Genomic DNA, 288358 nt, shown 5'->3' with positions numbered 1-288358 from the left:
TCCAGGGTCCCGAGTTCCAAGTATCAAGTCCAGGGTCCCGAGTTCCAAGAATCAAGTCCAGGGTCCGGAGTTCCAAGTATCAAGTCCAGGGTCCCGAGTTCCAAGTATCAAGTCTAGGGTCCGGAGTTCCAAGTATCAAGCCCAGGGTCCCGAGTTCCAAGGATCAAGTCCAGGGTCCCGACTTCCAAGGATCAAGTCCAGGGTCCCGAGTTCCAAGGATCAAGTCCAGGGTCCCGAGTTCCAAGTATCAAGTCCAGGGTCCCGAGTTCCAAGTACCAAGTCCAGGGTCCCGAGTTCCAAGGATCAAGTCCAGGGTCCGGAGTTCCAAGGATCAAGTCCAGGGTCCCGAGTTCCAAGGATCAAGTCCAGGGTCCGGAGTTCCAAGGATCAAGTCCAGGGTCCGGAGTTCCAAGTATCAAGTCCAGGGTCCGGAGTTCCAAGGATCAAGTCCAGGGTCCGGAGTTCCAAGGATCAAGTCAAGGGTCCGGAGTTCCAAGGATCAAGTCCAGGGTCCGGAGTTCCAAGTACCAAGTCCAGGGTCCGGAGTTCCAAGTACCAAGTCCAGGGTCCCGAGTTCCAAGGATCAAGTCCAGGGTCCGGAGTTCCAAGGATCAAGTCCAGGGTCCGGAGTTCCAAGGATCAAGTCCAGGGTCCCGAGTTCCAAGGATCAAGTCCAGGGTCCCGAGTTCCAAGGATCAAGTCCAGGGTCCGGAGTTCCAAGGATCAAGCCCAGGGTCCCGAGTTCCAAGAATCAAGTCCAGGGTCCCGAGTTCCAAGGATCAAGCCCAGGGTCCCGAGTTCCAAGGATCAAGCCCAGGGTCCCGAGTTCCAAGGATCAAGTCCAGGGTCCCGAGTTTCAAGAATCAAGTCCAGGGTCCCGAGTTCCAAGTACCAAGTCCAGGGTCCCGAGTTCCAAGGATCAAGTCCAGGGTCCCGAGTTCCAAGGATCAAGTCCAGGGTCCCGAGTTCCAAGGATCAAGCCCAGGGTCCCGAGTTCCAAGTACCAAGTCCAGGGTCCCGAGTTCCAAGGATCAAGTCCAGGGTCCCGAGTTCCAAGGATCAAGCCCAGGGTCCCGAGTTCCAAGGATCAAGTCCAGGGTCCCGAGTTCCAAGTACCAAGTCCAGGGTCCCGAGTTCCAAGGATCAAGTCCAGGGTCCCGAGTTCCAAGTACCAAGTCCAGGGTCCCGAGTTCCAAGTATCAAGCCCAGGGTCCCGAGTTTCAAGAATCAAGTCCAGGGTCCCGAGTTCCAAGTACCAAGTCCAGGGTCCCGAGTTCCAAGTACCAAGTCCAGGGTCCCGAGTTCCAAGGATCAAGTCCAGGGTCCCGAGTTCCAAGGATCAAGTCCAGGGTCCCGAGTTCCAAGGATCAAGTCCAGGGTCCCGAGTTCCAAGGATCAAGTCCAGGGTCCCGAGTTCCAAGTACCAAGTCCAGGGTCCCGATTTCCAAGGATCAAGTCCAGGGTCCCGAGTTCCAAGGATCAAGTCCAGGGTCCCGAGTTCCAAGGATCAAGTCCAGGGTCCCGAGTTCCAAGGATCAAGTCCAGGGTCCGGAGTTCCAAGGATCAAGTCCAGGGTCCGGAGTTCCAAGTATCAAGTCCAGGGTCCGGAGTTCCAAGAATCAAGTCCATGTCTGGGTCCCAAGTTCCATGTTCCTGGCTCTGAGGTCCGTGTTCTGAATCCTGGCTCCGAGTTCCTAGTACCTAGTCCAAGTACAGGTTCCCGAGTTCCAAGTCTTAGCCCAGATCCTGAGTCCCAGCCTAAGTCCAGGGCCTGATTCCTAGTCCATTACACTTATTCCCACTTCTGCTTTGCTCTCTCCTTGATTTCTCTCTGTTCTATCTTTGTGCGTGGGCTTTCCTTGTAACTATTAATAAACTCTGTTTAGTTAACCGTACAAGTGCCCTGCATTTGGGTCCACCCTTGCTCTGCACTTGTGACAGAATGCTCTCGCCAAACATGGACCCAGCAGACACAAACATTGTTTTCCAAACTCTCGTTAGCCAGAATCTCCTACTGGAATCCCACCCAGAGTGCAACTTATAAATTCAAGAAATTGACTCAAAGTTTCCAGGTATCAGTTTAGGAGGAATTGTGTAAATACAACGACAGTTATATAGGGTCAATGTTTTATTACTCTGTTTTGCCTGCAAACCAAATCCCCCTCCATCCACCCGGGTCGTCAATAATACGGGCAAACCTGTTGGGTCACCTGGAGGTTCCCATTGGGGTGGGGGGGGGGTTACTGTCATGGTCCGGATTGGTTTCCCTTTAAATTTCCTTTGTTTGTGTTACGATTGTGAATGTTGACTCCTTGTTTCCTTTTAATTCCAAGTTTCCCCGTGTCCCTCGGGCTTAGTGATTAGAAGCAATTTACTCCCAACTGAACCGGCAGTTTATAAATCTCCAGCTTTCAACCGTTCAGCGCGAGAGCGTTATGGAGTGTTAACGAAGTCACTGAAGCTAGTGCGAGTCAAAGTCATCTTGCCAGAGCCAGCCAAGTCTCCTCCCCAAAGCAAGTGCCAGCAAGCAGCCTTCCCTCGCCAGAGCGGGTCCGTCAAAGTCAACCCGCCGGTGTGAGACAAGAGCTTCCCACTGCTTGAAGCAAAGTTGTGTCCAGATAAAAAACTGTCCGTCATTGTGTGGTCTCCGTCTTCATGTCCTGTATCAAAAAGGGGTTCTGGCCCTGTGACAATAAGAGTCCCGATTCCATCCTGTGTCCAAGGAGGAGCCCTGGCTCAGTGTTTCTTGTCCTAGCCTCCACAGGTAGGCCCGGCCGTCTGCCGCTACCCTGAGTTGAGAACTGTCTCTTCATGTCCAAGTCCAGGTTTTATGGTTCAATTCCAAGCTCTGAAGTTCAAGTATCAAGTCCAAGCTCCAAGGTTCAAGTATCAAATCCAGGGTCCCGAGTTCCAGGGATCAAGTCCAGTTTCCCAAGTTTGAAGGATCAAGTCCATGTCTGGGTCCCGCGTTCCATGTTCCTGGCTCTGATGTCCATGTTCTGAGTCCTGGCTCCGACTTCCTAGTACCTAGTCCAAGTCCGGGTCCCCAAGTTCCAAGTCCTAGCCCAGGGGCGGGCAAACTTTTTGACTTGTGGGCCACAGAGGGTTCTAAAATTTGACAGGGGGGCCGGACCAGGAGCAGATGGTAATACACCTCATAAGAGAAAATAAAATATCATGGGATATGTAGAAAACATGTGTTTTAATTTCAATCGAAAATAAACAAATGCATTACAACAAAATATCTGTCTTTGAAGTCCCATGGTATTTAGCTATTTATTGAAATGACTTTTAAAACACTGAAAATTAAATGAATAAAATACAGCTTTTTTTTAATAGTAACAGTTATTATTTTAGAGCACTGAAAATTCTGTTATCCTTCAAGATATTATCATCATCACTCTCCTCCTGACTGTCTTTATTTCAAAAATGGTAGGAGATGCAGGTCTACTTGTCCTGCTCCTTCTTATTCAATTGTCCCCTATGCCAAAACTCAACAACGACCAGCACAAAGACAGAACACTGACAGCGTGCCAGTATGCGGAGTGCGTTATTTGATCTGGAGCGCATTTTTTATTTTGAGAACGTACGTGCACCTGCGCACTACTCATGTCCATCACTTAACAGAAATGACATGTAACATGTAAGGCTTAATGAAAAAAATATTTTCAAATGCATTTTTTACATAACACAACGAAGAAACTTATTTTTAATTTCAGTGGGATCAGTGTTGTTGGTCTCCCTTTTTAGCCAGCGCATCAAAGTCTGGATTTAGTTTTGTTGTGGTGATTCTCAGGATGGATCTGAGGTGTAGGTCAGTTAACTTGGATCTGTGGCTGGCTTTGTTGATGTTCATGACGCTGAACGCCTGTTCACACAAATAGGTCGAGCCGAACAAAGAGTAAAGCGCTAATGTGGAGTAATACGCTGCACCTCAACAAAGGTCAATGTATATAGAGTGCGTCATCTATTGGGAAAACACCAGAATTGCGGGGAAAAAACGTTAACAAGGTTTATTAATATAATTTCATCAAGTTCTGCGGGCCGGATTAAAAAGCTTTCCCCGGGCTGTAGTTTGCCCATGCCTGTCCTAGCCCAAATCCCAAGTCCCAGCCTAAATCCAGGGCCTGATTCCTAGTCCATTACGCTTATTCCCACTTCTGTTTTGCTCTCTCCTTGATTTCTCTCTGTTCTATCTTTGAGTGTGGGCTTTCCTTGTAACTATTAATAAACTCTTTTTAGTTAACCCTACAAAACGTGTTTGTGCCCTGCATTTGGATCCACCCTTGCTCCGCACTTGTGACAATATGACTCAGCTTCTTTACACCCCCACAAACATAGTGGAAAATCAAGTGCACCCAGCAACAGTGTCATTGCAGAGAGTCTATGTGATGAACGCCAGCCAGCTGCACCAGGCCTGACCACACTTTGTGGAAACAGACCCACAGCAGACATGAAGGTAGTGGACACCAAGCGAGCATGATAGCAAGCCGTGAATAGCCTGTTGAAATATAACAGTACCTCTACTCCGTAATGAGGGATGGTTGCTGAAGGCAGACGATTAGTTATGTAGCTCAAGTTATGATTCAGCAACAATGAATATATAATTGAGACAGGTTTTTTATAACAAATAAAACATTTATTATACACTGCTCAAAAAAAACCTAAAAGTAAACAAACGACTAACCTAACCGGAAGTCGGCTGCTATACTGCAGCTCGAACAGCTTTTAAAGCGATAATGCAAAAACCATTCTTAGAAGTAGTAATGCAAACTTCCAAATGATTTACACATTCTCTTAGGAGAGACTTTCCTTGAAATTTGTGGCATTACTGCTGAATGCAGCTGAAGTATGCCTTGCCTGAAGGAATTATGATTGAAGGAAATGAAACGGCTTAAAGGCACTGACCTTTCCTTGACGAAACCCTGCATCCAACTCTTTCTGCTTTCAGAAGGCAGGAGCTATCTCGGATTGCAGGTTACTAGTTCCTTCTGAAAGAGGATCAAATAAGGTCGAACCTGTTTCACCGCCGACAACAACTTTCCTCAATTCTTCAGCTTCCTGAACTTCGTTAAATCTTCACGCTCCAACTGGACTAAACTGGCAGCATTTTCAGAATTGCTGGCACAACAATTCTTACAGTAGAAATTAAAACTCCACTTTTAAAACAAAACTGCATCATAAGATCAAATACGCAGCAGAACGGAGTCACTGACGAATTCAACCACAAACTGCCCCTGCGTCACATGTAGGGGTTCTCCTTTTATATCCTGTTGAAAACAAAATCACATGACCTCTCACTGGTGGGAAAGTTACATCACTCCACCATTACAAGACCATTACATCATGCCCAGCAGAGCCTCAATTACATCATGGTCATGTGACAGGCACAAGATACCCACAGGTACGTAACACTCAGTACAGAAAAAAACTTTGGGGACAAATAGATGGGAAGGGAATCAAGTTGCAGCAGAGATATCAGGTTGCACAACATCAACGGTGGGGCAGACCGAGAGAGGAAAGAAAATACACTCAGTGTTTGAAGGCAGTCACACCAGCCTGAACGGGAAGTGAGCACAAATGAGCTGGGCTCTTTCAGTAGTTAGGCCAGTGATCAAGTGGACAGTTCAAATGGGGCTGGCATTGGGGTTACGTCCTTGTAGTCATTCAAACAGAGACCACCCCAACCTCTGCTATACATCAATGAGAGGGCCTGTGAGTCCGATACATTAACCTTGCTGGTGTCCCTGACCAGAGAGTAACCACTGATTGTCTCTGCAGAGTTCCAGCCATCAGAAAATGAAGAGGTGAGGATAAAGAAAGTGATTAAATGGCAATCAGCTAGCAGGTAAGGAGGGAACAGACAAATGATTGAGGAAGCTTAATTTTAAAGACTGTTGGTCAAATTTCTGGAACAATCTTGCTTAGAATCTTGTAGGGAGCCATTAGGGATGATAGCATAGATGTGGATTAATTTAGGGGAATGGTAGGTAATTGGGGAAGAGGGTTCCTAAGTACGGAGCATTTTTGCTGCCCTATTGATTAGATTATCCTTAAAGTTTGGCCTTTCCTGGAACAAATTTATTTTTGTCCAGAAGGGCTAAGAGGAGTTAGCATAGATAACAAATAATTAAGTTCAACAGCAGCCAATCTTCAACCATGGATGTGGACTGTAGATTAAATTTAAATTGCAGCCGTAAACAATAGTTCTCCTGAGGCTATGGACAGCAGTTGACTGAAACCAGACAATGCTAATTAACATTCACTTTGAGTGCCTGGAGTGTGGGTCTGAAGAAGAAAGTGTGTGAACATTATATGTAATTCAAAGGAAGCATTGTAGATACATCATAACAATAGAATTGTCCTGCTGTTACCTTTGATCTTTAGCATATAGAAATGTCATGTAATATTGGGTCATATAGACCTCTTCCTCCAAAAGTGTCTCATTTTGTTGAATAAAGCATTTCTGTCTCTACCAGCATCAGTGTCTCTCTGGTGACTTTTTTCACATGACAACAATTTTATTTCTCAAACAAATTAAGCTTAAAATTTAAATGTAAATGTCCTCCTCAGAATCAATAATGCATCCAGTACCTGTGACTGTGGAAAACTCAAGTGAACTACCAGACCAGGGTATCCCAACCTTTTTTTTTATGCCGTGGACCAATACCATTAAGCGAGGGGTCTGTGAAGCCCAGGCTGGGAACCCCTGCACTAGACAAACTGTCCTGAGTATCTCTAGGTATATCTAGGCAAAAGTATAGCCTCAGAAGGACAGAAAAGGACAGACAGTGAGGACACAGGAACTCTTGATCACCTCCTTGATGGATTTGTGAATTGTCACCTTGACCATCCTATTAAATAATCTGGTTGGAAGGTCCCTTGACTGATACAACCCACCCTTTGGTCTCATACCAGCTTGTTTGTTCATATTATGTGCTCGAAGAATAGGAGCAAGTGACTGAAGTAGAATCAAAGATGTTGATTCTAACCATTTTCTGAGAAAATCTTGTAAGAGAACAGACCACAAAAGGCCTGACACATGCACTTAGACTACTTTTCCTTAGATACAGCAGATAGAAATACAGCATAACTACTTTAAACTGGGCCCATCATTTAATGTAATTGCAAAGAAAGCACAACAGTATCTCTGCATCCTTAGAAAGCTGTTGAGAATTGGCATGACATCTAAAGCCCTGACAACTTTTAAAGATGTGTAGTGGAAAATGTATTGTCTGGCTGCACTAAGGCCTTTTCTGGGAACATCAGTGCCTTTGAATGGAAAATCCTACAAAAGGTAGTGGATTCAGCCCAGGACATAATGGGTAAAGCCCTCCCAACCATCGAGCACACCTACATGAAACACTGTCATAGGAAAGCAACATCCATCATCAAATATCCTCTTTACCCAAGTCATGCTTTTTTCTCACTGCTGCTATCAGGCAGAAGGTACAGGAGCCTCAGGACTCACATCATCAGGTTCAAGAACAGTAACTACCCCTTAACCATCAGACTCTTGAATAAATGAGGATAATTACACTCATCTATTGATGAGTTCCTACAATCGATTATTTCACTTTAAGGACTCTTTATGTTGCTATTTCATGCTCTCATTGTTTATTGCTATTTACTTATAGTTGCATTTGCATAGTTTGTTGTCCCTTCTATGCTCTTGCTCTTTCATCAGTCCTGTTTACTGTTACTGTTCTGTGGGTTTGCTGAGTATGTCTGCAGGAAAAAGAATCTCAGGGTTGTATGTACTCTGGTAATAAACACTGAAAACCATTTTCTGATTCTGTGACTTTCAAATGCGCTATCTACTGGTGTTTTCTGGTACTGGTGTTACTGCACACAGCCAGTCTGTCCAAAGTCCAAGCATGGGTTAAACAATACCACCCAAGCAGTAACAGTATCCCTGGCTACAAAGAACAAAAGACTATGGCAGATGTAACATGTGAGAGTTGTTACTGCAAATAAAGGATGTTTCTTATGCAAAATAAAACTGTCACGATATTTCTTACTGGATGCAACTGCCACAGGCTATACTTTTCAGAGCAATTTGTCTTTTTCATTGTTTTTTTCAATAGCTTTGGCAAGATCACAGGTGTTAGTGCAAGGGTCTTCTCACTTTATGCAGAAAGGATATTCACTGTGGATGAATAGGTTTCTCTCTCTCTTGGCTTTTCCGGCGATGCTGCTGAGTTTTACATTCATAAAGAAGAGTGGGGATAAAAACTGAATTATTCACCTCAATTCTGAAGTCTGGGAATATATAAAGATATGTTGTAGTGTATTCCCAAAGGAGATGAAAGACTAAGTCCCCAGGAATGAAAAATCAGTTTCCTCTGAAAGCTTGAACGTATGAAGTCGAAGCAGGGGTACAGCACTCAACCCCACAAACTTGATTGAACCTTAATATGATCATGGTTGATCAGAATGTAACCTCACCTCTGCTTATTTCTATTCTACATTCCTTTCCCTTTAAAATATTTAACCATTCTGCTTCCACCATTTGAGCATGAGAGTTACAAAGACTCATAATAGTTTCAGAGGTATACCACATCACACAGTGTATGGTGAGTGACACAGCTAAACGTTGAAACTGACCATCCTCCTGTACTGAATTCGCAACACATTTCACGATCCCTTGCACATTTCACTATCTCATCTGACTCCAAGTTGTAGAGGGTGTTAAACTTAGACACGCTTTGATACAATTTAAGGTGGTTCACAGGGCCCATATGTCTAAGGATAAGTTAGATTGTTTTTATTGCCATATAAATCCTGTCTGTGACAGATGTAATTCTGAGGTAGCTTCCATATGTCAAAAATAACTTTTTGTTCATGTATAGAGGAGCGGAGTTAATGACAAATAATGATTTTAACCGATGAAACATGGCAGCCCAGCTTTTGTTTCCTTTTTATTTTGTTTTTTTTTAGTTTAGGGGGACTTTTTTTTCTCTGTAAGTATTTGTTTCGAATCTTTTTCATGTTTAGTTACTAAGAGATTAGGAGGCTTAGATTACAGACGTTACTCGGAGTCTGTTTCTGTATACGTTAATTGTTATTAATGTAATCCCAATCTCTTTGTACCATTATCATTATGTTTATCTACTCGAAACTTAATAAAATAGATTGAGAAAGAAGGGTCTTGACCTGAAACTGTTTATTTCCCTACGTAGATGCTGCCTGGCCTGCTGAGTTCCTCCAACACAGTGTGTGTTTCTCAAGATTTTTCAGCACCTGACAAATCTCTTATGTCTCTGACTTCCCTAGCTCTACCTTTTTACCCCTTTCAGATGGCTGTCAAATGAAATAACAGAAAATGGAAGATCTACTCAGCACGCAAGAACACTAGAAAGCAGGAGTAGGAGTGGGTCACCGGGACCCTCCAGCTTACCTCATCATTAACTACAATCATGGCTTCGTGGCTGATTTATGCCGGCCTCAACAACTGCTTTACCCCAAACCCCTCAATCTCTCAAGCATTTATCTAGAGATAGATCATGTGGCGTCTGCAGAGGAAGAAACAGAGATTTTACCTGAGCAGGATCGTGGCAGCTGTGTAGCAACTGATCAAAGAGGTTACCTTACCTTTTAATCCAATGCCAAAGGCCTCCTGGTCAGAAAATGACATGTCAGGTGAAAGTCAGCTTGGCGATGAGATTGGTGGACATGAATGTCCTGCAGCCAGCATAGAGGACAAGGTAACTTAGATGTCAGCACAGTAGTTCCACAGCAACTGACTCGTATGAGGGCTGTGATGAGCAGCTAATAGTAGGCTGCATGGGTTGTTTGCATTCCCAGACCTCCCAAAGACCCTGCATGATATGTTATGAAGTATGGGGGAAATCCTGTACTAGCCTTCAGCAGAGCCCAAAGTCCACCCTATCATGGTAATAAAGCCAGCTTCATTTTCCACACATATAAAGCCATTGAAACATTTTGCAGATACTAGAAATCTGGAGTAGCACACACAGAAAATGCTGGAGAAACTCGGCTAGCATGGAGGGGAATAAAGAGTTGATATTTCGGGTCAAGACCCTCCATCAGGACTGGAAAGGAAGGGGACAGATCCTCCAGCATTTTGTATGCATTACTTATAAAGCCAACCATGTTACAGCATTAACAGCTGACATCTTGGCCAAAGGCTGTATGCTGGCATCTCAGTTTACAGCCATCCTTAGTCATGCCTTCGAAACTCAGTGTAGTCAGGAGTATCATTGTCACAGCTCTCCAGCAATCCTTTTCAATACTTCAAAGGCACTTGCCTTGACTCCACTCCTTTAGCCCACGGAATGTTAGTTGCTTTATTAAACACAAGTCTGCTGTGATCTCTCCAGTTGACAATGTTGTCAGAGAGAGATACTGTTACACCAGGGCTCATTTTAAAAAAATATATTTTATCAGTTAGTACATGGACTGTATATTCCCAGTGGACATGCTTTGTCTGGTCACCCATGATGTCTGATTGCTCCTGAATTCCTATGTGCTCCATTATGCATTTTGGGCGGGGGGTGGGGGGGGGGGTTGTTGCCAATCTCTCTTTGCTGGGTCATTGTGGATCCTTGTCTGGTGAAACTCAGACAGAGTTCTTCTCCTGTATTGAGAGATTTCAGTTTGTCGAGATTCTGTATAGTTTAGCTGAGCTCTTGTAAGTTTTTCTGGTTAATTTTCTGTAATAAATCTTGTTTGAATTGCTGACGCTTGTGTGATTCCTGCAGTAGGAGTCGCTGGTGACCTTCACAGATACACCACAGAAACAGGCTATTCAGCCACCGAGTCCACACTGACCGTCGTCCCACATTATGCACATTGATCCTATTTTTTATCTGCTTTGTATTTGCAACAACTTTTCTGTCCATCTGAGGCTACCCTTATGCCTAGATATCTCAAGAGACAGACACTAGCACTCATTTATAGTAGACTTTTAATCTACCAATCCTCAGGTCTATGGGATGTCGAGAAAAACTGAGCACTTGGAGGAAGACCAGGGAGAATGTGAAAACTTTTCACAGATACATTGGAGATCAGGATTGAACCTGGATCTCTGGTGCTGTGAGGAATTAGCTTCACTATCTGTGCTACCGTGTGGCTGTTATGCCCATGCCTGTAGACTGGCTAGCTCAACCTGCTACTACCTATGAGAGGATGACGTAGTCGAAATCAGGAAGCTCCCAAACACAGAGCTGAGTAAGTCATGCACAAACCTCCTCCACCGGATATATTGCAGCTAATAGGAAAGGGTATGCAGGAGCAAAGAAATAAAGTCAAAATAGGACCCAACAATGCAGATTGAGCATCCCGTCTAGTTGCATCACGGGCTGGTAAGGGAACACGAAGACCCAAGAATGGAAGAGCCTATAAAAGCTAATGGATATAGTCCAGTCCATCACAGGAAAAGTGCTCTCCACCATTGAACATGGCTGTATCTGCAAGGTGTACTCCCTTAAGAAAGCAGCTTTTATTATCGAGGATCCCCCACCATCTAGGCCATGCTCACTTCCCATTGTTGTCATCAAGAAGGATGTACAGGAGCATTAGGTCCTCCACCACCAGGTTCAGGAACAGTTGCTACCCTTCAACCATCTGGCTGAACCAGCATGAATGATTTCATTCGCCTCCACTATGGACTCACTTTCAAGGATCCTACAACTCATGTTTTCAGTATTAATTCATTAATCAATCAATTAATTATTTGTTTGTTTATTTTTTTATTTGAACACTTTGTCTTCTTTTGCACATTGGTTGTTTGTCAGTCTTCATCAGTGTATAGATTTTAATTGATTCTATTGTACTTCTTTGTTCTACTGTGGCTGCCTGCAAGAAAAGGACTCTCAGGGCAGTGTATGAAACATATACTGTACATACTTTGATAATAAATTCACTTTGAAATTTGATTATTTGATGTGATAATGTTTTGACTACAGTGGAATATATATCATTGGAATGTTAATTTTGTGTCTTTTCTTAAGACATCAAGACCGAATGGATGTTTTGATCATCTGTAGAACATAAAGTGGTGGAGGAATAGGCATTAGGTTTACGTTTATGTTTAGTGAGGTCATGACCAGAAAGAGGCTTCTGAATTTCCATTTGCCTTTCTCCTTCTTCAGAGCAGAAGCTGTATTATTGTTAGATCGTGTACAACTATGCAGTACGATGATGTGGCAGTGAAAGTATGCTGGAAAATGCTACTGGTCTGTCCAATCAGGTTATGGATACTACCATGGCTCTTGTATCTACATCATCTTCTTGATAATAACCAGGAAGTGACAGCATGGCTCCTACATCCAAATAAAGACACATTCCTTAAAGATGGAGATCAATCCCTTGATATGTTGGGATATGATATGCTGCAATATAAAAGTATTGTGGCTGCTACCCAGTTAATGGATAACAATCAACAAGATCCTCTATGCATGGTCCGCCAACATGAAGAAGTATTATCACAAACCACCCTCGTGAAACCACCATTAAACCTACAAGTCATTATTAATTCATTTATGGGAATGTGGATTGCATTGGCAAGACCATAATTTATTGCCTATGCTTTTAACGATTCCTGAGAACATGGATGGGAATTTCCATCTTGAACTACTGCAATCTTTTTGGTGAAATTATGCTGTTGTGTAGCAAGTTTCAGGATTGCGAGTTTGGAAGGTACTGCTGTTTTGATGTATTTCACACATGCTTCTTACTGTAGCCATGGAGCACCAGAATGGAGGGAGTCATTCAAACAGACAGCTCTGTACTGGATGACTCTGAGTATTATTGGAAGTACAATCATCTGACTTGCTACCATGCAGATGATGGAAGATTGTAGGGGATTTGGGAGATATCCCTAGGAATTTACTATCCCCTAAACTGAGCAATTTAGGCAGTGTGATTTTCTTTTTTCCTATTCCCTGTCCAGTCCTTCACTGTTGAATTATTTATGCAAATTTTCTAGATGGTGTTAGCTACACCAGTGGAGTACACTTTGATCAGTGACCTCAATTCTAGTAGCACACTTGCATCAATTCAGTGTGCCACCAGAATTGACTGCCCTGCATGCTGCTGATGTGTGAGGGCATCACAAGTGCTATGGCCATTACCCGTATCACAATTAGCATGTGTCACACTACAAACTTAGCATTTACAGCAAAGTTCATAGCTCAGATAGCCATTCAGCCCATTGTGCCTATGCTAGCCAAAATACACTCTAGTTTAATCCCAGTTCCCTGTTCTTTGTCTACAGACCTGAAGTCTCTTCGATTGTTCGCCTAGGTATTCCATAAATGTGTTGAAGATTTCTAACTTAATCTACTACTCAGATTTGTTCCACTCATTGAGTGGAGTAATTTCTCTCCAACTTCTCTCTGATCTTATGAATCAATTTAACATACCCTCTAAATACTGACATCTCTGCAAAGAGTCCTTTCTGCTTGCTCAGTGCAGGCATCTCATGATCTATGTAAAGATACCACTGACAAGTCAGAAGTCAACTCCCAAACATTGAACACTAGAGAGCCAAATTGTAGACTCAAAAACTTATTTTTAATCTGCAAAGCTAACCTTATGGTTTTGCGTTCTACTAATTAACACTTGGAGATACTGTATACTTTTGAGCTGGATATTTAAAATTCAATGCCTTTAATAGCTTTCCTGATCAATTATTTTCTCAAAGAACCTCCCTAATGCTAAGCAGAGTAATCAATATCATCCAGGGATGCTAAAAATATCTAAAGAGGAATCTTGGAATATTTATTTATTGATCCATCTCATAATATCCCTATAATTACAACATGGTTTTAGTCAGTCTTGCAAAATACAAACTATAGCATTAGTGGCATGAAAAGCATTCTAGAGCTGGGTAATATGAAAAGAATCTTCATCCTAATCAACCAAAAACAACCTAAATTTAATTGACAGTTTAAGCAGAACAGATGTAAAGATTTATAAACATTACCCAACTACTTTCTAATCTTATCCTCTTGTGCAGGAGCAGTGTAACAACTATTCAGACTCTAAAATCTTCTGCGGCCTAATTTACTCATGATTAATGTTGGGAATTTACAATTAAGTACTCTATGTGCTTAAGAATTAAAAGCTTTCTGAATAATGTCTGAATGCACAGAACTGTTGGAGGAGCTGTGCACTTTCCATTGCAGTAAGAAGAAAGTATTCAGGATCATTGCTGGTGTGGCTGAAAAGAGATTGTCCTCAATTTTCAGAGCAAACAATCTGACCGATCAAATTAGATTACTTCTGTCTTCAGGGCCAAACATTGTTTTGGAAGTTACATGCAACGCAACAGTTTTAATTTTGTTTTATTGTGTGATTGGTGTCTATCGGGCTGGTACAGCTCAATGTTATTAATCATTTCAAGGATTCTGTTGAAATCATGGTAATAAATGTGCAAACACATCATAGGTCAAAGCAAATAGGCCAACAGCAGCAAAATCTAATTTGAAAATGTATTATTACAAGCAAAGAACTGGAGAGTCTCAGATAATGTCACTTTTTTGGGTGAGCACTTCAGTATTAGTGGTGCTAAGTATAATCTTTTAATAGAATCTGTTTCATAATACACATTGTTGGGTGCATGATTATTAATTTACATGTAAATGAGGTGTGATATCTGATCAATTATCTGTGATACGTCTCACTTGATTTTTCATTTATATTCAGGTTATAAGCTTGAGTTGATTATTCCTGAAATGGTTTCTGTAGTGGTAGTTAACAGTGTTATTCCTATGCTACTCAGTTAGCTGCTCCCACATATGAGGGGTTCACATACTGTACAAGCAGGGTTTTCAATAAATTACATTTGAGTATCCTGCATGCTGGCATCCAGGTGTGTTCTGCACTATCCCTCAATAACGAACATAACAATTTCTAAATGCTGATATGATGTCCTGGTTAAGAATATGTTTTATTGTGTTCCTATTGCTCTCTTGTAAGGTATTTTATTTCAGCAGCTTTTCTGCAAAACACAGTGTGATCTGTTCATTAAGCTTCAGAGACTAGTTTTTTTTGTTTCGCTTGAGATATGAAGCCATTTGCATAGCTTTGGACTGTTGTGGCAGCAAATTGGTTTTGGCTTGTTTACATTCTATCCAGTGGATTGCCATGGAATATTCGAGAGGTCTGTGTGGGTTCATATTTCTGGAACTGGGCTGGTTTTTGTCTTTTTTGCCAGGTGTTGGAGGAAGAAGGAGGTGTGGAGAAGAGCACAAAGCAAGATGCTTGCAGAATCCACCCATCTGCAAGAAGTGCTTTGTGCAGACAAACGTTTCCAAGAAGGATGTACCAATAATTCTGAGTTAGCCAATTTGCCAGTCTTCAAAGGAAATTCGAACCATTCGAATGGTTATTGACATAGGTTCAGGCAGCATGAGTTATTAAAGCGAAGCACCCAACTATCCAGAAATGAGCTCCAATGTTTATGTGCTCATTTAGACTAGTTTACCTGTAATGGGCCCATTTCTTTTTCTACTAACTGTTAGTAAAACTTAAAATATCTGTAAATATACTTTCACTTTAATTTCATGCCTGTGTAAAGTCTGTTATTTGTTGGTGAATGATAACTTTTCATGGGGCAGTATTGATACAGCATTCACCATGATTTTTATTCCCTCAACAGAACGTTACAACATTCCTATTTGATTGAAGCCAAATCGTACTGACCCTAGACATGTACTGCTCATTGAATGTGGCCTGTCATTGTTACCCATGCAGCAATGAATTACGTGGCTGTTAGCCTGATTTAGCTAATGAGCCTAGTTTGTTATGAGCCTCGGTGTGAGTGTTACAATTTTTGGGGGCTCATCCGAGATAAAATGTTGTAATAAATGCTGTATAATAATTGATTAAGCGGCTTATTTGTGTGTTGAAGCCAATGTTTAAACTAGTGTTTGTGGAAAGTGAGGTGCATCGTAACTGAGATACCTTATTGTGGATGCTGTGGAGATTAAGATCTGGTGTGAAAGGAAGAGATTATCCACTCAAAATGCTTGTGTTCTGAGTGAGGTTTCTGTCTGAATTTCAGATGAGTTGCTGTATAGAACTTTGAGCTCTGTGAAAGTATTGGGGAAAGTTACAATGATTGATCTGGATTTTGACATATCAGTTGTTAAGGATGTCGTGTTAGTCCAGACTACTAGTGATGTGACTGCAGTCATGCTACCCAATAGGAACACCTGGAGAGGTGGGGCCATGGCCAATCCATATCTTTAGAGATGGCAGGAATATAACTGAGGGTGTTGGATATGCTAAGGACGAAGATTTTAAAGGCAAATTGATCTCTGTTCTGCGAACGAGGGGACAGATTTGTCTGATGTGAAAGGTCTAATAGATCCCTCAGCAGGTGTTTTAAATTCTGAGCTTGTTTTGGCTATTGTATCACTGGCTGATAAATACCAAAGTGTACCTGCGGAGTGCCAAGCTTATCGTAGGCTGAGAATGGTCCCTGGAGTCAAGCCCAGGCCTGATGGGGTAAAAGAATACAGGGCTTGGGCAGGAGAGACATTACAGTTACTGGTTGAATGGCAGTGCTCAGTTAATATGAAAATACAGACTCATAGAGAGCTTGAAAGGTCCGGCCGCTGATGTAGCAAGGTTCATAAAGGCAGAAAATCAGTTGGTCACATCAGTTACTATACACAAGTGCTGGAAAAGGCTTTTGGCATGACACACAGCCCAGCCGATCTTACAATAAAATTTAGGCACACATTCTAGGAGGAAGGGGAGAGTCTTTCTGCCTACCTTTTCAGGCTAAATAAACAGCTGCATTGTTTGTGCTGTAAAGGGTCATTCAGCTGGCTGAGATAAAGTGCTCAAGGGTGGGGCGAGTTGGGATGGGGCACTGTCACATGACATAATTGCTCTATACATTTGAATGACTCACAAGATGCACCTCGCTTTCTCTTTTGCTGAGTGACTTAGAGCAGTAAGAGTGGTGGAAAGTATGATGGAGGAGCAAAATGTTTCCAACAGTTGCGTAATGTCCTCAGTTGTAGCCCCTGCTGTTAAAGCGACCCCTGGTGTCACACAAGTTGGGGTTTTACAAAATGAAGTGAAAAACTTGTAGGCTGAGGTATTTGGTCTGCTAGTGCTGCAGAAAAAGGTGACACATCTGCTAGGAAACCCAACCCATCTGTTGGACGTACTAAGCAGAGGGGTGCTGCTGAGAGGGAATTTTTGATGAGGGGAAGTAACTGGTATTTTCTGTTACAACTGTGGAGAGGCTGGACGTTACAAATGGGATTGTGAAGGACTGGAAAACCTTTGGAAAGTAACCTAACAGTTGCTGAAACAAAAAGGAAGATGGGAAATTCTGGAGGGACCTGGTAGGGGAATAGCCTGGCATCTTGGAGAAAATACATTCCAATCAGTAGATCAAGGGAAATATGAAAGTGCAAAAGTCTCTTCCTGAAGGTTTGGTGGGACCAAGCTCTGTAGTATCCATATGGATTGGAGGTATTTATGCTAGAGCCATACTTGAAACAGTTTTTCAAGTTATTTTTCTTTACAGGTCTTTTTACAACTGGTATTTGACACCTTTACCATTGATGCCACTCACTGCCCTTGAGATGTGGGGCTTAGTGCTGATGATTATCCATACGATGGGCTATTTTTCATTGAAACTGAATTTTTTGGAAGCAGATATTGGAGCAGCCGAGACTATTGATAGACTAGTGTTGGTCTGCCTGGATCCAGTTTAAAGGGTGAAGCTTCCATTCTTGTGGGGGGCAAATACTTCCTTTCTGAGAAGTCTTGTGGGATCGTGCAAGGAGAAAGATGGAGAGAATTTTTTGAAAAAACGTGTCCATTCACATAGTGTTCCGAGCTGCTTTGAGAGGGTGCAAGTTCCACCCTAAGCAGGATGATGAGCATAAACGAGGAACTGTGTGGTATAACCCATTTAAACCTGTTATGTCCTGGAAGAATAGCTAGAATGACTCATCATCGTTCCAAATTTGCTGGAATGCCCAACACCTCGGCCCCCGTGGTGGGTGCTCTAAAGAAAGAAGAGTCACACTTACCTGCAGGAGTGCTGGTGAGACCTGAACTGCAACAATCCTTCGGCTGTCCACGCAAACAGGATGACAGTAATACCTCAGGGAGAGAGGTTACTCTCAGATGTGGGGTGCCGATAGCACATCTTTTCCTTGTGAGAGTAATATCTAGTTTTCCAGCGAGAAATCCAGGAGCGACAGTCTCCTGGAGTGGGGAAGTTGACATCGAAGTCATTCAACTCTGGTGAGTGGAAAAAGAGACCAACTGAGAAGATTGTGGAGTGCAAAAATGTCTTTTCTACTAATGAGTTTGAAGTTGATTGCTCCAAGAGTACTTGCCACAACATTAGGGGCCCTCTTTTCTGGGAGAGGTTGAAGATGCTCAGCAGCACCTGCTGAAACAGACAGACAGACAGACAAACATACTTTATTGATCCCAAGGGAAATTGGGTTTTGTTACAGCCGCACCAACCAAGAATAGTGAAGAAATATAGCAATATAAAACCATAAATAATTAAATAATAATAAGTTAAACATGCCCAGTGGAAATAAGTTCAGGACCAGCCTACTGGCTCAGGGTGTCTGACACTCCTAGGGAGGAGTTGTAAAGTTTGATGGCCACAGGCAGGAATGACTTCCTATGACGCTCAGTGTTGCATCTCGGTGGAATGAGTCTCTGGCTGAATGTACTCCTGTGCCTAACCGGTACATTATGGAGTGGATGGGAGTCATTGTCCAAGATGGCATGCAACTTGGACAGCATCCTCTTTTCAGACACCACCGTCAGAGAGTCCAGTTCCACTCCCACAACATCACTGGCCTTACGAATGAATTTATTGATTTTGTTGGTGTCTGCTGCCCCAGCACACAACAGCAAACATGATAGCACTGGCCAACGCGGCCTCATAGAACATCCTCAGCATTGTCCGGCAGATGTTAAAGGACCTTAGTCTCCTCAGGAAATAGAGGTGACTCTGACCCTTCTTGTAGACAGCCTCAGTGTTCTTTGACCAGTCCAGTTTATTGTCCATTCGTATCCCCAGGTATTTGTAATCCTCCACCATGTCCACACTGACCCCTTGGATGGAAACAGGGGTCACCAGTGCCTTAGCCCTCCTCAAGTCCACCACCAGCTCCTTAGTCTTTTTCACATTAAGCTGCAGATGATTCTGCTTGCACCATGTGACAAAGTTTCCCACCGCAGCCCTGTACTCAGCCTCATCTCACCTGCTGATGCATCCAACTATGGCAGAGTCATCAGAAAACTTCTGAAGATGGTAAGACTCGATGTTGTAGTTGAAGTCTGTGATGTAGACGGTGAAGAGAAAGGGAGACAGGACAGGAAACTGCAGAAAGCTGGAATTATCACTAGTCAAGAAGTCCCTATGTGTCATCTATAGTAGTGATGAAGAAGAAGAATGGGAAGGTATAAATATGTGTTAATTATCGGACACTGAACAGACGGATAGTCCCAGAACCTACACTGTTCCATGGATCAAGGATGATCTAGCCTGCCTAAGTGGAGCCAAATGGTTCAGAGTGTTAGATCTAAGAAGTGGGTATTATCAGAAACGAATGAGTGAAACTGATAAAGAAAAGACACCATTCATATGTCTACATGGATTCTTTCAGTTTGAAAGAATGCCCCAGGGCATACCAGGAGCACTGGCTACTTTCCAACTTGTCGTGGAGCAGACTGTTGGGGACATGAACCTGCTTGAGGTACTCGTGTACTTGGATGATCTCATACTCTTTGCGTCAAAACTGGAGGAGCATGAGACTAGACTACTGAAAGTGTTAGACTGGCTGAAAGCTGAAGGTTTAAAACTGTCACTGGTGAATGCCAGTTCTGTAAGATGGAAGTCAACTATGTCAGACATATAGTCTTTCAAGATGGAGTGGCTAAGGATCTGTCCAAGATAGTCAGTAACAACATGGCCAAGTCCCATGAATGTGAGTGCCCTTGGATTACGTGGGTACTGCCAGAGATGTGTGAAAGACTACTCCAATGTAAGTCACACTTTGAATCAATTTCTGAGTGGTTACCTTCCCTTAGTGAGGAAAGGGAGGAGAACAAAGGAAGAAAGCAAGCCCTTTGGAGCAATTGGGGGAAATATGGGATGTAAAGTGTGATGCACCATCAATAACTCACACTGAGACGTAAGGCGAGATATCGGCTTTTATTGACTGGAAGAAGGAACCAGGAGTGAGTGTCTATCATACAATATCCTGGAGACTGAGGCCGCGCGTCAGGCCTCAGATCTCCTTTATACAGGGGCCTGTGGGAGGAGCCACAGGAGCAGTCAGCAGGGGGCGTGTCCCGACAGGCACATAGTTCACCACAAAATGTGAAACTGACTAAAGCACCTGTACCTACCTTTGCAACCCCCCAGTCGCTGTATGTACTGCACGCAGGCGTCATCCAGGAGGGATGAGGTGATGTTTTATACCAAGACCAAAGTAAAGGGCTGAGACCTGTTGCTTCCATTAGCTGGAGTCTGTCAACATCCAAATGAAACTACCCTGCACACAAATTCAACTTTCTGACACTGGAATGGGCAATGGTGGATACGTTAAGTGACTCTGTACCATTCAAGGTGTCTGGTTCGAGGTGAGAACTCACAACAATCCACTGACTTAAATTCTGACCTCAGCGAACTGGATGCACCAATCATCACTTGCTGGTGGTGGTCTGCTCATGATTTCAGCCTTAAGTACTGGCTGGGAAGTCAGAAAATGTGGATGTGTTGTCACAACATTCTCGTGAGGTGCCAGCGGAGTGGAAGGATGTTCCTACCATTGCTGTTAAAACAACGTGTCAGTTTTCCACACTTGGGAAATCAGAGCAAAGACTACGGCCAGATAGAGCTGTTGATCATTTGGGAGCTTCTAGCTATGCCATTCCATAAGTATATTGCAACATGACCACACTGAATACAAAGCAGTTGCCCACCTAGAGTCTTGCGGACTTGGCAGCTGCCCAGCAAGACAACTCTTGTAAAGGTGCCATTTGGTCATCTATTGTCAAAGGGGATATGGCCAAAGGTGAGAAGACAAAACACCCTACCATACTCCTACTGATGAGAGACTGGGACAAACTGGAGTTGAGGAACATTGTTTTATACAAGGTTACCTCTCCTCCAGACAGACCTCGACAGTCTCAGTTGTTTTGTCTGAGAAGTACCAGAAGACTGCACTAAAGTCACTTCATGATGACTCAGGCCATTTGGGATTTGATTGGTTCTGTTGGCCATGAATGAAGCCTTAAGTTGAAGAAAACTGTTAATCATGCATCTGATGTATTAGGAGAGAAACACTACCTCAAAAAGTTGCTCCATTATCTCATTTACAATGCATTGTACCATTTGATTTTCTTTATAGCCTGATTCCATATTATATATAGCCTGATTCCAATAACGCGGCCAAGTGTCTTGGTCATCATGGATCACTAACCCAGATATGCTCAAGCCTTCCAAAGGATCAGAGAGCATTCACATTGGCCAAAGTGCTATGGGAGAAATATTTTATTCATTATGGTCTCCTGAGCGAGATACACAGTGATCAGGCAAGGGATTTTGAGAGTCCACTCATACATGAGCTATTGAGTATCCTTGGAGCTGAGAAGTCAAGGACCATGCCACATCACCCTCAAGGTGATCGTCAGCTCAAAAGGTTCACAGGCCATTGCTAGACTTGCTTGGAACTCTGGATTCCAACAACAAGAGCAAGTGAAGCCAGTCTAATGGGCATTTGATACTCTGCTACAACTATACACAGAATAAATCCACTGGCTACTCGCCATACTATTTGATGTTAGGATGCAAAGCAAGATTACCTATAGATTTTTGTTTTGGAACCGGCAGTGAGGACTTGCAGCAGAAGACATATCCCAAGTATATGTCTGACCAGAGGAAAGTACTGCAAAATGCTTATGAGCTAGCAACGATTTCTGAGACCGAGCAGAACCAGGGAAACAAGAAGAGATATGATCAAAAGATCGGGTTCTCTCAGCTGTTGCCTGGAGACAGAGTTCTAATAAGAAATTTGGGGCTACAGGCGAAGCCTAATTTGGCCGGTCACTGGGTTTCTATACTTTACGCAGTGGAGAGCCAGATACCAAGTTTGCCTCTTTACAGGATGAAACCAGAGGATGGGAATATCCTAACAAAATTCTCCATTGAAATTATCTTTTACCCCTAGGACAAGAAGTACACATTGAGCCAGAAACTGACATGGAAAAGAGGAGGAGGAGGAGGAGGAGGAGGAGGAGGAAGAAGAAGAAGAAGAAGAAGAAGAAGAAGAAGAAGAAGAAGAAGAAGAAGAAGAAGAAGAAGAAGAAGAAGAAGAAGAAAAGCAACAAGCTAACAATAATGTGATTTCAGTGGAAAGACCTGAAGAGGAGCCAGATGAACCCATTGTATACTGTACCAACTCAGAGGATGTGGAAATGGGAATGTGCTATGCTTTACCAAGAGTTGATGAAGAGACATCTGAATCCCCCAGCCCTGACCTGGATATAGTACGGAGGACCTGATAAGAGACAGTGCAGGAAAACTGGGCTCAAATATAACTAGAGATGAAGCTGAGTTCCCTCAGGGGGCAAGAGGAACTGAGTCACCAGAAGGTAACAGTGATAGACAAAGTGAGGCACCCCCTAGTAAACAGGATCAGTCACAAGGAGTGTTGAAGAAGGTGAAGATTAGATCAGGAGGTCTCAGAGAGTCCAGAAACATCCAGGTAAGCTGGCATATGATGCATCTCAGAAGCAGAGCATTGTGTCAATCCCAATGGTGAGATATATTACAACTATTTACAAATGGGTTGGAGATACTGTAATCACGGAATTCATTTAAATGATGTAATATTAATAATGGATTGCTAAGTTCCTAAGGCTTACAACATCATGAGGACATGACCATTTTTGGTGTAGAGAGAATGTAATGCCCTTGTTAAGAACATGTTTTATTGTATTTCTACTGCCATGCTGTTAGGTACAAAGTATTCTAATTCAGTGGTTTTTATGAAAAAAGGAGTGCTTTCTGTTATTTAAGGTCCACCGACTAGTATTTTGGTTTCTGCTAAGATAAGGAGCCATTTTCTCAGCTTAGGAATGTTGTGTCAGTCATTTGAGTTTGTCTTGGTAGCATTCTGTCCAGTGGGATGCCATGGAACATCCAAGAGAGCTGGGTGGGATCAGATTTCTGATGGACAGTGGGTTGGCTTTGGGTCTTTGTTGGCAGGTGTTGCAAGAAGAAGGAGATGTGGAGAAGAGTGCAAGGGAAGGTGCTTGCAGAATCCCACCCGTTGTAAGAAGTGCTCTGTGCAGACGAATGGCTCCAAGAAGGAAGTGCCAATACTTCCGAGTTAGCCAGTTCGTTCATAACCATCTTCAAGGGAAATTCAACCTGTGGTTGTGGACATGGGTTCAGACACCATGAGTAATTAAAGTGCATGTCCAACCATCCAGAAATGAGCTCCGACGTTTGTGTGCAGATTTAGACTGGTTTAATTGCAATGGGCCCTTTTCTTTTTCTATTAACTGTTTGTTAAAGTTAAAATATCTGTAAATATACTTCTACTTTAATTTTATGCCAGTGTAAGGTCTGTTATTTGCTGGTGAATGTAACTTCTCATGGGGCAGTATTGATAGAGCATTCACCACAACCTTCATTTCCTCAACAGAATTTTCAAACATTCCTGTTTGATTGAATCCAAATCATACCGTCCCTAGACATGTGCTGCTCATTGAATGTGTCCTTCTCATTGATACCCATGCAATAATGAATCATGTGGCTGCTAGCCAGAATTAGCTAACAAGCCTGGTTTGTTACAAGCCTCAGTGAGAGGGTTACATTGAAATAAAAGCAGAAAAAAAACACTTTAGATCTCTGTGTCTCTTTCCACAGATCCTTCCTGAGTTTTTCCAGCATTTTCTGTTTCTATTTCAGATTTCCAGCATCTACTCTTTTTTAGATTTTCCTAAATACTACAGGATTGACACAACCTGAAATTAAAATAAACTAAATTGCTGGGTCAGATTGATCAAGCCTTCCAGATTCAATACCAAGTTCAACAATGTCAAATAGGTTTTCTACACTTTATCCTCTTGCAGACTTCCTCACATGTTCCATGTGGTAAACTATGTATACCTGTCTGGACAAGCCTCTCTGCTGACTGCTCCTGTGGCTCCTCCCACGGACCCCTGTATAAAGGCGATTGGGGCTCTGCTCCTCCCTCAGTCTCCAGGATGTTGTGCTCCCTTTTGCTGTTAATAAAAGCCTATCATTCACTTCCAGTCTCTGAGAGTTATTGATGGTACATCATTCCATTACCACACATTTCTAATGAGCACTATCATCTCTTTTTGTCACCTAACTTCCCTGCACTTTCCATTAACAAAGAGCTTCTCCTCAGTTCCCTCTCCTCTGTTTCCTCTGTCTTTGTATCAGAAAGCTTATTTACTTTCTATTCCCAGAGAAAATAACAAACCTGAAATGTTGACTCTGTTCCTCTGCCTACAGTTGCTGCAGAGGGCAGCCCCACAGTTGCTTTCTGTCATTCAGATTGATTAAGAACGTTTGTATTGAATCATCCATCTGTAAAATGGTACACAGAATATGATATCACCTCAGGGGGCTCTTAGTGATGTATTCATTTGTAGAGGGAATTCTTGTGGATGTTGTTCAGTAGTAGATAGGAACATAACTGTGATTTGTCAATCATCTCTGTAGGAGACAACTTTGTTGGTGGTATCAGTCATTTGTACAGATGTCTTTCCTTGCTGTTTCAAATCATTGGGCTGTGTCACCTGCATTACCCTCTTACTTCCACTGCCAAATGGGCTTGAACATCACAAGGCCTCAAGAAGTTTACCCTGACACCTAGTCCCCGAAATACAGTGTAGCCTTTCTGAGAACTCATTGCTCTGAACGCCCTGTGAACAGGATGAAATCTCTATGATTGTCAAAGACGTTATGTATTTCGAAATAGAAATAAATGGAGAAATTAAAGTGATCTGAAGAAGATTATTTAAAATACTTTAAATTGACTAAAAGCATTAGAAGTAGACCATTTAACTGCATTTGATTTTCACTCTGTTTAAGTGAATGACTGATGCTTTCTATTCCCACCAAGCCCTGTATAAAGTAGGAATGTATGTGAAGTGCATCTGGCCTTTTGGACTGTACCTCAGTCTGTCTCTGCTGTCCAGTGGCAGAGCAGTTCCACCCTGAGCACTTGTCCAGCTTCTGTATTGCAATGTCCAAGCATGGAAATCAGAGAATTTCAATACCAAGCAGAGCACAGTCAACTCTTCTTCTTGGATCTACAAGCGAAAGTAAATAAAATCTCACCCCACCATCTCATGCTGTGTGACATCACTCACCTGGAGAAGCAAAAGCCCTTTCAGTGTGACATCTCTTGCACATAACAGAATAAATCCCCCCTGTGCGATATTACTTACCCCTTTCTGTATGGCCAATTCATTTGCTATTTCAGTGTGCTATTTCTGTAGCAAGAAAATCTGCTGTATATCACAGTACCCATCTGCAGAGGAGAGAATTCGTAGCATGCAACACTGTAGGGGTGAAAATCCTTGTGGCATGACACCAATTAATTGGAAAGGAATGCACTCTTGCTGAGCGACTGCAGTCAATTACACAGTGTCTATAAAATTATCAGTTTACAGGGTATTTTGTGTCTGAATTTATTTGCACGAATTGCCACTTGATTCAGATTTGGTTCTTGCTTGGAATGAAGCACACGGCGGATGCCACACTTTAACCCTTAGCCTCTCACCACCCACACTTTTAGGAAATGAGTCAATCTGTGTTGCCTCTTCTACACCCACACTTGTGCCATCTTCAAGACTTAATGATGTCTGTTATTGCAGTGCTAGACTTTGGCTTAATGCTACAGCTTTTTGGTATAATTGTAGCAAGAAGATAATGGCACAATATATTAAACTGTAAAGTCTGGCATGAAATAATAGCACATTTTACTTTGTATAATAGTAATTGAAATGCACAGGCACAGATTAGCTGTGATTATAATTGCAGAAATTTGGAAGCACATTCTTCTTCCCAGCTTGCCCATCAACTAAGCTTTATGCAACTTCCCAATCGATGTCCTACATTGAATGTGGTTCACTAGCTCTGATTTTATGTTTCCTGCCTTCTGTTCCATCTCCCTGCCTTCTGTTGCAAGCACTCTCGGAAGGAGAATAACCCAAATGTTTCTTTATCAAATTCTGTGGATGTTATATAGCAAGATATGCTTTTGGGACACCCATAATTTGAAAGCTGGTTTGAAACTATTTCTTGTGCAGAGGAATAATTACTTTCAGTTATCCTCCATGCATCTTTAAGTTTTCCGTTCCTCTACTGAATTATATATTCTTATTCTCTGCCTTCTAAGTTATTAGATTCATATATGTAGTCTAATTCAGGAAGCTCAGACATGTGTATATTATTACCTTCCAGTTTAATTTTTTATGTTGTGAACAATGAAGCTTATTTCTTCATACTCTAAGAAATTCTTCTCCAGCTTCTCCTCCCATTTACCATGTGTTAAAGATGTGTGTCCAAAAATTATCACATTTATTTACTTATCTAATTCACCTGTTTAGTAAAGTGGGTTGGCTCTACAGGTATGTTATTACCAAACACTATGAATGAATTGCAAATAGAACATGCTGAAAATACTCAGCAGGTTAGGCAGGCTCTGTGGAGAGTGAAACAGGGCAAATGTTTTAGATCAGTGATATTTTATTAAAATTACAGAGTCAAGAGATTTATAGAATCACACAGCACAGAAATAGCCGCTTCGGCCCATCATGATTATGCAGGTCAGAGGGATTACAGTACCTATACTAATTCCCATTTACCAGTAACACTAGAGATTCTGCAGATGCTGGAAATTCAGAGGAACTAACGCAAAATGCTGGAGGAACTCAGGAGGTCAGGCAAAATGTATGTAGGGAAATAAACAGGTCTATGATGGAGGATATTCAAGGCTGAAATCCAATAGATTATATAAGAATCAAGAGATCTGTGATCTAGGAAAGACAGTGGATCAGCAGTGACAGATATTCTTGGGCATAATACAAAAGATGCAAAAGCAGTTCATTCCAATGAGAAGGAAGGATTCAAAGAGGGGGAAGGGGCCACAGTGGTTGACAAAGGAAGTCAGAGATTGTATAGCATTAAAGAAAAAGAAGTATGACAGGGCTAAGATGAGTGGGAATACAGATGATTGGGAAAGTTTTAAGGAACAGCAGATCTTAACTAAAAAAGCAATACGGAGAGAAAAAATCAGGTATGAGCTCAGTCTAGCCAGGAATATAAAAGGGATAGCAAAAGCGTTTTTAGCTATGTGAAGAGAAAGAAGATAGTTAAGAACAATGTTGGCCCCTTGAAGAATGAATTGGGAGAAATTGTTATGGGAAACAGGGAAATGGCAACAGAATTTAATGCGTACTTTAGATCTGTCTTCACCAGGGAGGACACAAGCAATCTCCCAGATGTATGGATGGGCCAGGGTCATAAGATATCAGAGGAATTGAGACAGATTGACATTAGGAAAGAAACTGTGATGAGTAGACTGGTAGGACTGAAGGCTAATAAATCCCCGGGTCCAGATGGTCTGCATCGAAGGGTTCTAAAAGAGGTGGCTCAGGAAATTGCGGATGCATTGGTAATCATTTTCCAATGTTCCTTAGATTCAGGATCAGTTCCTGAAGATTGGAGAGTGGCTAATGTTGTCCCATTTTTCAAGAAGGGAGGGAAGGAGAAAACGGAGAACTATCGCCCTGTTAGCCTAACGTCAGTCGTGGGGAAGATGCTTGAGTCCATTATTAAGGACGAAATAGTGGCACATCTAGATGGCAGAAATAGGATTAGGCCGAGCCAGCATGGATTTACCAAGGGCAAATCATGCTTGACTAATCTGTTGGAGTTTTTTGAGGGTGTAACAAGGATGTTAGACGAGGGTAAGCCAGTAGATGTTGTGTACCTAGATTTTCAGAAGGCATTCGATAAGGTGCCACATAGGAGATTGGTGAGTAAAATCAGAGCTCATGGCATTGGGGGCAGGGTTTCAACATGGATAGAAAACTGGTTGGCAGATAGAAAGCAAAGGGTAGCAGTGAATGGGTGTTTCTCAGACTGGCTGGAGGTGACTAGTGGGGTACCACAGGGCTCTGTATTGGGACCACAGCTCTTTACGATTTATGTCAATGATTTAGATGAGGGCATTGAAAACTATATCAGCAAGTTTGCTGACGATACTAAACTGGGTGGCAGTGTGACATGCGAAGAGGACGTTAGGAGAATACAGGGAGACTTGGATAGGCTGAGTGAGTGGGCAGATACTTGGCAGATGTCATTCAATGTGAATAAATGTGAAGTTATCCACTTTGGAAGCTGGAACAAGAGGGCAGAGTATTGTCTGAACGGTGTCAAGTTAGGTAAGGGAGAAATGCAAAGAGACCTATTAGTCCTAGTTCACCAGTCAATGAAGGTGAATGAGCAAGTGCAACAGGCAGTGAAGAGGGCAAATGGAATGTTGGCCTTTGTTACAAGGGGAATTGAGTACAAGAGCAAGGATGTTCTTTTGCATTTGTACAGGGCCCTGGTGAGACCACACCTGGAATATTGTGTACAGTTTTGGTCTCCAGGTTTAAGGAAGGACATTCTGGCAATTGAGGAAGTGCAGCGTAGATTCACTAGGTTGATTCCTGGGATGGCAGGGCTGTCTTACGCAGAGAGATTGGAGAGATTGGGCTTGTACACGCTGGAATTGAGGAGATTGAGAGGGGATCTGATTGAAACGTTTAAGATAATTAAAGGATTTGATAGGATTGAGGCAGGAAATATGTTCCAGACGTTGGGAGAGTCCAGTACCAGAGGGCATGGAATGAGAATAAGAGGTCAGTTATTTAAAACAGAGTTGAGGACGAGCTTCTTCTCCCAGAGAGTTGTGGAGGTGTGGAATGCACTGCCTCGGAAGACGGTGGAGGCCAATTCTCTGGATGCTTTCAAGAAGGAGCTGGATAGATATCTGATGGATAGGGGAATCAAGGGATATGGGGACAAGGCAGGGACTGGGTATTGATAGTGAATGATCAGCCATGATCTCAGAATGGCGGTGCAGACTCGAGGGGCCGAATGGTCTACTTCTGCACCTATTGTCTATTGTCTATTGTCTATAAATGTGCCAGTAAATAGTCAACCCTGAATGAAAGTTTGTAAGAGGGCAAATGTTGCGAAGAGAGCAGACCTTTCAACAAGCTGAAAAGAGAGGGAAGATATGTTTGGTTGCGATGGATGGAGGTGCAGGAAAAAGCCCAAGATGATTCATGAATGGAACTCCTGGTAAAGGGATGGTTGAGATTCAGAGAAATCCTAACCTGGTTCTGGGAAGGATGAATAAGAGCAGAAGTGAAGGAAAGAGAAACTGTGCTGTGGTGAGGCTCAGTTAAATACAGAGGAGGGAAGTCTTCATTTCAGGAAAATGGAAGTCAAATCAGGAAGTGATATATAAAACAGGAGATGAAATAGACTTACTGTGAGATGTAAACTGAGATTAAAAGAGCTGTGAATGTCGAAGAAACTGACTGAGAATCACTAGAAATGGAGAGAAGGAAGTTAAAGGTGGACCTTGATGGATTGAAATTGGAAATCAAAATTGATAAAAATTCCCCAGGTTAAAGTGCAAGCAGCAAGCAGATCCTCCCCTTCAACTCAAAACTTTATACTGTCAATAGGTCACTGAGGGAACAAATTTGTTCTTGAAATTCTAAATGAGAGAATTCTTCTTTTAGTACCACCACACTAAAGAAATCTTCTCTAAGGACTTGTACATCTAACAACCTCCTCCTAATATATTTACAGCCAATAGCCTACTCCCAGTATGTACAAATTCCTCAGCCTCCTCCTTCCAGTATAGGTACACCCACCAACTACCTCCCTGGGTACATGCATATATGAGTGCTGCTGGTGGAAATAACACTTATCCCTAATTAGGCCATTAAGAGGACAGGCAAAAGCTAACAAAGTCTCATGTTTGCCAGGCCAGGTCTAGATGGTAATTTGTCACCTCAGGAGAATATTGGACACAGAGCAAGTCAGAAATCATGTAGGCTATACAGGGTTACAGCAGATAATAGGGAATGAGACTGAGAGCCAACATAAACTTAATGGATTGAATGCCCTCCCTCTATGCTGCAAAAAAGAATTCAGAAAGTTATTTGTCAGAATCTTGATGGATTAGTAACTTGGCCAATGTTAACTCCCCCCCCCCCCTTTGATTGCCCTGCAAGGTAGGATTAAAATTTCCTTAACTACTGTAACAGCTGAACAAAAAATAATGGTCTTGGCATATTTTTTCTAATGATTATTTCAAAACTGGAATCACACTGTGAGAGCATTGCCCATGATGTGACTCAAGATTGTTTTCTTTTACAGTTGGAATTTACTGTATTTAACAACTGAATAAATCTACCACAAAAAAAGGAAGTAACAGATATAAATATCTTGTGGATGAAGAGGCAAAAAGCAGTTAAGTTTTCTTTTGGAAAAGGAATATAAAATCCCCAAAAGATCTGTCTTTACTCTTAGCAGTTTAATGGAAAATGACCATGAATCTCTGAGCACACATAGGGATCTGCATTGAATATCACGCCCTGCAGATCCATCTGCAACTGGAAGAACGTTGTCACTTTATAAACTGGCAAGGAAATCTGTGATCCTTTGACTTTAGTTAAATCGATAGGATCCATCCTGATAATGAAATTCAGCAGAAATTGTTTTAAGCTTTTCAGCATTCAGAGTAGTCAAATTTCCTGTAATTTTCTTTTCAAAATTTTTGCAGTTGCTATATTGTGTGGCCTTTCACATTAAGCCTCTCCTTCCTAATTTAAAGATGACTTGCTATAACAAATCTTGAATGTGCTATCAAAAGAGCTCTTCATTTTGGGTAAGATGATTTATCTATTTATTAGAGCTTTTGTTGACACTAAGTGTTGATAAAAATGACAATAGAACAGATCAGAATGGTGAGTTGCTATGGATATTCTGATTCGCTTTATTTTCTATCATTCCCGGGTTTCACGAGTCTTGGGAGACTTGAAACTTGGGAGTTATTGTGCAGAGCACCCTGAAGGTTAACTTGCAGGTTGAGTCAGTGGTGAGGAAGGCAAATGCCATGTTAGCATTCAATTCAAGAGGTCTAGAATACAAGAGCTGAGGCTTTATAAGGCACTGGTGAGGACTCACCTCGAGTATTGTGAGTAGTTTTGAGCCCGTCATCTTAGAAAAGATGTGCTAACATTGGAGAGGGCCCAGAGGAGGTTCACAAGGATGATTCCAGGAATGAAAGGGTTATCATTCAAGGAACGTTTGATGGCTCTGGGTCTGCACTCACTGTAATTTAGAAGGATGAGGGGAGAACTCGTTGAAACCTTTCGAATGTTGAAAGGCCTAGACAGAGTAGATGTGGTAAGGATGTTTCCCATGGTGGGAGAGTCTAGGACAAGAGGGCACAGCCTCAGGATAGAAGGGTGCCCTTTCAAAACAGAGATGTCTAAAAATTTCTTTAGCCAGAGGGTGGTAAATTTGTGGAATTTGTTGCCACATGTAGCTGTGGAGGCTAGGTTGTTGGGTGTACTTAAGGCAGAGATTGATAGGTTCCTGAAATTCATGGCATCAAAGATTACTAGGAGAAGGTCAGGAACTGGGGTTGAGGAGGAAATGGAAAAAGGATCAGCCATGATTGAATGAAGGAGCAGACTTGATGGGCCAGATAGCTTAATTCTGCTCCTATGTCTTATGGTCTTTTGGAGTCACATATCAGTCCATGGCCTTCACTACTGCTGCAATGAAGCCACACTCAGGTTGGAGGAGCAACACTATATTATGTCTGGGTAGCCTCCAACCTGATGGCATAAACATCAATCTTCCAGTAATGGCCCTTCCCCCCCTTCCCCGTTCACCATTCCCATTTCCCTTGATACACCATCAATAACTCTCTGAGACGTGAGGTGAGATATTGGTTTTTATTGACTGGAAGAAAGAACAAGCAGCAATTGACCACCATGCTACATCCTGGAGACTGAGAGGCAGGGCTCAGGCCCCAATCGCCTTTATACTGGGGTCAGTGGGAGGAGCCACAGGAGCAGTCAGCGGGGGGCGTGTCCAGACAGGTATATGTAGTTCACCACACCTCACTCACCTTATCTCCTTACCTGCCCATCACCTCCTTCTGGTGTTCCTCCCCCTTCCCTTTCTTCCATGGCCTTCTGTCCTCTCTTATCAGATTCTCCCTTTTTCTGCTCTTTATCTCTTTCACCAATCGACTTCCCAGCTCTTTACTTCACTGCTCCCCCTCCCGATTTTACCTATCACCTCTTACCTTGTATTTCTTCCTTCCCTCCCCCACCTTCTTACTCTGACTTCATCTTTTTCTCCAGTCCTGGTGAAGGGTCTCAGCCTAAAATGTCAACTGTTTTCTCCAGATGTTGCCTAGCCTGCTGATTTCCTGCAGCATTTTGTGTGTGTTGCTAGGCTTCATGACTTGCATTGGCTCCCTATCTGGATTTTAGAGTGCTTTTCCTCCATCCTGCCATCTTGTATATTCCTGATTGTTGTTCCCTTCCACTTAAAGATGTGCTTTATGTTATCCAGGTCCTACGCTCTTGTAATCTTTCTAAATATCTTACATTTTCTACATTTCTCTCAATTTTAAAACCAATCCCATTAATCAAATCTTCCCTTGCCTGTCCTCATATCCTTTGATGTGAAACACCATAAGGTTTCTATCCCTACACTTTCTCTCTTACCACCATTCAGGGCCCCTAACAGTCCTTCCAGGTGAGGCAACACTTCACTTGTGAGTCTGTTGGGGTAATCTATTGCATCCGGTGCTCCCGGTGCAGCCTCCTCTACATTGGCGAGACCCGACGCAGATTGGGGGACCGCTTCGTCCAGCACCTCCACTCCGTCCACCACAACAGACAGGATCTCCCGGTTGCCACTCACTTCCAACTCTCCTTCACATTCCCATTCGGATATGTCCATACATGGCCTCCGCTACTGCCATGATGAGGCCAAACTCAGGTTGGAGAAGCAACACCTCATATACCGTCTGGGTAGTCTCCAGCCCCTTGGTATGTGTGGTAAACTATGATTATACCTGTCTGGACATGCCCTTCTGCTGACTGCTCCTGTGGCTCCTCCCACAGACCCCTGTATAAAGGCGATTGGAGGCACTGCTCCTCCCTCAGTCTCCAAGATGTTGTGGTCACTTCTGCTGCTAATAAAAGCCTATCGTTCGCCTCCCATCTCTGAGAGTTATTGATGGTGCATCAATTTTATTAGCAGCAATTTTAAAACATGGAGAGTATTTTACGACCCAACAGATTGGATATTGACCCTCAATCTCCGGAAGCCAGCATTGCTTTTGAATTCTGGCTTGCATGCTTCCAATAGTACCTGTAGTACCTGGAAGAGATTCGTGTGACCGAGCCTGCAACGATGCACAAAATTCTCCTCTCCAGGGTCAGTCCATGGGTCTACTCACTGATCAGGGACCTGCCGACCTACCAAGGGGCACTGGACGCCGTCAAAAGCCAATACCTGCAGCCAGTGAACACCGTCTATGCAAGACATCGCTTAGCGACATGGTGGCAGCGGGCCAGAGAGTCAAGCTCTGAGTTTGTCTGGGCCCTACAGACACTCGTGCGGGCCTGCGACTGCAGGGGACTGACAGCAGAACAGCATGAAGAGCTGCTGGTAAGAGACGCCTTGGTTACAGGGATCAGGTCAGTATATGTGCGCCAGTGGCTGCTGGAACACGCCGATCTTACCTTACATTCGGCGATCGAGCTGGCCGACATGCTGGAGGCCACTCTGCACAATTCTGACACTGTCCAGGCGCGCGATCTCCTGCTGGCCCCATGGACGCTGCAGACCCCGCAACCCGCCGGCAAATCGACCTCGGCTGCTGCCAGTCGCGAGTCTGTGAAGTCCCCACAACCCACCGGTGAGTCGACCATGGCTGCTGCCAGTCGCGAGTCTGTGAAGTCCCCACAACCCGCCGGCAAATCGACCATGGCTGCTGCCAGTCGTGAGTCCGTGAAGTCCCCGCAACCCAGCGTATCGACCTCGGCTGCTGCCAGTCGTGAGTCCGTGAAGTCCCCGCAACCCGCCGGCGAATTAACCTCGGCTGCTGCCAGTCGTGAGTCTGTGAAGTCCCCACAACCCACCGGTGAGTCGACCATGGCTGCTGCCAGTCGCGAGTCTGTGAAGTCCCCGCAACCTGCCGGTGAATCGACCACGGCTGCTGCCAGTCGCGAGTCCGTGAAGTCCCCGCAACCCGCCGGCAAATTGACCATGGCTGCTGCCAGTCGCGAGTCCGTGAAGTCCCCGCAACCCGCCGGCAAATCGACCATGGCTGCTGCCAGTCGCGAGTCCGTGAAGTCCCCGCAACCTGCCGGTGAATCGACCACGGCTGCTGCCAGTCACAAGTCCGTGAAGTCCCCGCAACCCAGCGTATCGACCTCGGCTGCTGACAGTCGCAAGTCTGTGCAGTGTTACTTCTGCGGACTCGAAAACCACCCCCGAAAACGCTGCCCGGCCCCAGAAGCTACCTGCTCCAGTTGCGGAAAGAAGGGCCACTTCACCAAGGCCTGTAAGTCCAAACCATGAGCTGGGCCGAGAAGCGCCACGTGCGAGACATGGGGGTCACCATCTTGGTCACCGCCATCTTGCCTGCCCGCCTCGTGCGAGGCATGGGGGCGGCCATCTTTATCGGCACTACCTCGCCCCGCCTCCGACCCACAGGTGCTTACCAGGCACTTAGACGGTGATGCAACTTTGGCCTCCGTGAACCTTGACCAAAGTGCTCCATACCAGCTCACAACGTCAATGAAGGATATCCTGGTGGAGGGGCACAGGACTAGGTGCCTGTTTGACACGGGCAGCACTGAGAGTTTTATTCACCTGGATATGGTGCAACGCTGCAGACTCGTGACACAGCCGGTAAGCCAGAAGGTCACCATGGCTTCTGGATCACATTCCACAGACATCTGGGGGAGTTGTGTAGCAACATTGGTGGTGCAGGGCACAGAATATTGGAACTTTGCGTTACTGGTTATGCCTCAACTGTGCGCACCTGTGCTATAGGGGCTTGACTTCCAGAGCCATCACGAAAGTGTGACAATGGAGTATGACGGGCCCCTCCCACCAATCACTGTCAGAAATCCTCAGTTTGGTGGGACTTCGTCATATACCCCATTACTGACCACACACACACACCCACCCACACATCCCACCCAGCACCATGCTGACAGCTGCACTACCGACACCACTTGCAGCCTCTCCACCCTCAAGGTCCCTCCCCCACCGCTGTTCGCCAACCTGACCCCCAACTGTAAACCTGTGGCAACTAAAAGCAGGAGGTACAGCGCGGGGGACAGGGCCTTCATTCAGTCGGAGGTGCAGCGGCTGCTCAGGGAGATCACTGAGCCAAGCACGTCCTTGGAGGGCCCAGGTGGTCGTTGTTCGGATCGGGCAGAAAAATAGGATGGTCATGGACTATAGCCAGACCATCAATAGGTTCATGCAGCTTGACGCGTACCCCCTACCCCGCATCGTGGATATGGTCAACCAGATAGCTCAGTACAAGGTGTACTCGACCATAGACCTGAAATCCGCTTATCACCAGCTCCCCATCCTCCCAGAGGACCGCCCCTACACCATCTTCGAGGCGGGCGGCAGGCTCTATCACTTCCTGCACGTCCCCTTCAGTGTCACAAATGGTGTTTCTGTCTTCCAGAGGGAAATGGACCAGATGGTGGACCAGTGCCAACTGAAGGCCACGTTCCCATATCTGGATAACATCACCATCTGCAGTCACGACTGGCAGGATCACAATGCCAACCTCCAACAATTTTTCTAAGTGGCCAAAGCTCTTAACCTTATCTATAACAGGGACAAGTGTGTGTTCGGAACCACCCGACTCGCTATCCTTGGGTATGTCGTGGAGAACGGGGTCATTGGCCCTGACCCCGACCGTATGCGCCCCCTGTTGGAACTCCCTCCTCCCATCACCCTCAGAGCCCTCAGACGGTGCCTGGGCTTCTTTTCCTATTACGCCCAATGGGTCCCTAATTACGCAAACAAGGCCCGCCCCCTGGTCAAGTCTACTGCATTTCCCCTCTCAGCCGAGGCCCGCGCGGCCTTCAGCTGCATTAAAGGGGAAATTGCCAAAGAGCAACGATGCATGTGGTGGATGAGACCATTCCCTTCCAAGTAGAGAGTGACGCCTCCGACTTCGCGCTGGCTGCTACCCTCAATCAGGCAGGAAGGCCGGTAGCATTCTTTTCTCGTACCCTTCAAGGCCCTGAAATTCAGCACTCCGCGGTGGAGAAAGAATCCCAGGCCATAGTGGAAGCTATTAGGCACTGGAGGCACTATCTCGCTGGCAAAAGGTTCACCTTGCTGACCGACCAGCGCTCAGTTGCGTTCATGTTCAGCAACCAACAGCGGGGCAAAATCAAAAATGATAAAATTTTGCGGTGGAGAATGGAACTCTCCACCTACAACTATGATATCCTGTACCGGCCTGGAAGGCTCAATGAGCCCCCTGATGCCCTATCCCAGGGAGCGTGTGCCAGTGCACAGCTCGACCGGCTGTACACCCTCCATGCAGATCTTTGCCACCCTGGGGTCACCCGACTTTACCATTTCGTGAAAGCATGGAACCTGCCTTACTCCCTTGAGGAAATCAGGACGATGACCAGGGACTGTCAAGTCTGCGCTGAGTGCAAACCGCAATTCTACCATCCTGAAAAGGCACGACTTATCAAGGCCACCCACCCCTTTGAGTGACTGAGTGTCGACCTTAAGGCCCCTTTCCCTCCACCGACCGCAATGTGTACTTTCTCAACATAGTCGACAAGTACTCGTGGTTTCTCTTTGCCATCCCCTGCCCCGATACCACTGCCACGTCCGTCATAAAAGCCCTGCACCTGCTCTTCACTCTGTTCGGATATCCCTGCTATATCCACAGTGATAGAGGGTCCTCCTTGATGAGTGACGAGCTGCGCCAGTACCTGCTGGCTAGGGGCATTGCTACTAGTCGGACCACGAATTATAATCCCCAGGGGAAATGGACAGGTGGAGAGGGAGAATGCCACAGTGTGGAAGGTCACACTCTTAGCCGTTAGGTCAAAGGGATTGCCCATCTCTCGCTGGCAGGAGGTTCTCCCCGAGGCACTCCACTCCATCTGCTCCCTGTTATGCCTCCTCTCATGAGCAACTCTTTTCTTTTCCCAGGAAGTCTGTCACTGGGACCACCCTACCCAGCTTGGCTGATGTACCCAGGGCCAGTGCTGCTCTGGAAACATGCAAGGAGCAATAAATACTCCCCGATGGTCGAGAGGATTCACCTACTTCATGCAAAGCCCCCAGTATGCCTACGTGGTCTTACCTGATGAGCTGGAGGACACGGTCTCTGTCCGCAACCTGGCACCCTTAGGAGCACCAGACCCCTACCCCGAACACTCTATGGTGACTATGAACCCCATACCCACCAATGTATATACCCACGAGACATCGCGCACACCAGGCCCTACACAGACTCCTCACGACACTCCCATACCGGGCGCCACGCACACGCATGAGGGATTACTGACGCCTAACGGGTTGGCACCTCAAGTCAGGCCGGAGCCAGCACAACCACCGTCACTGGTGCAATCACCACGTAGATTGCAGTGACAGACTCGACCACTCACGCCGATCCCGCTGGATGATATTGAGATGAACTGTTTACACAGACTGTTTGCCCCTGCTGGCTTTGGCATATCTGTTTGGGGGGGCCCTGCTGGCAGTCCCCCACCACTCTCCTCCCCACTCCACAACATCTCTTCCCTTGACCCCCGATGGGGTGGATGCTTCAGGAACTGGTATTTCCCTCCCTACAATTTGACCTCCACCCGAGTCCCCACCCTCAGAGTTATTCCACAGCCACTGAGTAGACCTAACGAATGCTGGTGCAGACTCCACAATGCGCACACTTCTAACTTTTCCGTTGGTCACAGCAACTGTCAGCGAAACTGGTACCCGGGTGCCCCAGTGACCTCTGCCGACGATGCCACTAAGCTGGGAGCTCCCTGGACCCTAAACGGGACCCACTGGATCTGTGGCCACTGTGCCTACCCGTGGCTCCCCACGAGCTGGTTCGGCTGCTGCTTTCCCCCTTATGTGGTGCCCTTCATCCACCCCCTGAATGACCTTGGGGAGCATCCGGCGTACAGCGGCCCCCGGGACAAGAGGGCCATTATGGAGGCAGAGAGGTTCTGGATGATAGCCTGTCCCGGGAGGTGATCCAGATGACCAGTGTACTCGAGACTCTGGCCAACGAGACGGCAGTGGCCCTACAACACACGGAGGATGCCCTCACCCGAACGGCAGCAGAACTGACAGCTGTCAGGATGGTCGCCCTGCAGAACCGAATGGCACTGGACTACCTACTCACTGCTGATGGTGGAACGTGTGCAGTGGCTGGTAAGGAATGCTGTACCTTTATCCCTGATGAGTCCAGCAACATCACTCACTTGGGACTCGGTGGCTAAAATTCAAAAATCAAGGGACCAGCTCCTCTAGCACAACACCTCATGGGGCAATTGGTGGCCGTTTGGGTCCCTGGGGTGTGGTGGGCAACTGTCATTCACTGGTCCATTCTTGTAATCATAGGCATTTTTATACTATGTTGTGCATGCCAGATCATTAAGAGTGTCTCTGCATTTACTTAGCTGCTTAAAAATAGTTATTTCTGGTATGTGATATTGTTTCACCCTCTTAAGTGTGTTGGCTATGTGGTGCGTCTTCCGAGGGGTGGAGTGTATCCAGAGATACCGGCCACGTGACAGCTGCACTGCCCCCTGGCTGGTTGGAGGACACACCACATGCCGATCAACATTTGGTCCCGCCCAACTAATCAATGCACACCTAAATTATTGGTCTCCTTAATTAGATTATCGCGCTCAGCCCTATGCTATAAAAGGTGAGCCATGTGCCTGGCTAGCTCTCTCTTACAGACCACCTCATTGAAGTTAAGTGCATTGACTTATGTTTGGGAAGGTCTATCGTTTGTCCTGGTAAGGAAGCTGTGGCTATCCAAGGTCGAGGGGGATGTTGTAGTGCTTTTCCCTTGTTTGTTGTTTGTGTAACTGTACCCTGTCCCTACACCCCTTTCTGTGTATTATACAGCTGACCCAACTTCCCCTTGTAAATAAATTCCTTATTATTAAAACTGTGTGTGTCCAGTCCTCTACTGTTGAGACTCAAAGAACCAGTTACTTTCCATCACAACATTCACTTTCACTCTGCCTGCTCTTCTGGCTGCCTATCACCTCTCTCATGAGCTCTGCCTTCTTCTACTACCCATAGTGCTTTCCCCGTACATTCCTTCTTCACCTTTCCAGCCTATCCCCTCCCTGCTTCCCCTCCCCCACCCCTTGATCTTTCCTCTGATTGGTTTTTCACTTGCACCTTCCCCCTCCCCCCACTTTTATAGGACCCCTGCCCCCCCCCACCTCCTTCAGTCCTGATGAAGGGTCTCGGCCCAAAACGTTGACTGCTCCTTTCAACGGATGTTGCTCGACCTGCTGAGTTCATCCAGCTTGTTTGTTCGTGTTGATTTGACCACAGCATTTGCAGTGTACTTTGTGTTTACTATGAGGTTTCTTTACTATTAAGGTTTTTCTTATTGTTGAAGTGAACATTAAACAAAATGGCGACTCTCAACATTATTTGCTTAGTTTGACCTTCCTTAGCTTTATTCCAATCTTTCCAGGCATAATGATGGTTAGATGTGAAAGGAAGATGGAGATAGGGCAGGGCATGATTATGTGTGGAAGAAGGGGGGAAGGAGCCCTTATTCCTCACACCCTGGAGAAAGTCCAGAAGTCACAGAACAATATAAAGGGGATAGATACAGCCTTCCTTTTTCCTTACAAATGGAAATTAAGAAATTTCTAAAACTGTTGGTGGAAATATTGGAGTTTTAATTTATTATTGCTTTTAGTCTGTAGGATAATTCCTCCTCTGGCAGACTTTGGTAGAGAAAACAAACATGTTTTCATAGAGAACAACATCACCATCTCTTGATTAAAACTGGTACTACCACAGAAGTAAATTTATTTTGTGCTTTGAGCTCTGACTAAAAGCGTTATTAAATCTAACATAGATTTATTTTCCATACTATGAAAAATAGATGCTTCATTGACTTCATGCTGGTTCCTTGTGCGAACCCCTGCGAGTTAGTTTTCTTTTTGATTGTTACCTCATTATTTTTCAAGTTACCTTTGACTTTGCTTGCACCATTTCAGACAGTGCATTGTACTGGCACCATCAAATAGCCCACTTGAGAAGTGAAAATTCAGAAGCTCTTTGCTCAGGTTTGATAGATTGTAATTGATAAATTAGTTCGTATAATGTGATAGAAATGTTCTTTTTTTTTAATTACACAAGAATCATTCACCATTTTGAGACAATACCAGGCCACACGGGAGAAGGCAAAAAAGAAATAAACGTGAGTAGTATTTCACTCATAAATTTTTGTTTATATTATATGATGCACTGAGGTCCTCCCATCCTTCGGAATGAAGCAACACAGAATAATATGTAATGTCTCCATTCATCATTTTGAAAATCTCAATTTTAACTCCTCTGTGGAAGAAAATATCCTTGACTCATTAAAAGTCATCAACCTCAAAGTCTTTCTATTCACAAATGTTCCTTGCCCTCTTGGGTTTTCTACCTTTCTTCTGCTTTTACTTTCAGTTTCCAAAACCTGTAATGTCCGATCTTATCCTATAGACCACCATGTTCACTTTAAAACTTTCTCTCTCTGTTTGTTTGACATAGGATTACATTTTTGGTGTAGAAACGGGTTAGTCGGCCCAACTAATGCCTATCTCCATTTCCTGATCTGAATCCATTAGCGCTGTTCGTTGCTCTAGCAGACATTTATATCTGCATTCACCCTGTTACCTCAACATCCTTTTATAAATTTGTGACAAGAAATGCACACAGTTTACCTAAGATTCAATATAGGTTTAGAATGACTTCCCTGTTTCTCTAGGATCTTGGAACTTTTGCTCTGTGCAGACAGTATAACAGAAATATGGTGTACCTAAGCCTTGAGAACCTGAGTGTTCTTGTCAATATTTTACATACCAGATCCACGTTTATCTCCTTAGTGATTCTGTTGCAATGTGAACCCTCAAACATTTATCAGTGGTAAATTCTGGATATCTGTCCTGATACGTCACTTTCGTCTTGATAACTTGGCACTGGATGTGTCCTAGGGGTTAATTTGTCATGTCTAAGTTAGTCAGTACCACTCTAATCTTAAATTAAAAGAGTGTGCAAACAAATCTGAGACTTCAGCATAAAAACCAATTCTAATACTCCAGTGCAGTACCAAGGGTGCCTTACACTACCAGAAGTGTCATCTTTTAGATGTGACCAGAGGCAGAATCCTCTAATCTTATGTAAACATAAATGATCATTTGGCACTACTACAAAGTGTTCTCTCGTGCCCAATTACATTATTAGTTCTTGAAATTAAATTCTACTGCATTCTTATTAATGAGACTCTTTGTATTCTTTGCAAGCCTAATCCTGATTTTTCCAGCGCAAGCATAAGGAAATCTGCAGATGCTGTAAATTCAAACAACAGACATAAAATGCTGGTGGAACACAGCAGGTCAGGAGACCTGCTGACGAAGGGTCTCAGCCCGAAACGTCGACAGTGCTTCTCCTTATAGATGCTGCCTGACCTGTTGTGTTCCACCAGCATTTTGTGTGTGTGGTTCCTGGTCTTTCCTGGTCTTTCCATTGCTTTTTCAGAATCAGATTTATTATCACTATCATATGATGTGAAATTTGTTGCTTTGCAGCAACAGTACAATGCAGGATGTAAAGATCTATGAATTACAAAAATAAAAATAATAGTGCAAGTAAAAAGAGCTGACTGAGAGAGTAAGGCTCTGCAACCTTGTGATCCTGTGCATTGCAGGCTTCATAGCAGGCTGTGATGCAACCAGTCAGCATACTCACCACTGGATATCTATATAAAATTGGAGGAGTCTTTGGTGACATACTAAATCTGCTCAAACTCCTAATGAAAGGAGGCCGCCTTCATGATTGCATCAATGAGTTAGTCCGAGGATCAATCCTCAGAGATGTTGGTGCTCAATAACTTAAAGCTACTCACCCTTTCCAAAGCTGACCCCTCAATGAGGTGTCACAAGGTGGCATTGGTAACGGACCCAAATGCAAGACACAGACACTGAAGTACTTGGAACTGGACTATGCTTATTAAGAATGCTAGGGAAGCCAAGGAGCGAGGACAAAATGATAACCTGAACGTAGACGTAGAGTGCCAGACCGGAAAACCTGGACGGACTTGGGACTTGAACTTGACATGGAACTCAGGTCATGCATAACACCGTTAACTCTTGATTTACCTGGTTTAAGTTACTATATTACGTAGTTTCTAATAAAACAGTGTTTTGTTATCAGCAAAACCAGGTGTGTTCTATTGCTGCTGATTCTTTTACAGTGTTGTGAGCATGTGACACTTGGAACTCGGGTCTTGGCAGGGACTCAGTACCTGTCTAGACGAGAACTCGGACCTGGCTTGGACTTGACTCAGGCTTCGCTTGGACTTGATTTAGGCTTTTCTTGGTCATGGGACACAGAGCCGGGACCCTTCCTTGGTCATGGGATACAGAGCCGGGACCCTTCCTTGGTCATGGGACACAGAGCCGGGACCCTTCCTTGGTCATGGGACACAGAGCCGGGACCCTTCCTTGGTCATGGGACACAGAGCCGGGACCCTTCCTTGGACATGGGACACTGAGCCGGGACCCTTCCTTGGTCATGGGACACTGAGCCGGGACCCTTCCTTGGTCATGGGACACTGAGCCGGGACCCTTCCTTGGTCATGGGACACTGAGCCGGGACCCTTCCTTGGTCATGGGACACTGAGCCGGGACCCTTCCTTGGTCATGGGACACTGAGCTGGGACCCTTCCTTGGTCATGGGACACTGAGCCGGGACCCTTCCTTGGACATGGGACACTGAGCCGGGACCCTTCCTTGGTCATGGGACACTGAGCCGGGACCCTTCCTTGGTCATGGGTCACAGAGCCGGGACCCTTCCTTGGTCATGGGTCACAGAGCCGGGACCCTTCCTTGGTCTTGGGACACTGAGCTGGGACCCTTCCTTGGACATGGGACACTGAGCCGGGACCCTTCCTTGGACACAGGACACAGAGCCGAGCTTCTGAGTGTGGATTCTGACAAGGTTGCTGACGAGGACAGTCCAGCAAGGAATCACTGAACCCCACAGCTATTTATGTTACCAGACTGAAACAAGAATCGGGTGCCTGAATTAAGGCGGCCAACGGAACAAGGGGAAAAAGGAATAGCCGGAATACAGAATCCATGGACTGGACCGTGAACCGGAATGCGGACTTCACGGACCGGACTGGGACATGAGGACTGGTGAGTGTTCTCCCCACATTCTTTTCCTGAGTCCACAATCATTTTCCACTCAGGATCAATAAAATATTATTAGTAGTAGTAGTGGTAGTGTTGGCCTGCTGGTGTTGACTGCAAAGTTGTTGTTACAACATCACTCAACCAGCTGATCCATGTCACCCCGTAAGCCTCCCCATTGCCGTCTGCGACTCGACAAACAATAGTGTTGTCCTTGGCGAATTTACAGATGGTGTTTGAGCTGTACTTAGCCACATATCCATGAGTAGAGAGAATAGTACACAGGGCTAAGCATGCATCCTTGAGGTGTTCAGTCAATGAGTAGGAGATGCTATTACTTACCTGCACTGACTGTAGTCTTTCAGTAAAGTTCCATTATATTCACTATAAAAATTCCTCTTGTTCTCTCTGCACTGCATCCTGTAACATTCCTTATGTGAAACTTGTAATCCCTGAATACAGGTGGTATTCTGCCACATTCTACGTACCAATACTGGTGATCTTGAAGCAGCCCTATAATAAAGGCTTATGTGTTTGTAGAGTGTCCTCAGCAGTAAATCCTTGAGTTCACTCTGCTAATCCTGAGGTAGTCTCTATATTAGCATCCCTGAAAGCTATACTCAATAGCCTATATTCAATATTGAGTTATACTCAATATCTTATGTTATTCCTCTCCGTGCCTTCTGACACATCAGGCAGTTGTTTCTTTAGTATTTTCTCTGTTTTTTTATGACGCTGAGTTGCTAACTCAACCCAGCACAAATGGGAAGCATTCGGTTTGAAGTCCAATGCCACTACACCATCCAGCATTTGATATATTAAATAGCAATGTATTCTCAAGTCTATGTATTGTTATGTTCTCTATATTAAATCCTGTTCCATTCTCTATACTAGTTCTTGTATAAGTTTCCTAAATGTTCTTAGAAAAAAAGATTTTGTCACTTTCTCTGTACCTCGCTTTTCTCTTCAAGTTGAAGCAATTAATTTTAACAATATTATAAAATGCTTCAGTTAGCTAGTTGTCGATGTCAGAATTTATTGCAGGTAATTATCTGACCTTGGACATGTAAAAATAAAGAGCAGTGATGTTTCATTGCTGTCCCTTAGATATCACACAAGCAAGTTTCAATCTGTACGATGAACACAGGAATTCTAAATTGTCTTATTGCACTTTATTTCCAGCATGAGCCTATTTATCTCCTGAGAATTCAGCAGTCAGTTCCTCAGAATGGCGGGCTCGATGCACTGAGGATACGGTGAAACTGCTTTTCTTATCTTGTAAAGGGAGGCTGGTCTCCTGGCTGAGTTCTTGGACGCGGTCACATATATCACAAATTTTACGGAAGATATCCTCGGTATCAGATTTTTTTGAACTTGTTTCAGAACAGGTGGGGCAGGGTGGAAGGAGAGAGCAGAAATTCAAGATTAATGGCAGCTTAATATTGTTTGATCACTGAAAATATTTTTTTTTCATATATAGTGATATATTGATGAATATATTGGAAATATGCTGAAACTAAAATGGTCATATATGAGGACAAGATGCTTAGATTCAGTTCTCATCCTCTTGATTAAGCTGTTTCATATGATTCCAAAAAATAATCGAGAAGTTGGAAAGAAATATTTCCTCCCGTGGAGAAATACAGGACTTGCAACCACGCAACAGCTGGTCTATTCAGGAACAATAGATCAAAATATCTAAGGAGAGCAAGCAAATTCTTCCGAATATCCTGGATAAAAATTTGCCATTATTTAACATTATAGGCAACTCATTTGATCATAAATCCTATACTACTGTGCAGTTTTCCCCTCAAAAATATAAAACTAGAAGACTGAGTTTAATGGATTATTGTTTGTCGAATTGGGGCTGCTAAACTGAGTTAAGTAAGTACAGATGAACCACAGTCTAACTGGAGAAGTTTTAAGAACTGAGCAATGTTTCCCTTTCATTGTTTCTGTTTCTTGTCCTTTCTCTACCAAGTCAATATCCAGTTGGCTTGAGATGCACTCTAAATTTCCTCCTCTTAGCTTAATTTTGCCATCACACGTCCCTTCCTTCCTCTCAACAACGCTTCCGTGAAGCAAACTCAACACACAATCCCTATGTTTTAACCGCTTTTGTGGACCAGCTATGGGTGCTGCACTTTGACTGGGTGGCAAACCACAATATTCAAACAACACTCAAGTGCCAACAGAAGCTTTGGGTGCAAAACATGCTTCACCTTGTACACCGCCATTGTTAGGTACGAGACCCACATTTGCATTCCTCCAGAAGCCAAGCTTGATTATTGTAAGCCAGCATTGATTGCCTCTGCACTTGTATTGCAGATGGAGGAGCAGCTGCATAAATGACAATTGAAGAGTTTGAGTTAAGTTCCAACAGATTGAGGGATGGTAGATAAAACCATCTGATTATTTAGAAACTACAACATAACTCTAAACATCACTCTTGACAATGAGTAGAACCCACTGCTCAACTCGCATAATTTGGAATGGTACATCAAATTAAACTGCTAGCTTCACAGTTCCAGAAATTTCAATCATGACCTTTGATACCGTCTGTGTGAACTTTGCACTTTGTCCCTATGACTCCATGGGTTTCCTCTGGGTGCTCCAGTCTCCTCCCATATCTCACAGGCATGTTTGTTGGTGAGTCCTTGTGAGTTGATGGGTTATTTGTGGAAATAAAATAGAATTAAGTAAATAGATATATGACCGTCAACATAACTCAATGGGCCAAATATCCTATCTCTACATTGTATGAATCTAGGACTGATTATTCACAAACCTAACAGTTCTCAATACTTTAGTTTGATCTGGTTCATGTGAGGGTGAAGTTGAGATGCAGGAAGGCAGAGGGTTGGAGTTGCTCTTTTGGTAAAAAATGAAATCAAATCATTAGGAAGAGGTAACATAGGGTTGGAAGGTGCTGAAATCATTTTGGATAGAGCTAAGGAACTGCAAGGGTAGAAAGATCCTGCAGGGAGTTGTAAACAGACCCCAAACAGTAGTAAATATGTAGTCTACAAATTACAAAGGGAGATAGAAAATGCATGCAAAAAGGGCAATGTTACAATTGTTATGGGGAATTTCAACATGCAGATTGATTGGGAAAATCAGCTTGACATTGGATTCCAAGAGAGGGAATTTATGGAATACTTATAAGATGACTTTTTAGAGCACCTTATGGTTAAGAACACAAGGGGATCAGCTATTCTGGATTGGGTGTTGTGCAATGAGAGTTTAAGGTAAAATAACCCAAAGGGGAAAGTGATCATAGTATGATCAAATTCACCCTGAAATTTGAGAAAGTCAGATGTATCAGTATTACAGTGGAGTAAAGGGAATTACAGAAGCATGAGGGAGGAGTTGGCCAGAATTGATTGGAAAAGAACACTGGCAAGAATGACGGCAGAGCAGCAATGGCTGAAATTTCTGGCAGCAATTTGGAAGGCACAGGATATATACATCCCAAAGAGGAAGAAGTATTCTAAAGGCAAGATGACACAACCGTGGCTAACAAGAGAAGTTAAGGCCAACATAAAAGCCAAAGAGAGGGCATATAATAGAGCAAAAATTAGTGGGAAGTTAGAGGATTGTGAAGCTTTTAAAAACAAATAGAAAGCAACCAACAAAGTAATTAAGAAGGTAAAGATGAAATACACAAGCAAGCTAGTCCATAATATTTAAGAGGATACCAAAAGCTTCTTCAGATACATAAAGTGTAAGAGAGAGGTGAGAGTGAATATTGGACTGCCAGAAAATGATGCTGGAGAGGTAGTAAAGGGGGACAAGGACTAGGGTCATTTTAGTAGCAGTATACATTCCACCTCAGGCCAATGTCAGTCAGGCTTTAGATGATCTGAGCAATGGCATCCTAATGCTTTCACCATTGTTTTGGGAGATTTTAGATTAGATTAGATTCAACTTTATTGTCATTGTGCCAAGTACAGATACAAAGCCAAATGAAATGCAGTTAGCATCTAACCAGAAGTGCAAAAGAATAATACTATTTACAAAAAGTTCATGGTTAGGGTGAGATGCAACTTTGATAATGCTTTTCGCCCTGCCCAGGCAGCATTTGTGGTAGATTATCTCAATGGTGGGCAATTGGGTGCCGATAATCTGCTTATCAGTTTTCACTACCCGCTAGAGTACTTTGCGGTCTGAAACGGGACAATTGCCATACCACACTGAGATGCAGTTGGTGAGTATGCTCTCAATGGTACAGCGGTAAAAGTCCATCAGTATCCTGGGACAGAGGTGAGCTTTCTTGATGCTCCACAGGAAATAAAGGTGCTTTTGTGCCTTTTTGATCAGGATGGAGGAGTTCAGGGACCAGGCGAGATAATCAGAAATGTTGTCACCAAGGAATTTGAAGCTTGATACATGCTCCCCTACAGCTCTGTTGATGTAATTGGGGACATGAGAGTGGCTCCTAGCACGCCTAAAATCCACAATGATCTCCTTGGTCTTCTGGGTGTTAAGGGCCATGTTGTTGTCGGCACACCATGCAGCCAGGTACTGGACCTCATCCCTGTAGGCTGTTTCATTATTCCCCCTGATCAGGCCAACCACTGTGGTGTCATCTTCAAACTTGATCATAGAGTTCGGACCGTGTTCAGGAATGCTGTCATAGGTGACACGGGAGTACAGAAGAGGGCTCAGCACACAGCCTTGAGGCATGACGGTGTACAGGGTGAGAGTGGAGGAGGAGAAGTTGTCTAACTTAACAGACTGGGGGTTGTTAGTCAGAAAGTCCTAGGTCCAATTGCAGAGGGATGAGCTGGCGAAGTTTGGCGATCGGCTTGGAGGGGATCACAGTATTGAATACCAAACTAAAATCAATGAACAGCATTCTGACGTAAGAGTTGTGGTTGTCCAGGTGGGTTAGGGCAGAATGAAGTGCCGTGGAGATGGCATCCTTTGTAGACCTGTTGGTGCAATAGGCAAATTGAAGGGGTCCAGGGTAGTGGGCAGACAGGATTTCAGATGTGATAGAACCAGTCTCTCAAAGCACTTTGCAATGATGGGGGTGAGTGCAACTGGGCAGAAGTCATTCAGGCCCGTGGCAGTGGAATGCTTCGGCACTGGCACGATGGTGGCGATCTTGAAGCTTGTGAGCACAACTTCCTGGGCCAGGGGCAGATTGAAAATTAACCAGGCCAGTTTAAAAAAATCACTAAGCAATTACCATTAACAGGTCACTTGTAATACCAGAGGAAACAACACAATGGACCATTGCTACACCACATCAAGAATGCCTATTGTGCTATTCCACGCCCTCACTTCGGGAAGTCTGATCACCTGGCTGTACTTCTATTCCCTGAGAATAGGCAGAGACTGAAGACTGTAGCACCAGCAGTGAGGACCAAGAAGGTATGGACAAGGGAAGCACAGGAGCACCTACAGGACTGCTTCGAATCGGTGGACTGGACTGTATTCAGGGATTCATCTTCAAACTTGGATGAGTATGCTGCAGTTGTTACTGACTTCATTAAAACCTGTGTGGATGAGTGTGTGCCTACAAAGACTTGCTGTACATTCCCAAACCAAAAGCCGTGGATCAACCAGGAGGTAAGTCGTCTGCTGAAGGCTAGATCTGTGACATTCAAGTCTGGCGACCCAGGCCTGTACTAGAAAACCAGGTATGATTTGTGGATGACTATTTCAAGGGTAAAGAGACCATTCTGAATGAGGTTGCATGCACAACAACTCTGGCATTACTTCCTACAAAGCAAAACCCAATAGCACGAATAGCAGCGATACTTCACTATCAGCCTTCTTTGCCCGCTTTGAAAGGGAGAACACAACTAGAGCTGTGAAGATCCCTGCTGCACCTGATGACTCTGATCTCTGTCTCAGAGGCCGATGTTAGGGTGTTTTTAAAGAGAGCGAACCCTTGCAAGGCGGAAGTTCCCGATGGAGTACCTGGTAAGGCTCTGAAATCCTGTGCCAACCAACTGGCGGGAGTATTCAAGGATATTTTCAACCTCTTACTGCCTCAGGCAGAAGTTCCCACTTGCTTCAAAAAGGCAACAATTACACCAGTGCCTAAGAAGAATAATGTGAGCTGCCTTAATGACTATCACCCGTTTGCACTGACACCTACAGTGAAGAAATGTTTTGAGAGGTTGGTCATGACTAAAATGAACTCCTGCCTCAGCAAGGACCTGGACCCATTGCAACTTGCCTATAGGCACAATAGGTCATGGCAGATACAATCTCAATGGCTCTTCACACGGCTTTAGACCACCTAGACAACACAAACACCTATGTCAGGATGCTGTTCATCAATTATAGCTCAGCATTTAATTCCATCATTCCCACAATCCTGTTTGAGAAGTTGAAGAACCTTCCTCTGCAATTGGATCCTTGACTCCGTAACCAGAAGACCACAATCTGAATGGATTGGTGATAACATCTCCTCTTTGCTGATGATCAACATTGGTGCACCTCAGGGGTGTGTGCTTAGCCCACTGCTCTACCCTCTTTATACCCATGACTGTGTGGCTAAGCATAGGTCAACTACCATCTATAAATTTGCTGACGATATAGCCATTGTTGGTAGCATCTCAGGTGGTGACAAGAGAGCATACAGGAATGAGATATGCCAATTGATGGAGTGGTGTTGCAGTAAAACATGGCACTCGCCGTCAGTAAGATGAAAGAGCTGATTGTAGACTTCCAGAAGGGTAAGACAAAAGAACACATACCAATCCTCATAGAGGGATCAGAAGTGGAGAGAGTGAGTAGTTTCAAATTCCTGGGTGTCAAGATCTCTGAGGATCTAACATATCAATGCAGTTATAAAGAAGGCAAGACAGCAACTATACTTCATTAGGAGTTTGAAGAGATCTGGTATGTCAACAAACTTGGTATGTCAAAAACTTCTATAGATGTACCGTGGAGAGCATTCTGGCAGGCTGCATCACTGTCTGGTATGGGAGGAGAGTGGGTGCGCGACTGCACAGGACTGAAAGAAACTGCAGAGGGTTGTCAATCTTGTCAGCTCCATTTTGAATACTACCCTACAAAGTACGCAGGACATCTTCATGAAGCGGTGTCTTAGAAAGGAAGTGTCCATTATTAAGAACCTCCAGCACCCAGGGTATGCCCTTTTCTTGCTGTTGCCAACGGGTAGGAGATACAGAAGCCTGAAGGTGCACATTCAGCAATTCAGGACAGCTTCTTTCCTTCTGCCATCTGATTCCTAAGTGGACATTCAAACCCTTGGACTCTACGTCACTTCTTTAAAATATAGTATTTCTGTTTTTTGCACTTTTTAAAATCTATTCAATATACGTATACTGTAATTGATTTATTATTATTAATATTATTATGTTATTTTGGTGTTTTTCCGATATTATGTATTGCATTGAGCTGCTGCTGCTAAGTTAACAAATTTCATGTCACATGCTGATGATAATAAACCTGATTCTGATTCTGATTCTGATTCTGACGTTGTGGACTTGGATTTTCAGAAGGCCCTTGACGGGGGGCGTCACGTGATGATGTAGGGTCGAGACGTTGGGAATCCAGCTCCCTCGTAAAAAGTAATGAAATAAGGTTTAAATGAAGAAGTGTTAACAAATACCTACTAGAAACTATTTATAAGCAACTCAGGATTATCTTGTGACATGGCTCCTAAATTGAAACAGAAGAAAGCTACTACTTCGAAGACTGCGCAAATCGGCGGGGAAAAAGGCCTAGCCGTCTTGGCAAAGCCTCGGACTCAAGTTGGATCTCCTCCCGGCGAAGGACATGGCACTTCTGATGATGCGAGACAGGAAGTTGCAGCAATGGCAGTGGTCTCTAAGAAGAAACGGCAAGAACAACGCATGCGCGAAAGTATGCATGAACAGATATTAACAAAACTACAAATCCCAACTACGACTGGCAGTGAATCAGAAGTAGAATCAGACTCTTTGGGAAATTCAGAGGAAGAAGAAGAAGAAAAGAGAGAGGAGATTAAAGGAGACATAAAAGATATCCTGATATATATGACGAATGAATTAAAAGCTATAAGAACAGATATAAGAAGGATGCAGCATACACTCGATAATGTGGTGGAAAAACAAAAGAAGATGGATAATAAAGTTAAAGAGATGGAAGTAAAAGTTGAAGAAAACACTGAAAGAATAGTTAAGATAGAAGACAATAATCTTGCCTGGACAACAGAAAGAAAATGTATGTTGGAAAAAAATAGAAGTGCTTGAAAACTCTAGTAGATGAAATAATATCAAAATTGTTGGTCTTATGGAAGGTACAGAGGGAGAAAATCCAATAAAATTCTTTCAAGAATGGATTCCAAAAATTTTGGAAATGAAAGAAGGAAGACAAGTAATTGAAATTGAAGGAGCACACAGAGCTTTAAGAACAAGACCTCAACAAGATCAAAATCCAAGATCAATTTTGATAAAATGCTTAAGGTACCAAGATAAAGAAATGATCTTGAAGGCAGCTATTCAAGGTGCTAAAAAGAGAAATGGGCCATTGATAATAGAAGGGAAAAGAGTTTTTTTTTATCCAGACATAAGTTACGATCTTCTGAAGAGGCAGAAGGAATTTAATCCAGTGAAAAAATCTTTATGGGAAAAGGGCTATAAATTTTTATTGAGCTACCCAGCAAAATTGATAATTTTCCTGGATAATGAAGAAAGAAGATTTTTCGTTGACTACCGGAAAGCGGAGAAATTTGTACAAGAATTATCTGAAGTCCATGAAGAGGAGTAAAGAATTATAGAAATGAAATGGACTAATGATGAAGACTGAAACAAGGTTGGACTTGACGGACACTTATAAGAAAAAAAAATAATCGAGGAGTATTAATTGGGAGTAGAGACATTCATTATTTTCATTTTTTTCTTCACTAATATATTTTCCTTTTTTTTTGCTTTTGCGGGGGAGCTGGAGGAGCTCCTGATCGATGGCTGTGAGTTTCGCGTGTACAATCATGGCGATTGCCATGAGCCGTAAAATGGGGGGGGGGGTAATGTGTTCTTTTTATTCGCAACATTAGTGGGGGGGTATTTTGGGGTTTTTTCCTTATATATTAGTTATCTTTCTTCTATTTTTCTTTTTTGCCTGGATGGTTGGGGAGAGACTCATAGCAACATGGAACATTTTAAAGAGTTCCCAAGATATTATGAATGATTAATTTACTTAATTTTTTAAGTTTTAATGTTAATGGAATTAATGGGCCTGTGAAAAGAAAAAGAGTAGACCCAGTAGGAGAGAGAGAGAGAAACGTGTCAAATTGCAGGTCCCACCAGGGATACAGAATAAAGACAACAACGACTATTGTCTCATGGAGACCACGTGAAAAGCCCTTGGGCAAGGTGGGCTGGTTGAGAGAGAGATTGCATCATCCCAACCTGATTGACACCTGCGACCCCGTGAGGAAGTATAAAGGAGGGTCTCAGGGGGACAGCCCCTCAGACGCACCAAGAAGACACGAGAGTATTCCCGCAGCAGCGGGAAGCCATTCTGAAGGAAGCCACGTGCATTAGATTCCGGGATTGGAATCTGTGGCTGGAATCACAGAAAACCGCTTTTAACTAACATCGGGGAGAGGGAACCAACGCTCCCCCGATTTCACGGAAGATTCATCGAGACTCGGCAAGTTCTTTCTCTTCTCCTCCAATCTCTCTCTCTCAGTTGCCCCACGGAAAACCCAGCGATTTTCAAAGGGCTGAGGCCTGCAGACTTTGAGTGACTTTTATATTTCCAACGGACAATCTATTAACCCCTAGACACCAGCAGAGCTCACTTCTTAATGATGATTATTACTATACCCGCGCTTTAGATTGAGTGTTGACGATGTGCACTATCTGAATGTTTGTATTAACCCTACTTTTGTGTCCCTTTATCAATAAAAACGTTTGAAAATAGTGACATCAGACTTCCACGGACCTCTCTATCTTTGCTGGTAAGTTCTCCAGTTACGGGATACGTAACACTTTTTTACAAGAAACACATTTAACAGAAACAGAACACAAGAAATTAAAGAGAGATTGGGTTGGAAATGTCATTGCAGCTTCATTTAATTCAAAGTCGAGAGGAGTTGCAATTTTGGTTAATAAATCTTTACCAATTAAAATACAAAATGTAATAATTGATTCTGTGGGGAGATATGTGATTATACATTGTCAAATTTTTTCAGAATTATGGACTTAGGAACATTTATGCACCAAATGAAAATGATGCAAAATTCGTACAAGAAGTTTTTTTGAACTTGGCTGATGCACATGATAAAATATTAATAGGTGGAGATTTTAATTTTTGTTTAGATCCAGTTTTGGATAGATCAACTAAAGTTGCTACAAAATTAAAAGTAATAAAACTAACTTTATCATTAATGAAAGATTTAAATCTGATTGATAAATGGAGAAAAATTAATCCAAGAGAAAGAGATTATTCATTTTATTCAAATAGACATAAAACTTACTCAAGGATTGATTTTTTTTATTATCAAAAAATATTCAAGATAGAGTGAAAAGTGTGGAATATAAAGCAAGAATATTGTCAGATCATTCCCCCTTGATAATGACAATGATAATGATGGACAAGGAGGAATCGATCTATAGATGGAGATTTAATTCAATTTTATTAAAATGTCAAGATTTTTGTGATTTTATGAAAAAACAAATTCAATTTTTTTTGGATACAAATTTACATTCAGTTGAGGATAAAATTGTATTATGGGAAGCGATGAAAGCATATTTAAGGGGTCAGATTATAAGTTATACATCTAAAATTAAGAAGGAATACACAGTAGAAATAGTTCAATTGGAAAAAGATATAAAGTTAGAAAAAGAATCTCAAAGATATACGACAGAAGAAAAACGAAGACAACTTGTTAATAAAAAACTACAATATAATACACTCCAGGCATATCATACAGAAAAAGTAATTATGAGAACTAAACAGAAATATTACGAATTAGGTGAAAGATCACATAAAATTCTTGCTTGGAAGTTGAAAACAGAACAGGCTTCTAAAACAATAAATGCAATTAGAACAAGTGTAGATAAGGTTACTTATAAACCTTTAGAAATTAATGAAACTTTTAAAAAATTTTATACTGAACTATATCAATCAGAATCACAAAATAAGATTGCTGAGATAGATAAATTTCTATCACAAATAACCCTTCCAAAATTAAATTTGGAAGAACAGAAAGGATTAGATAGGCCCTTTACATTAAAAGAGGTTGAAGAAGCTTTAGGATCACTTCAGAGTAATAAATCCCCAGGAGAAGATGGTTTTCCTCCTGAATTTTATAAAAAATTTAAAGATTTATTAATTCCTCCTTTTATGGAATATCATTAGAAAAATTGACATGTAAATTTGATTTAGGAGGGTTACAACTTCCAAATTTTAAGAATTATTATAAAGCAAATCAACTTAGATTTATTGCATCTTTTTTTGATGAAGAATAACCGGCATGGATTAGAATAGAATTAGATATGATAGGAGAAAACATACCAGAAGATTTTATATATAAATGGGAATCCAAATGGATACAGGAAAAAAAAGAATCTTCTATATTAAGACACTTGATTGACTTATGGAATAAGGTAAATATGGACGATGAGATAAAGAAATCTTTACGAGCAAAAAGAACTTTAATTCAAAATAGGCTTATTCCTTTTACAATGGTTAATAAACTTTTACATAACTGGTTCCAAAAGGGGATTAAATATATAGGTGATTGTTTTGAAGGAGGTATGTTGATGTCGTTTGATCAATTAAAAAATAAATATAAAATATCAAATAATACTCTTTTTTGTTATTTTCAATTAAAAGCTTATTTACAAGACAAGCTGGGTCAAACAATGTTGATGCCAAAACCTAGTGAAATAGAAATATTAATTCAGAAAGGAAAAATTTAAAAAATTATATCTTGTATGTATAATTTGATTCAAAAACAGACAATTAAATTAAGAATTCATAAATCAAGACAAAAATGGGAATCTGATTTGAATGTTAAAATTGATGGAAAAAATTGGTCAAGATTATGTTCTGATAGTATGAGAAATACAATAAATGTTTGACTTAGATTAACAGAATATAATTTTTTACATCAATTATATATAACACTACAGAAAATAAATAGATTAAATTTAAATATGTCTGACCAATGTTTTCGATGTAATCAAGAAATTGGTACTTTTTTACATTTTACTTGGTCTTGTTTTAAAATTCAACCATTTTGGATAAATCTAAGACTTGTATTGGAACAAATTACTGGAGTACAACTTCCACATAGTCCAGTATTATTTTTATTAGGAGACATTGAAGGGATAATACCGAAACTTAAATTGAGTAAGTATCAGAAAAAATTTATAAAAATTGCATTGGCAGTAGCCAAAAAAGTTATCACAGTTACTTGGAAATCTGATTTATATTTAACTATGGATTGTTGGAATAATGTAATACATAGTTGTATTCCACTTGAAAAAATTACATACAATCTAAGAAATGAATATGATATATTTTTGAAAATTTGGTTCCCATTCTTACAAAAGATAGGATTAAATACATAGGTCCTTTGAAGATAAAATTATAAAGTAATTGGGGAAAGAAAAAAATAAATATTAAAGTTATTTTGAACTCCATGGAGCATGTGGGGATCCTCCGATATCCAGGCAATCTTTCTCTTCTTTTTTTTTCTTTAGATAAGGGTTAAGGGGGGGGAAAGGTTAATATTATTTTCCTTACAATTTTATCATCACTTTTATTCTTGTATTTTTCTAAAATTTAATAAATAAATATTTTTTTTAAAAAAAAGGTCCTTGACAAGGTGCCACAGATAAGACTGCTTAACAAGCTATGAGTCCATAGTATTACAGGGAAGATTCTAGCACTGATAAAACAGTGGCTGATTGGCAGGAGGCAAAGACTGGGAATAAAGAGAGCCTTTTCTGGTTGGCTACCAGTGACGAGTAGTGTTCCACAAGGGTCTGTGTGGGACCAATTCTTTGTGTTACATGTCAATGATTTGGATTGGCTTTGTTGCAAAGTTTGCAGAAAATATGAAGATAGATGGAGGGACAGATAATTTTGAGGAAGTAGAGAGGCTACAGAAGGACTTAGACAGATTAGGAGAATGGGCAAGGAAGCAACAGATGGAATACAGTGTTGGGAAGTGTATGGCCATGCACTTCAGTAGAGAAAATGAAAGGGTTGACTATTTTCTAAATGCAGAGAAAATACAAAAAATTGAGGTGCAAAGGTGCAAAGTCCTTGTGCAGGACTCCCAAAAGGTTAATTTGCAGGTTGAGTCTGTAGTGAGGAAGGCAAATGCAATGTTAGCATTCATTTCAAGAGGACTAGAATATAAAAACAAAGATGTAATATTGAGACTTTATAAATCACTGGTGATGCCTCACTTGGAGATTGTGAGCAGTTTTGGGTCCTTATCTTAGAATGGATGTGCTGAAACTGGAGAAGATTCAAAGAAGGTTCATGAAAATGATTCCAGGATTGAATGGTTTATCATAGGAATAGCATTTGATGTCTCAGACTCTATATATACACTGGAATTCAAAAGAATGAGGGGTGACCTCGTTGAACCCTATTGAATGGTGAAATGTTTTGTTAGAGTGGATGTTGGATGCTTCCTATAGTGGGAGAGTCTAAGACCAGAGGACACAGCCTCAGAATATGGAGGCGCTCTTTTAGAACAGAGATGAGGAGGGAGTTCTTCTGCTAGAGAGTGGTGAATCTGGAATTCTTTGCCATAGGCAGCTGTAGAAGCCAAGTCTTTATGTATACTTAAGGCAGAGGATGGTAGATTCTTGATTAGTCAGGGCATGAAGGGATACAGGCAGAAGGCAGGAGACTGGGACTGAGGGGGAAATGGATCAGCCGTGATAAAATGGTGGAGCAGACTTCATGGGCCAAGTGGCTTAAGTTTGCTTCTATTCTAATGGTCTTATGAATGTGGATGTAGTTGGTGTTACTTGATAATAAATATTCACAAGTAGTTGTTTGCCCTTATTATACTACCATATGGGATTAAGTCAGACCCAAAAATGCTGTAGTTGGTGGGAGACAAAATACTGAAAAGATCCAGGGTGTCTATGTAATCAGGAAACCACAGAGAAGCAGCAAGAAGACTGGGTGGAGCTGGGGGAGGAACTCAGCAGGACGTGGACGCGCCATGTATGATTGAACAAGTGTGCAACCCAGAGTGATCAGGGACATTAGACAGGAAAGCAGAGAGACCAGCCGTGGAAAAGATGGTGGTTGCATTGGATGTGAAAGAGCTGACGGATGTTCCTGGACTGTACTCTTTCTTTGGATTGTTTCAGAACTACTCATGGTGACCACATTGCATCGTTTTCATAAGTTATTACACAAAAAAGAGCCAAGAGTTTATTGCGAAGAAAAACAGAGTATAAAAGAACAAAATTTATCCTGTTTCACTACTTGTGAAAACCATCAAGATTCATGTGATGAATTCAGTAAGGGGTGGATGCAGATGTTACCCATAGAAAGGATCAGTTTACCTGATTACTTATAGAGCCACAGTGACCCAGCAAGATACAGAATGGAAATAGCCCCTATAGTAATCAAGGCTCGAGGTTCATTTTATTATCAAATTATGCATCATATCTGTGCTTAACATGAAGCACCAAACTTTTGATCTGTCCGAGCCTAACACATTTATCTTCCTTACTATCCCAACAATTCCTCTGCCTCCATCCCCCCTCTAGATTCTACCATTAATCTATACACTAGGAGCAATTTCCAGTGACCAATTAACCTACCAATCTGCTAGCTTTTAGATGTAGGAGGCAACCAGAGCATCCAGAAGAAAGCACACACCCATACAGTGACAAGGAGAACATGACACTCTATAGAGATAGCACCTGGGCACAGGATTGATAAACTAGCCATGGTTCACTGTCCATTTTTCCTGCATTCTTGCCACCTGCGAGAGAAACCACGTACAGATTTCTAAACTATTTCCAACTATTATGTTTTGGTTTATTTGCTTGCAGAAGTTTCTGGTGGATGGAAAATTTACTCTGATCATGGATCACAAACTCTCGGTGCAATTTTTGGACCAAAATCCAAAGATGGTAACCAAAAGCCTGCAAAACTGCTATCCTTTTAGAACACCTGGACTACTCTATTAGCAGAATGCTATAGCTGATCCAGTGTAATATTTTCCTCCTGAGGAGCTTAAGGACTAATTTGCGAATGAGCATTTTTCAATTACAGTTCACAAGCTTTTCAGGATAACACATGAAGATGCTCAGTTGAAGCAGGTATATGAAAATAGGCCTTGTCAGGGTAGAAATGTAATAGACAATAGGTGCAGAAGTAGATCATTTGGTCCTTCGAGCCTGCACCGCAATTTTGAGATCATGGCTGATCAACTACTATCAATACCCAGTTCCTGCCTTGTCCCCATATCCCTTGATTCCCCTATCCATAAGATACCTATCTAGCTCCTTCTTGAAAGCATCTAGAGAATTGGCCTCCACTGCCTTCTGAGGCAGTGCATTCCAGACCCCCACAACTCTCTGGGAGAAGAAGTTTTTCCTTAACTCTGTCCTAAATGACCTACCCCTTTTTCTCAAACCATGCCCTCTGGTACTGGACTCTCCCAGCATCTGGAACATATTTCCTGCCTCTATCTTGTCCAATCCCTTAATAATCTTATATGTTGCAATCAGATCCCTTCTCAATCTCCTTAATTCCGGTGTGTACAAGCCTCTCTAATTCTCTCTAACCTCTCTGTGTAAGACAGTCCTGACATCCCAGGAATTAACCTTGTGAATCTATGCTGCATTTCCTCTACAGCCAGGATGTCCTTCCTTAACCCTGGAGACCAAAACTGTACACAATACTCCAGGTGTGGTCTCACCAGAGCCCTGTACAAATGCAAGAGGATTTCCTTGCTCTTGTACTCAATTCCCTTTGTAATAAAGGCCAACATTCCATTAGCCTTCTTCACTGCCTGCTGCACTTGCTCATTCACCTTCAGTGACTGATGAACAAGGACTCCTAGATCTCTTTGTATTTCTTTCTCCCTTACCTAACTTTACACCGTTCAGATAATAATCTGCCATCCTGTTCTTACTCCCAAAGTGGATAACCTCACACTTATTCACATTAAACGTCATCTGCCAAGTATGTGCCCACTCACCCAGCCTATCCAAGTCGCCCTGAATTCTCCTAACATCCTCATCACATGTCACACTGCCACCCAGCTTAGTATCATCAGCAAACTTGCTGATGTTATTTTCAATGCCTTCATCTAAATTGTTGCCGTAAATCGTAAACAGCTGTGGTCCCAATACCGAGCCCTGTGGCACTCCACTAGTCACCACCTGCCATTCCGAGAAACACCCATTCACCACTACTCTTTGCTTTCTATCTGCCAACCAGTTTTCTATCCATGTCAATGTCTTCCCCCCAATGCCATGAGCTTTGATTTTACCCACCAATCTCCTATGTGGGACCATACCAAATACCTTCTGAAAATTGAGGTACACTACATCCATTGGATCTCCCTTGTCTAACTTCCTGTTTACATCCTCGAAAAACTCCAATAGATTAGTCAAGCATGATTTACCCTTGGTAAATCCATGCTGGCTCGACCCAATCCTATCACTGCTATCTAGATATGCCACTATTTCATCTTTAATAATGGACTCTAGCATCTTCCCCACTACTGATGTTAGGCTGACAGGTCGATAGTTCTCTGTTTTCTCCCTCCCTCCTTTCTTAAAAAGTGGGATAACATTAGCCATTCTCCAATTCTCAGGAACTGATCCTGAATCTAAGGAACATTGGAAAATGATTACCAATGCATCCGCAATTTCCAGGGCCACCTCCTTTAGTACCCTAGGATGCAGGCCATCTGGACCTGGGGATTTGTCAGCCTTCAATCCCATCAGTCTACTCATCACTGTTTCCTTCCTAATGTCAATGTTTCATTTCCTCTGTACCCTATGTCCTTGGCCCATCCATACATCTGGGAGATTGCTTGTGTCTTCCTTAGTGAAGACAGATCTAAAGTACTTATTAAATTCTTCTACCATTTCTCTGTTTCCCATAACAATTTCACCCAATTCATTCTTCAAGGGCCCAACATTGTTCTTAACTATCTCCTTTCTCCTCACATACCTAAAAAAGCTTTTGCTATCCTCCTTTATATTCCTGGCTAGTTTGCATTCGTACCTCATTTTTTCTCCCCTTATTGCCTTTTTAAGTTAAGTTCTGTTGTTCCTTAAAAACTTTCCAATCATCTGTCCTCCCACTCACCTTAGCTCTGTCATATTTCCTTTTTCTTAATGCTATGCAATCTCTGACTTCCTTTGTCAACCACTGTGGCCCCTTTCCCCCTTTTGAATCCTTCCTTCTCTGGGGGATGAACTGATTTTGCACCTTGTGCATTATTCCCAAGAATGCCTGCCATTGCTGTTCCACTGTCTTTTCTGCTAGGATATCCGTCCAGTCAACTTTGGCTCCTCCCTCATGGCTCCATTGTCTCCTTTGTTCAACTGCAACACTGACACCTCCGAGCTGCCCTTATCCTTCTCAAATTGCAGATAAAAACTTATCATATTATGATCACTACCTCCTAATGGCTTCTTTACTTCAAGATTGCTTATCAAATCCTGTTCATTACATAACACTAAATCCAGAATAGCCTTGTCCCTGGTCGGCTCCCGTACAAGCTGTTCCAAGAATACATCCCGTAGGCACTCTACAAATTCCCTATCCTGGGGTCCAGCACCAACCTGGTTCTCTCAGTTCACCTGCATGTTGAAATCCCCCATAACTACTGTGACATTACCTTTGCCACATACCAATGTTAACTCCCTATTCAACTTGCACCCAATAACCATGCTACTGTTTGGTGGCCTATAGACAACACCCATTAGGGTCCTTTTGCCCTTACTTTTCCTCAATTCTATCCACACAGACTCCACTTCTCCTGATCCTATGTCCCCCCTTGCAAAGGACTGAATCTCATTCCTCACCAACAGGGCCACCCCAACCCCTCTGCCCACATTTCTGTCCCTACGATAGCACGTATACCCTTGCACATTCATTTCCCAGGTCTGATCTCCCTGCAGCCATGTCTCCGTTTTCCCAACAACATCATAGTTACCTATTCGCACCTGAGCTTCAAGCTCATCCGCCTTATTTCTGACACTTTGTGCATTCAGATATTGAAGTTTTAGCCCATTTCTCCTCTCTCTGTTTGAATCTCTGCCTATTGTGCTTAACCCAGCTCCCTGAACTTCCATCGGGCTATAAGCCCCTAAAATTTTGTTGTCCTTCCTAAATTTACTTATTTTTTCATCACATTTAACTCCATGTTCCGTCAGACCATCCCTCTGTACATGTGTCCTCCTTATCACTTGTTCCGCCTCACCTTTCTCTACTACACACTTAATATTCTGGAACCGTGTAGTCCCCACCTGTCCTTTATTCTTCATCTCGCTATCTTCTCTCACATTCTGGATCCCTGCCCCCTACAAATTTAGTTTAAACCCCCCCCAAGAAGCCCTAAAAACCTGAAGCCCTCCCTCCTGCACCATCCTCTCAACCACATATTAATCTGTATAATCTTTCTGTTCCTTGCCTCACTCGCACATGGCACAGGTAGCAATCCTAAGATTGTTACCCTGGAGGTCCTGCTCTTCAGCTTCACACCTAACTCCCTGAACTCCTTACGTAGGACCCCTTCATTCATCCTACCCACATCATTGGTCCCTACATGGACCACAACATCTGGATTCTTCCCCTCCCTCTCGAGAATAACCTGCACCCGATCTGAGATGTCGAGGAAGGTATTAAGAACCTCTCGTCCATACATCAGGACCACACCGAAGGCCAAAAAATAGAGGTATGAGCAGACTAAGTCACAAACTAACCATCAGTCCACACCCCTCCATCCCCAGGCACCTCCCACCCCTTCTTATAAAGAGTCTGAGATTCCCACATTGGCCTTGTCAATCTTCTCAGAACTCAGAAAAATAAAGTGGGTGCAACTCTTCCTCAATCTAGGAACTACCTAAGGTGAAGAAGGGAATAACCACATTAATTATGTAAATACTTTACCTGCTGCATAATTGCATTTGTGAAAATAATTGATGGTTAGTATTGATTTTCTCTCTGAAGGGGAAATAATAGAGAATAAATCCTTCCTAGGTTGCAACATGATTCTGCTCGTGTGAAGGATTTGTAACCTAGCAGTTCACATGTTGGAAACCTGGCTGTGAACTGAGTTTCCAGACAGCAGAAGATGTCAGCAGCATCCGGCAAATCAGTCCTGCCAGTGCCCCAAATGCACATTTATATTTACAGTCTATCCATTAGTTGAGCTTTCGCAGCCTGGGGAGGGCCTGTATATAACTGTACTGTTACCTGTAAGAACATCATAGCAATCTAGTATATTGTGGTTCCGCCCACTGCTGTTTAGTTCAGTTATTCTAGTAAACAAAGGATGTTCTGTTTACTGTTCTACCTCTGTCAAGTTACTTATGCTTACAGCAATGATAAGAAATTCACGGATCCTATGTTAGGCAATCAATTTCCAAAATGTAAGATGTGTTCTGATTAAAAGCTGCAATATTTTGGTCTCAAGCTGGTAACATGCCCTGTCATGACTAAATAGCCAAGAAGAACTAAATATATATCTGGCCTAATCCTTCTTGAAAGTACATCACAGCAGCAAGATATGAAAGGGCAAATTGTAATTGAACAGAATTCAAACTTCTAATCCCTACTTTTGCTTATTCTCCTTGCAAGATGGCGATACCAAGATTGTGAGAGGCCTAATACTCTAAAATAAATTAATTAAATGTATAGTTGCTTTTCTTTTAGGCCTAATTATTTCTGTGATTTATCCTATATTCCTGAATTCTAGTTTATTCATCCACAAGAGGATGCAATAGTACAGTGATAGGACAATAAGACATAGGAGCAGAATTAGGCCATTTGGCCCATCAAGTCTGCTCTGCGATTCGATCATGGCCGACATATTTTCCCCCTTGACCATATTCTCCTGCCGTCTCCCCATAATCTTTGTCATCCTTGGTAATCAAGAACCTATCAGCCTTGTAAAATAAGAAGTGTTGTAGCTGTATTCAGCAAAGGAGGGTGAGAGGCAACAAAACCAATTTTTCTTAGGGCATTAAACAGCTGCTATGAAACAACAAGTTTCTGTAGACTGCATTAACATTTAGGATAATGATCAATTGGCTGACCACACATCACTATATATACCTTTCAGATGACTGCTCATAGTACAGATGCTTCTGCAACCGCATTATTTCATCTCTGAGAAGGCGAATTTCAGACTCCATAGTGCAGCATCGGAAATGTTCCTGGTGCAGCTGGTGGCGTAGGTCCTAAGGGTGATCATAGAATGGTTATTGCTCACGGTGTCCTTGCCAGCTACCTAACATACCAACTCTCTACAAACTCTCCTCCATAGTCTTGCACTGTTTTTGTTTATTGTACTGTATGTTCATTCATGTACCTCTTGGAGGCCGTTGTGGAACCACCAAACCTGCAGGCAGTGCATTCCAGATTTGTACCGAACTCTACACAGAATGTGTTTCCTCATGTCAGTCTTTCCTTCCCTTTTATTTTTAGACCTGCATTGCTTAACTGCAGAGCAAAGTGAAAATCTTGCCATTATCTACTCAGACCCCTCATCATTTAATATACAGTAGTTTTATAAAACTTCCATTTAGCTTCCTCTGAAGAAAACAATCCGAGTAGGTAATATATCCAGTAATTATACCTCCAGGAGGCCATCTCTCAGATGTTTTCTTGAATCTCTCTAATGCCTTCACGTACTTCCTACATGTGGTGTCCAAAATTGAACACAGAGTTCTGGTTGTGATCAGACCACTGCCATTAAAAGATTTAGAAAGTTTTCCATTTACAATACCTTATGCCTTTATTGATAAAGTCCAAGAAATAAGTATTTTCTACTAATTTCTTTCCCAATTTTTCCTGCCCCTTCAAAGAAGTAGGCATTCATAATTCTGAGTTCTTCTGCTTCGGCACCTGTTTTATATTATCCTTTATTCTGTCTGTAGGGCAAAAGAGATTCTTCCCGAAAACTAAAATATTAAGGGAAACAGGATAAATTATTTCTTCACATCGTGTCTGGTTGTTCGGCTGGGTGGAGCTCTTGCACGTTAAAACACACTCAAGATCAGCGTGAAGGAAGTATGCTCTGTGAAGGATATTGCTCCATTGATTACTACTCTGTTTTTAAATAATGAAACTTACTCATAATACCTTCTGTTTCTTTTTAAATATGAGAAAGAAAACTGGGAAATAAACTATTTTTAACATGGCTTTTTTTTTTGCAAAGCAGAAAGATGGAATGAAATCAGTTAAGATTTGATGCAGAGAGGCAGGATAGGATGTGGAGGGTCAGTTCAGTTTGAAATGGGACAGGATGACCTTGTTTTATAGAAAGCCACACAGTTCCAAAATCTAAAAGTAGCTGGGGTGTAATTTTCAAACAGGGCATCTGGCAGTGTGTAGCTGCACTAACAAATGTACTATTCTACCTTAAAAATCTTCCTGTTGCCAATAACTTGACAAACAAAAAATGCTTTCTATTTTAGGCAATAAATGTCAGTTTTGTATACAGTTTTGTTCCAGATATAATATGGTACTAGACATAAGGCAAAGCTCCTCTTATCTACCTCAGCCATAGACTCAGAATAATGACTTCCATTGCCTCAGTGTGTTATTTTGCTTCCAACAATTGACCACAGGCTTTTTGGAGTAAGTGAAAACTTAACCCTTAAATCCATGCCTGTATCATCCCCATTGCTCCACCCAACCCTACCCAAATGAATCTCCAGCTACTACACCTGGTTTAACATTGGGAAACATGGTGCATCAGTGGTGACAGTAAAAGGGAACACCCTGAAGGGCAACATCCTGTTATCACTAGCTGTTTCAATATATTTGTACAGGCGTGTTCAACAGCAGAAGATATGAAGATAACAGTGCCAGTGCCAAATCCAAAGTTAGTGCTTCCTGGGTGATTTATTTCATTGCACCTGGTTTTAACTTTAGCCATACAACTTATAAGTGCCAGTGATATCTCGTTCACATTAGCCTAATGCATGCTTCCATGTACATTTTTATTGCTGTCTTTTACAAAAATGTAAGCAAAAAAATGAGGGAAATGTTCTTCAGTATTTTGAGTCATGTCCAAACCAATCTGGATGACACATTGATTATAAGCACTATCCTGCAGGTGGAATATACTTGCCTTTGATGTAAAGAGAGTACAGGTTCAACAAACTGAAGCAGAGCAACAGAGAAAGATAATGCATAACATATAACTGGGTGAATTGATCAAAGAGACAAAATGACAGAGGCATTTGATAGAGTTGGAATCAAAGGAGGAATTATGAATAGGGAGAAACCGTGTACAATTCCTTAATTGGACTGTACAGGAGGGACACACACAAAATGCTGGTGGAACGCAGCAGGTCAGGCAGCATCTATAGGGAGAAGTGCTGTCGAAGTTTCGGGCCGAGACGTCGACAGTGATTCTCCCTATAGATGCTGCCTGGCCTGCTGTGTTCCACCAGCATTTTGTGTGTGTGTCACTTGAACTTCCAGCATCTGCAGATTTCCTCGTGTATACAGGAGGGAAATCAGAAAGCACTTCTTCAACCTGAGGTTAGTGGAAATCAACTTCAGTGCTGGGACTTGGAGGCTTCCAGATCAGGACTGATGGAGTTTGTCTGGTGAAAGATGTAAGAGTCATGAAGCAAGGGCAGATGGATAAATGTATACTGCAGGTCATACTGAATGGTGGGGCAGATTCAAGGGGCTGAAGAGCCTCCCATTCTGGTTCCCCTCCTGTTCCCACCTCAACTTTTTGCCTCCAGCTCTTCACTTCCTTGTATGTACTGTCCTCCATACGGTGAATTTCCTCTGCTATTGAAGATGTTGACTTTTTCAGAACCTGTTGCACAGCCTCAGCACTGAAGCAGCATTCAACGACACTAGTAAGGTAAGAGAGAGTGGAGCAAACGTAAATAAGAACTGCTTGGAAGGTATGCTCTCTATCCAATAGCTCAGAAAAAAAAACTTAATAGTGATATAAAAATAATTAATTTCACCATTATCTCACTGATATACACCATGGCATTCATATGCACACAGACCTGATAAAATGTAGGATTCCACCATCACCTCTTGTTCACTATCATCTTGTTCCACAGAGGATGCAGTCACAACAGCCCTCCATATTGCTCTGACTCACTTTGAGGAACCGAACACTTACGTTTGTATATGAGGATGTTATTTGTGGACTTCAGTTCTGCATTTAACACAGTCATCCCCCATAAACTGGTCAGCAAACTGAACACTCTTGGCCTTGGTTCCTCCCTGTGCTCGTGGGTCATGGACTTTCTCACAGACCGACCACAGCAAGTCAGAGTTGGTCAGCACACATCCACCACCCTCATCTTAAAAACAGGCACCCCGCAGGGCTGTGTGCTGAGCCCTATGCTCTCCACACTCTTCACACATGACTGCACCCCCATCTACACCTCCAACTCCATAATTAAATTGCAGACGATACCACAGTGGTTGGCCAGATCTCAGATGAGGATGAAACAGCCTACAGGCTCCATGTGGATCATCTGACAGAGTGGTGTAAGGACAACGACCTGGTCCTTAACACTTCTAAAGCAAAATAGATGATCATTGACCTCTGGAGATGATAGGACAGAGTACTCATCCCTCTCCATATACATGGAGAGGTAGTGGAAAGTGTGGATCACCTGAAGTTCCTTGGAGTTATGTTGTCAAAACAGCTGACATGGACCACCAACACCTCGCTGACATGGACCACCATCACCACACTGACATGGACCACCAACACCTCGCTGACATGGACCACCACCACCTCGCTGACATGGACCACCAACACCTCGCTGACATGGACCACCAACACCTCGCTGACATGGACCACCAACACCTCGCTGACATGGACCACCATCACCTCACTGACATGGACCACCACCACCTCACTGACATGGACCACCACCACCTCGCTGACATGGACCACCAACACCTCACTGACATGGACCACCACCACCTCGCTGACATGGACCACCAACACCTCGCTGACATGGATCACCAACACCTCGCTGACATGGACCACCAACACCTCGCTGACATGGACCACCAACACCTCACTAACATGGATCACCAACACCTCGCTGACATGGATCACCAACACCTCGCTGACCTGGACCACCAACACCTCGCTGACATGGACCACCAACACCTCGCTGACATGGACCACCAACACCTCGCTGACATGGACCACCAACACCTCGATGCTTGTAAAAAACGCACAACAAAGACTCTTCTTCCTCAGAAAGCTGAAACAGGACAAACTCCCACAGAAGCTTTTGCTTAACTTCTACAGAAGCTCAATTGAAACCATCCTGACCAACAGCGCCACAGTGTGGTATGCCAGCTGCACAGTCACTGAGCGACAAGACCTGCATCGTGCGGTGAAGGCAGCCCAGCGAATTGTCAGGATGGAGCTCCCAGGACTGGACACCATCTATTTCAGCAGACTCAGGAGGAAAGCAATCAGCATAACCAGAGACACCACACACCCCGGCCACTCCCTGTTTGACCCGCTGCCGTCCAGCAAAAGGTTCAGGACACTAAAAACCAGAACAAATAGACTGAGGAACAGCTTCTACCCCAGAGCTGTGGCCTCCATCGCACCACTCCCACAGAACAATGACTGAATCTGTGAGCACACACAAGGATTCAAATACTTGCACTAGTGGCACTTTGTGCATTACTGTGACATTCTGGTGCTGCTGTAACTTATTTTCTGCTACTTATCTATTTAATACTGTTTTTCTAGTACTGTCTTGTTTTTATCTACTGCTTTATTTAATTGCCTGAGAGGAAGCTAAATAGAGTTTTATTGTACCTCAAGTCAAATCAAGTCAAGTCACTTTTTACTTTTTACCTATGTATAATGACAATAAATATAATTCAATTCCTCAACCACCTTTCTTATCCCTCCTCATGGATTGCCAGGTTTGAATTTGGTCTTATTGCATACTATTATCAGGATGTGAACAGTGAGATTAAAGAATAGGTGCTAAATAACTTCAGAGGGTAAAAAAAAAGTCACTTAAAAGTATACTTATTATCAAAGTACATATATGTTAACATGTACTACCTCGAGATTAATTTACTTGCATGCATTTACAGGAAAAACAATAGAATTCATGAAAACTGCACATAAACAAAGACTGACAAGCTACTAATGGGTAAAAGAGGACAAACTGCACAAATAAAAATACTACTGTGAACATGAGTTGTAAAGAGTCCTTAAAAGTGAGTTTGTTTGTTGTTGAATCAGTTCAGAGTTGTGGTAAGAGAAGTTATCTGCGCCGGTTCAGAAACCTGATAGTTGTAGAATAATAACTGCTCCTGAAGCTGGTGGTGTGGGGCCTAAGGCTCCCGTACCTCCTGTCAGATGGTCGTGGTGAGAAGAGAACATGGCCTGGGTGTGGAGGTCCTTGATGGATGCTACCCTCTTGGGGAGCCCTTAGGTAAATATAGTCAATGGTGGAGAGGGCCTTGCCTGTGGTAGACTGGGCTGAATCCACCACTTTCTGTAGTCTCATCCATTCCTCAGAATGGCTGTTTCCATACCAGCCATGTTACAACCATTTAGAATGCTTTCCAATGTGCACCTATAGACATTTATCACAGCTTTTGGCAAATCTATGCAACCTTCTAAGAAAGTAGAGGCACCATTGTGTCTTCTTTGTGATGGCACATACATGTTGGTCCCAGGGCAGATCCTGTCATATGTCTATGACAAAGAATTTAAAGCTACTGACTCTCTCCACCTGCAACCTGTAATGAAGAATGGACCTCAAGCTTCCTTGTCCTGTAGTTAATAATTATGTCTTTGGACTTGCTGACATTGAGTGAGAGGTTGCTATTGTGGCACCACTCAACTAGATTTTTAATCTCCCTCCTTTATGATGAGCCAACAACAGTGGTATCATTGACAAACAAGTACAGCATTCGAGCTGTATTTAGCCATATAACCATAGGTATAAAGTGAGTAAAGCAAGGGCTTAAGCACTCATCCTTGGGGTATAACTGTGCTAATGGTGAGCATTGAGGAGATGTTGTTGCCAATCCATACTAACTCTGGTCTGCCAGCAAGTAATTTGAGGATCCGGTTGCACAGGGAAGTATCACCTCCACCTACCTGCAGGAAAGATGTAAATAAGATTGAAAGAGTGCAGAGAAAATTTACAAGGATGTTGCTGGGACTTGAGGACCTGTGTTCCAGGGTAAGATTGAATAGGTTAGGACTTTACTCCCTAGTACACACAGTAGAAGATTGAGAGGCAATTTGATAGAGATATACAAAATTATGAGAAGGTATAGATAGGGTAAATGCAAATAGGCTTTTTCCACTGACGTTCAGTAAAACTACAATGAGAGGTCATGGGTTAAGGTGAAAAGAAAAATGTTTAAGGGGAAAATGGAGGAGACCTTTTTCAATCAGAAGGTAGTGAGCGTGGAATAAGCTTCCAAAGTAATGTGGACAGAAGGTAAATTTCAACATTTAAGAGAAATTTGGACAGGTACATGGATGAGAGGGAAATGGAGGCTATGGTCCAGGTGCAGCTCCATGGGACTAGACAGAATCACAGTTTAGCACAGACTAGATGGGCCAAATGACCTGTTTCTGTGTTGTAATGTTCTATGGCTCTAATTTGCAGCCCTTTCTATGACACTAGAGATTTGAGGTGCATGTGACTGGGCATTCAGACCATAGCGGACTGATAGGCTTGAATATCTTTTACACTCGGATTGATGGCACAGAATGATGTGCCAACATGGAAGAACCCCCACCCCCCCACCACCCCTTCCCCTGAGGAACAGGCTCTCTGTCTGGTCACAGCTGATGTGAGGAAGACTCTAAGCAGGGTCAATACACGTAAAACTGCTGGGTCTGATTAAGTACCTGGTTTGGGTTCTGAGGGATTGTGCAGCTCAGTTAACAGATTCTAACAGACACTTACAACATCTCTTTGGATTAGTCCATTGTGACTACCATCATCCTGGTGCCCAAGAGGACGACAGAAAACTGGCTCAACAGCTACTGTCCGATGGCACTGACTTCAACAATAATGAAGTGCTTTGAGTGGTTGCTTATCTTCCTGCTACATTGGACCCTTTCCAGTTTGCTTATCACTGATGATGCTATAGCCTCTGCACTCCACTCTATCCTGTCCCACTTGGAAAATGGTGCCTCATATGCCAGGATGCTTTTTACTGACTTCAGCTCAGTGTTTGACATAATCATCTCTCTAAAGCTGGTGAGTAAACTGCGCTAGTTGGGTCTCAACACCTCTCTTTATCTGGATCCTGGACTTCTTGATAGAAAGACCACAGTCAGTCTGTGTTGGCAGAAACATCTCTAGCTCCATCACACTGACCAGCAATGACCTGTTGCTGTTCACGCTGCTGATGCATGACTGCACTGCTACTGTACACCCAGTGCAAGCTGAATCATCAAGCTCACTGATGGCACAACAGTAGCTGGCTTCATCAATGATGACAACAAGATGGCGTACAGAGAGGAGGTGAGAGGGGCTAGTAGAATGGTGTGGGCACAATAACTTGAGTTTCAACATGGACAAGACCAAAGGGATAAATGCGGATTTTAAGAGGGTGCAGGCTAACCATTCCTCACTGCACATACACATTTCTTCGTGGATAGTGCTAGGAGCACCAACCGTTTCTGGGAGTGCACATAATGGATGATCTTACCTGATCCCTCAATATCACCTCTTTAGTCAAGAAAGCACAGCAGCATCTCCACCTCTGGAGGAGATTGAGGCAAGAGAGGCTCCCCAGCCCACCCCCATTCTAACTAATTTTTACGGGAGCACCATTGATAGTGTCCTGATCTGCTGCATCACTGTCTGGTACTGGAATTGCAAGGCATCTGACCACAAGTCCTTACAAAGGATCATGAGGACTGCTGTGAGGATCACCAGGGTCTTTCTTCCACCCAGAGATATTTATCAGGAGCGCTGTGTACACAGGGCCTTTAACATTGTCAATGATCCCTCCCATCCATCCATCCAACAATCTCTTTGACTCCCTACCATCAGGCAGGAGGTTCCATGGCATTAGGATAAGAACTGTTAGGATAGGAAACAGCTTCTTCCCCAAGCTGTTTGACTAACAAACTCCCTGCCACTACCCACGTCTCACGTTGCATGAAGCACTGGTAGCATTATACTGTTTACTTATTAACTTGTGTCATAAGTACACCTTATTATTTGTTAATTTACTAGTGTTAATATTATTTTGTTTTATGTGTGAGTTATACAGTATATACTGTGTTGTGCCCCTTGGTCTGTAGGAGTTTTGTTTCGGTTGGCGGTATACAGTACATAGATATAGTCGAATGACATAAACTGAACTTAAACTTGATCTTGAACTTGATATGGTCACTGCTCTTCAGTATCTTATATATTTCAATCCAGTTCTCTCTCACTTTTCTAAACTTGAAAGATCCCAATTTAGCCTGTCCAACCCTTCCTCAGAATACAATGCATTCATTCCAGAAACTAATCTAATGAACTTTATTTGAAACTTTTCTAATGCATTAAAAAGGAATTAAAATGCACGAAATAGAATTAGGCAACTGGCCTAAAGAGTTTAATCCATCATTCAATAAGGTCATGGCTGATCCAATCTTAACCTCAATGCCACTTCCCCCTTTCTCTATTCAGTGATACTCTTGTTGTTCAAATGCCTGACAATCTCTGCCTCTACAACTTTAAGAAGCCACTCTTAATCCTGAGGACATCTTTGCCAAATTGATTTGACCAATTTACAACTAAAATGGCCTTTGATTACTTAAGTACCTTTCTCACAAATCCCAATTGTTTCTTGATTTACTTATTGACACATTTAAACAAGACCAAAATAGTACTTGGATTACCCTACAATAATGAAATATATTGTAATCTTTCAACTTTTATATTCAATTACCCCTAGCAACAACTTTGTCAGCTCTCCTGCATACTAGTTCTCTAATAATTATGTACCAGGACACCAAGGTTCCTTTTCATTTCAGAACTCTGAACTTCTCAAAATTTGATAAATGTGATTCTTTTTATTTTTCCTGCCAAAATGAACTATTTTATATTTTTCCACATTATAATCTTTGCTCATTCACTTAACTATACACATTCCTTTGTGACCTCCTGTGCCCTCTTCATGTATTTTTGAGTCTCAAATTATCCCAAAGGCTCACCAATTATTACATTTTGGAAACCATAAGAAGACCCAAGTCTATGTATTTTCTGCTTCCTATTTGTCTTCTCTGTCTTCCGTTTAACAACCTAACTTCCATTCCTGCTAAAATGCCTCTCTGGGTTTCTGTGTGCTCCCCAGCATAGATTCAATGTTCTCAATTCTATCTGAAAAATTCCTTTCACACTTGTACAGTTATGGGTCAGAGGTTCCCAGGAGTTAAAGAGGATATCAAATTTCTTTAAGGAGACAAGACTCTGGGAAAACTTGGATCATTTCCCATATCTCAGAGCTACCTCTCAGTAAAGGCAGACAGATATTGATGATGGAATTCACCACTGCTTCAGTGTACAAAACTGCTTTTGGTCAATTGAAGGAAACGATGCTGGAAAATCTAGATTTCAGACATGGCAAAAAACTCAGATCCAAGGGATAGCTATCATCACTATCCTCATATGTGCTTCTGTGACCTCGGAACTGTTGGGAACCAATTTTTAAATACCCTTTATAAGATATTAGATGAATTAATGTAAGACTAAAGTTGTAGTTAAATCTTAATTTCTACTTTTGACAACTCAATGTATTTCCCACAGTATGTGGTGGTTCATTCCCATTTACTATCAGGAAGTGGTTAACCATACCTTTTCATTTACCATTGGCTAAGTGTTAGTACATTATCCATGTGATGTAATTGTGCAACCATTGATAGGTTTTTTAAGGAATTTTCTGTTATCTGGATTTTTCAGTGGAGCCACCTTTTCTTCTTCTTTTTATCTTTACCTTCTTTGCTTTTCATTGAATCCATGCTTTGTTTATCAACCCGTCACTTAACTTGCTTTTATTTGTATTCTTGTTTAAACTTTGAAATAAACGATCATTGAGAATTAAAACTCCTCACCATTCTTTACCCCCTGAAGAACCCTAGGATCAGAAAGTAACAGAGATCCAACAGGACACTGGAGCATTACCTACTACACTGTCCCAGTAATCTGCTCTGAATTCACTGGAAAGATAACGGAACCAATGTCAATGTTCTCCGATATTGAGAACCCAGTTATATTCAGAAAGCTAGGTTGCAGAGGCTTAGCATTTGCATGATGGCATTAGACTTCAGAGCAGAGAAAATGATCCAAAGCTTTAAGAAATTCTTCGTTGATGGTAATAACAGCAGAACAATTATTTTGACTTTGAATCCTGTAAGAACCTCTCCATCCCCACAAAACTCAAACAAGAATAAAAGCATCATGAAAATATTGTTTTACATACTGCATTTTCATTGCAAATAAATCTACAAATATTGAATACTGATGTAGCATATATGATATTCATAGTATTGTACACTTCCTTTCAAAGTGTTGAAGAATGTACAAATAACAACCCCACACATGATTATCATTCTGTGTTAATTGAAATACAGAATATGCACATACATAATACATCACAGTTGTAGATTTAGTCTATTGTATATCAATATTAATCAGTATTTCTCCAGATACAATATGAATAACATTAATATGTTGTAGGACATCTATATATTAAATATAAAACATATTTTAAGTGCTCTGTTTCGGTCTTTTACACCGATACTTACTTGCCACTCTGGGGCTTGGCCAGTAAGTAGCTGCTTTTTTGACTCAGGTCATTTGCTTTGTGTAGTTCAACCAGGATAGCTTCTAAAAGTGATTGAATTCCTGTGAGATCACTGGTATCTGCTGCAATTTTTGATAATGCATCGGAAGATTCATTCACACTGAAAGAAAATTTGGTTTAAAACAGCTGGTTAGCTTCAGGTCCTAGTGCATATAGGAAACATATCTGATTGTGTGAAAGGTAATTTTGGTCAATTACTGATGTCGTGCTGACTACCATGTTACCAAAGAGCCCGTAGTGGTTTGGACAAATTCTAAATTAAGGTGGCAGGGAGTGAATAAAGCTTAATTTCAACTAGAGGTAACTGATAGAAGGCCCACAGAGGAGCTCGGAGAGAGGGAAATTATCATACAGTTAGAGGTAGGTCATTCAAAGAAGATGCCAGAAATAATCCTTCATATAAGCAAAGTTCTGGAACCCTCCAGACCTGAAGCTGACTAAAGCTGAAAACAGAGATCAAAAGTTTTTAGTCTAATTAGGCAAGTGTGTTGAGAATTGTGAGACAGATAGCTGGAATCAGATGCAGATCAGCCAGAAGCTCCTAGAACCGCGTGTCAATTCTCTAAACATGGTCCATATAAAAGCAATGGCCCATCCCCAGAATTGCAAAAAATGGCCAGGCTCCACGTTTGAAAGTAGGCCATGTCAAAGGGTGTGTGCCAATCGATGAAGCAGAAGTGCAGGAATCTTTCTAATCCTAATGGATGCTCATTCCAGATGACTGCAAGTGCTACACAACAGATCTTGCATCTCCACCTAATGAACCATTCATGAATTGCAGTCATTTTGCATTTTCTGTGGTACTAGAAGAAATTGTATTTGAAAAATTGCTACAATCTTGCTCAGACTTTATGTACATAAATTATATAAAACTATTGTATATGTCCCCATATATTCCTACTTCTAACATGCAGCAGAGGAGTTAGTTTGTAGTTTGAATGAGGTAATATAAAGTAGATGTAGAAGAAGCCAAGTGTCCATGAAGCACAGATTGACTATATTCTTGTTAACAGACAGAATGATACAACTTTTGGCCATTGGCTGCAGTGAAGTTGAAATGTACATGGTTCTCACGCTCACGACAAGAATGAGATTGGTGTAATCAAGCTCAGCAGGTAGAGGGGAAAAGGAGAAATTGAATTAAATAAAGCATTTTAGAACAAACCAAGAAGATTTAAAAAAAGATTTTGGTAAGATGATATATTTCAAGGATTCAGGTTTCCCAGGAAGATGCAGACTTTAGATGGGATCAAGGAGAAATTGTAGAGGAGTATGGAGTCATAACCTGTTTAGTAAACGTGGACTGAAAGTTTAGAAAGCTCCATATAGATCAAATAATACTGCAAACAACTCACAATGGGAACAGATTAGTAGTGAAGTGCTATAGGACGGAAGATATACTGGAAGACAACATAATAAGTGAATACACAAAAGCTACTCAGGAAATAGTGATCAACAGTCCAAATTAGATCACACCAGTGAATCATGCAGCAGATGACTATTAGTAAGCATCAAAAGAAGTAATAAGAACTCCATGAGTCATGCCAAAATCGCTGAGAGGTTTCCCAAGTGTTGAGAGCTTGGTGAAGTGATTGGACTTGTATATCTTGTACAGCTAGTTGATTGTAATTGTTAACTTTTTTTTGTTTCTAACTGCAAGCTGAATGCACAAATGGATGTTATGTCCCTCAATGTCACTGTAAGAGCTTTTGAACCAGTTTAATTCCTCACCAAGAGCCTTCTCAAAACTGGGCATTTTTGCTGAACAGTTGTTTCATGTCAAGCTTGAATACCTTCAACCAATCTCTGTAGCAAGATAGGCTTGAAATCAACAGTAATATTAATAGCTTAACTTTTAAAGATCTCCCCAGTGTTTTCTATTCTTTTATCTGCATAACCACATAGCACCACATTGGTGCTCACTAATCTGATCTTGCTGTATTTTGGCAGTATGTTTCTCTTCTCATGGAAAGGCAATCTGTTATTTACTTTACTTTACATTATTGTCACCAAACAATTGATACTAGAGCGTACAATCATCACAGTGATATTTGTTTCTGTGCTTCGTGCTCCCTGAAGTACAAATCAAAATAAATATAATAAAAAATTTAAATTATAAATCATAATTAGAAAATAGGAAAGGGAAAGTAAGGTAGTGCAAGTCAGGTCCAGATATTTGGAAGGTACGGCCCAGATCCGGGTCAGGATCTGTTCAGCAGTCTTATCACAGTTGGAAAGAAGCTGTTCCCAAGCGGTCCATCCGATGGATCGAAAATCCCTCTGGTCGGATGGCACAGTCGGGGGTGGCAGGGGAGAGCCAGGACTCTGAAACAGAATACACAGCAGCTCTGCATCTCCCTGCAGTAGGTGAGTCTCCCTTTAAGATCATCCGCCTTGTTCTCTATGGCTTGCACATTAGCTAGTAGGATGGTGGGCAGAGGGATCCTATAGCCCCTCTGCTTCAATCTGACCAGCAGCCCAGCTCTTTTCCCATGCTTACTCAGTAATTTGTGCATCTGTCCAGGTTTCCATTGATGCAGTGTGGTGTTGGCAGCTCTTTCAGGTTGGTGGACGCGTCCCGCGGGGATTGATCGGTGGGTCGCGTCTTCGGGCGCTCCAGGTTGGGCCGAGTGACAGGGGAGGCTCCGTTGCCACTCCAACTGTCAGGGGCCCAGGCTGTTAATTACAGCTCACTTAAGTTTTTGGCTGTCAGTACTGTTTTGAAATCATCATTGTTCTTCTTTTTGTTGTCCTACCATTTTTGCTCTTTTAAGTACATACTTCGTGGCCCTCATTCACTTCAGGAAGTGTCAATTATCCCTCTGTGATTGCTTATTAGATGCATTTCTCTGCTGCTGGGACATTTGTGCATTGTTGTTATCTGAAATATTTATGCTGTTTTTCTAGTTTCATAGGCTGATACTGTGAATCCATCTTCTTGCAACTAAGATGAGTTGTGTTAAGCAAACACACTGAGCTGAATAGCTGAGATTTTCTGTCAAAGTCACCTTTAGTGTTCATTGATTCAGGCCAGATAACGTAAATGTCGTTTCAGAAGAAGATACTATGTATATCTTGCAAATACTGTGTTTGCATGCAATTTCCATGGCAGCTGTCAAAGTGAGTTTCTGTATACTGTACTGAAGAGTTTTGGTTGAAAATGCTCATGTCCATGCCCACATATATACCGGTCCTGATCTAAGATCAATCCCAACATTATAATGTCACTCTTAATGTACAGTATGTATACAATGTACTTATCGATCATTTCCTTAGAGTGCAATGTTCATTGCTGTTAAATATTTCCGAAGATGCTGCCTCAAAATGACTCTGCAGCAATTCAACAATCTCACTGAAATGACTCACTCAGCTCTCCACTTTTCAAGGGATCAGGTTCCCCTTTGTCTTCCTTGGCAACAACAAAACAGAACACTGGCACTTATTGTGGAACCAATTCAATTTCATCCTATCGAATTCACAGTACATTCACTGTACTCAGAGCTGCACCATTTAATACATCATCTGAGATGCTCCAGCTAGTAATTTCAAGCTGCCCAGGCAAATCTCAGCTTTTTGGATACGTAGCCTATATGACTACCATAAAAGGCATTACTTGGTTCAGTTTTAAAATCATTATTCACTTTTGTTAACTTGCATATAAACCAAATATGGAGATTTGTTCAATTGGACTGTGTTCAGAATAATGATCGTTAAATCTGTTTAAACTGACTCCAGATTTAGGCCATAGGGAATAAAGCAAAATAGAAGATTGCTGAGTGCAGGTGAAAATCAGGATCATAACTTGGATGATGCCATTTTTTTATGATAACTATCAACTCATTCCTTAGATATCTAATTACACCTTGGTGCACCATTCACAAGCTCTATCACACTGTGCTGCTTGAATGTTACACCTATAAAATAAGGGAATTGCTAATCAGATAAATTGTGCATTACTGGCCAATGTGAGGGCTGTTTAGCCCTTTGCATGCTGGAGTTCTGGTGTGCTGCTCACTTTCAGCCAGTCTCACTGGCTTGCAGCATTGCAAGAAGGAATGCTAAATGTATTTTCCTATCAATACATAGTATCTCCATTAGCATGTCCACTGCTGTGCTTCCAGGTCGTAATGCATGGGAATTGGGACAGTTGCAGCCCTGAACTCAAGCCACAGGAAGAATTGGAGGGGGGTGTTGGGTCCCAGATATACAGTACATTACATAGTGTACCTGCAAGTTCACCTACCAGAGCACTTCAACCAACTTCTCATCCATCTCCATTGTGGGTGAACAGTACCACTGCCCAGAATTGGCTACACAGTCATGAGTACACATGGAGTAGAGTAGGAGCTAAGGATACAACCTTCTAAAGTACAAGTGTTAAGAATAATTGTGGCAGAGGTGTTGCTGCCTATCCTACTGATTGTGGTCTGTTAATCAGAAAGTCAAGGATCGAGTTGCACTGGGAGGCATTAACCCCCAGGCAAGGAGTTTCATGATGAGTTTGCTTGGAATATTAGTGTTGAAGCCGGAACTCTAGTCAACAAACAAGAGCCTGGCATAGTTGGTTTTAATGTCCAGATGCTTCAGAGATGAGTGCAGGGACAAGGAATTTGCATTCACTGTTTCGACAGTAGACAAATTGCAGTCGGTCAGAATTGTTTAGAAAGCTGAAGGTGATGCATCTTGAAGCACTTCATGTTGTAGAGCAGTGGTTCCCAACCTTTTCTATTCCCCACACCCCTAGGAAATGTTTGATTAATGTTTGCACCCCCTACAAAAGTAATATCACATTTGAAGATGAAGAAATCTAACTTCTAATTTTTGAACCACAAATTAAACCACATACAATACTAAGGGTGAACAAGTTGAACTTAAAAAAATAAGCTTTTAACTCAGTGCATAAAATGCAAATATAAATTGAGCAACTAAATTCTAATTTATTCAGAAAAAATTGTAAACAGTAAAATCAATCCCAATTGTGAACATAAAATTCAATGACTTCTTTGCTCCTGCTTCTCATTCATGACTTTGTCAAAACGTGGAACTTTCTTGCTGACTGCGATCTGCAGGTCTGCCTGTGGATTCAGGCGATTCCTAGATTTTGTCTTGATTGACAAAAGAGAACTGAATCCAGATTCACACAAGTATGTTGTCGCAAAGGGAATGAGGACATGGAGTGCTTTTCCACCAAGTCTTGGGAACGTATCCAGTGCTGCACACCAAAACTCCTCCAAAGTCTTGCTTTCAAATTGCGTTTCAAGAGCTCGAATTGTCCGCAAATCAATAAGATCTTCCTTCAGCTCTACATCATCTGACATTTTCTCCAAATTGTAGGAATATGGATTCATGATCCATTCTTCTGAAAGGTCTCCAGCAGCAAAATATCCATCAAACGAATATTCTGACAGCATTTCTAAATAAGCCACAATTTCTTCACGCACAGGAGTTATGGATCCAGGTCATTAACCATCTCTTTTAGTGAAGGAAAATTTGAGAGACTGCCTCTTTCCATCCTTCGACGCCAAAGGCGTAACTTTTCTTTGAAGGCATTCAACTTTTCACAAGCCTTCAATATGTTTATCCCTTTTCCTTGAAGAGAAACACTCAGGTCATTCATACAAGTGAAAATGTCAGCTAAGTAAGCCAGCATTTGGGCAAATTCCTGTGATTCCATTGCCCCAACCAAATCACATTCACGCTCCTCCAGAAAAACTTTGATTTCTTCCTGCAGTTCAAAGAAGTGGGTTAAAGCATGTCCTCGTGACAACTAACGGACTTCTGTGTGGGAAAGCAAAACTGAATGATCACTTCCCAGATCCTCACAAAATAATTTGAAGATGCAATGGTTCAAAGCACGCCTCCTGATCCAGTTGATGATCTTCACTCAAGTATCAAGGACTTTCTTCAAATTTGGAGGCAATGTTTTTGATGACAAAGCATGCCGATGAAGAAAACAATAGGCAACTTGCAAGTCTGGAATCTCCTTTTTCATCAATGCAGAAAAGCCAGATTTATTTCCAAGCATTGCAGGTGCCCCGTCAGTGCACACAGAACTAATGACTTTGATATCTAAATCACGTTTGGCAAAGAAGTCTTTCACCAGCTGCATCACATCCTTTGCAGTTGTGTTTGTTTCAGATCTTTACAAAACAGGAAATCTTCCTTCACAGCACCATCATTGACATACCTCACTAATGTGATGAGTTGACTACAACTGGAGACATCAGTTGACTCATCCAACTGAATAGAGATTTTAAGAGGACTAGCTCTGACATCTGAGATGACTTGGTCCAAAATATCTTCACTCAAATCACTGATTCGGTTGTGAATGACATTATTTGATAGGGGCACCTGTTCAAATTTTTTTCTTGCTTCTTTGCCCAGGATAATTGTTGCCATTTCCAGGGCACATGGCTTGATGAGATCTTCTGCAATTGTATGGGGCTTCTTGGATTTGGCCACGTTATATGCCACTTGGTATGAAGCAAGAAGTAATGGTTTTTCAACAGACACTAAACCTAATTTTGGAAGAGTTTGTTGTGAATCAAAACGAGCTCTTTTGATTTTCAATGACCCAACATCATGTCCTTCAACATCAGCTCCGCCATGCTTCTTCTTGAAGTGTTCTTGAAGCTTGGATGGCTTCAGATTTGAGTTGGAAAACACAATGTTACAAAGAATGCACTGGGGTTTTTGCAAGCCATTATTTCCTGTTGTGCAAGTGAAACCAAAGCACGCATGGTCATCATTCCATTTCCTTCTTTTTGACATGATGAAGGTTAAGGGTAAAGAGAAAAATGAGCTAATATGAGAAAAGCTATCTGACTAAATCAGGGATGACCACTTTACTCAACCAGACATGCCTATAGCAAAGTATCGTGAGAAATACACTTTTGAATATTATATTACGATATTATCTGCAGTTACGCCAAGATAAATCGTCAGGTGGAAATGCTACGGCAACACGACGCGACTTATTAGGCTACTCTCTACTGAATTTACACACCTATTTCCGATGATTACCAGAGGTATGAAGTCCCATCACACAATTCAAAGTCCTTGGTGCTAACCATGATACCTCCTCAACGAACACAATTCAAAATTATCAACGATTCAAGAAAAAAACCTTTTAAGAGAAAAAAACCTTTGAAATTCAAAAACTTCTTTAATGCATTGAGGCAAATACGAATGAATGACTTCAGCTGTTTTTTAAAATTTTATAATTGAATAATTTACCTACTGTCTGTAGGTTTGGTTTTAACGCGAAGTCATTACTCGATGGTTGATTCAGGATGTATAAAGATTTTGGCATTATGAGATGATTTTTAAATCTGAGATGTAACCTTCTAGCTATCATTGATGAGACCCCTCAACTCTGAGGTGTAACTTCCCAGGTAACACTGATGAGAATCCTCAACGCTGACTCGGGCAGCGGGAGACTGGAGTGTGCTTGGGACAAATGTTACTACCACTTCTCAAGGCACACTGGCAACTGGCTGAGTGATGACTCGTGACTCGTCACTCAAGAACACAAGCCACTCTTTGTCACACCCCCTGAAATTCCATATTGCACCCCAGGTTGGGAACCCCTGTTGTAGAGCCTCTGGGTGGTAGTCATTAAGGCACGTTATCTTGTTTTTCTTGGGTACCGAGATGATAATGGTCTTCTTAAAGCTTGAAGCAGGGAAGGTTTAAAAAGGTTTGCAAATACCCTGCCAGCAGATCTGCAAAGGATCTAAGGACAACGTCATTCAGGCCCAATGCTTTCCCTTCAGAAAACTGATCTGGCATCTGTGATGCACTGGAGACTGTCAGGGTGAGTGGTGACATACTGTTCCCTTCCATTCAATTGGTGCATAGAATGTATTAAGCTCACTGAGAAGAATGTTCTGATGTTATCAATTCTGCCTGACTTCATTTTGCAATCCTTTATAGTATGTAAACCCTGACACAGCTGATGGCTGGACTGAGATTTGATTTTGGACTGGTACTGTCTCTTAGTATCTCTAGTAGTTTTATGAAGGTCCTATCTTGCTTTCTTGTAAAGATCATTTGATTTGAATGCAAAAGACCTAAACTTTTGGATCTCCTGGTTTATCCATAGTTTCTGGTTTGGAAACACCAATGTTTTTCTCTTTGGTGCACAGTCCTCTACACGCTTTGTGATAAAATCTGTGATGGTAGTGACTTACTCCTCTAGGCTGGCAGCTGAACCAGTCCACTGACTCAAAGCAGTCACGTAGAATCCAATCTCCTTCCTCAGACCAGAACTCTTCGATTTTCTGTTCTGGATTCTCCCATTTTAGCATCTGTTTGTATGCAGGGAGCATACATACTGATGATTTTATCTCTAAAGCATGGACTAGGGATGGCTCAGTCGGCATCTGTGGCAGTTGTATAGCATCCAGGACATCTGGGCCTCTGATCAGACAGTTACATTCATCAGATGAATGGTGGCTGTGTCCCATTGATGTCGTGTAAGGTGAACTGACCCCTGGGGTCAACCTCCCAGATGTCCACCTGTCCGTAACAAATACAGATGTAAGCAGGATATGAAGACTGTGGACATTGATTCAGGGATTGGGAAATAGTCACTGAGCGTTCGAACCTCCAGAGGCTACCATTTTTTATGAGGGCATTTGAAAAGCCAAGGAGAATGGAACAGGTTCAGAAGAGGTTGAAGAGAAAACAGAAGTTAGAAAACTTAGTACTTTCTCAGCACATTACCTTCATCTGCAAAGAGTGCAGCAGAGACTGCCACTCCAGGGTGAAGGCTTTGAGTCACAGTGTTATCATAATTCCAAATTGCATAGGAGAAGCTAATATGTGCTCATTATGTCTATATTGGTTTCTAGAACAAAACATCAAATTCAATCCATCTATTATTTTCCTGTAACTATTATCTTATATTTGCCCAATGACACACCCACTGATTCTCCAATCAGCCTCCAGTACTAGTTGCTAAGTGCTTTGGCCAGATACCTTAACAAGATAATGATAAACACAGAGCTAACCACAAAGGCACAAATTATTACCCTACAGGAGGAAGACTGCCAAAAGGAGATTCACGGGGTGTATTGCATTACCCTGCAGGGTAGGTGTGAGTTACGCAGCACCGAGCTACTCTAGTCATGGGTGAGAGAGTATAATTGCAAGGCATAAAAATATACAGTGTGAAGTGCAGTGTATACAAACCCCTAACCCAAAGTAGCAATGAAACTGTGAAGAATATAGATGGACACCCATACAGAAACACTCTTGAATTTTCATGTTGCTGACACTCAGTTGTAAAAATAGACTCACTTGATAAGCTGGAGACATATGATTCTTCATTGGGTTTTTGGTTAAAACAATGCTCCTATCTAAGCAACACAACCTCTTGTGGTACTTCACTTTTAATTAGGCCTGTGTACACTGGGGCTTCCTGTGCTTGAAATCAGACAGATAACAGCAGGAAGACATCAGGAACAACTGCGTGAACTCCCTCCCCCACCCAACCAGATCAGTTGGCCACTGAAGCTGTTAAGTTGTTAAGTCGCCTTTCCCATTGATTTACCTGACAGAAATGTCATTCGCTTCATTTTTGAAGTCTCCAAGCATTTTATGCAAACTGGACTCTTCTTCTTGGCTGACCTCCCACTGGTTCAGTAAACTGGTCATCTTCTCTTTGATTTTGTCAGTCTGCTTAGACACTTCTTCTGTGAGGACATTATCCTCATGGTATCCCGAATTGAAATCCACTAGTGTCTTCCTGAAATAATCACAGAGGTTTGGTAATTGGCATAGGGAGTAGTTGAAATGGAGAGAAGTTCCCTCCCCCCCTAACATCCCTATATAAAAAAGAAAGAAAGAAAGAAAGGAAAAAAAAAGAAAGAGTGACTGGATATCGGAAGATCCCCACATGCTCCATGGAGTTCGTAATAACTTTAGTATATATATTTATTTATTTCCCCAAATTACCAATTATTTCATCGTCGGAGCACCTATATATTTAATCCTGTCTTTTGTAAATAAGGGCGCCAAATTTTCAAAAATGTTTCATATTTATCTCTTAAATTGCAAGTAATTTTTTCTAGTGGAATACAGCCATAAATTTCCTTCTTCAAACAATCTATACTTAAGTATGTATCCGATTTCCAAGTAACTGCAATGGCCTTTTTGGCTGCTACCAATGCAATTTTTATAAATTCTTTCTGATATTTATTCAATTTGGGTTTTGGTTTTATCCCTTCAATATCGCCAAGTAAAAATAATGTTGGATTATGTGGAAGTTGTGTTCCAATAATTTGTTTCAATAAAACTCTTAAATTTGTCCAAAAAGGTTGAATTTTAGAACAAGACCAAGTAGAATGTAAAAAAGTACCGATTTCTTGGTTACATTGGAAACACTGATCAGATAAATTTGGGTTTAATTTATTTATTTTTTGTGGTGTAATATAATTGATGTAAAAAATTATATTGCACTAATCTTAACCGGACATTTATTGTATTTGTCATACTATCAAGACATAGTCTTGACCAATTTGTTTCTTCAATTTTAATATTCAAATCACTTTCCCATTTTTGTCTTGACTTATGGACTCCTTGTTTAATTGCCTGTTTTTGAATCAAGTTATACATACAAGAGATAAATTTTTTAATCTTTCCTTTTTGAATTAAAGTTTCTATTTCATTAGATTTTGGCTATAACAGGAATGGTCTTGAAGTATGAATTTCAAATGCCCCTCAATTCAAGGGTGATTTGGAACAGAGTATAAATGCAGGCATTACTAGGGTAATCCATATTTCCTGAGTGAAAAATATATGAAGAAACCAACTAATCACCAGACTAGCTGGCAAGTTCCAGACTAATTTTTTTTTTAAAACTCCCGTTTCCTGCTTGGTCTAATACTGTTATCCCTGTGGTGTTTAAGTTCAAAGGTCACACTGGCCATTTGTCTTCTCCAGAAAAGTCATGCCTGTAATCATCCCAATTTTGTCAATATCAAGCTAAATTCCTAAATTCCCTGAGCACTCATGGACTCTTTAGAACTGGCAGAGTTTTTTGACTGATATAAATAGGAATTCTCAGCATAAACAATCAATCTCAAAGAAATGTTGAATTTATAGCTAAATTTATTTTTTTAGTCTTAAAATTAAACTTCATCATCATTGACCAGCATTGACCATACTATGTTTAAAATTTTTTACTTTGGGAGGACATTTAATTTTTAGTATGAACTATACTTAATGCAAAGAAAATAAATTAAAAGTAAAAGAGAGCACAGACTAACTTAGAAATGATGTTTATAAATGCTTAAAAGATTGCAATTATAAACCAGACAAATTACTGTTTCCCACTGTGCCTTAAAACCTTTGAATATTTATTTATTTAGTGATACAATGTGGAACAGACCCTTAAGAGAACTGATCAAAAACAACTAAATGCAAGTTGAAAGCAGGGCCAGTTTTGTGGATAGAGATTCATATGGGCTTATGTAATAGAGTTTTGATCATATTAGTTATGCTTGTAATTTAATCATGGCCAAAATGCTAATTTTTTAGGTTGTACCAGATTGCAAACCTGGTACCAGATTCTGACCGGCCCAGAATTGTACTGTTCATTTTAGCATCTACATTTGCTTTCATCTTTCAAACACTGCTGCCCTGTCTATGTTTTCAGAGCAGGGGCAATAACTACTAAGCAGCCACGTGGCACACAGAAGTCCTAACAGTATTCTCACCAAGGAGTATAATTCATCTGACTGACAAAGCTATATCTGTGGCAACAGGAGGGCAAATTTAGCATAACCCAGCCATGAAATGAAGCATAACTATTCATTTGACCTTTAGCACCAATCCATTAGAAAATATTACAGCATAGATTTGCTTCAGGTCTGTAGTCAGCACATAACATACAATAATAGAGCTTCCTCAAACCACAGCATATGTTAATCCTAACTCAGATCATTTCTCCATTGAAACCAATGGGATGCTTTTCCGTCTTCCACCAGTCCACTTTTAAATTGCTCTGTAACAAAGTTCATTGCATACACAGGTCACTTAAGTTCCTTACACCAGCCATTGTTGGAAAAGCTGAGTTTCAGATAATTGCATGCATGGAGATGTCACTGATTTGCTGGTGAAGGGATGAATAAATATGAACCTGAGCTTGATTTAAGAATAATTACAGCCAAAGAGAAGATATTTATCATTATTATTATTAAGATACAGTGCGGAGAAGACCCTTTTGGTCCTTCGAACTGCACCACACTGTTCAGCAACCCCCAATTTGATGGTTGACCGATTTATCATTGGAATGTGGGAAGAAATTGGAACTCCCAGAGGAAACACATGCGGTCACAGGTACAAAGTACAAACTCCTTGCAGACAGTGGCAGGAATTGGACCCAGGTCGCTGGCACTGTAAAGCGTTGTGCTAACCACTATGCTACTACGCCGTGGTATTGTGAGATTCCATCTATCATTGTTTGACATCTTTCATCAGAAGTTACCCAAAAATTTAACTGCAGTGTGAGCCTGTCACTAGGAAAGTAGTTCACCTGCTATAAGGTAATTCTGAGAAGTATGTATACAAAAATCGAACCTGTGGATTTACTTCATTTCTGGGAAAAAGGCTGTCTTTTTTCCTTTCACACACACAACATTCCAATGTTCCCTTCCTTATTTTGTAAGTTGTGTACCAAAGAAGCACATGTGCATACTTTAAAAATACTCCTTGAATACAAGCTGTTGTTGCTGGATTATTTTTACTCTTCCATTTGCACGTTTACGCTGGAGTGCTGTGCAGGCTTATTCTTCAGTTACCAAACATCAAGTTCTTCCAGTAAATATTGTATTTCTTTGGAAGGGAAATATTCACAAAATGTTAAAGACCATTTTTAACTTGCAAATGTTAAATGACAGTGTCTATATCTCTCATGTCATTCAAAAAAATGAGTATTTAATGTACTATACTGCACTTAGTGGCCACTTTATTAGGTACACCTGTACCCCAGTTTGTGAATGCAAATATCTAATCAGACAATCATGTGGCAGCAAGTCAATGTATTAAAGTAGCAGACATGGTCAAGAAACTAATTTGGTGTTTAGACAGAACATCAGAAAGGGGCAGAAATTTGACCTAAATGGCTGACCATGTAATAATTGTTGATGCCAGACAAGATGGTTTGAGTATCTCAGAATCTGCTGATCACCTGGGATGTTTATCCACAGCAATCTTTAGAGTTTACAGAGAATAGAGCCTTTAGAGTGTGAGAAACAAAAAAAAACATCTAGTAAGCAGCAGTTCTGTGGGGGAAAATGCCTTGTTAATGAGAGTGGTCAGAGGAGGATGGCCAGACTGGTTCAGACAGGAAGGCAGCAATTACTCAAATAACCGCACATTACAACAGTGTGTTTAGAAGAGTATCTTTGAAGCACAACACATTAAAACTTGAAGTGGATCAGTTACAGCAGCAGAAGACCACAAACATATTCAGTGGCCACTTTATTAGCTACAGGGGGTACCTAACAAAGTGGCCACAGTGTATATTTTGACCTTAATAATGATAAATGGTTAATTCACAATTTAAGCAGCTCTTATTAATAAATAGCTAAGAGGTAGGGATTTCCACATAAAAGTACAATTTCTGTATTCCTTGGCAATTCTGTGATTAAGGATTTCAATTTCACCATCATGTTCTCTTAAATGAAGAAGCAAAATAATAAATAAGGAATGTTAAAGTTGTATAGGACTTTCACCAGTTCATATCACACTTGGGAAGCATTAGCCAAGTATTGATCCTTTTGTTATTGAAAGGATATTATGGACCAATAAAAGGTACAACAACATTTATACAGTTGAGGTTATACTCTGGAGGAAAGGCTGAGACTTTTTCTCCAGAAGGTGATCTTGTAGAGACTTTTAAAATTATGAAAGGGTATAATCCATTAGATGCGGAGAAAATATGACTACTAATGGGAGAAACTAAGGGACATGAATACTAAAGAGCTAGTAATAAATCTAATAAGGAATTCAGAAGAAACTGCTTTATATTTAGGATCTGGGTTAGAAGGTGGCATTTATTTGTAATTAAGGCAGCTGAGCTGAGTCGCATAAATAAAAAGAATAGTTTGACAAATGTTAGGGAGAAAAAATTAAAGCAAATTTTGAGATAACAGGTGATAGAAGAAGCTTGTGTAGACCTTCCCTTGACTGTTTTGCATAAACATACTAGTCCTGTCTCTTTGGTTCATGACTCACATTCAGGTACACCAAGCTAAAAGATGTTATTGTTTATTGCCAAGGGAACTGAATACACCACCATCTCGAGTTATATAGGGCTCAATGCACACTATTAGCTTCCTTTTTTAAGGAAGGATGTTAAATCTTTGAAAGCAGTTGACACGTTTACCTTGCTAATATCCATAAAGGGCTAATTGGACAGGCTAGATTTGAATCTGCTGGGGGGAAAGGGACATGACTGAAATGCACAGGGTCCTGAGGGGCCTTGATAGAGTGGAAAAGATACATCATGTTAGAGATTATAGAATGAAGTGTCACCACTTAAAAATCAGAGACAGCTTATTTACAAAGTTATTTTTTCTTAGATGGTCTTGAGTCTTTGTAACTCTATCATAGGACAGTGGAAGCAGTGTTTGAATATTTTTCAGGCAGAGAAAAACAGATGCTATAATCAGGGAAGTGAAAGATTATAATGAAGATTTGAATTTAGAATCAGATTACTCAAGAGATTATGTTTATATACTTCATGGGTTACCTGACTTCCTCTAATACTGATGATAAAGATTTGGGCTTGTGTGGCATATTTCGAGTTTCAGATTCTTTCCTGGATGTCATGGGGTCTGTCTCTGGCATTCTATCAGAACTGGAGTCCTCTTCAATAGTGTTTATAATGTCGCTCATCATCACCTCCAGGTCTGACATTGTGGCAACAACATATTCAAGTGTCTGGCATAAACTTTCATTAGCGTTGTGATATCCTGATGAGCCAATCTCATCAGTAAGGCTTCTCTTTCTGAGTTTCTTGCTTAAATCAACTTTAATCTTTTTGTGTTTCTTCATGGTGTCCTCCTTGATACGTCTGCAGAGCTGTCGCAATTTTATCTGTCATGGAGAAGAATTAGATTATCATGGGTCTTTCTCTTAGATATTCCAAACACTGGTAGCAATGACGAACTTACAAGGATCTTGTCTACAGACCTACATACTTAACAATTCACTTACACAGGAACTCTCTGGGTTACTGAAGCCCTGACTTTTGGAAATCTAACTTCAGGTAAATTCTCCCAGAAATTTTTATAGAGCTTTTTAAGACAGGATAGTTCAAAATGCAGAACAGCATTTGGAATTATGAAATGGTGATAGCAGCTAGTTAATTTAAAAGACAATCAGTCTTCAAAAAAATGTTTACATGTAATTTCCCTGCAGCAATCAGACATCATTGTCTTTAAGAAAGAAGATGACAGTTTACAGTGATCAGCCACTTAAGAGATTTGGTTTGGAAACTGACAAAGCAATCTCTTCTATTGATTATAAATAAATGTTCACAGTAATTGACTTTCATTGAAGTTGTTCATTCCTGACATATGGTTTTTAGATGGAATGGAACTCATAGATGACACGGGGACCCCTGTATTTAAAGTGAATGGTGATTTATTACACTCTGGGCAGGAAATCTCTAAGAAGGTCATTTTAGATCTATTAACCAAAATAACAAATATGCATTGTGAACCTATTAGTTGGAAATTCAATTGAAACTACATGTGGGTGTGAGCAAGATCGCCCAAATCTGAGTTGCTTTCTTTTCTTTGGTTGTTTGCAAAAAGAATATATCTAAATTCTAAAAATATTTAAAAGCACAAATGATGAAGTCCTCTAAATTTTCAGTCAGAAGATTGTGAGTTCATGTCCCACTGCAGACACTTGAGGACCTAATCTAGGCTGATATTCCAGCGTAGTACATGGGGGGGGGGGGGGGGTAGTCTATTGTTTTCCACAGATGTTAAAACTTCTGCCTTCAAAAAGGATATTAAAAAATGCAATTCTCTATTTCAGAATAGAGTAAGAAAACTCTTCCTAGCTTTCTGGTCAATGTTCATCTCACTATTACTAAAGGCAGGCAATTTTATTATTGTCGTACTGCTGCTTAATCATACAGCGCAGGAACAGGCATATCAGGCCCAATTGATCCATGCAATCAAGATTTCTATCTAAGTTAGTTGCACTTGGCCAAATGCAATCTTACCAACATCTGCAACTGCATCATAACATCCCACCTTCTATACTCAATCCCTGGCTGATGAAAGCCTACTTGTGATACTTGGTGAGCAGAACATTATTAAACATACTACAAGAGCATTTTATTAAAAGCAAATTGCTTACCTCTAGGAGAGAGGAGTTTTCCCTTACAGCAGCTGCTTTTCGCTGTATACTATCTACTGATGCTTCAACATCTTCACACTCATACTGAGAAGAAACGACAAGAGATATCAGTGTAATTGCAGGCAAAATCAATTGATATTGTAATATGTATAGAAAATCTGTAGCCCACCACAACCTTCTAGGTTGTGTGGATGTTAAATCACCTTCTGATATTGAAACCAACGAGCGCAATTTATGTTCTAAAGATGTCAATGTATGCATGTTAGGCATAATCTAAAAGGAGGCTAATTGTTAACACTATTGACATATGGTGAATTAACAATCTTCAAAATAAAAGGGAGCTTGGACCACAAGAACAGTTTTTAGAATTAGAGTGGAACATCACAGAAACAAGTGCTTCAGCCTACCATGTCCATGCCATCTGTTATAACTAACTACATGAATCCCATTTGTCTGAATTAAGGTCTGTAGCCTTCTAATGTCTTCACAATTCAAGAATTCTTCTAAATGTTGTCAGAGTATCTGCCTCAATCATGTATTCATTCCAGACTTCAACTACTCCTTTGGAATCCCTTTAAACTTCCTACCTGTCTTATGACACCCCCGCCATGAGAAAAACTAGCTACCACATCTATCCCCGTCATATGTTTATACCTGATACCTCTACCATGACATCACAGCCTATCCTCTCCAAGGAAAACAAACCTGATCTGTGCTGCCTATCCTTTCAGCTGAAATGCTCCAATTTTGGGCAATATCCTCATTCCCTCCAGCACAATCTCTTTCGTCCTGACGAAGGGTCTCTGCCCGAAATGTCGACAGTGCTTCTCCTTATAGATGCTGCCTAGCCTGCTGCATTCCACCAGCATTTTGTGTGTGTTGCTCATTCTTCCTTATAGGGTGGTGACCAGAACTACACACAAAACTCCAGGGATGGCCTAACCAATACTTTATGAGGTTGTAACATGACATCCCAACTCTTATAATCTGACCATAAGAGGCATTTTATTCCAATTTTATATGAGCTTCACATAGAAAATTACAATGGAGAAAAATAAAGTTGCAAAAGGAGTGAGAAGGCTTAAAAAAAGGAGAGTGACCACTGCTGAATGAAACCTCAGAGAAGTCAAACTGACTAGCTATTTCATTATTATATAAATCCAAGTACCAAGATTGTAAAACCCCATTCAGATTCATGTACCTCCTGATTTTTCTGTTTGGCTTTATTGATTATACTTTTGACTGAAATATCTGAGCATCCGTAAGTCCGTTTCAACCCAACCCACATGATGTCCAAAGGATCAGAAGTGGAACCAACTGTATAATTATTCAGCCTATAAAACAAGAGGAGAACAATGTCAGAGAGAATTTTCTAATTGCTTTTGATATTATAAATCATTTTAGAAATAAAGATAGAAAGTGATACAGCTCCACCGTCATAAAGATCTTTTGACCCCCATGAGCTAAATCTTACATAATAATTTCAGCAAGAACTGCCTGTATTTATTGGCAAAGATTTATTGGTAATTAGAAGCCCATTTCTTATCTTGTGCTTTCATTAAGAGCAGCTAAATCCTTATTTTAAAAATTGGGGTTCATCAAATGATAACCATGGTTCATGATTTGCATAACACACTTATTTAGTTATTTCCCTGAAGGGTTCCATTACCAGTTCAAAGCAGACTGTGCTTCATCTGACTCCACAGGTGACAGTTGTTCACTTTCAGGATCAATACTTGCTTCTTCAACTTCACCCTTCTCAAATTCTGCGGACTGCCAAATAGTTTTGAAGATAATTTCCATTTTGACAGATGAAAAAAATTGTAGTTATGTATTCATTTTAATTTAAATAGCTCTATTCATGTAATTAATCCAAACAAAACTTAGCAGGGTATTGGCAACAAACAAATTAGGTTTTACTTTGGTATAGTTTCACTCATCTCTCATCCAGCTTTACAGTTCAGAGGACTATGGAACACAGTAGGGCAACATTCAAATGGGTTTGAAAGACATAATCATATTTTGTGATGTCATAGAACCTGCAGAATTCCAGTGATGAAATCTTTTCTAATAACTAGACATTAAATAACCTTACCAAAATCAGCTGCTTTGAGGACATTGAAATGTTAGCCAGGCAGGAAGATTCTTTTTAACTTTGCGGGTTGTTATCTGGCTTACACTTCTGAAAGTGAGGTGGAAGCATATTCAATAGCTGGAAATATAAGTATTTGAAAAGGATTTTAAAAAAGCTTGAGAAGTATAGGAGTAAAAGCAGGAGAGTGGCATCTATTGAAGCTCTTATAGAGTTGGCACAAGATAATGTCCTGTGCTATATCACACCATGGTTCTCGTTTGCTAGAGTACTGTGTAATGCTTAGTCACTTCATTTGAAAGTAAAATTGAAAAAAAAACGTATTATTTTCTTCACCTACTTCTGCAATTGTATAAGTTGGGTCTAATCTACCTGGTACAAATGAGTGACAAGAAACAAAAAAAATACAGATAGGTAAAAGCGAAGACAGGAGAGAGACAGCAGTGGCAAAAGATATGTGCAGCAAGTCACTAACATTGTGTAAGTTCAAAACAGATTAAGTGTTTTTGCAAAAGCACCTTCTTTATCCCCAAACCTGCCTCTGATGGAACCTGGCAGCCTCCATATTTAGGTCAATGTATATTCCTACTCTTGGATGTTATAAAAGATTATCTTTATTTGTCACATGTGTATCAAAACATTTAGTGAAAGGTGTAATTTGCCACAACAACTGGCACAGTTCAAATATGCACTGGTGGCAGCTCACCAGTGCTCCCATGTTTCTGGTGCAAACACAGCATGCCCACAACTTACTGACCCTAACCTGAATGGCTTTTGAATGTGGGAGAAAACCCACACGGTGATGGGGAGATTGTACAGACTCCGCACAGTCAGCAGCAGGAATTGAACCCAGGTCGTTGGCTCTATAAAGAGCCAACCACATTGCCCCTACCTTCCTTTAACTCAGTTACGCAAACTTAAGAACATTGGAACGTTGTTTAATTTATAGCATAACGAGCTTAGTCAGTAACAACTCTCAGATGGAAACAGAGAAGGGGCGAGACGAGAAGAAAATGTCGGAGGAGAGCCAAGTGGAAGTGAGCAGGATAAGATTAGCAGCAAAAGGAATAGAATTTGCACATTCTTTAGGAATGCAGAAAGCAGCATCAATGTTTAGAAAAAAGAGCTAAGGAAGTAGACCCAAGGAAAACCGAAACAACGTGCCCTGCAAAGAGGCAGCCATAGCTAGGTCCCATAAGAGTTTCCGATCTTAGCATTATACAGCATGGAAACAAGCCCTTCAACTAAGCCAGTCAAGGTGTCTTCCTGAGCTAGTCCCATTGCATGTATTTGGCCTATATCTCTCTGAAACTTTCCTATCCATAGCTAGGTCATTGATCTGGAATAGGTGAGTGAACTGGAAGGGGACATTCATCCAAGCTTTGTAGCATTGGTTATAGCGAAGAATAATGTGGAACTGTGGACCAGGACAGCTTTGAGATAGAGTGAGCCTGGATTGTTTCAGAGAGAGAATAAGAGCATACACTGTTCACCCAGGTCTGGGGAGTCTTCAACAAAGAAGCAGCGAACCCTGAGACCATGCGTGTATGGAATGGAGATGCAGTGGCGAAGATGAATTGGTTACGACCATGAAACTGTTTATGTGACAAGTTTATTAGCCGTCTCAATGATGTACAATGTAAAGGCAGGAAGAAGTAAGTTCAGGTGGACAATAGCAGGCTGAAACAAAGGGTCTGCTGGTCACTCTGGCTTATGGATCTCAGAGCAAAGGTGGAAAGGGTCTGTTCCAAGTTTGGGAATCATGAGGGTGCAATCAAAGATTAGCTGTAATTGGCACTTGTACAGTGAAATATACAGTGAAATGCATTGTTTGCATCAAATCAAATCATTAATGATTATTCTGGGGACAGCCCACAAGTATCAATATGCTTGAGGAGCCAACATAGCATGCCCACAACTTCTTAACCCCAACCCTAACCACACAACTTTGTAATGTGGGAGGAAATTGGAGCACCATGAGGAAACCCAGGAGGTAAATGGGAGTTGTGTGTTTAATATTTCTGCAGTAATTCATTAATATTGTAAACATATTGCTTGATTAAGCATTCCTGTTCATTCAAATAATTCATTATGGATTATATGTAAAAGTAAGTGAATTGCATATGTCATGATCTACCATGTAATACATGACCGCCTTGCTTAGAGTAAACATGAACTAAGACCCACCTCTCTCGGCTCTCTTATTTTCCTTTGAATTACAATAGTTTGATGTTTTGGAGTTACAATCATAAGATATAGGAAGAGAAGTAGGCCATTCAGCCCATCAAGTCTGCTCCACCATTCAATCATGGGCTGATCCAATTCTTCCAGTCATCCCCACTCCCCTGCCTTCTCCCCATACCCTTTGATGCCCTGGCTAATCAAGAACCTATCTATCTCTACCTTAAATGCATCCAATGACTTGGCCTCCACAGCCGCTCAAGGCGATGAATTCCACAGATTTACCACCCACTGACTAAAATAATTTCTCTATATCTCTGTTCTAAATGAACATGCTTCAATCTTGAAGTTCTGTTCTCTTGTCCTAGTCTCCACTACCATGGGAAATAACCTTGCTATATCTAATCTGTTCAGGCCTTTTAACATTCGGAATGTTTCTATGAGATTCCCCCCTCATTCTCTTGAACTCCAGGGAATACAGCCCAAGAGCTGCCAGATGTTCCCCATACAGTAATCCTTTCATTCCGAGAATCCTTCTCCAATCCCTCTCCAATGTCAGTATGTCTGTTCTAAAATAAGGAGCCCAAAACTCCACACAATACTCCAAGTATGGTCTCACAAGTACCTTATAAAGCCTCAACATCACATCCCTGCTCTTATTTTCTATACCTCTAGAAATGAATGCCAACATTACATTCACCTTTTTTCACCACTGATTCAGCCTGGAGGTTAAGCTTTAGGGTATCCAGCACAAGGACTTCCAAATCCCTTTGCACCTCTGCATTTTGAATTCTCTCCCCATCTAGATAATAGTCTGCCTGATTATTTCTTCCACCAAAGTGCATGACCATACACTTTCTGGCATTGTATTTCATTTGCCACTTCTTTGCCCATTCCCCTAAACTATATAAGTCTCTCTGTTTCCTCAACACTACCCACTCCTCCACCTATCTTTATATCACTGGCAAATTTAGCCACAAATCCATTAATCCCATAGTCCAAATCATTGACATAGATCGTAAAAAGCAGTGGTCCCAACACCGAGCCCTGTGGAACTCCTCTGGTAACTGGCAGCCAGCCAGAATAGGATCCCTTTATTCCCACTCTCTGTTTTCTGCTGATCAGTTAATACTCCACTCATGCCAGTAACTACCCTGTAAGTCCATGGGCTCTTATCTTGCTAAGCAGCCTCATGTGTGACGCCTTGTCAAAGTCCTTCTGAAAATCCAAGTACACCACATCTACTGCATCTTCTTTGTCTACGCTGCTTGTAATTTCCTAAAAAAAAATTGCAGTAAGTTTGTTAGGCAGGATTTTCCTTTTAGGAAACCATGCTGGCTTTGGCCTATCTTGTCATCTGCCTCCAGGTACACCGTAATTTCATCCCTAACAATTGATTCCAATAACTTTCCAACCACTGATGAGAGGCTAGCAGGTCTATAGTTTCCTTTCTGCCACCTCCCACCCTTCTTAAATAGTGGAGTAACATTTGCAATTTTCCAGTCATCTAGTACAATGCCAGAATCTATTGATTCTTGAAAGATCATCGTTAATGCCTCCGCAATCTCTCCAGCTGCTTCCTTCAGAATCCGAGGGTGCATTCCATCAGGTCAGGAGATTTATCCACCCTCAGACCATTAAGCTTCCTGAGCACCTTCCCAGTCATAATTTTCGCTGCACATACTTCACTTCCCAGACACTCTTGAATGTCTGGTATACTGCAGATGTCTTCCACTGTGAAGACTGATGTAAAATGCACATTCAGTTCCTCTGCCATCTCTGTGGCTCTTATTACAACATCTCCAGTGTCATTTTCTACTGATCCTATATCTACCCTCAACTCTCTTTTACCTTTTATATACTTAAAAAAGATTTTAGTATCTTATTTGAAATTAGTCTCCAGCTTCCTTTCATAATTCATCTTTTCCTTCCTAATGACCTTTTCAGTTTCCTTCTGCAAGTTTTTAAAAGCTTCCCAATCCTCGATGTTCCCAGTAGCTCTGGCTTCCTTGTATGACCTCTCTTTAGCTTTTACTTTGGCTCTGACTTCACTTGTCAGCCATGGTAGTGTCCTTCTTCCATTCAAAAATTTCTTCTTATTTGGAATATATCTGTCTTGCACTTCCCTCATTTTCACAGAAACTCCAGCCACCGCTGTTCTGCTCTCCTTCCTCTAGTGTTACTTTCCAGTCAACCTTGGCCAGCTCCCCCTCATGACATTGTAATTTGCTTTATTCCACGGAAATACTGACACATTGGAATTTAGTTTCTCCTTCTCAAATTTCAAAGTGAACTTGATCATATTGTGATCATTGATCCTAATGGTTTCTTAACCTTAAACTCTCTTATCACCTTTGGATCATTGCACAACACCCAATCCAGCACAGCCGATCCCATAGTGGGCTCAACAACAAGCTGTTCTAAAGAGCCATGCCTTAGACATTCTACAGATTCTTTCTCTTGAAGTCCAGTACTGACCTAGTTTTCCCAATTCACTTTCATGTTAAAATTCCCAACAATTATCATGACATTGCCCTTCTGACATGCTTTTTCTATCTCCTGCTGTAATTTGTAATCTATATCCTGGCTGCTGTTTGGAGGCCTGTGTACAACTGCCATTAGGGTCCTTTTATGCTTGCCATTTCTTAACTCAACCTATGGAGACTCTACACCTTCCAATCATATGTCATCCCTTTCTAATGATTTAATATTATTTCTTATACACGGGACCACACCACCCCCCCCCCCCCGCCTCCTAACCTATCTTTCCGATATACCATATATCCTTGGACATTCAGCTCCCAATGGCAGCCATCGTTTTGCCAAGTTTCAGAGATGGCCACAATGTCATACTTGCTAATCTGTAGCTGAATTTCAAGATCGTCCATTTTATTTCTTATGCTGCATGCATTCAAATATAACACTTCCAGTCCAGTATTTGTTGATTTCTGTTTTAATTGCACCACTCCACTATTGCCCTATAACTCATCCCACTGACTGTGTTTATGCCTCATCTCCTGCCTGTCTTTTCTATCATCTCTGTTGCACACTATCTTTGATTTATTTCTGCTTTCCCCTTCCTCAGCCCTATCACTCCCATCCCTTCTGCCAAATTAGTTTAAACTCTCCCTAACAACTCTATTAAACCTGCCTGCTAGGATATTGGACCCCTTTGGGTTCAGGTGTAACCCACATTTTTGTACAGGTTGTACCTCCCCTAGAAGAGGCCCCAATGATCCAGGAACCTGAAGCTCTGCCCCCTACACCAGTCTCCCAACCACACATTAATATGCCTGATCACGCCATTCTTGCGCTCGTTGCAATCATAACAGCGGTGATGAGATATTTTTAAAATGATCCTGAGATGACTACCTACCTGTGCAAGTGCAGCGAGATGTCTGAGTTAAAGAAAAAGCAGCACAGTATGTGTTCTTCAGAAGGGAAGGTATGATTGAGTTTTTAAAAATGTCATAAAATGGAAAAATTCATGGGTACCTAAACAGTGAGTACCAGATGATAATAATTATAAAAAATGCAGAAACGGTTGGCTGCAATCAAGATGACTGATGTCTTAGATTCCATGACAGATAATTGGATTTTATATAAATGGGAGAAGGCTCAGGATAGATACATCCGAAAGAAAAAGTATTCTGAAGACAGGATGATGCACTTGTGGCTGACAAGAGAAGTCAAAGCCAACAGAAAAACCAAACAGAGGTCATATAATAGAGCAAAAATTAGTGGAATGTTAGAGGATTGGGAAGCTTTTAAAAACTAATAGCAGGCAACAAAATTAATCATAAAGAAGAAAAAGACAGAATACCAAAGTAAGCAAGCCAATAAAAGTAAAGAGGACACCAAAAGCTTATCAGATATGTAAAATGTAAAAGAGAGGTGAGATAGCTATCGGACCACTGGAAAATGACTTTGGAGAGGTAGTAATGGGGGAACTAGAAAATGGTGGATGAATTGAGTAAGTATTTACATCAATCTTCACAATGAAAGACACTAGCAGTATGGTGGAAATGGAAGAGTGTCGGGAGCAGAAGTGAGTGAATTTACCATCACTGGGTAGAAGGTGCTTGGGAAACTGAAATGCCTGAAGATAGAAAAGCTACCTGGACCAGATTATCTGCACTCAGGGTTCTGGAAGGAGTGGCTGAAGATATTGTGGAGGCATTAGTACTGATCTTTCATTTTATCAATGGATTATGGCATGGTTCCAGAGGAACTGAAAATTGAAAATGTCACTCCACTCTTTAAGAAGGAAGAGAGGCAGAAGAAAGGAAATTATAGACATTTATTCTGAACTCAGTGGTTGGGAAGATGTTGGAGGCGATTGTTATGGATGTAGTTTCGGAGTACTTAGAGGCTTGTAATAATAAAGTATGCTAAATACAGCATGGTTTACTTAAGGGAATATCTTGCCAACAAATCTTTTGGAATTCTTTGAAGAAATAACAAACAGGATAGACAAAGGGGAATTGGTGGATGTTGTATACTTGGATTTTCAGAAAGCCTTGACAAGGAGCCACACATAATGCTGCTCGACAAGTGAAGAACCCATGGTATTACAGGAAAGCTACTAGCATGGACAGAGCATTGGATGATTGGCAGAAGTCAAAGAATGGGAATCAAGGAGGCCTTTTCTGCTAGGCTTGTGGAAACTAGTGGCATTTCACAGGAGTCAGTGTTGGGACCACTTCTTTTTCCATTATATTACACTCAGCAATTCAGGAATGGCTTCTTCCCATGTCATCCGAGACCGAAATGGACATTGAAGCTTTGGATACTACCTCACTTTTAAAAAAAAATATATAGCAGTTCTGTTTTTGCACATTTTAAAAAATCTATTCAATATACATAATTAATTTACATGTTTATTTATTATTATGTTTTATTTTTTTTTCTCTGCTTGATTATGTATTGCATTGAACTGCTACTGCCAAGTTAATAAATTTCACATCAAATGCCAGTGATATTAAGCCTGATTCTGATTCTGATTTGAATGACGGAATCGATGCCTTTGTGGCCAAGTTTTTGGACAATACTAAGATAGGAGGAGAGGATGATAGTTTTGAGGAAGCAGAGAAGGTATATAAGGCAAACAATGAAACACTTTACTTGTATATAAGCTCCAAGTTACCCAAACTGTAGAAGCTACAACACTAAGTATTCAATAAACTTGTTAAAACTGTCCAAGTTACACAAGATTAAATGAGTGATAAACAGCTACTTTAACTAGTTGTGCACTCAAAACTTGAGCCCTTCCCCATTATCTGTAACACACCTTCGAAATGTTTTTTCCAGTGCTGCCCGCAGTTCACAGCCTGGAGCAGTTAGGGGTCAAGGGAGCAACTAGCACATGTGCATTCACCTTTATACGCTTGAAGATTGGAAACCTGTCCCAGGTATTGCAGCATGTGACCAGAAACTGGAGCCACAGGGCATGGGAGCTAGCCAATGAGAAGGTGGCTAACTCCCTCGACTGGGGCCATAATTAACCAGCATGGTGGAAGCGACTTTCGGAACAATATTTGAACAGCAAATAAGTTAATCTTCCACATAAATGCCCATGGGCAATGCCAGTGCTCCCAGTAGTCAAGAAGAATGGGTCTGTCAGGATCTGTAGAGATTTTAAGGTCACCATCAACCCAGTATTGCAAGTAGATCAATATCCTCTGCCCAGATTAGAGGATATGTTTGAAAACTTTCTGAAGGGAAACATTTCAGCAAAGTGGACAGCTGAAGCCCATCTACAGATGGAGATGGAAGAACAGTCCAAAGTATTTCTCACCGTAAACAAAGCCTGAAACTATAACAGGCTTATTTTTGGAGTGCATCTGCACAGCACTCAGGCAGAAAGCTCTGAATCAGGTGCTGCAAGGCTGCCCAGACACTTAGTGTTACTTGGATGACATCATTTAACGGTGAGGAGGATAAGGAACATTTCCAAAATTTCAAGACAATGTCAAAAAGATTAAAAGATTATGGGCTCAAAGCACAATGCAACAAGTGTGAATTATTTAAACCAAGCTTCGCTTACTGTGGTCACATTATTGATGTACAAGGATTACATAAATGTGCTGAGAAAATTCAAGCAGTGGTGGATGACCCAAGGCCAAAGGACATGTTATAGTTGTGATCCTTTTTAGGATTTCTCAGCTACTGTAACAGGTTTCTACAGAACTTGGCTACTGTGTTCTATCCCTTGAACTAATTACTGCAGATTGGGAGAAATGGCGATGGAGAAAGCCATGTGAGGTGGCTTTCAAAAAGGTAAAGGAAATGGCGACCAGACGCTGTTCTCACACATTATGATACACATCGTCCAGTGAAGCTTGCCTGTATGCCTCACCTCATGGTATAGGTGCAGTCATGTCCCATGTTATGAATGATGGAAGTGCACACCTCATAGCTTTTGCATTCCCATAGACACTGCAGTGAAAAAATATTGTTACAAACCCCATAACTGGGTCACTTACCAGCAAAGATAGAGAGGTCCGTTGAAGTCTGATGATACAATTTTTAACAGTATTTATTAGTAAAAATACACAAAAGTAATGTCAATGCAAATATACAGATAATATACGTCGTCGATACTAAATCTAAAAGTGCCAGTATAATAATAATCAATAAGAAATAAGCTCTTTCGTTGTCTAGGGGATAATGTATTGTCCGATGGAAATATAAAAGTCACTCAGTTCATGCAGGCTGCAGCTTTTGGGGACCGCTGGGTTTGCAATGGTTGGAGAGAGAGATTTGGAGAAAAACTTGCCGATTCCTTTTATGATTTTGATCCGACGGAGTCTCGTTGATGTGGCCATTCACTTGTGGCCTCTCCTTTAGCTAAGCCATTCTTCAGTGGCGAGCCCGTCAATCCCAGGCAAAGGAAGGACGCACACAAGCCCCCCACCGGCTGTCGCTATTAAACACTGTCACGGGATTTCTAGCGTTTCTCCTGGTGCGTCTGAAGGGGTTGTTCCCCAGACCCTCGTTTATCCTTACTCACGGGGTCTCAGATGTCAATCAGGTTGGGATGATGCAATCCCTCAACCAGCCCACTCTGGTCGTCCCCTGAGGGGCTTCAATGAATAGTACAGTACTCAATACACAATTCTGTCTCCAAGCCATTATCAATGGCTTTGTTTCGCTGAGGCCAGGACACATTCCAAACCTTGTGGATTCTCTCTCATTTCCTGGGTCCCAGACCCGAATTAATAGCGATCTTGCAATTCTCAAAAAGGAGGGGGTGACTTTGTACCCTTCGGCCACTCAGAGTTGTGGCACATTCGTAACAATATGTACAGATAGACGGAGAGGCCTTGAGTCTGGTTTGTGGTGTAAAACATTTTAACCAGTACTTGTATGTGGAGAGAGTTTACTTGAAAAATTGACAAAAAAGGACACTCCTCTTGACATATTCTCCACAACACAAATCAAAAGTCTCTCAATTATGGCAGAGGTAATCCAAAGGGAAACTAATTAAGACGCACACTGTGTCAGGTCTACATGGACATCCAAAATAGCTGAAATGTGCAGCAGAAATTCCAGTTTCCCCATTTTTACCAGCACCAGGATGAACTTGCCCTTGATGGAGGTTGCCTTATGTGGGGATTGAGAGTTGCTGTGTTATCCAAGCTGAGAACTAGTGTTGGAGGAGCTACATGCCAGTTATCAAGGTGTGATTAACATGAAAGTGTTGACTCACTTTGTCTGTGGCTTGGGATAGATCAGCAGATTGAGCCATTTGGCATGCACTGTGTGGGACACCAACATGTGCAGATGATGCCAAGAGCAGTGCCTCTCCATCCCTGGGAATGGCTGGCATTGCCCTGGCAGAGAATTCACATTGATTTTGTCGGACCAATCATGGTCGTAAACTTCTTGGTAGTAGTAAGCTACAAAATGGCCAGAAGTGTTCCCAATAGACTCCACTACAGTCTTCTATACAGTTGATGTGTTCAGAAGCCTCTTCTCAAGGACTGCTTGTTCTGTGACAATGGACCACAGTTTGTTGCGGAACAGTTTCGTGTCATTCCTAAAAATGAATGGAATAAGACATATTACATCTGCCCTGTACCACCCAGCTACAAATAGTTTGGTGGAAAGGTTTGACCAGAGTCTAAAGAACACACTGTGAGCAACGTCAGCAGAACACGCTACGCTAACAATGAACCAGAACATCACCAATTTCTTCTACGCAAGTCGCAATGCAGCATACTCCACAACCAATAACACAGCAGCTATGCTGTTCCTTGGTCTTGTCTTGGATCTCCTCAAACCCGATCTCAGAAGGAATATGCAAAGCAAGCAGCTGAGATAAATTGAAAGCACCTCAAACAAGGAGATTTGATGATTCACTCCTGGACAAGCACTCTTGGCGAGGGACGACAGAAGTGTTAGAAAGTGGCTACTCGGAAAAATTAAGGGCAGAACTGGACCACTCTCCTTTGCAGTGGAGATTGGGTCTGATGTCAAATGGAGAAGCTGCATCGATCAGTTTAGGAGAGCAGAGTCAATTGTTAGGGAAAAAAGGTGGTTACTGCTGTCAGAACCACTTCCTCCAGTCTTGAGTCAACTCCTACAACCACCACGTAGGATGCCCGAGAAGCTGAGATTGTTCCACAGTCACTCTGCCAAGCAGAGTGATCCCCTTGAGAGGAAAGCTATTCTCCAGCAAGAGTAAGAAAGCCTGCACATCAATTAAATCTTTAGATCTGAATGGGACAATTTAAAATTTATTCTGCTGTGGATGTTTGTATTGTAATTGTATTATTTAGTATATTGTGTATATAAAATGACTAGACAGCGTGTTACATTACGTACTTGAGTTGAGATGCATTCTATATTAAGTTGGAGATTATAGCTAAGCAGAGAGGAATGTGTATTTAATATTTCAGTAGTATTTGAGTAATCGTGTAAATATATTGTTTGACTAAGCATTCTTGTTTGTTTAAAAAATTCATTATGGGTTATATGTAAAAATTAGTGAATTGCATATGTCATGATGTTACCATGTGATATGTGCGTACCTCACCTAAAGTAAACATGAACTAAGACTCGCATCTCTCAGCTCTTTTGTTTTCCTTTGAATTAGTTTCATGTTTCGGAGTTACAAAACTTAACAACTGGGAGAATGTAGAAAGGATTACAGACAGCAGTGGGAAACAAAACCCGAATTGATGACTGCTGGCACTGCAAAATGCTAATGTTTGTCTGGGAGACAATGGCCTGACATCAGTGGAGGAGTTAATGGGGGTGGGGGGAGGAAGTTGTCAGAGAACTGAAGTTTGGCTTCTGTAAGAGATTAGTTTGCTCAACCATTTTAATGACGATGCTGGGATTTACAGCAAGGGTGGAGGTGGGAGTGAGTCAGGTGTCTGGATAAATGGAATTGGTCAATGTTACATTGGTAGATAGCTATGAATAGACTGCAAGAATGAAGGTAGTCAAAAGGAAGAGTCCAGCTAGATCAGGAATTCTGGAGATGGAAGAAAAGGTCCACTATCTGAGGTGAAGACTGCAAGAAGTTTGTACATTTTCCCCATGACCACGTGGGTTTCCTCCCAAAGACATATCGGTTAATAGGTTAATTAGTCATTGTAAATTGTCCTGTGATTAGGCTAGAGTTAAACAGTTTGGTTGCTGGGCAATGTGGCCCAATGCGCCACAGCCCAAAAGGGCCTGTTCCATACCGTGTCACTAAATAAATAAAATAATTAAGACTCTCATCCAAAGGGATAGACATTATTAAAAAGCAGAAGAATAAGAGACCAAATATTATACTGGGCTTGAAATTCATAGATGCTGCCTGACCTGCTGAATTCTTCCGGTATTTTCTGTGTCTTACTCTGGATTTCCAGCATCCGCAGAATCTCTTTTGCTTATGATTTTTGTCCATCTGGGTATATTGCAGCCTTTCTGACTTAAAATAGAATCCAATAATTTCAGATAGCTTGCTTTTTCTATTGGTATCCCAATAAGTTCAGATTGGCAACAACATCTCCTCCACGATCTCCATCAGCATGGGTGCACCACAGCACTGTGTTCTTAGCTTCCTGCTCCACTTGCTTTACACCTATAAATCTGGCTTAGCACAGCTCTTATATCACATTCAAGTTTGCCAATGACACCACTATTGAGAGCCAAATCAAAGGTGGTGATGAATTAACATACTGAAGGGAGATAGAAAATTTGGCAGAGTGGTATCATAACAACAACCTCTCACTCAATGCCAGCAAGACTAAGGAACTGTTCGTAAACTTCAGGAAAGGGAACCAGAGGTCCACGAACCAGTAAGAGGATCAGAGTTGGAGAATGTTAGCAACTTTAAATTCCTGAGTGTATTTCAGAGGATCTGTCCTGGACCCAGTGTGTAAATGCAACTGTGAAGGAAGTACGGCAACATCTCTACTTCCTTAGGAGTCTATGGAGATTCAGTATGACATCAAAAACTTTGACAAACTTCTATAGATGTGTAGTGGAGAATGTTTTCTCTGGCTGCATGATGGCCTGATATGGAAACACCAATGCCTTTGAACATAAAATCCTACAAAAGTTAGTGGATTCGGCTCAGCATGTCATGGTTAAAGTCCTCCAAACCATTGAGCACATCTATATGAAATGCTGTCATAGGAAAGCAGCATCCATCATCAATGGTCCTCACCACAAAGGCCATGCTCTTTTTTCACTGCTGCCATTAAGTAGAAGGTGCAAAATCCTCAGAACTTGTACCATGGTGTTCAAGAACAGCTACTGCCCCACAACCATCAGGCTCTTGAACAAAAGGGGATAACTACACTCATTTGCCCATCCATTGAGATGTTCCCACAAACAATGATTTCACTTTAATGACTCTTTAACTTATTTTATGTTCTCATTGTTTATTGCTACTTATTTATATTTGCATTTGTACAGTTTGTTGTCTTCAGTTGATCTTTCATTGATCTTGTTTTAGTTATTATTCTAGGAGCTTGCTGAGTATGCCCACAGGAAAATGAATCTCAGGTTTGTATGTGGAGATACATATATACTTCAACAGAACTTCAGGAACTGGACAATTCTGTTGAAATTCTGTGTCTATACTCTTAACTCAGGCTTTCTTGCTCTACAGATGTTACCTGATCTTCAGGCCTTGTCAAATGTTTTCCTTTTGGTTTCAAACACTCTGACCTGAGTTTCTGTTCCAACAATTCTTTTATTTATTTTTCTCTCTCACACAATTCACTCATTAATTTATCAGTTAGACAGAGCCATACATAACCAGCTTACTTACTGCCCCTTATGCCACTGGCATTGAGGGCAGCAGTGAACATCCTCTAACTTTGGTGGTGTTCAGGGCTTCCTTCATTGTGTCAGTAGCTTCATCTTGGTTTTCACTACCATCAGTCATGCAAGTCCCAGCTGGAGACTCAGAAATACCGTTGCACTCAGATATAGTCGGATCTTTCATTGCTGTTTCCATAGCAGTTTTATTTTACCAGTCAGGGTTGTTTGCCCTGAACTGAACCCCCGAACCTGGAGGACCAGTGGATCACTCTTAGTCTGACTACTTTGACCAAGAGCCAAAGCATAAAGCTCTGACACCAGCCAACTCTCCAGGTCATTGAGGCATACAAGCCTCCAAACCACGTCAAGATTGTGGTCCTCTTGGAGCGTACACAACTAAATACAACCAAGAACAGTTACTTTTCCTAAACAGGCTGACCAACACTTCCCACCCTCCATATACCTCACTGATACTGCTTTATCACTTTCTGTCAGAGACTCTTTATGTATAGACATTCCTGTACCTGGAGTCACTTTATGTAAATAAGCTTTTAGCGTATTTATATTTATTTTTTTTATTATTGATTTTTTTTACCTTGTTATTTTGTGCTGGGTCGGATCCAGAGTATTTTGCACTGGAAATCACATTAAACAATTTTGAAACCTGTCTTGAATTACCTCTGAATGGCCTCACTTGTCTGTCCTATTCACACTTTTCCCACCTTCTCTGCAACTTAAAACTAACTTGTAATATTACAAGTTTTCTCTTTTCACAGATGCTGCCTGACCTGCAGTGTGCTTTGTATATCTTTCTTCCACAATCCACCATGTACGCATGCAGTCTTGCCAACTACCTTTTTGCTTAAATTGCAACAGTCCCTATTCTGTGACTGACTTGTTCATTCTATCCTTATTCTAATAGAAGAAGGGGCACCAGTAGGCCACAAGCCACTACAGACATCCCACCTCTGCCAGAAGTCTCCCAGGAGTCTTCCGCACATTGATAGCAGCTCCCTGACACCCACACCCACAGATGAGGTACAATATCCCGGAAATCGATTTTTTTGAGAGTGTGCAGGGGGGGGGAGAGAGAGAGAGGGAGGGGAAGGGGGGAGGGAAGGAGAGAGGGAGGGAGAGGGGGAGAGAGAGAGAGAGAGAGAGAGAGAGAGAGAGAGAGAGAGAGAGAGAGAGAGAGAGAGAATGAGAGAGAATGAGAATGAATGAATCCTGATTCGTCTCTCTTTGTGCTAAGTAGACCTATCTGTTTTCCCTGTGCAAACACAAGGAAATATGCAGATGCTGGAAATACAAGCAACACAAAATGCTGGTGGAACACAGCAGGCCAGGCAGCATCTATAGGGAGAAGCACAGTCGACGTTTCGTGCTGAGACCCTTCGTCAGGACCAATGGAAAGGAAATATATTAACAGATTTGTCCTGACGAAGGGTCTCGGCCAGAAACATTGGCTGCGCTTCTTCCTATAGATGCTGCCTGGCCTGCTGTGTTCCACCAGCATTTTGTGTGTGTTGCTTTGTTTTCTCTGTGGGCGTTCTTTACAGTCGACCTCTCTCTCTCTCTCATTGTCCATCATTTCAGTTTAGTGTCCTGCAGCGCCACGGCAGAGTGTTCCAAGAAAAAGAAAATATGAGCCAAAGGTACTGAGAGAACAGAACATTCAGGAGATCGATGTGAGCAACCCTGAAATTCCCGCCCAGAGGAAGAGCTTTTCAGACAAAGCAGTTCTTCAAAGATGCCAGAGTATTCTATGTCAGGTGCTTTCAGAAAATCTTGGAGAAGTTCCCAATGAAAAATCTTGAAAAATCTGTCAGTGGTCAATACAGCGAGACAAGATGAGGTGAATCCAGAGCAGAGTCTGACTTTGGCAGAGAGATTTCCAAATGTGATCAAGGCAGGTGCAAGAGAACAGCTCCACTTGGAAGTCCTGGATTATGTCTCAACTAACCTTGAAGGACTGGTGCCAAACTACAAAAGTTTGCCAGTTGATGAGTTCTGGGGGAAGCCGTCCGAAGTAAAATCTGTGAGCACAGGGCAGTTGAGATTCAAAGAGCTCTGCCAGTTGATGAAGATGCTTTTGGTGCTGCCAGATTCTAATTGTGATGTAGAAAGGGCATTCAGCATGGTGCGTCACATTAAGACAGAATTCAGAAGTCAGCTGTCTCACAAAACACTTGCCACTCTGATGTCTTGCAAAATTAACAAATTCATTGACATAGACTGCCATGAGGTTGAGACTTCCGGCAAAATGCTCAAATCTGCCAAGCAAGTCACATCACAGTACAAGGAAAGTTTACAAAAGAAAAAAGCTATTTGCATTAGCATTTAGCTATTAGTATTAAGACTGCCAACAAAATACTCAATAAGGTGTATATATATATATGTATGTGTGTGTGTTTGTGTGTAGTTTCAATATGTGATCAAATAAATTGTGTTCTTTCATAATCAAATGTCCTATATACATACACACTTGGAGGTCGACGGGTGGGGGTGTGTGTGTGGTGCTACCTCCCTGAAATGAGTTTTTGCAGGGTGGGATGTCTGCCACTAACTCTCATGTGGTGCCCACACTTCCGCTGTTACCTGAGCAACAGCAGCCATGGAAATTTGTTTCGATTCCGGATCTGCCCCTAACGCCTCGTTGTAATAACCGAACGGGAGACATGCCCCTCTAGCCTCGTCGTGGTGCCAGTCCCGCCCCGGCTCCTTCATGAGGGCGGGGTGGGGGTGCGCCTGCGCACTGATGCTGTAGGAGCTGGTCAGTGCCGCCCTTTGCCCGTGGAGTGAAGGCTGGACGGGAGACCGGTCGAGTGAGAGCTGCGGTCCGGCAGCCTGCTGCAGCACCGCGATGTTTCGCGGGACCAGTGCCGATCGTGGCACGGTGAGGAGACCGGCCGGCGGCGGCGGCGGCGAGCCGAACGGATTGTGGAGCGAGCCGGAGCTGGAGACGGGAAGTCGGCAGCATCGCGGGGAGGGGGCGAGCGGCGGGCGCCGGGACAAGGTAGACGAGGCCCGGCGCAGTACAGAGTCCGAAGTGTTTGACGATGGTACCGTCACTTTCTTCTGGTGAGAACTGAGGGGAGAGGGGCTGCTGACTGGCGATGGGGGGAGAGGGGCTGCTGACTGGCGATGGGGGGAGAGGGGCTGCTGACTGGCGATGGGGGAGAGGGGCTGCTGACTGGCGATGGGGGAGAGGGGCGGCTGACTGGCGATGTGGGGAGAGGGGCTGCTGACTGGCGATGGGGGGACAGGGGCTGCTGACTGGCGATGGGGGGAGAGGGGCTGCTGACTGGCGATGGGGGGAGAGGGGCTGCTGACTGGCGATGGGGGGAGAGGGGCTGCTGACTGGCGATGGGGGGAGAGGGGCTGCTGACTGGCGATGGGGGGAGAGGGGCTGCTGACTGGCGATGGGGGGAGAGGGGCTGCTGACTGGCGATGGGGGGGAGAGGGGCTGCTGACTGGCGATGGGGGAGAGGGGCGGCTGACTGGCGATGTGGGGAGAGGGGCTGCTGACTGGCGATGGGGGGAGAGGGGCTGCTGACTGGCGATGGGAGAGGGGCTGCTGACTGGCGATGGGGGGAGAGGGGCTTCTGACTGGCGATGGGGGGAGAGAGGGGCTGCTGACTGGCGATGGGGGGGAGAGGGGCTGCTGACTGGCGATGGGGGGAGAGGGGCTGCTGACTGGCGATAGGGGGGAGAGAGGGGCTGCTGACTGGCGATGGGGGGAGAGGGGCTGCTGACTGGCGATGGGGGGGAGAGGGGCTGCTGACTGGCGATAGGGGGGAGAGAGGGGCTGCTGACTGGCGATGGGGGGGAGAGGGGCTGCTGACTGGCGATGGGGGGGAGAAGGGCTTCTGACTGGTGATTGGGGGGAGAGGGGCTGCTGACTGGCGATGGGGGGGGAGAGGGGCTGCTGACTGGCGATGGGGGGAGAGGGGCTGCTGACTGGCGATGGGGGGGAGAGGGGCTGCTGACTGGCGATGGGGGGGAGAGGGGCTGCTGACTGGCGATGGGGGAGAGGGGCGGCTGACTGGCGATGTGGGGAGAGGGGCTGCTGACTGGCGATGGGGGGAGAGGGGCTGCTGACTGGCGATGGGGGGAGAGGGGCTGCTGACTGGCGATGGGGGGAGAGGGGCTGCTGACTGGCGATGGGGGGGAGAAGGGCTTCTGACTGGCGATTGGGGGGAGAGGGGCTGCTGACTGGCGATGGGGGGGAGAAGGGCTTCTGACTGGTGATTGGGGGGAGAGGGGCTGCTGACTGGCGATGGGGGGGAGAGGGGCTGCTGACTGGCGATGGGGGGAGAGGGGCTGCTGACTGGCGATGGGGGGGAGAGGGGCTGCTGACTGGCGATGGGGGAGAGGGGCTGCTGACTGGCGATGGGGGGAGAGGGGCTGCTGACTGGCGATGGGGGGAGAGGGGCTGCTGACTGGCGATGGGGGAGAGGGGCTGCTGACTGGCGATGGGGGGAGAGGGGCTGCTGACTGGCGATGGGGGGAGAGAGGGGCTGCTGACTGGCGATGGGGGAGAGGGGCTGCTGACTGGCGATGGGGGAGAGGGGCTGCTGACTGGCGATGGGGGAGAGGGGCTGCTGACTGGCGATGGGGGGAGAGGGGCTGCTGACTGGCGATGGGGGGAGAGAGGGGCTGCTGACTGGCGATGGGGGGAGAGAGGGGCTGCTGACTGGCGATGGGGGGAGAGGGGCTGCTGACTGGCGATGGGGGGAGAGGGGCTGCTGACTGGCGATGGGGGGAGAGAGGGGTTGCTGACTGGCGATGGGGGGAGAGGGGCTGCTGACTGGCGTTGGGGGGAGAGGGGCTGCTGACTGACGATGGGGGAGAGGGGCTGCTGACTGGCGATGGGGGGAGAGGGGCTGCTGACTGGCGATGGGGGGAGAGGGGCTGCTGACTGGCGATGGGGGGAGAGGGGCTGCTGACTGGCGATGGGGGGACAGGGGCTGCTGACTGGCGATGGGGGGAGAGGGGCTGCTGACTGGCGATGGGGGGAGAGGGGCTGCTGACTGGCGATGGGGGGAGAGAGGGGCTGCTGACTGGCGATGGGGGGAGAGGGGCTGCTGACTGGCGTTGGGGGGAGAGGGGCTGCTGACTGGCGATGGGGGGACAGGGGCTGCTGACTGGCGATGGGGGGAGAGGGGCTGCTGACTGGCGATGGGGGGAGAGGGGCTGCTGACTGGCGATGGGGGGGAGAGAGGGGCTGCTGACTGGCGATGGGGGGAGAGGGGCTGCTGACTGGCGATGGGGGGGACGGGCTGCTGACTGGCGATGGGGGGAGAGGGGCTGCTGACTGACGATGGGGGGTGAGGGGCTGCTGACTGGCGATGGGGGGAGAGGGGCTGCTGACTGGCGATGGGGGGAGAGGGGCTGCTGACTGGCGATGGGGGGAGAGGGGCTGCTGACTGGCGATGGGGGAGAGGGGCTGCTGACTGGCGATGGGGGGAGAGGGGCTGCTGACTGGCGATGGGGGGAGAGAGGGGCTGCTGACTGGCGATGGGGGGAGAGGGGCTGCTGACTGGCGATGGGGGAGAGGGGCTGCTGACTGGCGATGGGGGGAGAGGGGCTGCTGACTGGCGATGGGGGGAGAGGGGCTGCTGACTGGCGATGGGGGGAGAGAGGGGCTGCTGACTGGCGATGGGGGGAGAGGGGCTGCTGACTGGCGATGGGGGGAGAGAGGGGCTGCTGACTGGCGATGGGGGGAGAGGGGCTGCTGACTGGCGATGGGGGGAGAGGGGCTGCTGACTGGCGATGGGGGGAGAGAGGGGTTGCTGACTGGCGATGGGGGGAGAGGGGCTGCTGACTGGCGATGGGGGGGAGAGGGGCTGCTGACTGGCGATGGGGGGGAGAGGGGCTGCTGACTGGCGATGGGGGAAAGGGGCTGGTGATTGGGGGAGAGGGGCTGCTGACTGGTGATTGGGGGGGAGAAGGGCTTCTGACTGGTGATTGGGGGGAGTGGGGCTGCTGACAGGCGATTGGGGGAGAGAGAGGGACTGCTGACTGGTGATTGGGGGGAGAAGGGCTTCTGACTGGCGATTGGGGGGAGTGGGGCTGCTGACAGGCGATTGGGGGAGAGAGAGGGGCTGCTGACTGGTGATTGGGGGTAGAGAGGGGCTGCTGACTGGTGATTGGGGGGGAGAAGGGCTTCTGACTGGCGATTGGGGAGAGTGGGGCTGCTGACAGGCGATTGGGGGAGAGAGAGGGGCTGCTGACTGGTGATTGGGGGTAGAGAGGGGCTGCTGACTGGTGATTGGGGGTAGAGAGGGACTGCTGACTAGTGATGGGGGGAGAATAGGGGCTGCTAACCAGTGATGGGGGGGTGGGACGGAGGGGCTGATGACTGGCAATGGGGTGGGGAGAAGGATTACTGACTAGTAACGGGGGGGGGGGGGGAGACAGAGGCTTGTGATGGGGGAGGGGAAGAGGGGCTGCTGTCTGATGACTGAGAGGAATCACTGCTGATGGGGAAAAGGGAAGAGCCAGTAATGGAAGTGTGTAGAGCCAGAGCTGGCAGACGTGTTGGGGGAATGGGACTGGTTGGGAATTATGGTGCATTTTGGTGACTGGTGAATGGTAATGATTTTGTGGTTATTAATACATTAATTGGGTAGTGACTTGGACAGGTACTTGAAGTACTTTGAGGGCAGAGCTGGGGAGGAGCTATATTGTAATGGGGCTGTTTTGGCGCTAAATGGTGGCGCAAGATTTATTTTCCTGCTGGTTGCTCTGAGAAATAGATTACTGCGAGATACAAGTTTCTTTCCAATTGGTCTCGAGTAAGATTATGTAAAGACTGAGAATGCTGGAAATACTTAGCAGGTCAAGCCACATCTGTGATGTTGATGTTTCAAATTAAAGACCCTTTGTCAGAACTGATATATTAACTTTTATTTTTCTTCCACTGATGCAAGACCATCATTTCCATCATTTTCTGTTTTTTATTTTCAGATTTCCAGCATCTGCACTTTGTTAATTTTCAAGAAACTAAGTATTGTATTTTGTAAAATGAAGCCTCAGAAAGTTATGATATTGAAAATCTCGAAAGATTAAATTTTCAGAATGAAAGGTTAAGAGTTTGCAGGATACTGTACTTCCGTCACTGCAGTGTTTTGATTCTTATAGCCCGGATAGAATCCTTCCAGTTTGGAAATAGCAAATAAATCAGTCTCCTGTTGGTTGAAATATAGATAGCATCAGATTCCCTTAGCAGGTGCATTTCTGCCCCAATGCATGCTATATAATGTGACATATAAACTCTGGATCCAGTTTATTCCGTTTTAGTGCACTTTTTCATTAAGTTTTCTGTAGAATTTACGTTATTAACACACAAAAGATATGAAACCTTCAGTGTAATTAGGATTTGGCATACGGTTAAAGTAATACTTTATGTAAGAGTCACCTTCACATATTTAAAGCTGATTTCAGTTGCTGACTTATTACAGGCTGCTGCAGAAATCGCATTATATAATATCAAATTTCTAATTCATGTTCTTGATTTCTTTTACAATAGATTAGCTATTGTGTTTTGTCCATGTCCATACAATCAAATCAGTTCAATTACTGTGCTACTTTTGAGGTCGTTAATTAAAAAGGCTGTTCAATAATTTTGGCAAGTGCAGGTACTGCAGTGATGTTTTATCGTGGATAGTTAGCCCTGACACAATGCACTGCTCTTCATTCTGCATAATGAAAATCCAATACAGATTTAATCTTTTTTCATAGTTTACCACATTCATGTTTTTCCCTGGATTTAGGGATATTGTAACAAAGATGCTGAGTTACAGATACAATGTACCATTTAAGGAATTTACAAAGATAACAGTGTAATTTGAACTTTAGTAGCCTGCCAGAGCTAAAACAAGTAAATCATGGCCATTTGTTCTAAGTTGTCTTCTACTTAGTCTGATAGGAGCAATCCTATTAGTCCCATTCTCTTTCTTACTCTCCCATGGCCCATAACTTATTGTCTCTCACATATGTCCATCAACTCCCTTGTGATATTTTTTCCATTACACCCAGGGGTAATTTATAGTCTCCATTTAACAAACCAGTATTTCTTAGGAACAGGAGAAGACTTTCTCACAAAAAGAAAGATAAAAAGAAATGAGAATAATAAATACGGAGAACATGAAGAATACTTGAAAGTGAGTCCATAGGTTGTGGGAAGTGTTCAGTGACATGGCAAGTGAAGTTAACCCCTCTGGTTCAAGAGGGGTAATAACTGTTCCTGAACCTGGTGATGTGAGTCCTGAAGCTTTTGTACCTTCTACCTGATGGCTGCAGTGAGAAAAGAGCATGACCTGGGTGGTGGGGTTCCCCGATGATGATAATGCTGCTTTCCTGTGGCGCAACTCCATGTGCTCAGGGGTGGGGAGGGTTTTACCTGTGGTGAACTGGGCGGCATCCACTACTTTCTGTAGGATTTTCTGTCCAGGGGCATTGGCGTTTCCATACCAAACAGCGTTGCAGCCTGTTAATATATACTCCACTATAGAATCTATAGTCAATCTATAGAAATTTGTCAAAGTTTTAGATGTCTTGCCTGAATCTTCGCGAATTTCTAAGGAAGTAGAAACACTGCTATGCTTTCTTTAGAATTGCACTTATGTGCTGGACACAGGACAGGTTCTCTGAAATAATACCACTGAGGAATTTAAAGTTACTGACCCCCGATGAGGACTGGCTCAAGGGCCTCTGGTTTCCTCCTGAAGCCAATAATCATCGCCTTAGTTGCTGACATGAAGAATCAAAGTCCTTTTGGCTCGTGCAACATTTTCAGCACTCCGAGAGTAATATAATGCTAAGAAAGTTAATACTATGTAAAATCAGATAAGATTTTTGGTATTAATGGAATGTTTCTTTAGAATCAGGCATTTCCCTTTAATGTGACTGCCATATGAGGGCTTTGAATCCGAATTTGGAATAATTTCTTCATGTAGTTCCTACAAAGGAAACTTAGTGTCTATATTTAAACATTGCTGTGGTCTGTATTTAACATTTAATCCAAGGTGTTATTTTGCATTTTAACCATAGTGTAGCTAGCCTATTAGAGTAAGCACTAATAGCTAGCTTAGACTTGGTAACTGTAGTACTTATTTCCTCTTATTCCTTCTATTATTCATATTCCACTATTTTTATATCTTTATTAATCTTGGAATGATTAGCAGTCTGTAATATATTCAATAGATTTAGCAAATGTTTGAGTGTTGAACTACGCTCTTGAAACTTGACATCTAACATCGATTGGAATCCCAGCCAGATATTTTTATTGCCTCATCTGTTTCAGTAAAGTATTGCATGTACTGACATCATTAAAAAAACTCCACCTTGTATTTTTCATTCGAAGAATTCAGAGGATCAGGTAAATAGACAGTCAATGTTCAGGGTTAAAGACCCTTCATCAGGACTGAAAGATGGTGAATATAAAAAGATAGAGGGAATGGGTGGAGCGAGAGGTTGGGTGGATCCAGGTAGAGAGGAATTGGTTAGACATTTAAGCGCATAAGACATAGGAGCAGAATTAGGCCATTCAGCCCATCAAGTACACTCTGCTATTTCATCAAGCCTTTTATTATCCCTCTCAATCACATTCTCTTGCCCTCTGCCTATAACCGTTGACACTCTGATTAATCAAGAACCTATCAACCTCTGCTTTAAATATACAGAATAACTTGGCCTGCACATCCGTCTGTGCAATGAACTCCACAGATTCACCACTATTTGGCCCAAAAAAAATTTTTATCATCTCTTCTGAATGGACATTCCTCAATTCTGAGGCTGTGCCCTCTGGTCCTGGACTCCCCCACTATAAGAAACATCCTCACCATATCCACTTTATACAGACCTTTCAATATTCAGTAGGTTTCAATGAGATCCTCCCTTCATTCTTCAAAACTCCAGCAAGTACAGGCCCAGAGCCATCGACCAGCCCTCATATGTTAACCCTTTCATAGAAGCATCGAAAATAGGTGCAGGAGTAGGCCATTCGGCCCTTTGAGCCTGCACCGCCATTCAGTATGATCATGGCTGATCATCCAACTTAGAACCCTGTACCTGCCTTCTCTCCGTACCCCCGATCCCTTTAGCCACAAGGGCCATATCTAACTTCCTCTTAAATATAGCCAGTGAACTGGCCTCGACTGTTTCCTGTGGCAGAGAGTTCCACAGATTCACCACTCTCTGTGTGAAGAAGTTTCTCCTCATCTCGGTCCTAAAAGGCTTCCCCTTTATCCTTAAACTGTGACCCCTCGTTCTGGACTTCCCCAACATCGGGAACAATCTTCCTGTATCTAGCCTGTCCAATCCCTTTAGAATTTTATACGTTTCAATAAGATCCCCCTCAATCTTCTAAATTCCAGCGAGTATAAGCCCAGTCGATCCAGTCTTTCTTCATATGAAAGTCCTGGCATCCCAGGAATCAGTCTGGTGAACCTTCTTTGTATTCCCTCTATGGCAAGAATGTCTTTCCTCAGATTAGGGCACCAAAACTGCACACAAAACTCCAGGTGTGGTCTCACCAAGGCCTTGTACAACTGCAGTAGAACCTCCCTGCTCTTGTACAAGAATCCTCTTGCTATGAATGCCAACATACCATTCGCCTTTTTCACCGCCTGCTGTACCTGCATGCCCACTTTCAATGACTGGTGTACAATGACACCCAGGTCTCATTGCACCTCCCCTTTTCCTATTTGGCAACCATTCAGATAATCTGTTTTCCTGTTCTTGCCACTAAAGTGGATAACCTCACATTTATCCACATTAAATTGCATCTACCATGAATTTGCCCACTTACCTAACCTATCCACGTCACCCTTTCATCTCAGTATCATTCTCATGACTCTCCTCTGGACCTTCTCCAATGCCAGCACATCTTTGCTTAGATAAGGGGCCCAAAACTAACCAACGCCTTAGCATTACATCCTTGATTTTGTATTCTAGTCCTCTCAAAACGAATGCTGATAACGCATTTACCTTCCTTACCACTGACTCAACCTGCAAGTTAACCTTTACGGAATCATGCACAATGACTCCCAAGTTCTCTTGCACCTCTGATTTTTGTATTTTCTCCCCATTTAGAAAGTAGTCCACACCTTTATTCCTTCTGCCAAAGTGCATAGCTGTGTACTTCCCTACAGTGTATTCCATCTACCACTTCTTTGCCCATTTGCCCAATCTAAGTCCTTCTGCAGACATCCTGCTTCCTCAACACTGCCTGCCCCCACTTATCTTCGTATCGTCTGCAAGCTTGGCTACGAAGCTAGTAATTCCTCTGTCCAAATCACTGAACAACAGCTAAATAGAAAAGTCCCCTTTTATTCCCACTCTTTGCCTCCTGCCAGTCAACCAATCTTCTATCCACACTAGTGTCTTTCCTGTAATACCATGGGCTCTTAACTTGTTAGTGGCCTCATGTGCGGCACCTTCTCAAAGTCCTACTGAATAAACAAATAAACAACATCCACTGACTCTCCTTTGTCTATCCTGCCTATTATTTCTGCAAAGAATTCTAACAGTTATGTCAGGAAAGGTCTCCTCTTTAGAAAACCATGCTGACTTCGGCCTATTTTATCATGTGCCTCCAAGTACTCCAAAACCTCATCCTTAATAATAGACTCCAACATCTTTCCAAACACTGAAGTAAGGCTACCTGGCCTATAATTTCTTTTCTTCTGTCCCCTTCCTTCTTAAAAAAGAGGAGTGACATTTAGAATTTTCCAGTCCTCAGTAACCATTCCAGAATCTAGTAATTGTTGAAAGATCATTACTAATGCCTCCACAATCACTGCAGCTACTTCCTTCAAAACCCTCAGGTGTAATTAATCTGATACAGGAGGCTTTTCAGTTCCCCAAGCACCTTCTCCTTAGTAATAGCTATGACACTCACTTCTGCCCCGTGACACTCTTGAATTTTTGACATTCTGTTGGTGTCTTCCAGAGTAGAGTGATTTAAAAAAAAACTTATTCAGTTTGTCTGCCATTTCTGTGTCCTGCAGTTCTATCTTTTCAATGTCATTTTCCTGTGGTCCGATATCCACTCTCATTTCTATTTTACCCTTTATATATCTGAAAAACTCTGTCTCCTTTATTGGTTAGCTTGCCTTCATATTTCATCTTTTCTCCCTTATGGCTTTTTTTTGTTGCTTTTTAAAAGCTTCCTAATGCTTTACTTTCCCACTAATTTTTGCTATATTCCCTGTTTTATGTTGTCTTTAACTTCCCTTGCCTGCCACAGTACCTCATGTATCTTTCCTGTACCTTCTGAATTTCTCCCAGAAACATTAGCTGTTGCTGTTTTGTCATCATCCCTGCTAGTGTCCCCTTCCAATCAACTTTGGCCAGATCGTGTCTCTGTAATTCCCTTTACTGTATTACTGGTATGTTTGACTTTAGCTTCTCCATCTCAAACTGCAGGGTGAATTTTGGATGCTATCATCAGTGCATCCCAAGGATTCATTTACCTTAAGCTCTCTAATGTAATCTGTGTCATTACATAAATACTAATTCAGAATTGCTGTTCCCTTGGTGGGCTCAGCACAACCAGCTCTAAGAAGCCATCTCGTAGGAACTCTACAATTCCCTCTCTTGTGATCTAGCACCAACTGGATTTTCCCAATCCACCTGCATATTGAAATCCCCCATGATTATTCCAACATTGCCCTGTTTACATGCCTTTCCTATCTCTTGAATTTTGTAGACCCCATTCTGGCTACTGTTTGGAAGCTTATATATGACTCCTAACAACAACACACACAAAATGCTGGTAGAACACAGCAGGCTAGGCAGCGTCTATAGGGAGAAGTGCTGTCGACGTTTTGGGCCGAGACCCTTGGTCCTGACGAAGAGTCTCGGCCCGAAGCGTCGACAGCGCTTCTCCCTATAGATGCTGCCTAGCCTGCTGTGTTCTACCAGCATTTTATGTGTGTTGTTTGAATTTCCAGCATCTGCAGATTTCCTCGTGTTTGCTCTTTAAATATGATTCCTAATTTTTTTTTTACTCTTGCCATTCCTTAATTTGATCCATTAGGCTTCTATTTCTTCCGATCCTATATCACTGTTTTCTAAGGATTTGATTTCACTTTTTTTCCCAAAAGAGGCACCCTGCCTGATCTGCCTACCTGCCTCTCCTTTCAATACAATGTGTATCCTTGGATGTTAAGCTCACAATTATGATCTTTTTACTGCCGCAACTCAGAGATGCCTACAACATCCTACCTGCTAATCTCTAACTGTGCCACAAGATCATTTACCTTGTTTCATTTGCTGCCTGCATTCAAATATAACACCTTCAATCTTATCTTCATCATTCTTTAATTTTGGCCCCCTCTTGTACTTTAACTCATCCCACTGTCTGCAATTTTGCCCCATCATCCTCCTGTCCTTCCCCACAGTCTCACTACACACTGCATCTACTTGTATACCAACTGCCCTATCATTCAGTTTCCCACCTACCTGCCAAATTATTTTAAACTCTCCTCAACAGATCTAGCAAACCAGCCTGCAAAGATATTGGTCTCCTTCAAATTCAGGTGTCACCTATCCCTTTTGTACAGTTTATACTATGTCCAGAAGAGATGGCAATGATGAAGAAATCTGAAATCCTGCCCCCTGCAGCTGTTCCTCAATTACACGTTCTGCCAAATCATTATATTTTTGCCCTCAATAACACATGGTGCAGGCAGCAATCTGGAGATTACTCCTCTGAATTGCCTTATTTTTCAACTTTCTGTCTCGCTTCCTAAATTCTCTCTTCAGGACCTCCTCCCTTTTCCTACCTATATCATTGGTGCGAATATGTACCAAAACTACCGTCTGCTCACCCTGCCTATTTAGAATGCCATGGACCAGATCTGTGACGTCCCTAATTGGGGAGGCAACATACTATCTGGGTGTCTCTATCGTGTCCATAGCATGTAATATACAATGGCCATCATTTTACCTGTGAATTTTTATAAAGCAGTAGGTAAAAAGAAAGCCATGAAGACTGATATAGAGTTATAGACTTGTGGGGGATGGAAGGTTGTTGGAACTAAGAGTGTGGTGTAGGTCAGGATTAGATCAACTTTGATTTCAAAGCTAAATATGGCAGATTCTGTACAAGTGGAAGGAAGGGTAGTATTAGAAATATCAGTTAGGGAGGAACAGATTTGAATCAGTCGTCATTTGTTCAATTTATAAATATTATTTAGTGTTGAAATATTTTATTTTAAGTTCAGAAAACAGGCTTGTGTAAAAATAGCAACTATGATGGGATTGAGACTAAGACAGACATACTTTATTGATCCTGAGGGAAATTGGGTTTCATTACAGTCGCACCAACCAAGAATAGTGTAGAAATATAGCAATATAAAACCATAGATAATTAAATAATAGTAAGTTAATTATGCCAAGTGGAAATAAGACCAGGACCAGCCTGTTGGCTCAGGGTGTCTGACACTCTGAGTGAGGAGTTGTAAAGTTTGATGGCCGCAGGCAAGAATGACTTCCTATGACGCTCAGTGTTGCATCTCAGTGGAATGAATCTCTGGCTGAATGTACTCCTGTGCCTAACCAGTACATTATGGAGTGGATGGGAGACATTGTCCAAGATGGCATGCAACTTGGACAGCATCCACTTTTCAGGCACCAACGTCAGAGAGTCCAGTTCCACCCCCACAACATCACCGGCCTTAGGAATGAGTTTGTTGATTCTTTTGGTGTCTGCTACCCTCAGCCTGCTGCCCCAGCACACGACAGCAAACATGATAACACTGGCCACCACAGACTCGTAGAACATCCTCAGCATCGTCCTGCAGATGTTAAATGTCCATGGGATGTTAAAGAGAGACTGATCACCTGAGAGAAGATTATGAAGGCGTTTTAATTACAGCAGGCCTATCTGGAGGAGTACATTGGTTGTTTGTTCATCTTTGTGTGCAATTCCTTATTGATTCTGTTGTATTTCTTCATATTTACAGTGAATGCCCTCAAGCAAATGAATCTCGGGATAGTATGCAGTGACATATATGTACTTTGATCATTTAACTTTGAAGTTGATGTATACGCTTAGGATATGTTCTTCTCTACTTTGGAGAAACTAAATGCAGATGGGGCTGACTGATTACAGAACAGAAAATCCTGAGTATCTGTGGAGGGGGTTTCGGATTAACATTTTGGGTTAGTAGCCTATTGAGTGTTTCTAGAATTTTTTTCTTTATGATTTGGATTTCTAGCATCTGCGGACTTTGGTTTTTTGTTTTGCAGAATTTGTAGCTGTGGACTTGAGCTTCCATTTGTTTGTCACATTAATTTTCAGTTCCATTCCTCAGCCAACCTTTTTTGTTCTGTTCTCCTCTTCTAATGAAATGTGGCAAGCTAGAGTAGCAGAGATACATTTTTTTGTAAAGAAATACTACTGGCTCAATGTTAAATTCTACAATTTCAGATAATGAGCTTTACCAATTTGTCAGAAGTTGCTAGTAACAATGATGTTTCTCTCTCCTCAGATGTAGTGTTCATCCAGAATTCTCCCATTTCAAATTTGCAGCAACTGCAATGTTTTATACCTAGCTATTCATATTTTTATTTCTCTCCTTTATCCTTCTATATCTTTCTTTTGTATCTCCAGACAGTTCAGAATGTGGGGAATAGGTCTGCCTTAATTGATGCACAAATTTAACAGGCTGATTTGTTGCTTTCTGTCCTCCATCCTTATTGGTTTATTCTGGGGCTTTCAAACTTTATTATTTTCCCTTATGTCTTCCTGTTTCTAAGTCTGCTAATTCATCAACTATGCCTTCATTTTCTTCACCCTGCAACATATTTTTAGTTTTGTTAACATTGGTACTCAGTTGCTGTTGTTGAGTTGGTGTTTACAAGTATGAAGCACATAAGGCATAGAAGTACGTAGGAGGTACCTAATAAAGTGGCCACTGAGTGCCTGCCCCTGGTTGTCTGCTGCTGTAGCTCGCTTCAAGGTTCAACTTGTGCGATCTGATATCTCTCATTATTAAGGCATTTTCACCCACAGATCTGCTGTTAGCTTTTTTTTTGTTTTTCTCACCATTGTCTAAACTCTAGAGACTGTTGTGTGTGAAAATCCCAGGAGATCAGTTTGAGTTACTCAAATCATCTCAACTGGCACCAACAATCATTCCATAGTCAAGGCCATTTCTTCCCCATTCTGATGCTTGATCTGAACAACTGATTAACTATATCTGCATGCTTTTATGCATTGAGTTGTTGCCACGTGATTGGCTGATTAGATATTTGCATTGATGAGCAGGTGTACCTAACAAAATGGCCACTGAGTTTATGTCCATATTTTCTTTTGGAATGCAAGCTGCAACTGAAGTAAACATGGGCTTGACAAACTTAAGGTGATATCTTCTTGAAAAATATATACAGTAGCTTCAATAAAATACTGTTTATACAAGTGAATTGATTCGTATCCAATCCTGCTTGTAAACAAAGTTAATGCAAAATCATATTGGAATCTTTGAGCTATCAAGTCAAGTCACTTTTTATTGTCATTTCAACCATAACTGTTGGTACAGTACACAGTAAAAATGAGACAACGTTTTTCAGGACCATGGTGCTACATGAAACAGTACAAAAACGACACTATGTAATACAACACAGAAAAAAAACTACACTTGACTACAGGTCTACCCAGGACTGCATAAAGTGCACAAAACAGTGCAGGCATTACAATAAATAATAAACAAAACAATAGTCACAGTACAGGGCAGTAAGTTGGTGTCAGTCCAGGCTCTGGGTATTGAGGAGTCTTATGGCTTGGGGGAAGAAACTGTTACATAGTCTGGTCGTAAGAGCCTGAATGCTTCGGTGCCTTTTCCCAGATGGTAGGAGAGAGAAGAGTTTGTATGAGGGGTGTGTAGGGTCCTTCATAATGCTGTTTGCTTTGCGGATGCAGCGTGTATAAATGTCTGTAATGGCGGGAAGAGAGACCCGAATGATCTTCTCAGCTGACCTCACTATCCGCTGCAGGGTCGTGCGATCTGAGATGGTGCAATTTCCGAAGTGATGCAGCTGTTCAGGATGCTCTGAATACAACCCCTGTAGAATGTGATGAGGATGGGGGGTGGGAGATGGACTTTCCTCAGCCTTCGCAGAAAGTTTTATTTATAATATCTACTTCAGCAGAACCTGCATTTTTATCTGGTATTTCAAAGTATCATAATAACTTGTTTACTACTCCCAGGGGAGTTAGACAGACACAGACACTCACTGTGTGTGTGTGTGTGTGTGTCTCTTAAAATTATTTTTTATCAGACTCTTAACTAACAAATAGTTTGGTATTGCTGGTTTGTTCTGAGTTTGAGGTTGACTTAAAGGGTTAAGGCATGAGTATTTAGAATATTTTTGCTTGACTTAGTGTTGTGGAATGCAGTTTACTAAGATTCTTCATAATTGACGTGACTCAGCTATTTGCCATTGATCTGTATTGTTATGATTTGCCTACCAGTTACCTAAATATGTAACATGGTAAATATAACATGACAGTTCTCAAAAGGTAGTGAGAATGTGCAGGGCCAGTTTGGCACCTTGAACCTATATTACTATCTTACTTTGTAACCTTGAGTACTCTCAAGATTTAAATTTCTGTATTTTAATAGTTTTTGTAATTTTTTATGTATTTAGATTGTAAGTACTCTTATTGTGCTGCTGTTTTTACATCAGATGTAAAAGCAAAATGTAAGATTTCCTTGTTCTTCAACACATTTTAAAATAATGCTGGTATTTCTCTGTTAAATTTCTTTCATCTTGTTTGGATTTCTCTATTTAGGGATGCAGTTGATGAATGGGTGGCAGTGCTAGTTGGAGCTTTGTTGCCATAGCGAAATTTATTTTTGCAATAGTTCTATTGTGTCTCTCCAGTTAGTGCTGAGACTGTCACTGAATATAACCACTTATCTACAATGCATGACCTTTGGTGACAAAAAGCTTGTTTGTCTTTTTAAAATACTTGTTTGGAGAGCTATTAGCTGACCTGTCACAATAAGTACATGTTTACAGTTCCAAGGCTGTATTGGATTTGTAGTGAAGGATTTTAGTTTCTGTTAATATACAGATAAAATTGAATACATTTGGGAACACAGGACAATGTGCATAATGCTGGACTGCCATTGTTTGAGGGATTTTTTGAAAGTGGGTAATGGAGGGACTAGAGTGAGAATTTTATCAGGATTTTTAAATTTTTGCCTGATTATTTTTAGTCACAAAAATGTTTCATGTTTATGAGAACACTGGGCTTTCTGTTTAACTTTTTTTAAATGTGAAAATGTTAAAATTAATGTTTTTGTGAATCTTTTGGGATCTAGTGAGAATGTATTTTAGAGTGTCTAAAAGGATCCCCTTGTACTGCTGTAGGTTAACTTTACACTGAAACTTTAGATGAGTTCAGCGCTTTGGCATCTGTCAAGGGATCAGGTTCAGGTTCCTGCATCTCACTCCCTATCAGCTCAGATTAAATTCCTCCTCAAGATTTAAATGCTTAAAAATGGTGCAGGTATAAAACAAAATCAGATTTGAAAGAATTGAAGCACTGGCAGTGGCCAGGAAGAGGATAAGAGGGAGTTGACCTGATTTCAGCAGATTGTTTGAGAGTCTATGTTTAATAGTCTAGTAATAACTGAATGTTATACTAAAAGTATTGAGCTTCACTGGGACTGAGAAGACAATTATCAAACAAAAGTTAAAATTTTAATAAACACGTGACAGTATGAAAATCTGGCTGAGAAGTTCCACAACAACAATCTTTCACTCAATGTCAGCAAGATGACAGAGCTGATCTGGAGGAAGAAGCCAGAAGTCCACGAGCCAGTCCTGATTGGGGGAATCAGAGGTGAAGAGGTCAGCAATTTTAAATTCCTCAGTTGTTATCATTTAGGAGGATCTGTCCTGGGTCCAGCACCTAAGTGCCATTGCTAAGACAGCATGGCATGCCTCTACTTTCTCAGAAGTTTGGAAAGATTCAACATGTCGTCTACAACTTTGACAGACTTCTATTGATGTATGGTGAAGAGTATATTGGTTGCAATGCAGACTGGTATGTAAACTTGAATGCCTTTGAACAGAAGAGCTGACAAAAAGTAGTGGATACAGCTCAGTCCGTCATGGATAAAGCTCTCCCCAGCACTGAGTACATCTACATGGAACACTGCCACAGGAAAGCAGCATCCATCAACAAGGACCCCCTGCTCTCTTCTCGCTGCTGCCATCAGGAAGAGTGTACAGGAGCCTCAGGCTTCACACCACCAGGTTCAGGAATGGTTATTACCCTCAACCATTAGGCTTTTGAATGACTTCACTCACCCCAGCACAGAACTCTTCCCACAAATGATGGACTCACTTTCAAGAACTCTTCATCTTAGGTTCTTGACATTTATTACTTATTTATATTTTCTTTTGTCTTTTGCACATTAGTTGGGGATGGTCTTTCCTTGATTCTGTTGTTTCTTGTGTTTACTGTGAATGTCCGCAAGAAAATGAAACTCAGTGTTGTATGTGGTGATATATGAACTTTGATAAATTTAGTTTGAACTTTAGATATTTTACAATTCATTGGGAAGTAAGTAGTTGGAAATGTCAGTGATTTTTACAGTGAATTTGTTTTCTAAGTTAGTTATTGTTTTGAGCTGAATGTTTTTATCAATTTAAAAAACATTTCCTGGTCGCTGTCTAACCTTATAGATATCATTTGGGTTTGTTCAGCCATGGAATAGTTATTGAAATAGCAATTCTATTTCTATTTACAGGAGAGCTCACACCTTGACTGTGTTATTTATCCTGACTTGTGCACTAGTTTATGTTACCTTATTGGAAGAAACTCCTCAGGACACAGCCTATAATATTAAAAGGTAAGTGATAGTCTCTTGTAACTTGTCTAATTCTTTTCTTTCTGAAATCCAAAGAAAGTGTTCTCTTTTATGCCTTGCTTTTTTTTAAAAAAATCCCTCCAGGATACTGAGAGGTGCTGTGCTAAAACCTGGTTGAGCAAGTGTGTTTACTGTCGTTATATGTGACAAAATCCATTAGTTTTCAACTGTTGAAAATAGTACATTAGATCCATAGCATTGAGTTCAGTAAAGACTCCTCGAAAAATTGTATTTTATACCTTTGTGCAATGTGAAGAATCAGAACATTAAATTTTCCGATGTAATCTGATATGTCATGACAGTTTGTGTCCCAACTTAAATCAATTATCTGTGACAGTCCTCATATTGGAGGAGGAAAATTGCTATTCGATTCTATAATCTGGGTGGCCAAAATATTAAAGAATAAACATGGAAAAACTATTGCCATTGTCCCACTGCTCATAGATCCACTTACTCATCACTCTTGTCCTTGCTAAATGTATTGATTTTTAACCATATTTTACAATAACTTAGAACTGCTCCTTTGAAAACCAACTCATCCACTCAAACAGATACAGGCCTAGCTTGAGGGTGTACTAAATGAAATTGTCTAAGCACTTCTTAGACTTGTAAGTCTGAGCTGGGAGCCTTTGAAAAATATATTTATCCATTGTGATGTGTCTTCTTTTGGGACTGCCCTTCCTCCTTCCTGATCTTATTTTCCATGCCAAGTTCAGGTGAGCTGGCCCGGATTTGCTTGATTTCCATCATGCAATCCCCATTGATCTAACTTGTAAGTGAAATGCAAGGTCTGGCCCTTGTGTGTAATTAATTTTCCCATGCTGCAGCCTCAAATGAAACCTCCATTGCTCAGATGCACTTGATCCCAATGACATTATTTAACATTCCATTCAATTTCTAGCCAAAAAAAAACCTTGCAATCATGCACTGTGTCCATTTGAATATTTATTTTATGAGGTAGCTCCAGGGAAACTAAACTAACTAGAAATCACCTGATAAGCATGGTAATGAAATTCTCATCTTTTCAATAAATTATTGAGGAAGCTTTCCACTTAATATAAGAAATAGGTATGGAGCATGTTATTGTTGAAGTCTGTTCTGCCATTCAACAAGGCCAGCAGTTATTTCAATGCTATTTATCTGCGCTATCCACACAACCTTTGCTCCCTTTTAATCTCCATAAATTTCTGGACCTCCTGTTTAAGTAAACTTGCTGACTGAGGCACCATAGCTCCCTCGGGTAAAGCAAACATAAAATTCATTTCCCATTTTCCCAAGACTGAGATCCTTGGTTTTAGACTTAGTCAGGAAAGCATTATTCCTGCATCCAGCCTATTGAGCCTTGTAAGAATAGTCTCATTCTTTTAAAATTAATGTAATATTGGCCTAGGCCATAGGCTATTTGCTTTTGCTGCATTCTGCCTATGATGTATATCCTTCTCCAGGTAAAAAGATTGTTGTGTAACGTCCTTATTCTTTTACTGAATCCTTTGGTAATTTTTTTAATTGCTCGTTTCACTTGCATGTTGACTTTCCTTGACTTGTCTCTTCAAACATCATTACTTACCATTCCCATTGCTTCTGCACCTCATTTTTTTAACATTATTTTACCTTTTCCATATTTTAAAGGTATTAAAGAGATGAGCTTTGTAGAGGGACATTGAAACATGCAGTGAAATGTGTCATTTGCATCAATAATCAACAAAGTTCAAAGAAGTGCTGGAGGAAGCTCCCATGTATTGCCATGCATCTGCCAGCAACATAGCATGCTCTAACCAATCCGTCTTTTTGGAATGTGGGAGGAAACTGGAGGAAACTCATGAGGTCACATGAAGAACATTCAACCTCCTCACAGACAGCAGTGAGAATTGAACCCCTAATCTTCTGATCACTGGCGGTGCAAAGCATTACATTAACCACTACCCCACTGTGTTGCCTACCTTGTACAATCCTTTAGCTTGCTTATACTTTTGAAGCTTGTTTATAGACAAATTGTTGATGTAGATTGAGTGGCAAGCTCTCAAATACTGACCTCTACAGTACCCCATTTAACATAGCTTTCCAGCCTGAGAAGGACTTCTATTCCTACATCTGACTTTCTCTCTAATATCCAATTCTTAGTTCATAACAGTATGTTACCACTGCTACTCCTTGTACTTAGCCTTATTGTGTAGGTGTTATTGAAAGGCTTCTGAAAATCCAAGACACTTCATTCATTGTTTCCACGTATCTCTCCTATTTGTCAGCTTAATTAGTAGGTTAATCAAACATTATTTGGCTTTAATAAATCAATGCTGTTAGACTGCTGTTTTGTTTGTATATTATAGATTTTGGCATATCCTTATTATTAATGTTCGTCTGACTGCTCATTAACTCCCTGCTCTCACTCTTCAATACTTTACTTCAATACTAGTAAGTCAAGTCACTTTTATTGTCATTTTGACCATAACTGCTGGTATAGTACATACTAAAAATGAGACAATGTGTTTCAGGACCATGGTGTTACATAACACAGTACAAAAACTAGACTGAACTATGGAAAAAAAAACACAGAGAAAACTATTCTAGACTACAGACCTACACAGGACTGCATAAAGTGCACAAAAACAGTGCAGGCATTACAAAAAATAATAAACAGGACAGTAGGACAAGGTGTCAGTCCAGGCTTCGGGTATTGAGGAGTCTGATAGCTTGGGGAAAGAAACTGTTACATAGCCTGGTCGTGAGAACCCAAATGCTTCGGAGCCTTTTCCCAGACGACAGAAGAGATTGTATGAGGGGTGCATGGGGTCCTTCATAATGCTGTTTCCTTTATTGATGCAGTGTGTAATGTAAATGTCCGTGATGGTGGGAAGAGAGTCCCCGATGATCTTCTCAACTGACCTCACTATCCGCTGCAGGGTCTTGCGATCCGAGATGGTGCAATTTCCGAACCAGGCAGTGATGCAGCTGCTCAGGATGCTCTCAATACAACTTATTTTCTTTAATTCCTCATTCTTACTGGATCTTCTGTCAGGACATTTGTACTATCATGATGACAGGGATTATTTAATTCCTTTACTATTTGCTTACTCTTCATAAATTCTTCTGATTCTGAATCTTCAATTTCTGAATTCTGCATTACTTTTGATACTTAGACTTTCTGATGTGTTCAACAACTTTGTAAGCCTCTCTCATGGATTTTGTTATATCATTAATTCTTTTTCTGGGCACAGCTAGATATTCTTCCTTTTGGGTTTTTGTGCTTTACGAGAATGTACTTTATGGTGATTTTTGCATTATTTTTTTTTAAATGCTAGCCATTGCCAACCTTTCCATCTACTTTCCCAGTTAACAATCGGTTTCGTTGTATTAGATTTACAAAATCAGTTCATTTCGCCTCCTGTATTCTGTATGCTGTAAGTGGGTTTCCAGAAGAGACATTTACAAGGCAAGATGTTCAAGATTTTTAATTTTCAAGAACTGATTAATCCACTGATAATGACAGGAATGAAACTGTTCTTGGACCACTTTCATGTACCTTTTTAGTTTTAATAATAGGGACAAGTATTTTTTGCTTTCCTGCAATGGGCAAAAGAAGCAATAGGTTAAATTCCTGATTGTTATTATGTGCTAATATATGTACTGAAAGAGGAAAGCTTAATTTGTATCCTAATTTACTCCCACTCTACCCTCATTGACATTTTCATTTATTTGGATTCAAGTTTAAGACTCATTTATTTTATCTTCTGTGCTCTATCTTTATTTGCTTTTCTGGTTTAGGAAGGTTTTTAGTAAGTTGGATAAATAAGCTCAGGTTTCTAATTATATATCAAGGGTGTATTTCAATAGGTCGAAACTAAGTGAATTTTGTACTTGTGTACAGTGGATTAAAATTATGTATAAACAATTCTGTTTAGAATCATTGCAAACAAAAAACTTTTAGTTCTTCAGTTCCCTAATCTGCACATTCCCCAAATGCCTTGTTGTGTATGCAAGTTGCTGCATTGTGCTTATTCCTCCACTAGTGTCCCTCCAGCCACATGTGCTTTTCCCAAGTGGATTTGTCCAATTGATTATTGTGCTTCGTTGACTACATTTAATTAGTGAACCCAACAAGTCTGTACACCATCTTCAATTAAATTTTCCTATTTCTGGCAATAATTAAATCTTGATTGAACTGCATCTTAAATATAGGATGTAATTAGTTCACAACAATCTATTCCTGTGGGCAAATAGAACTAGATTAAACTTCATTCATTGTAGAATAGTCAGAGCATTGTTCAGTTTTTCAGATAATGTCAGATATGTATATTTGAATGTAATGGGTGGGTGATGCATTATTCTAGGAATTATTTCTTGGTTTAACCTTTCACTTGCAATCACATTTTGTTTCCTTAGTTCCTATTTGTGCACATGTTCATAGGATGTGTTTACACAGTAATCTGTGTCTAATTTTGCTAAAAACTGATAAATACTAATAAAAACATGCATCTGTGTATTGAAGCTTTTTCTCCTGTGGCTCTTTGAGATCAGGCTAGCACCTAGCCTCTGTGGAAAAACAGGGTCCAGAAAGCATTGGCAGGGTGAGAATGAAGTGGGATCCCAGAGACAAAGGCAGAGTAAAGGAGAGGAAATGGACGCTTGGAAATGGTGGAAGTGAGACAAATAGACTGATTGATTCAAGTATATAGCAACAAAGCAGTTTTTCTCATGTACTAATAATTGGATTACATGTTCCATTCAATGGCGATTTTGTTGTTTGACTTGCTGAAGTGTTCATTTCAACTTTTGCTATACATCCATTTCTAGATTTTTCACTCTCTTTAACTTGGGTTTATCATTTTGGCCTTTGTTGTTGTGTGTATGTTATCATTCTATATAACCTTAATTTCCATGTTGTATTTTCTTTGATGTAGATCTGAGATTGACGGAAATATTCCTAACCTCTGTGGCTAATCCAAAACACTTATTTAAAATTTATTTGTGGGATGTGGACCCTGATTGGGCTGGCAATTATTGGTAATGCCAGATGTCCTCGAACTGAGTGGCTCAATAAGCAATCTCAGAGGGCAGCTAAAATCTACATTGTCAGCCAGAGGACAAGAGAGCAGATTTTCTTCCCTGTAAGACATAAGTCTTTAATGTCATGGTCACCATTGCAGATGCTAACTTTTTATTCGGGATTGCTTAATTCATTGAATTTAAATTCTCTCGATGCCGTTATAAGATGTGCATACCACTGGATGATAGTCTGGTAACTTGACCATTGTCCAACAAGATACCAGTTAGGAAGTTGGGCTAATGCTACAAATTTGAATACAATCTTTAAATGTGGTAGCTTGAGATTATTTTAATAAATGACGATACTTAAGTGTGTTAACAATGGAACTGATAAGCTCATAAGAAATCTGTTGAAATGTAGAAGCATTAGTTATTTTTACTTAGTTTATTATAGTAGCTCTATATTGTAGAAAGAAGATTCCTAACTAAAGTACATGGACTAGCAGTGCAAAGTTCCAGAGTTAACTACTGTAGTTAGGTGTCCCTTTGTCACCGTAAATAAAGCTTTGATCCATTAGTGTTAGGGACATGCACTGGAGAGTCCTGCCTTTGCTTCAATGTTGGGTGGTAAAATTGGGAAGTGATTTCCTTATACTGGAGTCATGCTTTGCTTCACTATTATGTGGTAAAATTAGGCAGAATTCTCTGATTTGCCATGTGTCTGGCAAGAACTTCTCTGCATGAGAGTTCTTGCTTCCAATTACCTTAAAACATTTGGGAGCACAAGTCAGGTCACCATGAATTTGGCTTTGCTTTGGAATACAATGCAGTAAAGTTGGTACTCCACATGGCTGACACCGAATGAACCACCACAACAGTAGTTTCAGTGACGTGCCTGCTGCTGTATATTTTAGTAGTGGTTAAAGATCAATCATTAGGTATTGCCATATTATAGTAAAATATTTAAAATACAAGGTTAATGGAAAATGAGTAGGTAAAAATGCTTATGGGGTGAGACAGAAGGGAGGGCAAATATATAATGAATCAAAAATGGGGTTTCTTGTGGCCTCCATTGGGGCAACAAGTTTTAGGACATCAGGAAATTGAGGTATAGTGGTGTGGGTCACAGTGTTTAAGATCTTATGAAAGAATGCATTTGGTGAAATTAGTGGAAGAGATGTTAGATTCAAAAAATGAATCAATGGTGATGTAGAGAATTGCTAATCTGGCATAAAACCAACGATGTTGGCTTCTGATACAATATTCTCACCAACACTCAAAAGGAACATTGCACCAGGAATGCTATCACTGAATGCATGTTTGATAAAACTTGCTTCATGAGTGCCCAGTCAAATTCCTGATTTGAAGCAAATTGCTACATTAATAATTGTTCTTACGTTCTTGCTGTAAAACAATTTCAGTTAAGTGATGCTAAAATGAACAGAACTACCCCAGTAAATTCCTGTGTCCTTTTTGATATACACAATGACAACTTGATGAGACTCGACAGGTGGTCTTTGCATGCTGTTGTGAAGCCATTAATGCAGGATTATTTACCAAGTATACTGCTAGAAAGTGCCAAAGCAATAACAGGCAAGAATGGCCAGTTCTGAGTCTGGAAGACTGCATATGGAGGTCTTCACACATGACTGCACCCCCGCCTACACCTCCAATTCCATAATTAAATTTGCGGATGATACCACAGTGGTTGGCCTGATCTCAGACGAGGATGAAACAGCCTACAGGCTTGAGGTAGATCATCTGGCGGAGTGGTGTAAGGACAATGACCTGGTCCTTAACACTTGTAAAACAAAAGAGATGATCATTGACTTCAGGAGATCAAAGGACAGAGTACACACCCCCATCCATATACATGGAGAGGTAGTGGAAAGTGTGGATCACCTGAAGTTCCTTGGAGTTATGTTGTCAAAACAGCTGACATGGACCACCAACACCTCGCTGACATGGACCACCAACATCTCACTGACATGGATCACCAATACCTCGCTGACATGGACCACCAACACCTCGCTGACATGGACCACCAACACCTCGCTGACATGGACCACCAACACCTCGCTGACATGGACCACCAACACCTCGCTGACATGGACCACCAACACCTCGCTGACATGGACCACTAACACCTCGCTGACATGGACCACCAACACCTCGATGCTTGTAAAAAAGGCACAACAAAGACTCTTCTTCCTCAGAAAGCTGAAACAGGCCAAACTCCCACAGAAGCTTTTGCTTAACCTCTACAGAAGCACAATTGAAACCATCCTGACCAACAGCACCACAGTGTGGTATGCTAGCTGCACAGTCACTGAGCGACAAGACCCGCATCGTGCGGTGAAGGCAGCCCAGCAAATTGTCAGGATGGAGCTCCCAGGACTGGACACCATCTATTTCAGCAGACTCAGGAGGAAAGCAATCAGTATAACCAGAGACACCACACACCCCGGCCACTCCCTGTTTGACCCGCTGCCGTCCAGCAAAAGGTTTAGGACACTAAAAACCAGAACAAATAGACTGAGGAACAGCTTCTACCCCAGAGCTGTGGCCTCCATCACACCACTCCCACAGAACAATGACTGAAACTGTGAGCACACACGAGGATTCAAATACTTGCACTAGTGGCACTTTGTGCATTACTGTGACATTCTGGTGCTGCTGTAACTTATTTTCTGCTACTTATCTACTTAATACTATTTTTCAATAACTGTCTTGTTTTTATCTACAGCTATGTTTGATTGCCTGAGTGGAAGCCAAACAGAGTTTCATCGTACCTATGTATAATGACAATAAAGATCATTCAATTCAATTCAATATGGAATAATCTAATCTTGTCAAACAATCAGACTGCCATTTTGTGACAAGAATGTCAGACTTGAATGGAAAGTATTGCTTGAGATTGTTTTTACTAGAACTTGAAATAAGAGGCCTTTACATTACTTGAAGTTCAAGGTCCATATTTTAATTACAAAGTTATTTATGTGTAATAATATCTCAACCCTAGCAATGATAGATGAAATCCTGTCTTCCCAGAGTTGTACTTTGGTTATACACAATTTCATCAATTCTGCTTACACCATGTGCCATAGTGCTTTGCTCTCTTTGTGGTTTACTTTAGGCCAGAGATCCAGAGGAGGGTCAGTCTTTCAAACTGGTTTGAGAAACAACTGTTAATCTTGGCAAATTGCATCACATATGATAATCAAAATTTCCCAGCCTGCTGTCTAGAGCTTTTAAAATGGCTCTCATTTACAATGTTGATTTCCAAGCATCACTGGTGTTAACAAAATCATTTCAAGATATATTGGAACACTTTCATTTCAAAACATCATCAGACTTGTTTTACTAGGAGAACATTAATACATTTTTATATGTTTAAAATTTTATGTGTAGGTTCTAAAAGGGGAATTGAGTTTGAATGTCTTTTTTCCTTCAAGGTGTACTTGAGTTTAAAAAAAACACTTGAATGCTCATAAGGGTATTTAAAAACCTGATTTGAATTGTAATCAACTGCTTCCTTGAGCATCTTTCTCATTTTACTGTTTAACTTGCAGAGGAATTATTGCCAGTATTCTGGTGTTCTTGTGTTTTGGAGTCACCCAAGCAAAAGATGGACCATTTTCCAGACCTCACCCAGGTATGGTTCTTGGCAGTTTTGTTGCAAGCATCCTTATTCTGAAATGGTTTTTCAGTTATAAATGAATATTCAAAGTGATTAATTTACTCATGTAATTCACTATTTCTGATGTCTGGTATCAACCAGGTATATTGACCACCCCTCTACCCCCAAAGATGCTTCCTGACCCACTGATTTCTTCCAACATTTTATTTTTATTTTGATTACAGTTCTACCTGAAATTTGTGACCTGTAATCTCAATACCAATCGAAGTCATGGCTACCCTCAGCTTAATAGGCTGGGGTGATTCCAGGCTGCTGCTGTTGATCTGTTGATTTCAGTTTGTATTTCACTACATCATCAAAGGACATCCAATCCTTCACCTGTAAAGATAAGGCGGGCTGTGCAGATTGTGCTACATTCCAGGCTTTCTCAAATGACAAGCAGTCATAGATTATCTGGACATGGTTTATTCCTTGCAGAAATTTCCTGAGCACCCTCCTGCCAAGAAGCATCTGACTGTAGCCCTGGAGGATCTCATGGTCCTTCTCTTGTACTTAAATAGTCCATTGGTTGAACAAGTCTTTCTCACTGAACTGTATGCAAATAGAAAGTCTAAAATAAATTGAGAAAAGAATGGATATGTTCAGTAGCTTTGGAGAATCATGGAAAATTGATTATTTCTGAATAGACCTATCATCAGAATCATCAGTCACTGGTAGGTATCTTGAGGACCTACGTGACAGCTACCACGTACTTCTTGAGGAAGTTCATAGTACATTAAAAGTAGTCTGTTGCAGAGATTGTATCTCACTTATGTACTTTGAAAATGCACATTGGGGGAAATCCTGCATTTTGTTTAGCTAAATCGGTCATTTCCTGTAGTCTGCGTCATTTTAAATCCACTTTGGCATGTGTTCTTCCATCCTTGAATTTGCCAACTGTGGTAGGCCCAGTCCATCTCCATTCTCTGCTTTTGTTTCAGTCAAACAAAATCCTAAAATGTATTTATTTTTTCACTTTGGTGCTTGGCTGGCAGAGCCAGCATATAGAACGGTATTGCACAGTGCAGGCCTTTTGGACCACAATATTGTGCTGACTTTTTAACTTACTCTAAGCTGAATCTAACCCATCCCTCTTACATAGCCTTCAATTTTTCTATCATCCCTGTGCCTATCTAGAAGTCTCTTAAATGTCCCTAACATATCTGCCTCTACCACACCCCTGGTGCTATTGCCTGCTGATCTTTACTCTTGAAAGTTAGTGTTGGGTCATCATTTTGAGTCCTTCCACAATATTGAATACTTCCACAGTGCTGTTAGGTAGGGACTTTTGGAGCATACAACTGGCCACGATGAAGGAACAATGGATTAGAAGAGGCCGTGCATATGCTGTTGTTTTCATGCGCCTGTTACCATTGTCCTCTTCTGTAGTAGAGGTTGTATGTATTCCTGAGTTGTCTAGGCAAGTATCCTTAATGTATTTGCCAATGATGGACATGAATGATGAAGGGAATGAGTGTTTTCTACTACTGGCAGTGCATTATCTGATTCTATGGCCTTTACAATATCCGGTACTAGAAGCTGTTTCTGGATATCCTGTGGAGTGATATGAGCTGGCTGAAGGCCAGCTTCTGTGAGGAAGTTTGGATGTTGGGAAGAAGTTTAGATAGTTCTAATGGTGTTCTGCAGGATATCCATGCTGGGACCTCTGCTATTTGTGATATATAACTGTCTTTAATGAAAACGTAGATGGGTGCATTAATAAGTTTGTAAGATTATACAAAGATTGGTAGTGGTGTGCATTGCGTAGAAAACTGCCAAAGGATACAGCAGGATATAGATAAGTTGCAGATATGGACAGAGAAATGGCTGATGGTGTTTCTAACTGAATGAGTGTACGAACTTTAGTAGTGTCATTAGCAATTAGCTGGATCCCAGTATCCCTTTGCTAAACAAAGATTACTAGACTACAAAAAAAAACACAAAATGCTGGCAGAACTCAGAAGGCCAGACAGCATCTGGGTCAGGTCCCACACAAAGGAAAAAATTTGCCTTGGTCCAGGTCAGGTCCAGCAAGAAGCAGAGGAAACTTTGGTAAACATGTGGTTTAAAAGTAAGGTATTCCAAAATGCATGTGTCTGTATGCGTGTGTGCCTCCTGATTGTGAGTGTATGAATGGTAGTGTGAAGGTTCCTTGTCCCAGTCCTTTGAAGGACTCCAGTAGCATGCATGTTTGTATATTATGGATCAGAAAGCATTAAGTATGTTGAGAATCATATTCTGTGGATGGAATGGACTAAATGAATGCAGATGTTAGAGAAAGGAAACTGTGAGAAGACTTGGGTTGTCTGTGATTGTTCAATGTAAATGTGAAAAGCAAAAACAGATAAATCCTGTTTTTAAAAAAAGAGAAAGTGAACAAAAGTTAAAGAATGAAAAGAAATGGAAAGAGCAGGCAAAGTATCATAGTGTCTACTTCGTTGTTTGAAATGGACCAATTAGCACCAGTCTGGGGATGAACTAGGTGCTGTATCCCTGCCTTCCGTAGGCATGGTTTCAACAAGCCCACACCAAGTGGCATCTCTTGAGTACTCGGTGAGGCCATATAAAAGAATTAAGTAAAATTGTGAGTATTTTTACAATATTGCCAAAGAAGTTATGACACCAAAGGATTAAAGCTGCTTAGGGGAATTGGGACAATACTTATCTGCAACTTCCCAGCTGCCCCACAATAAACTCTGCATTGTACATTGATTTAAAAGTATTGTGAAAGCTGTCCTACACAATTTGAATGTTATTTTAAGTTATAGCTTTGTTTTATATTTAACTAAATTGACAGTTACCAAATTTTGGCTAATCATTACCAGATTAACTTAAAGTTTCACTGTGAACTTCAGTTTTAACATTACATGCTTTATAAGCATTTGGTTCATGTGACCCACTTGTGTGACTAGTAATTTTTGTTTTGAACAGTGCAGATATATTTAGATAATGCTATTTTAAATGTATGAATTTTAGTTCTTTGATTCTAGTCAACATACATAGAAATGGGATGACGGGTAATACATGGGGATGTGCACCAGGGGTATGTTTTTTGTTTGCAGACAGCCTGACCACTGAGCTCAAAGATGCCTTCAGGCCAAGGCATCTTTGATAACTGTTTCCGCCTCCACCACTACCAGCTCCATACACTGCATAGTTAACTTTAAATTATCCCTTCCTGAACAGTACTTGTGTCTGTTGTAAAATCCAACCTGATGTCTATACTTCTGGTGACCCACCGAATCTCATAAGCACTCTGTGTGTGGCCATCAGGCGTGTGTGTGGGTGCCGTTAACTCCTGGTGGAGTCGTCGGGATGCTGTCATGACAAGCTTTTTTGCACTAATCTTGGTGATTGCTCATTGTACGGCATGCCCTGGGCAACCTGGCGGAGCTCATCCCTCTCTAGGTTTTTTTAAACGAGGTCGAGTTGCTAGCTTGACACTCAACTCAGGCATGGATGGAGAGTGTGCAAGGGAGTTGGCTGGATTTGAACTTGGGACCTCTTGCCTCGAAGTCCAGTGCTGATGCCATTGTGCTGCCAGGGCCCTCCCCCCCCACCCCATGTGAGAAGGACTGCAGTTCTGTGCTGTCAACCCAGACAAGGGAGACTTTTGAAGTGAGACCGCCAGAGCCATCGTGGTCACTACAGATGAGATAGGCGAGGGTGACTGCAGCAGTGTGTAATCAAGCTGTACAAGTGTTGCCTCTGAACTGAGACCTTTTCTAGAAAGATCCTTTTATGCAGTAAGGGGTGCCTGAGACAAATGAGATAAGAATATAATGGAAGAATGTAAAGCACACCCAACAATTAAAGGACAATTGTTTCACTAATTCAACTGTCATTATTTCTCAGCTTGTAGTTTCTGTTGGCTTTTAACACTTCTATTGTGAATAACAATTGATCTTGCAAGGAAGGAATTCAAGCATACACAACTTACCAAATGGGCAATCGATAAGCCAATTCTGTATAAAAATATTAATTTTCTGTTCAGTATTCAGAACATTGTGGTGACAGGGGCCATGCTGCTCTCCTTGTGCACAACTAGAAGCGTGTTTTAGTCATGAGTTTGTGTGTCGTCCAGTTATTTATTTATTATTGTCCATGACATATGCAGCTTTGTATAAAGAAATTGAATAAATAGATGAGCTATTTTTCATAGTTGCACCCATTTTAGTCTTTGTGTGCTGGTTTAAACAGAATTGCAGATTTTCAAAAAAAGGTGCATATTTCACTGATACTTGTTAATAAACAGTGTGTCGACTGGATCTATCTGTTTTTTCCATCAAGGCATAGGGTAGCAATAATTTTTCTGCGAATATTTGAAGCTATTTTTTCCTGAAGTAGCATACATCACTTTTGCTCCATTAATGAGCCCCATTGAAATATAAATTCATGCTGTATGGTGGCTAGTAAAACCGAAGAAAAAATTCCGTGATGCACAAGATATCAACCTTCTGTGTTTTGGGAAAGAAATACGGAGAAAGTATTGATTTAAAAGATTTTGACTTCAGATTAATGATTTAAGTATTTTTAAAAACTATTCCATTTTTAATCTATCAATCTGACCGAATGTTACACATGGCTACAGGATCTTTTAATTCTTTTCAAGTTATTTTCTTTAATCCCTATTGGACAGGGCCTTATTGCTGTGCGATAGAGCGAGGTTTAATATGTAAATCTGTATCTTATCAATCTTTTGCAACTCCCAATTATTAGTCTTATAACTAAAAATGTTTTATCTTTTTGGAGGATAGTAAGGTGTTCTACAGCACGGAAGCCTAAGTCTATTCTACACTCAGTGGCTACTTTATTAGGTATACCTGCTCATTAATGTAAAACTCTCATTGCCCAATCATTTGGAAGAAATTCAATGCATTAAAGTATTGAGGGAGGCAAGGGTAGAAATTGCTGCAGCACAGGCAAAGATACTTAAATCATTTTTAGTGACAAGTGACGTGCAAGAGGGTTGGATGATGGCCTGTGTTGTTCCGCTGTTCAAAAAAAACAGGGAACTATAGGTTGAGCCTGACATCTATGATGGAAAGTTTTTGGAAGGTATTCTATGGGATCAGATGTGTGTGTGTGTGTGTGTGTGTGTGTGTGTGTGTGTGTGTGTGTGTGTGTGTGTGTGTGTGTGTGTGTGTGTGTGTGTGTGTGTGTGTGTGTGTTGTTTTTCAAACATTCACTTCATGACACCTCGCTGTTTCGAAAGACCTACATTAGAACCTGTCTTTGCTGACCAAAAGAGGATTTTCACTGTTATGAAAAAAGACACCAGCTTTAAATGTGTGTTTATCCCAAGAAAGACTACCATGGCCGGTGAAGCCCTGCGCGAGCAGGTGTGCGCATATGCGAGTACATGCATATGCATGCGCGTGTCGATTTTTTTTTCCCCCTACAAATCTGATTTGGCTTGCTGTCTTCCCAATTCTGGTAAGTGAAACTACACTGTACATACAATATTTCTACTTTATATAGGCTGTGTATTTATCATATTATTCCTGCTTTTACTATATGTTCATGTTATTTTAGCTTTTATGTGTTATTTGGTAGGTTTTTTTTGGGTCTGGGAATGCTCAGATTATCCCCATATAAATTAATGGTAATTCCTTCTTTGTGACATTTCAGCTTACAAATAGTTTCATAGTAATGCGCTACCTTCACATAGTGGGGGAAACTGTATATATACACAGTGACATGCAAAAGTTTGGGCATCCCTGGTCAAAATTTCTGTTACTGTGAATAATTACATGAGTAGAAGATGAACTGATCTCCAAAAGTCATAAAGTTAAAGATGAAACATTCTTTTCACCATTTTAAGCAAAATTAGTGTATTATTTTTGTTTTGTACAATGTTAGAGTGGGGAAAAAAGGAAAGGAGCACCATGCAAAAGTTTGGCACCCCAAGAGATTTGAGCTCTCAGATAACTTGTACCAAGGTCTCAGACCCTAATTAGCTTGTTAGGGCTATGGCTTTTTGACAGTCATCATTAGGAAGGGCCAGGTGATGCAAATTTCAAAGCTTTATAAATACCCTGACTCCTCAAACCTTGTCCCAACAATCAGCAGCCATGGGCTCCTCTAAGCAGCTGCCTAGCACTCTGAAAATTAAAATGAATGATGTCCACAAAGCAGGAGAAGGCTATAAGAAGATAACAAAGTGTTTCTTAATTACATTACAGTTCATAATGTAATTAAGAAATGGCAGTTAACAGGAACGGTGGAGGTCAAGTTGAGGTCTGGAAGACCTTCCCGAGAGAACAGCTCGTAGGATTGCTAGAAAGGCAAATCAAAACCTCCGTCTGACTGCAAAAGACCTTCAGGAAGATTTAGCAGACTCCGGAGTAGTGGTACACTGTTTTACTGTGCAGCAACATCTGCACAAATATGATCTTCATGGAAGAGTTGTCAGAAGAAAACCTTTCCTGCGTCCTCGCCACAAAATTCAGTGTCAGAAATTTGCAAAGGAACATCTAAACAAGCCTGATGCATTTTGGAAACAAGTCCTGTGGACTGATGAAGTTAAAATAGAACTTTTTGGCCTCAGTGAGCAAAGGTTTGTTTGGAGAAAAAAGGGTGCAGAATTTCATAAAAAGAACACCTCTCCAACTGTTAAGCACGGGGTGGATCAATCATGCTTTGGGCTTACATTGCAGCCAGTGGCACGGGGAATTTTTCACTGGTAGAGGGAAGAATGAACTCAGTTAAATACTAGCAAATTCTGGAAGCAAACATCACACTGACTATTTAAAAAAAAAGCTGAAGATGAAAAGAGGATGGCTTCTACAACAGGATAATGATCCTAAACGCACTTCAAAATCCACAACCTACCTTAAGAGGCACAAGCTGAAGGTTTTGCCATGGCCCTCACAGTCACCCGACCTAAACATCATCAAAAATTTGTGGATCGACCTCAAAAGAGCAGTGCATGCAAGACAGCCCAAGAATCTCACAGAAGCAGAAACCTTTTGCAAGGAAGAATGGGCAAAAATCCCCCAAACAAGAATTGAAAGACTCTAGCTGTCAAAGGCGGATCGACCCGATGCAATAACTCAAGATATCACGAATTCAATAAAACCATGAAACAAGCGAAACTTCACTTTTTATTCTTGGCATGCTATGGGGAAATTACAGACTGATTAATGATAGTCTGAGCATTCAGCGCTGACTTACATTTCTGCCCAATTTATATCATTAATCGCAGGAAATCTTACAATTACATGAGTTAAGACAATTTTAGAATAGTTTTGATCACATGTTAACATACAATTAGATGTAAAATCATTTTTGGTTAGTTATAATTATTTCTGCCAAGGCTAGCATGGATACAACCTCAGTTCCTCATGTTGACACCTCCTGCTACCCTCCCCCCCCCCCCACACCATCCTTCCCCTATTTAGTTATGTTGTACCTCAAAATGCTTTGTGCGACCAGACAATTCTTTATTTAGACCCATGTCTAACACTATTAGGGAATAATGTCTGGTACGCCACCTGTTGCTGGGTAAGGTTCCCTTTTTGGCTGTCCAGCATGAGCATAAGATACCTATAAGGTTAATTGATCATTAGCTAATCATTGTTTTTTAATCTCTTTTAATCTATACCCCTATGTACCTATCCCTTTACTCCATCATAGCTGGCTACAGAAAGCATTTACAAGCTGTGATACTTGCCAAAGTGGGTGTTACTAAGTACTGAGCCTACAGGGTGTCCAAACCTTTGCTTCGGGCCCTTTCCTTTTTGGTTATTTTGAAACTGTAAAAGATGGAAATAAAAAAAGTAATTTTGCTTAAAATATTAAAGAAATGTGTCATCTTTAACTTTATACCTTTTGAAAATCAGGTTATCTTTTACTCACTTAGCTATTCACAATAACAGGAATTTTGACCAGGGTGCCCAAACTTTTGTGTGTGTGTATATATATATACATATTTGGATAGACATAGACTGATTAAGGATAGTCAGCATGGCTTCGTGTGTGGTTGGTCATATCATTATAGAGTTGTTTGAAAAAGTTGTCAGGAAAGTGGATGAAGGCAAGGCAGTAAATGTCACTTACATGGACTTTAGGAAGGCATTTGACATGGTCCTGCATGGGAGGTTGGACAAGAAGTTTCTGTCGCTCAGTGTTCAAGATGAGGTAGTAAATTGGATTAGACATTGATTTTGTGGGAAAAGTTAGAGAGTGGTTGTAGATGGTTGCCTCTTCAACTGGAAGCCTGTGACTGGTGGAGTGCTGTGGGATGAGTGTACGGTCCATTCTTGTTTGTCATCTATATCAACAATCCAGATGATAATGTGGTTAGCTAGATCAGCAAATATGCAGATGACACTAAGATTGGGGTGTAGTGGACAGCGAGGACGGCTATCATGGCTTGTGGAGGGATCTGGACCACCTTAAAAAAAAATAGGCTGAAAAATGGCAGATGGAATTTAATGCAAGCAAGCGTGAGGAGCTGCACTTTGGTAGGACCATCCAGAATTGGTCTTACACGGTGACTGGTAGGACGCTGAGGAGTGAGGTAGAACATAGGGATCTAGGAATACAGGTCCTTAATTAATTGAAAGTGGTATTACAAGCAGATAGGGTTGTAAAGAATGCTCTTAGCACGTTGGCCTTCACAAATCAAACAATTGAGTACGCAATAATTTGGAGTATTATGTACAGTTTTAGTCATTATTTATAGGAAAGATGTAAATAAGTTTGAAAGAGTACAGGGACTATTTACAAGGATGTTGCTGGATCTGGAGAACCTGAGTGAAAGTTTAAATAGGTTAGAACTTCATTCCTTGGAACCTAGAAGATTGAGAGTAGATTTGATAGAAGTATACAAAATTGAGGAGTCTAAATAGGGCAAATGCAAGCAGGCTTTTTCCACAGAGGTTGGATGGGTCTTTAACCAGAGGTTATGGGTTAAGGGTGAAAGTTGAAAAGTTTAAGGGGAACATGGGGGGAGCTTTTTCACTGAGAATGTGGAATGCGCCGCCAGCACAAGTGGTGCACACAAATTTGATTTCAATGTTTAAGAGAAGTTTGGATAGGTACGTGTATGGTAGTGGTATGGGGGGGCTATGATCCTGGTGCAGGTTGATGGGAGTAAGCAGTTTATATGGTTTGGCATAGACTAGATGGGCTGAATGACCTGTTTCTGAGCTGTATTTTCCAAATGAGGTTCATTTTTTGTTCAGACCAGGCATCAGAATGGGAAAGATATGTGATCTAAGTAACTTTGACTGTGGAATCATTGATAGTGCCAAATGGGATGGTTTGAGTAGGTCAGAAATTACTGATCTTCTGAGATTTTCACACACAACCATCTCCAGGGTTTACAGAGAAGTGATGTTTTTTTTAAAGTAACATCTGTTCTCTGGGCAAAAATGTCTTGTTAATGAGAGATTATAGGAGAAAGGCCAGACTGGTCCGAGCTGACAGGAAGCCGACAGGAACTCAAATAAGCACTGTTACAGCAGTGGTATGCAGAAGAGCATCTCTGAATGCACAACATATTGAACTTTGAAGTGGATGGACTACAGCAGCAGAAGACCATGAACATCCACCTAATGGCAATGCAGTATTGGGTTCCTCCTGTACCTAATAAAGTGGTCACTAAGTGAATGTAGCTGGCGGTCTTAACAATATTCAGTTGTTCGCCAATCTGTTCAATTGTATGATGATGTGCCTCTTTTAAAATTATTTTAACTAATGTCTTCTCTCTTCGGGCATTCTCTCTTACAGCATACTGGAGATTCTGGTTATGTGTCAGTGTTGTATATGAGCTGTTTCTCATCTTCATACTTTTTCAGGTAAGAGATAAGTCCTTATTTTTTCACTGAAGTATCTTTAACACTGTTTCCTCTAAGCTGCCCAGGTGTGCGGCTGCAAGTACTCCTGTCACACAACCTTTGTTGCTGCGCAACTGGTATTTCTTTTATATCATGTTTTATGAAAGTGCCGCACAGTCTTCAGACTGTGTTTGAAGAATATATATAAGTAAATAAATCTGCTCAGAGCAATGATTGGTCCATGCAGCTGCAAAAAAAGAATTAGTGGGAACGTTGATCTTTAAGCATGCAAAGTAGATCCTTTTGAGGTAACATATGTTTGTACAGCAAAATATTTCACTATGATAGTAAATATAGTACTGATAATGTCACTAGGTGAGAACTGATCTCTACAGGGAGTGATTCTTATTGTTGATGTTTCGTGTGTAAAAATGTTTGAAATGGAGATTTTGAATTGCGCTCAGGTTTATGAACACGGCAACCTTGTTTTTTGCAAATGTACATACAGTGTATCATTGAAGTGTTTTCAGCTGCTTAATCGTTAAGCTTTTAAGAAGCTTGGCTCTAATCAAGAGTGTGACAGAATTGTCATTGCATCATGTGCTTTGTATCTGTGCAGTCTTACTTTCAACACTTTGTTGGAATCCATTTTTCCCTTTCTGTCGTCTTTGTGTCTCTTTTGCTGGGGGATGAGCCAACTCAGGATTCCACTCTCACTGATTTTGAATTACCTCTGTCAAACTAAGATGTCTATATCTGAAATAAAAGTGGCTGTTTTACTATGCTTTCCTTACTTGATCAACATTGAATTTCATTGAATTTTTATTCAGTTTAGCTTCAGATCTTCAATAAGGATATTGATAATATTGACACGAGAAAATGTGTAGATGCTGGCGAAACTCAGTAGGCCAAGCAGCATATCTGGAAAAGTGTAAACGATTGACATTTCGGTCTGATACCCTTCTTCCGGACTGCAGAATAAAAGATGAGAAGTCAGAATGATAAGGTGGGGGGAGGGGATGATGTACAAGTGGTAGTTGATAGGTGAAACAAAGAATGGGGAGGTAGAGGGATGAAGTAAAGAGCTGAGGAGTTGATTGGTGAAAGAAATAAAGGGCTGGAGAAGGGGGAAATCTGATAAGAGAGGGTGGAAGACCAGAGGCAGGTAAGGAGATAAGGTGAGCGAAGGAATTGGAGAATGGTGAAGGTGGAGGCAATTACTGGAAGTTTGAGAAATTGATGTCCATACCATCAGGTTAGAGGCTACCTAGACAGAATATAAGGTGTAACTCCTCCAACCTGTGTGGCCTCATCATGGCAGTAGAGGAGGCCATGGTCTGACATGTCAGAATGGGAAGTAGAATTGAAATGGGTGGCTACCAGGAGATTCTGCTTTTGCTGGTGGCCAGAGTGTAGGTGTTGGAGAAGTGGTCTCCCAATCTACGTTGGGGCTCACCAATGTACAGGAGGCTGCACCAGATGGAGCGGATGACCCCCTCAGACTTACAGGTGAAGTGTTACCTCACCTGGATGAACTGTTTGGGGCCCTGAATGGTAGTGAGAGAAGAGGTGTAGGAGCAGGTGTGGCACTTGTTCTACTTGCAAGGAAAAGTACCAGGAAGGAGAACAGTATTGATCCTTGTTTAATTTGACGCGCATAGATGTTTAGGTATATTTTTAATGAATGTTTAATTTCTTTCTGCAAATTGGGATTGTTCTCCTTTATTTGTGTAAGCAAAATAGTGTACATTAAACTATCTTTATGTACTTTGGCATCAGAGATTACCCTTAAAAATCTGAGCAGCTGGGTAAACAATCACCACTAAATGCATCTGTGGATGGATACACAGCATTCAAGTTATGGGTTCTGTGCTACCATAAGCAACTATTCCTATCAAGATTAATTTAGAAAATAATATACAGATTGTAAATCTGTAGTCCAGCTATTCACTTGTCTGATGAAGGGTCTAGGACTTAAACATTGACTTTGCTCTTTTCCATAGATGCTGCCTGGCCTGATGAGTTCTTCCAACATTTTGTGTCTGTTGCTAAGATCTGTACTAATCTATAGTTAATTAGCCTACCAGTACAACTTCGGCCAACTTTAGCCCATAGTCCTTCTGTCTTGCAGAAACTTTGGATTGTTGGCAGTTCTTGGAATCCTTCTGTGATGGGGGAATGTTCATACTTCAACAAAAACAATAGATCTCTTGCTCAGATGGTGATGACTGGGGGCAATTTCTGTGGTTTAGCACCAAGAAGGGTGTCAGTCTAGAGAGTTTCAACCTCTAGTCCAAAATACTTTAATATGTTTTGCAATTTTGTTTTATATATTTAGCCAGTTTACGAGTAGTGAATTCTCATGTTGAGCTATCCTGAACTATTGAAGTTATTTTAAATGAAAATAGAATTTTAAATAATTTAAATTGTTTAAATTATGTAAATTTGAGTATTTATTTCTGGTTAAAAAGTGATTTTTAGGCAAAGCTGCTCATCTAAAGCTAAGCTATACTATCTCTTATAGGCAGATATAAAGACTGATGATAATTATGTGCATTAGTTTTTTCACTGAAGCAAAAATGGCATTTAAATATATTGCAATCCCCTGTCATTTGTGCTGGATTTGACCTGAGAATAGCTGACATTGGAAAAGAGTTAACTGTTGGTTTCTCATTGCTGTTGTAGCGGTGTGCTACAGGCAGCACTGAAATAATGACACTTAGTCGGTGAGTTGCAGTTGCAAAAGAGGTTTATTCAAACTTCGTGACTTCGCTTTAAAGCCTTCCTGTTCCTGCCCTCCCCGGGCGGGAATGCTGTAGGGGTTGCGTCTTCACAGTCCCATCCCGCGCGCGGGCTTTTCCCCTTGCTGGTGAAGCTAGCTTTGGGACCGGCCTGAATGCCGGTGCGCGCCACTTTGTGAGTCGGTTCGAGTGCGCTGGGAAGTGGATCGCCACATAACCCCCCCCCCGAACCGGCAATGCACCCCGCAATGTCCTCAGGCTGCTAAACGAGATAAGAGCTCATTACTTCAGGAAAGATTCTAGCGTAGACAGAAGATTGGCAGGGTTGTTTTGGGGACCACTTCTTTTCACATTATATGTCAGTGATTTGGATGATGGAATTGATGAGTTTGTGGCCAAGTTTCCAGATGATACAAAGGTAGGTAGAGAAGCAGATAGTGTCGAAGGAGGATTTGGACAGATTGGGAGAATGGGAAAAGAAGTGGCAGATGTAACACAGTGTAGGGAAATGTATGATCAAGCAGTTTGGTAGAAGGAATAAAGGAGTAGGAATAAAGAATGCAATGTTAGCATTCATTTTAAGAGGATGAGAATATAAAAGCAAGGATTTAATAATGAGACTTTTTTAAGGTATTGTTCAGATCACATTTGGACAACTATGAGCAGTTTTGGGTCTTATTTCTCAGAAAAGATTTGCTGGAATTTGAAAGAGTTCAGAGGAGATTTATGAAAATAACCCAGGAATAAAATGGTTAATGTATTAGCATTTGATGGTACTGGGTTTATACTCACTGGAGTTTCGAAGAATGGGGGGGGAATCTTATTGAAACTTACCAAATATGGAAAGGCCTTGATAGAGTGGATGCGGAGATGAGGTTTCCAGTCATTGGGGAGTTCAAGGCCAGAAAGCGCAGCATCAGAGTAGAAAGTGTTCCTTTAGAACAGAAGAAGAATTTCTTTAGCCAGAGCGTGGTGAACTATGGAATTCATTGCCACAGATGGCTGTAGAGGACAAGTCATTTGATCTATTTAAAGCAGAGGTTGATAGGTTCTTTATTAGCCAGGGCATCAAAGATTATGGGGAGAGGGCAGGAAGATGAGCTTGAAATGGATAATCAGCCATGATGGAACAGAGGAGTAGAATCAATGGGCTGAATAGTCTGATTCTGCTCCACTGTCCTATGGTCCTGGAAAGCCATGGTTTTTCAAAAATATGCTCTCCCACAAATGGAAGTAGTGGTTGAATTGACCTTTATCTAAAGCAGGTTTCTCAACCAGGATTCCGCGGAACCATAGAATTATGTGTGAGGTCGCTAGGGGTTCTGCGAGAGATCGTGATTAAAATAAACAAGCATAGTTTTTGAACTTTACTGCAACGCGCTATGCTGGGGATCATAGTGGTCGGTAGTGACCGAGCAGCCCCGTTAGCAATCTCGTTCAGGGTCTGTCAGCGCAGTATGTCAGTGCATAGTAGGACCGTGTTTATTAGGTTGAATCCATTCTTAGTTTGTGACATGAGATAGGGCAGGCCGTTGATAATTGACAAGCACTATATTGCACAGAGGGGAGATGGTAGTTTAATGAGGAGTGTGAAGTACGTTTTCCAAACGTTGAGTGGACTTGCCCAACTTCAGCTGTGATGTCAGTCTCTTCCTCCTGAATTATCCAGGTTGCTGAGTCAATAGATTTCAGCAATAAGTGTCATGTTATAGCATTTGAAAGATTTGGAAATGATAGTGAAATTCAAGAAAACTTTTTTTGTTGTAAAAAGCTGCCTGAAACAAGCAAGGGCCAAATATATTTATCTGGAAACAACAGAACAGGTCTGTTTTGGAGGAACTGTTGGCATCTGTACTGATAAATCCCCATCAGTGTTTGGCTCCATGAACGGTTTCATTTTTCTTGTTTTTACATGTTACTTTTGGTAATATAAAGCACTATACAGTTTTTAGGCTAATTGAATAAATATCCTGATTTAAGTTTCTCTAGATACCTTAAGTGCTCTTTTGGTGATCAGTTATGGAATCAAAAGCCACTCTACTGTGGTACCACATTTTGCTCTTTCTTGCTGAAATTTCTCTTTTCAGTGTATATCCAGGCAAGTACTGCAAAAACGGGGCCTTAACATTCAAAGAATGCGTGCTTTTTAACCTGTTCCAGAGACTGGATTCTTTTCAAAAGGGTACAGGAGTATATAAAACCATTTTGACTTGCTGTTTTTGTTCTTTTTCTTGTTAAGTTTAAATTGTGTGCTGTTTGGCAGCTGAGGGCGTTGGAATGTGGAGAATTGACAGTTTGACTGTCAAATGAACTTTAGCACTGACACTGTGTTTTGATTCTGCCTGCGCTTCATTACTTCTAGTAAAAGGGCAAGTTTTATCTCATAGGAAACATGTGCATGCTTGTATAAACAATATTTTCAATTGACGTGAGAAAGAGGACCTAAGGAAGTAACATTTTGTCTACCAAATGCACAAACTATGGGTATTTATAATATTAAAAGGAGATTAGATCGGAAAAAATTATGCCATTTTTTACTTGGTTGATTTTAGTTCTTCTAGAACCCAACATTTAGACTGAAAAATCACAAGAGCCATGCTCTGTAAATTCTAATTTAATTATCCACAGGAAATGGATCATGGATCCTGTAGGCAGTGCGGCACATGGCAGCAGCAGCCTTTCGGATCTGGTGCTACTTTAATTTAGTTTTTTTAATTTAATTTTAATGAAATTTAATTTTAAGGCACAATTAGGGTTTAGGGCAATGGATAACAGAGCGACTATCTACCATCGCCAGTTACTGCTACAATACAGAGATCGCCCAAAAACGAACCTTCATGAAAATCTGCTGGTTAGATTGCGCGACCTTGGCTTGCTGATGGAATCAGGCCTGCAGTCCTGGGAGTCGCCTGCTGCCGGTGGCTGGAGGTGGAGACAGCGTAAGCAGTGTTCGAGGAAGCAGAAGCGAGGTGAGTGGGCAGGAGTCCGTGCCAGGAAAAAAGGAAGCCCTAGCCGGCCGGCTCTCCTGTCCATTCTGCTTTTCAATGTCTGCTTGCTGATGGAATTGGGCCTGCAGTCCTTAGAGTCGCCTGATACCAGTGGCCGGAGGTGGGGACAGCGTAAGCGGTGTGCGAGGAAACAGAAGTGAGGCGAGTGGGCAGGAGTCCGTGCCAGGAAAAAAAGCAAGTCCTAGCCGGCCGGCTCTCCCGTCCATTCTGCTCTCCAGTGGACATTAAATTGGACTAGATCTGTGGCAACAAAATACTCGGCATGAGTACAGAAATGGACAGAATCCTGGGCGCCGCCATTCAGCTAATTATTCATGTAACATCAGACTACCAACCTACTGCCCTCTGCTGTATCTATTGTCTTGTTTATTATTTATTGTAATGCCTGCACTGTTCTATGTACTTTATGCAGTCCTGGGTAGGTCTGTAGTCTAGTGCAGTTTTGTGTTGGTTTACGTAGTTCACTGTAGTTTTTGTATTGTTCATGTAGCACCATGGTCTTGAAAAATGTCTTGTTTTTACTGTGTACTGTACCAGCAGTTATGGTCGAAATGACAATAAAAGCAACTTGACTTGAAATGCAAGATTCAAAGATTCTAAGTTCATTTATTATCAAAGTATGTCTGCACTATACAACCCTGATATTCATCTTCCCCACTGACAGCTACAAAACAAAGAAAAACCATAAAATCCCATTCAAAGAAAATTATTAACCCCCACTTGCAAAGAAAACACGTTGCGCAAATGGCAACAAAAAACAGCAAAAATCACAAAATCAAAAGACTGCAGGCTATTCAGTTCAGCTCAGTGTTCTTTATCTGCAGGCTATCCTGATTCCAAGTTGTCCAAAATTGCAAACAAGAAAAGAAGCGACTAGAGACACATCACATCATAACGTGAAATCCAATCCACAAAAAATGTGGATTAGATCTTGCCCAGATCTCCAGCACTATCCTCTGACAGCAAGGGGGGGGAGGGGAAGGGGGACTGTCACACACAGTGAGCGAGAGGCTTGTGGATGTGCTGTACACCCACTTGCCTTGATAATTTCAATCTGCTACAGTGCCTTAATCAGCGAGAAATGGAGTTGATCATGGGCTAGCTTCCCATCTCCCGGCTTCTTGGCCTTGAGGCCGGGCGTTTTGTTCGTAGCCTCATGGAACACCCTCAGAGGTAGCAAAGCACCAGATCGTTCAATCAGCTCTAAAACACACACCTAAAATGCAGATCACAGGCTTCAAAGGTGAACTACAGTTGAAAGAAAAAAAGATGTAAAAGAAGTGAAAGAGGTCGTTTCTAGAGGATGTCACCCTTGGTTGCTTTGTTCACTGATGCCAGCTTCTTGTAAAAGAAATCCACAGTTACCCTCTAATATTTTGTCCAGATTTGTTCAAAGAAACTTGGGCTTTAGCATCCGTTGGTATGGGGCAATTCTCATATCCTAGTTGATTAGAGCTTCGAGTGGACATTCAGGTAATTCATATGTAGTGCCCTGGTTCACATCTTTACTGTTATGCTGTAGATATTTCATTCAGCAGCTCTGAGAGTTGTTTGTGGTGCTTTCAGTCTGTTTGGGTTATTGTTGAAGATAAGGGATGATGTGGAATGTGAGCCGTCCAGTTAGTGGGAGGTTTTTCTCGGTGAGGGACAATAAGATTAGTCTTGAGCTTTTGTTTGAGAGAACATTGAGAGAAGACACTGGGGAGAACCGGTTGCAGCAAACGATCTGATGGGATACCCATTTGTTCGAGATGGATTGCAGGTGACTTTCGGAAGGTGGTGTGTGCTTTCACATTGACCCAAGGGCCCATTGCGTGAGTGACAGAGAAGTTCAAGATGAGCTCCAACTTGTGCATATTTGACTGTTTAATTAGAATGGACCCTTTTACTTTTTGTTATTCTCTACTAAACCTTTAGGTAAGATTAATAAATAAAATTCCTTAATCGTACGCAGTGTACTGTCTGTTATTTTCTGGTATTAAATTGTAACAAGGTGGCGAATTAGACAGCATCCACACAAATGGGAGGTCGGGGGGGGGGGGTGTCTTGCGTCTCAATCTCACACATTTGGCGGGCTGGAGGTTGTTGTCCCAAGACTTATGCAGCTGAGGAAGCCAAAGTGTTTCACATAAGTAATCTCATAGCATGATTTTCTAAGCCTTTTGTCTTTTGTCTTGAACCGATTATTAAGCTTTGCATATAATGCATGTTTGTGTTGTACCCATTGTCTTGCAGATGTACAATAAACGTGCATCATTCTCTAAACATTTATTCTGGAATGGGTTTGTACGTGTTCCTAAAACTGCCCTATTTCATTAAGGTACTCCTTGAAAATCATCACTTTGGTTAATTGTTCTGTGATCCATGAATTCTTATGAACCTGTGTAAACATTCTACCATTGTCCTCTTGGAAAAATTCTAATTCTAGGTCTGTAATGGGACTTGAACTTGTAATTTTTGGCTTTGGTGGTTAAAAAGCTCATTACTGATCCATAGTTGACTTATATCATTTTGGCTGGGTATATTTGGGATTCTACCCTTGCCACATAACATCCACAACAAGCAAGATTTCCAAATGGCCAACCATTTTAATTACAATCCCCAATCAGACATGTCAGTCCCTGGCCTCCTCTACTGACACGAGGAGGTCACTCCAACCTGACGCATGAACATCTGTTTATAACTTACAGTAATTTATCCACTCTCCCTTCTCTTTTTCCATTCCTCATTCTGTGTCCCTCTCATCCCTTTTTTCACCCGCCCATCACCTCCCTCTGGTTCCCCTCTTCCTTCCTTTGCTCCCAGGGTCCACACTTCTCTCTTATTAGTTATCTCCTTCAGCCTTTTACCTTTCCACCCAGCTTCTAACTTATCTCCACTCCCCCATTAGTCTACTTTCTCCCTCATCTGGCTTCACACATTGCCTTCCAGCTTGTACTCTTTCTCCTCCCCCCACCTTTTTATTTTAGCTTCTTCTCCTTTCTTTCCAGTCCTGATGAAGGTATTGGCCTGAAGTATTGGTTCTTTATTCCTTTCCATAGATGCTACCTGACCTGCTGAGTATCTGCAAAATCACTCGTTTATGCAAATTTGCACATGTCCCCTCAAGCATACTTTGCCAGTTAATGCGGTTGTGAGCTGATGGTAACCTAGACCTCTGTGTTATCAAGTCTCTCTCTTCCCCTTGTCATTCCAACATTGCCAGATGAAAAGAGATTTCCAAATAGTCTCGAGAGAGGAATTTTCTCCTGGTCTATCTTAAACATTCAGTGACTTCTTTTAAATCAGTCGCCCTTTGTTCATGTTTCTCCTACCTGAGGCAATATCCTTTCCATATCTACACTCTGCTTTGTACCTTTCAATCAAAGTAAGTCTTCTGAAGCATTCAAGATCCTTGACTTTACAGCCGTAGAAAATGAAGGTTTCCATAAATATAGCACATTTCATGATGTCTCATGGTGTTGTTTCCTTTTTAATTTATTTGTACAAATAAGAAATATGAAAAAGTTTATGCATTTTTGTGCTACCCTGTATTTTTAATTTGAGCAGATCAAGCTGATTTTTCTTAGGAACAAATTAAAATCTTTCACAATCCTTATTATTTGAGAAAGAAATCCCTCATGCTTTTCATTATTAAGCTTCTTAAAATAAATTTTCAAGTGTTCTAAGATCCTGTGATTGCCCCATTTAAATTTGGCCTTGAGGATAGATGGCCATGACATGGAATTGTAGTGAATGTTAGTAAACTGTTCAAAAAATGTATAAAATGTTAAGAATTAAGAGCTTGGTGCAGTATTCAGACATGCTAACTTTACCCAAACCCTCAGTTATATTTTTACCTTTAGATAATCAGACTTTTTGTGCTGCAGGGTTCTACTATGATTCTATAATTTGGGTTGAGTACTTTTTGTAGGAATCATAATTTCTTGCTGGTCTGAATTTTAAAAAGGAATGTAATTAATAAATTCACCTCCTTGTGCCATACTTTTCCAAACAAAAACAATGTAAAATGTATTAAACCCATTTTCCAATTATTTGTCATGTGGACTTTGATGTAATATTAGGATTTCAGCAAGGTTTAAGTTAGCAGCACCGGTGTAATTGCAAAAAAGGGAGCAGTGATATGCCAGTTTGCTAGATATTCTGAAATATATACATTCCTTTATGAACTATTCATTACTTTCAGTATTATTTACAGTTAATATTAACTATTTCTGTAATAGTTTATAATAGTTGGAAGTTATCGTATTACCTGTTAAGGATTGAGTAGGCAGCTGTTAACGGACCTTTAATAGTCCTGCGTAGTAGTGAATTTAGAATGGATGCTGTCTCCTTTCCTATTGTCTTTGCTTGCACCTACACCAAATTACATCATAGCTTTTTCTGAAAAGGATATAGCTTATCCTAATTGATTAGTTTCTACAAATTTATAATGGAACTAATTTATGTATATTATTGATAGAGTTAATGTGCTTTTTAATAGGGATAGAATTTTTGGCTCTCCGGAATTTTATTACATTTGTTACGTATTATTGAGTGGAGAAATACTGTAAGTTGCTTGGTCCTATTTGTTTGAAACATTATTTGCCTCAAACTCAAATCAGCAGTTTGTCTTTTTCTGATGCTTTGAAATGAAATGAATCCACGGCATAACATTTTGAGTAAGTTGGTGGTACTGCTCAGAATATATGACACAGTTAATTTGAAAAGGAAAATTTGCTGTGAGTGATGTCTCGGCATTGGATAATTTTCTTTCTTCCTTCCTTTCCCTCTCTCCTACCACTTTGTTCCTCTCTGACCCAAGTTAGTTTGGTGAGATTGAGAAATATTGAGGTAGTACAGTTAATAGAACTGCTGCCTTACTACAGAGTAATCTAGATTCAATCCTAGCGTTTGCAGCAGTGTGTGTGAACCTTGTATGTTCTCCTTGTAACTGCACAGGTTTCCTCCAGGTCCTTCTGTTTCCTACCCATCCCCCACATCCCAAAAATATATAGGTTGTAGGTGGTAAAATCTGTGGATACTTAATAGGAATATAGAGAGAATAAGTATAATTGGATGTTTGATAGTTGGTGAGGACTTGATTAGCCAGAGTGCTATTTCTTTGCTTTAGCATTCTAAATCTAAGAACTAGTCCTCTTTAGGATCACTTTTATTTTGTTGGAATTGAAGACGTATAGAACAACTTAATTCTAATGCAAATATCTTGATTATTCCACTGATATGCAGAGATAGTGAATATTTGCATTGTTGACTTTATTAGTTTCTAACTAGATTCTGCAATGTTTGCATTTAAGAGTTGCTGATAGACTGTACACATAGAAGGTGTGCTGGAGATTCCAAACAATATGTTGCTACTTTTGAGGCGGAAGCACTTGAGCTGGGGAATTGAAATCTCATTTTTTAAGAATATAACTGCCCTTGAGAACATGTTACAGATTAACTTGAAGAGCATGTGTTGCCAGGGAATTGGGTGGAAAGTGCAGTTTCAAGGGGGCATCACAATAACAGGTGTAATTAAGAGATCAGGAGGAAGTGATGGTTGCATAAGGACTCATGCAGTTAAAAGATATTCAGTTTAAATGCCTCTTGGAAACATGGTTTTATAGGTATCTTTTTACAGGGTGATTGGTAAGTTCATGGCCTAAGGTAGAAGGAGATGAGTTATACAACTCATGAGTTACATGCACATGCAGGAGAGCTCTTTGAGTGATTATGCAGAAAGTTTGAAGTTAATTACTCATCCCCTTCTACCTTAGGCCACAAACCTATCAATCACCACTGATGAGTTATTAACTTCAAACTTCCTGCATAATCACTCAAAGAGTTGATCTGCATGTGCGTGTATTGAGAGCTGTATAACTCATCTCCTTCTACCATAGGCCACGAACTTACCAATCACCCCTCGTCTTTTCGCTTGTACTCAGTGCTACATTTAGAATCTTTAACTTGGAACAAGTTTGTGCAGCATCACTGAGTGCTATGTTTATATTTTCACAGACTGTTCAGGATGGACGTCAATTTATGAAATTCATCGATTCAAAACTAGGGGTACCCTTGCCTGAGAGGGACTATGGTGGCAACTGTCTTATTTTTGACCCTGGAAATGAGACTGATCCCTATCACAACATTTGGGTGAGATTGATTTGCATTTTTAAATTGCTATATACTTTCTCTATTTGTGGATGGAATCCAATGTTTAAAAGTGTTCTCGTGAACAGCCTCAACTTTCCATTTCTGTTCCTCCAGTGGAACAGAGCTAAATAAATATTTTTACCCCTCAAATAGAGGAACTGTATGGAAAACAGAGGTAGTTAATTATGTTAGATTACGATGGAGAAGAATGAGGAGAACATTTTGTAATTGTCACGTCAAATGAATTTATTGTGTCTGTTCTAGTGATTTGCCATTATTGGAGAATGGTCAAAATATACATTGCCTTGTAAAAGTATTTAACCCCCCCCCCCAACTCTTTGTTCACATAAATGAATATTACAACTAGGGTTTTGATCAATTTAACTGAGAATTTTTATTTGTGAATCATGTGCTGCTTTTTTCCCCCACTGTAAAAACTTCCAGAAAACAGGTAAATTGTAAAGCATGAAAAACTAAAGTTTCAAAAACTGAAATGTTCACAGTTCAAAAGTATTTATCCCACTTTGCTCAATAGTTAGTTGAAATACCCCTCACAGAGATTATAGCCAGTAGTCTTTTTTCATAAGTCTCTATTAGCTTTGTACAATATGATGGAACAGGATTTACCTATTTCTCTGTGCAAAATTGCTCAGGCCATGCCAGGTTATATGGGAAATTTGAGGTCTTGCCAGATATTTATGATCGGGTTAAGGTCAGGACCCTAACTGGGCCACTTGAAAACATTTTCTTCATTTGAAATAACTCCGTGGTTGCTCTGGCAGTGTCATGGTCTGCTGAAAGTCGAACTTCCTTCCCAGTTTAAGCTTTCTGGCAGAGGCTAGAAGTTTTTATCCAGAATCTATCTGTATTTAGCAGTATTATCTTCCCATCAATCCTGACCAAACTTCCAGTACTTGGCGCTGAAAAGTATCCCTATAGCTACCTCCGTCATGCTTCACAGTAGGGATGGTGTTACCTGGCTGTTCTGCAATTTTAGATTTACGCCACACATATTGCTTAGTATTGAGGACAAAAATTTCTACTTTTGTCTCCTCTGACAGGACTTTTTCCCACATCTTTACAGTACATTCTAAGTGACACTCTGCAAAGTCTTTATGGACAAGGATTTTTTTTTACGCCAGGGCTTTTTCCTTGCCACTCTTCCATAAGCACCCTATTTGTGCAAGGCCTCAGAGATTGTTGAACCATGAACTTCATCTTCAGTTGCAGCCATTGACTTCTGCAGCTCACTCAGTGACTGTTGGTATCACAGTTGCTTTTCTAACAAGTGCCATTTTTCTACGGTGACTAAGTTTAAAGGGGCGGCTTGACCTAGGCAGTGTGGCTATGGTTTCATATTTTTCCACTTTTTCACAATGGACTGCGCTGAACTGTTGTGGTATTCAGTGCCTTTGAGGTGTCTTGTATCCTTCCCCAGATTTCTGCTTCTCAGTGATCATTTCCATGACTTGTCTTGAATGCTTTTTTTTGCCTTAATTTTGGTTTTGTCTGTTGAAAATCTAACATACTGTTGGACCTTACAGATGGTGGGTGCATTTATTCTTATGAATTTATTGAAAACAGGTGATCCTCCGATTTTCTCCTCAATTAATTGGGTGAGTTGTTAAGGTACTGTAGTGATGTACTACATACAGAGCTAGAAACAACACGCAGTCGGTAAGTCGTTTCGAGACTAGTTTATTCAAACTTTGCGGCGCTGGCTTTTAATCCCAAGTTCGCGCCCTCTCCGGGCGGAAACTACGTCAGAGGTGCATTACCAAAGTCTCTCCCCGCGCCCGGGCTATTTGTGAGCTGGTTCGCCTGTGCAGAAAGTGGATCGCCACATAACCCCCCACCCCCCCCCAGAACCGGTGATACACCTCCCAATGCCCACAGTCTGGATCTGTCTCTGTTTGGCCGTCTGCCTCTGCGCTGCGGTGCCTGAACCTCGACCGGCTGCGCCAAGTCCACCTGGGCTGGTTGTAGTCGGTCCACCGTGAAAACCTCCTCTTTCCCCCCAATGTCCAGAACGTACGTGGACCTGTTGTTGTTGATCACCTTGAACGGCCCCTTGTACGACCGCTGCAGTGGTGCCCAGTGTCTGCCCCTTCGTACAAACACAAACTTACAGTTCTGCAGGTCTTTGGGTATGTAGGTCGGGGTCTGTCCATGCTGTGAAGTTGGTATGGGGGCCAGATTGCCGAACCTTTCACGTAGTCTGTCCAGGACTGCTGCGGGTTCTTCCTCTTGCCCCCTTGGGGCTGGTATGAACTCTCCTGGGATGACCAGGGGTGTGCCGTACACCAAGTCGGCTGACGAGGCATGCAGATCCTCTTTGGGCGCTGTGCGAAGTCCAAGCAGGACCCAGGGAAGCTCGTCCACCCAGTTAGGTCCTCTCAGGCAGGCCATGAGAGCCGACTTCAAGTGACGGTGGAAGCGTTCCACTAGTCCATTCGACTGTGGGTGGTAGGCTGTTGTGTGGTGTAGCTGCATTCCCAACAAGCTGGCCACAGCCAACCACAGGCTGGAGGTGAACTGGGCGCCTCTGTCAGAGGTAATGTGGGCCGGTACCCCAAAGCATGCTACCCAGGTTGCAGTCAGCGCTCGGGCGCAGGAATTGGCAGATGTGTCGGTGAGCGGGACAGCCTCTGGCCATCTCGTGAACCGGTCTACCATAGTTAGGAGATACCGCGCTCCTTGCGACACTGGTAGGGAACCCACGATATCCACATGAACGTGGTCGAGCCTCCGGCAGGTGGGTTCGAACTGCTGCGGCAGGGCTTTGGTGTGTCGCTACACCTTGGCTGTTCGGCACTGCGTGCACATTCTGGCCCATTCACTGACCTGCTTGCGAAGTCCGTGCCACGTGAACTTGCTGGAGACCAGCGGAACGGTTGTCCTGATAGATGGGTGCGCCAAACTGTATATGGAGTTGAAAACTTGCCGCCGCCAGGCTGCCGGGATGATGGGGAAAGGTTGGCCGGTAGCCACATCGCCAAGGAGGGTCCTCTCACCAGGACCCACGAGGAAGTTTTGCAGCTGCAAACCGTGACTGCGGTCCTGCAGCTGGGCATCTCGTTGTCTGCCTGCTGCATAGTCCACCCCCAGGGACAGGGCCTGGACAGCTGGTCTGGAGAGTGCATCCACCAATACGTTATCCTTTCCCGAGACATGCTGGATGTCCATTGTGTACTCGGAGATGTAGGACAGATGTCACTGCTGGCGAGCCAACCAGGGATCGGACACCTTAGTGAATGTGAAGGTCAACGGTTTGTGGTCTGTGAATGTGGTGAACGGCCTGCCTTCTAAGAAGTACCTGAAATGCAGGATTGCCAGATACAGTGCCAACAGCTCCCAGTCGAAGGCATTGTACTTGAGTTCGGGTGGTTGTAGGTGCCTGCTGAAGAACGCCAGGGGTTGCCAGCGCCCCTCGATGAGCTGCTCCAGCACCCCACCGACTGATGTGTCGGATGCGTCCATTGTGAGGGCGGTCGCCGTTCTGGGGTGCACCAGCATCACGGCATCTGCCAAGGCTTCCTTGGCTTTAACGAAAGCGGCCGCGGCCTCATCGTCCCAAGTAATGTCCTTGCCTTTACCTGACATCAGGGTGTACAAAGGGCGCATGATACGGGCTGCTGAGGGGAGGAAACGGTGGTAGAAGTTCACCATACCAACGAACTCTTGCAGGCCTTTGACTGTGGTGGGTCGGGCAAAGCGGCGGATCGCGTCTACCTTGGCGGCCAGAGGTGTTGCCCCGTCTTTGGTAATCCTGTGGCCCAGGAAGTCGATGGTGTCGAGACTGAACTGGCATTTGGTTGGGTTGATCATGAGGCCGAAATCACTCAGGCGGGAATAGAGCTGGCGGAGGTGGGACAGATGCTCCTGACGACTACTGCTGGCTATGAGGATGTCATCCAAATTGATGAACGCAAAGTCCAGGTCACATCCCACTGCATCCATTAGCCGCTGGAACGTCTGCGGCATTCTTCAGGCCGAACGGCATTTGGAGGAATTCGAACAGGCCGAACGGGGTGATGTTTTGGGGATGTCTTCAGGGTGTACCGGGATTTGATGGTATCCCTGGATGAGGTCTACTTTAGAAAAGATTCTTGCCCCGTGTAGGTTTGCTGCAAAGTCCTGTATGTGCGGCACAGGATAGCTGTCTAGAGTTGTAGCCTCGTTCAGTCTGTGGTAGTCGCCGCATGGTCTCCAGCCCCCGGCTGCTTTGGGCACCATGATCAGGGGGGAGACCCATGGACTGTCAAACCTCCGTATGATCCCCAATTCCTCCATCCTTTTGAACTCCTCCTTCGCCAGGTGGAGCTTTTCCCAGGGGAGCCTTCATGTGCGGTTGTGGAGGGGTGGTCCCTGAGTCGGGATGTGGTGCTGTACTCTGTGTCTGGGCATGGCTGCCGTGAACTGTGGTGCCAGAATCAATGGAAAGTCCGCCAGGGTTCTGGTGAATTCGTTGTCCGACAGCATGATGGAGTTCAGGTGTGGGGCCGGCAACTTGGTTTCACCCAGGGAGAACGTCTGGAAAATCTCGGCATGTACCAGTCTTTTCCCTTGCAAGTCAACCAGCAGGCTGTGAGCTCACAAGAAGTCCGCCCCCAGGAGTGGTTGGGGCACGGCGGCCAGCGTGAAGTCCCATGTGAACCGGCTGGCACCGAACTGCAGCTGCACTGTGCGAGTGGCATAGGTCCGTATCGTGCTTCCGTTTGCGGCCCTCAGGGTGGGTCCTGGCTTCCTGTTGCAGGTGTCGCACCCCGTTGGGAGCAAGACGCTGATTTCCGCTCTGGTGTCGACCAAGAAGCGGCGTCCCGACAGTTTGTCCCAGACGTACAAGAGGCTGTCCCTGGTGGCCAGCCGCCATAGCCATTAGCGGCAACTGGCCCTGGCCCTTGCAGGGCGGGGCGACAACGGCGGGCTTCTGTGCCCCACCACTGGTCGTAGAAACACCACTGTTCACTGACCTTCTCACTCCTGCCTCTGTGTTGTGGGCGCCCCCTTGCTGGGCCTGGTCTGGTCTGCTGTTGGGCGCGTGGCTTGGTAATCTGACCGATAGACGCCACACTCTCCCTCTTGGCTTTCCACAGCACGTCTGCCCGACCGCCACCTTCCGGGAGTCACGGAAATCTGCGTCGGCCAGCAGCAGATGTATGTCCTCGGGCAGTTGCTCCAGGAACGCTTGCTCAAACATGAGGCAGGGCTTGTGTCCGTCAGCCAGGGCCAGCATCTCGTTCATTAATGCTGACGGCGGCCTGTCTCTCAAACCGTCTAGGTGCAGCAGGTGACACCTCGCTCACACCATGAGAGGCCAAAGGTCCTAATGAGCAGCGCTTTGAACACTTCATATTTGCCTTCTTCCGGGGGCGACTGTATGAAATCAGCAACCTGGGCGGCTGTCTCCTGGTCAAGGGAGCTCACCACATAATAGTAACGCATGGAATCAGAAGATACCTGCCAAATCTGGAACTGAACTTCTGCTTGGCTAAACCACACGCTTGGTTGCAGCGTCCAGAAAGTCGGTAGTTATAGCGAAACTGCGTGAACAGATGAAGAGTCGGTCATCTTTGGTCCAAATCCCGTTTGGACCGTTGGGGTCACCAATGTAGCGATGTACTACATACAGAGCTAGAAACAACGACACGCAGTTGGTAAGTCACTTCGAGACTAATCTATTCAAAGTTCGCAGCGCTGGCTTTTAATCCCTAGTTCCCGCCCTCCCTGGGCGAAAATGACATCAGAGGTGCATTACCAAAGTCTCTACCCGCACGCGGACTATTTGTGAGCTGGTTCGCCTGCGCAGTAAGTGGGTCGCCACAGTACCTGATGAAAGTTAGTGTGGTAATTGCAAAGTGAACAAATACTTTCTCAGCCTCTCAATTATGTTTTTTTTTATTTTTAGTAAATTGTTGACCAGTTTTGGAATTTATCTTTTGATTAGCACAAATCCTACTTCAATCTATTTTAAATTTAGAAAATGAGACAGTAAAGTGTGAAAATAGTTGTGAAGGCTGATTACTTTTTCAAGGTATTGTATTTAAAGGAAAGAAGGCATGGATTTAGAGGTAGCAACAGTTCTATGGAGTGTGGATAAGAGGACAGTGAACAAGTGTAGAGCTAAATATTACAGATGCAGTAAATCTGAAATAAGCAATAGTAAAAATCTATGGAAAAGAAAACAGTATATTAATGATTTTTAAAATTTCAGAGACTAATGACAGCAGGTTGAAAGACATGGGAGGCAATATTTGAGAAAAAAGACATTAATTATATCAGCTAACATTAAGGCAGAAAGAGATTGATGACTGTTTAGGTTGAATTAAGATTAAGTGAATTGCAGGTACATCTTGTTGGTAAAATAAATTTGGAGAAAGCCAAATAAGATCAGAGGATCAAGAAAAAAAGATAGATTTCAGGAATGAAGGGAGCACACTGAGGTTTGTCCAAATAACCAAAATGTAGGAAAGGTTAATTAATTTTATCTTTGACAGAACATGTTCATATACTGTATACCTTATACTTGTTTGAGGTGAGAGTGGTGAAGGTTGGTGGTGACATTTTAAGATGGTTTCTCATTAAGATGTCATTGTATTCCTTCATATGGTTAAGTGTTGGATGCTTCAACTTAAACTTCACCCATTCTCGTAGAGTTTTGGGAGCACAATGTAGATGAGAATTTGCTTTTCATTTCACTGTCTTCCCATGTCAATCTAGTTACAACCCAGTAAACAAAGGGAAATGTTCAGTCAGAAAACATCATTACATCCACTCTGCAATTATCAAAGAATTATAAAGATTTTCTGTAAAATAGTAGCTTCTAGGAAAATAAATCTAATCATCTAGAAACTTTTATTATTTAGGTAGATTGTGTTTGTCTATTATTGTGACTTAGAAGTTAAAACCCATTTTATGAGTGCCATCAAGATGCTGTATTTCAAAGAGGTTATTTATTCATAGTCATTCTTCCTAATTTACTTATTGCAAGTATTTCTAGCATATCATTTCACCATATAATTCTAATTTGTACTCCATACAGCAGAACATTGGTTCTGTTGGAAAATTATTACATATTTCTACATTGACATAAGTTTTGACTGGACTGCAGGCCTCTTTTGAAATGACCTTTTCTACATCCAAATTTGATTATCATACTATTTGGATTTTACATGCAGTTTTTCAGTCAATGAAGGTTACCTGAAAAGGTTGGCTCATTTGATTCTCACTGCAGCATAGCATCAAAACTCCAAACAATCCAACTGAGATCGGCTCTCAATGACTTTTAAGTGTTGAGGCATAAAAATGGCTTAATTTAACTTTCAACATATAAAAGCATTTGAAACAATTTCATTTTACAATTTATGCTATCAGATTTTTAACATTATGTCTAAGAGCAAGCTGAGGTAAGAAAATTCTACGCTTTAATTTTGGCTTCTTTGTATTTTTATCTCTTCTTTACTACTGAAAGCAATTTGAATGTTAACAGGCACTAAATTCTGTGAACTTCCTGATAGTGTACTTGAGTATGTCACTCAGTCAGCATGCTGGAGATCAGGAAGTGGCTCTACTCGGATTTGAAACCTCAAATAATCTTCCATTCAGTCTGCATTTTACTTGTAGCGTTAGACTGGTTTAAAGGCTATTAGTGTTGCCTTTTTCCATATCTGTGGTCTTATGTAATGTGGGCAGTAATTAGTTGGTCACCTGGAGACCTTTATAATATTGTATCAGTTTTCTCTGAGATCAATCAGTGAGTTCAAGCATCTTTTAAACAGCAAGTTGAGCAAGGTGTAAGAAGTAGATTTATGGTAATTGGTAGGAAGAAAAATACTTTTACAATTTAAAAAATGTAATTAGAAGTTCAATTTGAAAATCTGAAAATTCCTGTATCTTGTATTTCAGGACAAATTGGATGGATTTGTCCCAGCTCATTTCCTTGGCTGGTACCTTAAGGTAGGATAACAATGCGATTAGCTTTCATCCATGACTATTTTGCTAATTAAAGCTCCACCACGATTTGTTATCCGTTGTGTAAAGATGTAATTTTACATCCCTCCCTACTTGGAGGATTTGCAATCAGAGGAGCAACTGTGTGGAAAGAAGACAAATTGGCATATTCTGTCTTGTTCATAATCTTTTTGGAGTCCAGTTCCTATTGGGATGCAACAAGTAGTGTGGACAAATGAAAAGTGCTGATAAATGCAAACTAATCTATCCAAATATGGTGCAGAACAACTGCATTATTAATTCATGAGTATGTTATATTTAGCCTTTAGTATTTTGTATGCACTGTGGTATTTCAATATTTCATGCATGACAGCCATCAATTCAGAGTTGCCATGGATAATTCTGCCCTTTGTCCTCAGCATAGAAGCGAATTCATTTGGTCATTGTGTTTTTGCTGAATTCATGGAGTGGCTTCTCAATTTATTCTACCTTGCTCCAAAACCTTGCAAGTTTCTCCCCTTTAATTATTTATCAGTTTCCTTTTTAAAAATATCATTCAAGTTGTCTTTGCCTTCATTTCAACGATACTTTCCAGATTGCAACTCAGATCCTATTTGGCCCATTGTCCCGCTTGAAAGACGTTTTACCATCCAATGATATTTACGACTCAACTATTTTATCAATCAATGTCCTTTATCTGTCATATCTTTGCCTCTATATATAGACACAAATGGACAGAGATACAGAGAGAGAGGGGTTTAAAATAAATATATTCAGTATCAACTTGTAGAATAGTTCCAGATTTTTACCGTGGTCTTCATGAAAATTGCTTTCTGTCTTCTGGTCTTGAATAGGTTGGCTTTAATTATCTGGTTCTTTCCCTGTGTCTTGATCTGTCCATCCAGTCAACTGCACTTTCAGATCAATAGGAAAGAATTTCACTTCTTGTGCCTACCATCTCTTTCAAAATGCACCATCTAAGTTTGCTTAATCTTCCTGGATAAGCTAATCCTTGGAGCTCTCATAATTCCATCCAGTATTCCTCCTAAAGTATCCTTTCAGTGGAAATCTGAGATGTGATTGCCAAATCGTGTGAAGTAATTGGAGACATCTCCTGAAATTTTGGTATCGTAAATCCGTAACTAAATCATTCATTAAGCAGTCTTCCAATGTCTTATCAGAATCTCATTCTTCAGGCTGTAAGTGGGGAAAAAATAACTTAATTCTATGAAAGTAATGGAGAAATGTCTCTTATAAATGTAACTCACTGTTAATTTCCTTTTTTTTATTCATTTATTAGTCTTTTCAGTAGTTTTTTTTTCCTTCTCCCTAGACACTAATGATTCGAGACTGGTGGATGTGTATGATAATCAGTGTGATGTTTGAGTTTCTGGAGTACAGCCTAGAGCATCAGTTACCTAACTTCAGTGAATGCTGGTGGGATCATGTATGTATCTGGGGGAAATACAGGCATGTTTCATGCTCACATACAACCTGAAGTAAACTATGTAATGTTATTAACTATTGATACAGAAGCATCTTTAATTTCATGGGATTACTCCAAGACTTGAGTAGATTAACTGTGAAGATAATTGCCAGCAAATTTTCTCTTGAAGGTACTCTCTTAGTATGGTTTGTGGTGAACATGACTAAGAACTTTTATTTCTACAACAATGCTTGCAGGCAGAATAAGTCTCAGCACTTCTGTTAAGAAAGAAATGAAAAGTAGATGCTGAGTAAGGAGATGAAAGGGGGAAATACTACTGGAATAGGGTAATGATGTGTACAGATGGTAAAGTACTTGGTCAGGAGGGTAGATTATTGAAGAAAATGCAGAAATTAAGAATAAGCACTCAAGTAATTGTGTGGCAGTGAGGAAGTTGAAGCTGCCATCTTAGCAACTAAAAATACTTATCTTTTTCTTGAGACCAAATTTTGAGAAATTTCAAGGCTGGGGTACATTTTTGGATGTTTGAAAGAAACTTTTATGGTTATTGAGTGTAGGTTGGAGAATGGATGATGTGGATTGTTAGCTGAGCCGTGGTTTTATTGAGGGTTGTATAGTATACTGTTCTGTTAACTTCCTCTTTTTCCTATAATGTTTGTGGATCAGAAAAAAAGTTTAGATACTGGTAGTTTTTGCTGAACAGGACAAACCATGAATAGTAAGTGGTTTTAGCAAATGAGAAGCATCTGTTGTTAATGAGGTAAACATCAAGCCTTCTTGAGCTTAATAAAAAGACACATTGAGCTAGTGTTTCATTGTGTTATGAAACCCCGTAACTGGGTCACTTACCAGCAAAGATAGAGAGGTCCGTTGAAGTCTGATGGTAATATTTTTAAAAGTATTTATTGATAAAAATAAGATTAATGCAAACATACAGATAATATACATCGTCAATACTAAATCTAAAGCGCGGGTATAATAATAACCAATAAGAAATAGCTCTATCGTTGTCTAAGGGATAATGTATTGTCCGATGGAAAGATAACAGTCACTGTTAGTTCGTTCAAGCTGCAGCATTTTTGGGTTTAAGAACGAGGCGGTTTAAACTTGCCCAGGTCTTTTATGATGCCAATCCGTTGAGTCAGAGGAGTGGGTTTCCCCGTTGTTAGCTAAAAGCCGTTTTCCGTGGTTCCAGCCACCAGTTCCAGCAATGGAACTGAACGCACGTGGCCTCCTTCAGATGACTTCCTGCTGTTACATGGTTGCTTAACGTTTCCTCTGGTGCGTCTGAGGGGCTGTTCCTACAGACCCTCTTGTATCCTGACTCGCAGGGTCGTAGATGTCAATCAGGTTGGGGCTGTGCAATCTCTCCCTCAACCAGCCCAGTTTGCCTGAGGGCGTTCACGTAGCCTAGTCTTCAATCCACAACTTCGCCTTCTGGAGACAATGGCCATGTCCCGTAGCTTTACATCGCCGGGGAAATGAGACATTCTGCACGTCTCTTCTCTCATTTCCTGGGCCCCTTGACCCAACCCAACAGTGATCTTGCGATTCTCACAAAGGAGGGGGCTACGGACGTAACAATTGCAATAAGTGTATTTACTCTTGTAATGCAGGAAATGGGCAAGGGAAACAGTGAGCATGGCAGTGCAGTCCTGTTGATAATGGAGACCATAAATATCTGGGCATCGTTTGAGTAAGTGACATTGAGTGTATTGCCATGTGTATAAACGATAAAGTAAAATTGTAGGGTTGTGCTGAGGAAAGTGTCTAGTATGAGGAAGTCGGATTTCTATTCTTGACAAGCCGCAAGACCTTTATATAATCAAAGTGTATTTTTTAAGCTCTGGATCATGTAAAGCCACATTTGAGTTCTATTTACTCTGGAGATATGTGTATATATATATATATATATATTTGCAACCTCCATTCTAGCAACCTGAAATAAGATATGACAGCTTTATCTTGTGAAAAGGTTTGTAAAATTGTCGTTGTGTTTACAGTGGATTATGGATGTGTTTCTATGCAATGGATTTGGAATCTATTGTGCAATGAAGACATTGGAGTGGCTTTCAATGAAGCCTTACCACTGGCAAGGACTCTGGAATATTCATAGCTACAAGTAAGTCAGTCTGGTTGTGAAGTCACGGTGGATGGGATCATTCTGCTCAACAGTGACTTTCTGTTTTCCAGTAAACATATGTTAATCATAAGCACAGTGTGGAAATTCAGAATTTTAGCTGCATACCTGCAGTGTAAAATTACCTATATTGATGGATAGTCATCTGTAATATTTCAGTGTGTATACCCGTATTCAGCAGAACTGGAAGCATCATTGGTAATGTTTCTTTGGCTGAGATCCAAATTGTATGAGGAATTGACAGACTTGTGGACTCAGAGTTGGGAATTTTCCACCTGCTAAATGCTGTTGCTTTCGACAAGTTAATGCTGGGACCTGACTGTATGCCAACGATTAACCTTCTGAGTTTGCCATCAGCAGTTCAGGCCAGTGCTTGTCAGCAATTTATAAAAGGATTAGCTTTTGTTCAGTTTGATTTTATGTTGGAAGGTGGTTGTGGAGTCACTGGTACTTCCTCCCATTGCTTGTTGCACACAAGCTACAATGTTTTAGTTGCTTTCTATAAATCCAACTTGCAATGTTTCTCATCAAAATTAGAAGTGTAATATTTATTTCTGACCTTAATTTTGAGCACTAGGGTGTATCTATAAAAATCGTTGTTGGGTTCTAAGCTACACATGAGAGAGCAGAAAGTTACAATCTAAATTGTATTATGCATGCGCTGTACGTGTGTAATGGACCATGGAACATTTGAAGTATTCAGAAGCAGTAGATGAAGCAATAATTAATTGTCCAACATTACAGGTTAAAAATAAGTAGGAACTATTCCTTGCATTAATCTTTATAGAAGTAGGTTCCGGCCTGGAATATTGCATATTGTTGTTTGCTAAAGTATATTGCTCAAATATCTGCTGCGGTAGCATTACAGTTGAAAATGCAATCCCAGGAAGCATTTTCTAACCTGAGATTTTTATTTGTTTATCTATGGGATTATCAAGCTGGTTGCTTGTCCTGGATGTCATGAAGATTCTTGTGTTGTTGCATTACACTCTTCCAGACATTTCAGCCTCATGATCTTATTGAACAGACAACAACTTTGTCAGACCCAAATAATTATAATTGATTCATGTTATCTCTGGAAGTGTTGCATGTTGCATATCCACCATTAATTGTTATCATCAAAGTAAAAGGAGGGTGACATAAAATTGTGCCCACAAACTTTTCTGATATTCCGTCTTCGTAGAACCATTCACCTAAGTACCTCAGTAAAAAGTAATATTGATGTAGAAATGCATAAGTGTACAGGGTCTCTGGTGTAAAGGAGCTATTTACTGTTGACTGTCTCTAATTTTTATCTGATGTTCTTTTTATTCAGAGGGAAAATCAAGCGCATTGCTTTCCAATTTACACCATACAGCTGGGTGAAGTTCGAATGGAAACCAGCCTCAAATCTTCGCAGGTGGCTGGCAGTTTGTGGAATTATTTTCATGGTAAGGAATTCTGTTACATTTGGATGTGAACATACATTTAAAATTTTGCTCCTCACTGTTTCATAATTGGACTACTCATTGCTTGAGCAGTTGGAAACAGGCCTAGATTTATTTATTTACCTCAAATTCCAGGAATTGTTAAACAGTATTTGTAAGTATGATAGTGTATTAGTTTAGTAACTGAAGTGGGCAAGGTCTGGATTGATGATAGGGAAACTAGTTCTAAAACACATCAAGTAAAATTACTATGACAGATAGTAAATTCTGGACTACCAGTTTGACACCATCCCATAAATGTTAATTTTAAAAATTTGATTTTAATATCTTATTTTCTTATAATTGGGTTTATCAATGCTTCTTCAAATGGGACAGTTAGCAACTATGAGAAGCTGGGTCCAAAACTGGCTGGTATCTTTCTGTCTCTTGTGAATGATGGATGAAAAGAAAGAAGTGATTCTTGCACAAATAATGCAGCCAAATCTGTTTATCAGCTTGTCTTTCCCAATCTTCCTGCAAATGGGACGTGGAGCACTTTAGGCAAATATTGGAAATTTGTGGTCAATTTATTTCCTTCAATTAATTCTTTGATCAATTTACATTTTTCACAGCACTAATTAGCTTCATAATATTGTAAACATTTTACATTTGAGTTTTGTAGTCCAAGTACTGAGCTGTTTGTCTTGAGGATAACTGTAACAAATGTGCTAAATGGGGTATTTTTTTTTCTATTTTACTTGTTTAGAGATGACAGCGCCTACTAGCTCAACGAGCTTGCGCTGCCCAACTCTGCTTATGTGACCAATTAACCTACTAACCTGTACTCCTTGGATTGTGGGAGGAAACTGGAGCACCTGGAGGAAACCCACACTGTCATGGGGAGAACATACGAACTCCTTACGGAGGGCAGTGGGAATTGAACACTGGTGGCTGGTGCTGTAATAGCATGCTGCCCCTGTATTTCGGGAAAGCAAGAAGGAAAATGAATTTCACATTACTTTGTTAGAAAAAGTTCTTTTAACTATTTACATTTGAAAATCTTCATTTCGATTATATACCTAAGAAATAAGCAAACTTGTGTCTATATTTTGCAGTTCCTGCTTGCAGAGTTAAATACATTTTACTTGAAATTTGTCCTCTGGATGCCTCCTGAACATTATCTCGTCTTGCTACGTCTAGTTTTCTTTGTTCACGTAGGAGGTGTAGCAATGCGTGAGATTTATGACTTCATGGATGACCTGTAAGTATTTGTTGGAATAGAAAGATGAGCTTAACAGTTATACTGTGTACATTGAGACAATTGGCAGCCTGAGACTGTAGACTCAATCTGATCCGTGGAAAATTATTGCCACTATTCAGTCATTGTGATGAGATTGATTTTAAATGGATTCTTATTTCTAAAGCATTCGAAGTGCATCCATCTGTTTCTACAGCAGACATTTTTCTGTAGTCACTATCGATGTACCAATTCGTACATAAAATGTAGGTTTCTGATTAGTTGTACCTGGCATTGCCATGCCTTTTTCCATAGATAAAGACCACATCATGCTCAAATTAGGCACAAATGGGAGATTTCCACCTATTGCACTGGTGTCCATTGTAAACTCTAGTGAAGAAGCCAAAATTTACTTCACTGATTCCTCTGAAATATTGGTGAACCAAAACTAAAATTCATGTTCCTACTATAACGTATTATCTGTATTTCAGAATAGTTTGTCAGTTTAGACACTTCCATTTTGGGGAACTCTCCAAGGTGTAGAGCTAAATTTCTACTTGTATATTCATCTTTAGTGTAATTATTTTCCCCCTGTTACTCTGTAGTTTCACTGATTATAGTTCTCTGTTGTCACATTATGCTTTTTAAGTAATGAAACTTCCTTAATGGTAAGACAGGCATATGCATGTGCTTATTTGTCCACTGTTTCCAAAGGGTGGTGAAAGTTTAAATTCAACTCTTCTGTAAGTGTTCCAGGATTGTGAACAGTTGGTGTTCACTACACTGTGATATCCTGTTCGAGCACTTTTGATTGTTGCTCTTAAAACCTTGCCAGAAACAGAGTAGTTGAAATCTTGCTGTGGATTGAATTTAAACATATAAGAGCTAAAAGGTTCTCTGAACATAATGGCCCATATCCTAGGGTATTAAATGTGCTAGAGCATCAGGGTAATTTTGCTAGAAATCCATAAATCTTGGAATGGTCTTCATGGATTATAAAGTAAAATCTAACATGTAATCAAGAACAGGACATGTATACTGGAGACAAGTTGGCCTTGGCATCATTGTTTAAAAACTGATGGAATCCATTATTGGTCAAGGATACATCAAAGTTATATGATTGCGCAAACTTGACACAAATTTAATTTAAAAAAATTTTAAATCAAAATCCCACAGAGACTAGAAATCAAGCAAAAAACAGAAAATATTGCCCGAAGCATGTCGTCTTCCTTTCTCCATGGATTCTGCCTGCTCTGTGTATCAGTGTTTTCTGTTGGATTTTAGGACTGATACATTAGGGACATTTAAGAGACTCTTAAATGGGCACATGGATGAAAGGAAAATGGAGGGTTATGAGTTGTGTAGGGGGGAAGGGTTGGATTAATTATGGAGTAGGTTAAAAGGTCATCACAACATTATGACTGAAGGTTGTATATTGTTTGTTATAGAAACTGCTATATATCATGAGAAATAGGAAGTTTTTCTCCCTGAAAGTTAAATTGAGGGAACAGATTTTTTTAATGTTTAATGACCAGGAGATGCTGAGACACCAGCTAGCAAACACATCTCTACAAAGTAACTTCTGTAATTAATACTGTTGTATCCTTGCAACATCTATATTTGGGGTGGGAGGGGGGGGGAAGAAAGATTTCTTCAAGTATCAGAGGAGCCCAAAATTGTCTCAGGTGAATACTTCCAATGCTGGACCATAAAGATTATGCAGAAAGTATTGATCAAATGTGCATTCTTCAAATAATTTTGAACAGAATAAATACTGCAACAGTGAAGGTAAAGGTTAAATATTATTTTCAGTTTCCTAAACAGATCAAAATGTAAATTTGTCTAATTTTCACCACAGTAAATTTTAAGTAATAGTGTTTAAACCATTTTTCTGCAGGCATTTCCATAAAAAACTTGGTCAGCAAGCTTGGTTGGTAGCTGCAATCACAGTGACAGAATTCTTAATTGTGCTGAAGTACGACCCATATACGCTCACACTTCCGATTCCTTTTTATGTTACCCAATGCTGGATCCTTGGCTTTATACTGGTCCTGTCTTGGACAATATGGCGTTTCTTTATACGGTAGGTTTTATCCAAAATATAATGTGAATCTATGAATAATTTATTGTGTAAGATATGAGGCGTTTCATTAGAGATTTAATTATACTGTATGCTTAAACAAATGCTTAAGTGTGTACTTATAGTTTTACCAAAGTTCTTGCATGAATTTGGATGTTTTGCTGATGGCCTCAAATTCCAAACATTGTTTTCAGTCAGGCCAAACATTGCTTTATTTTACTCTGCATTCTTTACTAATGTGGTTTAGTAAAGGTTTATGAAAGGATTCTTCTGTTGATATTTCATTTATTAGGGATGACCAAATAATTTCATTGTGCTTGAAGGGAATATTCAAGTTGTGTTTAGTCCTAACTTCCATTACTCAAGAAAATCCAAAGCATTACAAATGCTTGAAATCTGAAATAAAAAGAGACAGTACTCCATTATGAGCAAAAGACTGGAAAATAAATTTGAAATATTAGCATGCACAGATTACTACATGGACTTGCAAGAGCTTGTACTTGGTCATTAAATCTCATTTAAATTGTGAAATTGAGAAAGTCTGTTTTCCAAATAGAATATTCATATACCAGGTTTCCACCGCTATCCGAAGGTAGAGCATTCCTATGAAACCGTCTGTAAACCAAAATGTTGTAAAGCGAAGAAGCAATTACCATTAACTTATATGGGAAAAATATTTGAGCGTTCCCAGATCCAAAAAATAACCTACCAAATTATACCAAATAACACATAAAACCTAAAGTAACTCAAACCATGTAGTAAAAGCAGCCTATATAAAGTAGAAATATTGTATGTACAGTGTAGTTTTGTTTATCAGAATCGGGAAGGCAGCAAGCCAGAATCGATTTGAAGAAAAAAATCGGCACGTACACCATGCACACACAACTGCCCACACAAGACTTCACAGTCATGGTAGTCTTTCTCAGGTAAGCACACATAAAGTGGGCGTCCTTTTGTCGTAAAAGTGAAAATCCTTTTTGATTATCGAAAACTGGTACTAATGTAGGGCTTTCGTAACAGCGAGCTGTCATAAAGCGAACATTCGAAAAATGGGGGCCACCTTTACTTTAGTACTTTTATAAAATTTTGGTTAGGGTTATTGTGACTGTTACTGCAACGCTGGTTACTGCCAATACAGAAAGGATACAGATACTTTGAAAAAGGTGCAGAAGAGGCTTACCAGGATGATGCTTGGATTAGAGGGTATGAACCAAAAGGAGAGGTTGGACAAGCTTGCGTTGATTTTTCTATAACGGGTGTGGCTAAGGGGAGATTTGATAGAAGTTTATAAGATTATGGGAGGCATAGATAGAATAGACAATAAGAATCTCTTTCCCAGGATAGAAATGTCAAGTACATTTAAGTCCATATAAGTTGAGACGGAGAAAATTTAAAAGAGATGTGTGGAGCAAGTTTTTCTACATAGTGTGGGTGCTTGATCTGTTGATTGGAGTGATGGAAATGGATATGATAGTGGTGTTTAAGAGGATGTTCAATAGGTATGTGAATATACAGGGAATGGGAATGGAGGGATATGGACCATGTACAGGCAGAAAAGAATTAATTTATTTTGGCATCATGTTAGGTGCAGAAAGGCTTGTTCCTCTGCTGTGCTATTCTATGTAGTTCTTGCCATCTTCTGACCGCAGCCTCACTTGAGATTAATTTTCAGGTGATAAACATCATTCATGAGTTTAGTCACTGTTGACTGAGTCGGTAGCTAATTAAATGGAAGTATTTGAATACCTTTTGATGTCATGAGCGAATGTGAATAATATAACTACTTCAGCTACCCTAATAGTTGTTGGTGTGTAATTAAGGCTACATCCACACTAGACCGGATAAGTTTGAAAACGCCGGTTTCACGTAAGAACGATAGGCGTCCACACTATGCGTTTTTGGAAATATCTCTATATCCACACTGAAACGGAGATTTCGGCGAATCTCCTCCTGTTGCGCATGCGCAGGACACACCTACCAAAAATAAGAGAAATGTTTGGTGTCGAATCTCGCTGTAAAAGTGCGCGTTTGTGTAGTTACAGACTAGAAAAACTTAAAACGACGGACAGTTGTTGACTCTCGTGCAGGAGAACTTAAAACTAAAAAAAACAAATACTGGAGCATATGGTGGCAACTGACAGGGAGTTCATGGACAGATTGACCCGGCTGATGACGAACATTGAAAAACTGACCAACTCTGTTGCATTAATAAAGCACCATGTTAAATGTATAAAACATGCCTGCATCAGTGTTACCTTATATTTCCATTCAATGTTACATTAGGCTGTTACACATTTACTGTCAGAGAAGTACTTGCATAAATAGATAAATCACCTTCATACGAGCAAGGACAGAAAACAGGGCGAAGTGAGTACAGTATACTTATTTATTCAGTAAGTTATGGGTCAAAGTATTTGGTGAGTACATTTCTAACTCTTCTGGCGTCGGTTTCATTGCTGTCTGTTCTGAAATTGTTAAGGTGCGTTCAAGAAAACAATGATCGCGCTGCGGTCTGATAGCATTTTCAGAAGTCTCTGGTTTCCCCAGCCACACTGATCTGCCCGAGCAGCATTTTCAAAAATACCCACCCTAGAAAGCGTTTTTGAAAAGCTCTAGTTTCAGGAGACGAAAACGCCGTTTTAGTGTGGACGGAGGGTAAAAACGAAGAGAAAAAGCTTCGGCTACGGATTTATCCGGTGTAGTGTGGATGTAGCCTAAGCAAGAACTCTTTAGGGAGGAACCGCCCCTAAAGAATGTGCATAAACATGAGAAATTCAGCAGATGTGGAAATCCAAAGTAACACACACAAAATGCTGGAGAAACTCATCAGGTCAGGCAACATCTATGGAAATGAATAAATAGTTGACATTTCATACAAAGACCTTTTTTTTAGAATTAAAAGGTAGGATAGCTAGAAGACGATAGGTTAAGCCAGGTGGGTGGAAAAGATAAAAGGCTGGAGAGGAAGGAATTTGATAGGAGAGGAGAGTGGACCATATGGGAAAGGGAAGGATCAGGGGTCCCGGGGGAGGTGATAGGTGAGAAGAGGTAAGAGGCTAGAGTGGGGAATAGAAGAAGAGGGAAGGGGGAGGGAATTTTTTTTAACTGGAATGAGTAATCAATATTCATGCCATCAGGTTGGAGGCTACCCAGACAGAATATAAGGTGTGGCCTTATCTTGGCCACAAGAGGAGGCCATCGAGCAACATGTCAGAATGGGAATCTGGATTTACAGTAAATGTTTGGCCACTAGGAAGTTCCGCTTTTGGTGGATGAAGTGGAGACGCTCAATGAACCAGTCCTCCAATTTATGACAAGTTTCACTGTTGTAGAGGAGGCCGCATCGGGAACACCGGACACATTAGATGATCCCAGCAGATTTGCAGGTGAAGTGTTGCCTCACTTGGAAGGACTGTTTGGGGGTCTGAATGGAAGTGAATGGCAGATGTAGCACTTGGGCTGCTTGCAGGAATGAGTGCCAGGTGGGAGATTAGTGGGGAGGGGCATATGGACAAAGGAATCATGGAGGGAGTGAACCTTGTGGAAAGTGGGGGGTGGGGTGTAAAGTTTATGTTTGGTAGGATTCCTTTGGAGATGATGGAAGTTGTGGTAAGGACAAGAGAAGTTCTATCATTGTTAAGGCGATGGAAAGATGGGGTGAGTGTGGATGTATGTAGTGTTAACATCTTTTAAAATTCATTCTGTCTAGATGTCACTCTTGAATGAAAAGCACTTAAAAAGGCCTTGGAACAGTCTGCATTCAAACTGAAATTTTAAAGCTGTGTGGCAAAGGTCTTCAAATGCATATCCATAATCCTGTCATCCACAGTAGGGACTTAAAAGATGCTGTAATCATTGCTGTCTTCCAGAAAAGAGCTGGCAAGCTATAGTAGATATAGGAAGGATACTGTAGAAAAAGACAGCACCAGTGACTTCTGAGTGGCTGAGGAGCTGCTCTCTGAATCGCATTGTGGGTTCCATTCACCTCAGGTCACAGTGGATGAGCTGCACCATGCAGTAGTTCCGAGAGGAATGTAGAGAGCATAATCTACTGTTGTAGGTGATCTTTTGGATCTCAGTAAACCAGTGACCATTAAACAGGGGGAATGGAGCATTCATCATTAGCTTAATGTTTACTTCATGATGCACGCAAGCCATGGTCCTAACCAATGGTTCTATAACAGAACCACACTCAGTAATAACTTGTGCTAGATAAGCTGCATCTTTGCCCTGACAGATTTTTTACTTTTTCTCACCGCATTGCTGTATATTTCCTGAATTGTCTGTAGTCAACATCCACAAATGTGGCATAGCGGTTAGCATAATGGTATTACAGCACTGGAAATCTGGGTTCAGTTCTATCACTGTAAGGAGTTATCCATTCTCCCCATGATTCCCAGATTCTAAAGGCATATGGGTTAGTAGGTTAATTATTCACATGAGTGTAATTGGGTGGTATGGATTCATTGGGCTGGAAAGGTATGTTATCATGTTGAATCTCCACTTCATTTTTATAAGGGTAGTGGAAGGAAGAATCAAGTTATGCTGAATCCTAAGGAAGTGCCTTAAAGAGTTAGAACCATAGAACATTACAGCACAGAAACAGGCCTTTTGGCCCTTGGCTGTGCCGAACCATTTTTTTGCCTAGTCCCACTGACCTGCACCTGGCCCATATCCCTCCATAAACCTCTCATCCATGTACCTGTCCAAGTTTTTCTTAAATGTTAAAAGTGAGCCTGCATTTACTACTTCATCTGGCAGCTCATTCCACACTCCCACCACTCTCTGAGTGAAGAAGCCCCCGTAACGTTCCCTTTAAACTTTCCTCCCTTTACCCTTAACCCATGTCCTCTTTTTTTTTCTCCTCTAGCCTCAGTGGAAAAAGCCTGCTTGTATTCACTCTATCTATACCCATCATAATTTTATATACCTCTATTAAATCTACTCTCATTCTTCTACACTCCAGGGAATAAAGTCCTAAGCTATTCAACCTTTCTCTGTAACTCAGTTTCTCAAGTCCTGCAACATCCTTGTAAACCTTCTCTGCACTCTTTCAACCTTATTAATATCCTTCCTGTAATTTGGTGACCAAAACTGCACACAATACTCCAAATTCAGCCTCACCAATGCCTTATACAACCTCACCATAACATTACAACTCTTACATTCAGTACTTTGATTTATAAAGGCCAATGTACCAAAAGCTCTCTTTACGACCCTATCTAACTCCTGAGTGCCCTACTGTTTACCTTGTATATTCTACGTTGGTTTGTCCTTCCAAAGTGCAATACCTCACACTTGTCTGTATTAAACTCCATCTGCCATTTTTCAGCTGGTCCAAATCCCTCTGCAAAGTTTGAAAACCTTCCTCACTGTCCACTACACCTCCAATCTTTGTATCATCAGCAAATTTGTTGATCCAATTTACCACATTATCATCCAGATCATTGATATAGTTGACAAATAACAATAGACCCAGCACTGATCCCTGTGGCACCCCACTAGTCATAGGCCTCCACTCAGAGAAGCAATCCTCCACTACCACTTTCTGGCTTCTTCCATTGAGCCAATATCTAATCCAATTTACTACCTCACCATGTATAACTAGCGACTGAATCTTCCTAACTAACCTCCCATGCGGGACCTTGTCAAAGGCCTTACTGAAGTCCATGTAGACAGCATCCACTGCCTTCCCTTCATCCACTTTCCTGATAACCTTCTCGAAAAACTCTTAATAGATTTGCTAAACATGACCTATCACGCACAGAGCCATGTTGACTCTCCCTAATAAGTCCCTGTCTATCCAAATACTTGTAGATCCTTTCTCTTAGTACTCCTTCCAATAATGTACCTACTACCGACATCAAACTTACCAGCCTGTAATTTCCCGGATTACTTTTAGAGCCTTTTTTAAGCAATGGAATAACATGAGCTATATTCCAATCCTCTGGCACCTCACCTGTAGATACATACATTTTAAGTATATCTGCCAGGCCCCTGCAATTTCAGCACTAGTGTCCTTCAAGTTCCAGGGGAATACCCGATTGCCTCAAGATAGTAAGCACCTCCTCCTCTTCAATCTGTATAGGTTCCATGACCTCAGTACTTGTTTGCCTTATTTCCATTGATCCCATACCAGTTTCCTTAGTAAATACAGATGCAAAAAATCCATTTAAGATCTCCGTTCCTTTTGGTTCCATACATAGCTGACCACTCTGATCTTCAAGAGGACCAATTTTATCCTTTACTATCCTTTTGCTCTTAATATACCTGTAGAAGCTCTTTGGATTATCCTTCACCTTGACTGCCAAAGCAACCTCATGTCTTCTTTTAGCCCTCCTGATTTCTTTAAGTTTTTTTTGCACTTTTTATACTCCTCAAACACCTTATTTGCTCCCTGTTTCCTATACATGTCATTCATCTCTCTCTCCTTTATCAGAGTTCCAATATCCCTTGAGAACCAAGGTTCCTTATTCTTATTCACTTTTCCTTTAATCCTGGCAGGAACATACAAACTCTGCACTCTCAAAATTTCTCCTTTGAAGGCCTCCTGTGATTTATCAATCACATCCTTGCCAGAGAACAACCTGTCCCAATCCACGCTTTTTCGATCCTTTTTCATTTCTTCAAATTTGGCCTTTTTCCAGCTTAGAACCTCAACCCGAGGACCAGATTGATATTTATCCGTGATCAAGTTGAAACTAAAGGTGTTATGATTACTGGAACTGAAGTGTTCCTCTACACACACTTCCGTCACCTGTCCTAACTCGTTTCCTAATAGGAGATTTAATATTGAATCCGCTCTAGTCAGTACCACTATATATTGATTTAGAAAACTTTCCTGAACGCATTTCACAAACTCTTATTCGTCTAGACCTTTAACAGTATGGGAGTCCCAATCAATATGTGGAAAATTAAAATTAAAAGTTATTATTCTTTGTACTGAAACATTTATCTCTCACGCTGTGCCCCCCCCCCCCCACTTTGCTGCATCTGACTTTATCTTCTCCTTCTTAAATTTCAGGGTGAATTCAATCATTATGATCACTTGCCCCTAAGGGTTTTTTTTACCCTTAAGTTCTCAATTAGTTCTAGTTCATTGCACAACACCCAGTCCAGAATAGCTGGTCCCCCGGTCGGCTCAACCATGAGCTGCTCAAAAAAGCCATTTTGTACCCATTCTAGAAATCTGCCCTCTTGGGATCCAGCACTGACCTGATTTTCCCGATATGCCTGCATATTGAAATGCCCCATGATTATTGTAACCTTGCCTTTTTGGCATATGCAGTTTGGCGTGCTTGACCCATTGTAAGTTTTAGACCACATCCTTACCATTGTTTCAGGGTCTGTATATAAATCTCATCCGTGTGTAGTGGTGCACAACGCGCTACTAAAGAAACATATGGAAGCAGAGAGAACTGAACTCAGAATGCCTTTGCTGATTCAAAATCGCACGCTTAAACCTCCCCTCCCATGGGTCCCTGCGACCTATGGGACGGACATGACGTCAGACTGCCCCCAGAAGGTCCGCCCCGAGAGGGTAGTTCCAAATGCGCTGCTGCATGTCTGCCCGCTGCTCCCGATGGCGGTTCGAGTCCTGCGTGTGTGGGCTGCCACACCCCCTCCCCCCCCCCCCAGAAACATCCATCGGGGGAGTGGAGCCCCCAGTCTGTGTAGGTTGCCTGGGTGGCCAGCCTCACTGGCACAGTGCAGGTACCCTTACTGGTTGCTCAATGTCCAAATGCGGTGATTTGAGGCGGTCCACTGTAAAAGTCTCTTCCCGGCCACCCACCTCTACGACACATGTGGTTCCATTGTGCTGGAACACGAAGGGTCCCTCGTATGGCCGTTGTAGAGTTGAGCTGGGCATGCCCCTGCAAATAAAAACATACTCACAGTCTCAGAGATCTTTAGGGGTAAAGGATGGTATGGCACCATGCCTGGAGGTCGGGACCAGTGCCAGGGTCCCTACCTTGTCCCACAGCCTCGTTAGTACCGCCACTGGAGTTTCTTCCAAACCTGGGGCCTCTGGTACGAACTCACCTGGGACCATCAGGAGGGCGCCGTAGACCAATTCCGCCGAGGTGTCCAGGTCTTCCTTGGGGGCTGTGCGGATGCCCAGTAGGACCCAGGGAAGCTCATCTGTCCAGTTGGGGCCCCTGAGGCATGCCATCAGGGCCGACTTGAGATGCCGGTGGAATCACTCTACCAAACCGTTGGACTGGGGATGGGTGACCAGGAGCTGTGCCAGAGCTGTCCACAAACCAGACGTGAACTGTGCCCCTCTGTCAGAGGTGATGTCAGTTGGGAGGCCGAACCTGGCGATCCAGTTTGCAATGAGCATCCTGGCGCAGGACTCAGTGGATGTGTCTGCGAGTGGTACGGCTTACGGCCATCTGGTGAACCTGTCTACCATGATAAAGATATACCTAGCTCCCCGGGAGACTGGCAGGGGGCCGACGATGTCCTCGTGGATGTGTTGGAACCTCCTGTGTGTCGGCTGGAACTGCTGGAGGGGAGCCTTCACCTATCTCTGGACTTTGGCAGCCTGGCAGTGTACGCAGCTCCTGGCCCAGTGCCTGACCTGTTTGCGCAAACCGTGCCAGAGGAATCTGTCCGCTACCAGCTTGATGGATGCCCAGATGGACTGGTGGGCCAGGTCGTGCAGTGTGTCGAATACCCGACGCCTCCATGCTGCTGGTACCACTGGTCAGGGTTTGCCGGTAGACACGTTGCACAGGAGTCGATCTGCTGCTGGGCCAATGGAGACGTCCTTCAACTGGAGTCCTGAAAATGGCGGTGCGATAAGCCGGGATCTCGGTGTCCGACTGTTGTGCTTCGCAAGTGCTGCGTAGTCTATTCCTGAGTACAGTATGCCTACTGAGTGGAGGCCGGGGCGAGACAGTGTGTTGACAATGACGTTGTTCTTCCCTGCGATGTGGCGGACGTCCGTGGTGAATTCTAAAATAAAGGACAGGTGCCTCTGTTGCCGAGCCAACCATGGGTCCGGTACCTTGGCCAGTGCGAAGGTGAGGGGCTTGTGGTCCGTATACACAGTGAACTCCTTTCCCTCGAGGAAGTACCAGAAATGCCGGACAGCCAGGTAGAGTGCTAGCAATTCTCTGTCGAAAGCACTGTACTTCACCTCTAGTGGCCGTAGAAAGCGAGTGGTCACCACTGATCCTCGATGAGCTGCTCCAGGACTCCGCCATCTGCCGTATTGGAAGTGTCGACTGTGAGTGCCGTGGGTACATCGACTCTTGAGTGTACTAGGAGGGCCACCTTTGCCAGCGCCTCCCTGGCCTGCTCGAACGCCTCCGTGTCCCATGCCACTTCTTTAGCCTTGCCGGCCATCAGGCTGAACAAGGGTCTCATGGTGCGGGCCGCCGCCGGCACGAACCGATGATAAAAGTTGACCATCCCTACGAACTCCTGCAGGCTCTTGACCGTGCTAGGCTTGGGGAACTGGCGGATGGCCTGGATTTGGTCCGGTAGGGGAACTGCACCATGTCGGTTGACTCTGTGGCCCAAGAAGTCGATCTCCGTCAGCCCGAACTGGCACTTCGCCGGAATGATTGCTAGTCTGTGGTCGCTCAGGCATTGGCAGAGCTAGCGCAAATGTGCCACGTGCTCTTGGTGCGAAATGCTGGCCACCAGGATATTGTCCAAGTAAATGAAAACAAAATCCAGGTCGCGTCCCACCGAGTCCATGAGACTTTGGAAAATTTGGGCTGTGTTCTTGAGACCAAAAGGCATCCTCAGGAATTCGAACAAGCCGAATGGGGTGATGAGGGCTGTCTTGGGCACGTCGTCGGGATGCACTGGGATCTGATGGTATCCCCTGACCAGGTCGATTTTCAAGAAGATGGTCGCTCCGTGCAGGTTCGCCGTGAAGACCTGGATGTGGGGTACCGGGTATCTGTCGGCGGTTGTGGCATCGTTGAGCCTTCTGTATTCTCCGCAGGGCCTCCATCCTCCTGCGGACTTGGGCACCATGTGCAGCGGGGATGCCCCCAGGCTGTCTCAGCGGCGTACAATTCCCATCTCTTCCATCTTACAGAACTCCTCCTGTCAGGAGCCTGTCGGGTGGGAGCCTGCGAGCTCGGGCATGCAGCAGTGGTCCTTGCGTGGGGATGTGGTGCTGTACGCTGTGCTTGGGATTGGTCGTGGAGAACTGCGGGGTTACTATACAGGGGAATTCCACCAACACCCTGACGAATTCGTTACCTAAGAGGGTCACAGAATCCAGGTGGAGGGCCGGTAGCTTGGCTTCTCTGAGTTGGAAAGTCTGGAACGTCTCGGTGTGGACCAAACGCCGGCCTTTTAGGTCGACCAGGAGGCAGTTGGCTTGTATGAAATCTGCCCCTAGTAGTTCTTGTAACACCGCTGCCAATGTGAAAGTCCAAGTGAAATGGCTGGACCGGAAATGCAGTGAGATAGTTCATGGGCCATACGTCTGAATACTGGTGCCATTTGCAGTGGTGAGTCTGGGGCTGGGACCGCGTTACGAGTGTCCATGTTCGAGGGGGGAGTACGCTGACTTCGGCCCCAGTATCTACCAGGAAGTGCCGTCCAGAGTGTCGGTCTCAGAGGTACGGAAGGCTGTCTCAGTGGCCAGCCATTAGCGATGGCTGGACCCGGCATTTCCCGGAAAAGCACATGGTGGACGGCAGCGGCACGTCCTGAGCCCCATCTTTGGTGATAGAAACACCATTGTTCAGAACTTTCGTCCTTTACCCCCGTGGGTCTGGACGGCTTCAGTTGCGGGGCCTGGGCTTTGGGGCATGCGATCGTGACTAGGCCAATGGAGGCTGCTCCACGTTGCTTGCTCTGCCAAAGGACTTCTGCTTTAGCTGCGACCCTGCATGGGTTGCTGAAATCCTCACTCACGAGGAGGAGGCGAGTGTCCTCTGGCATTTGCTCGAGGAGCAACTGTTCAAATAAAAGGCACAGCTTATGAGTGCCAGCACATCGTTCATGAGCTCGGATGGCGTGTGGTCGCCCAGGAAGAGTCCGAAGGTACAGATCAGGAGCACCTTAAGCTTAGTGTACCTGTCCTCCATTGGTGGCTGGCTTAGGAAGTCAATGATCCAGCCTGCCGTCTCCTGGTCGAGCGTGCTGATTACGTAGTAGTACCGCGTGGTGTGGGCTGTAAGTAGGCCTCAGCCTGCTTGAACCAAACGTGGGGCTGAGTGGCCCAGAAAGTTGGGAGCTTCAGAGAGACAGTGCTGTGTGAGTTGCTCGAATTCATGGCTGGGCGCTGAGTCGCCGGCTGCAGATGCCGTCTGGAATGTCAGGGTCACCAATGTTGTCGCACGCAATGCGCTACTAAAGAAACACACGGAGGCAGAGAGAGCTGAACTCAGAATGCCTTTACTGATTCAAAATCACAAGCTTAAATCTCCCCTCCCATGGGCCCCTGTGACCCGAGGGGTGGACGTGACATCAGACTGTCCCCGGAAAGTCTGCCCTGCGTGGGTAGTTCCAAGCACGCTACAGCGTGTCTGCCCGCGGCTCCCGATGGCAGTTCAAGTCCCACGAGTGCGGGCCGCCACAAGTGTCTTTTTACTTCTGCAGTTTCTTTGCACTTCCCTCAAAGATACAACACCTCTGACCCAATGTCACCTCTTTCTAATTACTTGATTTCATTTTTTCTCAACAGAGCCACCCCATCTCGCTCTGTTTACTTACCTGTCCTTTTAATACAATGTGTAACATTGGATGTCAAACTCTAAGTTATAATCCTCTTTCAGCCATGAGCTCCCAACTGTAATCTTCTTTCAGCCATTTTGCTTCTCAAGCTTTCATTGATTAAAATATGATATAGTTTGGCTGCATGTGACTTGTTGACATATTTCCTCTAAAAATCATACACAAAAGATTTACTTGAGCAATGTCTTTTTTTATTCATTTGCATTCATTTTTCTGTTTGACTGCTTTGAAATTGATCATTGAATAGTTTGTGAAAAGAAGTCTGCAAAAACTTAATACAAAGTTTCTTATAAAATTGGGTGTTCAAACTAATAGATGAAAGTAAACTCAGTATTAGGGACCCTCGTGTCCCATGCTACATGCCTTTTAGTTGATTTAAGATTCTGAGTGAATTGCTTCCTGTCTGATTTTAGCTGACAGTATGTGTAGGCTATTCAAGCATTTCTTCACTTTATTTACCAGAGGCAATAAAAATCATGCTCTTCAGTCAAAAGACATAAAAACTTACAAACGTTGTTTAATATGTTCATTTGATAAATCTGCTTCAACTGATTATTAGAGGAGAAAATTCAGTAATGCATAAAGTGCAGTAGTTATTTTGGGAGAGCCACTTGGGTTTTCTTTAGTCCAGCTCCTTTTAAGCCAGTTCACACTATATTATTTCTTTAATGACTTAGAGCAGATGTCTGCACAAAGGAGAAAGGAACTTCTCTCTGGTGTCAACACACAGAAAATGCTGGTGGAACACAGAAGGCCAGGCAGCATTTAAAAGGAGAAGCACTGTCAACATTTTGGGCCGAGACCCTTCGTCAGGACTAACTGAAAGGAAAGATAGTAAGAGATTTGAAAGTAGTGGTGGGGGGGGAAATGCAAAATGATAGGAGAAGACCGGAGGGGGTGGGATGAAGCTAATAGCTGGAAAGGTGATTGGCGAAGGTGATACAGAGCTGGAAAAGGGAAAGGGTCATGGGACGGGAGGCCTCGGGAGAAAGAAAGGGGGAGGGGATCTCCCAGTGGCCACATATTTTAATTCCACGTCCCATTCCCATTCTGATATGTCTATCCATGGCCGCCTCTACATTCAAAATGAATCCAAACTCAGGGTGGAGGAACAACACCTTATATACCAGCTGGGTAGCCTCCAACCTGATGGCATGAACATTGACTTCTCTAACTTCTGTTAATGCCCCTCCTCCCCTTCTTACCCAATCCCTGACATATTTAGTTGTTTGCCTGTTCTCCATCTCCCTCTGGTACTTCCTCCCCTCCCCCTTTCTTTCTCCCAAAGCCTCCCGTCCCATGATCCTTTCCCTTCTTCAGCTCTGTATCACTTTCGCCAATCACCTTTCCAGCTCTTAGCTTCATCCCACCCCCTCTGGTCTTCTCCTATCATTTTGCATTTCCCCCTGCCCCCACTACGTTCAAATCTTACTATCTTTCCTTTCAGTTAGTCCTGACGAAGGGTCTCGGCCCGAAACGTCGACAGTGCTTCTCCTTGTAGATGCTGCCTGGCCTGCTGTGTTCCACCAGCATTTTGTGTGTGTTGTTTGAATTTCCATCATCTGCAGATTTCCTCGTGTTTCCTCTCTCGTGTCTCTGTAATTCTCTTTGCTTCACTGTAATACAGATACATCTGACTTGTAGTTCTTGGTATGAAGTACGTGGAAGGAGTCGCATTAGGTACATTAGTATCATTCCAAATCTGCTGAGATAAATATAGGAGTGGCACAGTAGTTCATCGGTTAGTGTAACATTATTACACCAACAACCCGGCTTCAATTCTGTAAAGAGTTTATACGTTCTCCTCGTGACCAAGTGTACGGATGCTGCCCGACCTGCTGAGTTCATCAAGCTTGTTTGTACGTGTTTTCTCCAAGTGCTCTGGTTTCCTTCAACAAACCAGACGTGTGGTTTAGTAAGTTAAATGGTCACATGGGTGTAATGGTGCAGCATAGGTACATTGTGCCAGAAGGGCCTGTTACTGTGCTGTATTGTTAAGTAAAATTATTAAAATGAGATGTTTTATAATGGTATTTTTTTGTAGTTTTGTTAGTATCCTCAGGGAAGAGTAGTGAGTGTTTCTCATAAGGAGCTGGCAGTGTATGTAATACAAACAGGTAAGGCGGTCAATCAGTTTTAACAAAATTTGAGGGAACCATTCAACCAGGATGACACCTCCCCCACTTTCCCCATCTGAATTTTTGCTGTTGCTTGCAGAGAGTATTTGGGTTTGGAATCAACTGTTGTGACCAAAACTGAGTAATGCAAAGCTGTAACTGGAAAATATAATGGTTTTTACTCACACAGCAAACCTCCAGGGGAGAGTGAGTGTCCAGAATCCACTGGAATTTCACTCTTCCTGACAAGATTTTTATCTGACACGATGTTTTATATTTCCTTAACACAAAGATAATAATAAACGATTAATTTTCACTTGCTGTAATCACCTACTTTAACATTTGAAAAATAGGTAGTCGGGCAAATTTACAAAATTACATATTTACTATGGCAGCACATACCAACTGGCAGCACCTCTTTGAATATTCAGTAGTTGTGTCTATTCCAAACGCAGACACCTAAAATATACCCCTTTATATACAGTGTTGAGAGATGTCTCCTTGAATATAACTATCCAGAAGTTAAGTGACAAAATAGATCTGTCTTGAAGTAGCATGCACTTTTATCAATGTGCTAATAGCAGGAACATTCATCTATTGTCTTCCCTTTTATAGTTTCAATTGGACAGAATTGGAATGATTGGTATCATTAGCCATAAAGTATCAGTTGGAAGTTAAATTCTGTACAGGTTTTATTTCCTGAAAACTTTTTACTTTAACATTTTACTTTAACCACAATTTCATAACCACAGAATGATCCCTAACAACAACCCTGAAATGCTGCATATATAGAGTGCTCTGAAACATGGTGCTTTGCATATCAATCTGAATTTATACCTAAATATGCTGCCATTTCTGACATCCAGTGTGTTCTGCAATTTTAAAAAAGGGGGTGGGGGAGGTTGAGCTTGAATTGCCTTCAGCATTTTCCCATTCGAGCAGATTGCTAAGCCTAGCACTTGCTTTCTGGGAGTTTCAAGACAAAGGTGCCAATCAGACTATGTTAAATTGTCATGAGGATATTTTGTGCAAATATGAAGGACTGTTCAGTGTCACCTGTGCAGGCTGGGATTAATTCTACCGTGTTCATGATCTGACATTTCACAGGCTTCAGTGACACTGGAATTGTCATGGCAGAAGTTCACCTCCTGTCTTTATTTTAACCACAGGAATATCACTCTACGATGGAAGGAAACCAGACTGCAAAAACGGGACAAGGCAAGTGAAAAGGACAAGATTGGCAATGGCAATGCAAATCCTTTTATGAAAAGCAAGCATAATGGCGGTGATACAAGGCAAAGGAAATAAGGAAATGCTGAATGTCATGAAGCAGGAACACTGACAACTATGCACCATAACAGGATTGCAAGAGCTGCTTTCTCCAATGGTTAACAGCAATGACACTTCAGTTGTTGACTGATATGTATATTTTGTTACATTCACTGGGTGTTTAGTGCTGCAGAGTCAATATATTAAGCTAACTATATTATCATAATTTCATGAAACTAAATCTTGCCAATGTACAATATTTTGGATCAATGTTTCTTACACTACTTGCCAACTTACAGTTGTACAAACTGGTTCTAAACACCCATAGGTTAATTTAATCTCAAAATGCATGTGAATGTGGATTATAAACTAATTACTAACTTGGTCATGTCTTGCCAAGAATTTAATTTATTCCATTAATGGAATTTTGAAGTGGCCAGCACTGTTGGATCTAGGAACAATTCAGGCTTCCAAGCCTAATACTTACCAAAAAGTGCAGAAAGAATTCAACCTAGAATACCCTAGCAACTTAATTTTATACTGGATGTTGCTGGTTATATCAATGCACTGAAAAGCAAAATGTTTTTATCTTTATTTCAGGCTGTTAAATTTGTCAACCTTAGATCCATAAGTATCCAATTATGCAGTTGGATACCTGGCTGCATCTAACACTGCTGGCCAGTGTTTTGTAAGAAAACTTCTTCCTTGTAATGCATTGAATATTTTGGCACCTTTGTAAACAAAAAAAAACAGTTTTGCTTTCATGAAATTACGGTATTCAAACCCTTCAGCAATAGTAATATTGGTTTTGAATTCTTAAAGCCATAGTTGTATATGTCATATATACTGTCATTTCATCCAGAAATTGAAATCACTGATGTTTTTATATTTGGAGTTAACTTATAAAATAGTACTTGATTTTTTTTTCTAGTATGCTTCATTATGCCATTTTTAAGAAGCTGGTGAATTTTTTTTCTCTGAACACTGGGTACATGATGGAGTGAGAATTTAGTCTGTTAAACAAAGCAAAAAATCTACTGTGCTAACTTTATCTGAAACAGTTTTTGTTTGAAGCATTAAGGATGTGTCCAATCTCTAGATTGTGAAAATTATATTTGGTTTTATAAGCTAAGAGGCCTTGAGAAGAATATAATGTAATGAAGTCTTGGACATGCTCACTTTAGAGTAGTGCTCTGTCTATAATACAGGGTGCATACTAATGGTGTTAGATTTTAAAACATGGTGGGTCCAGTCAGTTATTAGTTAAGTGAAGTGTAGGTGCCTAGATTTTGTAACTAACAAAATAATCAGAATCTGAGCAATAAGAATATATTTTCTTTTTAAAAGAATACAATCCTGTGTATATAGACAGCAGTTTCCTGGACAAGTCACTACATAATGTGAGGGTATTGGTTTGCTAGCTTTAACACCTCTTATTCAGAGGAATCATTATTGGTATAACTTCTGTTTTCCTCTACCACCTATAATACCTATAATGAAGTAGAAAAATAAAACCAAAATGATGTGTATCTCTTAAGACTGTGCTCTCATTCTTCACTCATTTATAAAATAACCCCATGGCCAAGGAGGTGTTAAAGTATCTTGTTATGACCCATGGCTGAAAAGTATCATTATTCCTGAGAAAATCTGTATCACCGAGCACATCCCTTAGCTGGTATCCCTGCCTCCATAAAAGGCAAACCACTTTTCAGGAGATCATTGTTATGTTCCCTTCCTCCCCACAGCAAGTTTGACGCCATTTCATAACAATACACTGTAACGTTACTCTTTCCTGTGATAACAATCTTATTTTGATGTGACTATTTCTTTGAAGTTAACCTCACTCATCTTTAAAGTTAGTCAATTAATGAACAGATTACTTTGCTCTAATTTAAGCTTGTCCATGAGGCTATTATGCTTTTATGGTTTCAGAAGGTTTTTCTAGTAGAACCTGAATGTAATTAACGTCAATTCCAATTCTCAGGAAATCCACTTTTTTTCTAAGCTTTTGTAACTCTCTTTTCATATCTGTTGAATTGTCAGTGTTTGCACTTACTACTTCAGTGGACTTGATTTGTGTTTACATTTTTTGAGCACTGAATATTTCTTTCTGGAAAATATATAGTATTAAAATTATTAACAATGTCCAATGTTCTACTGATGAGAAGTGTTCAAATCCTCCTTTACAGTATGGTAAACTTTGTATCTGATTTCTAGTACCTAGTGTCCTTTTCAATTTGCAGAGCTAGTGGGTTTCTTGAGTGTGGGAATTTATGAAAATCATTTTTAATGGCAGAAGCTGGCATAAATATTTGGGACCATCTTTCAGAAAAAGCATAGCAACTTGGAGATTGTTGAGAGCAAAGGTGCGCAAAATAAACAAATTAGTCTTTAAAGAATATATGTCCGCTGTTTTCAAATCTTCTTCCAATAAAATAATTTACAGATAAATTCAGAAAATTTGGATTTTCAATTGGATTTGTCAACTGGGAATACAGTAGGAAAGTGTAATTGTGAAACAACAAGCCCATTGTCTTTTTCTCCCCCTTGCACACGCACTGAAACAATTGCATCCACTAGTACTAGATATACAAATGCTGCTTTTGTCCTCAAAAAGTTAATCCACCCTACTTAAGTGATACTAATGAATGAAACAGTACTGAACATAAGGTGCCTTACTGGGGATTGAGTTGTGCTGGAGGGTGGACAAAGTGCCTAAATGTGGCCACTATCCCTCTTCTCTTGGCCCTTAAAACACACTTTCAGTACTTTTATCACATGGGCACAGAATACAGCTTCACCATTTATTAAGCTGCACTTGGGCTGCTTTGATTTATATTGATAGTTTGAGAGGAACAAAATTAATATTCTTTATATTCTTTTCCCGTTATTAATGAATCAGATTCTTATTGCTAATGTATAATCTATTGAAAACATGGATAGTTTTTTCAATATTTTTACATAGTGATGCTCAATTGGTCTGAAGAATTGATTTGTGACAATATATTCTAAATAAATTAGAAGATATTAGTTTTGTTTTTGTCACAGTTACTGAAATTTCTATTTGAAAAGCTTATATATTAACAGCTTTTCTGTTTTATTGTTTGGTTCTTGCAAGAGTGTTATTCCATTGATCACCAAACAATGTGTATTAATACCTCAGGTGCTACTTGCTCTGTGTGCATTTTCACATTAACTGCATTGGAAAGCCCCTGAGCTGGTGTTATAGACCTAACATGAGTGTGCTATGCTGTGGTTGTGTCACCAGTATGCATCTGCATTGCTTTTGGTATCCAAAATGCCACAGACTCACTTATTAAGAAGACAGAAGTAATTTTAACTTTTTTAAACCAGCACTGTGAATCATTAACGTTGCCTCCTTAAACAATTTGTACTTATTTCTGAGACTTTCTTACTGGTGTGCTGGTGGCCTCATCATGGCAGAAGAGGAGACCAAGAACTGACATGTCAGAACGGGAATGGGGATAGGTATTAAAGTGATTGGCCAATGGGAAATCTTGCTTTGCATGGATGGAGCAGAGGTACTTGACAAAGCAATCCTCCAATCTACATTGGGTGGTTCTTCAAAGTGGCGGCAAGCATCATTACGGACCCCCATCTGCCAGGACATGCCCACTTTTCATTGCTTTGAGGAGGTACAGGAGCCTGAAGACATGCACTCAACACTTCAGGAGCTGATGCTTCCCCTCCGCCATCTGATTTCTGAATGGCTAGTGAGCTCATGAACACGACCTCACTATTTTTTTTTCTTTTTGCTACACACACACACACACACAATTTATAGTTTTCAAAATTATGTATTGCAATATGCTGCTGCTGCAAAGTCAACAAATTTCACATGGTGATAATAAATCTGATCCTGAAATTTGTTGTTTTGCAGCAGTATTACAATACAATACATGATAATGGGGGAAAACATGAAATAAGTTATATTAAATAATTAAAACTTATACATATCATTTTTTAATATATTTTTTATTTTTTCTACAAACAACAACAAAAAACAGCACATCCACAAAAACCACAACCATAACAAAATCAAATTAAATATTGAGCATCAAAAGGGAGAATAATATAAAGGCAAAAATAAAATATACACAGCAGAGGGGCACCGCACCAAAAAAATACCTCAGTCCTCACCCTGTAAGAAAGTCCAATACAAAGCCCCATATCCTTTCAAAGATGTCCCCTCTGTCCCCATTACATAGTCTCAGTCTCTCCAAATGTAAAGTATTTGCCAGTTCTCTCAGCCACAAACATCAAAACATTTTGACTCTAATAATTTTGGTAGTTTCTCAGGTCTCTCTATTAATTGTGATAAGAGTGAACTAATGCCAGACACTACAGTGGTTAATACAGAGCATTTACAGTATATTCCCTTTAAAATAACTTAAGATAATTTTTCCTATTTGGTGTGACTTGGTGGGGAAGATGCTAGAGTCCATTATTAAGGATGAAATAGTGGCATGTCTAGATAGCAATGATAGGATTGGACCGAGCCAGCATGGATTTACCAAGGGTAAATCATGCTTGACTAATCTGTTGGAGTTTTTCAAGGACATAACCAGGAAGTTAGACGGAGGAGATCCAGAGGATGTAGTGTACCTTGATTTTCAGAAGGCATTTGATAAGGTCCCACATAGGAGATTGGTGGGTAAAATCAAAGCTCAGGGCATCGGGGGTGGCGGGGGGGGGAGAGATTGACATGGATAGCAAACTGGTTGGCAGATAGAAAGCAAAGGGTAGTGGTGAATGGGTGTTTCTCGGAATGGCAGGTGGTGACCAGTGGGGTGCCACAGGGCTCGGTATTGCTGATGATACTAAGCTGGGTGGAAGTGTGACGTGATGAGGATGTTAGGAGAATTCAGGGTGACTTGGATAGGCTGAGTGAGTGGGCAGATACTTTGCAGATGACATTTAATGTGAGGTTATCCACTTTGGGAGTAAGAACGGAAAGGCAGATTATTATCCGAAAGGTGTAGAGTTAGGTAAGGGAGAAATACAAAGAGATCTAGGAGTCCTTGTTCATCAGTCACTGAAGGTGAATGAGCAAGTGCAGCAGGCAGTGAAGAAGGCTAATGGAATGTTGGCCTTTAGTACAAAGGGAATTGAGTACAAGAGCAAGGAAATCCTCTTGCATTTGTACAGAGCCCTGGTGAGACCACACCTGGAGTATTGTGTACAGTTTTGGTCTCCAGGGTTAAGGAAGGACATCCTGGCTGTAGAGGAAGTGCAGCGTAGATTCACGAGGTTAATTCCTGGGATGACTGGACTGTCTTACGCAGAGAGGTTAGAGAGATTAGAGAGACTGGGCTTGTACTCGTTAGAATTAAGGAGATTGAGAGGGGATCATTGAAACATATAAGATTATTAAGGGATTGGACAAGATAGAGGCAGGAAATATGTTCCAGATGCTGGGAGAGTCCAGTACCAGAGGGCATGGTTTGAGAAAAAGGGGTAGGTCATTTAGGACAGAGTTAAGGAAAAACTTCTTCTCCCAGAGAGTTGTGGGGGTCTGGAATGCACTGCCTAGGAAAGGTAGTGGAGGCCAATTCTCTGGATGCTTTCAAGAAGGAGCTAGATAGGTATCTCATGGATAGGGGAATCAAGGGATATGGGGACAAGGCAGGAACCGGGTATTAATAGTAGTTGATCAGCCATGATCTCAAAATGGTGGTGCAGGCTTGAAGGGCCGAATGGTCCACTTCTGCACCTATTGTCTATTGTCTATTACAAAAAACCCAGATGACCTTTTGCAAGTGAATTGGCGAAAAAAAGTTGAACAGGTTAAACGCAATATTGACTTGGAAAACCCTTTCAATTTCTTTGGTGGGGAGGGTTAACACAATCAAGATGATTGTACTGCCACGATTTCTTCATCTTTTCCAGTCAATTCCATGTTTTATTCCTCTGTCATATTTTAAGCAATTGGATTCAATTACTTGGGATAATTTGGAATTATAAAGCCATTAGAATTACTAAAAATCTCTTGTCAAAGCCCAAGGAAGCAGGAGGTTTTGCCCTACCAGATGTTAAAATGTATTACTGGGCTGCCCACCCATCCATTCTTGCATGGTGGAAAAAATGCCCACCCTCTACCTCAGACTCATGCCCAGCATGGTTACTCATAGAGCAAGTGCTTTGTAAGAAGACTTCCTTACCAACTGTCCTTAATAGCCCCACTGCAGTTAATAAGTCACATTTTAGTAACAGCTTTGTGGTTGGCAGCACTATCAGAATTTGGAAGCAGATTCAACTACACATTAAGGCCCCAAAAACTTATATTGACACTCCGATTTGTGACAATCATTCCTTTTTGCCTGGCCTGAATGATATACGTTTGTAATTAAATAAGAAGCGCAAAAATGAAAGTAAAAAAAGTAGTCGGGTGGTGTTCACACATCTGTACCTGCTTCCTGATGATAGCAATGGAAACAAGGCATGACCTGGGTGATAGGTTTCCTTAATGATCGATGCTGCCTTTTCAAGGCATCACTTCTTGAAGATGCCCTGAATGCTATGGAGGCTAGAGCCCATGATGGAGTTGACTAAGTTTACAATTCTGCAGCTTACTTCGATCCTGTGCAGTAGACCACAGCCCTTCACCTGTACCAGATGGTGATGCAGCCAGTTAGAATGCTCTCCATGGTACATCTGTTGAAATTTGCAAGTGTTTTAGGTGATATACCAACTCTCCTCAAACTAATGAAATATAGTCACTGTCACGCCTTCTTTGTAGCTGCTTCGATATGTCAGGTCCAGGTAGATCCTCAGAGATATTGACACCCAGGAGCTTGAAGTTGTTCACTCTTCCCATTTTTGATCCCTTTTTGAGGACTGGTATGTGTTCCCTTGCGTACCTTTTTTGAAGTCCACAATCAATACTTTAGTACAAGTTGTTGCTGTTACTCCTCTCAACTAGCTGATATATTTCGCTCCTGTACGCCCTCTCGTCATCATCTAAGATTCTGCCAACAATGGTAGTGTCATCAGCAATTTTATAGATGGCATTTGAGCCATCACAGGTATAGAGAGAGTAGATTCGTGGGCTAAGCACATATCTCTGAGGTGCACGGTGTCGACTATCAGCAAGGTGGAGTGTTATTTCCAATCTGCACAGATCGTGGTCTTCCGATTAGGCTTCTAACAGCATTTGCCAATGATACTGAACCTGATTCTGATATTTTTTTGGTCTGGCAAAGTATATTTTTGACATTATCTCATGTTAAAAGTAGTTCCCACCAGATCTGATTCTTATTTATATCATTTTGCAATCCTAAGAATTTATATATTTATAATGTGAATTATGCAAGCCTCTGAACAGTAGCCAGTATGTGGGCTAGAAATTACAAAGGGAGATAGAAAAGGCATGTAAAAGGGAAATGTTGCGATTTCGATATGCAGGTAGATTGGAAAAATCTTGTAGTTGCTGGACCCAAGAGAGGGGAATTTGTAGAATGCCTACAAGATGGCTTTTTAGAGGAGCTTGTGATTGAGTTCACTAGGGAATGCCAATTCTAGATTGGGGTTATGTAATAACCCAGATTTGATTAGGGACCTTAAGATGAAAGAACCCTTAGGAGACGGTAAGCACAGTATGATAGAATTCATACTGCAGTTTGAGAAGAAGAAGCTAAAATCAGATGTATCAATATTAAAAGTTCAAAGTAAATTTATTATCAAAGTACAGATATGTCACTATATACAACCCTGAGATTCATTTTCTTGTGGACATCAACAATAAATCCATAATAGAATAATAACCATAATTGAATCAGTGAAAGAATGCACCAACTTGGGCATTCAAACAGTGTTCAACAAACTGCAAAAAAACAAAAAAAAAGAAATAATAATAATAATATTAAATAAATAAGCAATAGATATTGAGAACATGAGATGAAAAGTCCTTGAAAGTGAGTCCATAGGTTGTGGGAATTTTTCAATGAAGGGACAGGTGAAGTTGAGTGAATTCCAGTGCAATAAAGGGAGTTATAGAGGTACTAGCAGGGATGATGGTAGAAATGACTGGCATTTCTGGAGCTATTCAGAAGGTGCAGGAAAGGTGCATTTCAAAGATGAAGAAGTGTTCTAAAGGGAGGATGACAGATGAACTTAATAAGTATTTTGTAACAGTCTTCTGTTGGAATTCTTTGAGGAAATAACAGGCACAATATACAAAGGAGATTGTTTATTTGGATTTTCAAAAGGCATGTGACAAGGTGACGCACGTGAGGGTGTTTAACAAGATGAGAGCCCATGGCATTAAAGGATAGGTACTAGCATGCATGGATAGGAGATTGGTTGACTGGCAGGAGGCAAAGTGGCAGCTTTCTCTGGTTCGCTGACACTGATTAGTGGTGTGCCACAGAGTCGGTGTTGGGACAGCTTCTTTTCATGTTATATGTCGGACATTTTGATGAAGGAATTGATGGCTTTGTGGGCTAGTTTGTGGACAATACGAAGATAGGAGGAGGTGTAGGTAGTGTTGAGGAAGCAGGGTGTCTGCAGAAGAACATAGATTGTATAAACGAGCAAAGAAGTGGCAGATGGAATATGGTGTCGAGAAGTGTATGGTCATGCACTTTGGTAGGAGGAATAAAGGTGAGGACTATTTTCTAAATTGGGAGAAAATTCAAAAATCCAAGGTGCCAAGGGACTTGGGAGTCCTTGTGCAGGATTCCCTAAAGGTTACCTTACAGGTTGAGTTGGTGTAAGGAAGTCAAAAGTAATGTTAGCATTCATTTTGAGGGTACTAGAACACAAAAGCAAGGATATAATAGAGGTTTTTTAAGATATTGATCAGTCCACACGGAGTATTGTGAGCAACTTTGGGCCCCTTCTCTAAGAAAAGATGAGCTGGCATTGGAGAGAGACCAGAGAAGGTTCACGAGAATGATTACAGGAATGAAAGGTTTAACATAGGAGGTGCATTTGATTGTTATGGGCCTGTTTTCACTGGTGTTTAGAAGAATGAAGGAGGATATCATTGAAACCTATCTAATATTGAAACACCTAGATAGAGTAGATGTGGAGTGGTTACTTCCTTTCGTAGAGGAGTCTATGACTAGAGGGCACAGCCTTGTATTTGAGGGGTGTCCATTTAGAACAGAGAAGAGGAAAAATTTCTTTAGCCAGACGCAGTGAATCTGTGGATTTCATTTGCTCAGACCAAGTAATTGGGTATAGTTAAAGTGGAGGTTGATAGTTTCTTGATTAATCAGGGCATCAAAAGTTATAGGGAGAAGGTTATAGGAGAGGGTTGAGAGAGTTAATCAATCAGACATGACGAATGGTGGAGCAGATTCGGTGGGCCAAATAGCTTAATTCTGCTCCTATGTCTTATGGATTCTCTTGCACCTCTAGGAAACTGAGCAATGTTGTACTTGGTCCTAGGTGTAGGTGTTAAAATTTAGCTGTAGGATACTCAGTTACTAGCAGAGAGCATAGAAATTTGGTACTGGGTTCACAAGGCATTTATGGCAACAAAGTTGATGTGGCATTTTAAAAAATTACTTCAAAAACTCTAATGAGGCTAGAGTAAGTAGAACACAAAAATGTTAGGAATCTGTTAGTTGTGATGCCATGAAAATATTTTTTAAAAGTGGAAATCATAGGTCTTTATTAGAATAACATAAATGGTGCAATTATAGATGACTTGGGCAGGTTAGATAGAAACATTTAGAGACATTTCAATATCAGGGTATAAATACGAGGTTGGATAAAACCCAAATAAAATGGTATAATTTTTAAAGATTTCTGTCATGCTCGATCTGTTTCCTAGAAGGCACCTACAATGTAGTTTAGACGTAGTACTATATTATAAGAAGTAATCCAGTTATATTCTTGGTTAATCAGGGCATCAAAGGTTATAGAGAGAAGGCAAGAGGAGGGGGTTGTGTATGGTTATATGGCTATATTATATTATGATTATATTATATGGTTATTCTGTTCTCACCTTATTTTGTCATCTATATCTTATCCAGAGATCTTTTCCATGTTTTTTTTTTCCTTCAGGTATTCATTTAATTGTCTTATCTGAGTATAATTTACTAAATTTAGAAATAATGGTGGTTTTTTGTTTCTAAATCTTTAGCTTGCAAAAGGAGTGTGTGCAGTCTTGATTATTTCTGTTTTTGTATGGAGCAAGTGGGAACAGTTATAATAGCCTGGTAGTTGAGGATATAAGTCTAAATTTGTCCCATGGTGCTGTAATAATTACCTTGCTAGCTTTTTAGTTTGTCTGGCTTTTTATTTACTGCAGATTCTTTACAAATCTTGTACCCTTTTTTGGATTGTATTGGCATTAGGATTTGTGAGTGAGTATGGGTTGAGTACCCCTTATTTAAAATTCTACAATCTGAAAACCTCTGAAATCCAGATTTTTTTTAAATGTGGGCATGACATCACAAATGTAAAATTCCACAAGACGCTGGGAAGGCTCCCAGGTGATGTGCAGGTGTCTGTGCACCACAGATAGTTCTGAAAAGTGACTTCACTTGTACTATCAATAGAAGATCATGAAAAACACTGCAAAAGCGAAAAATGAAGATCTCGATCATGTATCCTCGGCACTGGAGTGAGCACATGCCACTTAACGGTATGATGATCATGACACAAAGATCTATCATGACGAACGGAAACTTGAAGGTAATTGCGAACATTCAGCAGGCTGCTTGCAGAAATTTAAGAAAAGGCACGACATTAAATTTTTAAAGCGTCTGCTGATCACTAAAATCCAGCACCAGATCAAGTCCGTCATGCTGATTGTTTTTGTATCTTACGTAACAGCACTAAATTTTTAAAGCATTGTTGATGAAAATCCTAACACTAGAACATGTCCTCAAAGCTGATTGGTTTTTATACCTTATGTAAAATCTAAAAAAAAGTAAAATACAAATACCGTGTACCTTTTAATCAAAACACAGCATCGTAGGTGAAGACTGAAAGCCTGCCATTGTTTGTTGTTGTTTAACAGCTGATTCATTATTGAACTGTTTCCCTACACACATTATATTATAGTATGTAATAAGTTTTTACTGTAAGTCCATATGTGTGATGGACAGTACAAGACAAAGACTGCTTACCCATAAGTATGATTCCATTGAATTTCTTTGATGGCTGTTTATTTTTGGACATAATTTTGAGAATTATATCAATTATTTATTTTAATTCAAAATATATGAAATTGGGATCCACTGGCTGTTGGGAGGTTTGTTCCAACCCAGTACTTTAATTTTCCTTCAAAATTCGACTTCAAGCCATCACCACCAATACCTTTCATTTTTGAATGGAGGCAATATTAACAAAAAAATAGAGATTAAAATTAGTGTTATGGTAGTTCATTGAAAATTAGAAAATGTTATTTTGATTAGCTGTGGTAGTTGAGTTGCAAGTCTATGCTAAGTAAGAATGCACTTCGCAGCTTGCACTATTTAAAGGTTTTGCACATTTACTCAATCTTTCTACAGACCTCTGTTGGAAGGTCATATTCTTTATGATAACTTTCAAAAGCTCAAATGATGCTTCATATTAATCATGTGCAACAGAGATCAGTTGGCTTAACAACAAGCAACCTGCTGGAGGAACTCAGGTTGAGTGGCATCTCAGTGGTGGAAGGAACTCTCAATATTTTGGGTTGAAATGCTGCATCCGGACTCCCTAGCCTATCTACCTTTCCTCATAAAATAACCCACCATTCCAGGTTTAGTCTAATAAATCTATGAAATGCTTCAAATGTACTAGCATTCTTAAATAAGGTGACCAATACAATTGACAATACTACATATGCTGTATATTTTCATCAGGGCAAAAAATAATTTAAATGTCTTCCCAAATGGACTGAAAACTTCACTAGGAGTTTGAAGATATTTGCTATGTCAATAAAAACACTCAAAAACATCTATAGACGTACTATGGAGAGCATTCTAACAGGCTGCATCACTGTCTTGTATGGGGGGGGACGGGGCTACTAAACAGGACCAAAGGAAGCTGCAGAGGGTTGTAGATTTAGTTGGCTCCATCTTGGGTACTAGCCTACAAGTACCCAGGGCATCTTTAAGGAGCGGTGTCTCAGAAAGACAGTGTCCATTATTAAGGACTCTCAGCACTTAGGGCATGCCCTTTTCTCACTGTTACCATCAGGTAGGAGCCTGAAAGCACACACTCAGCGATTCAGGGACAGCTTCTTCCTTTCTGCCATCTGATTCCTAAATGGACATTGAACTCATGAACACTACCTCACTCTTATTATTTTTAATTTATTGAATATACATATACTGTAATTTGTTTGTTTATTTTAAAATGTTTTTCTTCTATATTATGTATTGCAATGAACCACTGCTGCTATGTTAACAAATTTCACGACACATGCCGATGATAGTAAACCTGATTTTGATTCTGAAAAGAAAGTGTGTCAGACTAGAAACGGGGGGGGGGTTGGTCACATTCTGCTGCTCTGCAACTACCAGTCCACTCTCCGCGGCTCTGAGGCTATGCTCCAGGCTTCGTGATGATTTGCCCCACTCTGTGACGAACCGAGGTTGAGGCTGTGGGCCTGCTCTGGCCGCTCCAGGCTTCGTGACGATTTGCCCCACTCTGTGACGAACCGAGGTTGAGGCTGTGGGCCTGCTCTGGCCGCTCCAGGCTTCGTGACGATTTGCCCCACTCTGTGACGAACCGAGGTTGAGGCTGTGGGCCTGCTCTGGCCGCTCCAGGCTTCGTGACGATTTGCCCCACTCTGTGACGAACCGAGGTTGAGGCTGTGGGCCTGCTCTGGCTGCTCCAGGCTTCGTGACGATTTGCCCCACTCTGTGACGAACCGAGGTTGAGGCTGTGGGCCTGCTCTGGCCGCTCCAGGCTTCGTGACGATTTGCCCCACTCTGTGACGAACCGAGGTTGAGGCTGTGGGCCTGCTCTGGCTGCTCCAGGCTTCGTGACGATTTGCCCCACTCTGTGACAAACCGAGGTTGAGGCTGTGGGCCTGCTCTGGCCTCTCCAGGCTTTGTGTCTATGGACTCACTTTCAATCTGAATGCAGTTGCTTGTTTTTATTGTTTGCGCGGTTTGTGCTTATTTTACTTCCTTGTCCCACTGGGTGTTGGTCGTTTTTAAATCGGGTTCTTTTGGTTTCTTGCTTTGTGGCTACATGTAAGTAAACATGTCTCAAGGTTGTATAATTTATACATTGATAATAAATGTATTTTGAACTTTTTTTAGTTGAAGCACGAAGTCCCTACTTTCGTTTTTTTGTTTCTTTAGCAGTGATTAACATTCTGTTAGCTTTCCCAATTACTTGTATTGCATTCTAGTCTTTTACAAATCATACACCAGGTCAGCCGGATCTTTCTGCATCCCAGAACTCTGCAACATTTCAACTTTCAGTTAGTCTCTAACTTGGCAGAAACAAAAGTCAAGTACAATCACAGTTTTCTTCATTACACACATTGGCCAAGTCTTTGCTCACTTTCACCATCTATCTACTATCCTTTGCCACCTCCTGATATTCTCTTCACAGTTACTTTCTGACTGGCTGCATCACCATCTGGCATGGGGGTAGGGGTGGGGGGAGGCTACTGCATGAGATCGAAATAAACTGCAGATTGTTGTAAACTTAGTCAGCTCCACCATGGGCACTAGCCTCCATAGTATCCGGGACATCTTCAAGAAGTGATGCCTCATAAAGGCAGCATCCATTATTAAGGACGCCTGACACTCGGGACATGCCCTGTTCTCATTGCTACCATCAGGGAGGATTTATAGAAGCCTGAAGGCACACACTTAATGATTTTGGGTCAGTTTCTTCCCCTCTGACATCTGATTTCTGAATGGACATTGAATCCATGAACACTACCTCACTACTTTTTTATTTCTATTTTTGCACTACTTAGTTAACTATTTAATATATATATACCTACTGTAATTCAGGATTTTTCCCTATTATTATGCACTTCATTGTACTGTTGTGGCAAAGACAACACATTTCATGCCATATGCTGGTGATGTTAAACCTGATTCTGCCCATCTTTGAACCATTAACAAATTTAGCATAGTTATTGTTGCCATCATGTCAGTACATTAATTGTGAAAGGTTAGGCCTCAACTGTGATCCTAATAACCACTCATTTAACAAACCAGAAAGACCCACTTATACTTGTTTTGACTCGTATTGGTCATTGAAGTACTGTGTAATACAAAGAACAAAAATACCACTTGTGTAAACCAATTTATTTTAAGACAAAGTGCATCTTCAGATCATGAAAGAACAAAGGCAAGCATATATTCCCATTCAGGTTTACTGAGGACTATTGATGGTGCTTACTGGAATCAATTGGAGTCCAGATCACCTTCAGCTTTCCTTTCATTCCCCAGTGGTTGGCAGTTTAGTCCAGATGTCTGACAATGCCTCACGTTTGAGCAATTTGCTTTTTGGAGGCTTTGCTTACAGCGGTGCTGGTACCAAACCTACCTTTTAAGAAATGGAAATTGTGAAAGGGAATTGTTGACAAAGTGATCTTTGCAGCTTGTATTCTAATTTTTGTGTATTATTATATTACATCAAAGCTGTAGGTTCATTTGGAATATTGTAATGAAGAAACAAAAACAAAACTTAAGTTCACTGTTTTTATGAAATCAGGAGTTCAGATTACAAGCACTGCACCAAAGCTTGTAAAACAATGCAGTAAGAACCTCAATTAATTTATCATGTAATCTTACATTAATAGCATTGTAAAATGTATAAGATTCAAAGTTTGTCTTCTTTGATACATATTTCAATGGCACCTATTTCAGAGCTCAGACTTTGAATCAAAATCAATTGCAATCACTTCAAGCTCTCGCCTACTGTTGTTCTGGGTGACGACACTGGCAACCAGCTTGTAGCTGTTTTCACCATCATTGAAACCTTAACACATACAATGCATAATCCTCTTAAACTGCATCTAAAAACAAATAATATTGTCCAAAGGATGTGAACAAAATAACAATAAAAATCCCCAAGTTACATAAGGGTTCTGTTCCTCTAAATTGCATGCAAACACTCTGAGTCAAAATTCATTTTCTGTAGTGACCTATACCATATCACTCTATATAATTGTGCAATAATTTTTCATTTCATTGACTAATTACCCTATCGTTACTTCTAATTAAGTTATTGGAATATACAATGGTCATCAATGAATAGCATAAAACATTATTTTTACTGTACTAGCTTAAAAAAATGCCTTAAAAATGTGTGGCAGACTTTCCATAAATCAGGTTATTAGTAACCAGGGGAATCCCAGTTATTGACAGTCTTGCTCCGTTCAGAGAATATTCGTTTACTCCCAAGAATTTTTTTTAAAGAATATGCAGTGCTTAAAACATACAATAGGTTATTTCATTAACTATGTTTTATCTTTCAATGTATTCAAATCTATGATACAAAGCTGAACCTTATTGTATATTAGAATATGTACAGACAGAACTGACTAGTGTAGCTATGCAGGTGAAAATTTGTATTTCAAATGGAATGGCTTAGTTTTACATCATCATTGCTGGAAAAATCTCTGATGACTGGCACAACCTTTTTTCAAAAAATGGCAAGCAGTTAATATCACACGGCAATACTTGTATTAACAAGGGCTGTGTATACTGTGTGTCTATTCAAAGCCAATATTGATAGATCTTTGAAAGTTAAGAGAATCAATAGCCAGCATTGTGAATAAAGCACAGGAAGGAACTGATACGATTTCACCCAATGATAGAACTGGTTTGAAGACTTACAGGAGCCACTACTAATTATGTTCTTAAATTAAACCAATATAATTATATACAGGAAGCTCCTGGAAATAGGCGTGATCTTAATGAGCAGTTTAGTTGGTTGAAGTTGTGCAAGGAAAACTGTGGTTTTGTTTAATGAAGTGTGTTTACGTTATAATTTTGGAAAATTATATTGCCAACCTACCTAAACAGTCAGTCTTGGTGCTTAAGTCTAATCATGGGGTGGTGCATTAGAGTGTTCAAAGATGAATTAATTTAATAGATTACCAAACAAGTTTGAAGTGTCAAGGTGCTATATATACCTATTGATTGTGCGGTTAGTTTTGTAAGTCTTTGCAGATTGTCAGTTTAACCCAATGAAACAGTGTTCAAAAAATTGTTTAAGTTGAAGGTTTATTTTCAATGACTTTGTTTAGAAATTCATTTTGTATTTTACACTAACAAGAACAGGACTTTACTCAGGTATATTAATCAAAGCTATAAGTGGTCTGAGAATGTTTACATTTCACTGCTGCTAATTATACTCGTTTGCCTTTTGCTCAACATTTCTTTTCCAAAATTGTATAAATTAATTACCGCAGATTTTAAATTCAGATTTACAATGTGTACATCTTTTTTGCTGCAGTTGTTACTACAAAGAACAAAAATTAATGCCAGTGAAATATCATCCTCTGTACCAGAATACTTTCCCTGCTGTAATTAGTTATCAATGTACGGCATGTCCACTGCCTCACTATCCACCGGACTGTCAGTAATGTCTGCTGGTAATACAGTCACTGGTCTCTTGTAGACTGGAATCGGAGAATCTGCAAGGAATGGAAATAGAGAGGAGAAAAAAAGAAAATTTTTCTAACTATAGTTACTATTGTGCTATATGGCAAACTTTGTATGCACTGGAAAAAATTAATTAACACTCAAAAATGAGAGTATGGGACTGGTTGCCTTTGAATTATGTTATTGAGGTAGAATGCAAAGTAGGCCCTTCCTGCCATTTGAGCCACAATTTAATCATAACTTAATCATGGGACAATTTACAATGACCAATTAAGCTACCAACCAGTACGCTTTTGGACCATGGGAGGAAACTGGAGCACCTGGAGGAAACCCATGCAGTCATGGGAAGAACGTACAAGCTTCTTACAGACAGCGACAGAAAATGAATCTGGGTGGCTGGTCCTGTAAAGTGTTCTGCTAACCACTACACTATGTAAATACAAATAAATAAATAAAAATGCATTTATAATTGAACCAGAACATCAGATGTTGTACTTATACAACATTCTGCAGCTAAAATCCTTGTTGAAGAACTAAATGCCAGCAAGGGCCTTCAGCACTGTTTAGTGAAAATAGCAAGGGTTATGTTGTCATTAGAAATGAGCCTATCTACCCATCATGTCCATACCAACACTTTCTGCCCATCTGAAGTAATTCCATAAAGTACATAACCTTCTAAGTCTTGCTTATTCAAATGCCTTCTCTTCTTTTCATACATCAGCAATTGCAAACTTCATCAGTTCTTGAATTCCACTTCTCCACATAATCATTTTCTCATTCACTTTTCCCCAGATTTGCCTTTCCTTCTCCGCTGTTCAAACCCTGAACAACCTATCCTGGTTTCAAAGAATTGGCAACCCTTCATTTGATATTGATCTTCTATGTCTTCTCCCCAGACAGCGGGCATTCCTGGCAGCATACCCTCTCATTGTTAACACTGCATTTGCCATCCTCACCACTGACACAACCTGCAATTTAATTGTTAGGAAGTTCTTTACGAGGGCTCCCAAATCCCATTTAGAAGATAGCCTAAGCTTTTATTCTTGTCTTGTCCATATTGCACCAACTGCCGCCACTGGGCTATCAACATGCAGGAGCATTGTGTGGTTAAGGGACTTGCTCAAGGACACACATGCTGCGTCGGCTGAGGATCAAACTAATGACCTTCAGATTGCCAGCCCAAAGCCTTAACCACTTGGCCACACACTAAGTGCATGACTATATACTTCCCAACACTATTCCATCTGCCATTTCTTTACCCACTCTCCTAATCAGTCTAGGTCCTTCTGCAGCCTTTCTACTTCCTACCTGCCCCTCCACCTACCTTAGTATTGTCCACAAAATTGGACACAAAGCCATCATTTCCATCAAACAAGTTACAAACATACAATGTGAAAAGCATTCCCAACACTGATCCCTTCAGAACACCACTGCTAATCAGAAAAGACTCCTTTTATTCCCAGTCTTTGCCTGCTACTAATCAGCCAATACTCTATCCATGCTACTATCTTTCTTGTAATACCATGGGCTCTTATCTTGCTTAGCAGCCTCTTATGTAGCAGGTGTACACAACATCCACCAATTCTCCTTCATCAATTTGCTTCTTGTTTCCACAAAAAAATTCCAACAGATTTGTCAGGCAAGATTTTCCCTTAAGGATACCATTACTGACTTTGGCCTATTTTATTATGTGCCCCCGAAACACTATCCTTAAGAATCAGCTCTAACGTCTTCTCAGCCACTGAATTCAGGCTAACTGGCCTATTATTTTCTTTTTTTCTGCCTCCCTCCCTCCTTGAAGAGTGGAGTGACATTTGAAATATACTAGTCATCTGGAACAATTCTAGAATCTATTAATTCTTGAAAGATCATTACTAATGCCTCCGCAATCTCTTCAGCTATCTCCTTCAGAACTCTGGAGTGTAGTCCATCTGGTCTGGTGACTTAACTACATTCCAACCTTTCTGTTTCCCAAGCACCTTCTCCCTAGTAATATCAACTGCACTCATTTCTACCTTCTGATACTTGAACTTCCAGCACACTGTATGTTCCACAGTGAAGACTGGTGCAAAATAATTATTCAGTTAATCCACCATTTCTTTGTCTCCCATTACTACCTCTCCAGTATCATTTTTCAGCAGTTCAATATCTACTCTTGTCTCTCTTTTACTCTTCATATATTTGAAAAAACTTTTGGTATCCACTTTGGTTTTTTGGCTTGCTTAACTGCACTTTTAATCTTTTAACCTCTTGTGGCTTTTTTAGTTGCCTTCTGTTGGATTTTAAAGGTTTCCCAATCCTCTAACCTTCCACTAATATTTGCTCTGTTAAATGGCCTTTCTTTTGCTTTTATGTCGGCTTTGACTTCTCTTGCAAGCCATGGCTGCCTCATCCTACCTTTAGAATACTACTTCTTCTTCCGGGTTATCTATCCTCGGGCTTCCAAATGGCTCCCAGAAACTCCAGCCATTGCTGCTCTGCCATCACCCTGCTCCTCCAATCAGCTCTAGTCTATCTCTTCTGATGACAGAACTTTCCAGGGTTACATCTCTCTCTCTCTCCCCCAATCACCTCTTTTAAATTCTCTGCATTCCCCACTGCTGTCCCCCCAGCCTCTGTCCTTGCTTTCCACCCCATCAGCTTCAATCTGAAGCTACCACCAGACACGTCTTCCCTTTCTTCCCCTTTGAGAAGTCTGAAGGGACTGTTTCTTCTGCAACTTCCTGGTTCACTGTCATTTACTGCACAACCACAACAACCCTTTTGGCTCTTCCCTGCCCACCATCCAGGAAGACAAGCACACTTTTCAGGTGAAGGAGCGATTTCTTTGTGCTACTTTCAGTTTAAAATCTTAAATCCGCAACCAAGAGGTTTCTTCTGCACGTTAGGCTTCTGTCACCCCTAATTTTACATTTGACACCTATTTTGGGCTCTGCGTCTGACCTATTGCATTGTTCAAAATGCAGTTTCAGAACAGAATCTTCCAATCAGTGAGAGATGTTTTAGCCCTCTGGACTCATTATATTCAATAAATTCAGTCTGCAGATGTTACCTGCCTTGCTGAATATTTCCACAATTTTACTGTTCAGATTTCTATCAACTGCAATTGGATCTCTCCTTTTTATCTCTCTCCACTTTCGTCTTCTATTTAAACCATCAAGTGAGCTGCTATTAAAAAGCCTCCCTCTGTCATTATTTGACTTAATCTCTCCTGGTTTCTACTCTGCAAACTTTCTTCCTCTCTCCCCCTTCCCCCATTCTGAAGAAGGGTCAAGGATGTTAAACATTAACCCTGTTTCTCTGTCCACAGGTGCAGCCTGACCTGAGCATCTTCATCATTTTCTAATTTTATTTCCCATTCCCAGCATTTGTTAAAGTCTTCAAATGGTATGAAGTTTCCCAATGTAAACTGGTCTTCTGTATGTTCACAGAAAATTGACTGATAGGCACATGATTTGGAGGAAACACTTGTCTTTGAAGCGTTCCTCACAACCTCCCATTTGGGGCCTCCTTCTGTCCTCTCTGGGTGTGTTTTGAACAAATTGAAGATCATTTTGCTTTGTTTATCCAACAGCTAATGGTATGTGGTTTAGATAGACACAGGTTTGTTCTTGCTTATGTCTTTTACACTTTCCACATTAGTTTATGAAATTGAACAATCTTACTGAATGCGAACTAAAAGCCAAAGATAATAACCTCAACACCTCAACTCCCTGATCTTTTATACATTTATCTTCTATCTCTTTAAATACACCCAATAATATAACCCCAGAACCCTCTGCAAGCCCTACAGGAAAATAACTTCATACAAATCATGGCCAATTTTATATCTCTCATCATGTGAACTCAAGATTGATAAAATTAGAAATAAATAAACACACTAATGAAGCCTCTGAACAGTGATTGAGTAAGATGACAGTACCTGGGCAGGTTGGAGGAGGCTTGTTGCAATGTAGGTTATTTTGAACAAAGGATTTAGTCATCCAGGATAGAACATCGCTGCAGTATGTCATCTGCAAAAAAAAACCAAGAAATAAACTCAAATGCAGCTATTACTGACGCTGCATTAAAAAATGGCAATGCAGCTTTCAAAATGAATCATTTCATCTGAGATTTTGATGAAGAAACTTCAACTGCAAACGTGTTTTCAGATTAGCAGAACCTGAGCCATAGGTTATATGAAATATAAACAGAAACTGCTGAGGAGGCCATGGGGAAGTAAAGAATTAACTGGAAATATTAACTCCCCTTTGCTCCATAGAGATGTTGGCTGACCTGCTGTGCATTTCTGACATTTTCTATTTCAATTTTAATTTTGAATATCCGACAACTATAGTATTTTACTTCTAGTTTGGCTTAGTCAACTTAATTGATGTGATACAAGTCATGCGTAGTGAAGTTGACTGTGAAAATTGGAATAGTTCTAGGCCTAACCTGTAGAATGACTTGTAGCAAAATGAACTGATGTCATCTGCTATGGCAAACACTTGGAACAGCCTTAGTTCCAGCATCAGACAGTGCCATGTTTTATAGTAACGTACTACTTCATGAATTTAGGAATTCACTAATTTATTTTCACACAAAACCCCATTTACCATATAACCATATAACAATCACAGCACAGAAACAGGCCATCTCAGCCCTCCTAGTCCGTGCCGAACTCTTAATCTCACCTAGTCCCACCTACCCGCACTCAGCCCATAACCCTCCACTCCTTTCCTGTCCATATACCTATCCAATTTTACCTTAAATGACACAACTGAACTGGCCTCTACTACTTCTACAGGAAGCTCATTCCACACAGCTATCACTCTCTGAGTAAAGAAATACCCCCTCGTGTTTCCCTTAAGCTTCTGCCCCCTAACTCTCAAATCATGTCCTCTCGTTTGAATCTCCCCTACTCTCAATGGAAACAGCCTATTCATGTCAACTCTATCTATCCCTCTCAAAATTTTAAATACCTCGATCAAATCCCCCCTCAACCTTCTACGCTCCAATGAATAGAGACCTAACTTGTTCAACCTTTCTCTGTAACTTAAGTGCTGAAACCCAGGTAACATCTTAGTAAATCGTCTCTGCACTCTCTCTAATTTATTGATATCTTTCCTATAATTCGGTGACCAGGACTGCACACAATATTCTACATTTGGCCTTACCAATGTCTTGTGCAATTTTAACATTACATCCCAACTTCTGTACTCAATGCTTTGATTTATAAAGGCCAGCGTTCCAAACGCCTTCTTCACCACCCTATCTACATGAGACTCCACCTTCAGGGAACTATGCACTGTTATTCCTAGATCACTCTGTTCCTCTGCATTCCTCAATGCCCTACCATTTATCCTGTATGTTCTATTTGGATTATTCCTGCCAAAATGTAGAACCTCACACTTCTCAGCAATAGACTCCATCTGCCAACGTTCAGCCCATTCTTCTAATTAATTGACTTACCCAGCTCCATAAAATGATGCCAAGTGTAAACAATATATATCTGAAGATCAAAAGTAACATTTTCTCCATGTCCCTCATGGTATGTGTATACATATACATACACATATACAAACATTTGTATATGCCTATAAGATGGCATTTTAGAGCAGCTTATAGTTGAGCCCATTAGGGGTCAGATATTCTGGATTGGGTGTTGTGTATTGAACCAGATTTGACTAGAGAGCTTAAGGTAAAGGAACCCATAGGAGATAGTGACCATAATATGATGGAATTCACCCTGTAATTTGAGAGGGAGAAGCTAAAGTATCAGTATTACAGTGGAGTAAAAGGAAGTTCAGAGGCATGAGAGAGAAGCTGGCCAAAGCTGATTGGAAGGGCACAGTAGTAGGGATGATGGCAGAGCAGCAATTGCTGGAGTTTCTGGGAGCAATTTAGAAGGCACAGGATAGAACATAGAACACAGAAAACCTACAGCACAATACAGGCTCTTCAGCTTACAAAGCTGTGCCAAGCACCTTATGACTACCTAAGCTTACCCATAGCCTTTTATTTTTCTAAGCTCCATCTACTGATCCAGGAGCCTCTTAAAAGACCTTATTATTACCACCTATACCACCACCGCCGGCAGCCCATTCCATGCACTCACCACTCTCTGCGTAAAAAACTTACCTCGAACGTCTCCTCTGTACCTTCCTCCAAGCACCTTAAAACTGTGCTCTCTCGTGCTAGCCATTTCAATCCTTGGAAAAAGCCTCTGACTACCCAAATGATCAATGCCACTCATTATCTTGTATACCTCTATCAGGTCACTTCTCATCCTCCGTTGCTCCAAGAAGAAAAGGCTGAGTTCTTTCAGCCTATTCTCATAAGGCATGTTCCCCAATCCAGGCAACATCCTTATAAATCTCCTCTTCACCCTTTCAATGGTTTCCAGGTCCTTCCTGTAGTGAGGTGACCAGAACTGAGCACAGCACTCCAAGTGGGGTCTGACCAGGGTCCTATATAGCTGCAATATTACCTCTTGGCTCCTAAACTCAATCCCACGATTGATGAAGGCCAATGCTCCGTATGCCTTCTTAACCACAGAGTCAATCTGTGCAGCAGCTTTGAGTGTCCTATGGACTTGGACCCCAAATCACTCTGATTCTTCACACTGCCAAGAGTCATATCATAAATGCTATATTCTGCCATCATATTTGACCTACTAAAATGAACCACTTCAAACTTATTTGGGTTGAACTCCATCTGCCACTTCTCAGCCCAGTTTTGCAACCTATCAATGTTCCGCTCTAACCTCTGACAGCCCTCCACACTATCCACAACACCCCCAACCTTTGTGTCTTCAGCAAACTTACTAAGCCATCACTCCACTTCCTCATCCAGGTCATTTATAAAAATTATGAAGAGTAGGGGTCCCAGAACAGATCCCTGAGGCACACCACTGGTCACTGACCTCCATGCAGAATATGACCCATCTACAACCACGCTTTGCCTTCTGTGGGCAAGCCAGTTCTGTATCTACAAAGTAATGTCCGCTTGGATCCCATGCCTCCTTACCTTCTCAATAAGCCTTGCATGGGTTACCTTATCAAATGCCTTGCTGAAACCCATGTACACTACATCTACTGCTCTACCATCATCAATGTGTTTAGTCACATTCTTTAAAAATTCAATCAGTCTCGTACAGCACCACCTGCCCTTGACAAAGCCATGCTGACTAGTGCTAATCGTATTATGCCTCTCCAAATGTTCATAAATCCTGCCTTTCAGGATCTTCTCCATTAACTTACCAACCACTGAAAGAAGACTCACTAGTCTATAATTTCCTGGGCTATCTCTACTCCCTTTTTTGAATAAGGGAACAACATCCGCAACCTTCCAATACTCTCCCATCCTCATTGATCATGCAAACGTTGTTACCAGAGGCTCAGCAATCTCCTCCTTCGCTTTCCACAGTAGCCTGGGGTATATCCCATCTGGTCCCAGTGACTTATCCAACTTGATGCTTTCCAAAAGCTCCAGCACATCCTCTTCCTTAATATCTACGTGCTCAAGCTTTTCAGTCTGCTGCAAGTCATCCTTACAATCTCCAAGATCCTTTTTCATAGTGAATACAGAGCAAAGTACTCATTAAGTACCTCTGCTATCTCCTCCAGTTCATACACACTTGATTGGTCCTATTCTCTCACGACTTATCCTCTTGCTCTTCACATACTTGTAGAATTCCTTAATCCTGTCTGCCAAGGCCTTTTCATAGCCCCTTCTGGCTCTAGTAATTTCATTCTTAAGCTCCTTCCTGCTAGCCTTATCACCTCCTAGATCTTTATCATTACCTAGTTTTTTGAACCTTTAGTAAGCTCTTCTTTTCTTCTTGTCTAGATTTACAATAGCCTTTTTACACCACGGTTCCTGTACCCTATCATCCTTTCCCTGTCTCATTGGAATGTACCTATGCAGAACTCCATGCAAATATCTCCTGAACATTTGCCACATTTCTTCCATATGTTTCCCTGAGAACATCTGTTTCCAATTTATGCTTCGAAGTTCCTGCCTGATAGCCTCTTATTTCCCATTACTCCAATTAAAAGTTTCCCTAACTTGTCTGTTCCTACTCCTCTCTAATGCTATGGTTAAGTAGATAGAATTGTGATCACTATCTTCAGAATGCTCTCCCACTGAGACACCTTACACCTGACCGGGTTCATTTCCCAAGACCAGATCAAGAACAGCCTCTCCTCTTGTAGGCTTATCTACATATTGTATCAAGAAACCTTCCTGAACACACCTAACAAACTCCACACCATCCAAACCCCTCACTCTAGGGAGATGCTGATCAATATTTGGGAAATTAGAAACCTCCCACCACAACAACCCTGTTATTATTACATTTTTGCAGAACCTGTCTCCCAATCTGCTCCTCGATGTCCCTGTTACTATTGGGTTGTGTTGACTAATGGCCAAGTGGTTAAGGCATTCATCTAGTGATCTGAAGGTCTCTAGTTCGACCCTTGGCTGAGGCTGCATGTGTGTCCTTAAGCAAGGCACTTAACAACACATTGCTCTGCGACGACACCAGTGCCAAGCTGTATGGGTCCTAATGCCCTTCCCTTGGACAACATTGGTGGCGTGGAGAGGGGAGACTTGCAGCTTGGGCAACTGCCAGTCTTCCATTAAAAAAAACCTTGCCCAGGCTCGCGCCCTGGAAACTTTCCAAGGCGCAAATCCATGGTCTATCGAGACTAACAGAGGCCTACACACACTATTGGGTGGACTATAAAAAACACCCAGTAGAGTTATTGACGCCTTCCTATTCTTGACTTCCACCCACAGAGACTCCGTAGACAACCTCCAAAACTTACTCCTTTTCTGCAGCCCTGACGCTATCGCTGATCAACAGTACCATGCCCCCACCTCTTTTTCCTCCCTCCCTGTCTTTTCTGAAACATCTAAAGCCTGATGCTTGAAGTAGCCATTCCCTCCTCTGCACCATCCAATCTCTGTAATGGCCACAATATCATAGCTCCAAGCGCTGATCCACGCACTAAGCTCATCCGTTTTCTTCATAATACTCCTCGCATTAAAATAGATTCACCTCAAACCATTGGTCTGAGTGCATCCCTTCTCTATCACCTGCCTATCCTCCCTCTCGCACTGTCTCCAAGCTTTCTCTATTTCTGAGAAATTTCTCCCTTTCCTCCGTCACATCAGTTTGGATCCCTCCCCCCAGCAATTCTAGTTTAAACTCTCCCCAATAGCCTTAATAAAACCTCCCCACCAGGATATTGGTCCCCCTGGGATTCAAATGCAACCCGTCCTTTTTGTACAGGTCACACCTACCCCAAAAGAGGTCCCAATGATCCAGAAATCCGAATCCCCGCTGTCACGTGGTACAGGCAATATTCCTGAGGTGATTACCTTAGTGATCCTGCTTCTCAACTTTCTTCCTAACTCAGGACCTCCTCCCTTTTCCTGCCTATTTCATTGGTACCAATATGTACCACAACCTCTAGAATACTGATTCACCCCAAAAGTGAATCAGTATTCTAAAGGCAGGATGACGCAATTGAGGCTGACAAGACAGTCAAAGGCAACGTAAAAGCAAGACAGAGGACATATAATAGAGCAAAAATTCGTGAGAAGTTAGAGATTTGGGAAACTTTTAAAAAACAACTAAATGCAACTGAAAAAGCCAAAAGGGAAAAGATGAAATATGCAGGTAAACTAGCCAATGATATCAAAGAAGATACTAAAAACTTCTTCATATATACAAAGGGTTGAAGAATGACAAGAGTAGGTATTGGAGCACAGGATAATGACACTGGAGGGGTAACTATAGGGGACAAGGAAATGGCAGGCATTTTGCATTAGTCTTCACTGATATATACACATGATGTTTTACTCCACAAATTAGTATTTGGTTTGAGGCCTGTTAAGTTGTGCTCAACTGCTTGTTACTTATGTAGAAATCAATCCCTTGTCAAAGCAATCACTGGTATTTTAGCTGGATTATTCAAAATTTGCCAGTCTGCTTATTCAAGGGAAAGTTAAAATTACTAAAAAAGGAACTCAGCATTATTTTTAACCTACCTTTGCCTCAAGGTTTACCAGGCGTTTCTCCCCCTCTTGAATCCTATTTATGAATTTAAGTAATGAATCTACCCTAAAAAGAAACAAATAATCTTATTATGTTAAAGGATGTGATCTCTGCTGTAAATGAGAACTTGTTATCAGAGATAAAGCAAGATGCAGTTATTCCATAAATCGATTCCAGGCCAGTTCAAAGAAGAAAATATATACATCTCTAACAAGGCAGAGTAAATGTTGAGTAACATGTAATTATAATGGCTACCACCCAGCTTGGTGATAAGTTTGTTTCCATCTCTGAACAAACTCAGTTCATATTGGTCAGTCTGTTACTGGAATAAACAAAGTACTTCCCGTATGTTTCAGTACTATCTGAATATAATGGATAAATGTTTATATCAGTATTCATTAGAAATAAAAAGCTCTTCTGTTCACTTCAAATAAAACTAGAGGAAAAGAATTTTAACAAAGATGAAGGTCTCACTCAAAGTAAGAGCTGAAATTTGATTATAAACAAGGTGGGAGAGCAGAAACCTGATTGGATGAGGACAAACTAATCAGGAGGAATGGACTAAGGGGGTATAAATACCACTGGACTAGACATACCCACGCATCTTCCTTGAAGAAGATGGCAGAGTTTGTCATTGACGTGTTAGGCATAATCGATACCCGTACCAAGCTGGAAGTCCGAGAAGACTTTATTCATCATGTACACCGGGAAAGCACTAGATCCTTTTTTTTTCAGATCTTCACTTGTTACGTTCAAGTTTAATTGTCATTCAAGCATACACATGTATAGAGCTAAATGAAACATCATCCCTCCAGTGCCAAGGTGCAAAACACAATACATACAATCACACACAGCACTTATAGTTACAATAGCGTACAGTCACAAAATCATATTTGCACAAGTCCCTGAGTGGCATGGCCTGAGGATTAATGGTATATATAGTAATTATCCTGGAGCCATGTTTTGCAAATACAGGCACACAGCAGTTTGTCACCTTGTTCAGGGTCAGCCTCAGACAAAGGCAATACTGCTTGCCTTCCAGGGAGTGAACACTGGAGAGCAGCACTGATGGGAGAGCCGGCCTGCAGGGTCCAGCCCTGAGCCAGCACAGAATCTAGTGTACCCACCTCACCTCTATATGCTCTCATACCACCTCAAATGCCTCCTGCCCTGGGTGACTGTAATAGGCAATGCTGTGGCATGACAGCCTAGTCCACACAGCAATGCAAGGCCACGCAGACCCCCTGGCATATGTCCCACCAATGAACTGTATTGTAGTATTTTGTATTACTAGTGTCCAGTTGAGTCTTGTGAGCACATGAAAAATGTTTAAGACAAACATTTGCATCATTTGTTGGACCCGGAAAGGCCACTGTGACCAAAAAGGCAGACATGTAGAAGAAGAAGAAGAAGAAGGTATTTATGCTTTACGTTTATGATCATGTGGATTTTCATACACTGGTTTTGCATTCAGATATAATACTGTAGCGGTGTGCTACACGCAGCGCTAAAATTACGACACGGAGTCGGTAACTGCAGTCGAAGGAAAAACTTTATTCGAAATCCTCAGCCTCACTTTTAAGCCTCTCTCAACCTGCCCCCTGTGGCGCAGAGGCTCCAAAGCTCTGTGCTCGCAAACCCCCGTAGGCTATCTAATTGTGAGCCGGTTCGGATGTGCCAGGAAATGGGTCGCCACAATACCAACCCTAACTCTTTTCAGCCTTCCCTTTTGTACTGGTTTAGAGCTTGTTTCTTCTTTTAACTTCCCTAGCGTACGACACAAAACTCCTCTGCGGCATCACTACGATAAAATTATACATAATTATCTTTGGGGAAACTGGAAAAGTAAAGTGGCTGAAGAGGAGAAAATACAGGAAATACTCAGCAGGTCTGGCGCCATCCATGAAGAAAGAAAGAGGTTATTGTTCTTGAAAGGTTATAATGAAAGGTCATCGACCTGAAATGTTCTCTGCAGCTCTCTCAACAGATGAAACCTAATTTGTTAAGTGTCTCTACCATTTTCTACTATTCACATTTTCAATAAATGCCATTTGCTTTTTGATGTAACGTATATGAATTGCTGAAAAGATTTAAATAATATACCACTTTGTAAACTCATTACAATTAACAAAATGTATGACATCAGAAAAATCATCAATCATCAGGCTTTTGATCCAGAGGGGATAAGTTCACTTAATTTTGCTTGTCCCATCACTAAACTGTTCCCACAACACATGGACTCACTTTCAAGTACGTTTCATTTGTGTTCTCGATACTTATTGCGACTTTTTTTCATTTGTATTTGCACATTTGGTTGTCTTTTGCACATTGGGTGTTTGGCTATCTGGTTGGGTGTTTTTCATTAATTCTGTTGTTTTTCTTGGATTTACTGTGTATGCCCACAAGAAAACAAATCTCAGGGTTGTATGGCATGACACACATAGGCTTTGATAATAAATTTACTTTGAACTTTGACAATATGTACGGACTGATTGAAAACTGAAAACAAAGTAAACTTTAAAGATAGTTGTTAGTGTTAGTAAAAAGCTGAATGTGGATTTGTTGAGATTACAATTTGCAAATAGTTTGTACCTGAATTGAAAAAAATTATGGAAGGAAACTTATAAAATATAGGAAAGGAGAATCATTGGGAACGCCACCTTCGCAAGATGATGTACATGGCAATACATGTTGATATGGAGAACAACAAGGCGATACATAAGGTCAGAGAAGCAAAGCACGTACAGTACTTTGCAAAAGCCTGAAGCACCCTAGATTTTTTTATAGGTTTACAGATGGTATGATCTCAACTGAGTTCTGATCTCAACATCATTGAGGTTGTATGAGATGACCTGGATAGACAAAATGAAGCAAGACAGCCAAAGTCTACAGAAGAACTGTGGCAAATTCTTCAAGATGCTTGGAACAACCTACCAGCCAATTTTCTTATAAAACTACATGACACTGTATTGAGGAATTGAGGAATATAGAGTAGCAAGAAAGGAGCTTAAGAAGGGGCTGAGGATAGCAAGAAGGGGCATGAGAAGGCCTTGACGAGTAGAGTAAAGGAAAACCCCAAGGCATTCTTCAATTATGTGAAGAACAAAAGGTTGACAGGAGTGAAGATAGGACCAATTGGAGATAAAGGTGGGAAGATGTGCCTGGAAGCTGTGGAAGAGAACAAGGTTTTCAATGAATACTTTTCTTCGGTATTCACCAATGATAGTGAGGACAATTTGAGTGTGGGTGATGTTCTGGAACATGTTGATATTAAGGCAGAAGAGGTGTTGGAGTTGTTAAAATATATTAAGATGGATAAGTCCCTGAGCTCTGATGGAATATTCCCCAGGCTGTTCCAAGAAGCGAGGGAAGTGACTGCTGAGACTCTGGCTAGGATCTTTATGTCCTTGTTGTCCACGTGAATGGTACTGGAGGATTGGAGGGAGGCGAATGTTGTCCCCTTGTTCAAGAAAGGTAGTAGGGATAGTCCAGGTAATTATAGACCAGTGAGCTATGCGTCTGTGGTGGGAAAGCTGTTGGAAAAGTTTCTTAGAGATACAATCTATGGGCATTTAGAGAATCATGGTCTGATCAGGGACAGTCAGCATGGCTTTTTGAAGGGCAGATTGTGCCTAACAAGCCTGATAGAGTTCTTTGAGGAGGTGACCAGGCATATAGATGAGTGTACTGCAGTGGATGTGATCTACATGGATTTTAGTAAGGCATTTGACAAGGTTCCACACGGTAGGTTTATTCAGAAAGTCAGAAGGCATGGGATCCAGGGATGTTTGGCCAGGTGGATTCAGAATTGGCTTGCCTGCAGAAGGCAGAGGGTCATGGTGGAGGGAGTACATTCAGATTGGAGGATTGTGACTAGTGGTGTCCCACAAGGATCTGTTCTGGGAACTCTACTTTTTGTGATTTTTATTAACGACCTGGATGTGGGGTAGAAGGATGGGTTGGCAAGTTTGCAGACGACACAAAGGTTGGTGGTATTGTAGATAGTGTAGAGGATTGTTGAAGATTGCAGAAAGACATTGATAGGTTGCAGAAGTGGGCTGAGAAGTGGCAGATGGAGTTCAACCCAGAGAAGTGTGAGGTGGTACACTTTGGAAGGACGAACTCCAAGGCAGAGTACAAAGTAAATGGCAGGAAACTTGGAAGTGTGGAGGAGCAGAGGGACCTGGGGGTACATGTCCACAGATCCCTGAAAGTTGCCTCACAGGTAGATAGGGTAATTAAGGAGTGTTAGCTTTCATAAGTCGAGGGATAGAGTTTAAGAGACGTGAAATAATGATGCAGCTCTATAAAACTCTGGTTAGGCCACACTTGGAGTACTGTGTCCAGTTCTGGTCGCCTCACTATAGGAAGGATGTGGAAGCATTGGAAAGGGTACAGAGGAGATTTACCAGGATGCTGCCTGGTTTAGAGAGTATGGATTATGATCAGAGATTAAGGAAGCTAGGGCTTTACTCTCTGGAGAGAAGGAGGATGAGAGGAGACATGTTAGAAGTATACAAGATATTAAGAGGAATAGACAGAGTGGACAGCCAGCGCCTCTTCCCCAGGGCACCACTGCTCAGTACAAGAGGACATGGCTTTAAGGTAAGGGGAGGGAAGTTCAAGGGCGATATTAGAGGAAGGTTTTTCACTCAGAGAGTGGTAGGTGCATGGAATGCACTGCCTGAGTCTGTGGTGGAGGCAGATACACTAGTGAAATTTAAGAGACTACTAGACAGGTATATGGAGGAATTTAAGGTGGGGGGATATATGGGAGGCAGGGTTTGAGGGTCGGCACAACACTGTGGGCTGAAGGGCCTGTAGTGTGCTGTATTGTTCTATGTTCTATGATGTAGTTCTAAAGGCAAAGGGTGGTCACACCAAATCTTGATTTGATTTAGTTTTTTCTGTTTACTGCTGTTTTATAGTATTATTTTGATATTTAGAAACTTTCCATTTCATTATTTTTGAAAGCATCTTCACTTTACAGATTTTTTTTGCACGTACCTAAGACTTTTGCACAGAACTGCATCTGTTAATTCCTGGAGGAAAAATAGTAAAAAGCAGAAATATTAACAATACAAAGCCTAGCTGAGGCTAGGTGGAGCAAAATGAACAAATCTAATTTCCCTTCATGAAATAGTTGTTGATGCTCTGAATAAAGTGCACATACTAGAGTGATACCAGAATAACCTGTTAGAAATCCATAGCCAATGGAAATATAGATGTTTCTTTGTGGATGAGAATGATATTAGAGACCATGTGTAAAAAAAACCTGTCAACACTTCAACAAGCCAATTTGGGAAATCTTTAATCTGCATCTGTTCCGCACAGACTAGAAAGGCCGAGATGGCCTGTTTTCATGCTGTAATTGTTATATGGTTATATCTGTACAGTAAGATGATGTTTTAGGCAAATAGACAAGCACACGAGGGAACAAGTACGGAAGGAAACTGTGGTAAGGTTAGGGAAACGTAAGGGCAGGTGGAAAAAGCATTAAAACTAACATGAACCTAGTGGATTAAGTGGTTGTTCCTGTATTGCAAATACTTTATCATTTGTTCAGCAGGTGAAACAGGACTTAACAGGCGTAGGCCCATCTGCTAACTCAGTTGTCTTACATTAAGCCATAGGATAAATTGTCCTGAACTTCTCAAAGTAAAGTACATAAATATATGTCACCATTGACTACCTTGAAATTCATCTTCTTGCATGCATTCACAATAAAACAAAGAAATACAATAAGAAACTAAACACAAAGACTGACGAACAACCAATGTGCAAAAGAAGACAAATGGCAAATTAAAAATAATAAGTGAATAAATGCAAACATGAGTTGTAGAGTCCTTGAAAGTGAGTCCATAGGCTGTGGAATCAGTTCAAAGTTGAGTGAGTGAAGATATCCATGCTGGTTCAGTAGCCTGATAGGTAAAACGTAACACCTGTCCCTGAACCAGGTGGTGTAGGACCCAAGGCTCCTAAAGCTCTTCAATCAGCCCACTTCACATGTCAGATGGCTTTCTGGAGGTCATATCTGGACCTCTTCTACTTTTTTGGGTTGCTGGTCCTGAATGCTCACTGATCTTGCCCTCAGCAGATTGTGAGTCTCTTGGTTAATCCAGGGCTTCTGGTTGAGGTTTGAATGATTTTGTGGGGACACAGTTGTCCATAAGTATCTTAATAAAGTCTGTGACAACCATGGCATATTCATTCTAGTCCTCTGATAAGTCCTTGAACATGGCCCTGTCCACCAACGTGAAGCAATCCCATAGCCACTCCTCTGCATCATGTAACCACCTCTTTGTTGTCTGTTCTTCTGAAGCCTTGCTCTCTGATCCCTACTGGTATGCAGATCAGAGAAGGACAACCAAATGATCAAATTTCCCAAGACGTGAGTGGAATGGGCTGCCGGTGGCAGTGGTGGAGGTGGAAATGATAGGGTCTCTTTAAGAGACTCCTAGATAGGTGCATGGAGCTTAGAAAAATAGAGGGCTATGGGTAAGCCTAGATAGTTCTAAGGTAAGGAAATGTTTGGCACAGCTTTGTGGGCCGAAGGGCCTGAATTGTGCTGTAGGTCTTCTATGTTTCTGTGCAGGCTGGGGATCAAATGGTGGAAGCAGGGTACGAATCTGAAACTTATGACTTCATAAGCTTCTTTAGGCCCCATTTGATCCTCTTAAAAATACACTTCTGCAGTGGAGAAACAAGTAGTTGGAAATATGACATTTTTTGGTTTTCACAATAAAATTGGAGTTGCATTACATTTGCATACTCTGGCTAAGTGAATATTGCCGACACCCACTGTACATTAGGCAATCGTCACTCTGATTTGCAATGGAATGTTAGCTTGTTCTGTTGAATATAATTTCACTGGATATAGTAACGTATTCCAGTTATCATTCATTGCTATGGAAGCTTACTAATTTTGAAGCAGAATGGAAGTTCTACTGCACTGAAGCAAGAAACTCAATGAAAAGCTATCACTTCTCTATTTCATCTCTGGGGCTCATGATTTGCCATTAATAATTAAATTTAGCTATTTAGACTACACCAATTTAATTAACAATACTTCTATCATGGATTTCTGCCTCCGAGTTTTGTCTAACTGTGGGAGGCTAAATAGTTATGAACAAAGAAAAGAAGTGATTTGAATCGTGTTTCATAATAAACTGTAAGAAAAGAACAGGGAGCCACAGGTTCAAACCAATATATTGTGCTCAAGGAACTTCCTGATTCAAATAATTATTAGGATTAGGTAAAACTCTAACGACCATGAGAAAGAATACATCTTTGAATAAATTAAGGGCCAGTTCAATACTGTAATGCGTGAATTTTATAGGGATCGCAGAACAGTGTAGTACAAGATCAGATCCTTTGGCCAACCATGCCTATGGCAATTTAAAACAATCCAGTGTGTTACACAAGGAGCTATTACTTCTCCATATTCCTCTATTCCCTGCATGTTTGCATTCCTGGCTAAATGCCTCTTAACATTGCTATCATAATTGCATCAGCCACCTTCTATGTACACAAAGCTTGCCTCAAATCTTAAAACTTGTTTTGTATTATCTATTAGGATAATCTATTTTGGACAGATCAAAAGGATCAAATTAGTTCATAGAGCTGGAAATGCTCCAAAAGCAGAATTGGGAGACCCCTGTCTCCACGATACTACTGAGACTTGTCTTACCTTTTAGCTAATGTGACAGAATTGACTTCTGATCATTTTATTCTCATCGTTGGGAAGCACATTCTGTTAGAAAGCTATTTTAGAAACAGAGAAAACATACAGCACAATACAGGCCCTTCAGCCCACAAAGCTGTGCCGAACATGTCCTTACCTGAGAAATTACCTAGGGTTACCCATAGCGCTCTATTTTTCTGAGCTCCTTATACTTGTCCAGGAGTCTCTTAAAAGACCCTATCATATCCGCCTCCATCACCGTTGCTGGCAGCCCTTTCCACGCACTCACCACTCTCTATGTGAAAAACTTACCCCGATATCACCTCTGTACCTACTTCCAAGCACCTTAAAACTGTGCCCTCTTGTGCTAACCATTTCAGCCCTGGGAAAAAGCCTCTGACTACCCACACGATCAATGCCTCTCATCACCTTATCAGGTCACCTCTCATCCTCCGTCACTCCAAGGAGAAAAGGCCGAGTTCACCCAACCTATTCTCATAAGGCATGCTCCCCAGTCCAGACAACATCCTTGTAAATCTTCTCTGCACCCTTCCTATAGTTTCCACATCCTTCCTATAGTGAGGTGACCAGTACTGAGCACAGTACTCCAAGTGGGGTCTGACCAGGGTTCAATATAGCTGCAACATTACCTCTCGGCTCCTAAACTCAATCCCACGACTGATGAAGTCCAATGCACTGTAAGCCTTCTTAACCACAGAGCCAACCTGCGCAGCAGCTTTGAGTGTCCTATGGACTCGGACTCCAATATCCCTCTGATCCTCCACACTGTCAAGTGTCTTGCCATTAATACTATACTCTGCCATCATATTTAACCTACCAAGATGAACCAGCTCACACTTATCTGGGTTGAACTCCATCTGTCACTTCTCAGCCCAGTTTTGCATCCTATCAATCTCCTGCTGTAACCTCTGACAGACCTTCACACTATCCACAACACCTCCAACCTTTGTGTCATCAGCAAATTTACTAACCCATCCCTCCACTTCCTCATCCAGGTCATTTATAAAAATCACAGAGTAGGGGTCCCAGAACAGATCCCTGAGGCACACCACTGGTCACCGACCTCCATGCAGGATATGACCTGTCTACAACCACTCATTGCCTTCTGTGGGAAAGCAAGTTCTGGATCCACAAAGCAATGTCCTCTTGGATCCCATGCCTTCTTACTTTCTCAATAAGCCTTGAATGGGGTACCTTATCAAATGCCTTGCTGAAATTCATATACACTACATCTACTGCTTTACCATCATCAATGTGTTTAGTCACATTCTTTAAAAATTCAATCAGGCTCATACAGCACGACCTGCCCTTGACAAAGCCATGCTGACTATTGCTAATCATATTATGCCTCTTCAAATGTTCATAAATCCTGCCGCTCAGGACCTTCTCCATTAACTTACTAACCACTAGAGGAACATGGGGTATTTTAAAAACTTGTGTGAAGCAGTTGGCTGTGTTAATGTTCTAACTGTACAACCCTTTACTGCTTGCACAGATGGTAGTCCCACACACTCACCGAGTGCAAAGCAGCATGCAGCTGTGCCGGGAATGGATTGCATTTTCGCTGTTGCAGCACAGCTTATTTTTCTCCCCATAATATATACAGCAAATACAAATAGGATATTCTTTTTTAAATTATAGCAGCAATTCCACATCTTCCCTTACAATGCACCAATGCCACTCATGTTTCCTCAAACAATGAGGTGAAGTGTTCCAGAGATTATTATACAAGATCCAGTGGTGGCATTGAATTAGGGAGGTAAAGCACGGAAAGAAGCTCCCAAGTATATGTTTGCACCAATCCTATTTTTTATTCTCCTATGTTTGCATCAACACTCCCAGATTCTACCACTCATTTACACACTGGGGGAAATTTACAACAGCCAATTAACCTACAAACTGACATGTTCTTGGGATGTGGGATGAAACTGGAGCACACACATGGAATGTGCTAACTCCATAGGGTAACGGGTCTCAGGAATGAACTTGGATGAGTTGAGCTGTGCTGGAGCAGCTCTGCCCGCTGGTTTGAGGTCCAGCGGAGATTCACTGCGTTACTCAGCAAGCTCTCCTGCCTCCTGGAATACATCAGTTGGCGCCACTCAGTTGCAGACATCTCCTTAATTTGGACAGGGAGATGTTTCAGACCGGCCACAGTGCATTTTTGGCTAAGTTGATGTTCCAGTTACACTCTGTGTTGAACTGTGTTTACTTTCAATTACGCTTACTTGGTGAAAGTCTTCTTCAATCTTTCAGTGCTGCTTTCTCTCTTCCCTTTTTCTAAATTGGCAAGATAATTCTCTTTTTGCACAGATTCCCAGATCCTTATTTTCTGGTCCAAGCTCTCTGGTAACTTCTTTTCTAGAATAGATGCATATAACAAAACATTTGAAGACAAGTGCTACTGTACAATAACTTACTTGTTCAAACTAAAAGCATTTAACATTGTATTAGCATTTTCTCTCCCTTCACTTGAAGGGCTGATTACAGAAGGTGGTCTAAGTTATACATACAGAAACAGTCCAACTCATCCATGCTAACCAAGATATCTGCCTGAGCTGGTTCCATTTGAGTCTGTTTGGCCATGTCCCTCTTGGCCTTTTCTACTGCCTCTTGGCCATGTCCCTCTAGGTCTTTTCTATTGCCTCTTGGCCATACTCCTCTAAACCTTTTCTGTTGCCTTTTGGCCCAGTCCCTCTTGGCCTTTTCTATTGCCTCTGTTTGGCCATGTCCCTCCAGGCCTTTCCTACTGCCTCTTGGCCATGTTCAACTAAGCCTTTTCTATTCTCTTTTTGCCATGTCCCTTTAGGCCTTTTCCACTTCCTCTTGGCCGTGTTCCTCTAGCCTGATCTATTGCCTCTGTTTGGCTATGTCCCTCTAGGCCTTTTGTATTCCCTTTTGGGCATGTCCCTCTAGGACTTTTCTATTGCCTCTTGACCATTTTCATCTAAGCCTTTCTTACTGCCTCTTGGCCATGTCCTTCTAGGCCTTTTGTGTTCCTTTATGTCAATGTCCCTCTAGGCCTTTTCTATCCACGTAACTGAAACTTGCGAGTTGCTCAGTTGTGGGGATGCCATAATTGCACCTAGTGTTCGACTTGAGGGCTAACATTCAAATGAATTTGAGCCTTGAACATTAAAACATATAATAGGCTTGGCCAGAGATGTCGAGGCTAGTTTAGGTGCACATACCAAAAGGGCAACTAGGGCAGCTCACCAAAATGCTCTTGCTTGTGTTGTGGTTCCTTAATAATTGAACTAATCAAAAGGTTCAGGTGACTGATGATGATGAAGGGTGGGGCGAGAGCAGGCCGGCTGTGATACTCAACTATCAGATTGTAGCGCTGGAATTTCCAAAATATGTCCGTGTTTACCTGTACAATCTGAAAGGTATAACTGGAAAAGAAAGCACATCACTGAAATGTAATAGTACAGATTAGCCCTTCTACAGACAGAACATTGTTTATACTTGCACATTGTCTACATTGTTTACATTGCACCATTAGTGTGCAGAGCTGGACGTAGCAGTTGCTTAATTTATGAGGTCTAGCAGTTCTCAGTAACTATATAAACTGGAAGGCTTCAGTTGGAGTTTGCTGTGTGCAGGACACAATCTCATTTGCATGGGGCAACCAAGCAAATGCATCTTTTCAGATGCACACTTACCACACATTAGCAGATATGTGCCTGTTCATTTGCTTGAGTGGGTGTAGATGGGGTAACTTCCTGGCCCACGGGTTCCCAATTATTGATGAAGAAACCTCTGTAGGAATTCTTCACCATCAAGCTGGAGATTTCACAAGTTTTACCCAAAAGGATCAACTGGGCCTAAATGTCTATCTTCTGTCTCTACTGAATCTTCCATTTAGTTACGTATGTGCAAACACTATCAAAAACCCAAGATAATTTTAACTGTTTTTTTAAAAAGATTCCAAAAATCAAATGTGTGCTGTGATAAAAACAGGAACTACTGAAATCACTCAGCAGATTAAGCACTTCCGATGAAGGGCCACCAACCTTTAACTGTTTCCACTCTCGATAGATGTCGCCTGACTCACACTTCATTTCCAGTATTTGTTGCTTGTATCTTAGAAGCTTTGAATTTCAGTTCAAGTGTGCCTCATTTGAGTACTTGACATCGGTTTGCAAATTCACTGGTAATGTTAATTCTAAGTCTTAGATCATCAGTTTGCTGAAACCAGTTTTCCAGTAACAAAACCATTAAGGATGTTTAAGCCTTAAAATGTTCTTGAGTGTATCAGAGTTAACAGTGGAATTGCCTTCCTTAACTTCCTCCCAGTTTACATATGTACTAGTTAGTCTCAGTGTTTCAGAACCCAAACTCTCATTCTTTCTCATGGGACCAGGGAAGATCATCCTAGTAATTGGCATGCTAGGTGAAGGTGATAGAAGAAGAGACTGTTTTCTTCTATTAATTCAGTAGCCAATTTGTAATAGCTCCAACTAACCATTTGGTAAAAACCCATCTAATTCACTAATGTGCATCAGCATAGGATATCTTATTCAGTCTGGCCTATATGTGACTGCAGACCTACTCCATCTAGTTGACTCCTAAAATGACCTCTGAAATGACCTAGTTAGCCACTTAATTGTTGGCAACATCTTCTCAAAGACAGCTAGGGATTGGTAGTAACACTCAGATCCTGAAAAAATGGATAAACTTCTATGTTCCAAACAAGAGAAAATCTGCTGTTATTGGAAATCCGAGCAACACACACAAAATGCTGGAGGAATTCAGCAGGCCAGGCAGCATCTATGGAAAAAAGTACAGTCTAGGTTGAACCTCTTTCACCTTAATCATTTTGTACCACTGAAAGTGTACTTGTATGAATAGAACATTCATAAAGAGAAATCTTGACTTTACATATTTTTGGACGAATTACCCTGATTTGCATCAGCTGCATAATTCTCTTTACACAGGAAGGAAATCTTTTTTCTTTGCAGCTTGAAAATCTGAATGAATAGAGAATTCCAAAAATCATTTTTCAAAGCTACAAGTTTCTGTGTTTTGTTAGTAGATTGTCATTTGCTGAAGCATAGAACCTGGAATCTGATTCCAGATGAATAAAGTATTAATATCAAACAGACCTGTTTCAAATCAATTATAATGCACTGTGTTTAAAGAGCAAACACAAGGAAAGCTGCAGATGCTGGAAATTCAAACAACAACACACAGAAAATGCTGGTGGAACACAGCAGGCCAGGCAGCATCTATAGGGAGACAGTGCTTCTCCCTATAGATGCTGCCTGGCCTGCTGTGTTTCATCAGCATTTTGTGTGTGTTGTTGTTATAATACACTGTGTTTTGTGCTGTTCAACAGGAACTCAGATGTCCCCATTGGCTTTTCAGCATCAGTAATAGAAGATTAAACAGTATAAAGTGTAACCACTAACATTTCAATGACACAAAATGTTTAGGCTACACATGCAAAATGCTGGAGGATCTCAGCAGGTCAAGCAGCATCTGTGGAAATGAATAAATAGTTGATGTTTTAGGCCCCTTCATCATCTCCGCCCAAAACATTGACTGTTTATTTCACTTTATAAATGTTGCCTGATCTGCTGAGTTTCTCTGGCATTTTGTACGTGTTGATAAAGATTTCTAGTGTCTACAGAATTTCTTGTGTCTAATGGTTTTGCTCTGAAGCTTTATATGCCAGGAACTGTGCACCTATCATATTACACTACTGGAAGGAGTTGGATCACCAGCAGGATTGAGCTTGAAGGCAAGGCGCACACAAGATACTAAATTGAGAAGGTAAGATTTGGTTGAATAAAAAATAGGTGGTTTTAAATGAACGACGTTAATCTGTTGGGTAACCTTTCACTATTTTTGGGAAAGATTAAAATGCCATTGGAACCTGCTAGTATTTACTTCGTGACTTCAAAAGCCAGCGTGCATTTACAGTAGCGCATTATCATTTCACTGTGATAGGTGTTAATCTACAGAGATGTGCACCAAATCATCCAAAGCTACAGAACCAGAACAGGAGGAGATCTCAAAATCCCTGAAGCAGATGTTATGCTACCTGAACATTGCGATCAGCAGGTTCAACAGCAATACATTTGTGACCAGCAGGAAGATGACCAGAAGCATGATGACTAGCCAATTTGCATAGCGATTAATGCAATGGGGCAAGTTAGCTCCCACAGTTATGTTGCCTTCGTTGTCAAAGCATGATCGATTAACCATCCGAATTTCTAAAATTACAAAGAACACATTCTTAGTGCTGACGCCCAAAACAGAAAATGAAGTTGATTAAAAGAGAGGCCCCCTAAATTTGATGCTGACATAGATAATTGAAAATCTTTTCAAAGTTCAATGTAAATTTATTATTAAAGTACATGTATGTCACCACATAAAACTGAGATTAATTTTCTTGTGAGGTTATTCAATAAAGAAAGGGTGTACTTTAACTACATAGGTTAGAAAATGAAAGCTGGTGGCTTGAAAATTTGTTGATTTGTGAAACCATTTGTGTGTGCCGAAGAAACCTAAACTGCAGTTGTCAACTTTCTACCTTTGTTCTAAGTTGTCTGTTTCTGTAATGTGTTGACCAGCTGAGCCAGATGGAAGTCAAGAATTAGTATAAAATTAGAATGAGCAGGACCCACGAGCAGCACGGTCCTTCTATCCAGCAGACAACCTCCACAAAACATTGAGAATTCCTTTCCTCTCACCCTCAACACTTTCCTTACCCCCCACACACACATGCCCATCGAGCTGCTGAGTACCTCCAGCAGATTGTTTGTTGCTCCAGATTCATGCATCTGCAGTCTTTTGTGTCTCCTTAGAACTAATTCTGTTGCTGATAAAGGAGACTAACCCAATCTGAGACTATGCTGAGCTGTGCATGATAGCTCCTGCAGTTTGATCATTACTTATTTATTGAGTCTAACACTGATGGAGCTGCATTGCCATACTTCAGCTTCTGGCCAGTTTAATCACTTCCCCAGACTCCCAGATTTTCCACTCCTTCCCTCATTCCATATCATCGCGCTCCCTCCCAGCCAAAGGGGCACTGTCCGCAACCTAGATTTCTCTGAAGAACTTCCACCAATCTGTGACCCACAACCTTTTGTCCCACCTCCAGTAGCAGGCCAGTTAGCCATTTTTTCCAACTTTCATTAACGTCAAGGCTGATCTTTTACGCACTTGTCACTTCCCTGCACTAATTTCACATCCCACAATCTCCTTAAAATCCACAAATCTATCTGTAATGATCCTTTAAACCCTCCTGGAGAGAGAATGCCAAAGTTCAAAATCGATTTTCCTGAATTTTAAAACAATGATCCCCTGTTCTAGACATGCCAGTCAGGAAACATTATCCATTTCTGTATCCTAGAAAACCCTGAAGAATCTTATACTTTTCAATTTATATTTCCAAACTCAATAGAATAAAGGTCCAGCCTGCTTAATCTCAGAACAATTCCTCTCATCCATGAGTCAATCTATCTAATCTTTGATACTCTCCCTACATGGCAAGTATAACCTTAACGTGCATTGCGTGTGCAGGACTCAGCTATGGGATACAATACCTTGTGTGCCATATATGCAAAAGAGAATGCTACAGTGGGACCTATGGCTGGCTGGCTTAATACACTTTCAGGTCAGGATCAATTTCTAGACCAGCACTTTCAGTTGTAAGAATCATTTCTGCTACTCAGCATACACTTTATGTCTTAATCCCAATTGAGAAAAGATTCTTTATGACCAGTCTTGCCTTCAACATCTGGGGTTATTTCTGAGAAGGAGTAATCCAGCCAGTCTTCCTCCCTTGCCACTCCACCAATAGTATTTTGTGCCCAATTCTGTTCTGAAAGATACTACTAAGTTCACTTAGGCTTTGTTAGCTGAAGCAAGTAGAATTCAAACCATGTACCATCTATTTCGTCCAGTGGGATCTGGCCAAATATCTGAAGGTAAGGTCTGTAGAGAACGTTCCTAAAGATCCAGTCCACCCGGGTCTCGTTGGGGTGTAGCAGTGCTTGAGTGGCCACCCCATAGGCAACAAGCCAAACGCTCAGGAAAAAGAGGAAGAAGAAGACATCTTTCATCTGATGGTAGAGATGGAGAAAGGGAGTCAGACATCAATTGCCCCTACTCAAACCACAACACCATAAACCCAGCAAGTAAACAATGTAAACTTTGTAAAGTAGGAAGACACTATGGACCTTGTCATTTACCTACAGGCTTATATAGCCCTGTCTAAATCTCTCAGATATGGAAGACAGTATTCATTCACAGTCATTGCTGAACTCACTAAGCTCAGCAAAGATTACAAGCACACTGCCCCTGACTGATGAGTGGGGGGAAATAAACAAATCGTGTTCCAGCTGCAGGCCACAAGGCAGTGATTAATATGGAAGGTGCATCTCAAACTTCAAAGTAAATTTATTATCAAAGTACACGTATCTCACCATATACCACCGTGAGATTCACTTTCCTGTGGGGGTAGGACAACAGTAGTCTGTACAACAGTATCTATAACAGAATCAATGAAAGATCAACTAGAGTGCAGATGACAACAAACTGAACAAATGCAAATATAAACAAATAATGAAAACATGAGATAATGAGATAAGGAGTTCTTTGAAGTGAAATGATTGGTTGCGGGAACATTTCAATAATGGCAAAAGTGAGTGTAGTTATCCCCTTTTATTCAAGAGCCTGATAGTTGAGGGGTAGAAATCTGAAGATGATTATGCACCGCTGTGATGAGTAAAAGTTGAATTGGCTGTCAGTAAGGACAGTCACACACACTGGGGCGAAGAACTGGTGAAAGCACTGATAAGAAGAACAGTCCTTAGTGATGTTACAAAGAGCATCTAGTTCTTAAAAAAGGGACAAATCCATTCTGGCCAATTACCATCCATCAGTCTATTCTCAATAATCTGAAGTGATGGAGGTGCTGTCATTGTTGCTGCCAATGCTGAGTCTTATTTCTATTAGGACCGGATAGCCTGAGCCTTCACCCCAGCCCCGGTCTAACATAGACAAGAGACGAGTTCCATAGGTGAGGAGTCAGCCACAGGTCTTAATGACAAGGCAATGAAAATTTTTAGCCTTTTTTTTCTTGAATTGTTAAGAGGAGTTGTGGTTCCTTTTATATATTAGCTTATTATTATACTATATATGATTTTGACAGTGTACACTCCTTTTTGTTTGTACTTTTATTGGAATATGTATTTGATATAACTTCTCCTCTGATTTGTATTTGTCTTTATATATTATTTTTTTAAATCAATAAAAAAAGATTAAAAATGAATGACAAGGCAGCAATGCTGTGTGAGACATTCATAAGTCCCTCATAAAACTAATGTCAATGGCACTCACAGAAGCCATCCAGCAGAATCTTTACTTTGCACAAAGGAGAATGTTTGTAGTTGTTTCCCTGTAATCATTTCAGCAGCAGGTTGCAACAATAAGGGTTTCTCAGGGAACCGTCCTTGGCCCAACCAGCTTCAGCTGTTCTACTGATGACCTTCCCTCTATCATTAAAGGCAGGAGCAAGATTGGTCATCGAATAAAGCAGTGTGTTAAGTTCCATTTGGAACTTTTCCAAAAACAAAGTAGTCTTTATTCTCATGCACGATACTATTAAGGCATGGACTAAAGAGTAACAGGAACAAAGAGCAGGGCAGGGGATGAATTCATCGAGTTATCTTCCGATTCCATGAAGTCATCCACTATCAGTACCCTCAGTAAACTCACAAATATTCCCCACTTGTCCAGAATAATACTATGTGCTACATGTGCCTTCTGCTGTGTTTTGCACCTTGGCCTCAGAAGAATGTTGTTTCACTGGGCTCTATTCATGGGTTTGGACGATAAAACCTCAGCTTGAAGATGGTACTCAATACATCACCGCGATAATTCAAGACAAAGCATCCCACCCATGGGCATTCCTTCCATCACTTTAAACGTTCACTGTCAGTATTCCACGGACATAGTGTGTACAATCTGCAGTTCACCAGAGTTTCTGTGCAAACATCTTGACACTCAGAGCCTCTCTCAAGTGCAGCGGGCAACACAGCTGATGCATGGGACTGCCACCCCACCCCGATCATATAATCCTTGACTCCCTGTGAATGACTGTAGTGATTCAAGAAGGCAGCTCAACACCATCTTATCAATGGCAGTTAGGAATAAGCCTTGCCCATTATGTACTCATCTTGTGAATGAGATTTCAAAAATGACGTTGTTATAAAGTTACAGGCAAGTATCATCACCTCCAGGAGAGGACTGGTCCAATACAACAGCTAATGATTGCCTCCATTTGCATTTACATCCATCTATTAGAGCTGTGAGAGGAAAACTCCATTTGCTTTCTCTAATTTCACCTCCTTGGACAGGGCAAATTAGACCATGACTGGACTGCAGCTTCTAGGTACACTGATCAGCAGTACAACAAAGAGTCCAAGATAGTTGATGCATATCCACCGCTGATGCAATAGTTAGCAACACCTGGCAGGTCTTGCTATCCTTAGGTATCACATAAAGGAAACTTAAACCATGAAAGTTTGGCAAAACTTTACATTCTCACCATTTGTTTTACACTTTCTATTCCCCTTAAGGAACTGAGTTCAACGGTTGGGTATGTTTCTACACAAATGTGGCTGAGAAAGGAGTGCTGGGGTTCCATTGAACTTGAAGGCGATTGGGTGAGGCTAGCAACCAAGTCCTTTCCTCAGCAATTTACACACGTATTATCTCACAACATCATCTGATCATTGGATGAGGAACAAGCCGAGAACTCTCTTGGGCATTTTGCAGAAGTTATTCAATGCACTATTGTAGGAATTTAGTCTAATTATAGCATTATCTGACATATGCTGACATATGAACTCAGATTGTAAATTATGTCATTGCTCACAAAGACACCTACCATTCGTTCCACAATAATGATCTTTGGCCCCAGCTGCTTATTAATGGCAAAGATGTGAATCAATCTGAGAGCAAACACCATAAAGTCCAGGCAAAGGGTTGTGCGGCCAGCATCATATGTGAAAGAGAGCATTCTGTAATGGAACGGAACACATTCCTCGTTAGAAAAGCACAGATACACAAAGATTCAGAGATCTGCAGGACCAGGCAATGATGACTCTGCATGGCCCATCACATAAGTGCATTTTAAGTTTGCTTGACCTCCGAGCTTTCCTGTACAGTTTTGCTGAAGTTCTGTATTGTTTGTTGAAAGTTGAGACTATAGGACAGTACACAACACAGTAATTTGTGACTTCATGTCATCATAAGAAGAATTTAAACAAACATTCTATCTCAAATTATCTTCCATCCACTAGGAACCTGTTAATTAGAACAAATCATAGTTGTAAAAATAGTCAGCTCCATCATGGATACTAGCCTCCACAGTATCCAAGATATTTTCAAGGAGCAGTACCTAAGAAAGGTAGCATTCATTATTAACATCCTCCATCACCCAGGACATGCCCTCTTCTCATTGTCAGGAAGGAAGTATAGAAGTCTGAAGGCATATACTCAGTGATTCAGGAACACCTTCCACCCCTCTGCCAACCGATTTCTTAATGGGCTTTACCTTACTTTTTAAAAATTATTTCTGTTTGTGTACTATTTTTAGTTAACTATTTAACGTACACAATTATATACTTCCTGTAATTTATTTATTTTTCTATGCTTGTCATGTATTGTCGCTGTTAACAAATATCACAACATATGCTGGTGATATTAAACCTGATTCTGATTCATGGCATCATGGAAACTTGCAGAGAATCATTGACGTTACAGCACAAGCAGGCTAGTCAGATCAACATGTCCATCCTAGCTGTTAAATAACACCCATCTTTCATTTTACAGTCTTGTGGATTCCAGTCTCTATAGCCTCTGTGTCTGAAAGTATCTTACTGCTTTCAATGTGCAACAGTGATGTGTCTTGCTGTTCTGGCTTTAGTCACAGAGCTGACCATTATCCAAAGTATACTTTGAGGCTCAACAGACATAAAGAGGTCCATGGAGCTGCTGCAAGAACCTGAACAGAAAGAGTTTGGAAAGAAGAACACAGCATGCGTTTTTCCTGCTGCATTCTGAATGGGAATAGGTGCCAAGGGATGCATAAGTAACTAAACTGGAGAACAAGGGAAGCCAAAGTGGAGGATACGAACATCCTGAAGTTGGGCTGGACACTAGAGTAGAAAACTAGGACTGAGAGCAAGAAACATGCTTATACAGAGTCTGGCCGATTCCGACTGATTTTGACCATTCATCAAACAGTTCCTATGGTAGGTTAATGCAGTTAAATGCAAGTTAATTATCTATAAGAAATCTTGAACCTCTTGCTGTAAGGGGGAGTCCTGAGGGAACCTAAACAGAGAGATTTTCAGTACAACAGAGGTCATCTAGTCCTTAACAATTGGTCCATTTTCCCATTTCTATTAAAACTGTTGCAGATCCTGATTTCCCTCTGGATTTCAGCAAGTGGTTTGGGATAATTATTGAAAAGAGTAAAGGGTATGAGGACACTTCAGGAACACCAGTACTGACCTGCACGTTACAGCCACTATGAACAATATCAGGGCCAGCATGTCACACTTATTCCAGGAATCCTCCACGTAGAGTTTAAATTTCTTCACTATGTTAGTGTTTCCTTCAGTGAAAAAACTCTGGGGAGGGGACAGAGAACAGTTAATTATAAGTAGTGGGATGCTGTTACCACATTGATTATATTTAAATTTTGTGCATTGTTAACTTAAAGTCCATTTACAGGACAGGTGGTGAGCACAAGATTTTACCTAGTACGTCAATGAACTGCTTTGAAAACAGTAACAAGTCATGGGAAAATTAATGAGTATGTATTGATTAAGGATTGCACAAAGAACATGTATAGTTGAGTGGTGCTGGAATGTCCCAATCTCCCCACTCTTGCCAAATAGCTCTATGGTGCTTTGAACTTTCATCCACCATTACAAACAAGCAGCTGCCTCCATCACATGGCCAGTCTAGGTATGGCAGCTGTTTTTTCTTGGGTTGGATGTGGTGTCTGACTGAATTCATTAGCATCATTTCTCCACATAAATAAAACAAACAACAATAGCACAGTGTGCAAATCATCATGGATTTCATTTCCATTAATTCTTACGACACTGAATGAGGCTGTTCAGCCCATCAAGTCTATGACAGCTTACCAAACAATGCCATTTCTCCCCTAATTACAGTTGGAAACTATTCTTGCAATTCTGTACACTCTACCCTGATGACCCCACTTACCTGAACACAAGCGAACTGCACAGTGGCTAGTAACATACCAATCTGTATGTCCTGGTGATTTTGGGGGGAATTGGAGTGCCCATAAGAAACCCGTGCTGTCACAGGAAGAACGTGAAAACTCCACACTGACAGCGCTGGAGGTTAGGATTGAACCTGCGTCACTGGAGATGTCAGGCAGCAGTTCTATTAACTGTGCCACCCCTGTGACCATTTACAGTGGAATTTATTCACTTTATATTAGTTATTTGGGAGTTTTAATATTGTCCATTATCACATATTAAAATTATATTGATTTCTATGATTCTCAGCTACTGCCTGATCTTTGGTCACATCTTGTTGACACCAGGAATGCGAATGAGGTGGTAGGGTAGTTTCAAAGTATCTCCCAATTATGACTGGTTCCATTCCAGAGAACTGTTTGTAACCCACACAAAATGCTGGAGGAATTCAGCAAGTCAGGGGGCATCCACGGAGGGGAAAGAACAGTCAACATTTTGGGCTGAGACCCTTCACCAGGACTCTGCCCAAAACGTTGACTGTTTCTTCCCATCCATAGATGCTGCCTGACGTGTTCAGTACCTCCAGCAGTTTGCCTGTTGCTCGAGATTTCCAGCGTGGGCAGAATCTCATGTTTATGTCCATAACCCGAACAGTTTGTAAGTTGAAATCCAGCAACGGTGTGTGAGAGAGGATCAAAGAAACGGTCGTGATGGGAGCTTGGGAAAGCACAGGAAGAGCCTGGGCCTCTGATTCAGTGAGTGAGTCGTCTGCTCAGTGGGTGGCTCGTCTCAGCTCGTGACTGTGGAGGCTCAGCGCAACTGTGAACAGAAATGCCCTGTTCCTGCCTGGCAGAAGATGCCTCCAGCAGCCAGCAAATTCATGTCTCGCTAACGTTCAGTCATATGTACAGGATGTACATTAGTCAGGTGTTCGCGACTCAGGGAGAACCTTTATGACCCATTGATGATGTGCTAGGATGCTGGATGAGACAGTGTCTAAACAGATTTGGTGACATTATAGAAATGAAGGAATTGGCACAGTCCACTCTGAAAGCTAAAGCTTCAGTTTACTAGGGATCAGTTTCCTTTGCTCTGAACACTTGGACACTAATTGCCAACATGCATCTGATGAAAATTACAGCTTTTATTCTAAACAGAGATAACTTAGGGGCATTTCCACTTCAGGGCTTTTTTCTGTTAAAGGACATTAAACCTATGAACACTACTTCAGTACTCTTTTATTTGTATTTTTACACTAATTTAACTATTATACACACACACACTTTTTCTCTGCTATTATGTATTGCACTGTACTGCTGCTGTAAAGTTAACAAATTTCATAACATATGCAGGTGATATTAAACCTGATTTTGATTCTAAAGAATTGCCACACTTTTACTTACAGACATTTCTAAGATGAGAGATGTCTCTCACATCATCAGGCGGGCACATATGGGATCAGAGGTGAATTCCTACCCCACCTAGGCACCATCATGAGCCCTCAACTCTACAACTTAACAGCATCTCCTGCTCAAAATATGTTTTATTTTCAGAGAAAGCAGGAGTTTTGTTCTTGTTACAGGGTATCACTTCCAAAATTTCCCCTTTCTTATCAATATCAACAGCCCTACATACTATAAGAAGTGATCTTCAGCCACGTCTCTTTTCCGTGTTCTGCTTCCACCCGTACCCATCTACAACCCCATCCCACAGACAGATGACAAAGCAATTAAAAGATATCTGCTTTCCTCACCTGCCTAAGCTCTTCCAGAGCCAAGGTGAAAACCCAAAAATAGAGTGTTATCTCTGCCATTGAGGGACCAACAGGTGGTGGGGGCTGGAAGTCTACCAGCAAAACATAAGCGAAAAGTGACAGGAATGCAAAATACAGCAGCACATTCCCCAAAAATACAGTTACAGGAGCACCCCAGAACTTCTTCCATCTTCGTATGATAAACTCCCACTGTTGGTTTCCTTGGCAAAGTCTTTTTCCATTCTTTTCACTGCTGTCAAGTGACACAAGAACAAATTGTTACATTTTTAAAATGAGTGAAATGAACCAGGGCTAGTTTCAGCACTTAATTAGGGTTCCCAAGATATGTTTGACTACAAGTGATCTTTTCATACCATCTGCAACAATGAATATCATAAAGCAAAACCATGATCTAAAAGACCCATTAACCTCCCTGACCTAGTCTTGTCATGTCACAGATACCCTCTTTGTCCTAATCATTCCTCCTGTCACCTTCTTTTCAACTTTTCTTCTCCCTTTCCCACTTTTGATGAACAGTCCCCAACCCGAACTGTTAACACCACTTCCCCAGCTATTGACTAGCCACCTGACTTTTCCTGGTTTCTGGTTCTCTTTCAGGTTTCCAGTATCTGTAGTTTTCAGTTTTTTTAATTTATGCAACTTGGGAACAGCTTAAAGCTGAGAATTAAAGAGAGGGATCTCCAGTGCATTTGTGGTAAAATTATCGTGTAATTGGAATTGGAATGGCTGTAAGGAAATCTTAATAAATGTGTACTATAGTTCACTGGATTGCATTCCTGTGTGACAGATCTTATAATGATGTTAAGGATTGATCAAGAGAATTAAAAATATTGTCATCATACACTGAAATATGAACAAATAAAGATGGCTGCTTTGCCAGGTCAAATTTATAGTCACTTCCTGAGGAAGTCAACAGCACATGCACATTGTAGATATTATTGATTGTATGATTAGCTTACGGGTATAGAATGATATTGAGTTACACACATGAACATAGGAACAGAATTAAGACTTCTAGCCTATGGTTCCACCATCCCACCATGGCTGATTTATTATCCCTCTCAACCCCATTCTCCTGCCTTCTCCCTATAACCTTTGATGCATTTAGTAATCAAGAACTTATCAATCTCCCTTTAAATATGACTAGGCCTCCACATATGTCTGCGACATTGAATTCCACAGACGAGGCTGTGCCCTCTGGTCCTAGATTCAACCACTATAGGAAGCATCCTTTAAAGTTGTATGTCCACTCAACCTAGGCCTTTCAATATTCGATAGAAATCCCGCATTCATTCTTTGACACTTCAGTGAGTACAGGTCCGAAGCCATTTAACGGTCCTCCATTACCGCTTTAATTTCTGGAATCATAGATCTGTGAGTTCTGTGCTTCTTCCTCTCTTTTCAGGAGGAGCCATCTATCTGCATTCTTAACCTGCAGCCACAGAACCTTGCGTGGACCCTCTCCAATGCCAGCACATTATTTAACATTTACTTTGAGCTAAGGGCCTCAAAACTGCTGACAGTACTCCAAGTTCAGTCAAACAATGTGTTATAAAGCCTCAACATTATGTCTTTGCTTTCATACTCTAGTCCTCTCAAAATGAATGCTAACATCACATTTGCCTTCCTCACCACCATTAAGGAGCCCTGCACGAGAATTCCCAAATCCTTTTGCAACTCTGATTTCTGAATTTGCTCCCCGTTTAGAAAATAGTCTTTATTATTATTCCTTCTACCAAAATGCATGACCATACAGTTTCATATGCTGTATTCCATCTGCCATTTATTTGCCCATCTTCCTAATTTGTCCAAGTCCTTATGCAGTCTCTTGCTTCCTCAAAACTGCCTCCCCCCCCCCCCATGTATCTTTGTATCAACCACAGACTTGGCCACAAAACCAACAATTCTGTCAGACACCAGATCATTGATAGATAACATTTAAGGAAGCAGTCCAAACGCTGACTCCTGCAGTAATCACATAGCCATCCAGAAAATGTCCCGTCTCCCCCACTCTTTGCCTCCTGCCAGTCAGCCAATCTTCTAACCACACTAGTATTTTTTCTGTAATACCACGGACTTCTGTCTTGTTTTGTGCACAGAATTTTTGCCAAAAGCATTCTGAAAATCTAAGTGAACAACACCCACTGACTTAACTTTGTCTAGTCAGTATGTTACTTCCTCAAAGAATTCCAGTATTAATTATATAGAAATAGTTAAATAAGTAGTGAAAAAAATTAAAAAATACTGAGGTGGTGTTCATGGGTTCATTGTCCATCAGCAATCTGATGATGAAGTAGAAAAGGCCTTCAAATGTGTCCTCGATGCTGGGGAGGCTAGAGCTTATGCTGGAGCTGACTGAGATTCTGCAGTCTTTTTTTTCCATTCCTAAGCAGTGGCCCCTCCATGACAGATAGTGATTCAACCAGTTAGAAGGCTCTTTATAGTACATCTAGAAATCAGCGAGTGTCTTTAGTGACATACCAAGGCTCCTCAAACTCCAAATGAAATATAGCCACTGTCATGCCTTCTTTGTAATTACATCACCATGATTGGGCCACGATGGATCGGTAGAAATTTTGACACCCAGGAACTTGAAGGTTCTGCTCATCCTTTCCACTGCTCGTTTTTTGATGAGGACTGGTGAGTGTGTCCCCGAATTTTCCCTTCCTGAAGTCCATTATCAAATCCTTCCTAACACTGAGTGCAAGGTTGCTGTTGTGACAACATTCAACCAGCTCATCTACCTTACTCCTGTGTGCCTCCTCATCACCATCTGAAATTCTTCTAACAATAGCTGTGTTATAGGCAAATTTATAAATTGCATTTGAGCTGTGCATAGCCATATAGTCATGTGTGTAGAGAGAGCAGTGGGCTAAGCTTGCATCCATGAGGTGCACCAGTGCTGATGGTCAGTGAGGAATTGTTAATTCTAATCTGCACAGAAAGTTGCCTCCCAATGAGGAAGCCAAGGATCCAGTTGCAGAGAGAGGTACTGAGGCCCAGATTTTGGATCTCATTGATTAGAACTGTGTTGAACACTGAGCTGTAATCAATAAACTGACGCAGTTACTCCTACTGTCCAGGTAATGCAAGGCTGAGCGGAGAGCCAGTGAGACTCCATCTGCTGTAGAGCTATTGTTCCGAGTGGCAAACTGCAGTGCGTCCATGTCTCTGTTTAGACAGGAGTTGATTCTAGTCATGACCAACCTTTCAAAGCACTGTATCACAGTAGATGTGAGGGCAAATGGGTGATTGTTGTTGAGGCAGCTCACCCTGCTCTTCTTAGGCTCTGGTATGATTGTCGCCCTTTGAAGCAGGTGGGAACCTCTGACTCCAGTGAGAGGTGGAAGAGTTTTTGAACACTCCTGCCAGCTGGTTGGCACAGTAAGCATCTGTGATGGTTGTATAACAGTGGGCAAGTGCATTAGCTCCTCTAGTTCCCCAGGTGATAGTTGTTCAGAGACTTCTTCACACTGGCCTGGTTGAAAATTCCCGCAATGAAAGGGATACCTTCGTATTTTGTCTTTTCTGTCTAAACTAATTTTTAGTTGCCCTCTGTTAGATTTTAAAGTTTCCCAATCCTCTAGCTTCACACTAATTTTTGCTGTATTGTGCTCACTCTCTTTTGCTTTTATGCTGTCTAAAGGGAGGCCCTTGTTAGCCACGTTTGCCTCATCTTCCCTTCAGAATACTTCTTCTTTGCGATGAACCTAGCCTGCACCTTCCAAATTACTTCCAGAAACTCCAGGCATTGCTGGAGTCATCCCTGCTAGAGTCCCCTTCCAATTAACTTCAGCCACTTCCTTTCTCATGTATCCATAGTTCCTTTCATAGTTCCTCTGTAATACCAACACATCTGATTTTACCTTCTTGCTCTCAAACTGCAGGTGAATTATATCATATTATGATCACTGCATCCTGAGGGTTCTTTTACCTTAAGCTCCCTAATCAAATCTGGTTCACCACGAAACATCCAACCTTTTTCCCTAGTGGTCTCACCCACAAGCTGTCCTAAAAAGGCAACTCTTTCTCTTGGGATCCAGCACCAACTTGATTTTCCCAATCTATCTGCATATTGAAGACCCCGTGATTATTGCAACAGTGCCCTTTTTACATGCCTTTGGTATCCCCCATTGTAGTATGTATCCCAAGTCCTGACCACTAATTCCCTTTGTGGTTTTTTACCCTTGTATTTTCTTAACTGTACCCACAAGGATTCTACATCTGATGTAGATTGGAGGCCACTTTGTCAAGCATCTTTGTTCCATCCACTAAAAACAGGATTTCTTGCTGGCTGACAATTTTAATTCCAATCCCTATTTCCATTCCGACATGTTAGTCCATGGCTTCCCCTTCTGTCACAATGAGGCCACTCTCAGGTTAGAGGAGCAACACTTCATATTCTATCTGTACAGCCTCCAGCTTGATGGCATGAACATCGATTTCTCCAGCCTCTGGTAATTGTTACCTCTTACCTCTGCCTTCTTTAATTCCTCACTTTGGCCCACCTCTTACCTCTTCTTCTTACCTGTATAACACCTCCTGATGACCCTCCTCCTTCTCTTTCTCCCATGGTCCACTATCCTCTCCAATCAGATTCCTTCTTCTCCAGCACTTTACCTTTTCCTCCTATCACCTCCTATCTTCTTACTTCATCTTGCTCTCCCTGTCTTTACCTCTCTCCTTCTAGCTTGTGCTCCTTCCCCTCCCTTCACCTTCTTACTCTGGCTTCTTCCCCCTTCCTTTCCGGTGAAGATTATCGGCCCAAAGCTCTAACTATTTGTACATTTGAACAGATGCTGTCGACCTGCTGAGTTCCTCCAGCATTTTACTTCTTACGACACTTTCATTTTTTACCAATAGAGCCACCCCACCCCTTTTAGCCTGTCTTTTCAATACGACGTGCATCCCAACTGTAACCTTCTTTCAGCCACAATGCCCACAATGTCGCATTTGCTAAGTTCTAACTGTGTTCCAAGATCATTTACTTTATTCCATCTAATGTCTGCATTCAAATATAACACCTTCAGTACTGTATTCAGCACATTTTCATATCATCTCCAGATTACTGGAAATTAAATTCTTATATTTTTCTTAACATTTTGTTTTTTTATTTATTCTGGAGACTCTTGGAACCTTTCCTGAACTCTCCTTCCCTTTATTTTATCCTCACTTTTTTACATTGTTGAACCCACCTCCTTACTGTTTACTTAGAAGCACTATCCACAGCCCTAGTGATGTGATTCACTTCAGCAGAAATTCCCTCAGCAGATCCGTTTTCCTTGTTGTTCCTGTGTTGTTGATACCAACATGGACCATGACAACAGGATCTTTTCCCTCCCACTTCAAAGTTCTTCATAGGTCAGATGAGACGTCTCGATCCCAGGAATCAGACAGACCACACAGCCTTCAGGACAATCGATCCTTGTGACAGCTTCAGCGCTACATCTGGGATCCCCTACTTGCCTTACTCACAGTCACCCCCACTTGTCCCGGGCCACAAACTGAATTTGAATTAGTTAAACTAATGGATTTGGCTGCTTCCTGGAATACAGTGTCCGGGTAACTCTCCCCCTCTCAGATGCATCACTGCGTTTGAAGCTCAGATTTTAAGTGGTCAGCTTTGAGTCTGACTTACTCGAGCAGCCAACTTTTGCAGCAGATGTAGCCACTAGGAACCGCAATGGGGTCCAACAGCTCCTACACCATTCAGCTATATCACATCCCTATTTTATTTACTTTGTTGTAATTTGGTCTCTTTTTAGTTGTATAAAACTATCATTATATATACTGAAGATTTCTTACCTGTTTTGACTTGCTACCTATCTATGCATCCTTGCTGAAGCCTCAGATCTGAGACAACTCCACTTGGCACACAGTCACAATGACCAATCCAGAATGGCCTTCACCTCTTCTGGCTGAAGCTTCCTGGGCCAAAGCCTCGATTCCCCATTCCAACAATGGCTCTCACTCATGCCCAGATCTTGCTCTTGCTACTCCAAAGTAAGACTTGCTTTGAAAATGAGACTTGGGTCTTCTCTTTAACAGACACCAATCCTGACTGCCGCACTTAAATAAGATTGAGATCTATTCTTTCTTAGCCTATATGGATGACATGACACAATCACCCATTTCAACTCTCCATAAATTACAGATCAGTCAGAGCTCTCCAGATCTGCTCCAATCCTAACTCTGAATAAGGGCTGCTGTCCCAGTTGCTATTCACTGACTGATCTTCACAACCTCAGTTTTAATCTTCTTGCCATAATATCTGTCTCTTCACTAATGCTGCATTTGATAGCTCCCAGCCACTCATTCATTTTCAGCCCATCCAATGTTGTAGTCATTTGCCCATCCCTTCTAATAATCATTCCACCGATGGCATCTATACTACCAGCTGTCTAGGTCTTGAACTTTGGAATCTCAAATGAATCACTACCTCTCTATTTCCCTCTTCTCCTTTAAGATGGTCCTTAAATCCTACAGCTTGACCTAACTTAGTGTTACCTGATATTATGACTTCCTGTCCTCCATTATGACCAAATCATGTTCGATACCATTCCCATTTTCTTGATACACATTTAGTACCTTTAAAATGGATTATAAATCAATGTTGTTGTGAAGGGATGCAACATAATTAATCTGATAAGGTATTTATCCTAGTAGGTTTAGCTTGTGCCTGCAACCAAAAAATAATAACCATCTTGGGTCCATTATTGAAATCTTTTCTATTGTTTAGTCTTGTCCCATTATTAAAACCTTTCGCTCTACAAACATTTCAGATGGGCAAACCTGTTTGCCTCGTCTTGGAGCAATGAAGCCCTTTCCATGTCAGGACAGTTCTGTTCTCTCTGATTGTCAGGTTCCTCTGTGGAGGCGTGGTCATAGGCACTGCGGGGAAACAAAAAGGGTTATTTGTGCATTTGGCTCAATGTTACATGTCAGATCTTGCTGACTGGACATTTGCTGTTCCACTTCTATAGTGCCTATATTTGATAAAAATATTTTATTTGATGTTACAAGCTCTGTGGCATCCAGAGGTCATGAAAAGCACACTGTTAACGTCTACTATGAAGAGATCTGGTTTTGGCCTCGTATTATAGTCAATTCAATAAGGTTTTTGTGAAATTATGAACAGGATAATAGGAGGGTATACAATGTAAGTTCTTTAACAGCAATTCTCTTGCACTGCTCCATTAACTTGCTTGCAGTGGTTAATAATAATAGGCATCTGCTAGTCTCATGAGACCATGGATTTGCGGCTTGGAAGGTTTTCAGGGCACAGGCCTGGGCAGGGTTGTTTGGGAGACCGGCAGTTGCCCAAGCTGCAGGCCTTCCCCTCTCCATGCCACTGATGTTGTCCAAGGGAAGCGCACTAGGACCCAAGCAGCTTGGCACCGGTGTTGTCACAGAGCAATGTGTTGTTAAGTGCCTTGCTCAAGGACACACACACTGCCTCAGCTGAGGCTCGAAACAGTGACCTTCAGATCACTAGACCAATGCCTTATCCACTAGGCCACGCGCCAACACAATCCCGCTTTTCCATTTTGGTTGCCACATAGTGTAAGAAGAGAGAAATGCATTGGCCAATTTATGCACTGTGAGCATCAGAAACAGTAATGTGATACAAATCTGATGACATATTCTAAGTAATAAATATTGGCTCGCTCTGTTGTTCTCTTTTTCAATAGTACTATACAAACCTTTACTACAACTGTAGGAATGTTTATGTTTAATATCACATTAGAGACAGCACTCATAAGAACATAAGGAACAGGAGCAGGAGTAGGCCATCTGGTCCATCAAGCCTGCTCTGCCATTCAATAAGATCGTGGACTCATCTCCACCTGCCTACCTTTTCCCCATAACCCTTAATTCCCCTACTATGCAAAAATCTATCCAACCTTGTCTTAAATATATTTACTGAGGTAGCCTCCACTGCTTTATCTGGGAGAGAATTCCACAGATTCCCCACTCTCTGGGAAAAGCAGTTCCTCCTCATCTCCAACCTAAATCCACTCCTCCAAATTTTGAGGCCACTCACAACACAGCAACTCCATCCTTCGTGCGGACCTTCAGCCTGGATATTCATTCTCAAAGACTTGGAGTGGGACATCAGAGGCACGAATACTACCACAGCTAAAGGAGCAAGAGATACTAACATACAAGACCTTCATAACCAAATTTCCTCATCTAAGGCACTGTCAATATTGTGCTTTAGTTTCAGTGGTGGCCCCTTGGTTTACATGTTGTGAGCATTCCCCTTTGAGGCAAAAGATCAGAGTGGGGTGTGAAGATCAAGACTAGTCCTGGGCTACAGAGGGAATGTACTTTAGCTAGGATGATGCCCAGTTTACCTGTTCTAGTAGTTTGGGGCACCTTAAAAGATCCCATAAGAGTATGAAGAGAAACTCATTAAGATCTTCAGGACAAAGTTGCCAACCTCAACCAGAATTGCCTAAAGGTATATGAATTATCCGACAGTATGATCAAAACTACTGTTGTACATTCTTTGTCTATGCACAAGTAATTTATAATATAAGACATCCTGGCTGAGTGGGAAGAATCACAAATTAAAAGACCAGAGTTTTTGAATAATTGCTCATGAGTTTCTTACCCGAAGGTGATGAGGTTTGTAAATATTAAAGGAGGGCAACAAAATCCTGACAGCAGCTTCCAGAACGGAGTATCAGTTGACATATCACCCCACCAGATTTTTGTCAATAAAGCCTAAAGTAAGGAAATAAAAGTTGGTCAGTTTTCACAAAGAGCAGTTTTATGCCCGCTTTGGGAGGGAAGTAGCTATGGTTGTGGTTTCGTTAAGCCTTGATGTTGGACCTGCAGCCTGAGGTTGTTGAGGAGCTGAACAAAGTATAGGAAAGGTGAGCTGAGTCGGCACATTCCTGTCAGTTCTATGTTGGCAGATGCAGAGAAAATTTACAAGGATGTTGCTAGGACTTGAGGTCTGGAGTTACAGGAAAAAGTTGAATAGTTTTGGACTTTGTTCACTGGAGCATAGGAGAATGAGAGGAGATCTTATACAGGCATCAAAAATTATGAGGGGTATTAATAGGGTGAGTACATGCAGGCTTTTTCCCCTCAGTTTACTTGAGACTAGGAACTACAGGTCATAGGTTTAGAGTGAAAGGTGAAATTTTTAAGGGGAACCCAAGGGGAAAGTTTTCATTCAGAGGCTGGTACAAGTGTGGAACGTGCTGCCAGCTGGAGTGGCAGATGTGGGTTCAACTGTAATACTTAAGTGAAACTTGGATAGGCACATGGATGAAAGAGGTATGGAGGACTATCGTCTAGGTCGGGGGTCGGCAACCCGCGGCTCCGGAGCCACATGTGGCTCTTTTAAGTCTGTGCTGCGGCTCCCTGTTGCTTTGGGAAATAATTGGTTGTGGCGACCCTTTGCCTGGCACATCTGAACCGACTCACAATTAGATAGTCTACGGGGGTTTGCGAGCACAGAGTTTTGGAGCCTCTGCGCCATGGGGGGCAGGTTGAGGGAGGCTTAAAAGTGAGGCTGAAGTTTTCGAATAAAGTTTTTTCCTTCGACTGCAGTTACCGACTCCGTGTCGTAATTTTAGCGCTGCGTGTAGCACACCGCTACATGGTCAGTATTTAATTAAAATGTATTTTATGTTAGTTTGTTAGTTTTTGAAATGTAAATCTAAATTTGAAGATTATGGTGATCTTGTACAATCTAAATAAGACGCTGTGGCGACCCATTTCCTGACACATCCGAACCGGCTCACAATTAGCCAGCGTTCAGGCTAAGGGAGATAGCCTACGGGGGTTTGTGAGTACGTGTCTTTTGCAGCATCCGCGCCCATGGGGGGTGGGTTGAGGGAGGCTTAAAAGCAAGGCTGTTTAGTTCGAATAAAGCTATCTTTGACTGCAGTTTACTGACTGCGTGTAGCACACCGCTACAACGTGTTTTTATCGCTGGCTGTCCAGAGGGAAGGTGCTGAAACGCTTTGTCGCGTGTCTGGAAGAAGTGAAAACTTTCCTGGGCAGCAAAGGGCTCAACTTTCCTGAGCTGGAACAGCCAGAGTGGCTGGAAAAGCTACACTTCATGGTAGACATGACAGCGCACCTGAACACGCTGAACACAGCTCTTCAGGGGAAAGGACGTACAGCCCTGCACATGTTGGAGGATGTTTTGGCATTCGAGCGCAAGTTGACGTTGCTTGCCAGAGATTTACAGAAAGGCACATTGTCTCACTTCCCCAATTTGAGAGAGTTCAAACAAGGTCACGACATGATAAATTCGGAGTATTTACATTCTGCAATCATCGCAATGCAAACATCGTTTGGGAAACGCTTTTGTGAGTTCAGAGAGGAAAAAAACACATTATCCTTCTCGGTCACTCCCCTAAGCATCGATTCATCTCTACTGAATACGACTGCATTGTCAGGTGTGAGTCAACCTGAACAAGTATGATAAATATTTTAATTGCCTATTATTTTACGTATATTAATATGTTTTCATTGTTCAGTGAAATAGTCCTTTTATTTTTCAGGTTGACAGCTGGCTGACGTTATTTTTGGTTTGCTGCTGGCGGCAAATTTAAGTTTGGCGTTTTTCATAAATACAAGAAGAACTCAAATAGACATTGAGTATTTTACTTAAAAGTAACCTTCAACCCAACGTCTTTTTTTCGGAGTTCAAAATGTTTTTGTTGCATGCAGAAATGTAATTTCGTTTTCTCTGCAGGAGTTCATCAATTTCATAAATGCAACACATTATAGTTTGTTTATACATAGCATAAAGGCAAAACAAAACGTTGTATGCAGTGTTATTTCATTTTAAATGTCAAACGGGTTTTGCGGCTCCCAGTGTTTTCTTTTCTGTGGGAAACGGGTCCAAGTGGCTCTTTCAGTGGTAAAGGTTGCTGACCCCTGGTCTAGGTACAAGTAGACGGGACTTGGCAGAAGACCAGGTTGGTATGGACTATATGGGCCAAAGTTCAAGATGAGATGATGGTTGTTTAATGAAATTTCCTGAACATAAATGTGAAGGAGAACAAAACAATTTTTACTCTGGATCCAAGGCAGCACAAAAACCCCGCACAAACAATAAATGATACCATAATAATGAAAAACCACAATAAATACAAATATATAAGATAGCTTACAGTATATAGATACTGTAGATTGATTGTATGTTGATAAAGTGATGCTTGGCTATACATAAGGTGACTGACAGGAAATAAACTAATGGTAGACTTAGTGGGTGAAGATGTTGACCAGCCTTACTGCTTGTTGAAAGAAACTATTTCAAGTCTGGTGGTCCTGCTGTAGCCCTTGATGAAAATGGGACAAGCATCCATGAGCAAGGTGGATGGGATCTTTTATGATGCTACTGGCCCTTTTCTGGCACCTTTCTGTATACAGTATATGTCCTTGATGGCAGGTAGGCTGGTGTCTGTGCTATAGTACTCTGACTCTTTGATACCACCAATGAGAAGCATCTCAATGGGGTCTGAAGTTAGTATCTAGTGAGAATTTGGAGGACAACACAGGGGGCAGGAGTTGGAAAAAAATAATCAATGTGGAAAATGAGCTTGCTGTGGTGAACTAGAAGCTGTGATGCAGAGGGCTAGATAAGGGAGGAGATGTGGTGAATGAGGATGTTGTGGCCTGACACAACAAATACCAGTGTTACAAGATCTTCAGGCAAACAAATCCAGGTGCACAGTAAACTCGACACTCGAAGGTAGAATGAATCAATGAGGATTTATTTGAGGAACGTAACAGAGAAATAATAAATGACACAGAACATACTTACTTGAGGGGGCTAGAATACACGGAACGTTAGTTAACTTGGAACCTAAATTCAGAACCCATCAATGAATGGTAGTTGTGACAAATTTAAATAGTGCATATAGCATGGGACCCTATGTGTATCAAGATCAAAACTCAATAAATTGAAAGCAGGATGCACGAGGAACCGACATTCAAAAATCAAGCAGCACAAAAAACACAAGGCAAACCGAACGATTAAACCAGTAACCTACGGGTTTGAGTTAAAGCAAATCAATGAAGTGCTAGTGTGTTGGAGCAGCAAGGCCTGATGCTCTCTGGCACCCCACGCTGGTCTGAAGAGTTCATGACAACTAGATGGAGGAGGAGGAGTACGAAGGATGATTTACCCTGGTTTGGGGAAATTGTTGCAAATGCACTGTGGGGGAGGGATTGGTGGTATAAAATGATCACTGCAAATAAAGTGCAACCCAACCCAATAACTGCTACTTGTTTTTCTGGAGATGGCAAATTTTATTTGGTTAATATTATTGGTTTTAAAAAAAATTGAGAAACATCTCGATTTCATACCTGTACCCCATCGTGCGCAAAGAAAGACTTAGCATCTGCTTCTGTAGCTAACTGTAGGCAGGTGGTCTTACTCCAGTACTTGGTCTGGCGAATCAGTAAATGAAAGGCTCTTTCTTCACTGTTGGCATAACACTCACCAAACAGGTCTGAAATCACAAACCACACTACATCAGAATGCTGAATTTATAAACAGACAGCCACCTCACTGACATGAGAAAATCTGCAGATGCTGGCAAAGTATCTGAGCAACACACACACAAATGCTGGAGGAACTCAGCAGGCCAGGCAGCATCTGTGGAACAGAGTAAACAGTCGACATTTTGGGCTGAAAGGTCCTGATGAAGGGTCTCGGCCCGAAACATCGACTCTTTACTCTTATCCACAGATGCTGCTTGGCCTGCTGAGTTCCTCCAGCACTTTGTCTGTGTTGCTTAGCCATCTCACTGGCCCGTTTTAAGAAAAACATAGAAATTAATCTTTTACTGTATGCTTTAAATTGCATGTTATAGGCATTGTACTGTACTTCCAAAGTTAGGTTCCATTGCATTCAAACTTTCAAAGAAAACTCAATGTATGAACTTTGCTCGATCATGTTTTAAAATGGATACAAGTAGATGAATTTCTACTCAGTCTGAGAGGTACTATTGTGCTATTTATTTAGAAGCGTGCAAGAGTGAACAGTGAATAAAATGAAAAAGACATAACCAGTAAATTACTTTGAATTAAATTGTAGTGTTAAACATGGGCTCAAACTAATAAAACAAAACTTTAGGGCAGCATTAGGAAATGGTTCTTCAGTGAAAAATAGAATGGTCTCTGAAGGAGAGATAGGAGGTGAAAACCACTTAACAACCAATCAAATGATGTGCCCAGTTTGACATTCAGTCCTTTAGGTATCTTGTGATCAGCCCACTGGTGCTGGAAAAACTGTCGCTCAGACCCTCCCCTGTAGTTGGGCTCACTGTACCTATTGCCAGCTGATCGTATTTTGCCCCCTTCATGCTTCGAGCGGTCTCTGTGTCGGACTCCAGATGAGCCATTTCTTTCAAAATCTTGCACGCTGCCAGCGCTGCGGGCACGGCTTCTGGGCCCTGAAATGTGAAGTTTGGGGGAGGGGATGGAAATCAGTTTCATGCTTGAATATTGAGGGAAACACTAGATCACAGGCTAATCCCAAGTACTATTGCATTAAACAGAATAAAAATTAAACCAGAAATCCATCACTGCCACCACCAGGTTCAAGAACAGTTACTACCCCACAACCATCTGGCTCTTGAACAAAGAACTACACTCATTTGCCCATCCATTGAAATGCTCCTACAACCAATGATCTCACTTTAGTTCACGTTCTCTTAACTTATTGGCGTTCAAATTGCATTTGCACAGTTTATTGTCCTCTGCACTCTAACTGATCTTGAACCGATCCTGGTATAATTACGGTTCTACAGATTCGCTAAGTATGCTCAATATGGTTTGATGGGCTGCATGGCCTATACCTGCTTTAATTTCCCTTTCTCTTGGTACAGCCAAAAATATTTACCAACACATGGGGACTAATAAGCTGATTTAAATTTTACATTCTCTTGTGCCAAACAGACTGCAGAAATCAGAGGCATATTCATGCAGTAACACAGCTCAGATAAAGGTCCTTTAGCCTAAGTTGTTCAGACTCACCAAAGTGGCCTTCTTTGCCCATTACATAACACACATTTTATTACAGACAGCAAATTAAGTTGGATAGCTACTGAAAGCAGATGAGATTACAATGTATGGTTAACTAGTGCTTCTGCAGAGAATTTTACAGCCCCTGCTCACTTTAATGATTTCTCCATGTGCACTTTGCTCCTGGTGCTTTTATTTTGGCTGTATATACCTTCAGAAGGCTGGGAACTACCACTACCTTGAATTGTTTTGAAGGTGTATGGGGGCTCATCAAAAAATGGCTGAAATGGGGATCTAAAATTAGTCTGGGCTAAGCCTAATATCAGAATCAGGTTTATCACTGACTTACGAAGCTCTCCTCTGACTAGTGCTGTTTCACACATTTCATTCAAAGCATAGCTATACCAGTGAAATGACAAGCTCCAAGAAATTTACCCCATTGATCTTGTTGTCCTGTGTACAGTATAATGCTGTTGCTAAACAGAAAAAAACCTGTGGTGATTTGTGAAGAAGAGTTACTTGGAGCATTTGAAGTTTCTAGTTAGTATAAAGTGGAAAACTTTACTAAGACTCAGTATTGGGAACACAACCATGTCAAATGGGTAAAAGTACGTAATCTTTCTCTAACATGTTATATAAGAAGCTCTTAAAATATATTCAAATGTATAACATGAAATACTGAAAACAGGAGAAGTGATCTCTATACAAGATGTCAGTGTATGCGCAACAAATTTCAGTAATCTGTAAATTACTAATGCAAAATTCTACCCTGAGCCATTTTTCAATGGAATGGTGTGGAAATCTGGGCTCCTCTAAAAATGTACTTACCATTTCCCAGAAATAGTTGGCCATTTCTTGTCGGTTCTGCAGGATTGCCCACAAAAAGAGGTCCCGCCAAGGGTTTTCAAAAGTGTGGTTTAAATTGGGCATTGTGAACAATCTTTGACCACGTAACTTGTTGTTTAGTTCCTGAAAGACGTATTTGCATTAGAAAACCTAAACAAGTCAAATGTCGATCTAACAGAAACTGAACTACCTTTGTAGAACAACAACTCCCCTATTTTGATTAACTACATTTATCAAAGCTATACTGTTGCTTTCGTTCCCTCCCAATATTAAGAGTCTCTTCTGGTGAATGACATTTCATTTTCCTATTATTCCCCAGCTCATATCCTCCACAAGTAGATGAGGGAGAGATTTAAGAGGTGCATCTATCTCTACACTGCCAAACTCCATTTTGCAGAGAGTAAGTGGAAGAGGGACCTCTCAAAGTCTAACCCTACATCCCCCATTGTGACAGGCGGAAACAGATAAGGCTGGCTAACAAGGATCTGTTGAAGCTGTACTGGCCAATCTGCTGTACAATGGATTACGGAAACATTGACAAACTCAAGCCATACTAACGACTTTGTGAGAAGAGGCTCATCATCAAGTGAGACACTCCTGGTTCACCCTCGAGAAATTGGCTCAGAAGAGAGGACAATGGGGATGGGAAGTCATTGATGACCCATGCTCCTCTGGGAGCTGGGGCCAAGAGGCAATACTTCAGTGATGGTTTAAGGGTGCATTAGCTTAGTATGTGGGTCAAGTGTTTGACAAAAGGTCTGCAGGATCAGTGGGCACATATGAGAAAGTGGCAGAAAAGTAACAAGGTTGGAAAGTTAATAGACACCCACCAGCTCCATTCATATATCACCTGTAACTTAGCAGAGATGTTGTCATGCTGATGATAGGACAGGAGATAATTGTGGAAGATGATAAACGATAGGCTTCACAAAGTGTGTTAAAGTATAAAGGAGAGTCAAGAGGTTCAGGAGGGTGTTTCTGAAACTTAAGGATCTTGACTTTTGAAGACACAGATGCAAATAATGGGGAGATGAACTTCTGGTAAATCTAAAGGTCATTGAAAGTGGTATGCCAATATTTTATTGAGTTTCAGGATTGGAGAAGATCACAGATTGCAGGGAAAGACAAAACCAATGAAGCATTTGAAAATAAGAAGAAGAATTTTAAAACTTGAGTGCTGCATAACCTGCTAATGAAGTCAGCAGGTGTATGATAACATGGCTGATCGGGGTTTGGTGTACCTTTAGGACACTGAGACAATGGCTTCAAGTTTACAAAGAGCAGAAAAAAAGGAAGATAGACATGAACGTTCAGAGGTAAAATAGGTATTGAGATTGGGAGAGTTTGAGATGACAGATTACATTATTTGGCAATGATTTCAGAAATGTTGAGAGTTATAAAGTAAAGGGTCATAAAAAAAGGAAGGTTAAGAAATAATTTGAACATGAGGTAGGCACAGAGGGATATAGATGGGTTATGTGGTTGGGTAAAGATATGGCAAATGGAAATTGTCCACTGGCAAGTTTCCTTTCGACAGAGAAATTAAAATGCTTATTACCTAAATGGCAGGAGATTACAAAGGTTAGTATGCATGTGCAGAAAAGAATAAGGGAAGTCAACATTGTTGCAATTACTTGAAAACAAATCAAAACCAATCAGAAACTAAGCACGGGGTTGTATGACAAGCTTCAAAATAACTAAGTTCAAAAGAGTACATTCAATCATTTAATAAGAAACCAGCAAAGATGAACAACCTTGTAGTGATATAAAACTAATGCAACTAAAACTAGCAATGTAACAAAATAAGTGGTCTAATAACAATAAATTGGTCTAAGCATTAGTGTTAGCTGTTAACAAGAAAAATCATCCCAGTTGCTTCTAACTCTCAGCTATACTAAACTGAACTCAGACAGTGCATGAATATGTAATTATACTTATTTGATTCTACCATGCCCCAATCCACATGACAAATTACCCATAATAAACATGCAACACAAAATATAATACAGACAGAAAATAGATACTTGACTCGTACATCCCAACCCCTAAATTATTATACTATAATAATTAGAGCTACATACTACTAAAAATAGAGAGACCTGAAATGTTCAAGGATAAACATCTTAACATTCATACTAATGTCCTCTTTCTTCTTCCTTCCTCCAGATAGTTCATGCACAATCATCTAGGTCAGAGTTTCCAACACATAGCCCAGTACAGAGTGAAATTTATTACCACTATTTGTCTAGTCAGTAAGTCAAGTCAAAATTATGAACCTTCTAAAGTGTAGCTCCTCAAACCTTTGCGTCTTATAAGAGACCAATCTTAGTTAAGGGCCTGTCCACACAGCAGGTCTTGGTCTTGATGTGCTCCTGCTGTACAAATCCCCTGCTATCTGGAAAGACCTGAATGGCTCTTCCCATGATCCATGAATTTCAAGGTGCAGAGTTGGCACATAAGCACAATGTCTTCTGAGAGGAAAATGCGTTTTATACTTGACCATTTCTGACATTCCTGTAGCTGTGGTAAATACTCCTTGATCCACCATTTCCAAAACAGGTTTGACATGTATAGGACCTGCTTCCATCTATTGTTAGCATTAATGCCTTCCTTTTGGAAAACTCCTAGTGGTGAGGATGGTGAGGTCTTCAGAAGCACAGATGGTTGGGTGTTAATGCTTCCAAATCATTGGGATCCAATGATGCTTTAATAATTGGATGACCATTGACAATAGCCTCTACTTCACAAAGGACTGTGTGGAAACCCTCTTCATCAAAATCCTCTACATTTGAGGTGGAATTGAGGACTTTTCACACAGACTTCATCTACCTCTCCCATGTTCTTCCATGATATGAACCAGCCCGGGAGACGGGGTAGGGGAATTTCAAAACCCATTAAATTCCTTTCTGAAGAAGGATATCACTGATCCATGAATGGTTCCACTTCTGAATGCCATCACGCAACTCCCGCTCAGCTCCAGCAAAATTTGTCACATTATCAGAGTGTCGTTTACGAGCCTGCCCTTGTCTTGCTATAAAGCGCCAAAGCATATCAACAAAGGAATCGGTGTCTAAAGAAGTTGTCACTTGAATGTGATCTACTGATATACAGTAACTAGACAGTTAAATATGAGCTCATAACCCCTCACCTTACTCCTTCTGCTCTTCGCCTCAGAAGGTCCAAAGTAGTCCACTCCTACACATGTAAATGGAGGTTCATTTAGAGAGACCCTGAACAGAGGTAGGTCTGTCATGTGATGGCATCCTGGAGCTGTGTGCAACTGTCAACAATTAACATACTTAGACTGAATTCTTCTAATAGCTGTATTAACACTGGGAATCCTGTATTTTTGATGCATCCTTGATAACATGCAATTACACCCACCATGTCCCACCTCCTGATGTACATGCCTCAGGATAACGTCTGAGAGGTGAAGATCCTTTGCCAAGATAACAAGATGTTTAGACTCTTCAGGCATGGCTGCACTACAAAGCAACTCTCCACCAACTCTCAAGACATCATCTTCAAGTACTGGATTGAGTTTGAAAATATTTCTGTTTCTTTTCACACTTTCTCCCCTTTGCAAACTTGAAAATTCATCAGGAAATCTCTTTCTTTAGCAAAAAACAATATCTCCATTTCAGCCTTTCTGAGCTCCTCCGTTGAGAGACAATCTTGGCGGATCTGATCTTTGGCCTTCTCAATCTCTCTTCCCAAAGAATACCCTTGTTGTTCTTCATACAAGTCAGACTGGGCAAGAATGATGTTCAATTGCTTCCTCTTCTGACTAAGAAACAAGGGCAGCTGCTTAAATCTAAGAATGCAGGCCACTTTCTTCCTCAAGTGGGTCCAAGATGAGAAGTGATGGTGTGCTGTCTCTACGACAGTTATTTAGTTTATAATATTTCTGCTTAGTAATTCATTCGATAGTATTTTCTAGTTAGAATTAGAAGTGTTTAAAGTATATTCATTGCATGTAAAATATATCGGCATGCGATGACGTCACATCCGGTTTCGCCGCGTCTTGTGGGAAAGTACCGGTTTGAAATTAGCGCGAGGGTGGGGGCTCACCACGAGGCACACCCGAGCAGAAGTTGTTTTGCAGGCATGAGAAATCACAGTGAGAGCAACGCTGTGAGTTATGGAATAATCGATATATTGAACTAAGATGTTAATGCCGATCCTGTTAGAAGTAACGACGGTCGATAATGTTTATGCTTTCGTTAGTTAAAGAGTTGCGGATAGTTTGCATGGAAGTGTATTTAAAGTAGTCAATGGAGCAGGTAAACTCTCCCTGTATACTGCACCTTAGTGTAATGTAGTTATAGTCACCTTTACAAGTATTTACAATTGAAATGTGATATTAAGGAAGGAACAAATACTGTATCAATCTTGTATTGTTTTATCAACAGTTTTCACCATATGTTAATGTGAAGAGTGAACAGTAAATGGTTAATCTTACTGCGATCTGGTTCTTATTGACTGTGGTTTATCTCGACATTTAATTCGGCGTTTCGTTACACGCGAAGGAGAACGTTACAGTGAAAAAGCGGCATTATCAGGTGTTTCAAGTGCTGCAATGTCAGCTCGATCCAGCATCAAGTCGACGCCGCCCAGCGACAAGGGCGGTAAACCGACATCAACTAAGCCCACCCAGGCGTTATCAGGTGTTCCAAGTGCTGCAATGTCAGCTCGATCCGGGATCAAGTCGATGGCGCCCAGCGACAAGGGCGGTAAACCGACATCAAGTAAGTCCACCCAGGCAAGAGCCAAGGCAGAAGCCGCCAAGGTGCGACTGCGATACGCCAGACAAGAAGCAGCTTTGAAAATGAAACAGGCCACCAGAGAAGCCGAAATTCAGAAAGAAAAGGCCGCCAGAGAAGCCGAAATCCAGAAAGAAAGGGCCACCCGAGAAGCCGAAACCCAGTTGCAAATGGCAAAAATATCGACAGAGTTGCAAGTGCTGCAGCTAGAAAGAGAAGAAGCTGCTGCCATGGCGGAAGCAGAGTACATAGAAGAACCTGAAGGGTCACGTGATCTGACCGAAGTAAGATCTACTTTAGAAAGGACCAGACTGGAACGCACAAGCGACTATGTACAATATCAAATAGACAGGCAGGCTCGTCTCCCCTCTCCATGCGTATTCGATAACTTCCCCAGCTACGAGGAACCTCAGAGAGTCACGATTGCATCACATCCATACGAGGAAGAAAATTTACCCTCGCGGCTCCGTGATGAAGTCAAGAATGAAAGAACCGACAACGCTCCTTCACCCCCACAACAGGACGGCGGGGAGGGAGAGGTTCACTCCAGGACAACAATTGTCAGCTCGAACTGTACAGAAGTTTGCGGTCAAACTCAGTCAAGCCGTTCTTGTTCCAAGATCTGCCTCACTAAGGTGTACCCTAAAGAAGCACAACAAGACATTACCAAGCGTAAAGTAACCGACGAGACGCTAGGTCAGTCAGTTTTTGTTCGAACCGAGCACGGAAACAAACTTGCACAATCAGCTCAAGATACCATTTCTTTAAAAACCAAAGACACCAAGGTCTTCAGAGATGAAGCAAATAATGGGGTTGCCCCATTGCCTTTTAGAGAACCACGCCAGCGCTCACCAGATAACAAAGAGCAGGCAGTCAAACGGTTCACGTCTTTACGGAAAACCCGGAAAAGGAAACCTGAGATGCAGCAACGCACCCGATTGGCCCACGAGGTACTGTGCACCCTAATGGCAGAGGTCACAGCCATTATAAATGCACAATCATTCCTACCTGTGTCTTCTGACCCAGAAAACCCCTTCATCCTTTCGCCATCAATGCTCCTTACACAGAAGGCAGGAGCACCTCCTCCACCAGGAGACTTCTCAGACAAGGATTTGTACACAAAGCAATGGAGACAAGTCCAGGCTCTGGCAAATCAGTTCTGGCCTCGCTGGAGACAAAAATATCTACCTTTGTTGCAACAGAGATGAAAGTGGACAGAACCCCACAGGAATCTTCAAGTTGGAGACTTAGTCCTGCTCAGGGACAAGCAAATCGCCCGCAACAGCTGGCCAACGGCCAGAATCACTGCTACATTCCCTAGTGGGAATGGACATGTCAGGAAGATCGAATTGAAGACTACCGACCAAGGCGATGTGAAAATTTACCAAAGGCCAGTTACAGAAGTTATTCTACTTCTACCCAATGACTGATTAAGAGACTAAGTTTTGTACTCTGCTCATTGTGACCTTACGAAGGTCAAGCGGGGAGTGTGCTGTCTTTACGACAGTTATTTAGTTTATAATATTTCTGCTTAGTAATTCATTCGATAGTATTTTCTAGTTAGAATTAGAAGTGTTTAAAGTATATTCATTGCATGTAAAATATATATCGGCATGCGATGACGTCACATCCGGTTTCGCCGCGTCTTGTGGGAAAGTACCGGTTTGAAATTAGCGCGAGGGTGGGGGCTCACCACGAGGCACACCTGAGCAGAAGCTGTTTTGCAGGCATGAGAAATCACAGTGAGAGCAACGCTGTAAGTTAATAGATAATCGATATATTGAACTAAGATGTTAATGCCGATCCTGTTAGAAGTAACGACGGTCGATAATGTTTATGCTTTCGTTAGTTAAAGAGTTGCGGATAGTTTGCATGGAAGTGTATTTAAAGTAGTCAATGGAGCAGGTAAACTCTCCCTGTATACTGCACCTTAGTGTAATGTAGTTATAGTCACCTTTACAAGTATTTACAATTGAAATGTGATATTAAGGAAGGAACAAATACTGCATCAATCTTGTATTGTTTTATCAACAGTTTTCACCATATGTTAATGTGAAGAGTGAACAGTAAATGGTTAATCTTACTGCGATCTGGTTCTTATTGACTGTGGTTTATCTCGACGTTTAATTTGGCGTTTCGTTACACGCGAAGGAGAACGTTACAGATGGATTATATGTGTTACTGTGGTCATCTTCTCTTCAATCTGCATGACATTCATTGTTACACTTCTCTTAACTTCCAGATCATCTAGCAGAAGTACTCCAGAACAGTCAGGATTCACAGACTATTCACTTCCAGGCTGAAGAAGAATCAGAGGCCTCTGACATCCATGCCTCATTCTTCAGGAATGTCTTTACCTTCAACCCTCTAGAGGTCACTTCTGCTGGGTTACTTGAAGTCTTTACATACCTCCATTAAGATGCTTGTGAGACCTTAAGAATTTCTAAAACTCTGTTAGCAATGAAGGTTCAGAACCTGGAAGTTTCATTCTTGATATACTTCAGCACAGAAGTACTATCAGTCCAAAAAACTGAGTCGTGAAGCTACATGTGCAACTCCTTCCTTTATATTATGTCCATACAGCTTATCATTGCAGTAATGATGAACTCCATAAAAGGGATGAAAACTGACATCAGTTGAGCTACCCTAGATTTTCCCATGATAAAAGTACTCTGCACCTGAGAATACGTGTTGTGCCACTATAGATAGGTCACAGCTCCATAGCCATCTTTGTTTGCGTCTGTAAAGTGTTGTAACTGCAGCAGTACTTTCTCCAAAATCCAAGGGTTTCAAACATCCAACTACCATGAAGTCTTCCAACTGAAGGGTCCTTCAGGCCAGCTTGACCATGTATGAGCAACTGATGTTGGTATAGTGTCAACCCAGACAAGCCTTTTCTTATATAGAACTTGTAGGGTCTTCTTAGCAGATAGCACCACCTGACTCAAGATTCCTAAAGGATCTTAGATGGAACTAACTGTGGAGAGCATCCCACTTCTGCTCAGAGTTCTGCCTTCCATTATGATCTTAAACTTGAAAGCATCAGACGGCACACCCAGTACCCTCTCCAGTGAAGTTATATCTTGATCAAATCCAAATCCATCATGTCTTTCACTCTTTGCCCTTCTGGTATCACAGCAAGCTCACTATGTCTGTTGCTTATCCACTTTGAGAGTCAAAAGCCACCTCTAACACAAATGGATACAGGTCAAGATAGAGAGACACTGCTTCTTCCCCAGAGGACATTGACACAAGGCTGTCATCAATCTAGAAGTAATGCAAAACCTCAATACATCACCTCATGGCTAAACTGTTCTTTGTTGTCTTCTGCGCATTTCCTAAGAGGGAAATTGGCAGAGCTCAGTGATGAAGTTGCTCCAAAGAGATGTACCACCATTGAAAAGGCCACTGTATCGTGGCTGAGGTCATGAGAGAAACCTCAGCAGATCCACATCTTCTGCTGGTACATTAACTTGATAAAACATTAATTCCATGTCTGCATGAGCATCACTGGTTCTTTTGTGAATCTGGTTATAACTTCAGTCAGTGAGCTGATCAGATTTGGCCCCTGTAAAGGCTAAGCATTAAGTAATATTCCCTGAAAAGTCACTGCACAGTGAAACACAGCATGAAGTTTCTCTTTTTTGGAGTGGAAAACACCATGATATGGAATATACCAGATTTTCCCATCACTGCTTTCTAGATCCTCTGCTCTCACTCTTCCAGCATAACCTTTGGAGATGACATCCTTCAGGAAAGCTGTGCAGTCAGTGTGAAATAACAGATACTTTTCAAACCTCTTCCTTAGATTTAGAGTATGCTGTTCAGTTATCTTCCTATTATTAGGCATGTTAACCTCCGTCTTTCCCGAAGTAAGCTAATCTGGCAGTGGCCATTCAGCAGTTTTGCAAAATTCATAACCAGATCCATGAACTTGTGGTCTTTTCTAGACAAACCAGGTTGCTCATCTCGACTGCATTCAGGGAAATCTGCCTTAAACTGCTGCTGCCAAAGCTCATCCAAATTCAAAACTGAGATCCTGTCAGCTCATGCTGAGCAGTTTCTCCCAACATCATGATCTCCTTTCAATGGTCCATTCAGAACCCGACTCAGCATTATTCTGGCTGCCTAGGTCCATTATTAACACTGTGAATCACTTGCAACATCTCCAATCCTTTACACACATTTGTTCCTATCAGCAGCTCAATTTCTGAATCAATCTCTGGCAAATATATATGTTTCAGATTAGACCATCCCTGGAACCTCCTCTCTCATGGAATGTTCCTTTTATGGACAGGCATACAGTCCTGTGTGTAGATGTTAGGTAGTTCACAATAGTTTTCACCACTTAAGCCAGTCACTTCCAAACCAAAAACAATTAGTTACTTCATCTTGGCTTATGGTGCACAATAGAATTTTCCTGTGATTTTTTTGAGCTTGTTTATGCAGGCCACTGTGCAGAACACCAATGTACTTCCTTGATCTCAGAAAGCAAAATTAATCACTGTTTTGTTACCTCTCTTACACTTCACTTGTACTAGAAAGTTTACAGTCATGATCACCAGCCCCTGTAAGGCCATTAGGTATCTGGACACCCCTCAATGCTGCGTTTGATTCTTTCAAGGCCTGTTTCAATTCTGCCTTTTCATCAGAGTGGATATGAAATATGTAGGGATGCCTGCCACTACATACCTTGCATGAAAGACACTTTCTGCAACCCTCGCTGATATGCCATGTACACAAGCAACCAAAACAGATACCACTTTTCTTTAGGAAGGCAATGTTCTCACAATGAGCCCTCTTCTCCAAATGAGGGCACAAATCCAATGATGTTCACCCTCGCAGAACAGACAATCCCCTGTAGCTGATAAGAGCACTTCCCTTCCATTAGTTTCAGGTTCAGTTTTAGCTTTACTTTTTACAGTGGTCACAGTATTGGCAAAGTTACTTCCTTTAACCTTAGAATGAAGTTGCAGCTTAATATTGTCCATACTTATGCTTATTTGGTAATGTAGCATCTTGTATACTCCCAAATACTGGGTGTGTATCAATGTCAGTAAAAGTGGTCTTACAGTTGTGCCTTTCTCCATTTATCCCGAAACATATAGGGAAATTTCTTTATGACAATCAACATATTGGTAGGCGTGTCCAACTCTTGCATGTTCTGCACTTCTGCAGCAAAACCAAAGCTTCTAAGATAAAGACTGTAGTCTTGAAGAACTTTCACTTCTTAATAGGTACTTAAGAAAGAGCCTTTTGCATGTAGGCAGGTGCAATTTTTTGTTCATTACTAAAATGTTCCTGTAGCCTTTAAATGTCCTTCCTTCGGGTCAACATGCTAGCAACTTCTGCAAAGTTCTCCAGGGCAACCTCCAGTGTACTGTTCAAGGAAATAGAGGCTGTCGCCTTAGCTATCAGTTGTGACTTCAACACTATTTTCAAAAGCCCTCGTGAATGCACAATGCTGCAATGGATCACCATCAAAGCATAGAATCTTTCTTTTAGGCAAAGATGAAATCTTTGTACCAATAAGGTTGTTATTGCATTTTGATTCAATAGTATTATTCAGACCTCTATCAACTAAAACAAGAGCATTTCCATACTGTAATATAACATCCCCATCAGCCCTTTGAGCTGTTGGGTATGACAGGTTCTGAGTGCATCTTCAGTGCAGGCTGAACACCCTAACTCATGTTTCACAGACAATTGAGGAACAAATAAATCAACATTGACACTGAGGATATTGAGTTTTCTCTGCCTTATCAATATAGGAACTCACACTATAGGACTGTCCTGGTGGAGCACTTTTAGCACTAGCCTCACTTGAAGCCATTAGCACATGAACTTTGGCCATTAGTGTGGCAATATCTTACTGCAACTAAAGCTGCTCCTTCCTTTTCTGAAGTAATTCTTCCATTTACTCCTCTTGCTCTTTCAGCACTTGTTTGTCCTTCAATAATCGTTGATGTGCAATTAATGCAGCTAAATCAGCTTCTGTTATAATGCACACAGAGGAGGTATTAGACATAGTAGATGCTCTGCCTGCAGCAGAGCATGGCGCACAGACATTTGACACACCGTTGCTTGGATTTACATCATCCTGTGGTCCTCCGCTATATGTGTAGTCAAAATATGCCTTGGAATTTGAGAAACAGTTTCACTTGTTTCAAAAACAAGACCTTCAATAATATGTTTGGTTCAACCATTGTTTAACATCCCATATAAATGCACTATTAATGCATCCAATGTTTGAAAAACTTTCATTTTGTTTAGCTTGCTTGATTTCCGGAAGTAGTGACAACATGTGATGTTGCTTAGCAACAGCTTTACAGAAACTAGTCAAGTCCTCAAGATAAGATTGCACTTGTAAGATATTTTTTCTTATTTCCCCATAAGATCCTTAATTGATGGTATTAAACCATTAATTTTGTTCACATTTGTATTATATTCCTTTTGAGGACTTGTGATTCTACCAGCTAACTTTGTTTAATTTCTCTTTTTCCAGCCCCAATATGAGGGTCGCTGATGTCAGTTCCAAACTTCAATTCACTGATGTTACTTTTTTCTAGTTGCACCACTCACAATTAACTCTATGCACACTCACAGCAACTGGTTCAGTAAACATAGTCAACAAACAATCTGTCTGCACATCCACAATGCTTAAAACTAGACCAAACAAAAATTCCTTCAATTCAAATGCTGGTAACTGGACAATACTTCATCACTTCAATAAAACAAAATGATGAACTCTCAGGCAATCATCACACAATCAAGCAACTGTCCCCAGTGGACAGGCAGCACAGACCATTTCAAACTGTGTTCAAGCCACAAATACACAGCATGAATCATCAAAACGTCGTTACTTGCCACAAGCTGCTCTGTTTCAATTCCAATTTTGCCGGCTATCCTTAGTCATAGACTAGTGTTCATTTGGTTTAACTTTTTTTTGTTGACAAAATGTAGCAGTTACTTGAAAACAAACCAAAATCGCTCAGGTACTAAGCACAGGGGTTGACACTATCGCACGTTTCAAAATAATGAAGTTCAAAAGAGTACATTTGATCCTTTATTAAGAAACTAGCTAAGACAAACCATGAAGATAAAAAAAACCTAAGACTAGATATATAATGAAATAAGTGGTCTAATAGCATCATAACGGTCTAAGCTTTAGCATTAATGGTCAACAAAAAAGTCATCCTGGTTGCCTCTAACCATATAACAATTACAGCACGGAAACAGGCCATCTCGGCCCTTCTAGTCCATGCCGAACGCTTACTCTCACCTAGTCCCACCTACCTGCACTCAGCCCATAACACTCCATTCCTTTCCTGTCCATATACTTATCATATTTTTTTAAAATGAAAAAATCGAACTTGCCTCTACCACTTCTACTGGAAGCTCATTCTACACAGCTACCACTCTCTGAGTAAAGAGCTTCCCCCTCATGTTACCCCTAAACTTTTGCCCCTTAACTCTCAATTCATGTCCTCTGGTTTGAAGCTGCCCTACTCTCAATGGAAAATGCTTATCCACGTCAACTCTATCTATCCCCCTCATAATTTTAAATACCTCTATCAAGTCCCCCCTCAACCTTCTACACTCCAAAGAATAAAGACCTAACTTGCTCAACCTTTCTCTGTAACTTAGGTGCTGAAACCCAGGTAACATTCTAGTAAATCTCCTCTGTACTCTCTCTAATCTGTTTACATCTTTCCTATAATTCCTAACTCTCAACTATACTAAACTAAACTAAGACAAAGCATCAATATGTAACTAAACTCATTCGCTTCTACCATCGCCCCAACCCACATGACAGATTACCCATAATAAACATGCAACACAAAATACAATACAGACTGACAGAGAATAGATACATGGCTCCTACAAACATTATGTTCTTATCTATTGGCAGGGAGGTTATGGTGAAGTTAAATGGAGGATTGATGAGGTATGAGCTGGAACACTCTGTGTGGTATTTATTCCCTTGTTTACGGAAAACCATTAATGTATCAAAACAGAAGAGAGAAACTTTGCTAGATTTATAGCTGGAATAGACAGGATGTTAGACAAGGAAACTCTGCACAGGCTAGGTTTGTATCTGCTGGCATTTAGAAGAGAGGGGACTTGATTGAAACAAAATTCTGAATGGGTCTTGAAACAAAGTGGTGCTTTTTCTGGAAAAATGTGGTTAACTATTTCCCCTCTTGTGGAGGGCTTCATGACTTTGCAAGCTTTGATTATTTTCTAGGGAGTTGAGACAATCACTTGATTAACAAAAAATGGTTACAGTATGAAATGCTAAGGTATTGTTCCAGTCAGATTAACCACTATTTTGTTAATTGGTGCAGAATGATTGAGGGGCAAGTGATCTACCCCTGCTCTTAGTTGCTAAGTATTGAGAAAGTAGCAGGGCCAAATTTATTTGGAAATTTTTACTATATAAAATTACCCAATTTTTTGAAACATTGAACAGATCCTAATTTTATTTTTCTGAAAAGGTTATATAATGCATACGCTACCTGCTGATTGAGCTGTGGAAAACATCTGGACTTAATTCAACTGAATATAATTTTATGTGATGATATTGTTTATTATATAATAAAATGAATCAAGGGATTAGTTCTGTAAAGTGGCAGCAAGGTAAAAGATCAACCTCGATCTTATTGAACGGCAGAGCCAACATGAAGTCTTGTCTCTTTTATTCTTTCTCAGGGAATCTTGGGATGGATAACAAACCAACATATTAAGCGCTGGATTCTGTGGATATTTACAGTGGACATTTTTAAAAGATCAAGGAACTGAGAACTGACACAGAAAGGGAGAAGAAACCTGGGGTAGATAAACCAGGATCATATTGAATGGCAGGTCATACCTATTGGGTGGGATGGCCCCTTCCTGCTCTTACTTTCTTATTCTGTTCTTAACATGACCAACTAAAATCATGTTTGAAAGGATGTTTACTTTTACTTAAAAAGTAGCATTGTTTTCCATCTCATTGATTTGTACTTACTGCTATTGATTTTTTAACACCCAGATGCTTGCGAGAGCAGTTAGATTCCTGGAAAATCCCCTTGCACGCATCATGCAGAAAATCTTTCAGCACCTTAGATACTTCATGCAAGGTAAACTTGGGCTGCTTCTCTGCAGGTGAAGGAGTCTTAATGCCTGTTATAGTAAGTCTGTGTTCCTCAAGTTTTTTCATTAAGAGCTCGTAGAGAAGGCACTTCTGTGAGATGGAACGATAGAGATCTTGGAGACGGCCATAAGTGAGAAAGTCATACATATTCATTCCATTGTCAATGAAGAGCCGAACAAATTCTGGCTTATCGTTCACCAAAGCATCCATCATTACATCTTCCAGATCACAAGACTGTAGGGCAGAGCACATTACTTTTATCCCTGTGCAAGTGATGAGAATACTAAAACCAAACAAGTTTTTTCCCCCAGGCTATCAGACTCTTCAATACCCAGAGCCTGGACTGACACCTTACTGCCCTATTGTCTTGTTTATCATTTATTGTAATGCCTGCACTGTTCTGTGCACTTTATGCAGTGCTGGGCAGGTCTGTAGTCTAGTGTAGTTTTTTTTTGTGTTGTTTTTTACGTAGTTCAGTCTAGTTTTTGTACTGTGTCATGTAGCACCATGGTCCTGAAAAACGTTGTCTCATTTTTACTATGTACTGTAACAGCATTTATGGTCAAAATGACAACAAAAGTGACTTGACTTGTACAGTACATTTCATTGTCCCAATGATGTTGTGGTTATTTTAAATGCTAATAATATAGTAATAGCTAGATCATCTACCTCAGCAAAATCCTTGGATGAGGTGACATAGGATCAGAAGCTGTAGAATCTTTGTGGGTAGAGTTTATCTGGGGAATCCATTGCCATGGATGGCTGTAGTGGCCAAGTCATTAAGTATATTTAAAGCTGAATTTGATAGTTCTTGGCTAAATTTAAGCATGACATAACATCGCTTAACCATTGAGCATGAGTTGGCGGAGCAACACCCTTCCACCTAAGCAACAATGCCCTCCTAGCTATAAGAGAAATAAAAGCCAGAATGTACAAATCAGGTGTCTCCAAGATAATATCTTTTCCTCCAACAATACCAAATAAGGCAGTCAAAGGGTTTGGTTTAAAATTTACTTTAAAAAGCACAGAAAAAGTTTGAAATACTTCCTTCTAGTATTTTTCAAGATTCAGAGGTGTCCAGATCATATGAATTAATGAAGCCTCTCCATTGTTACATCTGTCACAATAGGGAGATATATCCGAATAAAAACAAGACAGCGTATCTTTAGTCACGTGGGCCCTATGGACCATTTTAAATTGCAGGAGGGAGTAACAGATTCAATTTCTGAATCAAGACTTTCTAACATTGTGGGGATGTTTTTGGAATTATTTTCAAAATCTTTGACTTGTTATCAAGTACAGATGTTGGCTAATGATATGTTTTACAATATGATAAGGATATTTTTCCTCTTTTCTTTACCAAACAGCTTTTCTTGGTAGTGGGTTTAGATTTTTTTTGTATAATAAAATTATTACTTTTCAATATTATGATACAATTTAATTTACATGAATATGGGGTAATGAGACTATAAGTGTGATTCAAATATATTGTAATTGATATGATATATAACTCTCCAGTACTTCATATTCTTTTTTGTAAGAAATCAATAACAATATTGAAAAAGAAAAAGATAGTTCTTGGTTAGTCAGGGTTATCCATGGTTATGGAGAGAAGGCAGGAGAATGAGGTTGAGAGGGATAATAAATCAGCCATGATGGAATGGCAGAGGAGACTCAATGGGCCGAATGGCCTAATTCTGCTTCTATGTCTTCTGTTCCTATGGAGCATCAATACAAGCTCCAGAACTGGCATCTTATTGCCCAACAGAGTAATTTTTAGCTGCTTGGATTCAATCCGGTTTAATGATTTAAAATCAAAACCGGCTTTTTCTCCCCCTGATGGCAGCTTTTGGTAGTGAATCTGCTGATGCAGTAGTGGAGTTACCTTTTTGCTTCATTATTTGTTCAAAGCAAGTTGATGGCAGTGTGAGGTGAATTGTATAGGATTAGTGTTGGATTGGTGTAAGTGGGAAGCTTGATGGTCAGTATGGACATGATGGGCTGAAGGGTCAGTTTCTGCACTGTGTGACTTGATATCTTTATCTTTTTAGCACATTCGCACCATCATCCCATTTGCTATTTAAATCAGTCATGTTCCCCAACCCACACATATCTTCCCCCTTGTTCTTTCTTCCCACTCATTCCCTGCATTTGTTAAATCTGTAATTCTACCAGTTGCTGGGTGGATATTGTTTGACCTCCCAAGTACTTCGGGTAATTTTTTGTTACCGCTAATTGGCCACTTAATTAGATACACCTATATACCTGCTCATTAATGCAAATACAATGGGTTCTGGTTAATTGGGACACATCAGGACAAATATATTTTTGCCCAATTAACTGGCTGTTCCAATTTGTTGAAATAGTTAAAAAGATATAAATAAGATAAACTACAGCTTAACTGAGTAACAAATTACATATTTAAATGAAATACAGAACAAATTATAACACTACCAATACCTCTACAGATATAAAACTATGAATCAGTTCCTAATTGTTGTCCTACAGTGTCATCATTTGAAGGAACTCATTCAGTGTACAGTGCCATGTTCTTTTGACTGTAACAAACAAAACATGGCAGTCTTTTTTCCCCCAGAGTTGGACAGTGACCAGTCACTGAATGGGAGTATAGGAAGAGAGTTACTTTTTCATTCAGGTTTACACTCCAGATTGAAAAAGCAGAACATGGTGGCAGTTTATCGGAATTCGACTGTGACCAATTACTGAGTGGGAGTACGAAAAGAGAGCTAACTTTTCAATCAAGGTTTGCACTCAAAATTTAAAAAGCAGAACTTGGTGGCCATTTTTCAGAGTTGGATTGTGACTAATCACTGCGTGGGATTCATTAGAAAAGGTGAATAAAAATAACGCAAGCTCAAGTAGAGTGGTCATTGTTGTGAGAAGACCAGTGTTGGAAGTGCCTTTTGCTCATCAGGCTTGGGTGAGGCAAGTATCTGGTAAGTTTTTCTTTTTCTTCTTAATTCTTCATTCCTGTCTGTTAGGGCATAATTATGCAGTGAGAATGGCTTCAGGGGCAGTGTTTAGTTCTGCACGTGAGACATGGGAATTCTGGGAGACATACTGAGCTGCAGCTGCTCAGAGAACGTATTATGGACTGGAAATGCAGCTCGATGACCTCTGGCTCATACAGGAGAATGAGGAAATGACGTTTAGGAGCTACAGGGAGGTTGTCACCCCTAGGCTGCAGAAGGGAGCTAAGTGGGTGACTGTCAGAAGGAAGAGAGATGGGTAGACAGTGCAGAGTACCCCTCTGACCATTCCCCTCAATAATACATAGACCACTTTGGATACCGTTGGGGCAGACGGCCTAACAGGGAAAGTCACAGAGGAGAAAAAAGGTGAAGTCGACTGCAGTGGTGATAGGAGATTCCATAGGCAGGGGAACAAAGACAAGATTCTGTGGGCGTGATATAGAAACTCTGATGCTATGTTGCCTCCCAGGTGCCAGGGCCAAGGATGTCTTGGATCGGGTCCACAGCAGTGTAAAGGGGAATGGTGAGCAGCCAGGTGGACATTGGCACCAATAACATAGGTGAGGAGGTCCTGAAGAGAAATTTTAGGGAGCCAAGTAGAAAGCTGAATAACAGGACCTCCAAGGTATTAATCTCTGGATTGCTACCTGTGCCACATGCCAGTGAGGGTAAGAATAGGATGATTTGGTAGATGGCTGAGTAACTGGTGCAGTGGGCAGGGGTTCAACTTCATTGGATTGCTTCTGAGGAAGGTATTACCTATACAAAAGGGATGGGTTACACTTGAACCCAAGGGCGACCACTATCCTTGCAGATAGGAAAGCTAGAGCTGTTTGGGAGGATTTTAAACTAACTTGGCAGAGGAATGGGAACTGGAGTTATAGTGCTGAGGATGAGGTAGATAGTTTACAAACACAGGCAGTATGTAGTGAGACTGCTAGCAAGGAGAGGCTGATGATAGGACAAAAATGCTGTCAACAAGATGAGTTGCAATGTAAAATTTGGACAAAATAAAAAAAGGATGAATACAGGGTTATATTGGAATGTTCACATTATACAGAATAAGGTAGATGAATTTGTAGCACAGTTACAGATTGGCATGTATGACATTGTGGGCATTACTGAATAACGGTTGAAAGAATACATAGCAGGGTGATTTACATCTTAAGATACAAATTGTATGAAAAGGATAGGCAGGTAGGCAGGCAGAGGGGGTGGCTCTGTTCGTAATAAATAAAATTAAATCATTAGAAAGAGGTGACATAGGGTCGGAAGGTGATCAATTGTTGTGAGTAGAGCTAAGGAACTACAAGAGTGAAAAGGCCCTGGTGGGCATTATATACAGACTCTCAAACAGTAGTGAAAGATGTCATCTACCAAATTATAATGGGAGAGAGAAAATGCATGCCAAAAGGCCAATGTTACAATAGTCATGAGGGATTTCAATATGCAGGTAGCTTGGGAAAATCAGGTTGGTGTTGAATCCCAAGAGGGAGAATGCCCTCAAGTTGGCTTTTTAGGGCAGCTCCTGGTTGAGCCGACTAGGGGAGCAGCTATTCTGAATCAGGTGTTGCGCAATGAACCGGAGTTAATTAGAGAGCAAACCCTTAACAACAAGTGATCATAATATGATAGAATTCACCCTGCAATTTGAGAAGGAGAAGCTAAAGTATGATATTACAGTACAGTAAAGGGAAATAGAGGTATGAGAGAGGAGACTTCCTCATGTTTGTGATGATAAGCATGGTGTAGGGTTTAATGGCCACACAAGTGCTTGTGAGTGACACTAGTTAGAAACTGTTCACCAACAGCCTCCTGTCCCAATTAAGAGGCATAGTGTCCCAAATAAACAAAGGGAATACCGTCAATTTTCTCAGTTAGTTCTTGTTCTTTAACAGTTGTCCCAAATAAGTAGTTGCCCTGATTAACCCATGGGCCAATCAACCGGAATCCCTTGTATCTATGCAGCGAATCAGGTGGCAACAACTCAGTGCATAAAAGCACATCGACATGGTCAAGTGATTCAGTTATTGTTCATACCAAACATCATGTTGAGGAAGAAATGTGAAATGATTGTTGGTACCATATGTATTAGTTTGAGTATCTCAGAAACTGCTGATCTCCTGGGATTTTCATGCACACCAGTTTCTCGAATTTACAGAGAATGGTGTGAAAAACACAAAAAACATCCAGTGAGTGGCAGTTCTGTGGGCAAAAAACACCTTGTTTTTCTGTGTGAGAGAGGTCAGAAGAGAATTTCCAGACTGGTTTAAACTAACACAAAGGTGACAATAACTCAAATTGCTGTGTGTTACAACACTGATGAGCAGAAGAGCATCTCTGACTGAAGAATGCTTTGAACCTTGAAGTGGATGGGCTATAGAAAGTGGTGTAAGAAATGCCTAATAAAGTGGCCACTGAGTTTATATTTCAGAGCCTCACATATTAGCAGCATGTTGACTTCAGTTCAACAATTAGCTGGGCTCTTTTCACAAGAGAACAGTGATCATATCAAACAACTGATTTGATTTGGCATACACCATCAAGACAGCTAAATAAGATCCAAATGCTAAACTTCTATGGGTCAAATGAAGTTGGTTAAAATTAGGAATTTTCTGATATTTATGAGAATTGGAGAATAGAGGATTTTGCCTTCCAGGACATAGAATCATAGAGTTTGTCCCACAGTGACCATCCTCAACTTGTTGCCTATCTACACTAATCACATTTTCCCCCATTAAGACTGTATCCTTCTATGCCTTGCCTATTTAGGTGTTGGTCTAAAAACCTCTTCTTTAAACATTGTAATTGAATCTGATTTCACCACCTCCTCTGGCTGCAGTTTTCTTTTTTTTTATAAATATAAATGTTATATAAAGAATTGTTTAAAAAATAAACCATGCAATTTTTTTTCATTCTTGCATTGATAGACAATGCATAACACAATGTTCAAGCTAATTGTATTGTTTAAAACTAATTTTTAAAGTACTTGGATGAGGAGTGGAAGGTGGATTACAGGATCAATCACTTTCTGTAAAAACCTTACCCCTCAGATCCCTTTTAAAGCTCTTTTATCTTAAACCTTTGTCTCCTTTATCTTGAACTTAAGCAGTTTTTATTGCTTTCCTTACTATGAGAAAAAGAATTTCATTATTTCCTGGAAGATTTTGACAGCTGCTTGAAAAATGAAATACAACAAAAAAATTTTGCAAACTTGGCTTAGTAATGTTTTAGTCAAATGCTGCACCTATTAATCTCTCCAAAGGTGTACTGTATATGGGGCAAGAGATGGCTCATAGTTGCACACCTGCCCAAAAGGTTGCAATATTTTGGATAAAGTCCCATCCACCCCATATCCGCAACTTCATAAACTCTCATTAAAATAAATGCTTTACCTTCCACTCCACGTCACCATTGAAGATCTCACTCTTAGCAATATCTACCCTGTTCCAGGCCACAGCAAGTTTTAGCTCATCAAGGTATTCCTGGGCTTCATTGGTTTGACTCTTGCAGGCTGCGTGGTGAAGGAGGTAAGAAACATGCATTTCCAGAGATGACACAAAGCATTGCTTCTCCATATCGATGCCATATTGTGATCAAGCTGTCTCCTTACCTTTAACAAGGGCTTTCAGGATAATGGTATCCAACTCCTCAGAGCACTCCTGCTCTGAATTATGAATTGTTAAGATATGCTCTTTTGCCATAATGTTTTGAATCTAAAAATAATTCACAACTCAGTCATATTAATTTTTTTTATAATGGTGCCAAAAATAATTAAATCATACGGGTTAGTATTTATGTAAGTCAGAGTTGATCCATATTTAAGGAAAGTCAGCACCTTACAGAACACTTCATTGTTTATTTAATACTAAATTCCTCCATTGAATTCAGAATAAAGTAATGCAAAGCAACTAATTTATATAATAGGTGGCATAAAAAGCAGATAATGTAAGAATTGTGGCAAAATCAAGTCAGTTTTGATGATATATAAAAGGAAAAATTGAAATACTTAGATATTGTGGAAGATATGAGACAATGTCCAGGAGAAATCATATGCCTTCGATAGATATAACAAACCAGTCTAATTAAATACCATGCTTTTATCTGTAATTTTTGTTTTATCCCATCAAAGAGTCAGTATGATAAATGAGAAAGATAGGAATACAAATTTAAGATTAAAGCAAGAGGCATATTAAGTACAAAGACAATAAAGCAGAAGAGGATCCATATTGATACAACAGTCAAAAATTTGATTAGTGAGACAGAAATCCTATAAAACAAATGATCGAGAAACACGTGCAAAAATTTAAAAAGTCAGCATATTAATAAATTCACGAAGGGATTTACATAATAATATCACCAGATTATGATCAGAAAATGATAGGGATGGCTTTAGAAGATTAAAAAAGTGACAGAAAAGAGAAGCTTAATGTATTGACTAATCAAAATAAATAGGAATGAAACCCTTGGCCCAGGTGAATTGTTTAAGTGCAAATTACAAAGATAGAGATATCTGTGGAACTATAATTTATTACAAACATTCATTAGAAAAGGGAATAGCGTTAGAAGACTGTCTGGCTGCTAATTCAACCTTTATATTGAAAAGGAACAAAAACCAAAGGAACCATAGATCTATTAGCTCAACGTGAGTGGCAGAAAAAATACTGAAACCTTAAATAAGATAGAATACTAAATAGAAAAGCTTTGCATAACAGAGGAGTTTGTGCTTGAATCATCTAAAAAAGAACAGAGAAATGGATGAGTCAATCTAGTGGAAGTAACACATTTGGGCTTCAAAATAAAAATCTCTTGGTACCATGTGGTGCACTCTTAATCCAAATCAGACTGCATGGAGATAGGGGACAAGCAGAAGAACAGAAAAGCAGACTGGCTGTAAAATAACTAGGAGAGGGTAGGGGTTGAATTATGAAGAGATGGCTTTGGCAGCTGCTTGGGGAGACAAGAGATCATGAACATACATAATATAGCCCAGGTAATCAAAATAATGTCAATAACACGGAATAGAGGGGGCCTTTTTCTGGGTGGCTGCTAGTGACTAATTGTGTTCTACAGGGGCCAGTACTTGTCCACTTCTTTTCACATTATATGTACATCAATGAATTGGATGACAAAAATGATTACATTATGGCTAAGTTTGTGGAGGATACAAAGACAGATGGAGGGGCAGGCAGGGTTGAGGAAGAGGGAAGTGTGCAGAAGGACTAAGACAGATTAGGTAAAAGGCAAAGAAGTAACATATGGAATACAGTGAAGGGAAGTGTATGGTCATGCACTTGGTAGAAGGAATAAAGGTACAAACTATTTTCTAAATGGGAGAAAAATTCAAAAATCAGAGGTGCAAAGGGACCTGGGAATCTCTTTGCAGGATTCCCTGAAGGTTAACATGCAGATTGAGTTGATCGTAAAGAAAGTAAATGTCATGTCAGCGTTCATTTCAAGAGGACTAGAATATAAAAGCAAGGATGTAATACTGAGGCTTTATAAAGCATTTGTCAGAGCACACTTTGACTATAGTGAGCATATGTGGGTCCCTTATCTAAGAAAGCCCGTGCTGGCATTGGAGAGAGTCCAGAGGCAGTTCACGAGAATGATCCTCGGAATGAAAGGGTTAACATATCAGGAGAGTTTAGAAGAATGAGGGGATCTCATTGAAACCTATCAAATATTGAAAGACCTACATAGAGTGGAGAGAGAAGACTGCCTTTTTATCACTGGTGAGATCGCTCTGATTTGGAGAGGGGAGACTGTCTTTTTATCAATGGTGAGATCACTGATATGGAGAGGGGAGACTGTCATTTTTATCACTGGTGAGATTGCTCTGATTTGGAGAGGGGAGACTGTCTTTTTATCAATGGTGAGATCACTGATATGGAGAGGGGAGACTGTCTTTTTATCGCTGGTGAGATCACTCTGATATGGAGAGGGGAGACTGTCTTTTTATCACTGGTGAGATCACTCTGATATGGAGAGGGGAGACTGTCTTTTTATCGCTGGTGAGATCACTCTGATTTGGAGAGAGGAGACTGTCTTTTTATCACTGGTGAGATCACTCTGATATGGAGAGGGGAGACTGTCTTTTTATCACTGGTGAGATTGCTCTGCCACAGACAGGGAGAGTGTTGCCCAGGTTTTCTGCATGTTAGGTGTGGACTTGAACTGTAGACTTCTTTTCAGCCTTATGGTTTTTATTGCATTCTGTGCTTTTCGCTCAATCTTTCTCATTTTTTTGTGTGCAGAAAAGGGAGATTTCAGGGTCGATGTGTCCGTTCTGATTGTTTTTTGATATTTTTGTGCTGGGAGGAAGAATTTGAGGTGTTGATGATTGTGCTGAGGTCCTTTCCTTGGCTTTCTGGCTATATGGAGAAGAAGAAACTCAGAGCTGTATACTTTGATAATAAATGAACTTTTGAACGTTTAATGATATTTCTGTAGTGGGGGAATTTAGGACTAGAGGGCACAGCCTCAGAATAGAAAAGGAACATCTCTTTAGAACAGAGATGAGGAAGAATTTTTTTAACCAGAGGGTAGTGAATCTGTGGAAATCATTGCTACACACTGCTGTAGAGGCTAAGTCATTGGTTATATTTAAACCGGAGGTTGATAAGTTCTTGATTAGTAAGGGTGCTTAAGGTTACAGGGAGAAGGCATGAGAATGGGGTTGTGAAGGATAATAAATTAGCTATGATTGAATGGTGCAGCAAACATGATGAGCTGAATGGCCTAACTCTGCTCCTATATATTATGGTCATATAATATTTTTGTAGAATATTTAATATTAAGCTATAATAATCCATGATGGTAAATTTTGGTGCAATGAATAAGCAGGCCATATGCCTCTAATGAAATCAGTATATGAATGCAATGCAGAAACACTAGGTTCTCACTTACACATACACACATTATCAGCAATGGCAAAACACCACAGATAGTCAACTCCATTCCATAAAATAAGCAAAGAAAGCACTGGACTGGAATTGAAAATACAGAGGAATAATGTTAAGCTTGTAGAGAACTTGAGTAATGACTAGTTCTCCATTACTAATGGACATGGATAGCCTGGACAAGTTGCTAAAATGAGATTTACCAAGACGCCAGAACTGAGAAGTTATTTTTCAAACAATAATACTGAACAAGTTGAGTTTCTGTAGAAATTCGGAAATAGCGAGTATGATGGAATTTAAGACCATACAGGAATTTTGATCAAGTAGATGTGAAGAAGAATTTTCTTTTTTTGGGTGAGACTAGAACTGGGGGTATAAACAGAATCAGGTTTATTATCATTGGCATGTGATGTGAAATTTGTTAACTTAGCAGCAGCAGTTCAATTCAATATGTAATCTAGCAGAGGGAGAGAAAAAATAATGATAATAAATAAAATAAAACATAATAATAAATAAACAAGTAAATTGATTATGTATATTTAATAGATTATTTTTTTAAATATGCAAAAACAGAAATACAGTATATCTTAAAAAGTGAGTTAGTGTTCAAAGCTTCAAAGGCCGTTTAGGAATTGGAATGCAGAGGGGAAGAAGCTGTTCCTGAATCGCTGAGTGTGTGCCTTAAGGCTTCTGTATCTCCTACCTGATGGTAACGGTGAGAAAAGGGCATGCCCTGGGAGCTGGACTGATAAATCCAACAAGGAATATTGGAATTTCTTCTCTAACCAGATACAATATCAGTGTCACAAGGAGAAACAGATGAGTGACACTGCCATCTCAGGGATAATTTGATGGGCACATGAGAGAGAGAAAGGAGAAGAAACACACATCAATGCAATTAAATGGAGAAAGCAAAAGAAAAGCCCTTGAAGTAACAAGCTGTGATCAGTAGCATAGACTGTTTTGGCTTCTTGCATTAGAGAATCTTGCAGCAGCAAGCCCTTGAATAGGATGCCTCATTAACATGAGGACAATCAGTTTCTAAACACAGATCCTTGTCACAAAGCAAGGGATAAGGAACAAAGCCAGATACAACGGAGTTTGGGTACAGACAAGCACATTTCCATTGTGCTGAAGGTACTGACAGGATAACTCATGCTCCTAATTATGATTCAAAGAAAAACTGGCAGAAACAGGCATGTGGCATTGCTTGTCAAGAACTTAGTTCACCAGTCAGTGGATCACTTTTACCAGTTTAGTCCACTCGAGAATCTTCTCTTTGGTGAAGGTTTCTCTGGGGAATTTTTCTTGAAGCTGTTCTTCTACAATTTCAGGTACCACAGGTCCATTCATCAGTGAAGCAATAATATCAGCTATGCCTCCTGATCCAGCCAGAATCAGCCACGGTACACAATTTTCCACCCCCTGGTACAATTTCTGCAATTTAAATTCAAGCACATTTATCAATGACGTGTTAAGAGCAATTGTTGAATATACTTCTTTACCTATTGTTCTGTTATGAAGCCGCCCAAGTTTTTTACCACCAACAACATAAAACAGAAAATTAATCCACGTTCACCTGCTCACTTTGCATGTCTTCCGCATTAGTTCTATACTTCATATGTTTCATAACTTCCTTACAAATTTGAATTATGTCTACACCTGTTCTCAGAATAATCCATTTTCCCCACATTTCTCTCCCATAACAATTGTCTCTTAATACATGCCTGTTAACTCTATTATCCATCTAAATAATTTCTGAAAACTGGGTTGGTGCAATAACGTTGAGCTAACAAGAAAGGAGGATGTTACCTGCAACATTTCTGGACGACCATGTACTAGAACACAAAGCACAGGAATTTCAATGCTGCCTGTACCTTCAAAAGAGCAGAAAACTGAATTAAAGCACACTGCAAACTTGAAAGTTATGTCTCCAAACACATCACTTAGAGTTCTAAAGGATGATTAAAGATATAGTGATCTTCACGTAATACTATATGCTCAATTCCATTGAATGGTTGGTGAAACATTTGGTTATTTGGCTTTTTAGAGGGTTGTGAAACAATTGAAAGGTCTGTTGATAATATTTAGTATATTCCTTTCATAATGAAGATAGTATCTGTATAAAAGAAACAAGAATATTGACAAATTTCTCCTCCCCTTGATAAAAGAGTCTACTAAAAGGCAACTTGGTATATTTTAAATGACTGCCTAATGGACGAGAGGCACTTTGTGCCTCCCACCAGATTGATAGGGAGAGACCACCAGTATGGCTGGAAGAGGAAACAGAATGCTATTCAGCTTGTCACATTGATGAGTTGAACTTGATATAGGAATACTTTTCATACACCAGAGTGAGATATTCAGCTTTCAATCGGAAGACTAAAACCTGCCTTACAAGACCATTCCTTATTGCACCAGGGTCATGCATTGAGACAAACATCCACTGCTGTCATCTTGGCGTAAAATACACTCTTTGTCACTTTGTTGAGCACCTCAGCTCCATCCACAAAAAGCAGGATTTCCCAGTGGTCAACCATTTCTGTTCCTATCCCATGCCTGTTCCTCTGCCACAATGAGGGCAATCTCAAGTTGGAGGAGCATCACCTCACATTCTGTCTGGGCAGCCTCCAACCTGATGGCATGAACATCAATTTCTCCATCTTCCAGTAATTCTCTCCCCTTCCCCTTTCCTCTTCTTTATTTCTTCACTCTGGCCTCTTACCTATTCTTTTCACTTGCCTATCACCTTCCCTTTCCCCCTTGATCCTCACTCCTCTCCTTTCCATCCTGGCGAAGGGCCTCAGCCCGAAAAAGGCCAACTGCTCATTCATTTCCATAGATGTTGCCTGACCTGCTCAATTCCGCCAGTATTTTGTGTGTGCTGCTCTGGATTTCTAGCATCTACAGGATCTCTTGTGTTTATGGAAAATACCCCCTGATCTGCTTGAAAACTACTGGTCTTCCAGCACATGAAGCTGTACTCTCTCAGTACTCACAGGAGTGGCAACACAGACCGTGTTCTCAAGACCAAAGTTAGACTGGTCCCACAACCTCCTCACCGAGACAGGAGTTCTACATGAAAAATAACATGGTTCCTAAAATCTGCAGCAGATATACAGAGAATCAATTTCATGCTGCAACAGAAAATAAAGTAATATCACTTTTAAATGCAAGAGCATGAAAGCATGTTATTCTGAAATCTCTCCATCTGGTGTACGAAAGCACATAGTAAATCAAGACAACAGATGGCAGATCTGTGTCATTTATTTAAATAAGGGTGCACCTCAGTTCTTGCATTTCCTTATGATATAGGAGTTACCTATTCCAAACACAGAGTTGACAGCAGCTCTCAAAACAATCCCATTAATCCCAGTCCCCCCCCCCTCTTTTCTCCCTGCACAATGTTTGCCCATCAACTACCCTTGACTCTCCTCCCACCCAGTTATGCTAGGGACAATTTATAGTATTCAATTAACCCACTATCCTGTGTGTATCTGGAACGTGGGTAGAAAAGCACAGTATCCAGGGAGAACTTGTGGGGCCCCAGGCAGGACATGCACCTGTGTTCACACAGCCCAGCTTGTGAAGTTTCCTCCTGACATTACATTTTCACTCACCATCTATTCATCAAAACCTTGTCATGATGGAGATGCTACACTGCCCCGCTTCCTCATGCTTACCTGTCTGCTGTTCAGAAATATGCTTCAGCAGTTTCAGCCAAAGCTCTGTGGTGCCGTTGGGAAGCTTTTCATCTACCAGTATGAAGTGAGAGTGATTGTTGTCCAAAGGATAGAGGGGACCTCGTGCTGTCTCGTCAATTGTGTAGACTGCTGGCCGGTGCTTCTAATTAAAGGTTAATAAAGCTAATTATTAGGATATCTAGAGAAAAACAGACCAAACCTTTGTCTGCTATAGATGGACCTTCCAAGCAACATGTCTCAGTTGCTAATCTTCAGACCCAAAGGCAACACACACACACACACACACACACACACACACACACACACACACACACACACACACACACACACACACACACACACACACACACACACACACACACACACACACACACACACCCCACCCCCCCTTGCTCCAGGGTATCCTTGCCAATCTATATTCTTCAACCAACATACACAAACTCATAATGTTTATTGTGCTTTTATCATGCACGAATTTAAATACTGTGTTTCTTATACCGTTTTAGAGGTTCAGTCTGGCTGTAGTTTATTTGTCAATTTCCTAATTAGCTGAAAAAGATTTTCTTCCCTTCCCCTGTAGACATATCTATTACCATTTTGTTTCTAGATTACTTTGAACAACGGTCCAAAGCTCATCTGTGGAAGAGGAGATTTTCCCATTCTTTGTGTTCTGAAGAAACAACAATAATAACGTAATTTGGACAAATAGAGAATAAAGTCTGGCTCTACTTATCTGCTTTGCTTCCAACAGCTCATGTGGGAGATCCTGTATGATGTCACTCAATGGCCGAGTTCAGAGAACATTCTAACATTCTAACATTAGGAAATGTTTATTTCCTAATACAGTATCAGGTACTTCTGAATTGTAAATGTATCTGTGTAAGGACAAGTGTTAACATTGGCCCTGAACACTCATTGGAAAATCTGAAAACTGGTGGTGGGATTTTATTGAGTCCTTCTCGCACTGATAGTGCCAAAATGCACACAACTGAGGTCTGACTGGCTTGGGCATACCTTATTCTGTACAACAACATGAACCCACTGGCTCATGTCAGTCATGCCTGGATGGGGCACAGAGGACAGTAGTTATACATTATGGGGATGCTCCACACTACAGCCTGCCCATCAGCCACATCTCAGGTGCATTTTAAGTCGAGCCTTGCAGAAAGAAAGCATTCCATTCCATAGCTTTAGCTAAGGCCTGGAGCAATTTCTCAGCCTGGGGGTTGCCTCTTCCAATCACTCACCTTTGGTATGGGAGACCCTATACACCATGGTAGTATAGACTTGGACATGGTTTGCATAGTTCTGAATCTATCCCCGAGCCCTAATCACAACTGCTTTGCTGATTTATGACAGAACTGTCAATGAAAATTCATGAATATTGTACCCACTTCTCATAATGAAAATGTTTTCCCAAAAAACTGAAGAGGTGAGGATGAAGGGAAGTAAATTGTTTACATATTTACATTACTGACCTTAACATTGTTCAAGTCTTCCTGGCCAGAAATAGTTCCTAAAGGTGAGATTCCAATTGCAAAGACTTTGATTTTGGTGGAAGTACTAGCCAGTGCATGATCACGGACTGCTTCTCCAATGAGTTTGGTGATTCCTGCCCGCAGACCACTTGTAATTATCCAGGCTCCTACACAGTAATAATGGAGAGATTTATATATAAACCAAGCAGTACAATTATTTCCATTATACAAGAACCTACTAGCTCACAACCTGAAAATCAATTTCCTCCTCATCCCCCCCCCCCCCCCCCCCCACCAATTATAAATCTTGCTTCACTTATGTGATTTTTCACTGTGGAGTTCCAATCAAAGCAGAGAATTGCCGAATCTTATTGTTTCAAAGCTCATTTGACCTTCGTGCCAGCGCTGCCTTTTGTTTAATTTCACCCCTGTAGGGCTGTTTATTAGCCCTTTTTAAGCATACCTATTTTCCCTTTGGAAGTCGTAACATAATCAGATTCTATCACAATTATGGGTAGAAGAATTCCAGGTCTGAAAATATCTGTATGAAGAAAATTCTCATGTCTCTTTTGCCCATTATTTGAAATCTGTGATCTTGAATTTCCTCCTCTTAACAGAGAGGAAAAAGAGGTTCTTTTTCCTAGTTGTATCAAAACTATTAATTTTGAATACTTTTGCTTTGGCACTACTGATATCAAATTTAGTTTCCCCAGTCGCTCTATACCATTTCACTTTCCGATATAATCTTAGTGAAGGTCCTCTCTGAAGGTCTTCACCTTCCTTGTGTAGTAGCCAGAGCTGTCTCCAATACCCTGGCTGATGCCCAGCCTGGGATTTGTAATGGTTTACACTGACTTATTTGTTTGGAGGTTCAATCCTCCAATTTACAAGGTTGCCTGTGCACTTTCTGATTTTGTCTTTTCAACCTGCCTGCCGTCATGTGAATTTGCACCCGTGGGTTCCTCTCCTTCAGCAGAGTGCACTGATGAGATTACAGAATCGATTATGCCACCTCTCCATGCAGTTTCTCCCAAAGTGATTTCAGCTACGTCTGCTTTAAATTCTACCTGCCATGAGTCTTTGAATTTCGCTAGGCTACATCCTTCTAAAAGTTACATCACTAAAATGTCATGTTTTATATAATACAGCCAAATTTTATATTGTCAGCTTAAATTCCAGAAATTAAATATAAATGGCCTTGATTTTGATGAGATAAGCAACATCATTAATGTTGATTCCCAGGAGAAAACCCACTGCAGCCTTCTTTCCAGTACATTCCAGATATTTCTCTGGCTTCTATCCCTTAGCCATACTCATGTTACTGTTCACTCTTTAATACCATTCACTTGTTTTCTGAATATGCCTGTTATGAACTACTATATCAAGTGACTTTGGAAGTCCTGCCATACTACTTCTAGTGTACCATCTATGATTAAATAACATAATCAGGTCAGTTGGTTTAATTAAGAAAAACTAATGCTGTTCTAAGAGAACTAAATAATACCCCTGACTAAAATGTCTATTATATTGGTCTGTAATATTGAAAAATCAAAAATTTCAGACTGGAATTTTGAAATAAAAACAGAGATATCTGGATATGCTTGACAGGCCTGTCAAGTGATGCTTGATCTGTTGAGCAATTCCAGCATTCTCTACTTCAATTATTGTCTACAAAACTCCACCACCCATTTTTAAACCCATCTTCTAACCCTCTATCATCTGGTTTCGTTATGAATTTGAGGTGGATTGAAAGAACTGTGGTCAGAGCGTCTAATATCTACATGTCAGTTTTCCACTGCTGTCCAAGATGGAGCCTATTCTGAGTAACCTGATAACAATCTATGTATTGCCTATTGATTCCTCCTCTTTTTTACAATCTCTTCTCTGCAAACTTCTTCTGAGCTGATATTGCAAAATATTCATTCAGTGTCTCAGCTATCCTTTCTGCCTCCACAAAGTTATTTCCAACATGGGCAGTATGATTTCATTGAAGTAATTTTACTCATGATGTAATTTTGTTTTAAAGGTAAAGAAAGGCACTAATAACTCAGGGCACAGAATACAGGAAATGGAATGCTATGTTGAAGTTGTACAAGACGTTATGAGGCCAAATTTGGAGTATTATGGAAATCTTCCTGCAGGAAAGTTATCAATAAGATTGAAAAACTACAAAGAAAATTTACAATGATGCTGCTGAAACTTGAGGACTTGTGTCATAGGGAAAGAGCTGAATAGATTAGGTCTTTATTCCCTGGAGCATAGGAGAAAGAGGTATACAAAATTACGTGGGGTATAGATAGGATAGCTGGCTGGTGGTGTAGTGTCATTAGTGCCGGACTTCGGAGCAAAGGCTCCTGAGTTTGAGTCCAGCCGGCTCCCTTGCACACTTTCCATCTGTACTGGGTTGAGCGTCGAGCTAGCAACTCGGCCTTGTAAAAATAGGAAACTCTGTTAAAAAACTCCGTCACAACAGCGTCCCAATGACTCCACTCAGAGTTTAGGGGTTTTTTTTCTTCTTTTCTTCTATAGATAGATACAAACAGGCTTTTACCACTGAGGCTGGGTGAGACTAGAATTAGAGTTCATAGGTTAAGGGTAAAATGTGAAATACTTAAGGGACCTAGGAGGAACTTTTTCACTCAGAGGATGGTGGGAGTGTGGGATGAGATGTAGTGTGGATTCAAGTTGACTGCAACATTTAAGAGAAGTTTGGGTAAGTATACCGATGAGAGGCAATGCAGGATTATGGTCCAGGTGAGGGTTGATAGGATTACGCAGAATAACAGTTTGGCACAGATTAGATGGGCCAAAAGGCCTGTCTTTGTGCTGCAGTGCTATATGAATTTTTGGATTCCCTTTTATTCTGCTCGGACTTCTTCTTTGCTCTTGTGGCACCCAACTTTCAATTAGCCCTTGTACTCTCAGTATTGAAGCTACGTTTAGGATTAATCTTGAACCCAAGATTTCTAAAAAAAAATACATGTTTAGTCTAGTTTTAGTTTCTATTTCCTATGTATTTACAGAACTCTCACAGTATTTTCCTCTTTGGGGTTTTATTTAGAAGGTCTTTGCTTGGCTTTATAGGCCTGACATTGTTTGATTGTTCTGTTCAACTCAACCAGACCCCTGTTCAAACTATGGACATCACTTTATGTTAAAACTTTTATTTTTACTTGGCTCTTTTCATGTCTGCATTAATCCTCATTATAGTATGATCACTATTACCAAGAGGTTCTCTCATTTCAACACGCTATTTGTCTAACATCTTGCCCAGAACTAATATATACTAGACTACTTTGTTTCAGTGAGAGGCTAGAAGCTTTCTGATTAAAAAGCTTTTTTCTTGACACATTTTCAGAAGGTGAGAGTAAATTCACCTGTGCTTTGAGCAGCTTTCACCAAACCTTTCCGAATAGCATCCCGAAGCCATGATTTTAACAGAACATTATCTTCTCCTCCAACAATCGACACCACTAGGTTCGGGACTGGGACGTTCCACTTATGGGTCAACAAGTCAAATATGGCACCTGGGGAAGTGTTACAGGATACCTGCACGAACTATAGTGAAACATCAAATCATTAGCACAACAACATCACCACAGTTAAATTAGAAAGAAAATAAAATTCACGTATTTATATAATGCCTTTAATGCAGGAAAACACCCCAAAGACATGTAGACATTTAGGCTGATATACTGCAGCCTTGAACAAAGGGGCAGTCATTAAGGAGAGACGCTGTGGGGAAAGGAGGAGATGGCACATGGAATGCCATGGGTTGGGCTTAGTCTACTGAAGGCTCAAGCCAATTTCAAAATTCCCAGAACCAAAAGGTAAGCGAGAACATCTTGGATAATAATTTGACAATTACAGCATCCAGGCTATTAAATATCATTATCCACATTCACATAAAAACTTTCTCACAGTTCTGTAATCCTGAAGGTGGTGATGTCTGATTATGTAATTTTCCTGGGCCAGTTAAGCTTGGCATTGGCCATCTTTCAGATATAAGAACCTATTTGAAACCAAGAGACTCATTAGGGCAAGTTCATTTGCTCAGCGTTGATACACCGAACACAATGTTCATTGAAATACTTTCTACACTAATCTTATTATCTGTTTTCCAGTACAGAAACAAGATTGACATGGGAAACAGGTGGTAAATGGCCATGGGATATCTTCTTATCTCAAACCATCCACTAAAAAATTCATGATGCATTGCGAAGCTATGTGAGTTATAAGCATTTGAGTTTAGATATGACCTTCATGTTACATTCCTCCATGTATTCTTCTGAAGAACCATTAATCTTTTAACATTAAATAACAAAATCATACCCAAGAGGAATAATCTGAATAGGTTTAAAAGATCGAAGTTCAAAGTACATTTATTATCAGAGAATTATAAACTATACAACCTTGAGATTTGTTTGCTCACAGGTAACCACTAAACAAGAAACCCAAAAAAACCCAATTAAAGAAAAATAAATAAATAAAAATAAAAATAAAAGACCAACACCCGATATGCAAGAGAAAAAAACAGCACGAATCATGCAAACAAGTGAAGTGAACAACAAGTCCACAGATCCAAATCTGGGCTATCAAGGAATCTCTAATTCATTTGGTTTTGTTCCATACCTTACCGTACTTTTTTCCAAATCCAAAAAACTCAATTTGTCCGCTGTTGCAAAGGGATTCATCCTTTATAGGTTCTTCAGCACTGTGACTACTATATCTATTCATTGTTTGTTCCTGTCCCGTATCCTCTATTTCTTCCATTTCAGAGTACAGACATTGACTCTCACCACTACAGGAAAACACAAATAAGTCATTGCAAATACAACAAGCATCTTCAGAAAGCTACTTCAAAACTAACCTTCCTGCCTGGATTGGCTTGCTTCAGGTTGTCATTTTAAAACAGAGAGTTTAGATCAGAGTGTGTAAACCACACAATGATCTAAACTAAATGCAAGGATTTAAGATTGTATTCCATTTTCAGACTGGAACAAAGCTGTTTTGGTTTTGAGAATGCAAGACTTTGAATGTTAAAATCTGGAGCCATAAACAGCTGGAGGAACTTATCTGATCAGGCAACATCTGTGGAGGGAAATGGACAATTCAAAATTTTGGAGTGTGATTCTTCATCTGGACATCTTCAAGTATGACCTGAATAGTAAATCCTCCAGTGATGGGTTAAGCCGGGGGTCGGCAACCTGCGGCTCCCGAGCCATTTGTGGCTCTTTCACCTCTGTGCTGCGGCTCCCTGTGGCTTTGGGAAATAATTGGTCAGTATTTAATTAAAATGTATTTTATGTTAGTTTGTTAGCTTTTGAAATGTAATTATGGTGATCTTGTACAACCTAAGTGTAGCGACACATTTCCTGCCACATCCGAAACGGCTCACAATTAGCCAGCATTCCGGCTAAGGGAGATAGCCTACGGGGGTTTGTGAGTACGCGTCTTTTGCAGCATCTGCGTCCATGGGGGCTGGGTTGAGGGAGGCTTAAAAGCAAGGCTGTTTAGTTCGAATAAAGCTATCTTTGACTGCAGTTTACTGACACCGCTACAACGTGTTTTTATCGCTGGCTGTCCAGACGGAAGGTGCTGAAACGCTTTGTCGCGTGTCTGGAAGAAGTGAAAACTTTCCTGGGCAGCAAAGGGCTCACCTTTCCTGAGCTGGAACAGCCAGAGTGGCTGGAAAAGCTACACTTCATGGTAGACATGACAGCGCACCTGAACACGCTGAACACAGCTCTTCAGGGGAAAGGACGTACAGCCCTGCACATGTTGGAGGATGTTTTGGCATTCGAGCGCAAGTTGACAGTGCTTGCCAGAGATTTACAGAAAGGCACTTTGTCTCACTTCCCCAATTTGAGAGAGTTCAAACAAGGTCACGACATGATAATTTCGGAGTATTTACATTCTGCAATCATCGCAATGCAAACATCGTTTGGGAAACGCTTCTGTGAGTTCAGAGAGGAAAAAAACACATTATCCTTCCCGGTCACTCCCTTAAGCATCGATCCTTCCCTACTGAATACGACTGCATTGGCAGGTGTGAGTCAACCTGATCTTGAGATGGAACTGGCCGACATAGCCGACAAAGACATATGGGTGTCCAAGTTTAGACGCTTGACAGCAGACCTTGAAGATGTTGCCCGTCAGAAGGCCGTTCTTGCTCAGAAACACAAATGGAGTGATATTGAAAACCTCACAGATGACAGCTTGCGATCCTGTGTAAAGATGAAGGTGACATCATACAGCCCTGATGTGCAGACGCTGTGCGCTGAGGTCCAGGAGCAGAAATCCCATTAACCAAGTATGATAAATATTTTAATTGCCTATTATTTTACTTATATTCATATTTTTTCATTGTTCAGTGAAATAGTCCTTTCATTTTTCAGGATGACAGCTGGCTGACGTTATTTTTGGTTTGCTGCTGGCGGAAAATTTAAGTTCGGCGTTTTTCATAAATACAAGAAGGACTCAAATAGACATTGAATATTTTACTTAAAAGTAACTTTCAACCCAACGTCTTTTTTTCGGAGTTCAAAATGTTTTTGTTGCATGCAGAAATGTAATTTCGTTTTCTCTGCAGGAGTTCATCAATTTCATAAATGCAACACATTATAGTTTGTTTATACATAGCATAAAGGCAAAAAAAACGTTGTATGCAGTGTTATTTCATTTTAAATGTCAAACGGGTTTTGCGGCTCCCAGTGTTTTCTTTTCTGTGGAAAACGGGTCCAAGTGGCTCTTTCAGTGGTAAAGGTTGCTGACCCCTGGGTTAAGCTCTATGGATCCTACTTATTTATGAAAGGCAGCTAACAGACCTCCTCAGCACTGCTACTAGAGTTGATATTATTCTGATATTACATTTATTTCAAGATCTACAAACATCGATGCTTTTTGAAATACCAATTATTCTCCTCATGGGCCTAAATTTACAGCATATATGGAAGCTATTTACCCCAGGGGCTTATTTCAGGCCTGTTATCTGTTTAATCCCATTCATTCTCCAAAAAAATGCTTTAAATAATTATAAATCAAAAAGAATTGTGGAGTGATGTGTTATTGCTTAATGTAA

General features: G+C 41.4%; 3 protein-coding genes and 1 long non-coding RNA gene across 7 annotated transcripts; 2 read left to right on the top strand and 2 right to left on the bottom strand.

Annotated features, from left to right (window-relative positions):
* Positions 1-66517: 66517 nt before the first annotated feature.
* On the bottom strand, positions 66518-76019 carry LOC132396389 (uncharacterized). Its single transcript, XR_009512967.1, has 3 exons — positions 75951-76019; positions 74537-74695; positions 66518-66605 (listed from the first exon to the last, which is right to left on the bottom strand). It is a non-coding gene; the product is annotated as an uncharacterized LOC132396389 (long non-coding RNA).
* Positions 76020-109279: 33260 nt separating this feature from the next.
* Positions 109280-190260, top strand: ptdss2 (phosphatidylserine synthase 2). Of its 4 annotated transcripts, XM_059975500.1 has the most exons (14): positions 109280-109606; positions 126307-126408; positions 134982-135064; positions 144827-144894; positions 156623-156757; positions 164663-164713; positions 166041-166154; positions 168158-168276; positions 169610-169724; positions 170816-170961; positions 172835-173020; positions 173835-173943; positions 176271-176403; positions 188016-190260. In XM_059975500.1, exons 1-14 carry the CDS (start codon positions 109389-109391, stop codon positions 188111-188113), a joined length of 1677 nt encoding a protein of 558 aa, XP_059831483.1. In that variant the 5' UTR covers positions 109280-109388; the 3' UTR covers positions 188114-190260. The 4 variants fall into 4 exon arrangements, with proteins under 4 accessions (XP_059831483.1, XP_059831484.1, XP_059831486.1 ...); XM_059975501.1 differs by lacking the exon at positions 176271-176403 and having other exon boundaries at positions 109281-109606; XM_059975503.1 differs by lacking the exon at positions 188016-190260 and having other exon boundaries at positions 109281-109606; positions 176155-176390.
* A 13870-nt stretch (positions 190261-204130) lies between these two features.
* trpm5 (transient receptor potential cation channel, subfamily M, member 5) lies at positions 204131-286333 on the bottom strand. The gene is made up of 25 exons (XM_059976366.1): positions 286284-286333; positions 285910-286078; positions 284655-284835; positions 281278-281444; positions 279779-279941; positions 277908-277990; positions 277347-277532; positions 272807-272909; positions 272589-272707; positions 266075-266434; positions 252284-252424; positions 250761-250884; positions 249794-249939; positions 246069-246181; positions 244244-244342; positions 237431-237683; positions 234956-235074; positions 233325-233457; positions 230319-230493; positions 228465-228636; positions 225632-225810; positions 224644-224776; positions 214704-214776; positions 208588-208678; positions 204131-204697 (listed from the first exon to the last, which is right to left on the bottom strand). Exons 1-25 carry the CDS (start codon positions 286331-286333, stop codon positions 204591-204593), a joined length of 3639 nt encoding a protein of 1212 aa, XP_059832349.1. The 3' UTR covers positions 204131-204590.
* Positions 286334-286476: 143 nt separating this feature from the next.
* On the top strand, positions 286477-287986 carry LOC132396388 (general transcription factor II-I repeat domain-containing protein 2-like). Its single transcript, XM_059973914.1, has 2 exons — positions 286477-287590; positions 287676-287986. Exon 1 carries the CDS (start codon positions 286984-286986, stop codon positions 287584-287586), a length of 603 nt encoding a protein of 200 aa, XP_059829897.1. The 5' UTR covers positions 286477-286983; the 3' UTR covers positions 287587-287590; positions 287676-287986.
* Positions 287987-288358: the final 372 nt, after the last annotated feature.

This window comes from Hypanus sabinus, chromosome 7 (assembly GCF_030144855.1).
Source record: "Hypanus sabinus isolate sHypSab1 chromosome 7, sHypSab1.hap1, whole genome shotgun sequence".
NCBI classification, from domain to species: Eukaryota; Metazoa; Chordata; class Chondrichthyes; order Myliobatiformes; family Dasyatidae; genus Hypanus; species Hypanus sabinus.
Note: the sequence above shows the minus strand (reverse complement) of the source record. Positions and strands in the feature narration are given on the sequence as shown.

Coding starts and splice junctions, on each gene's coding strand:
- ptdss2 (XM_059975500.1), top strand. CDS start 109,389: ATGTTTCGCGGGACCAGTGCCGATCGTGGCACGGTGAGGAGACCGGCC. Junction 109,607..126,306: donor GGTACCGTCACTTTCTTCTG/GTGAGAACTGAG, acceptor TTCTATTTACAG/GAGAGCTCACACCTTGACTG. Junction 135,065..144,826: donor ATTTTCCAGACCTCACCCAG/GTATGGTTCTTG, acceptor TCTCTCTTACAG/CATACTGGAGATTCTGGTTA.
- trpm5 (XM_059976366.1), bottom strand. CDS start 286,333: ATGGCTCCAGATTTTAACATTCAAAGTCTTGCATTCTCAAAACCAAAA. Junction 284,836..285,909: donor TTGGAAAAAAGTACGGTAAG/GTATGGAACAAA, acceptor GTTTCACTATAG/TTCGTGCAGGTATCCTGTAA. Junction 250,885..252,283: donor CCAACTATTTCTGGGAAATG/GTAAGTACATTT, acceptor TTCACATTTCAG/GGCCCAGAAGCCGTGCCCGC.
- LOC132396388 (XM_059973914.1), top strand. CDS start 286,984: ATGGTAGACATGACAGCGCACCTGAACACGCTGAACACAGCTCTTCAG.